Consider the following 261729-nt stretch of genomic DNA (forward strand, 5'->3'; position numbering starts at 1 on the left):
GTGTGATGATGAGGCCTGCACCATTATGACATGTCTGGGCTTTATGAGGTCAGAACCATGACCATGATGAGGCCAGTACCATGACCAGTACCTCCACCACTATGAGGTGTCTGGGCTTTATGAGGTAACTGTGATGATGACGCCTGCACAATTATGACGTGTCTGGGCTTTAGGAGGTCACTGGGATGATTGGGGCTGCACCATCATGACATGTCTGGGCTTTATGACGTCAGTGCCATGCGGAGGCCTGCACCATTATGACATGTCTGGGCTTTATAAGGTCACTGGGATGATGAGGCCTGCACCATTATGACATGTCTGGGCTTTATGAGGCCAGTGCCATGAGGAGGCTTGGGCCATTATGACATGTCTGGGCTTTATGAGGTTAGTGCCATGCGGAGGCCTGCACCATTATGACATCTCTGGGCTTTATGAGGTCAGTGCCATGCGGAGGCCTGCACCATTATGACATGTCTGGGTTTTATGAGGTCAGTGTGATGATGAGGCCTGCAAAATTATGACGTCTCTGGGCTTTATGAGATCAGTGTGATGATGAGGCCTGAACCATTATGACATGTCTGGGCTTAATGAGGTCACTGCCATGATGAGACCTGCACCATTATGACTGGGCTTTATAAGGTCACTGTGATGATGAGGCCTGCACCATTATGATATCTCTGGGCTTTATGAGGTCAGTGCCATGAGGAGGCCTGCACCATTATGACATGTCTGGGTTTTATGAGGTGACTGTGATGATGGGGCGTGCACCATTATGACATGTCTGGGCTTTATGAGGTTAGTGCCATGATGAGGCCTGAACAATTATGACATGTCTGGGCTATATGAGGTCAGTACCATGACCATGATGAGACCAGTACCATGACCAGTACCTGCACCATTATGAGGTGTCTGGGCTTTGTGAGGTCACCGGGATGATGAGGCCTGTACCATTATGACATGTCTGGGCTTTATGAGGTAACTGCGATGATGAGGTCTGCACCAGTATGACGTGTCCGGGCTTTAGGAGGTCACTGTGATGATTGGGGCTGCACCATCATGACATGTCTGGGCTTTATGACGTCAGTGCCATGATGAGGCCTGCACCATTATGACATGTCTGGGCTTTATAAGGTCACTGGGATGATGAGGCCTGCACCATTATGACATGTCTGGGCTTTATGAGGTCAGTGCCATGAGGAGGCTTGGGCCATTATGACATGTCTGGGCTTTATGAGGTCATTGTGATGATGAGGCCTGCACCATCATGACATGTCTGCGCTTTATGAGGTTAGTGCCATGATGACGCTTGCACCATTATGACATGTCTGGCCTTTATGATGCCAGTGCCATGAGGAGGCCTGCACCATTATGACATGTCTGGGCTTTATGAGGTTATTGCCATGCGGAGGTTTGCACCATTATGACATCTCTGGACTTTATGAGGTCAGTGCCATGATGAGGCCTGCACCATTATGACATGTCTGGCCTTTATGATGCCAGTGCCATGAGGAGGCCTGCACCATTATGACATGTCTGGGCTTTATGAGGTCAGTGCCTTGATGAGACCTGCACCATTATGACATGTCTGGGCTTTATGAGGTCAGTGCCTTGATGAGACATGCCCCATTATGACATGTCTGGGCTTTATGAGGTCCCTGTGATGATGAGGCCTGCACCATTATGACATCTCTGGGCTTTATGAGGTCAGTGCCATGATGAGGCCTGCACCATTATGACATGTCTGGGTTTTATGAGGTCAGTGCCATGATGAGGCCTGCACCATTATGACATGTCTGGGTTTTATGAGGTCAGTGCCATGAGGAGGCCTGCACCATTATGACATGTCTGGGCTATATGAGGTCACTGTGATGATGAGGCCTGCACAATTATGACGTGTCTGGGCTTTATGAGGTCACTGTGATGATGGGGCCTGAACCATTATGACATGTCTGGGCTTTATGAGGTCAGCGCCATGAGGAGGCTTGGGCCATTATGACATGTCTGGGCTTTATCAGGTCAGTGCCTTGATGAGACCTGCACCATTATGACATGTCTGGGCTTTATGAGGTCACTGTGATGATGAGGCCTGCACCATTATGATATCTCTGGGCTTTATGTGGTCAGTGCCATGATGAGGCCTGCACAATTCTGAGGTGTCTGGGCTTTATGAGGTCACTGTGATAATGAGGCCTGCACCATGATGACATGTCTGGGCTTTATGAGGTCAGTGTGATAATGAGGCCTGTACCATTATGACGTGTCTGGGTTTTATGAGGTCAGTGTGATGCTGACGCCTGCACAATTATGACATGTCTGGGCTTTATGAGGTCATTGTGATGATGAGGCCTGCACCATTATGACATCTCTGGGCTTTATGAGGTCACTGCCAAGAGGAGGCCTGCACCATTATGACATGTCTGGGCTTTATGAGGTAACTGTGATGATGAGGCCTGCACCATTATGACATGTCTGGGCTTTATAAGGTCATTGTTATGATGAGGCCTGCACCATTATGACGTTTCTCGGCTTTATTAGGTCAGTGCCATGAGAAGGCGTGCACCATTATGACATGTCTGGGCTTTATGAGGTCAGTGTGATGACGAGGCCTGCACCATTATGACATGTCTGGGCTTTATGAGGTCAGTGTGATGATGAGGCCTGCACCATTATGACATGTCTGGGCTTTATGAGGTCAGAACCATGACCATGATGAGGCCAGTACCATGACCAGTACCTCCACCACTATGAGGTGTCTGGGCTTTATGAGGTAACTGTGATGATGAGGTCTGAACAATTATGACGTGTCTGGGCTTTAGGAGGTCACTGGGATGATTGGGGCTGCACCATCATGACATGTCTGGGCTTTATGACGTCAGTGCCATGCGGAGGCCTGCACCATTATGACATGTCTGGGCTTTATAAGGTCACTGGGATGATGAGGCCTGCACCATTATGACATGTCTGGGCATTATGAGGCCAGTGCCATGAGGAGGCTTGGGCCATTATGACATGTCTGGGCTTTATGAGGTTAGTGCCATGCGGAGGCCTGCACCATTATGACATCTCTGGGCTTTATGAGGTCAGTGTACTGATGAGGCCTGCACCATTATGACATGTCTGGGTTTTATGAGGTCAGTGTGATGATGAGGCCTGCACAATTATGACGTGTCTGGGCTTTATGAGATCAGTGTGATGATGAGGCCTGAACCATTATGACATGTCTGGGCTTAATGAGGTCACTGCCATGATGAGACCTGCACCATTATGATATCTCTGGGCTTTATGAGGTCAGTGCCATGAGGAGACCTGCACCATTATGACATGTCTGGGTTTTATGTGGTGACTGTGATGATGGGGCGTGCACCATTATGACATGTCTGGGCTTTATGAGGTCAGTGCCATGAGGAGGCCTGCACCATTATGACATGTCTGGGCTTTATGAGGTCAGTACCATTACCATGATGAGGCCAGTACCATGACCAGTACCTGCACCATTATGAGGTGTCTGGGCTTTATGAGGTCACCGGGATGATGAGGCCTGTACCATTATGACATGTCTGGGCTTTATGAGGTAACTGCGATGATGAGGCCTGCACCATTATGACGTGTCCGGGCTTTAGGAGGTCACTGTGATGATTGGGGCTGCACCATCATGACATGTCTGGGCTTTATGACGTCAGTGCCATGATGAGGCCTGCACCATTATGACATGTCTGGGCTTTATAAGGTCACTGGGATGATGAGGCCTGCACCATTATGACATGTCTGGGCTTTATGAGGTTAGTGCCATGATGACGCCTGCACCATTATGACATGTCTGGCCTTTATGAGGTTATTGCCATGCGGAGGTCTGCACCATTATGACATGTCTCGGCTTTATGAGGTTATTGCCATGCGGAGGTCTGCACCATTATGACATCCCTGGGCTTTATGAGGTCAGTGCCATGATGAGGCCTGCACCATTATGACATGTCTGGCCTTTATGATGCCAGTGCCATGAGGAGGCCTGCACCATTATGACATGTCTGGGCTTTATGAGGTCAGTGCCTTGATGAGACCTGCACCATTATGACATGTCTGGGCTTTATGAGGTCAGTGCCTTGATGAGACATGCCCCATTATGACATGTCTGGGCTTTATGAGGTCAGTGCCATGAGGAGGCCTGCACTATTATGACGTGTCTGGACTTTATGAGATCAGTGCCATGATGAGGCCTGGGCCAATATGACATGTCTGGGTTTTATGAGGTCAGTGCCATGAGGAGGCCTGCACCATTATGACATGTCTGGGCTTTATAAGGTCATTGTTATGATGAGACCTGCGCCATTATGACTGGGCTTTATAAGGTCCCTGTGATGATGAGGCCTGCACCATTATGACATGTCTGGGCTTTATAAGGTCATTGTTATGATGAGACCTGCGCCATTATGACTGGGCTTTTTAAGGTCCCTGTGATGATGAGGCCTGCACCATTATGACATCTCTGGGCTTTATGAGGTCAGTGCCATGATGAGGCCTGCACCATTATGACATGTCTGGGTTTTATGAGGTCAGTGCCATGAGGAGGCCTGCACCATTATGACATGTCTGGGCTTTATGAGGTCACTGTGATGATGAGGCCTGCACAATTATGACGTGTCTGGGCTTTATGAGGTCACTGTGATGATGGGGCCTGAACCATTATGACATGTCTGGGCTTTATGAGGTCAGCGCCATGGGGAGGCTTGGGCCATTATGACATGTCTGGGCTTTATCAGGTCAGTGCCTTGATGAGACCTGCACCATTATGACATGTCTGGGCTTTATGAGGTCACTGTGATGATGAGGCCTGCACCATTATGATATCTCTGGGCTTTATGTGGTCAGTGCCATGATGAGGCCTGCACAATTCTGAGGTGTCTGGCCTTTATGAGGTCACTGTGATAATGAGGCCTGCACCATGATGACATGTCTGGGCTTTATGAGGTCAGTGTGATAATGAGGCCTGTACCATTATGACGTGTCTGGGTTTTATGAGGTCAGTGTGATGCTGACGCCTGCACAATTATGACATGTCTGGGCTTTATGAGGTCATTGTGATGATGAGGCCTGCACCATTATGACATCTCTGGGCTTTATGAGGTCACTGCCAAGAGGAGGCCTGCACCATTATGACATGTCTGGGCTTTATGAGGTAACTGTGATGATGAGGCCTGCACCATTATGACATGTCTGGGCTTTATAAGGTCATTGTTATGATGAGGCCTGCACCATTATGACGTTTCTCGGCTTTATTAGGTCAGTGCCATGAGAAGGCGTGCACCATTATGACATGTCTGCGCTTTATGAGGTCAGTGTGATGACGAGGCCTGCACCATTATGACATGTCTGGGCTTTATGAGGTCAGTGTGATGATGAGGCCTGCACCATTATGACATGTCTGGGCTTTATGAGGTCAGAACCATGACCATGATGAGGCCAGTACCATGACCAGTACCTCCACCACTATGAGGTGTCTGGGCTTTATGAGGTAACTGTGATGATGAGGCCTGAACAATTATGACGTGTCTGGGCTTTAGGAGGTCACTGGGATGATTGGGGCTGCACCATCATGACATGTCTGGGCTTTATAAGGTCACTGGGATGATGAGGCCTGCACCATTATGACATGTCTGGGCATTATGAGGCCAGTGCCATGAGGAGGCTTGGGCCATTATGACATGTCTGGGCTTTATGAGGTTAGTGCCATGCGGAGGCCTGCACCATTATGACATCTCTGGGCTTTATGAGGTCAGTGTACTGATGAGGCCTGCACCATTATGACATGTCTGGCCTTTATGAGGTCACTGTGATGATGAGGCCTGCACAATTATGACGTGTCTGGGCTTTATGAGATCAGTGTGATGATGAGGCCTGAACCATTATGACATGTCTGGGCTTAATGAGGTCACTGCCATGATGAGACCTGCACCATTATGACTGGGCTTTATAAGGTCACTGTGATGATGAGGCCTGCACCATTATGATATCTCTGGGCTTTATGAGGTCAGTGCCATGAGGAGGCCTGCACCATTATGACATGTCTGGGTTTTATGTGGTGACTGTGATGATGGGGCGTGCACCATTATGACATGTCTGGGCTTTATGAGGTCAGTGCCATGAGGAGGCCTGCACCATTATGACATGTCTGGGCTTTATGAGGTCAGTACCATTACCATGATGAGGCCAGTACCATGACCAGTACCTGCACCATTATGAGGTGTCTGGGCTTTATGAGGTCACCGGGATGATGAGGCCTGTACCATTATGACATGTCTGGGCTTTATGAGGTAACTGCGATGATGAGGCCTGCACCATTATGACGTGTCCGGGCTTTAGGAGGTCACTGTGATGATTGGGGCTGCACCATCATGACATGTCTGGGCTTTATGACGTCAGTGCCATGATGAGGCCTGCACCATTATGACATGTCTGGGCTTTATAAGGTCACTGGGATGATGAGGCCTGCACCATTATGACATGTCTGGGCTTTATGAGGTCAGTGCCATGAGGAGGCTTGGGCCATTATGACATGTCTGGGCTTTATGAGGTCAGTGTGATGATGAGGCCTGCACCATTATGACATCCCTGGGCTTTATGAGGTCAGTGCCATGATGAGGCCTGCACCATTATGACATGTCTGGCCTTTATGATGCCAGTGCCATGAGGAGGCCTGCACCATTATGACATGTCTGGGCTTTATGAGGTCAGTGCCTTGATGAGACCTGCACCATTATGACATGTCTGGGCTTTATGAGGTCAGTGCCTTGATGAGACATGCCCCATTATGACATGTCTGGGCTTTATGAGGTCCCTGTGATGATGAGGCCTGCACCATTATGACATCTCTGGGCTTTATGAGGTCAGTGCCACGATGAGGCCTGGGCCATTATGACATCTCTGGGTTTTATGAGGTCAGTGCCATGAGGAGGCCTGCACCATTATGACATGTCTGGGCTTTATGAGGTCACTGTGATGATGAGGCCTGCACAATTATGACGTGTCTGGGCTTTATGAGGTCACTGTGATGATGGGGCCTGAACCATTATGACATGTCTGGGCTTAATGAGGTCACTGCCATGATGAGACCTGCGCCATTATGACTGGGCTTTATAAGGTCCCTGTGATGATGAGGCCTGCACCATTATGATATCTCTGGGCTTTATGAGGTCAGTGCCATGATGAGGCCTGCACCATTATGACATGTCTGGGTTTTATGAGGTCAGTGCCATGAGGAGGCCTGCACCATTATGACATGTCTGGGCTTTATGAGGTCACTGTGATGATGAGGCCTGCACAATTATGACATGTCTGGGTTTTATGAGGTGACTGTGATGATGGGGCCTGCACCATTATGACATGTCTGGGCTTTATGAGGTCAGCGCCATGAGGAGGCTTGGGCCATTATGACATGTCTGGGCTTTATCAGGTCAGTGCCTTGATGAGACCTGCACCATTATGACATTTCTGGGCTTTATGAGGTCACTGTGATGATGAGGCCTGCACCATTATGATATCTCTGGGCTTTATGTGGTCAGTGCCATGATGAGGCCTGCACAATTCTGAGGTGTCTGGCCTTTATGAGGTCACTGTGATAATGAGGCCTGCACCATGATGACATGTCTGGGCTTTATGAGGTCAGTGTGATAATGAGGCCTGTACCATTATGACGTGTCTGGGTTTTATGAGGTCAGTGTGATGCTGACGCCTGCACAATTATGACATGTCTGGGCATTATGAGGTCACTGTGATGATGAGGCCTGCACCATTATGACATCTCTGGGCTTTATGAGGTCACTGCCAAGAGGAGGCCTGCACCATTATGACATGTCTGGGCTTTATGAGGTAACTGTGATGATGAGGCCTGCACCATTATGACATGTCTGGGCTTTATAAGGTCATTGTTATGATGAGGCCTGCACCATTATGACGTTTCTCGGCTTTATTAGGTCAGTGCCATGAGAAGGCGTGCACCATTATGACATGTCTGGGCTTTATGAGGTCAGTGTGATGACGAGGCCTGCACCATTATGACATGTCTGGGCTTTATGAGGTCAGTGTGATGATGAGGCCTGCACCATTATGACATGTCTGGGCTTTATGAGGTCAGAACCATGACCATGATGAGGCCAGTACCATGACCAGTACCTCCACCACTATGAGGTGTCTGGGCTTTATGAGGTAACTGTGATGATGAGGCCTGCACAATTATGACGTGTCTGGGCTTTAGGAGGTCACTGGGATGATTGGGGCTGCACCATCATGACATGTCTGGGCTTTATGACGTCAGTGCCATGCGGAGGCCTGCACCATTATGACATGTCTGGGCTTTATAAGGTCACTGGGATGATGAGGCCTGCACCATTATGACATGTCTGGGCATTATGAGGCCAGTGCCATGAGGAGGCTTGGGCCATTATGACATGTCTGGGCTTTATGAGGTTAGTGCCATGCAGAGGCCTGCACCATTATGACATCTCTGGGCTTTATGAGGTCAGTGTACTGATGAGGCCTGCACCATTATGACATGTCTGGGTTTTATGAGGTCAGTGTGATGATGAGACCTGCACGATTATGACATGTCTGGGCTTTATGAAGTCACTGTGATGATGAGGCCTGCACCATTATGACATCTCTGGGCTTTATGAGGTCACTGCCAAGAGGAGGCCTGAACCATTATGACATGTCTGGGCTATATGAGGTCAGTACCATGAACATGATGAGGCCAGTACCATGACCAGTACCTGCACCATTATGAGGTGTCTGGGCTTTATGAGGTCACTGTGATGATGAGGCCTGCACCATTATGACATGTCTGGGCTTTATGAGGTCAGTGTGATGATGAGGCCTGCACCATTATGACATGTCTGGGCTTTATGAGGTCAGAACCATGACCATGATGAGGCCAGTACCATGACCAGTACCTCCACCACTATGAGGTGTCTGGGCTTTATGAGGTAACTGTGATGATGAGGCCTGCACAATTATGACGTGTCTGGGCTTTAGGAGGTCACTGGGATGATGAGACCTGCACCATTATGACATGTCTGGGTTTTATGAGGTCAGTGTGATGATGAGGCCTGCACATTTATGACGTGTCTGGGCTTTATGAGATCAGTGTGATGATGAGGCCTGAACCATTATGACATGTCTGGGCTTAATGAGGTCACTGCCATGATGAGACCTGCACCATTATGACTGGGCTTTATAAGGTCACTGTGATGATGAGGCCTGCACCATTATGATATCTCTGGGCTTTATGAGGTCAGTGCCATGAGGAGGCCTGCACCATTATGACATGTCTGGGTTTTATGTGGTGACTGTGATGATGGGGCGTGCACCATTATGACATGTCTGGGCTTTATGAGGTCAGTGCCATGATGAGGCCTGAACCATTATGACATGTCTGGGCTATATGAGGTCAGTACCATGACCATGATGAGGCCAGTACCATGACCAGTACCTGCACCATTATGAGGTGTCTGGGCTTGATGAGGTCACCGGGATGATGAGGCCTGTACCATTATGACATGTCTGGGCTTTATGAGGTAACTGCGATGATGAGGCCTGCACCATTATGACGTGTCCGGGCTTTAAGAGGTCACTGTGATGATTGGGGCTGCACCATCATGACATGTCTGGGCTTTATGACGTCAGTGCCATGATGAGGCCTGCACCATTATGACATGTCTGGGCTTTATGAGGTTATTGCCATGCGGAGGTCTGCACCATTATGACATGTCTGGGCTTTATGAGGTTATTGCCATGCGGAGGTCTGCACCATTATGACATCTCTGGGCTTTATGAGGTCAGTGCCATGATGAGGCCTGCACCATTATGACATGTCTGGCCTTTATGATGCCAGTGCCATGATGAGGCCTGCACCATTATGACATGTCTGGGCTTTATGAGGTCAGTGCCTTGATGAGACCTGCACCATTATGACATGTCTGGGCTTTATGAGGTCAGTGCCTTGATGAGACATGCCCCATTATGACATGTCTGGGCTTTATGAGGTCCCTGTGATGATGAGGCCTGCACCATTATGACATCTCTGGGCTTTATGAGGTCAGTGCCATGATGAGGCCTGGGCCATTATGACATGTCTGGGTTTTATGAGGTCAGTGCCATGAGGAGGCCTGCACCATTATGACATGTCTGGGCTTTATGAGGTCACTGTGATGATGAGGCCTGCACAATTATGACGTGTCTGGGCTTTATGAGGTCACTGTGATGATGGGGCCTGAACCATTATGACATGTCTGGGCTTCATGAGGTCACTGCCATGATGAGACCTGCGCCATTATGACTGGGCTTTATAAGGTCCCTGTGATGATGAGGCCTGCACCATTATGATATCTCTGGGCTTTATGAGGTCAGTGCCATGATGAGGCCTGCACCATTATGACATGTCTGGGTTTTATGAGGTCAGTGCCATGAGGAGGCCTGCACCATTATGACATGTCTGGGCTTTATGAGGTCACTGTGATGATGAGGCCTGCACAATTATGACATGTCTGGGTTTTATGAGGTGACTGTGATGATGGGGCCTGCACCATTATGACATGTCTGGGCTTTATGAGGTCAGCGCCATGAGGAGGCTTGGGCCATTATGACATGTCTGGGCTTTATCAGGTCAGTGCCTTGATGAGACCTGCACCATTATGACATGTCTGGGCTTTATGAGGTCACTGTGATGATGAGGCCTGCACCATTATGATATCTCTGGGCTTTATGTGGTCAGTGCCATGATGAGGCCTGCACAATTCTGAGGTGTCTGGGCTGTATGAGGTCACTGTGATAATGAGGCCTGCACCATGATGACATGTCTGGGATTTATGAGGTCAGTGTGATAATGAGACCTGTACCATTATGACGTGTCTGGGTTTTATGAGGTCAGTGTGATGCTGACGCCTGCACAATTATGACATGTCTGGGCATTATGAGGTCACTGTGATGATGAGGCCTGCACCATTATGACATCTCTGGGCTTTATGAGGTCACTGCCAAGAGGAGGCCTGCACCATTATGACATGTCTGGGCTTTATGAGGTAACTGTGATGATGAGGCCTGCACCATTATGACATGTCTGGGCTTTATAAGGTCATTGTTATGATGAGGCCTGCACCATTATGACGTTTCTCGGCTTTATTAGGTCAGTGCCATGAGAAGGCGTGCACCATTATGACATGTCTGGGCTTTATGAGGTCAGTGTGATGACGAGGCCTGCACCATTATGACATGTCTGGGCTTTATGAGGTAACTGTGATGATGAGGCCTGCACAATTATGACGTGTCTGGGCTTTAGGAGGTCACTGGGATGATTGGGGCTGCACCATCATGACATGTCTGGGCTTTATGACGTCAGTGCCATGCGGAGGCCTGCACCATTATGACATGTCTGGGCTTTATAAGGTCACTGGGATGATGAGGCCTGCACCATTATGACATGTCTGGGCATTATGAGGCCAGTGCCATGAGGAGGCTTGGGCCATTATGACATGTCTGGGCTTTATGAGGTTAGTGCCATGCGGAGGCCTGCACCATTATGACATCTCTGGGCTTTATGAGGTCAGTGTACTGATGAGGCCTGCACCATTATGACATGTCTGGGTTTTATGAGGTCAGTGTGATGATGAGACCTGCACGATTATGACATGTCTGGGCTTTATGAAGTCACTGTGATGATGAGGCCTGCACCATTATGACATCTCTGGGCTTTATGAGGTCACTGCCAAGAGGAGGCCTGAACCATTATGACATGTCTGGGCTATATGAGGTCAGTACCATGAACATGATGAGGCCAGTACCATGACCAGTACCTGCACCATTATGAGGTGTCTGGGCTTTATGAGGTCACTGTGATGATGAGGCCTGCACCATTATGACATGTCTGGGCTTTATGAGGTCAGTGTGATGATGAGGCCTGCACCATTATGACATGTCTGGGCTTTATGAGGTCAGAACCATGACCATGATGAGGCCAGTACCATGACCAGTACCTCCACCACTATGAGGTGTCTGGGCTTTATGAGGTAACTGTGATGATGAGGCCTGCACAATTATGACGTGTCTGGGCTTTAGGAGGTCACTGGGATGATTGGGGCTGCACCATCATGACATGTCTGGGATTTATGACGTCAGTGCCATGCGGAGGCCTGCACCATTATGACATGTCTGGGCTTTATAAGGTCACTGGGATGATGAGGCCTGCACCATTATGACATGTCTGGGGTTTATGAGGCCAGTGCCATGAGGAGGCTTGGGCCATTATGACATGTCTGGGCTTTATGAGGTTAGTGCCATGCGGAGGCCTGCACCATTATGACATCTCTGGGCTTTATGAGGTCAGTGTACTGATGAGGCCTGCACCATTATGACATGTCTGGGTTTTATGAGGTCAGTGTGATGATGAGGCCTGCACAATTATGACGTGTCTGGGCTTTATGAGATCAGTGTGATGATGAGGCCTGAACCATTATGACATGTCTGGGCTTAATGAGGTCACTGCCATGATGGGACCTGCACCATTATGACTGGGCTTTATAAGGTCACTGTGATGATGAGGCCTGCACCATTATGATATCTCTGGTCTTTATGAGGTCAGTGCCATGAGGAGGCCTGCACCATTATGACATGTCTGGGTTTTATGTGGTGACTGTGATGATGGGGCGTGCACCATTATGACATGTCTGGGCTTTATGAGGTCAGTGCCATGATGAGGCCTGAACCATTATGACATGTCTGGGCTATATGAGGTCAGTACCACGACCATGATGAGGCCAGTACCATGACCAGTACCTGCACCATTATGAGGTGTCTGGGCTTGATGAGGTCACCGGGATGATGAGGCCTGTACCATTATGACATGTCTGGGCTTTATGAGGTAACTGCGATGATGAGGCCTGCACCATTATGACGTGTCCGGGCTTTAGGAGGTCACTGGGATGATTGGGGCTGCACCATCATGACATGTCTGGGCTTTATGACGTCAGTGCCATGATGAGGCCTGCACCATTATGACATGTCTGGGCTTTATAAGGTCACTGGGATGATGAGGCCTGCACCATTATGACATGTCTGGGCCTTATGAGGTCAGTGCCATGAGGAGGCTTGGGCCATTATGACATGTCTGGGCTTTATGAGGTCAGTGTGATGATGAGGCCTGCACCATCATGACATGTCTGGGCTTTATGAGGTTAGTGCCATGATGACGCCTGCACCATTATGACATGTCTGGGCTTTATGAGGTTATTGCCATGCGGAGGTCTGCACCATTATGACATGTCTGGGCTTTATGAGGTTATTGCCATGCGGAGGTCTGCACCATTATGACATCTCTGGGCTTTATGAGGTCAGTGCCATGATGAGGCCTGCACCATTATGACATGTCTGGCCTTTATGATGCCAGTGCCATGAGGAGGCCTGCACCATTATGACATGTCTGGGCTTTATGAGGTCAGTGCCATGATGAGGCCTGAACCATTATGACATGTCTGGGCTATATGAGGTCAGTACCATGACCATGATGAGGCCAGTACCATGACCAGTACCTGCACCATTATGAGGGGTCTGGGCTTTATGAGGTCTCCGGGATGATGAGGCCTGTACCATTATGACATGTCTGGGCTTTATGAGGTAACTGCGATGATGAGGCCTGCACCATTATGACGTGTCCGGGCTTTAGGAGGTCACTGTGATGATTGGGGCTGCACCACCATGACATGTCTGGGCTTTATAACGTCAGTGCCATGATGAGGCCTGCACCATTATGACATGTCTGGGCTTTATAAGGTCACTGGGATGATGAGGCCTGCACCATTATGACATGTCTGGGCTTTATGAGGTCAGTGCCATGAGGAGGCTTGGGCCATTATGACATGTCTGGGCTTTATGAGGTCATTGTGATGATGAGGCCTGCACCATCATGACATGTCTGGGCTTTATGAGGTTAGTGCCATGATGACGCCTGCACCATTATGACATGTCTGGGCTTTATGAGGTTATTGCCATGCGGAGGTCTGCACCATTATGACATGTCTCGGCTTTATGAGGTTATTGCCATGCGGAGGTCTGCACCATTATGACATCTCTGGGCTTTATGAGGTCAGTGCCATGATGAGGCCTGCACCATTATGACATGTCTGGCCTTTATGATGCCAGTGCCATGAGGAGGCCTGCACCATTATGACATGTCTGGGCTTTATGAGGTCAGTGCCTTGATGAGACCTGCACCATTATGACATGTCTGGGCTTTATGAGGTCAGTGCCTTGATGAGACATGCCCCATTATGACATGTCTGGGCTTTATGAGGTCCCTGTGATGATGAGGCCTGCACCATTATGACATCTCTGGGCTTTATGAGGTCAGTGCCATGATGAGGCCTGGGCCATTATGACATGTCTGGGTTTTATGAGGTCAGTGCCATTATGAGGCCTGCACCATTATGACATGTCTGGGCTTTATGAGGTCACTGTGATGATGAGGCCTGCACAATTATGACGTGTCTGGGCTTTATGAGGTCACTGTGATGATGGGGCCTGCACCATTATGACATGTCTGGGCTTCATGAGGTCACTGCCATGATGAGACCTGCGCCATTATGACTGGGCTTTATAAGGTCCCTGTGATGATGAGGCCTGCACCATTATGATATCTCTGGGCTTTATGAGGTCAGTGCCATGATGAGGCCTGCACCATTATGACATGTCTGGGTTTTATGAGGTCAGTGCCATGAGGAGGCCTGCACCATTATGACATGTCTGGGCTTTATGAGGTCACTGTGATGATGAGGCCTGCACAATTATGACATGTCTGGGTTTTATGAGGTGACTGTGATGATGGGGCCTGTACCATTATGACATGTCTGGGCTTTATGAGGTCAGCGCCATGAGGAGGCTTGGGCCATTATGAGATGTCTGGGCTTTATGAGGTCACTGTGATGATGAGGCCTGCACCATTATGATATCTCTGGGCTTTATGTGGTCAGTGCCATGATGAAGCCTGCACAATTCTGAGGTGTCTGGGCTTTATGAGGTCACTGTGATAATGAGGCCTGCACCATGATGACATGTCTGGGCTTTATGAGGTCAGTGTGATAATGAGGCCTGTACCATTATGACGTGTCTGGGTTTTATGAGGTCAGTGTGATGCTGACGCCTGCACGATTATGACATGTCTGGGCTTTATGAAGTCACTGTGATGATGAGGCCTGCACCATTATGACATCTCTGGGCTTTATGAGGTCACTGCCAAGAGGAGGCCTGAACCATTATGACATGTCTGGGCTATATGAGGTCAGTACCATGAACATGATGAGGCCAGTACCATGACCAGTACCTGCACCATTATGAGGTGTCTGGGCTTTATGAGGTCACTGTGATGATGAGGCCTGCACCATTATGACATGTCTGGGCTTTATGAGGTCAGTGTGATGATGAGGCCTGCACCATTATGACATGTCTGGGCTTTATGAGGTCACTGTGATGATGAGGCCTGCACCATTATGACATGTCTGGGCTTTATGAGGTCAGTGCCATGATGAGGCTTGCACCATTATGACATGTCTGGGCTTTATGAGGTTAGTGCCATGCGGAGGCCTGCACCATTATGACATGTCTGAATTTTATGAGGTCAGTGTGATGATGAGACCTGCACGATTATGACTTGTCTGGGCTTTATGAGGTCACTGTGATGATGAGGCCTGCACCATTATGACATGTCTGGGCTTTATGGGGTCAGTGTCATGATGAGGCCGGAACCATTATGACATGTCTGGGCTTTATGAGGTAACTGTGATGATGAGGCCTGCAACATTATGACATGTCTGGGCTTTATAAGGTCATTGTTATGATGAGGCCTGCACCATTATGACGTTTCTCGGCTTTATTAGGTCAGTGCCATGAGAAGGCGTGCACCATTATGACATGTCTGGGCTTTATGAGGTCAGTGTGATGACGAGGCCTGCACCATTATGACATGTCTGGGCTTTATGAGGTCAGTGTGATGATGAGGCCTGCACCATTATGACATGTCTGGGCTTTATGAGGTCAGAACCATGACCATGATGAGGCCAGTACCATGACCAGTACCTCCACCACTATGAGGTGTCTGGGCTTTATGAGGTAACTGTGATGATGAGGCCTGCACAATTATGACGTGTCTGGGCTTTAGGAGGTCACTGGGATGATTGGGGCTGCACCATCATGACATGTCTGGGCTTTATGACGTCAGTGCCATGCGGAGGCCTGCACCATTATGACATGTCTGGGCTTTATAAGGTCACTGGGATGATGAGGCCTGCACCATTATGACATGTCTGGGCATTATGAGGCCAGTGCCATGAGGAGGCTTGGGCCATTATGACATGTCTGGGCTTTATGAGGTTAGTGCCATGCGGAGGCCTGCACCATTATGACATCTCTGGGCTTTATGAGGTCAGTGTACTGATGAGGCCTGCACCATTATGACATGTCTGGGTTTTATGAGGTCAGTGTGATGATGAGACCTGCACGATTATGACATGCCTGGGCTTTATGAAGTCACTGTGATGATGAGGCCTGCACCATTATGACATCTCTGGGCTTTATGAGGTCACTGCCAAGAGGAGGCCTGAACCATTATGACATGTCTGGGTTATATGAGGTCAGTACCATGAACATGATGAGGCCAGTACCATGACCAGTACCTGCACCATTATGAGGTGTCTGGGCTTTATGAGGTCACTGTGATGATGAGGCCTGCACCATTATGACATGTCTGGGCTTTATGAGGTCAGTGCCTTGATGAGGCCTGCACCATTATGACATGTCTGGGCTTTATGAGGTCAGAACCATGACCATGATGAGGCCAGTACCATGACCAGTACCTGCACCATTATGAGGTGTCTGGGCTTTATGAGGTCACTGGGATGATGAGGCCTGCACCATTATGACATGTCTGGGCTTTATGAGGTCACTGCCAAGAGGAGGCCTGCACCATTATGACATGTCTGGGCTTTATGAGGTCACTGTGATGATGAGGCCTGCACCATTATGACATGTCTGGGCTTTATGAGGTCAGTGCCATGATGAGGCTTGCACCATTATGACATGTCTGGGCTTTATGAGGTTAGTGCAATGCGGAGGCCTGCACCATTATGACATGTCTGTATTTTATGAGGTCAGTGTGATGATGAGACCTGCACGATTATGACTTGTCTGGGCTTTATGAGGTCACTGTGATGATGACGCCTGCACCATTATGACATGTCTGGGCTTTATGAGGTCAGTGCCATGAGGAGGCCTGGGCCATTATGACATGTTTGGGCTTTATGAGGTCAGTGCCATGATGAGGCCTGCACCATTATGACATGTCTGGGCTTTATGAGGTGACTGTGATGATGGGGCCTGCACCATTATGACATGTCTGGGCTTTATGAGGTCAGTGCCATGAGGAGGCTTGGGCCATTATGACATGTCTGGGTTTTATGAGGTCAGTGTGATGATAAGGCCTGCACCATTATGCAATGTCTGGGGTTTATGAGGTCAGTGCCAAGATGAGGCCTGCACCATTATGACATGTCTGGGTATTTTTAGGTCAGTGCCATGGGGAGGCCTGGGCCATTATGACATCTCTGGGCTTTATGAGGTCAGCGTAATGATGAGGCCTGCACCATTATGACATGTCAGGCCTTTATTATGCCAGTGGCATGAGGAGGCCTACACCATTATGACATGACTGGGTTTTATGAGGTCACTGTGATGACGAGGCCTGCACGATTATGAGGTATCTGGGAATTATGAGGTCAGTGTGATGATGTTGCCTGCACCATTATGACATGTCTGGGTTTTATGAGGTCAGTGTGATGATGAGACCTGCACGATTATGACATGTCTGGGCTTTACGGGTCCACTGTGATTATGAGGCCTGCACCATTATGACGTGTCTGGGCTTTATGGGGTCAGTGCCATGACGAGGAGTGCACCATTATTACATGTCTGGGCTTTATGAGGTTAGTGCCATGCGGAGGTCTGCACCACTATGACATCTCTGGGCTTTATGAGGTCAGTGTACTGATGAGACCTGCACCATTATGACATGTCTGGCCTTTATCATGCCGGTGCCATGAGGAGGCCTGCACTATTATGACATGACTGGGCTTTATGAGGTCAGTGTGATGATGAGGCCAGCACCATTATGACATCTCTGGGTTTTATGAGGTCAGCGTGATGATGAGACCTGCACGATTAGGACATGTCTGGGCTTTATGAGGTCACTGTGATGATGAGACCTGCACCATTATGACATGTCTGGGCTTTATGGGGTCAGGGCCATGACGAGGCCTGGGCCATTATGACATATCTGGGCTTTATGAGGTCAGTGCCATTATGAGGCCTGCACCATTATGACATGTCTGGGCTTTATGAGGTCAGTGCCTTGATGAGACATGCCTCATTATGACATGTCTGGGCTTTATGAGGTCACTGTGATGATGAGGCCTGCACCATTATGACATCTCTGGGCATTATGAGGTCAGTACCATGATGAGGCCTGCACCATTATGACATGTCTGGGCTTTATGAGGTCAGTGCCATGAGGAGGCCTGCACCATTATGACATGTCTGGGCTTTATGCGGTCACTGTGATGATGAGGCCTGCACAATTATGACGTGTCTGGGCTTAATGAGGTCACTGCCATGATGAGACCTGCGCCATTATGACTGGGCTTTATAAGGTCCCTGTGATGATGAGGCCTGCACCATTATGATATCTCTGGGCTTTATGAGGTCAGTGCCATGATGAGGCCTGCACCATTATGACATGTCTGGGTTTTATGAGGTGACTGTGATGATGGGGCCTGCACCATTATGACATGTCTGGGCTTTATGAGGTCAGCGCCATGAGGAGGTTTGGGACATCATGACATGTCTGGGCTTTATCAGGTCAGTGCCTTGATGAGACCTGCACCATTATGACATGTCTGGGCTTTATGAGGTCACTGTGATGATGAGGCCTGCACCATTATGATATCTCTGGGCTTTATGTGGTCAGTGCCATGATGAGGCCTGCACAATTCTGAGGTGTCTGGGCTTTATGAGGTCACTGTGATAATGAGGCCTGCACCATAATGACATGTCTGGGCTTTATGAGGTCAGTGTGATAATGAGGCCTGTACCATTATGACATGTCTGGGTTTTATGAGGTCAGTGTGATGCTGACGCCTGCACAATTATGACATGTCTGGGCTTTATGAGGTCATTGTGATGATGAGGCCTGCACCATTATGACATCTCTGGGATTTATGAGGTCACTGCCAAGAGGAGGCCTGCACCATTATGACATGTCTGGGCTTTATGAGGTAACTGTGATGATGAGGCCTGCACCATTATGACATGTCTGGGCTTTATAAGGTCATTGTTATGATGAGGCCTGCACCATTATGACGTTTCTGGGCTTTATTAGGTCAGTGCCATGAGAAGGCGTGCACCATTATGACATGTCTGGGCTTTATAAGGTCTGTGTGATGATGAGGCCTGCACCATTATGACATGTCTGGGCTTTATGAGGTCCGTGTGATGATGAGGCCTGCACCATTATGACATGTCTGGGCTATATGAGGTCAGAACCATGACCATGATGAGGCCAGTACCATGACCAGTACCTCCACCACTATGAGGTGTCTGGGCTTTATGAGGTAACTGTGATGATGAGGCCTGCACAATTATGACGTGTCTGGGCTTTAGGAGGTCACTGGGATGATTGGGGCTGCACCATCATGACATGTCTGGGCTTTATGACGTCAGTGCCATGCGGAGGCCTGCACCATTATGACATGTCTGGGCTTTATAAGGTCACTGGGATGATGAGGCCTGCACCATTATGACATGTCTGGGCTTTATGAGGCCAGTGCCATGAGGAGGCTTGGGCCATTATGACATGTCTGGGCTTTATGAGGTTAGTGCCATGCGGAGGCCTGCACCATTATGACATCTCTGGGCTTTATGAGGTCAGTGTACTGATGAGGCCTGCACCATTATGACATGTCTGGCCTTTATGAGGTCACTGTGATGATGAGACCTGCACGATTATGACATGTCTGGGCTTTATGACGTCACTGTGATGATGAGGCCTGCACCATTATGACATGTCTGGGCTTTATGAGGTCAGTGCCTTGATGAGGCCTGAACCATTATGACATGTCTGGGCTATATGAGGTCAGTACCATGAACATGATGAGACCAGTACCATGACCAGTACCTGCACCATTATGAGGTGTCTGGGCTTTATGAGGTCACTGGGATGATGAGGCCTGCACCATTATGACATGTCTGGGCTTTATGAGGTCAGTGCCATGATGAGGCTTGCACCATTATGACATGTCTGGGCTTTATGAGGTTAGTGCCATGCGGAGGCCTGCACCATTATGACATCTCTGGGCTTTATGAGGTCACTGTGATGATGAGGCCTGCACCATTATGACATGTCTAAGCTTTATGACGTCAGTGCCATGATGAGGCCTGCACCATTATGACATGTCTGGCCTTTATCATGCCAGTGCCATGAGGAGGCCTGCACCATTATGACATGCCTGGGCTTTATGACGTTAGTGCAATGCGGAGGCCTACACCATTATGACATGTCTGGGCTTTATGAGGTCAGTGCCATGATGAGACCTGCAACATTATGACTTGTCTGGGCTTTATGAGGTCAGGGCCATGATGAAGCCTGAACCATTATGACATGTCTGGGCTATATGATGTCAGTACCATGAACATGATGAGGCCAGTTCAATGACCAGTACCTGCACCATTATGAGGTGTCTGGGCTTTTTGCGGTCACTAGGATGATGAGGCCTGCAGCATTATGACATGTCTGGGCTTTATGAGGTCACTTTGATGATGAGGCCTGCACCATTATGACATGTCTGGGCTTTGTGAGGTCAGTGCCATGATGAGGCCTGCACCATTATGACATGTCTGGCCTTTATGATGCCAGTGCCACGAGGAGGCCTGCACCATTATGACATGTCTGGGCTTTATGAGGTCAGTGCCTTGATGAGACCTGCACCATTATGACATGTCTGGGCTTTATGAGGTCAGTGCCTTGATGAGACATGCCCCATTATGACATGTCTGGGCTTTATGAGGTCAGTGTGATGATGAGGCCTGCACCATTATGACATGTCTGGGCTTTATGAGGTCACTGTGATGATGAGGCCTTCACCATTATGACATGTCTGGGCTTTATGAGGTCACTGTGATGATGAGGCCTGCACCATTATGACATCTCTGGGCTTTATGAGGTCATTGTTATGATGAGGCCTGCACCATTATGACATGTCTGGGCTTTATGAGGTCAGTGTGATGCTGACGCCTGAACAATTATGACGTGTCTGGGCTTTATGAGATCAGTGTGATCATGAGGCCTGCACCATTATGACATGTCTGGGCTTTATGAGGTCAGCGCCATGAGGAGGCTTTGGCCATTATGACATGTCTGGGCTTTATAAGGTCATTGTTATGATGAGGCCTGCACCATTATGACGTTTCTGGGCTTTATTAGGTCAGTGCCATGAGAAGGCGTGCACCATTATGACATGTCTGGGCTTTATGAGATCAGTGCCATGAGGAGGCCTGCACCATTATGACGTTTCTGGGCTTTATTAGGTCAGTGCCATGAGAAGGCGTGCACCATTATGACATGTCTGGGCTTTATGAGGTCAGAACCATGACCATGATGAGGCCAGTACCATGACCAGTACCTCCACCACTATGAGGTGTCTGGGCTTTATGAGGTCACTGGGATGATGAGGCATGCACCATTATGACATGTCTGGGCTTTATGAGGCAGTTGTGATGATGAGGCCTGCACCATTATGACATGTCTGGGCTTTATGAGATCAGTGCCATGAGGAGGCCTGCACCATTATGACATGTCTGGGCTTTATGAGGTCAGTGCCATGATGAGGCCTGCACCATTATGACATGTCTGGGCTTTATGAGGTGACTGTGATGATGGGGCCTGCACCATTATGACATGTCTGGGCTTTTTGAGGTCAGTGCCATGAGGAGGCTTGGGCCATTATGACATGTCTGGGTTTTATGAGGTCAGTGTGATGATGAGGCCTGCACCATTATGCAATGTCTGGGGTTTATGAGGTCAGTGCCAAGATGAGGCCTGCACCATTATGACATGTCTGGGTATTTTTAGGTCAGCGCCATGCGGAGGCCTGGGCCATTATGACATCTCTAGGCTTTATGAGGTCAGTGTAATGATGAGGCCTGCACCATTATGACATGTCAGGTCTTTATTATGCCAGTGCCATGATGAGGCCTGCACCATTATGACATGTCTGGGCTTTATGAGGTCAGTGCCTTGATGAGGCCTGAACCATTATGACATGTCTGGGCTATATGAGGTCAGTACCATGAACATGATGAGACCAGTACCATGACCAGTACCTGCACCATTATGACATGTCTGGGCTTTATGAGGTCAGTGCCATGATGAGGCTTGCACCATTATGACATGTCTGGGCTTTATGAGGTTAGTGCCATGCGGAGGCCTGCACCATTATGACATCTCTGGGCTTTATGAGGTCACTGTGATGATGAGGCCTGCACCATTATGACATGTCTAAGCTTTATGACGTCAGTGCCATGATGAGGCCTGCACCATTATGACATGTCTGGCCTTTATCATGCCAGTGCCATGAGGAGGCCTGCACCATTATGACATGCCTGGGCTTTATGACGTTAGTGCAATGCGGAGGCCTACACCATTATGACATGTCTGGGCTTTATGAGGTCAGTGCCATGATGAGACCTGCAACATTATGACTTGTCTGGGCTTTATGAGGTCAGTGCCATGATGAAGCCTGAACCATTATGACATGTCTGGGCTATATGATGTCAGTACCATGAACATGATGAGGCCAGTTCAATGACCAGTACCTGCACCATTATGAGGTGTCTGGGCTTTTTGCGGTCACTGGGATGATGAGGCCTGCACCATTATGACGTATCTGGGCTTTATGAGGTCAGTGTGATGATGAGGCCTCCAGCATTATGACATGTCTGGGCTTTATGAGGTCACTTTGATGATGAGGCCTGCACCATTATGACATGTCTGGGCTTTGTGAGGTCAGTGCCATGATGAGGCCTGCACCATTATGACATGTCTGGCCTTTATGATGCCAGTGCCACGAGGAGGCCTGCACCATTATGACATGTCTGGGCTTTATGAGGTCAGTGCCTTGATGAGACCTGCACCATTATGACATGTCTGGGCTTTATGAGGTCAGTGCCTTGATGAGACATGCCCCATTATGACATGTCTGGGCTTTATGAGGTCAGTGTGATGATGAGGCCTGCACCATTATGACATGTCTGGGCTTTATGAGGTCACTGTGATGATGAGGCCTTCACCATTATGACATGTCTGGGCTTTATGAGGTCACTGTGATGATGAGGCCTGCACCATTATGACATCTCTGGGCTTTATGAGGTCATTGTTATGATGAGGCCTGCACCATTATGACATCTCTGGGCTTTATGAGGTCACTGTGATGATGAGGCCTGCACCATTATGACATCTCTGGGCTTTATGAGGTCATTGTTATGATGAGGCCTGCACCATTATGACATGTCTGGGCTTTATGAGGTCAGTGTGATGCTGACGCCTGCACAATTATGACGTGTCTGGGCTTTATGAGATCAGTGTGATCATGAGGCCTGCACCATTATGACATGTCTGGGCTTTATGAGGTCAGTGCCATGAGGAGGCTTTGGCCATTATGACATGTCTGGGCTTTATAAGGTCATTGTTATGATGAGGCCTGCACCATTATGACGTTTCTGGGCTTTATTAGGTCAGTGCCATGAGAAGGCGTGCACCATTATGACATGTCTGGGCTTTATGAGATCAGTGCCATGAGGAGGCCTGCACCATTATGACATGTCTGGGCTTTATGAGGTCAGTGTGATGATGAGGCCTGCACCATTATGACATGTCTGGGCTTTATGAGGTCAGAACCATGACCATGATGAGGCCAGTACCATGACCAGTACCTGCACCACTATGAGGTGTCTGGGCTTTATGAGGTCACTGGGATGATGAGGCATGCACCATTATGACATGTCTGGGCTTTATGAGGCAGTTGTGATGATGAGGCCTGCACCATTATGACATGACTGGGCTTTATGAGATCAGTGCCATGAGGAGGCCTGCACCATTATGACATGTCTGGGCTTTATGAGGTCAGTGCCATGATGAGGCCTGCACCATTATGACATGTCTGGGCTTTATGAGGTGACTGTGATGATGGGGCCTGCACCATTATGACATGTCTGGGCTTTTTGAGGTCAGTGCCATGAGGAGGCTTGGGCCATTATGACATGTCTGGGTTTTATGAGGTCAGTGTGATGATGAGGCCTGCACCATTATGCAATGTCTGGGGTTTATGAGGTCAGTGCCAAGATGAGGCCTGCACCATTATGACATGTCTGGGTATTTTTAGGTCAGCGCCATGCGGAGGCCTGGGTCATTATGACATCTCTAGGCTTTATGAGGTCAGTGTAATGATGAGGCCTGCACCATTATGACATGTCAGGCCTTTATTATGCCAGTGGCATGAGGAGGCCTACACCATTATGACATGACAGGGCTTTATAGGGTCACTGTGATGACGAGGCCTGCACGATTATGAGGTGTCTGGGAATTATGAGGTCAGTGTGATGATGTGGCCTGCACCATTATGACATGTCTGGGTTTTATGAGGTCAGTGTGATGATGAGACCTGCACGATTAGGACATGTCTGGGTTTTATGAGGTCACTGTGATGATGAGACCTGCACGATTATGACATGTCTGGGCTTTATGGGTCCACTGTGATTATGAGGCCTGCACCATTATGACGTGTCTGCGCTTTATGGGGTCAGTGCCATGACGAGGCCTGCACCATTATGACATGTCTGGGCTTTATGAGGTGACTGTGAGGATGGGGCCTGCACCATTATGACATTTCTGGGCTGTATGAGGTCAGTGCCATGAGGAGGCTTGGGCCATTATGACATGTCTGGGTTTTATGAGGTCAGTGTGATGATGAGACCTGCACGATTATGACATGTCATGTCTTTATGAGATCACTGTGATGATGAGGCCTGCACCATTATGACATGTCTGGGCTTTATGGGGTCAGTGCCATGACGAGGCGTGCACCATTATGACATCTCTGGGCTTTATCAGGTCACTGCCATGATCAGACCTGCACCATTTTGACATGTCTGGGCTTTATGAGGTCAGTGCGATGATGAGGCCTGCACCATTATGACATGTCTGGACTTTATGAGGTCCCTGTGATGATGAGGCCTTCACCATTATGATATCTCTGGGCTTTATGTGGTCAGTGCCATGATGAGGCCTGCACAATTATGAGGTGTCTGGGCTTTATGAGGTAACTGTGATGATGAGGCTTGCACCATTATGTAACGTCTGGGTTTTATGAGGACAGTGCCATGAGAAGGCCTGGGCCATTATGACATGTCTGGGCTTTATGAGGTCACTGTGATGATGAGGCCTGCACCATTATGACATGTGTGGGCTTTATTAGGTCACTGTGATAATGAGGCCTGTACCATTATGACGTGTCTGGGTTTTATGAGGTCAGTGTGATGCTGACGCCTGCACAATTATGACATGTCTGGGCTTTATGAGGTCACTGTGATGATGAGGCCTGCACCATTTTGACATCTCTGGGCTTTATGAGGTCACTGCCAAGAGGAGGCCTGCACCATTATGACATGTCTGGGCTTTCTGAGGTCACTGTGATGATGAGGCCTGCACCATTATGACATGTCTGGGCTTTATGAGGTCACCGCCATGATGAGACCTGCACCATTATGACTGGGCTTTCTAAGGTCACTGTGATGATGAGGCCTGCACCATTATGATATCTCTGGGCTTTATGAGGTCAGTGCCATGATGAGGCCTGTACCATTATGACATGTCTGGGCTTTATGAGGTAACTGTGATGATGGGGCCTGCATCATTATGACATGTATGGGCTTTATGAGGTCACTGTGATGATGAGGCCTGCACCATTTTGACATCTCTGGGCTTTATGAGGTCACTGCCAAGAGGAGGCCTGCACCATTATGACATATCTGGGCTTTATGAGGTCATTGTTATGATGAGGCCTGCACTATTATGACGTGTCTGGGCTTTATTAGGTCAGTGCCATGAGAAGGCGTGCACCATTATGACATGCCTGGGCTTTATGAGGTCACTGTGATGATGAGGCCTGCACCATTATGACATGTCTAAGCTTTATGACGTCAGTGCCATGATGAGGCCTGCACCATTATGTCACGTCTGGCCTTTATGATGCCAGTGCCATGAGGAGGCCTGCACCATTATGACATGTCTGGGTTTTATGAGGTCAGTGTGATGATGAGGCCTACACCATTATGACATGTCCGGGCTTTATGAGGTCAGTGCCTTGATGAGTCATGGCCCATTATGACATGTCTGGGCTTTATGAGGTCTGTGTGATGATGAGGCCTGCAACATTATGACATCTCTGAGCTTTATGAGGTCAGTACCATGATGAGGCCTGCACCATTATGACATGTCTGGGCTTTATGAGGTCACTGTGATGATGAGGCCTGCACCATTATGACATGTCTGGGCTTTATGAGGTCAGTGCCATGAGAAGGTGTGCACCATTATGACATGTCTGGGCTTTATGAGGTCAGTATGATGATGAGGCCTGCACAATTATGACGTGTCTGGGCTTTATGAGATCAGTGTGATGATGAGGCCTGTACCATTATGACATGTGTGGGCTTTATCAGGTCACTGCCATGATGAGACCTGCCCCATTATGACATGTCTGGGCTTTATGAGGTCACTGTGATGATGAGGCCTGCACCATTATGATATCTCTGGGCTTTATGAGGTCACTGTGATGATGAGGCCTGCACCATTATGACATGACTGGGCTTTATGAGGTCAGTGCCATGAGGATGCTTGGGCCATTATGACATGTCTGGGTTTTATGAGGTCAGTGTGATGATGAGGCCTGCACCATTATGACATGTCTGGCCTTTATGATGGCAGTGCCATGAGGAGGCGTGCACCATTATGACATTGTCTGGGCTTAATGTGGTCACTGTGATGATGAGGCCTGCACGATTATGAGGTGTCTGGGAATTATGAGGTCACTGTGATGATGTTGCCTGCACCATTATGACATGTCTGGGTTTTATGAGGTCAGTGTGATGATGAGACCTGCACGATTATGACATGTCTGGGCTTTATGAGGTCACTGTGATGATGAGGCCTGCACCATTATGACATGTCTGGGCTTTATGGGGTCAGTGCCATGAGGAGGCGTGCACCATTATGACGTCTCTTGGCTTTATGAGGTCAGTGCCATGAGGAGGTTTTGGCCATTATGACATGTCTGGGTTTTATGAAGTAAGTGTGATGATGAGGCCTGCACCATTATGCAATGTCTGGGCTATACGAGGTCAGTGTAATGATGAGGCCTGCACCATTATGACATGTCTGGCCTTTATGATGGCAGTGCCATGAGGAGGCCTGCGCCATTATGACATGACTGGGTTTAATGAGGTCACTGTGATGATGAGGTCTGCACGATTATGAGGTGTCTGGGAATTATGAGGTCAGTGTGATGATGTGACCTGCACCATTATGACATGTCTGGGTTTTATGAGGTCATTGTGATGATGAGGCCTGCACGATTATGACATGTCTGGGCTTTATGAGGTCAGTACCATGAGCATGATGAGGCCAGTACCATGACCAGTACCTGCACAATTATGAGGTGTCTTGGCTTTATGAGGTTACTGTGATGATGAGGCCTGCACCATTATGACATGTCTGGGCTTTGTGAAGTCATTGTTATGATGAGGCCTGCGCCATTATCACATGCCTGGGCTTTATGAGGTCAGTGTGATGATGAGGCCTGCACCATTATGACGTGTCTGGGCTTTATGAGGTCAGTGTGATAATGAGGCCTGCACCATTATGTCATTTCTGGGCTTTCTGAGGTCAGTGCCATGATGAGGCCTGAACCATTATGACATGTCTGGGCTTTATGAGGTCACTGGGATGATGAGGCCTGCACCATTACGACGTGTCTGGGTTTTATGAGGTCGGTGCCATACTGACGCCTGCACCATTATGACAAGTCTGGGCTTTATGAGGTCACTGTGATGATGAGGCCTGCACCATTATGACATGTCTGGGCTTTATGAGGTCAGTGTTTTGATGAGGCCTGCACCATTATGACATGTCTTGGCTTTATGAGGTCAGCGTGATGATGAGGCCTGCACCATTTTGCAATGTCTGGGGTTTATGAGGTCAGTGCCAAGATGAGGCCTGCACCATTATGACATGTCTGGATATTATGAGGTCAGTGCCATGTGGAGGCCTGGGCCATTATGACATCTCTGGGCTTTATGAGGTCAGTGTAATGGTGAGCCCTGCACCATTATGACATGTCTGGGCTTTATGAGGTCACTGGGATGATGAGGCCTGCACGATTATGAGGTGTCTGGGAATTATGAGGTCAGTGTGATGATGTAGCCTGCACCATTATGACATGTCTGGGTTTTATGAGGTCACTGTGATGATGAGGCCTGGACGATTATGAGGTGTCTGGGAATTATGAGGTCAGTGTGATGATGTAGCCTGCACCATTATAACATGTCTGGGCTTTATGAGGTCAGTGTGATGATGAGACCTGCACGATTATGACATGTCTGGGCTTTATGAGGTCACTGTGATGATGAGGCCTGCACCATTATGACATGTCTGGGCTTTATAGGGTCAGTGCCATGACGAGGCGTGCACCATTATGACATCTCTGGGCTTTATGAGGTCAGTGCCATGAGGAGGCCTGGGCCATTATGACATGTCTGGACTTTATCAGGTCACTGTCATGATGACGCCTGCACTAATATGAGGTGTATGGTCTTTATGAGGTCAGTGCCATGATGAGGTCTGAACTATTATGACATGTCTGGGCTATATGAAGTCAGTACCATGACCATGGTGAGGCCAGTACCATGACCAGTACCTGCACCATTATGAGGTGTCTGTGCTTTATGAGGTCACTGTGATGATGAGGCCTGCACCATTATGACGTGTCTGGGCTTTAAGAGGTAGCTGTGATGATGAGGCCTGCACCATTATGACATGTCTGGGCTTTATGAAATAGCTGTGATGATGAGGCCTGCACCATTATGACATGTCTGGGCTTTATGAGGTCACGGTGATGATGAGGCCTGCACAATTATGATATCTCTGGGCTTTATGAGGTCAGTGCCATGATGAGGCCTGCACAATTATGACATGTCTGGGCTTTATGAGGTCACTGTGATGATGAGGCTTGCACGATTATGACATGTCTGGGCTTTATGAGGTCACTGGGATGATGGGGCCTGCACCATTATGACATGTCTGGGCTTTATGAGGTCACTATGATAATGCGGCCTACACCATTATGTCATTTTTGGGCTTTATGAGGTCAGTGCCATGAGGAGGCCTGCACCATTTTGATGTGTCTGGGTTTTATGAGGTCATTTCCATGCTAACGTCTGCACAATTATGACATGTGTGGGCTTTATGAGGTAGCTGTGATGATGAGGCCTGCACCATTATGTCATGTCTGGACTTTATGAGGTCACCTGGATGATGAGGCCTGCACGATTATGACATGTCTGGGCTTTATGAGGTCACTGTGATGATGAGGCCTGAACCATTAAGACATGTCTGGGCTTTATGGGGTCAGTGCCATGACGAGGCGTTCACCATTATGACATGTCTGGGCTTTATGAGGTCACTGTGATGATGAGGCCTGCATAATTATGACATCTCTGGGCTTTATCAGGTCACTGCCATGATGAGACCTGCACCATTATGACATGTCTGGGCTTTATGAGGTCAGTGCCATGATGAGGCCTGAACCATTATGACATGTCTGGGCTATATGAGGTCAGTACCATGACCATGATGAGGCCAGTACCATGACCAGTACCTGCACATTTATGACATATTTGGGCTTTATGAGGTCACTGTGATGATGAGGCCTGCACCATTATGACGTGTCTGGGTTATATGAGGTCAGTGCCATGATGAGGCCAGCACCATTATGACATTTCTGGGCTTTATGAGGTCAGTGTGATGATGAGGCCTGCACCATTATGACATGTCTGGGCTTTGTGAAGTCATTGTTATGATGAGGCCTGCACCATTATGACATGTCTGGGCTTTATGAGGTCACTGTGATGATGAGGCCTGCACCATTATGACATTTCTGGGCTTTATGAGGTAAGTGCCATTATGAGACCAGCACTATTATGACATGTCTGGGCTTTAAGAGGTGACTGTGATGATGAGGCCTGCAACATTTTGACATGTCTGGGCTTTATTAGGTTAGTGCCGTGATGAGACCTGCACCCTTATGACATGTCTGGGCTTTATGAGGTCACTGTGATTATGAGGCCTGTACCATTATGACATGTTTGAGCTTTATGAGGCCATTGTGGTGATGAGGCGTTCACCATTATGACATGTCTGGGCTTTATGAGGTCACTGTGATGATGAGGCCTGCACCATTATGTTATCTCTGGGCTTTATGAGGTCACTGTGATAATGAGGCCTGCACAACTATGACGTGTCTGGGCTTTATGAGGTCAGTGTGATGCTGACGCCTGCACGATTATGACGTTTCTGGGCTTTATGAGGTCACTGTGATGATGAGGCCAGCAAAATTGTGTCGTTTCTGGGCTTTATGAGATTAGTGTGATGATGAGGCCTGCACGATTATGACATGTCTGGGCTTTATCAGGTCACTGGGATGATGAGACCTGCACCATGATGACATGTCTGGGCTTTATGAGGTCACTGTGATGATGAGGCCCGCACCATTATGATATCTCTGGGCTTTATGAGGTCAGTGCCATGATGAGACCTGCACCATAATGACATGTCTGGGCTTTATGAGGTCACTGTGATGATGAGGCTTGCATCATTATTTCACGTCTGGGTTTTATGCGGTCAGTGCCAAGAGGAGGCCTGCACCATTATGACATGTCTGGGCTTTATGAGGTCATTGTTATGATGAGGCCTGCACGATTATGACATGTCTGGGCTTTATGAGGTCAGTGTGATGATGAGGCCTGCACCATTATGACATGTCTGGGCTTTATGAGGTCAGTGTGATAATGAGGCTTGTACCATTATGACGTGTCTGGGCTTTATGAGGTCACTGTGATGATTCGACCTTTACCATCATGACATATCTGGGCTTTATGAGGTCAGGGCCATGATGAGGCCTGCACCATTATGACATTTCTGGGCTTTATGAGGTGACTGTGATGATGGGGCCTGCACCATTATGACATGTCTGGGCTTTATGAGGTCACTGTGATGATGAGGCCTGCACCATTATGACATGTCTGGGCTTTATGAGGTCAGTGCCATGATGAGGCCTGCACCATTATGACATGTCTGGGCTTTATGAGGTAGCTGTGATGATGAGGCCTGCACCATTATGACATGTCTGGGCTTTATGAGGTGACAGTAATGATGGGGCCTGCAACATTATGATATGTCTGGGTTTTATGAGGTGACTGTGATGATGGGGCCTGCACCATTATGACATGTTTGGGCTTTATGAGGTCAGTGCCATGAGGAGGCCTGAGCCATTATGACATGTGTGGGTTTTATGAGGTCAGTGTGATGATGAGGCCTGCACCATTATGCAATGTCTGGGCTTTATGAGGTCAGTGCTAAGATGAGGCCTGCACCATTATGACATGTCTGGGTATTATGAGGTCAGTGCCATGCGGAGGCCTGGGCCATTATGACAACTCTGGGCTTTATGAGGTCAGTGTAATGATGAGGCCTGCACCATTATGACATGTCTGGCCTTTATGATGCCAGTGCCATGAGGAGGCCTGCACCATTGTGACATGTCTGGGCTTTATGGGGCCAGTGCCATGACGAGGACTGCACCATTATGACATGTCTGGGCTTTATGAGGTCAGTGCCATGAGGAGGCCTGGGCCATTATGACATTACTGGGCTTTATCAGGTCACTGCCATGATGAGACCTGCACCATTATGACATGTCTGGGCTTTATGAGGTCAGTGCCATGATGAGGCCTGAACCATTATGACATATCTGGGCTATATGAGGTCAGTACCATGACCATGATGAGGCCAGTACAATGACCAGTACCTGCACCATTATGACATGTCTGGGCTTTATGAGGTCATTGTGATGATGAGGCCTGCACCATTATGACATGTCTGGGCTTTAAGAGGTCAGTACCATGAGGAGGCCTGCACCATTATGACGTGTCTGGGCTTTATGAGATCAGTGTGATGATGAGGCCTGCACATTTATGACGTGTCTGGGCTTTATGAGATCAGTGTGATGATGAGGCCTGCACCATTATGACATGTTTGGGCTTTATCAGGCCACTGCCATGATGAAACATGCACCATTATGACATGTCTGGGCTTTATGAAGTCACTGTGATGATGAGGCCTGCACCATTATGATATCTCTATGCTTTATGAGGTCAGTGCCATGATGAGGCCTGCACCATTATGACATGTCTGGGCTATATGAGGTCACTGGGATGATGAGGCCTGCACCATTATGACGTGTCTGTTTTTTATGAGGTCGGTGCCATGCTGACGCCTGCACCATTATGACATGTCTGGGCTTTATGAGGTCATTGTTATGATGAGGCCTGCACCATTATGACATGTCTGGGCTTTATGAGGTCAGTGTGATGCTGACGCCTGCACAATTATGACGTGTCTGGGCTTTATGAGATCAGTGTGATCATGAGGCCTGCACCATTATGACATGTCTGGGCTTTATGAGGTCAGTGCCATGAGGAGGCTTTGGCCATTATGACATGTCTGGGCTTTATAAGGTCATTGTTATGATGAGGCCTGCACCATTATGACGTTTCTGGGCTTTATTAGGTCAGTGCCATGAGAAGGCGTGCACCATTATGACATGTCTGGGCTTTATGAGATCAGTGCCATGAGGAGGCCTGCACCATTATGACATGTCTGGGCTTTATGAGGTCAGTGTGATGATGAGGCCTGCACCATTATGACATGTCTGGGCTTTATGAGGTCAGAACCATGACCATGATGAGGCCAGTACCATGACCAGTACCTGCACCACTATGAGGTGTCTGGGCTTTATGAGGTCACTGGGATGATGAGGCATGCACCATTATGACATGTCTGGGCTTTATGAGGCAGTTGTGATGATGAGGCCTGCACCATTATGACATGACTGGGCTTTATGAGATCAGTGCCATGAGGAGGCCTGCACCATTATGACATGTCTGGGCTTTATGAGGTCAGTGCCATGATGAGGCCTGCACCATTATGACATGTCTGGGCTTTATGAGGTGACTGTGATGATGGGGCCTGCACCATTATGACATGTCTGGGCTTTTTGAGGTCAGTGCCATGAGGAGGCTTGGGCCATTATGACATGTCTGGGTTTTATGAGGTCAGTGTGATGATGAGGCCTGCACCATTATGCAATGTCTGGGGTTTATGAGGTCAGTGCCAAGATGAGGCCTGCACCATTATGACATGTCTGGGTATTTTTAGGTCAGCGCCATGCGGAGGCCTGGGTCATTATGACATCTCTAGGCTTTATGAGGTCAGTGTAATGATGAGGCCTGCACCATTATGACATGTCAGGCCTTTATTATGCCAGTGGCATGAGGAGGCCTACACCATTATGACATGACAGGGCTTTATGAGGTCACTGTGATGACGAGGCCTGCACGATTATGAGGTGTCTGGGAATTATGAGGTCAGTGTGATGATGTGGCCTGCACCATTATGACATGTCTGGGTTTTATGAGGTCAGTGTGATGATGAGACCTGCACGATTAGGACATGTCTGGGTTTTATGAGGTCACTGTGATGATGAGACCTGCACGATTATGACATGTCTGGGCTTTATGGGTCCACTGTGATTATGAGGCCTGCACCATTATGACGTGTCTGCGCTTTATGGGGTCAGTGCCATGACGAGGCCTGCACCATTATGACATGTCTGGGCTTTATGAGGTGACTGTGAGGATGGGGCCTGCACCATTATGACATTTCTGGGCTGTATGAGGTCAGTGCCATGAGGAGGCTTGGGCCATTATGACATGTCTGGGTTTTATGAGGTCAGTGTGATGATGAGACCTGCACGATTATGACATGTCATGTCTTTATGAGATCACTGTGATGATGAGGCCTGCACCATTATGACATGTCTGGGCTTTATGGGGTCAGTGCCATGACGAGGCGTGCACCATTATGACATCTCTGGGCTTTATCAGGTCACTGCCATGATCAGACCTGCACCATTTTGACATGTCTGGGCTTTATGAGGTCAGTGCGATGATGAGGCCTGCACCATTATGACATGTCTGGACTTTATGAGGTCCCTGTGATGATGAGGCCTTCACCATTATGATATCTCTGGGCTTTATGTGGTCAGTGCCATGATGAGGCCTGCACAATTATGAGGTGTCTGGGCTTTATGAGGTAACTGTGATGATGAGGCTTGCACCATTATGTAACGTCTGGGTTTTATGAGGACAGTGCCATGAGAAGGCCTGGGCCATTATGACATGTCTGGGCTTTATGAGGTCACTGTGATGATGAGGCCTGCACCATTATGACATGTGTGGGCTTTATTAGGTCACTGTGATAATGAGGCCTGTACCATTATGACGTGTCTGGGTTTTATGAGGTCAGTGTGATGCTGACGCCTGCACAATTATGACATGTCTGGGCTTTATGAGGTCACTGTGATGATGAGGCCTGCACCATTTTGACATCTCTGGGCTTTATGAGGTCACTGCCAAGAGGAGGCCTGCACCATTATGACATGTCTGGGCTTTCTGAGGTCACTGTGATGATGAGGCCTGCACCATTATGACATGTCTGGGCTTTATGAGGTCACCGCCATGATGAGACCTGCACCATTATGACTGGGCTTTCTAAGGTCACTGTGATGATGAGGCCTGCACCATTATGATATCTCTGGGCTTTATGAGGTCAGTGCCATGATGAGGCCTGTACCATTATGACATGTCTGGGCTTTATGAGGTAACTGTGATGATGGGGCCTGCATCATTATGACATGTATGGGCTTTATGAGGTCACTGTGATGATGAGGCCTGCACCATTTTGACATCTCTGGGCTTTATGAGGTCACTGCCAAGAGGAGGCCTGCACCATTATGACATATCTGGGCTTTATGAGGTCATTGTTATGATGAGGCCTGCACTATTATGACGTGTCTGGGCTTTATTAGGTCAGTGCCATGAGAAGGCGTGCACCATTATGACATGCCTGGGCTTTATGAGGTCACTGTGATGATGAGGCCTGCACCATTATGACATGTCTAAGCTTTATGACGTCAGTGCCATGATGAGGCCTGCACCATTATGTCACGTCTGGCCTTTATGATGCCAGTGCCATGAGGAGGCCTGCACCATTATGACATGTCTGGGTTTTATGAGGTCAGTGTGATGATGAGGCCTACACCATTATGACATGTCCGGGCTTTATGAGGTCAGTGCCTTGATGAGTCATGGCCCATTATGACATGTCTGGGCTTTATGAGGTCTGTGTGATGATGAGGCCTGCAACATTATGACATCTCTGAGCTTTATGAGGTCAGTACCATGATGAGGCCTGCACCATTATGACATGTCTGGGCTTTATGAGGTCACTGTGATGATGAGGCCTGCACCATTATGACATGTCTGGGCTTTATGAGGTCAGTGCCATGAGAAGGTGTGCACCATTATGACATGTCTGGGCTTTATGAGGTCAGTATGATGATGAGGCCTGCACAATTATGACGTGTCTGGGCTTTATGAGATCAGTGTGATGATGAGGCCTGTACCATTATGACATGTGTGGGCTTTATCAGGTCACTGCCATGATGAGACCTGCCCCATTATGACATGTCTGGGCTTTATGAGGTCACTGTGATGATGAGGCCTGCACCATTATGATATCTCTGGGCTTTATGAGGTCACTGTGATGATGAGGCCTGCACCATTATGACATGACTGGGCTTTATGAGGTCAGTGCCATGAGGATGCTTGGGCCATTATGACATGTCTGGGTTTTATGAGGTCAGTGTGATGATGAGGCCTGCACCATTATGACATGTCTGGCCTTTATGATGGCAGTGCCATGAGGAGGCGTGCACCATTATGACATTGTCTGGGCTTAATGTGGTCACTGTGATGATGAGGCCTGCACGATTATGAGGTGTCTGGGAATTATGAGGTCACTGTGATGATGTTGCCTGCACCATTATGACATGTCTGGGTTTTATGAGGTCAGTGTGATGATGAGACCTGCACGATTATGACATGTCTGGGCTTTATGAGGTCACTGTGATGATGAGGCCTGCACCATTATGACATGTCTGGGCTTTATGGGGTCAGTGCCATGAGGAGGCGTGCACCATTATGACGTCTCTTGGCTTTATGAGGTCAGTGCCATGAGGAGGTTTTGGCCATTATGACATGTCTGGGTTTTATGAAGTAAGTGTGATGATGAGGCCTGCACCATTATGCAATGTCTGGGCTATACGAGGTCAGTGTAATGATGAGGCCTGCACCATTATGACATGTCTGGCCTTTATGATGGCAGTGCCATGAGGAGGCCTGCGCCATTATGACATGACTGGGTTTAATGAGGTCACTGTGATGATGAGGTCTGCACGATTATGAGGTGTCTGGGAATTATGAGGTCAGTGTGATGATGTGACCTGCACCATTATGACATGTCTGGGTTTTATGAGGTCATTGTGATGATGAGGCCTGCACGATTATGACATGTCTGGGCTTTATGAGGTCAGTACCATGAGCATGATGAGGCCAGTACCATGACCAGTACCTGCACAATTATGAGGTGTCTTGGCTTTATGAGGTTACTGTGATGATGAGGCCTGCACCATTATGACATGTCTGGGCTTTGTGAAGTCATTGTTATGATGAGGCCTGCGCCATTATCACATGCCTGGGCTTTATGAGGTCAGTGTGATGATGAGGCCTGCACCATTATGACGTGTCTGGGCTTTATGAGGTCAGTGTGATAATGAGGCCTGCACCATTATGTCATTTCTGGGCTTTCTGAGGTCAGTGCCATGATGAGGCCTGAACCATTATGACATGTCTGGGCTTTATGAGGTCACTGGGATGATGAGGCCTGCACCATTACGACGTGTCTGGGTTTTATGAGGTCGGTGCCATACTGACGCCTGCACCATTATGACAAGTCTGGGCTTTATGAGGTCACTGTGATGATGAGGCCTGCACCATTATGACATGTCTGGGCTTTATGAGGTCAGTGTTTTGATGAGGCCTGCACCATTATGACATGTCTTGGCTTTATGAGGTCAGCGTGATGATGAGGCCTGCACCATTTTGCAATGTCTGGGGTTTATGAGGTCAGTGCCAAGATGAGGCCTGCACCATTATGACATGTCTGGATATTATGAGGTCAGTGCCATGTGGAGGCCTGGGCCATTATGACATCTCTGGGCTTTATGAGGTCAGTGTAATGGTGAGCCCTGCACCATTATGACATGTCTGGGCTTTATGAGGTCACTGGGATGATGAGGCCTGCACGATTATGAGGTGTCTGGGAATTATGAGGTCAGTGTGATGATGTAGCCTGCACCATTATGACATGTCTGGGTTTTATGAGGTCACTGTGATGATGAGGCCTGGACGATTATGAGGTGTCTGGGAATTATGAGGTCAGTGTGATGATGTAGCCTGCACCATTATAACATGTCTGGGCTTTATGAGGTCAGTGTGATGATGAGACCTGCACGATTATGACATGTCTGGGCTTTATGAGGTCACTGTGATGATGAGGCCTGCACCATTATGACATGTCTGGGCTTTATAGGGTCAGTGCCATGACGAGGCGTGCACCATTATGACATCTCTGGGCTTTATGAGGTCAGTGCCATGAGGAGGCCTGGGCCATTATGACATGTCTGGACTTTATCAGGTCACTGTCATGATGACGCCTGCACTAATATGAGGTGTATGGTCTTTATGAGGTCAGTGCCATGATGAGGTCTGAACTATTATGACATGTCTGGGCTATATGAAGTCAGTACCATGACCATGGTGAGGCCAGTACCATGACCAGTACCTGCACCATTATGAGGTGTCTGTGCTTTATGAGGTCACTGTGATGATGAGGCCTGCACCATTATGACGTGTCTGGGCTTTAAGAGGTAGCTGTGATGATGAGGCCTGCACCATTATGACATGTCTGGGCTTTATGAAATAGCTGTGATGATGAGGCCTGCACCATTATGACATGTCTGGGCTTTATGAGGTCACGGTGATGATGAGGCCTGCACAATTATGATATCTCTGGGCTTTATGAGGTCAGTGCCATGATGAGGCCTGCACAATTATGACATGTCTGGGCTTTATGAGGTCACTGTGATGATGAGGCTTGCACGATTATGACATGTCTGGGCTTTATGAGGTCACTGGGATGATGGGGCCTGCACCATTATGACATGTCTGGGCTTTATGAGGTCACTATGATAATGCGGCCTACACCATTATGTCATTTTTGGGCTTTATGAGGTCAGTGCCATGAGGAGGCCTGCACCATTTTGATGTGTCTGGGTTTTATGAGGTCATTTCCATGCTAACGTCTGCACAATTATGACATGTGTGGGCTTTATGAGGTAGCTGTGATGATGAGGCCTGCACCATTATGTCATGTCTGGACTTTATGAGGTCACCTGGATGATGAGGCCTGCACGATTATGACATGTCTGGGCTTTATGAGGTCACTGTGATGATGAGGCCTGAACCATTAAGACATGTCTGGGCTTTATGGGGTCAGTGCCATGACGAGGCGTTCACCATTATGACATGTCTGGGCTTTATGAGGTCACTGTGATGATGAGGCCTGCATAATTATGACATCTCTGGGCTTTATCAGGTCACTGCCATGATGAGACCTGCACCATTATGACATGTCTGGGCTTTATGAGGTCAGTGCCATGATGAGGCCTGAACCATTATGACATGTCTGGGCTATATGAGGTCAGTACCATGACCATGATGAGGCCAGTACCATGACCAGTACCTGCACATTTATGACATATTTGGGCTTTATGAGGTCACTGTGATGATGAGGCCTGCACCATTATGACGTGTCTGGGTTATATGAGGTCAGTGCCATGATGAGGCCAGCACCATTATGACATTTCTGGGCTTTATGAGGTCAGTGTGATGATGAGGCCTGCACCATTATGACATGTCTGGGCTTTGTGAAGTCATTGTTATGATGAGGCCTGCACCATTATGACATGTCTGGGCTTTATGAGGTCACTGTGATGATGAGGCCTGCACCATTATGACATTTCTGGGCTTTATGAGGTAAGTGCCATTATGAGACCAGCACTATTATGACATGTCTGGGCTTTAAGAGGTGACTGTGATGATGAGGCCTGCAACATTTTGACATGTCTGGGCTTTATTAGGTTAGTGCCGTGATGAGACCTGCACCCTTATGACATGTCTGGGCTTTATGAGGTCACTGTGATTATGAGGCCTGTACCATTATGACATGTTTGAGCTTTATGAGGCCATTGTGGTGATGAGGCGTTCACCATTATGACATGTCTGGGCTTTATGAGGTCACTGTGATGATGAGGCCTGCACCATTATGTTATCTCTGGGCTTTATGAGGTCACTGTGATAATGAGGCCTGCACAACTATGACGTGTCTGGGCTTTATGAGGTCAGTGTGATGCTGACGCCTGCACGATTATGACGTTTCTGGGCTTTATGAGGTCACTGTGATGATGAGGCCAGCAAAATTGTGTCGTTTCTGGGCTTTATGAGATTAGTGTGATGATGAGGCCTGCACGATTATGACATGTCTGGGCTTTATCAGGTCACTGGGATGATGAGACCTGCACCATGATGACATGTCTGGGCTTTATGAGGTCACTGTGATGATGAGGCCCGCACCATTATGATATCTCTGGGCTTTATGAGGTCAGTGCCATGATGAGACCTGCACCATAATGACATGTCTGGGCTTTATGAGGTCACTGTGATGATGAGGCTTGCATCATTATTTCACGTCTGGGTTTTATGCGGTCAGTGCCAAGAGGAGGCCTGCACCATTATGACATGTCTGGGCTTTATGAGGTCATTGTTATGATGAGGCCTGCACGATTATGACATGTCTGGGCTTTATGAGGTCAGTGTGATGATGAGGCCTGCACCATTATGACATGTCTGGGCTTTATGAGGTCAGTGTGATAATGAGGCTTGTACCATTATGACGTGTCTGGGCTTTATGAGGTCACTGTGATGATTCGACCTTTACCATCATGACATATCTGGGCTTTATGAGGTCAGGGCCATGATGAGGCCTGCACCATTATGACATTTCTGGGCTTTATGAGGTGACTGTGATGATGGGGCCTGCACCATTATGACATGTCTGGGCTTTATGAGGTCACTGTGATGATGAGGCCTGCACCATTATGACATGTCTGGGCTTTATGAGGTCAGTGCCATGATGAGGCCTGCACCATTATGACATGTCTGGGCTTTATGAGGTAGCTGTGATGATGAGGCCTGCACCATTATGACATGTCTGGGCTTTATGAGGTGACAGTAATGATGGGGCCTGCAACATTATGATATGTCTGGGTTTTATGAGGTGACTGTGATGATGGGGCCTGCACCATTATGACATGTTTGGGCTTTATGAGGTCAGTGCCATGAGGAGGCCTGAGCCATTATGACATGTGTGGGTTTTATGAGGTCAGTGTGATGATGAGGCCTGCACCATTATGCAATGTCTGGGCTTTATGAGGTCAGTGCTAAGATGAGGCCTGCACCATTATGACATGTCTGGGTATTATGAGGTCAGTGCCATGCGGAGGCCTGGGCCATTATGACAACTCTGGGCTTTATGAGGTCAGTGTAATGATGAGGCCTGCACCATTATGACATGTCTGGCCTTTATGATGCCAGTGCCATGAGGAGGCCTGCACCATTGTGACATGTCTGGGCTTTATGGGGCCAGTGCCATGACGAGGACTGCACCATTATGACATGTCTGGGCTTTATGAGGTCAGTGCCATGAGGAGGCCTGGGCCATTATGACATTACTGGGCTTTATCAGGTCACTGCCATGATGAGACCTGCACCATTATGACATGTCTGGGCTTTATGAGGTCAGTGCCATGATGAGGCCTGAACCATTATGACATATCTGGGCTATATGAGGTCAGTACCATGACCATGATGAGGCCAGTACAATGACCAGTACCTGCACCATTATGACATGTCTGGGCTTTATGAGGTCATTGTGATGATGAGGCCTGCACCATTATGACATGTCTGGGCTTTAAGAGGTCAGTACCATGAGGAGGCCTGCACCATTATGACGTGTCTGGGCTTTATGAGATCAGTGTGATGATGAGGCCTGCACATTTATGACGTGTCTGGGCTTTATGAGATCAGTGTGATGATGAGGCCTGCACCATTATGACATGTTTGGGCTTTATCAGGCCACTGCCATGATGAAACATGCACCATTATGACATGTCTGGGCTTTATGAAGTCACTGTGATGATGAGGCCTGCACCATTATGATATCTCTATGCTTTATGAGGTCAGTGCCATGATGAGGCCTGCACCATTATGACATGTCTGGGCTATATGAGGTCACTGGGATGATGAGGCCTGCACCATTATGACGTGTCTGTTTTTTATGAGGTCGGTGCCATGCTGACGCCTGCACCATTATGACATGTCTGGGCTTTATGAGGTCACTGTGATGATGAGGCCTGCACCATTATGACGTGTCTGGGCTTTATGAGGTCAGTGTGATGATGAGGCCTGCACCATTATGACATGTCTGGGCTTTATGAGGTCAGTGTGATGATGAGACCTGCACCATTATGACATGTCTGGGCTTTATGAGGTCACTGTGATGATGAGGTCTGCACTATTATGACATGCCTAGGCTTTATGAGGTCAGTGTGATGATGAGACCTCCACCATTATGACATGTCTGGGCTTTATGAGGTCACTGTGATGATGAGGTCTGCACTATTATGACATGCCTAGGCTTTATGAGGTCAATGTGATGATGAGACCTGCACCATTATGACATTTCTGGGATTTATGAGGTCAGTGCCATGAGGAGGCCTGCACTATTATGACGTGTCTGGACTTTATGAGATCAGTGTGATGATGAGGCCTGCACTAATATGAGGTGTATGGTCTTTATGAGGTCAGTGTGATTATGAGGCCTGCACCATTATGAGGTGTCTGGGCTTTATGAGGTCAGTGCCATGATGAGACCTGCACCATTATGACATGTCTGGGCTTTATGAGGTCACTGTGATGATGAGGCCTGCACAATTATGACATGTCTGGGCTTTATGAGGTCAGTGCCATGATGAGGCCTGCACCATTATGACATGTCTGGGTTTTATGAGGTCAGTGTGATGATGAGGCCTGCACAATTATGACATGTCTGGGCTTTATAAGGTCAGTGCCATGATGAGACCTGCACCATCATGACATGTCTGGGCTTTATGAGGTGACTGTGATGATGAGACCTGCACCATTTTGACATGACTGGGCTTTATGAGGTCAGTGTGATGATGAGGCCTGCACCATTATGACATGTCTGTGTTTTATGAGGTCAGTGTGATGATGAGACCTGCACCATTATGACATCTCTGGGCTTTATGAGGTCAGTGCCATGAGGAGGCCTGGGCCATTATGACATGTCTGGGCTTTTTGGGGTCAGTGCAATGACGATGCGTGCACCATTATGACATGTCTGGGCTTTATGAGGTCAGTGTGATGATGAGGCCTGCACCATTATGACATGTCTGGGCTATATGAGGTCAGTACCATGACCATGATGAGGTCAGTACCATGACCAGTACCTGCACCATTATGACATGTCTGGGCTTTATGAGGTCACTGTGATGATGAGGCCTGCACCATTATGACATGTCTGGGCTTTATGAGGTCAGTACCATGAGGAGGCCTGCACCATTATGACGTGTCTGGGCTTTATGAGGTGTCTGTGATGATGAGGCCTGCACCATTATGATATCTCTGGGCTTTATGGGGTCAGTACCATGATGAGGCCTGCACCATTATGACCTATCTGGGCTTTATGAGGTCACTGTGATGATGAGGCTTGCACCATTATGTCACGTCTGGGTTTTATGAGGTCAGTGCCATGAGGAGGCCTGGGCCATTATGACATGTCTGGGCTTTATGAGGTCAATGTGATGATGAGGCCTGTACCATTATGACATATCTGAGCTTTATGAGGTCATTGTGATGATGAGGCCTGCACCATTATGACATGTCTGGGCTTTATGAGGTCTGTGTGATGTAGAGGCCTGCACCATTATGACATCTCTGTGCTTTATGAGGTCACTGTTATAATGAGGCCTGCACCATTATGACGTGTCTGGGTTTTATGAGGTCAGTGTGATGCTGACGCCTGCACGATTATGACGTGACTGGGCTTTATGAGATCAGTGTGATTATGAGGCCTGCAACATTATGATATGTCTGGGCTTTATCAGGTCACTTCCATGATGAGACCTGCACCACTATGACATGTCTGGGCTTTATGAGGTCACTGTGATGATGAGGCCTGCACCATTATGATATCTGTGGGCTTTATGAGGTCAGTGCCATGAGGAGGCCTGCACCATTATGACATGTCTGGGCTTTATGAGGTCACAGTGATGATGAGGCCTGCACCATTATGACGTGTCTGGGCTTTATGAGGTCAGTGTGATGATGAGGCCTGCACCATTATGACATGTCTGGGCTTTATGAGGTCAGTGTGATGATGAGGCCTGCACCATTATGACATGTCTGGGCTTTATGAGGTCACTGTGATAATGAGGCTTGCACCATTATGTCATTTCTGGGCTTTATCAGGTCAGTGCCATGAGGAGACCTGCACCATTACGACATGTCTGGGCTTTATGAGGTCACTGTGATGATGAGGTCTGCACCATTATGACATGTCTGGGCTTTATGAGGTCAGTGCCATGCTGACGCCTACACCATTATGACATGTCTGGGCTTAATGAGGTCACTGTGATGATGAGGCCTGCACCATTATGTCATGTCTGGGCTTTATGAGGTCACTGTGATGATGACGCCTGCACCATTATGACATGTCTGGGCTTTATGAGGTCACTGTGATGATGAGGCCTGCACCATTATGACGTGTCTGGGCTTTATGAGGTCAGTGTGATGATGAGGCCTACACCATTATGACATGTCTGGGCTTTATGAGGTCACTGTGATGACGAGAACTGCGCCATCATGACATGTCTGGGCTTTATGAGGTCAGTGTGATGATGAGGCTTGCACCCTTATGTCACGTCTTGGTTTTATGAGGTCTGTGTGATGATGAGACCTGCACCATTATGAGGTGTCTGGGCTTAATGAGGTCAGTGCCAAGAGGAGGCCTGCACCATTATGACATGTCTGGGCTTTATGAGGTCAGTGTTATGATGAGGCCTGCACCATTATGATATGTCTGGGCTTTATGAGGTCAGTGCCATGATGAGGTCTGCACCATTATGACATGTCTGGGCTTTATGAGGTCAGTGTGATGATGAGACCTGCACCATTATGACATGTCTGGGCTTTATGAGGTCAGCGCCATGAGGAGGCCTGCACTATTATGAGGTGTCTGGACTTTATGAGATCAGTGTGATGATGAGGCCTGCACTAATATGAGGTGTATGGTCTTTATGAGTTCAGTGTGATTATGAGGCCTGCACCATTATGAGGTGTCTGGGCTTTATGAGGTCAGTGCCATCATGAGACCTGCACCATTATGAGGTGTCTGGGCTTTATGAGGTCACTGTGATGATGAGGCTTGCACAGATTGTCTCTACCCACCCCTTGGCAATGGCTCAGGATGGCAGCAGCTCCAGTGTCAGCTCGGTCCCTGCACGAGTCCTTGTCCCAGCCCTGCCACACGGACACACACGGGAGACACCCACGGGCACACAGGCCTTGCTTGCACAATTCCTCACCCACAGCTGAGGGAAAGTCACAGTATTAAGAAATACCCTGGGTTGAGAGCACTCATCACTCCAGTCCATCAGGATTTGGAGGCAGTTGGGTAGGCAACAGACCCAATCCTACCTCTACATTTCTAACAGGTTCTCTTAGAACGATCCTGGACAGGAACTCAGACAACAGAACCAATAGACTGCCCAAGCAATAACAGAAGTTTTGCCATGAAGAACAAGAGTTCCTTGTTTTCCTCAATGCTCTGGGACTGGAGGACCCAATCTTTGCAACCAAGGGACACAGAGATGTGATTAAAACTTAAACCTCTCCCCCGTGGTTCTGTCTCAGAGAACTGGGCCAGCCCTGAGCTACTCCCAGGTGCCTGCAGTGCTTTGGGGAGGGCCAGGACAATGTCCCACTTCTGCTTGGAAACATTCCAGATGAGGAAAAGCCACTTCCCTTCTCTCTCTCTGACCCAGAACCAAGGCGTGTTGTCCTGTAGGACAACATGGACTATGCACGGAAGGTCCGAGTCAGTGGGAGAAAAAGCCTAACCAAACCAAACCACCCCAAATTTCAAGATAAAAACATGCTGCTTCCTTAACAGGAGCACACCAATCTCATTGAAGCCAGAGAGGAAATTACAAACAAACAAATAAACAAACAAAAGACCCAAAAAGATGCTTTGCAGTGATACATTCCCTGGTTGATCATTCCAAAGGAAATTCTCCACAGATCAGAAGCAAGTACCAACACTTGCTTGTCCTCTGTTGAAAATTAATGACTTGAGGGGCTGGACATGTCCAGTGAGGGTTCAGGGGTCTGGTGGGTCCTTTATGGCTGATCCTGACCGGCCCAGGCCAAACCCAACCACCCCCATGGCTGCTCCATCCCAAGCCTGGGGACAACATTCATACAGTTTGGAAATACTCCCCTTCCCTGCTACTCCGTCCTTCCTTACACATCCAGTGCCCAGGGAGCAAATGCCAACAGGCAGGAGGAGAGAAACGTGTCCCTCTGACTTACCCCACCCCACGGGCAGCACCAGGAGCCCCCAGCCCGGCCGGCGGGGCTGCAGCCTCTGGCTGCTCCCAGCCCAGGGCACTTGGCAGAGCTGGGCTGCATTCAGGGCTTTGGCCTGGCCTGGAAGAGAGGAGAACAAGGCAATTAAGTGCACTGGGCAAGTCAAAGGCTCCTGCCCTTCACCCTTCTCTTCAATTGCTCACTAAAGAGTTTGAGCCATGAAAAATCCAGGGGGGACAACAAAGGAAACGTGGCCTTTTCCAGCATCTTTATTCCTCTCTACTTCAGGCACTAAAAGGAGGCTCATCTTTCTCACTGCATTCCTTGCCCCATTGGAACAGAACCTTCTTCATTCCAAACCCCCCTTGGGAGTTAGTCAATCCTCTGCCATTGGACTTTGGGCAAAGGAAGAGACACCTGGGATGCTGGACCCCAGGAAAGGAGGGAGAGGAAGCTGACAGGGAGAGGATTCAAGGCACTCCAGAACTCAGAAATATGTTCATGCCTTGCCAGCCCACCCCAATTCTCTGCCACCCACCTGAGCTGGGCAGGTGAGGCCAAGGCTCCCCTTCCTCCTGCCAATCACTGTCCCAGCACACAGATCCCCGTGCTGCGCAGCACTTGGAAAAACTTGGGAAAGGCAAAAGGAAAATGGCACTGCCTGTCAGAAAACAAGTGTCCGTGAACAAACCTTCTGGACAAATTTAATCCCATCCCTCTGCTCCAATAAACACAGGGCAGGCAGGTCTCCCCAGCCCAGGGGAGAAGAGGAAGGAGAACTGCAGGAACACAGGCAGGCACGGGCAGCTCTGGGCACTGATTCCCTGCAGACCTCTCTGCACTTGGGGCTCTTGGTACTTCATTTATAAAGAAGGGGGGGACAGCAGCCCAGGAATGCCCCTCAAAAACAGGGGCCTGGGCAGTTGGAGGTTAGAGGAGGGGAGTTGTGAGGGGAAACACAGAGAGAGAACAGGAACAGGGGTTGTTTGGGAACAGGCTGTGTGCCCAGCAGAGAGGGGAACTGGAAACACGGGAGGCTGGAGGAATGCAGGGGGTGAGCACGGGCCTGCCTTGGATGGATCCTTTTCCCCTTTGCTCAGGGGCCTCAACTCCACCCTCTCTGAGAGCAACAGGGAACTGCTGCAGGGGAAGAGTTCATTTAGGCACAAGGCAGCGATGCAGCCACTGGGGCAGGGGAAGAGGGGACAGGAACTGAGAGCAACTGACACAAAAATGACACAATCACCACTGAAAGGGACTTTATTGAGCTGCAACACAAACACAGTCACAGCACACCAGGGCCAGAGGTGCCCACAGCACCACCAACACAGCAGCTGGGCTTGCAGGAACACCCTCTACTCAAGTTATGGAGCCAGGGGCTAACAGTTGGCATCCATCCGAAAGATGCACTCAGGCATCAGGGCCAAGTCCTGCCCACTCACTGCACAGTTCAGCCTCAGCAGCAGTGGCAGTTTCTGCCTCTCCCTCCAATAGCATTTGGGACCCAGCAGTTCAATGCTGGGGAATTTTAGCTTCATCAATGTTTTACAAAGTTGTGCTTCCTGAGAACTGGTGCATTTTTGAGTCTTCCTGACTCTTCCAGTGCTGCACTTGCCAGGATCCTTTGGGCCTGGTGTTTTGCTGACAGACAGGGCACTCCAGGAAACAACTTCTCATCAGTCACGGAATAATAGGAACAGCTTAAACAAACCCAATCCAATACATGGGATACAGATTTCGGGGATACAAAAGGAAAGGAGCAAGGCATCCCATCCTGACTGCCCCAGAGACAGAACTGTGGCTCAGCAGAAATCCCTCCCCCACAGCCCCCTCCCGCTCCCCCCCAGCCCACACGGCAGCCCCGGGGCAGCCGATCCCGAAGGCTCCGGCCCTAGGACAATTCCTGCGAGTGCCTCCACCCCCGGGGAGGCTGTGGGGCGGCTCCAAGGGGATCCCGTTGGCCAGGCTCTGCCCAACAAAGCCGGCTTTAGGCCAGGCCTGGCACTGGGGGGCCGTGGGCACGGGCAGGTTGGCCTGAGCTCCCCGTTGGCCACCCCTGGAGTGCTGGGCAGGCGCCCCGGCGGGGCCAAGGGGAGAGGGCACGGAACAGCTGCACACACCTTTGCTGCCTTTGCCCAGCACACACTCACTGCACCTGCAGCCTTTAGCCAGGGCCTCTGAGCACACCCAGCCCTTACCCTGCTCCTCAGGGGCAGCAGCCCCGGGGCTCAATTCTCAGCCAACTTCTCATCCTTTCCTTTGGTCCTTTGAGCCCTGGGTAGGGCAGAGACACGGGGAGAAGCACCTTCCTGTCATTGATCCCAGAGACAGCAACTCTGTTGTTCATAAAATCAGTACAATAATTACTGGGATTAGTGGATGGATTAAAGTGTTCCAAAACTTTGTAGCAGGTGGTGAGAATCCTGTAAATATGTCCCACCAGTGGGGAGCAGTGAGTTGTTCTAACCTGATGCCCAAAGGTCACTAATTGACCCCTGTAGTTACTGTTTGCATTTGGTGATCAAGTCAAGTCTTATTTCAAATTTGCAGGGCAATAATTTGCACTTACATACAAAAATCCCTGGTTTACTTACATTGAAGTGTGTTATTTTTCCAGCATGATATCAGTCGGTGCACTGCAGCAATTCAGGAGACAAAAGCCAGTTAATTTTTGCAATCCAGGATGGGAATACGGTCCTCCAGATCAGTTCATTGGTACCCATTAAGTCATTCTGTGCCTTATTTCTTTGTATTACAATATACACACTATGGCATGGACTACTTTTGCCTCCCCCCGTCGTGACTCTGGCACGGGTTAGATGCTCCTGCTTTCCAAAAGTGCTTCCCACTGATAGATTTGGCTGACCCAGCAGTGAGCCATGCATGCTCCCTCTCTTCTCCCAGCACTTGCTTTGGGGCTTTTCCCCATTGCCCCAGTGATTTGTGCTCACTGTCCAGGGGATCTACACTTGTTGCTTAAACCACAGGGCCGTTGGCAACTCCCTCACGAGGCCTCACTCCTGCCCCGACCCCTGCTCTGGCTCTGGCTTGGATACACCATCTCCCTTTCATGGGGCTGCCTTCCTGAGCATGGCCTGGCCCGTGCACCCTGGAGGAGCTTTATACCCAAGGCCTGATGGGGATTTCAGGCCCTCTTATCATTTGTTGTTCCCACTAAAGCCCAATAACGTACTCAGAGCCACTTCTCCAACAGGGTCTATCTTGGGCTGGGTTCCAGTAACTTCCTATTCCCAAATCCTAAGGGCACTTCCTTCCTACCTGGAACAGGTCGTTGGGATACATGCCCGGAATAAAGACAAGTGCCACAAACATTCAAACACACAAAATATCTTTATTATTATTATTATTCTCACTACAATAAACTTAGCAAAGAGAATCAGAAGTTTAAAAAGGATACAAATGAATGACCTTATCACGTGGCATTAAACCAAATACTAAGAACAGCATTCAATACAGTATAATATTAACTAGTAAAAAGGGAGTCAAAGGGATACCAAAAAGGATCTTAACACAATATTATGGGTAACTATTGACACGATATTTGGTTAGTAAAAGGGGACATTAAAGGGAAAATATTATGAATACTAAATAAAGGGTATTAAAGGAACACTAAAGGATATTTAAAGTCTTCCTTCTCGGTGGCTTCCCATCACTAAACTCTGCCTACCCACACAGACAGGCCAGGGCTGTCAGGATCTGCAGTAGCTGGTCGGTGCCCATCCCTTAGCGGGCGTCCCCGCGGAGCAACACAGGCTCGGTGGCAGGATGAGGATCGCTCAGCTCAGCAGTCCTGACAGCCCATTTTTATCAGCTCCACATTACACCACGTAGGGCCAGGACACAGTGTAAGGGGAGGCCTGAGTGGTAGCCAAACACCGCCCGATCATTGCCTGATGGCAACAGTCTGGGCCTGCCCTACTTGTAGGGCAAGGGGCCAGCGACCCCTGCCCACATCATCTTCCTCTCACCATCATCTTTCTCACCCCTATGGATGACCTCTACCCTTGTGTTTCAAGGGCAGAGGTATCTATCTGGCAAGATGTAGCAGAACCAAGGAAGAACTCAGCTCTCAGAACAGGGGATATCAGGTTGACTTGCTGAAAAGCACAATGGACCTTACAATTAGCTTGTGCCATCAAGTTCCATTGTACCATACTCGAGCCGGTTTCACATCCTAATATGATTTCTTTCTCATGCCTCTATGCTCCATTGATCATCTAATTCAAAAGTTCCCCCCTTACATTACCCTACTTCTGCCAGAGGCTCCAAGTGGCATCATTAGCACTGGCAGGAACCTTTAGTTCCCCCTCTCTGGCTCGTATTGGCCACAGGTCCGGAGCCTGTTGAATTGCTCCATGAGCTTGAATTCTGTCTGGATTAACTCCCCCCCTTTCTTTCCACGTGCTGCACTACTCACTCTAATGGTGCTTGTACTCCCTGAACCATTCCCTCACCCATCCAACCATCCCTTGTCCCCTCTCTGACAAGGACAGTGGCTCCAGGTGTTCTGCCACACTCCCAGGGCAGAGGGTGGGACTGTGGAGCCACCCTTGAGGGGGGGAAACATGCCCAGGGAAAGGGAACTGCCCTCAGTGTTCCCCAGCACAAGGCAGCCCTTGGAAATATCCACTGCAATGGGACACCCAGGGACAGCAACAAGCACCTGCACAAGGCTGCTCTGGCACAGGACCAATTTTAAGCTCAGCTTTTCTCTGGACCACTTCACTTGGTTTCCCACCTCATCCTGCAGTCAAAACTTGCTGCCCTTGCAACCTTTTAGGGTGACCATAAATTAAAGAGGCCTCTGCTCCAGCACCCACGAGGGCCTGAACCATCTGACAGGATCCATTTTTCCAGGGAATTCAAAGCTCCACCTGAGGACCACGGTCTTTCCTCACCCATCCTTGTGCTGGAGCTTGGCCTCCATCTCACTCTGCTTTCAGTTCCCTCCATGGTTACATTGGCAGCCCTGGCCCTGGGCGGAGTTCGGCATCCTGATCTCATCCCTCCTGGCCCCCGGAACCGCTGGCTCAGCAATGGGGGGCCCTCCATTGCCAAGGGCACGGTCTCGTCGGGGCTCACGGGGGGAGCAGGAGGTCGAAGGCTCCATCCCTCCTGCTACAACCTTCCACCACTACAGCCAACAGAGGAGCCTCTCCAGCCCTGCCTCCCAAGGCATCCTGAACAAACTCAGCCCAACTCCACAGGACAAACTGCTCCCTGTCTGCCCAGTCCAGTCTAATCCCAGAGGCTCCCAGATCATGCAGAAGAACTACTCAGGAGATCAGAGACTCCAGTCCATCTCTTCCGAGCACAGGTTTGGCTGAGTTTGGCAAAGAGGGAAACTGAGGAATTACCCAGTTTGTTTTTCCCACTTTAACCCCTGTCACACCAATCACCTTAACACTGCCAGTCCTTAATTCTCCCTCGATTGGGTTAAGGACTGAGGAAGTTGGACCTGTGTCTGACCAGGACATGTGCAAACCAAATGCTGGGGACTGGAACACACACCTTGCACTCCTGCAGCACTTACCATTACATTCAAGAGAAAACAGCCAATTGTACCATCACTGCTCGTTTCTTAATCCCAATCCCACACTTCCTTTGCACTTGGAGCACCACTTTTAGAACCCAATTACAGTCCATTAGAGAGCTCCATCTCTAGCATGGACAGCTATACCTGGGATACTCTCAGCAATGCCTGAATCCATTGCAGGGAGCTTGCTTTGAACTCCCCAGGGCTGGGCACCCCGTGGATCTCCCCGAATAATCCTTTCGGTGCGCGCTGGAGTCCTCGGGGTGCCCCAACCCGGGGGGCACCAACAGCACTGTCCCTCCAGGGGGGCCCAATTTGGTCCCAAGGCTTCAATGGACAGCCCAAAAGGCATTTCAAGAGTCCTTCTTTGGAACCCACCAACAGGTACGGGTAGGAAGCCACAAGAAGGCCTCATTTATAAATGCAGGGGGATCTTGCCTGTGTCCCAGACTGGTCCGGGGATCTGAGGCCCTTCCCAAGAAAAATCTCGGTGCTGGCGTGAAGGCCCAGAGATCCCTTGGAGCCACGGGAGAGCAGGCACAGAGTCCCTCCTGCAGGGCCAATTCTGTTGCCTGAACTCAGCTCTTCAAAGAAGCCTCTAAGATTCAGCTGGTGAGGTTTAGAAGCCAGGCATTCCTTGCTTACAACACCCTGCCATGATCCCAGCCCACCGGGAGTCCTGGCAATCAGCTCCCAAAGGGCACACAGAGCTATCCACTGCAGCTGATATGGCAGCATTACAGGAGGGTTCATTTTCCTTCCCTGCATTTCTAATCCCTACTCAGGACATATTCCAACACTCGTTACCATACACACCTACCCTTAGAAGGTTTCCAAGGGGCTTCACCGAGGCCCTTCGCAGGTCTGCTCTGTCTGGAGCCCTCAAAGTCCTCAGTGCCTGCCTTAAGAACCTCAAGACAACTCACCTGCTTACACAGGCACTTGGTGCTGCTTGGCTGCTGCCTCACTTCCCTTCTTCCTTCTTTCTTCGCCTCCCTTGGTTAGTCCCTTTAAATCCCTTGGCTCAGCTCTGTGCAGTTTCCAGGCTACATCCTACTGCAAAAAGGATTAGCTCTTGTTGCATCTCAACACTCAGATATCATTCCCTCTGTATTCTTCACACTTGGCCACTAGGCCAGTGTCTCATTATTTAAAGCAGAGTTTGACTCCTCAGTGACAACAACAGCTACAGCCCTGAATCATAACACAGGCTGAGACACAAACACGGATGGGAACTCTTAAGGATCCACTTTGTTCTGCTCACCAACCAAAAGGAGCTTTCCTAACTCAGGAATAACAGACCCCAGGTCCTTTTTCTGCAACTTTGGCTACTATAAATGTGACCCACAAGACCTGGAAAGGCCCTTCCCACTTCACCTGCAGGGGCTGGCAGTGCCACCCCTTGACACAGACCCAGGGGCTGGGCAGGAACAGAGGGGCTGGAGCGTCCAATCCATCGGCCCAGGCGGTACCAGGAGTTCCTGGAGTTCCTGAGGGGAAAGCATCAAGCCAACAAAGGATTATGGAGATCATTTTAAACTTTAATAGGTATATCTCCTGGAATATGGGGACTTTGACAAGCCTACTGGTGCAACAAGGACACACTCAAGGCTATCTATTAAAAGCATCTACTAGCACTCAAAAGCTGTCACTATCCTTCTTTCAGGGGCAACTCAGGAAACTCTCTTTGCCAAGAGCCTCCAGGAGGATTTCCAGCTTTTGGGGCTCTCTTTTACCCATTTTTCCCATCACTCTAGCTGGGACTATCACCTGCCCTACAGAGGGAACAGCCCACAACGTTCACTTGCAGGGATGCCATTAACTCAAAGTCCCTTGTTGGGGGGGGTCACTGCACACCTTGTCCTTTGTTTGCCCTCCCCAGCAAAGAGATGCTTCCAACAGTTCTGAGAGATCTGGCAGACCCAGAGCTCTCCTCAGGGAATGCTTTAGCTGCTTAAAGGTTGCCCTTGCACCATCTAGCCAAGGCAGCAAATGCTTACAGGCTGTTGGAAAAGTTGGCATAACAGTCTTACCACACATCCAGAGGGAGCAATCCAGAGTCCACCCCATCCTACCATTCCCAGGAAGGCAGTTCATGGGCTGTCTGGGGCTCAGGAGGAGTCAAGTGGCTTCTCTTCTTCCTTTCCCCTTTCCAGATTTTCTTCTTCAAAGGCAAAGCTTTCTTGGCTTTCCTTGCTCAAGAAGATGCAGCAAAGGCCATCTTTTAAATGCAATACTGCAAACTCCTTGAGATTGTCATTCAAGGTGGTTCTCTCAGGTCCTGCACTAATCAATCATCTTGGTCATTGCTTTTCTCCGCAGGTTCTTGCATTCACGTCCCACAAGCAAACCAGGATGAGCCAATTTAGCTGTTACTGCAACCAATCCAAGCTGGCATTCTGATTTTAAAGGATACTGGCTTTGCCTTACCCATATAGATCCCACATTAGGGGTAATACCTACAGGTTCTGCCCTCTTCCACTCTCCTGCAAGTCCACTGGCCCACACCACAGGAACAACTGCAGCTGCCACTTCACTTGGGACCTTGCTGCTGACAGGAGTTATTCCCTGCACAACAAGAGCTGCTGCTTTGACACATTTAGTTCCAGCAATTACTGTTTCAATATCCCCAGTTTTCAATTTCATTTCTGCCTCAACTTTTCCACTCAATCTCTTCCTAGCACAGGTTTGGCTGAGTTTGGCAAAGAGACAAACTGAAGAATTCCCCAATGTTTTCCCAGTTTAACCCCTGTCACACCAATCACCTTAACACTGCCAGTCCTTAATTCTCCCTCGACTGGGTTAAGGACTGAGGAAGTTGGACCTGTGTCTGACCAGGACACATGCAAACCAAATGCTGGGGACTGGAACACACACCTTGCACTCCTGTAGCTCTTACCATTACATTCAAGAGAAAACAGCCAATTGTACCATCACTGCTCGTTTCTTAATCCCAATCCCACACTTCCTTTGCACTTGGAGCACCACTTTTAGAACCCAATTACAGTCCATTAGAGAGCTCCATCTCTAGCATGGACAGCTATACCTGGGATACTCTCAGCAATGCCTGAATCCATTGCAGGGAGCTTGCTTTGAACTCCCCAGGGCTGGGCACCCCGTGGATCTCCCCGAATAATCCTTTCGGTGCGCGCTGGAGTCCTCGGGGTGCCCCAACCCGGGGGGCACCAACAGCACTGTCCCTCCAGGGGGGCCCAATTTGGTCCCAAGGTTTCAATGGACAGCCCAAAAGGCATTTCAAGAGTCCTTCTTTGGAACCCACCAACAGGTACGGGTAGGAAGCCACAAGAAGGCCTCATTTATAAATGCAGGGGGATCTTGCCTGTGTCCCAGACTGGTCCGGGGATCTGAGGCCCTTCCCAAGAAAATCTCGGTGCCGGCGTGAAGGCCCAGAGATCCCTTGGAGCCACGGGAGAGCAGGCACAGAGTCCCTCCTGCAGGGCCAATTCTGCTGCCTGAACTCAGCTCTTCAAAGAAACTTTTAAGACTCAATTGGTGAGTTTTAGAAGCCAGGCATTGCTACACACTATGAGATATTTTAAAAGCTTACTGAGTGAAAAAACATCAAGCTTTTATCAGTGACATCTGATCTCAAACAGACAGCTCCTTTCTCCTTTCAGTACAAAATTATTTTCATGGAATCATTTAAGAGGAAGTGCCCAGGAACCCCAGACTGTGCTTTCCAGAACAGAAAATAAACAGAGGGAAGGAGCTTTGCCCGAGTGTAACATACTCCAGAACACACCTGACTTTAGTTTTACTCTTGATGTTCAAATAGAGCAGAAGACAAAAACGCCAGCAGGAGAGCTGGCACATTACCCACGGTACCCTGAAAGTCCACCTTAAGAGAGCTGGAGAAAAATCGCAGTTGTGCCAGTCCCTTTTGCCTGCAGATGGCTGGGGATCCTCTCCATCCACCTCATGCTCTCCCAACAGCAGAAAGGTTGACCTTGGGGACATGGTGGCACTCGACATCCTGCTGAGAGAGCAAGGAAACCTTTAGCAGAAAGGGGAGTTGGAATCTAAAACTTCCTTTCCTGGGAGCTTTGTGAAGCCTGCAACCAAGAGGGGTAAAATTTGCATCTCCTTTGGTGCAGGTGTCAACAGAGGCCAACACAGCTTTCACCTTTTTCAGACAACTGTGCCCTTTTGTCTCCCTGGCAGCTCCAATGGCACCAGAACCCCCTTCCAGCACACACACGGCTGTCACACACAGCCACCCACACACCTTTGCTCCAGCCCACACATGGCCAACATTTCCTCACCCTGCACATCCCAAGGGGAGTAGTTTTGCTAGAGAGCACAGCAACCCCCCTGTCCTCACAAACTGCCTCCCTGCAAAAAAAGGAATCATTTCTCCTGGACACTTCGCCCACAGTCAAGGGCTTTTCAAATGTGCTCAGGGTCCCTCCCAGCTTCTGCCTGTCCTTGCATTTCAAGGCATGGGCATGTTTCAACAGCAGAACCCAGCTCCTCACTGGCAGTATAAGCCCTGCTCTCACCTGGACAGACTCCCAGGCTCGGCACAGCTGTGGCTCATGGAGCAGCTTCCCAAGGCCCTTCTCTCTCCCAGCAGGAAGCACAACTCGCCTCCACTCCCCAGCACCAGGGGAAACCACGAGCCAGGCTGCAAATTGACACAGAACGAGCAAAAAGCATTAATGCAGCACCAAAAAAAACCAAGTTGAAGCAGTCTTGGCCTCGTAACCCTGCACAGGAAAAGGGTTTGGAATTCCAAAGCAAAACTTGATCCACCCAGAGAGCACCAGCCCTGCAGTCCTGCCACGGCTCCCCCAGGGTCACCCGGCAGGGAAGGGGTTTACCCGGCCCCCGCTGCCCAGCACAACGCGCCCCTAAACGCCCCCCAGCTCCCCCGGTCCATAAACCCAGCGGCCAAGGCGCTCTCCCCTCCGCAGCCCGGGCAGCAGCGGGGCCGCGCCCGCAGCCCTCACACACAACCGACCACACCCGCCCCGCCGGCCCTTTATACCGCGGGCCGGCAGCGCTGCCCAATCAGCGCTCGAGTGCCGTCGCCCAATCCCAGCCCGCCGGTCCCCGCGGCCCCGCCCCGCCCGCTCAGCTGAGGGAGATCGGGAACTGGTGACAAGAACCTGCTGCTGGGGGAGACAGCCTGGAGATGGAATTGCACACGGGCACCTGAAGCCCAGGCGATTTGCTTGCCTTGGCAAGGCCCTGCGTTGCTCCCAGTCACAGGAAATCTCTGTTTCCCTGCCCATCCCTGGAGACAGGTGGCCCCTAAAATCCCCGGCAATCAGGAAGCACAGGCTGGAGGAGCTGGCAGGACCCAGTGGCCGTGTGTGCTGTGTGACACCGTGTCCTGCAGCCCCACGGACCTGCACAGCAGGGACAGATCCCGCGGCACGGGAGAGCGGTGATCCCCGGTGGGCACGGCCGGGACTGCAGCCCCGGGGCGCGACCCAAAAGCGGGGGATGGACCCCAAACCACGGCTGGGATGAGAGAGTGTGTCGTGGGTGGCCATAACCACTTGTCCCTCCCACAGTCCTCGGCCCTGTCGGTCAAGTCCTGCAGTGCGGACTCGCCGTTCGCGGTAGCTGGAGAGGGCTCCCATCCCCGGGCAGCCCCAACGCCCCTAAATCCCGCAGCTCCTGCTCCCGATCCCGGTGTGCCGGGTCTCCTCATCCCGCCCCTGCCGCAGGTATCTGTACGAGTACGCCAGCAGCTACAGCCAGGCGCCCCTGCCTGTGCTCCTGGGCTCCACCAGGACCTTCCTCTCCATGGTCTCCACCTGCTGCATCTCCCCTGCACCCACCACCTGCTTCCTGAAGGAGGTGAGACCCCTGGCACCAGTGGGCTCATCTCCGTGCTGCTCCTTGGCAATCCAGGCAAACCAATGACGCCTGCTTCCGAATTTCCAGCCACTCCCCCATACCACCACAGTGATCCTCAGATCTCAATTCAATCAGACAAGACTCGACACATAAGGAGCAAAAATGGACATGAACTCTCCCATAAATGCATAAAGCTACCTTATTTTCAGGATACATTTAATTTTGAAAAATAGAAATGCTAAAATATCTCATCATCTTCATCTTTTGATTCCATAAAAGTCACAATAGAAAGCTTCCTAAAACTGTAAAATACTATAATGTTATAAGGAATTTCATGTTTTATATTACTGGGAAAAAAAATCACTTCAATAATATTTGAAATGTTTTCTGCTTTTTTCCTTTTTGTTCCACCATCCTGATCCACTTCATTTCATCCCAAGTTTTCATTCTCTCCTCCAAAGCAAATACAGACTTAGGAGAATTAAAAACAATTAAAAAAGTAGCTGAAAGTGCTGTTGATTCAAAATAAAAACACAAATACAAAGGTATATCAGCAGGCCAGAGGCTGGTGGCCACCGTGCTCCCGGAGCTGGGACAAAGCTGGCTGTGGCTGGTGGCCGTCAGGGGTCCCACCGGGAGCTGGGACCTTGGATTTGTGAGGGGAAGGTCGTTGTTGACGGCTGACTCTGATCTCAGAGGGCTTTGGGTCAGCCTCCACACCTATTCCCTGAAGTGCCCACCCAGGCTTTTCCTACGAAATACCCAGTTTGGATTGAGCTGCTCCTCTTCAGGCCTTTTCCCAGGTCTCTCCAGCCTTTTCAGAGCAGGTTTCAGCTGCGTTCCTGTGACATACAACACAGCTTTCATGGAAACGGAAGCAAAGACCCCTTGAGAGTGAGCGGGGGATGTACAGAGGTGACAGCTCCTTCGTGGGAACAGATGCTCAAATTTGGCATTTAAGGTCTCAGCACCATCAGAAAATCCTCTCGACTTCACCAACAGGAACTTTGGTATCACAAGGACCAAGCGGCAGCATATGCACTTCCTCTGCAGTGGGGTTATCTCCATCAGGGAATTCACCTGGACAGTTCGAGGATTCCTTCTTCTTATTTTAATTTTTTGACGAAGCTCTTAGTGTCTTCCCTCAAGTCCCCTGCGCCCTGGTCCAAACCCGATCCAAATGAGGATTCCTCCCAGGGAAAAGGTGCCAGCACACAAAGCCCTGCCTGCCCACGGAGTGCCCAGGCTGCGCCACACACTGCACCTGAAAGCCAAACCTCACAAGCTTTCTGTCCCGGGAAACAGGGTTGCTGTCTCCTTGTCAGCCCCGCCCCGCCATTACTGTCTGTCCAGGGAGAGCCTGTGTCTGCCTGCTAACAGCTCTCCTCTTCTTCCTAGGCATGCCACAACCACACCATCCAGTTTGCCTTCCTGGTCCTCCAGGATACCCTGGTCCTGGCACGGGTCCCTACCCTGGTGGCATTGCAGTTTGCCCTCCTGCTCCTCCAGGATACCCTGGTCCCGGCACAGTTCCTAGCCCTGGTGGCCCTGCAGTCTGCCCCTCGTTCCCCCCTCCACCTGGCCATGGGCAGCACCCCCATGGGCACCCCTCATGTGGCCATAATCCCCATGGACACCCCCCTCCGGGACCACCAGGAGTGCAGGTGTGTCCCCCTGACTGCCATCAGAAGCACCATAAGAAGCACCATAAGAAGAAGAACTCCAAGCACCATGGAGGCAAGGTAAGAGTGAGGCGACAGCAGACACTTCCTTATTCCTGCTGTGTTCCTTATGACCCCCTTCCCCTATGCCACAGCATCCAGCCTGGACAGCTAGGACTCTCCTCTCCCACGCTGTGGTGGCTGGAGCGCGCTGCCAAAATCTCAACGGCTTTTTTTAGATATGGAATTTCCCATTAAGTTAATGGGAGTCAAGGATGAGTCATAGTAAGTGAGTAATTTGAAAAGCAGTCCATGAAATTCCTTGAAGGTGTTTAAAGCAGTGATGTGGCTCAGGGTGCACCATGCAGCTCACCCAAGAGTAAGTTGTGTCTCTATAAGTGACATTCACTCAGTGTCCTGTTAGAGGAACTGTTCAGTTCCTTCTTAAAAAAACCCCCAAACACAAATCCATGACCAAAATAAAAACCAAGAAAGGAGGAGCAATTCCTTGTGCTGGGAGTAGATTCTGCAAAAAATGCTGTTACAGGGATGGGCACTGTCCAGAGCAGGTCAGAGTCAGGGACTGCTAAACGTACCCCCAGTTCCAACATCAGAAGTGGGAGCATTTCCAAAACAAATCAAACTCTCTCACTGGGTAACACCTCTGCCCATGATCTGCCCACGTTTGCCCTTGATTGCAGAGAGCACGACACTTCTGGAATTTGTTTTATTGACCTAAAGAGCCTTGAAAAAAATTAAGGAACACCCCTCAAGCCTCCCACAATATGGGGCACCCACGACAGGGTCACTAACACCTCTCAGGAATGCTGTGAAAGAGTCTTTTCGCTGGTGCCCTAAAGTTGTTTTCTCTCCTCCAGCACTCCAGCGGCTCAAGCAGCAGCTCAAGCAGCAGCTCTGACTCTGACTGAACATTTGGCATTTCCCACCTGCACAGTACTGATCAGCAAAACTTGAGGGAGTGCCGTGCCCTGCCCTGTGTGTTTTTCTGTTCCCCTTCCCTTTCCCTTACAGCACCGTTTTACCTGCTGACTCATTTTCTCGGGTTTACTTTGTGAATGATTTGTCCTGGAATCTCTGAGTCATTGGACAGCATCTCCATTGTCTGTCTTTTGGGAGAGCCTGCTGAAAGTCATCATGTGCTTGTCTGCAATCTGCTGGTGTCCGTGTGTTTTTTCCTGGGCAATGGTGCCGGCTGCTAACGTGGATCCCACTGCCCATAAAAGTCCTTACACTGCGTATGAGCTTTCCCAGCTAGAGTAGAGGGGCTGGCTGGGGACGCTGTAATTATGTGGGCTGCCATCCTTAACAGCAGGGTAATAATTGCTAGCAAAAATGCTCACCATGACAAAGGGAACCTCCCAAAGTTTGGCACAGCCCATCTCCCCCAGATTTCCTGCCAGCGCAGCCGTGTCTGTCCTTGTTGCAGTGCTGGCTGCGTGTCTGTGCGTGCTGGGGCAGGGGGATTCATTTGTGCAGCCCCTCTCTGCTTGCAGCCAGGTCTTGTCCTATGACCCTTGAGCCTTTCCTACAGCACTCCTTTCCAGAGGAGGGAGAACATGGCAGTGACACCACAGCGCTGATGGACATGGCTCTCCAGCACTGCGTGTCCCTGCCTTCTGCGCATGCCAGGAGCCCTTCCCTTCACTCATCCCTGGGGTCCCCCATGCACAACCCACACTCCTCTTCATCCTACCTCGACCACCTTAGAGGACATGTCCTCAGAGGGCTCCTTCGACTTGTGACACACCATGGATGGTGTGTTGGATGTAAGATGCGCTGAAGAAAATGCATATAAAGCCCAAGTAAGGTGCAATGGCACCTTTGTGGTGGGGAAAGGCACAGTCCCTCAAAGAGAGGCACCTGAGATCTCCTCACCCATTAACAGGTGAGGAACATTAACCAGGTGAGGAATGAAGGCATTGTCTGTGTTGTGGTGAGACACGACAGTCTGGATGTGCCCTGCCAGGGTGCAGGGCCAGGGTGCACCTGGAAGTGTTCAAGGCCAGTGCTTGGAGCAACCTGGTCTAGTGGAAAGTGTCCTTGCCCATGGCAGGAGGATTGGAATGAGATGGCCTTTCAGTTCCCTTCCTACCCAAACCATTCTGTGATTCTATGATTATCTGGACTTATCAGCTTAGAACCAGGAGAACCAGCTGCTCATTAAAAATAATTAAAAAAAATAAAATGAGACGAACTACAGAATATAGAGGCTTTTTCAGGGTAGGGTGAAAAGGGTTCGTTTATTTTTGCAGACAGCACAATTCAAGTTCAAATCTGGGCATTGCTCAACAGATACTGGTGGGATGAAGGCGCCATTGACACTTTGAGCACACCGGGGTGACAGGGAGGCAGCTCTGATGGCTGCTTGGTATTTTGTGAGATGCTAGGAGGCCCCTCTCAGACAGGATTTTGGGTGCAGTAATAAATGAGCAGGTTCTGATGAAGGGCAGAATGGCAGAAGGAATCACAGGAGATATGGCCCACAGGAAAATGAAGATCTTAGAGATGATTTGTGAAATTTAGGATAGATACACCCCCAAAAGAAGCATCTGCAGACAACTGTGGAAGGCAGCAAAACCTCTCACACCATCCTATAGCTCCCAGGAAGGAGGAGCAAGACACAGTGAGGAATATTGAGTGTTTTTGAAAACTAGAGTTATTCATTCATCCTGCTACACTGGAAAGGTTTCTTGCTTCTCTGATAAGCCCTCCTAGGATTACAGTACATACGCAAGTCATGGCTTGGTGTGTGTAAAGCTTTATATGGCTCTGTATCCTCCTTTGATCTGGGTTTTAATTAGCACCATAAATGTAACATACATGACTCTTCATCATGAAAATCAATAAAGAGCTCTGGATTTTGACTAGAAAGGAGGACCCTGAGGGCAGTTGTTCTGGGCTAGCAAATATACGAGGGAAGAAAATACAAGAGGTAATATCAGGGGTGTGTATATCAGTGACAGGAGGATGTGTGCGCGCCATTCATTTAACAAATCCACCTAATGAACCTGTCGAAGAAGCTGGGCTGGGAGAGGCTGTCATAGTCCTTCTCCCGGAAGATGGCTGCCCGGTCCCCGAGGCCAAGCTTCAGCAGGACATCCATGTCTACGTCACTCCCAAGGGCCACCACCGTGGGCATGACATCTTGCTTCTTCATGGAGTTGATGGCCTCCTCCAGGTTCTTGCTCCCCGTGATGCCGTCGGTGATGAAGACGAAGGAGAGCTCAGCATTGCGCCGGGCGAGTCGCTGCCCGTTCCCTGGGCTGAGCACGATGTTGTTGATGGCGTGAATGATGGCTGACCCGATGTTGGAGGATGAGTCCAGGTACTTGATCTGCGCCAGGGCGATGGAGATCTCCGTCAGGTTGTAGGTCAGCGGGAAGACCACGTTCTGGTCCCTCTCACTGCCGTACTGCAGCAGCGCGATCCGGGCGTTCATGTTGTCGCTGCTGCTCCTGGCCAGCGTGAGCTGCCGGGCCACCTCCTCCACAAAGTGGTGGGCACTCTGGAAATTCTGCTCACCGATCCTTTCCGAGCCATCGAGCAAGAAAACTATGTCAACGGGGCGCTGGGTGCACTGGGCCACAGCAAGCTCTGCAGGGGGAAGAAGACGACAAGAGTTGGGAGAATAAGAAGACTAAGGGATAGGTCTGGGGCTTGTTTCAGGCCATTTGGGCTGCAGTTGCCTGTGTGCACCCTTGTCCAAAGAAGGACCAGCCCCATTCTGCTGCCAAAGCCTGTCTTTGCAGCTCATAATGGAGGAGCTTTGCTTCTGATGCCCTCAGTTCCCAGACACGAGGTCTTAATGAATGTTAATTCTGGGACCTATGAACGACTTCAATGAAATTACAGGTCTGCACATCTCAGTCCCACAATTACATCCACTGTCTTACATCAGTTCCCGGCTCTCATCTGTGAGAGGAATATCCAGAGATTAATGTCAGGCAGCACCTGCAACCTCTTGGTTACTTCTGAAGAGTGGTTTACTTTCAGAGTTATTCTTACCACAGAATCAAAGAATGGTTTGTGTTGGAAGGAATATTAGGGATCGCCCAGGTCCAAGTCCCCTGCCATGGGGAGGGATACCTTCCACTAGCCCAGGTTGCTCCAAGCCCTGTCCAAGCTGGCCTTGAACATTTCCAGGGATGGGGTGTCCACAACATCTCTGAGCAACCTGTGGCAGTGCCTCACCACCCTTAAAGAATTTCTTTCTAATCTAAGCCTTCCCTCCTTCAGTCTAAGGCCATCAATGCACACACAGATTTTTAGGATGGAAGCTGTTTTCCTGCTTTCCACCCAGCTTAGTTTAATCAGCAATCACTAATTCCTGAAGAGCTTATAAAGACTGGGTGGAAAACAAGACTAATTTTCTTGGTGCACTTGTTCATAGTAAAGCAGCTTTGGTGATAGATATCAGACTGATATTTGGGGGGAACACAGTGGGACATTGTTCTTTAGTCATGCAGAACAGCACCTGTCCATAAAGTGGGCATATGAATATATGAACATGAAGTGAATGAGCTCAGGAAAAAAAAAAGAAGAAAATAGCTATCTCTGGAGTCAGCTGATAGTAAGGGACCATTGCTTCATCCCTTTTCTGTAGTTATGTGTATTGCATTCAGTGTTCCTCTGTGTTCCCCCTGAGCTGGCCATAGCAGAACAATGGCCATACCACTTTTCAGTAGTTCTGTGGCTCTTAAGACTGAATCTCAAAAGGGTGAAGTCCCAAAGATGTTGCCATATTGTGTTGCATGACTGGCAAGGAATAGGAGCTTCTGGAGCAGCCCCAGCCTCAGCATCCGTTTCAGGCAAGGAGGGGTAACTTTGGCGATAGGAGTATCACATGAGCTTGAATTTTTGCACTATGAGCAAACCCAACCCGACAAAGAGCCTCCTTGGTGCTGAATGATGCTACACCTGGATTCAGCACAGAATCATGGAATCACAGAATTGTTATGGTTGGAAAAGCCCTCTGAGATCATCAAGTCCAATCATTAACCCAGGACCACCATGTTAACCACTAAATCATATCCCTAAGCACCATATGTACATGTATTTTGAACACTTCCAGGGATGATGACTCCAGTGCTTCCCTGGGCAGCCTGTGCCAGTGTCTGACTGCCCTTTCAGCAAAGAAATTTTCCCTAATATCCAATTTAACCTCCCCTGGTGCAACTTGAGGCCATTTCCTCTTGTTCTATCACTTGGTACCTCCCCTCCTTTAAAGCAATAAAGGCACATACTCACCTTTGCCCAATCTTCCGTGAGAAATGTTGTCTAAATGGTATGCTGGTCCTGAGTTCCTGGTATGCAGGCACTGCTGCTGCAAGGATACTTTGCCTTGGCAGCACCTGCACTCCTCGTCCTCACCTGTTCCGTGCAGTTGTGGAGGGGGAAAGGCAGGAAGGCCTTGCAACCACACAGTGCAAAACCCACGTGAGGGTCTGCGAAAGCCGGTGGAAGCGAGTGGGTAAGGAGCGAGGGCTGTGTGCCATGTTGGAGCAGTGTTAACAGCCTCCCCCAGTGCTTGCCCACATGTACCCATGTTTTTGGAGATGACAAGCACCATTGACCCGCCTCCCATGTGGCCCAGAGCAAGCCTTAAGAGCTCCGAGCTAAGCTAAGGGGGTGGCTGGGAGCAGCACCACTCCACGGAGCGTCAGCAACAGTGCAGTGCACGTCTGACAGGAGTGTTTCCCGGAGACACTCCGCTTGCTGCTTGGCCCTCACAGCTGGAGAGGGCTGCCTTCCAGCTGTTTGATAAGGTGCCTTTAACATATGGGAATGTAACAGATGTGAGGCAGCAAAACCTTAGGTTTGTCCTGCTGGGTGTCATGCTCTGGCTGCAGCTTGTTCCCATTTCTGAGAGGCTGAGGACCCAACCACCCTTTCCTGTAGCAAGGGAAAAGATTCTTGTTCTTAACTGGGAGAGAAACTCTCGGGGGCACCACGAATTAGGCCAACTAAAATCTTGCATTGGTCCTTCTCATGTGGCTTATAGTAAGGCATGAATGCCTGTAGCTCACCATACTGCACAGCTGAGGATGTCTATCGAGGGTAGCACAAAAAAGCAGAAATACCCCCTAGCAACCCATCTAATTGCAAGCATGTGCAGAGTAACCCCACCCATTCACATCACTTTGCTGCTTCTTCTAAAGCCCGGGGAACTCGTATTCTCTCTATTCTTTCACTGTGTTGACAGTGGAGATGAAAGTGAGGTGGGGATTGATCTCCCTGCCCTTTTCGGAGTTTCCCCTTTTCCTAGGCCCTCCTGTGTCTCTGGGGAGGTGGGAATTATCCTTTATCCAGATCCTTATCTGTGTCTTTCCTTTGCCCAACAGCGTCACCGAAGGAACTGTTGCTGAGATGAAATCCATCAGGTGTTATCAGAGGGATTAGCCAGCATTATGCTAAAAAAACACCCCTTCACCTGCCTGCCACCAAGGGCCAGTGCAAACACCACTCAGGCAAAGAGACATTTTCTCCCTCTCCCACTGCCCCCCACCAATGAGCTGAAGGTTTTTGAGAGGTAAAAAACTTTGTTTTCAATGTTTTGCTAGAAATTATTTCCAAGGGAGGTGAAATAAATAGCCACTGTGTGATGAAATTAAATGAAATCAACACACCCTTTGCTGAAATCTTTCCCAATCCTCATTTTGTTCAGCAAAATGTCCCAGCCCTGATATGTTCTCTTCAAATCAGTGGGGTTTAGGGGCTTTTCCTCTGGCATCATGGCTGAGCAGCTTAACTACTCTGAGTTCAGTCCTGCATCCCAATAGACTAAGTCACAATAATTTTGGGGTAAAAATCGAAGCAGAATAGGGAGCCTGGATTTGCACAGACTATCTAGAATATGAAAATTATGACCAGATTCAGGCACAGCCTGATCCTTTTGCCTTCACCTAAAACATGGAGCACATCATGTAAAGTGCTCCGAATTCTTTTCCCTCTATTCTATGGCAATAGCAGAGATCTCTGAGCTCCTTGTCCCCATAGACTGGGTGCAAAAAGTGCTGAAACCCTGAGAGAACGCTGAAATAAGTTTGATGCAGGCAATTCCCATGCCTGAGCTTGGCAACTGGCTCCACTTTTTACACCTGGAAATATTACAGCCCAATCACATTTCTGAAGACGGTACCTCTCCCTTCTGCCCATTAAATATGTCGTTTGCTCAGGAGACTTTATTGCAATAATACCATGCCAGTTAGAGTAAGCACTTCTACTCCTGTGTCTGCACACGAAATTCCATTTCCTCTAAATATGGCTTGAGAGTAGTTAAAATGGAGGTGGGAATGGAACACACCTGCCTAACCTTTGAAAATCAGGGGCCCCTGATCTGATGGAAATATCACTCCTTGCCTAAACACACAGACCGGCAGTGCAAGGGGTGTGTCTGTGGACTTTGAACCAAACCAGCACTGGGTGTGGATTAAATAGGCTGTGCTATATCAAGTTTAGGTACTTGCTTTTAAACAGCTCACGTAATTGAGTGTGTGATACAACACATGACATGGAGGTGTGACTGCACAGTCAAGGATTTCTGCTTTGGACCACCCAGCCCTATGTAACAGAATATCTGTCTTTTGGATACAGACAGGTACAGTTGTTAATTAAGACAGAAGAAGAACAAATGTGCAAGCAGAGAAAGGCCAAGGGAGCTCAAACAGCTTCTGAGAGAAGCACTCCCCAGGTACAGGTACTCCCAATGGAAGGAGAGGGTGCTCCCTCTCCTGTATTGCTTGCTCCTTCCCTCCCACACCCCCAGCTGCTCACTGAGGGGTTCCACAGAGACACTGGCGAGCAGGAATTGCACCTTGCTTTGTCAGCCTTGCAGGAACCAAAGAGAGCCCCACAATAACCGAGAGAGAGGATGCAAGATGCTTCAGAGGGTGTCACCAAAGACATAGTTAGGAATGCACAGGGAAAGTGCATCGTTAGACTCTCTGCAAAAAAAGCAGCGGGCAAAGCAAGAGCATCCCTTGCCATTGCTGGGGAAAGCTGCCATGCTCATCAGCCAGCTGAGCTGGAGGGGACTGCTCCTTGTGTCCCACCCCTGGCTGAGCGCAACCAAGCTGTTCCACTGCCTCTGTTTCTCCTAAACTAAAAGCATCTACCAATGTACCTGTCCCCTCTGCCAAGCAGGCACTTGAGGAACGATGATTACCACCTCCGCTCAACCCCTGCGTCCCCGTGACCTCTAACCATGGTCTCAGCACAGCCCTAGCACAGTCTCTGGGTCCCCCACAATCTCGCTGTGCACCATTTTGAAGGTGTCAATGAACAAGTCCATCCACTCCTGCCGCTCATTTCCAGTGGCAAACTTGGCTTTTTCGGCGGTAAAGGCCAAAGTGGCCACCAGCTGGGTGTACACACTGGGGTCCCGGGATTCCCGCGTGGAGTTTAGGAACTGGGCGATCGAGTATATGGTGCTGGGGAAATTTATGTTGACTCCCTCTTCCATGGGGCGGAAAATAAGTGGGTTTACACTCCCAGGGTTCCTGTCATCTGCAAGTGAGCGTCAAAAGAATATTTTCAGGGCTCGCTAGCAATGGCTGTGTCTCTGAAAGCTACCTGGCTTTCCTACTTGCAGTGCACCAGAGAAGAACAGAGCTAACGAGGACAGAGAAGTAAAGACCAAAGCCAGGTTTTGAATCTTTATGCCATTTATGTCTGAGGAACCATGGGATCTGTACTGAAATCTTTCACACATCAACTGAGCGACTTTAGAAAATTACACAAAACCTTAACTGCCCAGTTCCTACTCATCCAGCATAGGCATGATGGAGAAAGGGCAGTGCTCAGGAAAAAGGCCATGGGGTCCAACTTCTTTCTGCAGATGGGATTCACCCATCATGTAGCTTTGGACTCTACTACGTGCAAACCATACACGTGATGCTGTAAGGCAGAAAGACATCTAAGGGACAGCATTATGTGACCTCCTTTCCTGGCACTCAGCCTCAAGGCAGTGACTCTAGCCAAAGCTGTGTAGTGTCTGGACTAGTCAGGACCCAGAGACCCTCCATCTGCACCTGGCTGCGCTGAATTTAACTTTGAATAAACCCCCAAAGCTCAAAGCAAAGCCTTCTGCATGAGTTAGCAAGAGCCTCACAGAGTGTCATGCGGTTTCTGTGAAGGAAGTGGTCAGATTTGCTCAGCATTTAAACCCTCGAGCATCCTGTTAGTACGGCAGTAATTGATAAGAGACATGGGTCTCTCTCAAAACCAGGAAAGTCTGGATTTCCTTAGGTAAAGTACTGGGGCAGCAGGAGGGGGAAACAATGTGTATGTGATACCTGCCCTTCTCTGTGCTCTGCTGATAACACCCAAGCTGAAGCTGGGGTACAACTGATTTGCCCCTTAAAAGTGTTAGGACTGCCACTCTGACAGCCATGGGGCTAAGAACAGGACTGGTGTAGCTGTGTCCCTGACCCGGGCCTGTCTGGCTGAACCACGATGGGACGTACTCCTTGGATGTGCACTAGCTCATTCACATGCCCTCTGCAGAACACGGTCTTCATGCAGAGGATTTGCATGGGAACTGGCATTAACTTAGGAGATGCTCTTGGAGAACCAGAGGAAGTCAAGCACCAAGCAGAGAGGCCTCAGGCTCTCTCATGTGCCTTATGTCACATCCCATCCAACAATTTCCCTTGCCACCAGGCAAGTGTGATCATTGCAAATCCTTCCAAATATGATGGCAGCAACGCATCACGGACCATCCGGTGTGGGGGGTGGAAGGCTCGTTGCCCAAGGGCCCCTAAATCTCTACCTATTACTTAAAATTTGATCTACCAGACCTAGCACAAGTTTTGCCCATGCTGAGATAGGTCTACTGGCACTTTGACAGGAGGCCCACACCTACCCTGCCACATCAGTCCACCTCCTGTGTTCTCTAGGGCACAGGTCTTGCCTGCACTTGGCATGGTCTGCCCACGGCATGGCTCGAGTGATTCACCCCAGAGGGAGTCCCTTCAGATGCCTCCTTGAGCCATTTCTGTTCTGGTCCCCAGGACTGTCAGATACCAGCAAACTGTTCTCACCTTGCATCAGGAACAAAAATACCCAAGTATGCTACAAGGAAAGCACTGCCAACTTCACCTTGCTTTGGAGGGCTTTGGTGGCCCAAGCCTAGGAGGAACGAGTGTGTCACTGCTTTGGTTCCTCAGAAATGGGAACACTGCTAAGACCAAAACCTTTGAAGACACCTGAGCAATCACCAATGTGGCATGGGGATGTCACCTCCTTGTGCATGGATTCGCAGGACAAAGCTCCTCAGAGGACGCGGCAGAGGAGCTCACCGTCACGGTTGGACATTGTGTCCCCTGCGTGGCCAGGTGCAAATACTCAAAATACCAGTGAGAGATTTTAGACAGGAATGATTATAGCTTTTCACAGATTTCTATGCATCCTGGGACCAGTTTTCCTTCCCTTGGTATGGAAGCAAAGGGACTTACTTCAAAATGAAATTTGATATTCTGTATAAGGCTCAATTGAAACTGTGGTTCTCCACAAAAACATTCATGGCAAGAGTAGAGATAAAAATCTCAGGAAGTGGCAAAACTTAAGTCCCCTATAAACTTGTGTGTATCAGCACAGAGTGCATCTATTGCATTTAAACAGGCACAGGGTCTCAGACAGACAGGATCTCTAGGAATTCGGGATGTATATCTGCCCCTCAACAAGCAAAACGTGACCAAGTCAAGCTACCTTCAGCACGCAGCAGCTGTCTTCTTGATACCAGAGGATTCTTATAGCCTTTCCCTTTAATCCAACACCCTGAGTTAATTGTTAATCAAATACAGCCAGCGTTAGAGAAGCCAAAGCTTTGGGTCCGCTCTGTTGTCATTTTCCAACTGATTTCTGCCAGCTGCTCTGCCCCTGTCACTCCCAAGGAGCATCCTGATACAAAGGTCACAGGAGTGGGAGAGTTTAGCAAGGGGGGGTTTGCCTTGAGTTTGGAGGTCAAAACCAGGTGGCTCCCAGGAATTTGGGCAGGGAGAAATATCAGGGATGAGCCATGCTGGCGCACTCGCACGGTGCACTTGTACCTACCTGTGCAGAGAACTAAGAGAGATGGGAAAAGAGCAGGAGATGAAACCCTTTATCCTCTCCTCGTGTAAAGTGACACTGTTTCTCAAACTCCTTCCATCCAAAAGGAATGGACAGAGTTGCACCCCCTCTCTCCTACTCCTGAGCCTCATGCACTCTCCCCCTGGACTTTTTGCAGATGGCGTGAAGATACTTGTAATGTTTACCTGTCTGACAGGGCAGCTCAGGGCAGACGACCTGTGGATCTGGAAGGAAAAGAAACAAGGAAAACTGAGTGATGTGCTACCATCTCCCTTCACTGGCTCAGTCAGCATGGCAGAACAAGGTTCCTTACATGGAACTCTAAAAGGACTGCCCCAAAAAGCTGGCCCATATCTGAGGAAGGACTCTTAGTTCAGGGCTACATGAAGGTCAGCCCCACCATGAATGACCCAGCTACTGGCCAACCTGCTGGGACACAGTGTCTCTGCAATCATATATGCCCCCCATCCCAAACTCTGGGGTCAAAACTCCAGTTCCAGTAAGAACCATGCACGGACAGGTACAGACCTGGGCAGAGCACGTCTTCCATCTTGTCAATGAATTCCTCTGCCACCAGGTCTGAGAAGAGCTTCATCTTCTGGACTCGCTGGGGTTCGTTGCAGGCGATAGAGACCAGGGTCTCGCTCTGCTCTGGCTGGTCAAACATGTCTCCTATGCCAATAGTGTTGACGACCACGTCTCTACCGCAAAGGGCCCCTAAATTCTTGTCGTCATCCCGGGGGTCATAGCGCCCATCTGTGATCACCACAGCAAACACTTGGGCTTTCTCTCTCCTACTTTCCTTGATGAGCTTGTTGTAGGCGAACTGAAGGGCAGATGGTGTCCAGGTGCCTCCAGCGATCCACTCCAGCCGCTTCACTGCTTCCTTGAAGCTCGACAGGGAATCAATGCGCTCGTCATCAAGCTTGATGGCTTCGAAAGTCCCCTCATGACTGTACTGCACCACCCCAACACGGGCACCTGCCAATGAAGCGTCACATTACTTGGCTTTGCGTCCTCAGTGAAAAGCGGAGAAACTCAAAGACCCGCCCAATTGGCATGAAAAGCCACAGAAAATAAACAAACATGGAAGCTGGAGAGATCCAAGAGCCTTTTCTTTTCCCCATGCACCACTCTGTCCCCACACAGTCCAGACCTGTCTGTGACTTGGGATCCTTGGCAATAGAGCCCAGCCTGCTGACCACGTTGATGACAAAATTCTTCTCCAGGGTGAAGTTGGTGTAGCCAATACTCTCCGAGCTGTCTATGACAAACATGATGTCCAGGGCCCCGCAGCGTTTCTCACAGTCTGGGGAGGAGGGCAGAAAGAGGAAAACACGAGGGTCAGTGATGGTGGGAACAACAGCCACCAGGACAGAAGAGACCATGCATGGGACGATGGAGACCAAGATGTGCTCCTTGCTCGATCAGTTGCTCCTTCCTGCAAGGAAGGAGGAAGAGGAGCACACCAAGCATCCACAGATGGCAGCTCAGCGCAAGGGGTGGCTCATGGGGCAGAAGGATGAGATGACCCCTCTGTTGACCCCCTTTCCCCATCCCTCAAGTGGTAGTTCCCCTTCCCTGGGGAGAGGTGATGGTCTGCTCACCACAGCATCCGCACGTCTCTCGCACGTAGGTCATCACGTCGCAATCCTGCCAAAAAAGGGGTGCAGGGTGAATGCTTCCCTCTGTCCCCTCTAAGGAAAAGGCTCCCCCTTCCCCTCCCACCCAGCCAGCCCTCTTTCCTTCTTTCCCTGGCCCCCATGGGAAGCCATAGGCCACCTCTGCCATGCAGCAGGACCTGATGCCCTGTTTTGTTCTCAGGCTGTGCATGGCAAAGACAGATTGCCCCAGCAGGAAGAGCACAAGGGACTACTCACAGTCAGACCAGGGTCTCCTGGTGGGCCGAGGGTCCCCTGTAAGAAGAGCACAGGGATTTCAGGCACAGTTTTCCCATTAGTTCCTTTTCTGGGAATTGGAGACGTCAAAAACGTGGCATTTTGCAGAGGGAAAGGAAGGGAAGGTTTGGGAAGGTTTGGGAAGGGAAGGTCTGGGAAGGTTTGGGAAAGGAAGGCCCACTGTGAGGCCGCATATGTATCTGGCTGCTGATGTCCCCTCCAGCAGCATTTACTCAGACACAATGCCATGGGACTGTACCTCAAGGCCTGCTTCACCACGTGGACCACGGGATCCAGGCTCGCCTCCTGGGCCAGGATCACCCTGGGGAAGAAGCAAAGAAGGGTCAACTATTTCCTGGGCAAGGCTGGCGATGTAGCCCCTGGTGTTCAGGGCTCCTCCTGACCCTCTCGTCAGGCACAGCCCTGCTAAGCACAGCCCCCAGCCTGCCGCAGCTGAGCCTGTGGACACGGAGCAGGCAGAGAGCGGGCAGTGTCAGCTCCTGCATGCCTGGCAGGGGTGTGGGAGGGGGATCCTGACCCTGCGGACAGTACGGGAAGTCCGCTTACCGGTTCCCCCTTCTCTCCTTTGGTCCCTGGCACTCCTTTTGGTCCAAGGTCACCTCTTGCTCCCTGCTCGACAGAAGGAAAAACAGATCCAGTATGGAGCACATCTGGATGTGCTCAGGCAGAGGCACTGCTGCATCACAAACACATGCCTGCCTGGCCTGGGAGAGCATCCTCTAAAGGAGCAGCTCAGTGCAGAGCAAATAAACAGTGTTTACACAGGCATTAACTAAGAAAAAAGAAGTTCTGCAATGAATTTTTCAGATGGTTTCAAATGGAGATGGGCTTGGGAGATATAGTCAGGCTCTGCAGCTGCAGGGAAAAGCCCAGGCAGCTGCTGGCAGGACAGGCTCCTCAGCCATTAACCCAGAGGGGTGGGAGACAACTCCTTGGCATTTCAGTCAGTACAAAAAAAACCAGGTGATGGAGACAAACACACTCACCTTGGGTCCCGGCAGCCCTTTCTCACCCTTGTCACCCTGCAAAGGAAGAGGAGGGAGAGGTCAGCGCCCGACCAGTACTGGCCCTGCAATGGGCACACCCAAAGTCTGCACTGAGGTGTAAGAAGCTGAAGAACAGGTGTAGCTTTAGGCTGGTGGTTAGGGTGGTGGGCACAGCCACCTCCTCACCTCCATGAGGGAGGCTGAGGTCCCCAGCACCTCTGCCATGAGACTGATGGAGCTGTGGCTAGGTTCAATCCTGGTGTTCAACCCCCTTTCTCCTCATCACAGGCACCACTCCCTGATCATTTTCCTTCCTTTTCCCTCTTCTTTCAGGCTGCTGAGCTCCACTGGCAACATCCACCAGGACAGACTTCCTTGTGTGCTGAATGAGGAGTACATACCTGTGGCCCTCTGGGTCCAGGGTAGCTAAAGCCAGGTCTGCCTCTGTCACCCTTTGGTAGGAAAAAAAAAAGACCCATGAGATACCAAACCCAGCCTTTCTGACCTTGTGAAGCCTGGTGTGACAGCCATTTTTGTCTTCTCTCTGGGCGAGACACCACCAGGAGCCAAGACTTCTACAGCTGGCCCTGAAGTATTGGGAATGGCTGCGTGGAGCAAGGATTTGCAGGGTCTTGGGGATGTCACATGCAGGAGGTGCCCCTGAATGTCTGCAGGGTGAGGGGGTAATCAGACCTGCCTTGGCTAGAGCAAGAGCAACATCTCTGCCCCATAGGGAGGCTCAGGTCTGTTTCCAAGGCACACGAGTTTCTGCAGTGGAAACTGCCTTCCCCCCATAAATAAATAAATAAATAAATAAATAAATAAATAAATAAATAGGAACATCACCCTTTCAAATACAGAGTTTTGTTCATGAACTTTACCTTTGGTCCTGGTGGTCCAGCATCACCTCTTGGGCCCAGGTCACCAGGGTCCCCACGTGATCCCTGAAGGATAGTTTTGGGGAGAGCAGGGGGAGTTGGTGAGAATGTTCCCTGAGGGACCGTATCTCTTCTCCCGGCCACCCAGGTGACTGTGCTGGAGAACCCAGCTCTTGAGACGGTGCTGCAGGACCATCTCCCTTCCCGATGAGTTTACTGTGATAGTGACTGTCTCAGCACTTGTGTTCCCATGTCCTGTAGAGCCACATGGATGTCACAGCACTACTGTCACAGTGGGGTGCTGGACTAATCACAGGCCCAGGACAAATGGATGCTTGTGGAGTCCTATCTTCCCTCTCCCCCCCAGTGACCCACCCTGAGGGTCCTTTCCATATTGTCATAGAAACACCTGGGACCAAGAGTGATGGAGAAGCAGTGACTCCTGGGTCTTGAGACTTCTCCTTGCACTAGAAGCTATTCAGGGGCCTCTGGGCTAATTTTTGAGCCTTCCTGAGAAAAAGTCATGCAGGTCAGTGCAGGAGGATCAGTGCAGGAGGATCAGTGCAGGCAGCTTATGCCAGTAGAGCAAGCTCTCACTGCAGAGGGAGGACAAGGTCACACAGATGCCCAAGCATGACTTACTATCCTGCCTGGCTCTCCCACAGCACCTGGAGGACCTCGAGGTCCCGGCAATCCTTGGTCTCCCTGTACAGCAAAGAAAGACACAAGAACACACAGAGGCAGATGTGCATAAGGAGGGAAGTCCGGCAAGCTGCCCCAATGGCAGCAGTGCTCCCCTTCCTCCTGGCTCTCACCAATCCCTGCTCCATGCTTACCCTTGCTCCTTTGTTTCCAACCTCACCAGGCAGACCACGAGGACCCTCTGGACCAGGATCTCCCTGTGAAGAGGGTAAAGATATTCCTGGTCAGGGATGCCTCCAATGCTGTCTATCTCCAATGCCATATGGAGTGAGAAGGCCTGATGCCCTTCTCAGATCTGGTGGTTCTTGGCTTGAAACAGTGTCAGGGCAACGGGCCCTCTGAATGCGTCTCTTAACCTTGAGCTTCAGTGCCCTTCACCCCCCTTCTGGACGAAGCCCTTGAAGAGGCTGTGCCTGATGACAGCAGGGCAGGCAGTGGGCACAGTCGGAGCACAGTGGGATCTCTGATTCCCAGCTCTGGTGATGGACACTGCATGGCTGGGCAGTAGCAGATCACACACATCAGTCCCACCCATCTCGGGTTCTTTTGCAATGGTCTGGGCACTTGCTTTACTCACCCTTTCTCCTGCGCCCCCAGGAGTGCCCTTGCTGCCCTTTGTCCCTGGATCTCCACGTCGACCCTTGGCAGACACAGGAAGTCACATAAATGGAGTAAGAAGATGGATGTTACAGATGTCCACAGTGACACCTGGCTGCCCAACCTCTTCCCCCTGGGCCTGGGGGATGTATGCTTGCCCCCTTAGTGAGTCTGTGCCTGGCAGCAGGGGAGCAGGGATGCCCATGCTTCCTTTTGGGAAGACACAGCCACACTGTTCTTTCAGGGGGGTGGTCACCACAGAGACCACAAACACTCCTGGTTCATTCCCTCAGGGTTAAAGACTTTGATTTACTTCCAGCTCATCCAAGGTTGCTTTCCCCACAAGGACACAAGCTGGCTGGGCTCTTGTCCCGTGGTGCTGGTGGAGCTGTGCCAGGGAACATCGTCTCCAGACCACTCCCCAAAATTTGCAGTGCCCCATCATATTAACTTCGGTCTGTGTGGCACCAGTGATAATGTGACACTGCCCTTTTCAGAGAGCTCTACCATAATGGCCACCAGATCTTGACTCTGTGAGCTCCTGTGAGAAGCCAGAGGTTTGGGGAACTTGCTAAAGAACAGCTTGCTGGAGAAAAAAGGCCAGGCCTTTGTGGGATGTTTCTCTAAGGTGAAATGGTTAACATGGTTAAAATGGTTAACAAATGGTTAGTATTATGGGAGTAGTGCTCTATGATGGGAGAGACAAGAGGAGATCAGCATCTGCACATCTTTTGGGATGTACATGGCAGGGCATGCAAACTGAACAGGGGAGTTTCTCAGTGTTCATCCATGGAACTGCATCAGGTTCCCGTGGTGTGCCCACTGTCCAGGGACCTATTCAGACACTTACAGGCTCTCCTTTGGGTCCAGGGGATCCTGCTTCACCTTTCGTTCCCTTGTTTCCAGCAGGCCCTTGAGCTCCAGTATTGCCTGGAAGTCCCTTGGAGAAGAAAAAGAAATAGTTTGTTGGAAGAGAAGTCAAGGTGCACACCCCTCCTTTTGTTGTGTCAAGCAGTCCACCTTGAGCAGAGGTGTGTATGAGCATCCAGCTTCTGCTTCCACACACCCTACATGCCCAAATATCACTGCCACGAGCATGGGCTCCAGCCTTGGAGTAGTGTGATGCTCTATCACCTTCCCTCCATCAGCTGAACCTAGGCTTGTCATCTGTTCCTTAGAGCATCCATCCTGCCCTGCCCAAGGCCAGAGGGGCTATCTCAGCCCCATGCCTGGAAGTATTCAAGGCCAGGTTCAGGGCAATTGGAACTGGATGACCTTTAAGGTCCCTTCCAACCCAAACCATCCCGTGATTCTACGAATGGATCGGACAGGAAGATAAATCATTCCAAATTTGTCTGCTTTTCTCTGCTCTGGATGAATGCTCAAGACCCATCCTTGTTTTGCTCTGGGCAGCTGCAGGAGCGTTGTGTGGTCCCCTCTCCCATTTCCCATTGTACCAGTGGGGACACATATCGTGGGAGAGCTCCCTCGACCACCTGGGGGCTTGTGCATTCTCCATGCTGGTGGGCTAAGCAGCAGGATCATCAGAATGCCCTGGCATGCAGCCACCTTTGAGCATGGTCATGCAGTTGATTCTGCTCCAGCTCCGTGCCACATGGAGCAGACCACAGAAAGACACACTGGAGGCATTTGAACGCTGCATGAACCTACCGGGCTTCCTTTTTCTCCTGGAGGTCCCGTGGGTCCACTGCGACCAGGCCGGCCAGGATCTCCCTGAAACAGGTAGAGAGCAATGGTCACTGCCTGCCTCAGCAGCACGCTGCACCATGAGCAGCCCAAGGAGCAGGGCCAGCAAGGCTCTTCCCTCAGCTCCTGTGCCTGGTGATGGGATCCAGACCCCAAGGTCTAGGGGCTCCATGAGCAGCGTAGGATTTAGGAGTAAATACAGGGAATGGTGTTTAGCTGTCCCCACTGGTGGCCTCTGCCCACACTCAGCTGTCTGTCCAGAGCAGTTGTACCTTTATGCCTGCATCTCCTCTTTCACCTTGGTCTCCTGCATCTCCTGGGTAGCCATCAAGGCCCTGTGGAGGGAAACGACAAAGAACCACACATTTCACAGTGGGAACACTTTCCCTGCAAAATAAATAAAATTTCTAATAAAATAAATTTTCTAAGCCAGTGCTTAGAAAGTTGCTCTAGAGACCAAAGTAATTTTTGCTTGTTGCAGTGTGGATGAAAGGGGCAGCTCCTCCTCTCTCTGTGGAGGGGAGGGACACTAGGGGCTCCCAGCTTACTTATACATGGAAAGGAGGCACAGAAAAATCAGGCTGTGCTCCCCATTCCAGGGATCCCAGCTCTGGAATCAGATCAGCTGGCAGGAAAACAGGCCAGTAACCTCTCATTGGCCATCTCTCTACATATGTAACTCACTCAGCAGCTACACAACTGATGTGCTGATGAGTTTGATGGGTTCCTACCTTGTCACCAGGGTCACCCTTGCATCCCGGTGGTCCAATTCTCCCCAGCTTGCCCTGGAGAGATTGCATTCAAAAGAAAAAGACTGAGAAGTTGTAGGTGTCTGAAGGAAAACACAGCTTTTCTGGTTAACAGTTAATAATTTTTAGCATCATCTGCTGACCTTACCTGTCATCAGCTAGATAATAAATAGCAAGTGTATTCCTTAAACAGAAGTGGGCTGTGCAGAGACAAGTGGAGAAGGAGAGAGCAGTGTAAAGCCCTGAGTGGCAGTGGGAATTCAGGCATGCTCATCCTGCACACGTGCCCTGGGTGATGGAAACATCCCTTGAGGCTGGATTTGGTGGTCACTCATGTCCACGGTTGTCCTCTCCCATGCATCTCATGTCAGAGCAGCGCAGGTGTGCAGCAACCACACTGCCTGAGGGATGCCGTGAGAGAGGGACTGCCGTGCTCCCTGCCCCAAAACAGCTTTGTCATCAGAGCTGAGACAGCTTGTCCCGGATAGAGAATGGGGGAGACTGAAGGGCTTTAGTGTTTTGGAGAGTGGAGGGGACTGAAGGTTGTTTTTGAGCTTCAGCAGGCATTTGAGGAATGGGAAGAACTGCTATTACCTCACAGGTATATTGGGCTGGGTATATGAGAATGGTGCAGAGCAAAGCCAGCATGTGACGGCCAGTGGACAAAGCCAGGGACTTTGTTGCAAGGCCCCTGAACTTGGCTTTAGGGCTTTAAGGCTAAGAACAAGCAGTAGTTAAGAGATGAAATTTCAGATTCTGTGACGAACTGCCTTGAAAAGCAAATTTCTACAAAGCTTTCTGTGTCCATGTCCTGTAGGGGTCACTAACACCAAGGTAAGGTATCTACACACAAGTTACCCAGCCGTATCACCTCCTCAGACTGAGCACAGAGCAGGTTACACATCCAGGTTCTGCAGAGAGCTTGCTGACAGAGGGACAACATTTAACGGCATGAAGCTGTGTTGGAAGGGATTAGGTTGAATATTAGGGAAAGGTTCTTCCCCCAAAAGGGAGGTTGGGCACTGGCACAGGGTCCCCAGGGCAGTAGTCACAGCCCCAAGTCTGGCAGAGCTCAAGGAGTGTTTGGACAATGCTTTCAGGCACGTGGTGGGATTGTTGGGGTGTCCTGTGCAGGGCCAGGAGTTGGACTCGATGATCCTTGTGGGTCCCTTATAACTCAGGATATTCTATGATTCACTTCTACAACCTGAATTACTTCGTGTATTTCTACAGGACATGCAGAATAGTGTGCAAATAAGGTCACAGAAACCTCAGTCAGAACGGAAAGCCAGCGTGTGGCACAGGAGAAACTAAACAGCCCGTGGGGTTGAGAGAGGGTAAAGAAATGAAACAGCAGCAGCGACATTATGGGGTTGCTGCCAGTGCTCCCGGTTACCTTCTGTCCATCAGTGCCGTTCCTGCCTGCCAAACCAGGGGCACCCTGGGATCAAGGGGGAAAAAAAGAGAGGGATTTATTAACACACACTCCAAAGGTTGGTAGCTGGAACAACATGCAAGTTAGAAAACGTCTTTTCTTACCCTCCGTCCGTCGGATCCGATTTCTCCCTGGGAGAAAAACAGGACAGGAAGTGAGGCACTGCCTACACCCCCCACCCATCTGCATCCTAGAATCATCACCACTTTACCGCACCTCACCGTGAACAATGCCTGAAGGAGGAGACAGGCTTTGGGATGCCCTTGGAAATCCCTCCCCATGGCTGCAATTACGGTGTTACAGGGTTGTTGTCCTTCCCCATTACAGCTAGTCTCTTTGCATCAGAAAGGAGCACAGCCTCTGTCAAGTGCCCAGCCAGCGATTCTGTCTCTTCTTTCTCACCTTCTCTCCTTTCAGCCCTGGGACACCCTAGACAGAGAAAAGACAAACAGAAAAAAAAGAAGAAAATTGCTGTGTTAGCGCCTGGGAAAGCACCAGGAAGAGAGGCAGCAGAGCACAGGGATCTGGGTTGGGAAATGGGCAGGTAAGAGGGAGAAGCAAAGCTCCCCCTTCTTTACCATGCAAAGAGCTCAGCCGTTGGCTATGGGATTCTTACCTTGGGACCAGGATATCCGATGGGACCTTCAATACCTGGGTCGCCCTTCAGAGAGGAAGACGCGGAGAGTTAGCTTGACGTCATCAGAGATGTAGCCCCAGCAAAGGGAGGGGAGGATTTTCCCACAACTCACCTGTCGTCCCTTCAGCCCAGGGGAGCCTGGCTCACCCATGTTCCCCTTTGCACCCTAAGGAAAGAAAAAACGAATGTAAGTCCAGCCTTGGTGATGACTGAGAAAATGGCAGTTTCTGGGAGCATCCTGCTCCCTGCAGCTGCTCGAACCGAGCAGGACCTCCTTCATTCTGGGGAAGTCAGGGAAAGACTGTGTGGGGATGGGAGCACACAGAGCTGGGGCAGGACAGTGGGACACTGTGCATGTGAGAGCTCTGCTCCGGAGAGTGGGAAGCTCAGGGATAGCTGCTGCCTCGCTCCTGTTGTCCTTGGGTGCTGGAGGTACACAGCAAATGCTCGGATGTCCCTCTGCACTGCTGGCAGCCTTGGCACAGACATGGGCACACCAGTGCTGGCTGTGTGTTACTGTGTCTCTCAGGGCCAAGACAGATGCTGGTGAGTTATTTACCACCTGAGGGCGATTTGAGAAGGCAGCTGAGCTGGGGTCTATCTAGGGCATGCTGCAGTGGTTGTGGCAGGCACGGGCATTATTGTCTTTCCCACAGCTTAGAGCAACTTACCTTCTGCCCTCGGTATCCCTTGGGACCAGGTGGACCTGCAATCTCCAGGCAGCTCATCTTGTAGCACTGAAATACAAGGAATTAAACAGGAGGTGTTTAATTAAACAGCATGCCACTGCTTCATGTGCATCCAAAACCCAGCTCATCTCTGCATCCGTAGCTTTCCACACGCCTCTTCTCATGAACTCAGGGCTAAAATCTACTGTGGCTCCAGCTGTGCCAGGGCTGAGGCAGCACCAAGCACCCTGAGAAGTGCTGCCCATCAATTAAGAGCGGAAAGTTTCCATGAGCAGGTTCATTACAGCTTGGCTCTGGGTCCAGACAGGAAGAACAGGACTGCCAAGCATCAGAGGTGGGGGGGGGCTTGCTCACTGGGGTCCTCAGGGCACAGGCATGCCCTTTGGATCATCACCTGCATACTCCTCCCTCTGTATGCCAAACCCTGTCTCTGTGGTACCAGCAGGGCAGGAGCTTCAGCTTGCACAGCACCTACAGAACAGGAACATGGTTCCAAAGTGATGAAACGAGTCTATACCGTGGACCTGAACTCATTACAGGTGAGAGGGAGGCAGGGAGGGAGTCCAGTGTGGCATTATAACCACTGGATAAGGGAATGTGCCCTCAGACTCTGCACTGATCCACAGGTGGGCAGAGACTCATCCCACAGAGGTCCATGCTGTTTTGGGGTACAAGCTGGTCTTCTCTAATTGAGGCAACTTAAACCTATGTCGTGTGGCACCGGCATAAAGATGCTGCTCACTTACCTCGCCGTAGGCTTCATGTTTCTGCAAAGGAGAGAACAGGATGAAGAGAATCAGTTAAGGTGGTCAGCCCCAAGGGAAAGACAGCATCCCACCCCTCCTCGAAGGGCTGTGTGATGGTGAGGTAAGCGAGGTGGTAAAGGCCCCATGGCTGCAAAGATGTTCTCAGCAGAGCCCCCCATAAACAGTGCCTCATATGTGGGGTCTCAGAGACTACGCTGATGGTGAGCATGTGTCTCAGTGTGGCACACTCTTCCATGTGCCCCTGGATGTGGAGCAGGATGGGGTATGGGTCTGGTCTTCAGCAAGAGCCAGGACTAGGGTGGCAGCCTGCCCAGACGTGCCAGGAAACAAGAGGCACAAACCAAGGAGTCCTGGGCAAGTACCAGAAAGAGACTCCATTTTCCCTGCTAGAGGTGCTCTCTAGAGCCCTGCCAAAAGCCCAGCACAGGGGTAAATGATCCCCATGTCCAGGTACTGCTTCTCTTGTCCCCCCCGCCTGCCCATACCATAGCTTGGATGATCCTGTCAATGGTGTTGACGTCGATGTCCAGCGTGTCCCTCTGCGTGATGGCGTAGTTGTTGCGGTACAGCTCGTGCGGCAGGTTGGCAATCTCCCGCAGACCCTGCTCGTAGACCTTCTCGCTGGGGGCCACCGCGAAGAGCCTGATCCCCATGTCCCGTGCCCTCTCGGCCTGCACCTTCATCCCCCCGCAGGGGCTGCCGGTGACGTGGCCGTCGGTGATGACCACGGCAAAGTTCACGCCGGTGGCCATCTGGGTCTGGATCTGCTGCGTCATGTTGGAGATGGCGCAGTCCGTGAAGGTGCCCCGGCCAAGGTAGTTGATAGCGGACAGCCTGGGCAGGTAAATGTCTTTGCTACTTGTTAAAGGGCTGTAAATTTCCACCACATCTGAGTAATGGAGCCCACCAAACTGCCAGGTGATGTAGACTTGGTTCTGGTAGAGCTCGCTCTCCAGTTTGTCGATGAACACAGGGATGAACCGCTTTATTTGGTCCACAAGGCTCTGGATGGGCACAGTCTGCAGAGCAACGCTCTCTGAGGTGTCAATGATGAAGTAGACATTGATGGGGCAGTTCCTCTTTTCTGCATGGAGACAATTATTCAGACCATGTCAGAGCACTTCATGCACCCCCTGCACTGTCCCCCAGAAACCTGGACCAAGTGCAGTCCTGGAAAAAGCACAAGTCCCACGTAGGTCTAGAACTGACATCTGTGTTTGGGTTAGGTGGCTCCCCAGTGCCCAGGACTTCTAAATTCTAAGACCTGCTAGAGAACCACAAAATCCTTAAGGTTGGAAAAATCCTCTAAGATCACAGACTCCAGCCATTAACACTGCACTGCTCAGTACTGAATCAATCTCAAAAATCTTGGGTTTTTTTGTAGAAGTCAGGTTGGACAAGTAAATCACCTCTGCATTGCAACTAAAAAGTGATGAAATCATCACATCTAAAGCCAACAATTTTATGGCATCAGACAGAGAGCTGAGTGCTGGAGACTGAACTGGTGTTTGTCACTGTATCTGCTGGGAGAGCCCACCACTGGCAGACCCCATCCAGCTCTTCCATCTCCACTGGCAGACCCCAGCTCTTCCATCTCTACCTCTCTGCAGTCCAATGCAAACCCAGAATTGTGATTTTGGGTGGAGGACAGTGTTCTCTACAGATGGATTGTTACCACAGGAGTGCAAAGGGGCAGGAGAGGCGGAATGCCCCACTGTCAGTTCCTTGCAAGCAGGTTCTACAACTCATCATGGCCACTGCTTTTGTTAAAATTGCTGCCCATAAAGGTGACCCAAATTACTTGGGTTAATACCTGCACAGGCAATAGGACTGACATCTCCATTGTCCACATCAAGCTGAGCGTGGAGAGGAACTAAAGCCATGCAGAGGAGAGTGGAAAACAAGGCTTGTCGGAACATCTCAGCAGTCCCTCAGGGTATTCAGATGCCTGTGGGAAAACACAAGTTACATGTTAAACATGATGCACAACCTCCTAACTCTGCTGGGATGACAGAAGCCAGTCAATGCTCCTTGAAAACCCTGTCTGTGACAAAGAAGACTTCTCTTTCACTGGGACACGTCACTGGGCCACTAATGTAGATTTTTATACTGACTTGAAAGCTAGGTGATTAAAATATTTCCTTTACTGGAGCATGAATTATTTAAAACTGCTTTAGCTTCTCTGCCAGGGAGAGATTATGTGGTGGAACTATGGACAGTGCATCAGGACCTTCCAATTCCATGCTTTCTCTCCAGGTGTGTGCCTGACCACCCCATGCCCGTGCTGGCTCCATCACCCCTGATCCACACAGTTGCACACATCCATGTTCCTCTCTCTTCACCTGCCTGGCCAGACCACCAGTGTATGTGCATGCAGCAGGTCCTTTCCACCTCCAGGTCACCGTGTGGGTGGTGATGCCTATGTATACTGAAAGGGTACAAAAGTCTTTGCTTGACAGCACTGCTTTGTAGCCCTCACAACCCATGGAGTGAAGGGCCAAATAAACAACCACTTCAAAAAATGACCATCTTTAGTGTTCAAGGTCCAGCCGCACATGGGAGTGCATTTTATGTAGGGTTATGATAACTTAAAGCAGCAGAAGAGTTAAGAGATCTAGCCTGAAAAGTTCTTGGGAATGTACGTATGCGTTCAAAGAAACCCAAGCTTTGAAAGGACATTCACAGGCAACACTCAAGTGGCACTTGTCACCAGCATATGGAGGAAGAGGTGATGCTCAGCTTTATGTCTAGAGGACACTAGAACTAAACAGCATGGCCCCTTGGTGGTCCATAGATGCTTCTCTGCATGGAGGTCAAATCAAAAAGAGGAACAAAACAAAAACAGGAATGTCTGTTATGAAAAAAAGACCTAAATCCAGTCAAGAAAGAGAGCTTCTTTCTTGAATGTTTTTTTTCGTAACTTCTGGAAGAGTCCAAGGCTTGAAGGGACACTAAGAGTGCATTTGGTGGCACTGGCAGTGCAGGGGGAGGGCAAGTAATGCAGCTGGCTTGCTGCCTCGTCTGCATGAGAAAAAAAACTACCTGAAGAATACAGGCAGCTGGGCCCTCCCTGCTTCTCTTGAGACCTCTCTTCACATGGTGACAAGCTATTGCCTGGTGGGACATGTCCCGCTCCAGTTTGCACTGCCAGCTGCTGTGCACCACAGGGTTCTGCAAACCGGTCTGGAAAGGTCAGTGGTGTCAGTGCTGCTGATACCCCCACAGCAGCAACAGCCTTCCTCCTCTTAGGCCAGATCTTAACTGGGGCAAGAAGAAATGCTGCCGCTCTTTGGAGATCTCCTGGGTGGGTGGGATGTTGGGATCTGGGGCTCGGCTATCAGCAGAGAAGGAGTTGATGGGATTATTATGGACAGCAGGAGCTGGGAGAAACTCCTTACTCTGAGGAGCCTCATTACAAGACTTGTTAACATTCAACTATGTTTGATTGTCCTGTCTCCTTCAGCAAGATATGGAAAGACTTTATGGAGATGTTCTTAGACGATGTAGAAACCCTTTTGTTCTCTCTCCCCTGTGGTTCCTCGCTTTGGGAAATATTAACCACTATGTGTAATTGTAGCAGAGAATTGTGTAATCCTACATAATTGTGTATGCTATATTAGCATAATCCATCCCCTACTTAGCATAACCCATCCTCTTCATTAACATGTCCTGCTTCCAAGACCCTTATATTGCAAGTCATGTGTTCAATAAAGATTCCAGTTTCTACCCCCAACCTGGGATCATTTAGTTTTTCAACTCCACAGTGGGACAAGAAATCTAAAGCTTTGGGAACACCGACTTAAGGTGCTTGACAGGGCTCAGCAAAGCCCTCCGACATCAAGGGCCTCTCACGTGTCTGCATCTCAGCACCCAAACGTCCACAATGAGTAGTTCATGTGTCCTTTTCCTCCCCCTCCAACTCAGAGTGGCTGCAAAGCTGTTTGTAAAGAGACATCACTGTAGCCTCATGAAGGAACATCTCTTCCATGGGGAAAGGCTGAAAGAATTGGGATTGTTCAGACTAGAAAAGAGCAAGCTCTGAGGTGACCTTATAGCACCTGCCAGTGCCTAAAGGGACTCCAAGAGAGCTGGAAAGGGACTTTGGACAATGGCCTGGAGTGACAGAATAAGGGGGAATGGCCTCACACTGCCACAGAACAGGGTTAGATGGGACACTGGGAAGAAATTCTTCCCTGTGAGGGTGGTGAGGCCCTAGCCCAGGTTGCCCAGAGAAGCTGTGGCTGCCCCATCCCTGGAAGTGTTCAAGGCTAGGCTGGACAGGGCCTGGAGCAACCTGGTCCATGGAAGGTGTCCTTGCCCACGGCAGGGGGTGGGACTGGATGGGCTTTAAGGTCCCTTCCAACCCAAATCATTCTGTGATTCTGTTAAGTCTCTGCGTATATCACAAGTTTTGTTGTGCTGCAGAGAACAGAAGGGGTATTGTAAGGATAAAATAATGCTAAAGGGGTGGTTTAGTTAAGATCAAGACTTCATCCCTCTAAACTTACTGCGGGCTTTCCTTGTCTTGTTTGCCCTCCATAAAACAGAGCTGCCCTCCCAATCTTCTGGAGGGCACAACAGTTTGGTGCCTTCAGACAGCACCATTTTAGAGCCAGCCTTTAGCTGAGGAAGATGGAGACAATAACTTTTGGAGAGGCTGGGAGTGCTGAAGGCTTTGGCCAAGTGTCTGACTCATCATCCCGACCCGGGTTTAATCACCTCCCTCTCTCCCTCCTTCCCTCCCTCTGTGTGTGTGGGCGGGAAGGCGCCCTACGGCAGAGCTGCTCTCCAGGCAGAGCCGTGGCAAGCAGTTAACCTGCACAGGCAACCAAGGCCAGCTCTGGCACAGGATGGCCCCTGCCTGCAGCCCTCGGGGCTTGGGTCTGGGTCAGTGAAACACCATGACCTGGGGCTCTGCATGGTCAGAATGGAGAGGCAGGAACATGACACCTCAAAACACAAGATACAACTCACTTCTCTGTGGTCCTCTTGCACAGTCTCCTCTATTCCACTCTGCACCTTGAGCTACATTAGTCTTCTGCCCTACCAGCATCCCTCCCGGTATTAACCTCAGTGCATACACAATGGGGCAGCTGCTGGGAACTCCTCTGCCCACTAATGGCTCTCCAAGTCTAGGGTGGGCAATGGTGCCTATTTTGTTATCCTCAGCTGCTGTGATGCTGTTGCAAATCTCATAACATTTGACATTTGACTTAAAGTCTCACCTGCTGCTGCAAAACGCTGAGATGGAAATCTCAGATTTCAACAGTATTTCAGACTAACTTTTTTTCTGGATGTTGAAGGCAATTTTTGAAAACAAAAAACTAATAGAAAGAGCAAACTGGGAGCTGACTAATTGTGTCTGAATACTTGGGTCTGCCCATCTTGTTCTTCCTTGACCCTTCTCTCTCTGCCACAGTAGGATATTGTTCCTACAAGGCCTTCTCTCAGTATTTGTATTTTTGACTGATTAATTTCTTTCCCCATGAGATGCACACTAGAGAAAAAACAACAGGGAATCTCAAGCAGTGGGTCCTCTGAACGGATTTTGAAGGCACTACTTTGCACCATCCTCCCTGTATCAGGGTGTATGCTCAGGTGCTCAGCAGAAAAATGCGTGGCCTTTGCTGTTCCCACACTCAGATCCCAGGTGACCTGGCTGTTACACACATAACTGAAAAACACATGGATTTATCTGGACAGAGACTGCAAGAAAAAGCGGCCTTGCAGGAGGACCTGAGTTCTCTGCTTACTTCTCTTCCCACCCCAAGCAACTGAACCAAATGTAATATTATGGCAGACAAATTACTTGGAATGACTGAAATGTGCCAATTATATCTGGCTTATTTGCAGTCTCACACCTGATTATCAGATAAAGCAGATTCTAACGCAGTAGAAAAGTCACCTCATGTACCTGGCAAGGCAGAGCCGTGGTCTGACTGATATTTCTGAAGTTCTTCCTAGTGCACTGTGTATTTCTCCTCCAACACCAGAACACCTGAGCAAATTGATCCCAAATTCACGAAAATTTAGATGCTCTGCTCTCTAAGCTAACTCTGCCTTCAAGAAGCTTATTTAAAGTCACACAAATTAAAAGCCACACAAACAGCTTACTCTCATGAAAGAAGAATTATGCTGGCTACGGCTAAAATATGCAGAATAAAGTTTGAAATCTTCCTGCTGCTCAAGCCCAATGTTTTCCATGGCCGTGCCCAGCAGGCACTGCCTGTGGTGCCATTCACTTGTGTATGCAGCATTTTTTCCACTCAAATGTTTGCTAAATGAAACTGGAAAAGAAAAATATGTCCCATTTGGAACAAAACTCTTACGAGTGCACCTCCTCTTCCTCCTTGTTTGTGTGTCCATGGTTTGCACACTGCACAAAGAGGGAATTTCAGTGTTAGTTGCTGGCACTACCCAAACGTGCCCTGTAATTTTAGTCCCTGGGCAGAGCACCTAGAGGGAAGGTTCCCCGACAGCTACAGGGATCCCAGATATTCTCCATGTCTCCTAATGTAACTGTCCTGGGATTAGAGCCAGGGAAAGCCTGGGCTGCAGGAAGGGTGGGGGGAGGAAAACCCTGCCACCAAGTGCAATGAGCTCGCAAGCATTCCTGAACCTCCCAAAGCTGTTACCTCCCAAAGCAGAGGAGCCTGTGCTGATGTAATTCAGCACAACTAGGAGGCATGGGCTACAGGTTAGTCTAATTCATATCTTCCAAAATCCCCAAAATCAAAGGGGAATCACACAGCAGATCAGTTGCTCTGCCCTGCTACCCCTGCTGCCATCATTTCAGTGTCGCTGCTGAACTCAGTTCAGTTACCCCAGAGAAGACTTTGGTTCAATAAACCCAGCCCTTCCCCCCTGAGGGATTTTCTACACCTGTGGCCCTGGCAGATGCTAGCTTGTGGCCCACACTGCTTGCACCTGAAAAAAACCCAAACTCTTGGAAAAACGCCCAAAGTAGCCAAGAGCTGAAAGTAAAGGAAAAATATATATTCTTTTATAGCAGGTACTGTCTAAACATCATGTGCCTGAAGTGAGCACCTTGCTGGAGAGCCAGCGAACAGCAGCAGGCACAGGATGGAATTTCAGAGGGATTTATGTTATTCCCAGTTGGGCATCTGTCAGTAAGTAGCTGCATGACTGCTGTACGAGGAGAGAAAAATTCTGCCTACCTGGAAAATGGGGTCATCAAAACTTCTCCTCCAAAACCCCTCCGAAACGTAAGGAAAAAAGACTTTGTGGAGTGGCCGGTGTCAGAAAGACTCCCGCATCCCCGGCTGTAGGGTGGCTCCGGGCTCTGGGTGCCGGGATGTGCGGGGTGAAGGAGCGGGAGGAGCAGCGGAGGCGTCTCCAGCCCAGTCCCGCTATTCCCTGGCCGTCTGGAACTGCCCTCTGAGTTCCTCCTCCTCCAAAATCAGGCAGAGTCTCATTTGCAGTAGCTTCAGACATCCACGGAGAGTCACTGTGGGTCTACCGAGACCTGGGAGGATCCCCTCCCATCCGTTCCGCCCCCCTCCCCACCCCCCCGCCCCCAGCTCGGGCTGGGCTGGGGAGAGGTTGTCCCCTCTGGAGCTGAAGGCATCTTTGTTTTACATAAACTAAGAGTCTTATTTTTCCATGATGAGAGGCCCCTTTTCGTGGTTGGCATTGCTGCCCCACATATTTATACCATCAAATAGTGTTTCTCTTTCTTCCCTCCTGCCGTCCTACTCCTCTTTCCATCCTAGTAACGTGTCCTGACTGGAACAAATAAAAAACAAGAGCATTTCAAAAAAGAGCAGCTTGCATAGAATCACAGAATCATTGCCTTTGCAAATATCCAAGTCTTGGTCAGAGTCATCCAAGTCTGAGTATTGCCTATTTCTATTGATTCTTTTCTGGGTTTGGGTTCATAGAATCATGGAATCATAGAATATCCAGAGTTGGAAGGGGCCCACAAAGATCATTGAGTCCAGCTCCTGGCCCTGCACAGTTGAACACCAAAATTCCCACCATGTGCCTGGGACTGTTAGCCAAATGCTCCTTGAAATCTAGGGGTTTGTTGTTATTTTATTTTTATAATTATTTTTAATTTCACATGCTGGTTTTTTTGCTCTGCTAAATGAAAAATGGGGCAAATATCCCAACAACAAATATGGAGAACAGCAATGACTTTCAGGAACATGACCTGTTATCCCTTGAGCTATAACTTTTTCTCCAAACTTCTGTGTAAATGGACAGTGTGAAGGTACCAGGATCAGGCCACAGCTGCCACAGACAAGGCAATTGCAATGAGGAAACACAATTTAACTCTTATTTCACTCTACTGACTGCCAAATAGTGACAAAAATGAAGGATGTGTCTCAAAAGATCTCAGAGTAAGCTGCTAACCCATCAGTCCTGATGGACAGGAACACATTGCTCAGGCTCTTGGTGTTTGCAAAAACACCTGAACTACCAGGTGAAAATAATAAACACAATTCTGTTTCATTGCCAGTGCTTACAAAGGTGCATTTCTAGAGTATCCTGTGTCAGCATCTTCACCAAGAGTTCTCTGGTGTAACTGGCAGTGTTGGGTTTATGGTTAGACTCGATGATCATACAGGTCTTCTCCTACCTCAATGATTCCATGATTCTGTGACACTCGAGCAGCACCTATGGAAACCAGTTTCCATTTTCAGCCAGTTCCTCTCTGTGTTCGTGCAGTGGGTCCAAAAGATCCTCTCTCTTACTTGGTTCATTCAGCACCTCCATCAGGAAACTGCCTTCAAACCATTCAAGAAACCTCTTGGGGTAGTCATGCGCAGCCGTGCTGCTCTCTCAGGCCTATGGCTGTGATGATTTCTCTGAGTGCCTGAAGTAAACTTCATCCACCTCCTCACCTTCATCAGGTGATCTCCATCAGACTCCTACTACAACATACCCTGTGCTGGGCCATCTTCTGAGCGCAGACTTGGTGGACCCCGAGGCATTCAAGTCAGGTCTTGCTCATCCTTGCCAGTGCCCAGGAGAAGACATCTATTAAAAAAACATATTACAAAAAAAAAAAAAAAAAAAAAAAAAAAAAAAAAAAAGTAAATAAACTTATTTTCTAGAATAACCCAGGTCATGCACATGAGCAACAGCCCCCACTGAGTTTGACATTCTCAAATTGCAGTAAAATGAAGCACAAAGGGGAATCTTTCTGAAGAAAAAAGTAAATGTTTTGATACCATATTTTAGCAGCATTTCCTGGGATTTAGGCCATTAAAGCCAAGTGCTCCAGGATGTTTAGAGAGTCCTCATGAACACATAAGTGCAATCTGAGGCTTTGCATACTTTTTTGTATTTTAATATCCCAGTGTTAACTTTTAAGTCCCCCATGCTCATGCAGTTCTTATTTACTTAGCACCCAGTTTTTATACACAGCATTCTCATGCTCATAAACTGTTGTTTGCTAACACATAAGGGAGGACTGTTTGGAGTTTCTAGAATTTTATTATAAACAGCCCCAAGGTTTCCCCAGCCTACAGCAGTTTTGAAGCCTTGCCAGGCACAGGCCCATTGTGCGTGTTTTTTCCCTGGAGCTCAAGATCCTTAGAGGATGAAACATCCCAGGGCTCTGTGTTGTTTAGATACAGTTGTGAGAAAGCCTCCTTCTCCATAATTTCTAATAATCCTCCTGAAACAGTTATTTAGATCCCACTAGTGTGGAGACCCTTCCTCGAAGATTTGTTTCCCCTCTGCTTGAGATTTCTCTTCTCAGGGTTTGGGGATACTGGCTTGAGGATGCTCCAGGGCTCCTGTGCCAAGCTGCACAATTTTTTTGGGTCTTTGAAGTAATTAAGGCCATATTTATGAACCTATTAGTATTTTACCTTCAGGTGCTCAGTCCAAGCTTATTGTCTAGAGTCAGCTTTTCTATGGTGGCTCACCTCTCCTGCAGCTGATTTCTCCTGACAGGGTGAATTCCCAGGGCTTCCAGCAGACCATTTCCTGGTCTCCTTACCACCATGCATTGGTTGGAAGAGCTGTTGTCAGGCATTTCAATACCAGGGGAAGTGAGGCTGCCCAGGGCTCTCCCAGAGGTGCCAGGTAGCACCAACACAAGACTATATGTGAACACAACAAGCAAAAAATTTAGGTTTAGGTTGAATATTAGGAGAAGGTTCTTCCCTCAGAGGGTGCTGGGCACTGAACAGGCTCCCCAGGGCAGTGGTCATGGCCTCAAGGCTGACAGAGCTCAAGGAGTGTTTGGACAGCAAAACCAGGGATGTGGTGGGATTGTTGGGGTGTCCTGCGCAGGGCCAGGAGTTGGACTTGTGGGTCCCTTGTGGGTCCCTTCCAGCTCAGGATATTCTGTGATTCTATGAAGAATGGGTGAAAGAGAGCAGAGAGAGTGAGGAAAGCATGGGCTGGAACCCTTTCTCCCAGAATAATTCCCCTTTTACCAGTTTCCCAATCCATGCTTTTTGATGCTTTCACCTCTTGCAGCACATTTTTTTCCAGGCAGCTAGTCAAGACAGTTGAGTCCCAAAACTTGTTGACTCATTGAGAAGAGCCTTTGCATAGCGAAGCAACTGCATTCCAGCTCCCTGGCAGGGCAGGACCTTAGAGTGGTGTCTGATGCCTCCGTGGTCTGGAGTATCTTTGTGGAGATTTCAAAACACCTTTAGTTTCACAGCCCTGGATAGGGAAAAGAGTTAAAACAGACAGTTTGTGTCTTTGGGGCTTTGCAGTGCAATAGAGCGAGAGCACAACGACACAGCTGCATTTGTTTTATTTTCTTGTCACCAGAGAAACAAGAAGGAAAAATTTGCAGTGGTGTTTCCATGAAATTAAGAGAAAAAAACCCACATAGTTTATAGAGGAAACCTCATTCCCCTCCCTAACTTTATACTAGTGATGGTTCAAAAAAAAAAAAAGTACATTTTTGAACTTAGTCACATCCCACCCCACCCACGGTCCTTAACGCCATGTACAGACCTAAGAAAGAAATTTCATTTTCCTTCCTATCTAAACATTTGCTGGAGCCTGGAGGTACTGCACACCCTTGCCACCCCCTCCTGAAATGACTACTCTGGCTAAGGTTACAAATAAAATAGAGACTTTCTCTATTAGGTTTCAGCTAACTGCATGAATAATATTCCCTCGAGACATACGCATTATGTTTAACTGTAAATCTACTGGGGGACACTTTTGCAATGACTAATGGGTATAAATAGAAAGGTAAGGAATTAATTAGTGCCTTATCCTGGGAAAAGAGGGGGCTGAAATGGAGCAGATAGGGAAAAAAAGGCTTTTTCTCTGAATGTGGAGGTATAGCAGTGTGGGCTGCTGGGCTGGAAGGAGGCTGGCCCCGGTTCCAGTGACTTCCCTCAGGAGTCTGGTGGCCTGGCAAGGACACCTCAGGGTTCAGTAACTGAGCTGATTTATGTGAAATGTTAATTGTATCTTTAATCCCAGCTTTGCCTCTGTAACCATGCTATTCTGCCTTTGGGTCTTACAGGAACGTTTCCAACATCAACCCTTGTATTGAGCTGAATCCTTAGGGCAGATTATGTGTAATTCCATTTCAGTGGGACCTGTGAAAAGGAATTAGAAAGGAAACATGTAAAAAACACCAACACTGAAACCAAAGAGAGGGGTTTTACTGGCTTTAGGGACCTGTGATTCAGGTCATAAATGAAAATCTGTGACTTCAAGGGTGCACCTGGTAACTAAAGATGCTCATCAAGACAAAGCATTAAATTGAGGTTTTGAAAACCCCTAATCCTCACGACCCCTCAGGAGTGGGAGGGCTCAGAGCTGAGTTTCTGCAGTGGTAGGGAGCTGTGCTTGGCTGCTGGCGAACAACATCACCCCAAACTCTCTGGAAGACCAGTGCAGTCCTGGAGCAAGGGATTCCATTGCCGCCCCTTTCATGACCTGAACACGGGGCCAAATTTTTCACAGGTCAAACTAATAATAATTTGCAAAATTTTTGCACAGTTTTGTAATCGCAGTGATTTGCAAAATAACTTGAGAAACCCAAATTTTGCAGCTGATTCAAGTCTTGATAACAGTGCCACAGGCACACAGATGTGCCTCTGAGTGACAGAGGCCTCTGAAATCTGCGTCCACCTCAATCATCAAGTCAGGAAGCAAAATCCCAATGCTCCTTCCAGCCCTCCTTGAACTGATTTTATGTGCTGAGCCCTTCCAGGACTTGCTTCCCTCCGCTGGGGTGGAGGCTGCAGGGAGCTCTCCAGGCACCCCTGTTTGGGGAGGACAGTGGGCAGCCACCCAGCTGCTGTTCCTCGGGTTGCTGAGCTCTTCCACTGCTCCATGGCTGCTGCTTCTCACGTATTTGATGTGAATCCAGGGAACCCTGTGCAGCTCTTCGGCTCAGCTCCCGGGTCACGTAGAGCAGAGTGTTGCTTGTGCTTTTGGCACGACACTTAACACCTCCCCTTCCCTTACACACATGCTGGAATTCTTGCTTCAACACAAAGCAAGGTCCTCGTCCCATTTGTGGCTGTATTGATACTGAAGAAATGTATAATTCCATAATGAATTGTCCTCCTGGCCAAGTACAACACGGCAATAAAATTCCCCTCTCCCGTCAGATGAACTGAGAAGGAAAATGGTATTTGCACCAATTGTCATAAAAGTTTGAACAGCAGTTTTGGGCATGTAAGAAATGCAATATAATTAAATATGTAATAAGTGGTTAGAAAAAGATTCTTATCTGAGTTAGATTCAAAAGTCTTACTAAAAAGTAAAACAAAAAAACCCCAACCCTATTAAAAAAAAAAAAAGTTTTATTAAACTGGTATTCCCCTGAGACAAAGCAAATACTCTGCAGGGCAAGTTAGCAGAGCTATATTCCATCCTTCCTTGGATTCCTTTTTGATGGTACCTTAAATCAAGATGAGATATCAGGGTCACGAGGAAGTTAAAATTTTTGCCAGAGATGCAACATCTTCTTTTACCAGGGTAACTGAATGTCTGTGCTCTTCATTTAAGCATTAACGTGAGCCCAACCTCCAACACCAAAGGAAAGCATTTTGATCACATACACACAATAAATAACATCTTGTGTTTATACTCATTTTCCTTAAGGCTGCCAGTGGAACTGGAATGCTTATCTCCAGTCCAAAGAGGGTTGAGATTTTCCAGCTTCAGTGTGTGATAAACAAAATGAAGAGTGGGGAGGGGAAAGTAAAGCATGTACTTACTGTCTTTTACATACAGTTCTTTTACATATGATTCTTTTACATACAGTCCTTCTGCTACCCATAGTTCTTCTTTTACCTCCAGCTCTTCTTTTTACCCACAGTTCTTTTACCTACACTTCTTCACCTTCCTTTGTGTTCCTCTTCCATTCAGGCTCTGACAGCCTCCATCTACAAAGGTGAAATACTAAGAGAGACACAGAAATGAGTAAGAAATCAGGCATTATTTATTTCTTTAGAAATTATTTTCTTAGGCACAGATACCAGGGTTTCATTTTACATTGAGATTTCCCCTGCATCACTCTGGCAGTCTAAAGGGTCTCAAAAGGTTTGGTGTTACCTACCCGAGTGCCTCTTCACACAGCAGCATAACTAGAAAAGCTGCATTAAAAACATGCCCTGCCATGAAATCATGAAATAAATAATTTGTGCCTCTCCTAAAACTGTGGTAGTGATTGTGGCAGGCTCACCTGCTCACAGGAGAAGCTTCAAGGCTTAATAGCTGAAGCGTGCATGAGCTCAAGCAAATGTGAGCATCCCTGAAAGCAGCCCGCTCACCTTTGCACGCCTCACAAGGTAGAATCCCATCCTGTCTGCTCAGCACATCTCTGTCAGACACAAAGAAATAAAAGGTGAGTCTGTGATTGAGAGATGATCTAGCAGAGCCCACCCTTGCAGAGACACAAGGACAAGCTCAGTGAGAAAGGATGAAGGAAGAGGAGGCTGAGGGGAGACATTGCAGTTGCAAATTCCTCATGAGGGGAAGAGGAGGGGCAGGCACTGAGCTCTGCTCTGTGGTTACCAGCGACAGGACCCAAGGGAATGGCCTGAAATTGTGCCAGGGAAGGTTTAAGTTGGATATTAGAAGAAGGTTCTTCACCCAGAGAGTGGTTGGGCACTGAACATGCTCCCCAGGACAGTGGGCACAGCACCAAGGCTGACAGAGTTCAAGAAGCGCTTGGATGATAATCTCAGGCGTGTGGTGTGACTCTTGGGGATGGTCCTGTGCAGGGCCAGGAGTTGGACTGGATGATCCTTGTGGGTCCATTCCAACTTGGCATATTCTCTGATTCTGTGATGCTGGAACAGGGATTTGGGAAGGAAGGACTTGCAGGAGCCACTGGAAGACTTGTGGGAAAATCAGCCTCCCACATCCCTTTTGGGGAATCCAGATAATTGAAGGCTGTAGGAGTGCTAGATAAAAAACCCCAGACCAGGGATGATTAAGTTCTCCAGGCCTCTCATCAAGAACACATGGATCCCATTGAGAGACCGCAGGGAGACACATCTTTTTGGGGAGGACTGAGGACTGGCAGCAGGAGTCAGCAGCTGGTTTTGGCAAAGCCTCTGTCCTGATTTGTCTCTGGGAGCAAACAGCAAGCTTGCCTCTGGTCTGAGGTTTTGCTCTTTAAACCTTTGGGAAGAGGTGTGGGAGCATGGGAGGTACCAGGTCTATATTTGTCTCCCAGCAGCCTTGAGTATATGTGCTGCAGCCACCAAGAAAATCCACTTGGGCTGCCTGCCTGCTGGCTGGAGCACACCAGAGAGGACCTGAACCAGAAATGCCAGTAAAGATCACAGCCTGAGTTTGCTGCCTCTGAGCTGCTGACACCCATTAGCAGCCCCAGCCCCAGTTTCAACAGCATCATGCTGACTTAAGAGTCTGTTGCCAGAGATAGGAGTTGCTTTCATGCAGCCCAAAGTCCCTATTTCAGGAGAATGTGTATTTAAAAGCTGTCATTTGGATACAGGTTTGAATACGTTCATTATAAAGTCTTTTAACATCATCACAGCCTTAACAGTTATGTTCTGTAGGTGCTACCTTTCCTCACAGACGATTTGGGTGGGACGTGATAACCTCCTCATCCTATAAAACACCAAATTTAAGAAGGTGTCACAAGTTCAAACACACATAGGTGACAATCTGCACCCCGTGCCCCTATGGAGGCCCTGTACAGGGTTTGCACTGTAACAACCTCCATCCCTTCCCTGTGCAGAACAGACATCCCAGAACACATCCACTACTTGAATGGCACTCCGTGCCCTGTCACTCCATGGGGCTGTCCCTCAAAACAGCAAGATTGACCCACTGCTCCATATATCCCTCCACTTGTCCCCAAGGTTTTCTGCCCTGCACAGGACAGCAGGTGCCCCAGCAGCCTGCTCGCCTGAGCCATCAGCTGCATCCCATCAGCTCCAGTCTTCTAGCTCCATTGTAGCCACCACAGGAGCATATCCCCATTTTCCTATACCAAGTGTTGGGGTCCCCCTCTGGTGATGAGAAGTCACTCCCCTCTCTCCATCTGCTTCTGCATCAGCTCTAGGGGCAGCTTCAGTGCTGCCTTCCAACCAGGAGGCTTCCATTAGTGCCCCATCAGCAGCTCCTTGGACACCCTAAGTTGTCAGTTGGACTTTCCATCCCTGGGTGATGAAGGTCCCAGATCCAGGCCATCAGGACAGGGTCCCAGATCCAGGCCATCAGGTCAGGGTCCCAGATCCAGGTCCCATATTCAGACCATCAGGACAGGTGACAGAAGTTTCTCCTGGAGCAGAACCTATCCCAGTCTAGCTTCTCAGCTGGGGAGAGAGAGCTGTGGGGTCTCGCACCTCTCAGAGCTTCTTCTCCTTTTCTTCTCCCTGCGTGGGTGTAAGAAAGGACTGGGTAGCACTCAAGCTCTAGGGAAGTAGATAGCTCACATCTCTGCATCCTGAGACATGGGGTGAGGGATGCTATGCTGTGCTGTAATGGTTTTAAATGGCTCCCATCTTTTTTTCTTGAGCCCTTGTCATAATAAGAGCTGTAAGTAGAACTTTCTCAGCAGGTCCTGGTAATAACACCACGTTTGTTCTTCCCACGGAGACTCCCTGTTCATAGGAGCTGAATGCTTTAATTGTGAAGGAATCAGCTCTGGCAGAGATGAGGCCCTTTTGGCTGGAAAAAACAATGCTCTGTTTTCAGAAGGTTTCTCCAGAAATCCCACGTTTCTACAGAATATCCAGAACCCAGCCAAAGGGTCGAAAGGAAACAATTCAGACACGGTGAGGTTATCTGTGACCTGATGAAAAGGAGGTTGCCAGGTCAGTACTCCCATCTTTGCACTCTTTCTCTAAAAAGAGAGGGGATGGGAGGGGAGTCCATCTGCAGCCACCTCTGGCTGGTCAGTCCAGGTTTCACTGAGCCACACACCAAACTACCACAAAAATACATGGAGCAGGAGCAAAAAGCGCAGGGTTTTCATTGCCTTACTGGAATCTGGCCTGAGATGAAAGATCAGTTATTTTATCAATCTAGTGTCCTGCGTGGTTGTTCTCAGCTGACTGTGCTGTGTTCTCCATGTGAGCAGGACATGGGAAAGGGGCACAAGACAAGCTGTGAGAGCAGGATGGGGGGGGGGGCAGCATCCTAGTGCTGTTCCCCCAGAGGCTCCAGCTCTAGCCACAGCAATAAGCTCGCAGCAGGCACATCCCTTTTCCAGCTTGGGTCATGACTCTGCTTTATCTGCCCTAAAGCTCTTCATAAGCCAGGAATGCTTTTTTCCATCAGGTTGCCGGAGCAGAGCACATCGTAAACCTGCACATCTGTAACACATGGAGGGAACCTGGATCGCACATGCTGGGTCTCTGTGACCAGATCTTCTCTTCCCAGGGGACAGAAAGGAGCATTCAGGAGCTACAGCTCTGGAGAGAGGATGGACACAGCCCTGAGGGTCTCCAGCATCTGCTCTCGTTGCCATCCCTTCTCCGGTGTCCCTGGCAGGACCAGGCACAGCACCCAGCTGCTCGCAAGGACAACCAGGTCATATGGCTGCAGCTTTCTCCTTCACAGCATATCTGGGCCCTGGGCAAGGAAAATATTGACAACTACAATGACATCTGTGCTCCTGCCACTGGACAGGCACAGCACTTGCTTCTGGCCAGAATGATCCATAATGCATCCCTGGAGCATGCTGGGTGGTGTGTTCCTATAAGATTGACTTGAAATGTAAGGTATGAATATACACAGCTGGTTTCTCCTGATGTAAACCCATGGCTTCTCCCTTTTGGAGACTTTCCAGCTGTGTGGTGATTGGAGGCAAAGGGAAATAAAAAATCCTAGCCATAAATGGAAACGTTTGTAAGGAACGGGGTAAGACCAGCTGCCAAGTCACAGTTACTGCAGGATGACTAAGCAGCAGAATCGGCACAAGATTCTGCCCTTTCTGTAACTGCTGCTCTTTCACACAGACAAAAGCCATGCAGATGCCCTCCCCCACCCCCTGCAACTGCTCCACTATCCCCAGGTAGAGCTTGGTGATCAGAAACACAAAGACAAACACAAAGGCACTGGAGATAGCAGGCAAGGGGTGCCTAGCTCCTGAAGCCTGGCTCTGGGCGCTCTGAAGCAGGGGTGGTCCCAAATCCAGCAGGATTACCTTGAAATAAGAAGTCAGGAACCATTTCTGAGTTTATAAACCTTACCCCACACTTTCCAAATCCTTTCTGAGCCAAGGCAATGTGCTCAAGAGGCAAGAAGATCTCTCTTTAATTTTCCTCTGCATTGTGTAGTGAGTGCCTTGGGATTGCAGACTGCTTTCCTCTGAAACCCTGACTAACCCAGGGCTCTGAAGAGAGGACTTTCTGTTGCCTCTGTTGACATGGGGACCAGCAGAATCACTGCTGAATGGTTGAGGCTGGCAGGCACCATCCAGTCCAAACCCCTGGCTTGAGCAGGGCCAGCCAGAACAGGCTGCACAGGACAGTGCCCTGTCTGGTTTTGAGTATCTCCACAGCTGGAGGTCACACAACATCTCTGGGCAACCAGTTCCAGGGTCTGACCACCCTCACTGGAAAAAAAAAATGCTTCCTTGTGTTCAGGTGGAATTTCGTGTGTTTCAGTTTATGCCTGTTACCTCTTATCCTATTAAAATCACTTGATTACTAAATTTCTCTTAAGGTACAGTAAAACCTATTAGGCTCCTATTCATTGAATGATTAAGATTTAAGACTACATTTCAAATGTTTTAATAGAATTCAAGGGTCTTTTTGGGCCATTTTGATGCAAATTTCCTGGGAAAAGTGTGCATAGTAATAAATTTGTTTTTACTAATGCAGCACGTGTGTCCTGTCCAGTGTTGAACAAGCAGTCATTAATTTAAGTGCAACAAAAAAGCCCAGTGTTTGTGGGTCAACTGAGCATTTCAGTCTCAGTTTTGCAACTGCACAGTGAACACGTGCTTCTAATTTGGCTATCAAAATCATGGGACTGAAAAAAAAACAGGGGCAAAGTGGTCACAGGCTTGATTCAACTATACAAGTTCATGAAAAAATTGCATAAAAATCATAGAATCGTGGCATCTCAGAATGGTTTGGGTTGGAAGGGACCTTAAAGATCATCTCATTCCACCCCCTGCCATGGGCAGGGACACCTTCCACTAGCCCAGGTTGCTCCAAGCCCCGTCCAACCTGGCCTTGGATACTTCCAGGGATGGGGCAGCCACAGCTTCTCTGGGCAACCTGTGCCAGAGCCTCCCCACCCTCACAGGAAAGAAGTTCTTCTGAATATTTCTTCCTAATACATAATGCTCTACAGGAGCTGAAGGGTGGTGTGTACTCCTTGGATCACAAGGAGCCACTGAAACAGCCACGATGACCTCCTTTATAACTGGAAAGAAACGTGACTTGTATGGACCAGTTTGTCAGCTTCTGACCTGTCTGATACAGTTGGATAACTTTACTTCAGACATGTTCACCTCTTGTCCCTGCTATAAAGAGGGTTTTCACAGAATTTCTTTCACACAGGAATGAAGGGATAGAGGTTCATTTCCCACATTTCCTCCAGTTTTGGGCTCAGACAAACTCTTAATTTCTTTGTTTTGCAATACGTCACCAACTAAATAGCTCCCAAAATATTTTTCCAGCTCTTATCTTTACCTAATAACCTACCAGACATTAAAAAAAGAAATATTACTCAAACATCTTTGTCAACCGCCATGTTTAAAGTATATGAGACAGCTCCTGGGATGTGGCAATGCCTGAATTCTGCATAAGGAATGCCATCATTGACTCACCATTCAGTCATGGAGCATCTCCCATCAGAGTGGTTTTTGGCCATGTCTTGCTACATCAATAAGGGGCTTCCCAGGCCCTGCAAAAAACGTAGACTGTGAAACCAAGGAACTCTGAATTTTCAGGAAATCCCAAATCCCCTTGTGGTGATGAGGTGTAGAGCCAATCAGTTTGGGTTTGATAGAATCACAGAGTCATAGAATCACAGAATATCGAGTTGGAAGAGACCCACAAGGATCATCGAGTCCAACTCCTGACCCCGCACAGGACACCCCAACAATCCCACCCTGTACCTGAGAGTGTTGTCCAAATGCTTCTTGAGCTCTTTCAACCTTGAGGCTGTGACCACTTCCCTGGGGAGACTGTTCAGTGCCCAGCCACCCTCTGGGGGAAGAGCCTTCTCCTAATATCCAACCTAAACCTCCCCTGACCCAGCTCCAGCTGTTCCCTCAGGTCCTGTCATGGGTCACACAGAGAAGAGATCAGTCCTGCCCCTCCATGAGTCTCCCCTCAGTCTCCTCTTCTCCAGGCTAAACGACCCAAGTGCCCTCAGCTGCTCCTCATATGGCTTCCCCTCCAGACCCTCCACCATCCTCCTGATGGTGGCCCTTCTTTGCACATTATCCAGTCATGGTGAGACCAGGGATGCTGCAGAAGGAAATTTGTGCAAGGCCAGTCTGTTCCTGCCTAGCAGTAAATGGCACTTCCAGCAGGATGCTGTGGTGCCTCGAGTCACATCCCAGGCTGCTGTTGGGACGGCCAGTTTCAGGCACAGTAATCTGCCACATGTTCTCATTTCCCCTGCAAGCCAGACCCCTTTTGACACACTTTTCAAAGGAGCTGTGGAGCTCCAGATGGGACTCATCCAGCCGCCCTCGGCTGTGTCTTGTTTGGTACGTGCCCAGTGCTTCCCCATTGGGCTCTTGGAGCCAGAAAAAACTGCAGTCTGCTGCTCATGGCCTGGGATTTATCTGGGATAGGCTTGCCCTAGAAAAGCAGCATTCTGGTTTTACAAGCTGCCTTTGAAAAATCTCAAATACTTCAAGTCCCGTAGCAAATACTGTATGTAACTGTGTTTAGCTCTCACATTAACCAAAACATAATTTTATATGAAGGGGTAATTTTATCACCAGAAACCCAGAGAAATAATCCATGCTGAATTTCCCATTTATGCATAAATAAGCACAACTCAGATGAATGAGCAAACACTTTGTGGCTCCTGAGGGTTTGGATTCTTTTAGGGCAAGAGAGGGATTTGCAGGGATTTCAGAAGCTATAGGCAAGTGCTTTGAGTTAATATCCATGTTTATGAAGGTTTGAACTGCTTTCTAGAGCTGAGCCAGGAATGAAACACCATCCAGGGTATGGCAGATATGCCTTTTCCCCGTGCCTTTGAAGCAGTGAAACACTGTGGGATCTAGGTTATTCCCGCTTGTTCCTGCCCTGCTTGCTTTCTCTTAAGCCACAAGAAATGCTAGTTGAGGGGAATGGGATTTGATTGTTGGGACAGAAGAGAAGAGAGACAGAGGAAAACTTCAGGGGCAACCTTAGAATCACGTTTAAGGGTCTTTAAGGTCTCATTACACCAGGTTTGTGCCATGTGGCAAAGCCTGCTTTCAAGATGGGGTGCTAAGACCCACACTGCCTGCAGCCTGTCCTTCCACTTCCTCTCCCCAGCAGCTGCCTCAGGCCAGGACCAGGGCAGTAGCATCAGAGGTGAAGGGATCTTTTATAGATTGCAAATATATATTGTAGGACAGGTCTTGAAACTGCTGGCTGCCCTCCAAGGACCTCGGCTGCAAGGGCTGGCCTTGACATGCCTTCAGTGCAGTATGGGGTCATGCAGCTGGGCTGGGCACCTGCTGTGTGATTTGGTTCAGTCTGACTGCAAGAGATGCATTTCTGACATGAAATGCAGAATGAAGGGCAGAATTCCCTTTCTGGTGTACACCAGCATCCGAGGTTTATTACGCCTGCAGGCGTTAATCCCCCCAGTCCTAACACAAGAAAAGCTTGTTTCTGGAAAGCTGGAAGAACATCAAAGAGCCACTACACCCCCATGCATGAGGCAAGGAGGGACTAACAATGAAGCCACCTACTTCTAGTGACTTTCAGTCTGGCAGCCAAGAGGGAGCATCCTCATCAAAAGGAAAAAATGAAGCAGGTGCAGGGCTGATCCTGAGATCATCCCGAGAAAGGACCGGCTTTTCATGGAATCGCAGAATGGTTTGAGTTGGAAGAGACCTTAAAGCTCATGCAGTTCCTGAGATCAGGAACTTCCACAGCTCAGGCTGCTCCAGTCTCTTCCAGGAAGGGCACATCACAGTGCACATCTGAGGGATGTGGGTACCATGAGGCTTGGCAGGCTGTCTCTCTGCCTCAGCTTGATTCTGCGGAAGGATGCTATTTATTTCCTCTTGTCAAGTATCCCCTGACCTCACCTCTGTGGCTGGGAGCTCTCTGAAGCTCATATTTTCCAGGATAACAGGTCAGATTTCAAATTTCAGCTTCAAAAATGATTTGCTGCTGGCTGGTATAAGCTGGAGGATAACTCCAACTGTGTCCTTACTGATCTACATGTAAAGCAGGGCTTGCCTTCGTCAAAGGTTGTTTCAAAGCTGCCTGTGTACAGACAATTTGTGCCTTAATCCTTTCCTAGTCCTGAGGACAACTGTTCAAAGCAAAAGTCTCCAGGTTCTCTTGCCAGAAGTCTAGTTTGGGTTATTAATCTGCCCCACAGAATGGCTTTGCCATGTCCCTACAATACCTTCATGGTGGGTAGAGGTCTCAAAATTAAATAATAATTGTGTAACTAAGAGAAAAGAAAGGTTGGCCCTACAGGCTGTCTGATGACATACAAAACCATCCCCAAACACACCCAGAACCAAGGAGTAAGGGGACCTCCACTACCCTCAGACCCCTTACGAGTTTGGAGTTTTTCCAGATTGCTGCTGTGGTGAGCCTGTCTGCTATGAGGACCTTCTCCGTAGGTGTCATGGCTGGGAACAGGCCTCTGGACTTTTTGCCATTACCTTGGAGTGCTCCTCCAGACTTCTGACCCTGCGAACAAGAACTGGGTGTTCAGGTCATGGGAGAAAAAAGAAAACACGAGTAAGACATCTCAGCTGATACATGACTCTGTAAGGGAAGAAGGAACGTGATCTCTCGTGTGGGGTAAAACATACCTTTAAGGTAGAAAATGGGCTTAATGACATCGTCATTCCTTATTCTTAGTGCTTCAGTGACTAAACAAACCTGAGTTTGATGAGGCAGCATCTTTTATGTGGCCAACAGATTGTGAAAAAAAAAATAGAAATTTTTAGGCAGGGTTGAAGTCTGTGGTTGTACCAGGACTGCTACGGCTTTGTGCAGTCGAATCAGATGACTTTGCAACAACAGATGGCCCCCAAAGCTTCTTGCATGTTTTTTCTCCACTAGAAAATTCTTCTCAAGAAAGAGTTTATCTCTCAAGACCTTTGGAGGCACCCAGAACAAAGAAGAAGAAGAGTTGTTGATGCTCCATTCCTGGAAGCGTTCAAGTCCAGGTTGGATGAGGCTTGGAGCAACCTGGTCTAAGTGGAAGGTGTCCCTGCCCATGGCAGGGAGTGGAACAAAATGATCTTTAAGGTCCCTTCCAACCTAAACCATTCTATGATTCTATGATTTTATAAGGTGTCATAACCAGAAGCGAAGAAAAAAAGAAAAAAAATTTTCTCCAAATGCATGAGGTAAGGGGTAGGAAACGTCTGCTTTGCCTCCAGCTTCTGCTATTTCTTTCTCTTTTCCCTTTTTAATATATTACCATCGAGAAGAGACGCCCCAGCTGCGTTTCTTTTTGGTTCAGCAGCTTGGATGTTGTACTCCAAAATTTACACAGGGATGACAAAGCTGGGAAGTGTTTCCTGCTGGTGTCTGCAGTGATGGATGGGACTGGGAGTGCTACTCTGGTGAGGCCAAGGGCAGGAGGAAGGGTTGCAGCAGTATTTCAAGGCAATAAGTCACTCTGTGCATTCCCAGTCCTCACTGGAAGGACCGTGTCATTGCCTCAGGGTGCTCCTGTGAGCACCTCTGTAGTCACCACATGTGACAGGGATGACCACATCCATAAGAAACTGAAAGAAACAGGAAAGGTAAAGAAAAAGAAATTAAACAGTACCCATTACTGTGTTCAGAAGTACATGTCACCTTCTTGTGAGGCAACTGCTGGCCCAGCTGGCTGCAGCCACCCTCCTGCCATATGTCCTCCAGATCTCTCTGCTGCTACAGGTCCCAGAGGCTGGGCTGATGCAATATATGCTTTCTGTGGAAAACCACGGAAAACAGACCCTGTGGACCAAGCCTGAACTCCCAACAGATAGAGAGGAGAAATTTTGAGGGGCGAGACCCTGGTAGAGCATTGTTTGCCCATGGGCTTAGCTATGGACAACCAAGAAGCCATGTTAAGGGTAGATAGAAAAAATTAATTGTTTGTCTAATTAAAGTCTTCTCATCCTGGTCAGACCATAACAACTTATTTAATTTCATTGTTATATAGGTTCCTAGAATCTAAATGATCAAATTATTGATGGGAATTAGCAAAAACTAAAACTCTTAAATGCAAGTCTCCCAGAGCTGCACTATGCTTTGGTGATGCTCCCTCGTCCCATGAACCATTATGGGAGGCCATCAGCTTCCTAAATCCTTTCCCTGGAGAAGGAGGATGATGATGACAGTGTGTGCTGGGGGCAGGGGGAGAATGGTCTTCCTTCATTGTCTCGAGTTTGCTCAGAATTAATTCTGTGTGTCAACCCCATATTTCTGTATTTCTTAACAGGTTACAGTCTTTCCTCTGCTGCTGGTCCATAAGCTTACGTACACCACGATTCTTTCTCCTTATACAATATTACTTCTTTTAAGGGGAAAAGCCATGCAATTAGACAAAATAATGCAAAGTGTAAACTGAAACACACTTGGGAATAAGAGCTAAAGCAAACCCCAAACCACAGGAGAGCAAGAGCCATTTGAATACTCAGTTATTTGGCTGTCACAGCTATGAGAGGCAAGGCAAAGGACCTCTGCTCTTGGGATAATCGTAGGCACAAGAAAGGCTCTTAAATACATAGTTCAAAATCATTCCAGATGATCTGGGTATGCATTTTAGGAGTCTTACCACACTGGTAAAGTGGCCTCAGTGATCTCCTTCCCCAGCCATCACCTTCCCATGAAGGGCTGTGAATCAGCGTTGCCTCAAACAAGGAGCATTTAGTCAGAGGAAAACAGAGAAATGTGGCCCAAATTGTGTTGTTGTTACATAAACCCCCCCGCTGAACATCTGGAGAACATCTGAAGTTTAACAAAGCAGGCCCGCAGGCAGAGGCATTTTTGACCTTCCCTGTAATGGAAGCACAAAAATTGAGACTGAAAAGAGGGGAGTGAATATAATCAGAAATGGAAGACAAAATTACTGGGGCCGACCTCGGCCCAAATACCGGACAAGGGCTCCTGCAGTCCTGCCTGAAGAGTGCACAGGAGTGGGGAGAGACAAGACAACAGTCCTAAACACAAGGTGCTGGGCACTGCTGAAAGATTTCTGCAGGTCCCTGTCTTCTGGGAAAGCCAGCTTGCCACCCGGCTCTGGTTAAAATTGTTTCTTCTGGGCAAACTGGAATTTGAAGTGAACATTTGGGTTTTTTTCTCATGGGGAAAACTGACAAAGACTCCAGAACTGAGGCTTGGAAAGAGACACTTTTTGCTGGTTTGGGATTTTCTTTTCCTTTCTGCAGGGGTAAAATGCTAGGGCACAGTTAGGGGGTGGAGGGGGAAAATGAACGGAAGCAGGAAAGATCCCTCCTGCCACCTACCTTTTCTAGCAAAGAGCTGTAAATCAGCCCACAGACAGAGAGATCTTTCCCCAGGTGCCTTTTACATCCCTGTGTTGGATGTGGCCCAGCTGGGAACAGGTAGAAGCCCCCTTTTCCCACCCCTTCTTGCTGGCAGCAGCACATCCTGCTGGCTGAGCAGCCCTTGCCATGAGTGTGTAGCCCAGGGGCTTGTCCCTATCACAGTCGTTGACTCATGCCAAGGACTGTGGCAAGCCATTAATAGGCATTTCCTGAGCTGTAACAATAAGTGCCTTTCTTAGGGCAGATGTGAAGGCATTTTTTCCTACCTTTCCATGTAGAGGAGAGTGGGATATCTGATACAGGCACCAGCCACATGCAGAGCCTCCCTAGGGATGCTCCTCAGACTTTCCAGCTGTGAGTGAGGTGTCCCCAACGCTGCAGGGAGCCCAACAAGCATCTCAGCTGAGACATCCAGGAGACAGCATGACTAAGAGAAGGACATGAGACAAGGCAGGAGCAAGGCAGTGCCTCCCTGTTACAGAAACAGGACACCATTTTCCTGTTGAATGTCCCCACTGTCTGGGCAACAAGTGACTTCGTGTGAATCCCCAGTGAAAGGCTCCGGCAAGCCCCTGGCACGTACAGGTGTGGTCTGGGAGCTTCCCCAAAGACCTTTCAGAGCTGTCTTAGGATGTGAAACCAACATTTGGGGAGCGCTGAGCTTGGCAAAGCTGGATGAGATGTCTGATGCTATGAAGTAAGATATGCAGGTATCCCCAGAAAGGCCAAGGAAGTGGAAAGAATTCAAAAAGCTTGTTTAGAACACGAGAAGCACATACCTGACAGTGCTATTTAAGCACCAGGCCCCAGGGAGAAAAAGGCACGTTCCTGCCCTCTCTGGGGCCTTTAGTATCCTCTCTGTTTCTCCGCTGCCTTCCCAAGGCCTCTGTTCATGTCTGTTAGGGTTATCTGTCTCCAGAGGGAGAGATAACACAGCTCTCTCTGCAACCCCCTCTGGACTGCAGAAGGGGCAGAAAAAAAATAATCCAACCCTCTTGAGAAGGCACTTTGCAGGCTTCCTAAGAGAAAATGATCTTCTAGCTTTCCCATTACAAATTCTTCCGAAAGCACAACTATTCCTAAAGATACCTCCAGCACTAGCCCTGTTTCCAGAGCAGCATCCTTACCTGCCCGGGGAAATGAGGTATTAAGGAGAGATGCTGCACATAAGAAAAAAGCAAATGCAGCTGTGTAGGGTTTGGGGTTTCTTGCAACCAGAAGGCAAACAGAAGCTGGGCAAGCATTTCCCATTCTCTGAGAGCTCAGTGCTCTTCTCATAAATTTTTATGCACTATTTAATAGGGGAAGAGGATTCAGAGTATATTTCAAACCCATGGTATTCAATAACAGCCAGACATGATGCAAAACCAATCAATCTCTTTGCTTCTACCCCTCAATTTTATGCGAGAAATTTTGCTGGAGTCCTGCCAGATCCCAGCAACCTCTATTTTACCAAGTGATTTTTTTTAACATTTGGAGCCCTTGAAATTCAAGTCAGACAAACTTCCAGTGAGACTATGGAAAACAATTTATTTGATGAATTTCCCAAGTGGACAATTTTAGTAAAACACAGGTATAAAATAAAACTAACTTGTACAATGGGGGTTTGAATACAAAGTGAAGAGTTTGGGGTGCTGATACCTGGCAATCACTGTTCATTTCTTGGAAGTGCATGAATTCATAGCAAGAGCACCAATGGAAGCACTGAAACAAAATCTCACCCAGCCAAACCACATCTTAAGTGTGGTCCTAGAAACAACTGTGTAAACATCAAGGGCCCACATCACCCACATAAGTGATAGCACCTTTGTCAGTATATCTGTAGGGTGTGAGTCAAAGACCCTGGGAGATGATGGCAGCCTTTCCCTTAACTTTGCTGGGCTGAGGATGAGGCCTTAATTCAATATATAGTACAGTTAGTGAGTTTCCCTAAGGCCCAGGTGCCTAACTCCTAGGTGGTCCTATAGAAACAGTACTCTCTGAATGCTCGCTGGGAGTCAGTCAGCTTGGATCTTTTGGGGGAAAAAAAAATTAAAAAAAATCCCACTAACTGGGCTCAGAGAGATTTTCCGAATGGAACTTGAACCATTACAGAAGTCATCAGGTTATTCATGAGGTTCCTGGTTTCACTGTAGAACCATGAGATCAGTTCTGTGCAGTTATGTAGCTTCTTTTGGGGTTTCCCCCTCCCCAATGGCTGCTGCCCATCTTTCCTTTGGTCGGTGCCCAGGCTCCCTGCCCTGAATAGGAGTGTCAGTGCCAAGGAATGCTCCACCACCCACCTCTACTCCAGCCCTGGGAAGTCAGTGTCCCGTCCCATGGCACTGGAGGCCAGAGATGCTTCCACACAGCTTGGGTAATGCAGTCCAGCCCTCCCTCCACCCCAGGCATGGGAGATACGAACCAAACTTGCCAGCTGTGACAACGATCCCCTCTCAAAGCTTGCTAAGTGTGAATAATTCACTTGAAGCACAGCATTAGGTTAGGATCATCGTGAGATGGGCAATGGCTCAACTGATGTATGAAACAGAGAAGGAAATTAAAACAATTAAAAAAAAAAGTATATGAAAAGAGCATAATAAGCCTCAAGAGACCAGGCTAGTTCTCAGTGGTACAAATTCCTCATCTTGGTTCTTTCTTGACACAGTGGGATGAGGTTGGTATTTGTTTTCTGATGGCTTATTGCTAGGTGTACTTCTGGGGAGGAAGGGCAGTCATGGGCAGTGAGGGAAGTTTGAGGCTAACAGAGAAGAGACACAGGTGATGAAGCAGGGGGAGAAGGAAGGGGACTATGTAGAGCCAGGCTGTGGCATTATGGTTATCTGCATAGATGCAAATTCTTCACATTGGTCAAAAACACTGTTAAATTTTTTTCGTATTGTTTCGGTTTGGTTTTTTTTGGTTTTCCTTTTTTAGGCAAGACAGAAGATGCTATGGCCTTGGCAGAAACCCACCCATATGCTCAGTCAACAGCTATCTTCCTGGAGACAGTTTGGTAGAAGACGCCACGCAGCAGAGAGGTATAGTCGGGCACACGGAAGAGGTGGCGCTCCCCATAGACCACGTCGTAATCTGCGCTCTTCCCCGTGACCAGGACACGGATGTTGGGCTCGTTGGCTTGGCTGCCCACTGCCAGCACATAGATCTCAATGCCAGCCCGCTGGGCTTCCTGCACAGCTCTCTCAATGGCACTCGCGGTGATCCCTTGGGAGTGTCCGTCAGAAAACACCAGCACCCTCTTCTTGGCCCCGGCACGGGCAGACCGCTGGTACATCAGTGTGATGTACTGCAGAGCAGCATTGACGTCTGTGGCGTCATTCATGAACTCCATGTTGTCAATGGCTTTGGCAATGACCGTGTAGTTGTGTTGGAACTGAGCTTCCACTCTCTGCTGGTTGCTGCTGCTGTACTGCACCACTGAGACGCGCACGGAGTCATCAGCGGGCTTGCCAGCCTCCAGGAACCGCTCCGCCAGCCGCTTCACGAACTTCTTGGTGGTCTCAAAGTTCTTGCTTCCCACGCTGGTGGAGCTGTCCACCAGCAGTGTGATGTCCGCTGGACTGGTGAAGGTGACTGCAAGGGGAAATGTCCAGGGCTTGTTACGCTGCGCTTCTCCTCCCGCCTCTTCCACGGAAAGCCGATAAGGTCACTGGCTGTCTCATAGGCTTCCTGCCTTGTCAGACTCGGGAAATCCCTACCCTTGCTAGCTTTGTTTCCCCTACCCCAGTGCTGTCCTACACTTGTCCTTTTACCCTTTCATTCCTTCTTTTATTTGGTTTAGGACAGGCTGCATTCCCCGGTGTTTGTTTGGCTTAGATAATCTAGTGACTCTTGTTTAAATGCAGTGGCTCTTCTTGCATGTCTGGGGAACCACTTCATCTCCTTCACCTCACTTCTTTCCATGGAAAGTCTGAGGACTGTAAACGCTTCTGATTTGGAGGTGTACTCCATTAAAATCCTCCCTGTAGTCACTTTTCAAGCAGCTTTCTCCAATATCCCTGCCATGATTTTTCCTCATTCTCCCAACTGACCTCATTACCTGCATCCACTAAAGCCTGGGAGGGTTACAATCCGTCGCAGCCTCCTCTCTAGGTTTGAGGTGTCAGAGAAGCGATCATCTAGGCTTTCCCCCAGGTGCTTTGGGCTGGCATGCGCGTGAGAGACCCTGAGAGTGTCTGACAGATTTTGCTCACTTCCACACCAGGAGCCTCCTCATTGCAAGAGGTGTCCAAGCCATGCATCCCCATAAACTCCTACTTCCCCCACCTCAGCACCCACAACCTTTCAGTGTGGCATGAGGAGTCAATACTCACTTGGGCAGGTGTAGTCAGGACATTTCTTCTCTGTTAAGAAAATTAGAGAGATTAGTGTCACCAACTCATCCATGAAAACCACTTGTTCGAACCATCCACAGGAGGGACAGACACTCACCTTGGTCACTTGTGCAAGACCCTGAGCAAAGGCTATAAATGTGCTTAAAAAATGCTGTGGACAGAGAAGTCCTGCAGCAGGTGAGGACGTGGACCTAACTGCAAAGTGTTCTGAGACACAAGATATCCCTGTCCCTTCTTTAACTAAATTTGATCTCTGTTTTCTTCCCTCAACACCTGCTCAAGAGCATGACGGAGGGAATGCAAGGGAGGGCATCCTGCATCCCTCACCCCTTGGCTGAGGTAAGCCTCACTGCCTTCCTCATTGCCTCCAGCCACCACCTTTCACCCACCTTGGCAGACGTATGAGGTGATGTTCTGCAGGAAGGTGTCATCCAGGAGCTCAGCATAATTGTCCCTTTGAATGGACAGTCCTGGCCTGGTTGGTCTGCTTAAACAAGCAATGTCATTCAGGTGATCTGGATTTGGAGGGTTCCGGAAAATGTCACCTATCCCAAGGGAAACCACCTGCAGGGAAGTTAGAGTCCATCACTGGATGCACTCATCATCTGATGCATTTGCAACTGCAAATGCCTGTCACTTTGTGAGAGTGCTTATAGCGACAGCTGTGCCCCCCACCCTATCCTGGAGTAGCCAAGACAGGGAGATGCCTGGAGAGCCTTTGCTATGATGCACAGCTGCTGTGTGGCAGGTCCCCTGTGCCCTTACCGGGGTGACATCGCACAGGGAGTTGAGTGGGGTGGGGTCCCGCAGTGTGTCGGAGCGTCCGTCTGTGATGACGATGGCGACGCGCTTGTCAGAGGTGAATCTCCGCAGCAGGTTGTCCTTGGTGAACTGCAGGGCTTCTCCAGTGTAGGTCCCCCCAGCTATCCAGTTCAGGTTCTTGACCGCCCTGTAAGGACAGACAAGTAAGCCTGCAAGCCGTGGGTACTGGAGGGGACAGAACGCAATATCTCTGACAAGCTTGCCACCAAGGTAACACCCTGCATGGAGATTCGGGTGGAAAACTGGCAAGCTCCTTGGCCTCAGGAGCTCCTACGATGCCATCAACCACTACCTTCCACTAAAGAAGATTTAGTACCATTGCAGTTGCAGGAGCTGCTGGCCTGCAGGTGGGGGATGGGAGGTGAGTAGGTGTCCCTGGATCAGATCCCTGTGTGATGTGCCAAGACCCCACAGACTCACTGTTTGAGCGCCCCGATGTTGTCTATGTTGGCATCCCCCATGGCCACCAGCTCCTGCGTGTTGTCATGGCTGTACTGCACAACGCCCACACGGGACTCCCCGGGTTCAAACTGTTGGATAAAACAGAAGCCAGTAAGGGTCTGATACCTCAGGGGATCCCTGAAGCTCAGAATCCTGCTAATTGTCCTAAATGCCTTCATGCCAGGCTCTGATGCTTCTCCTCTGCTTTATTCCAGGAAGACAGAACCCCAATAGGAGTGGATGCACATGGGGACCAATTTGGTGAGACAGTCAGTGAAACAAGGCCCAAATTTAGGTCTCTTGGCTCAGTGGTCTCAGAATAAGCCATTGGACTCTCAGGCACACGGCAAGATTCTTGGGGTTGTCCTATGTGCAGTTAGGAGTTGGACTTGACAATCCTTGTGGGTCTCTTCCAACTCAGGAGATTCTATGGTTGAAGGTCTGTTTTCAAAACTTCTGTTTTTCTTCCAACCTAGTGGTTTTACTGCCCAGCTCCAGCCTTTCTGCTTTTTGCCATTCAGAAATCCCATGTATGCCCACACAAGTGTTCAGCAGCAAGTCATGGTGTCTTTACAGACTGTGTGTTTTAGATGTGGCGGGTTATACCTCAGGGAAACTCTGAATCCCAAATACCCCTTCAAAATCACTGAGGTAAATGAAATTTCCATACACAGCAGGTTACCAGAGAAGAGTTAGGAGAGCGAGCAATTGTGTGTCCCTTTTCAGACTGAAAGACTCACTACAGGGGATGGCATTGCTGGTTTTGGACTGCAAAGGTAATTTTTAAGTAGTGTGCTTAACTGGTAACCTAAACCCAAGTGTGGGGGGCAAACAAGGGTTCCTAGGAGGCTAGACATCAGAGACTTCCAACACACATCTACTCCAGATACCTGGAATGCTCATTGGGACAGGGAAGAGACTGAGACACTGATTGATCAGAGACTAATCAAGCTGATTGAATGCTTGATGAGCCATCTGCTCTGGGACATAGACAAATTGTTCCCAGCCACAGCAGGCAGAGTCCCTTTGCCCAGGAAGAGGGAGATGTCTATATTTTGGGACAACAAACGGCTGTCCAATCTCCATCACTTTATGAATTTGTGAGGAATCAAGACCCACCCCCAGCTTGAAGCCAAGCCTCATGGAGGCTTTCTGGAGTGGAGGCATCTCCCCATTTTCCTGCTTGCAGCATAAAAATGTGGGTGCACACAAGCGTATTGCAGCACTTGGCGGAAATCTCACCTTGACCCGCTCGTCCTTGCTCAGGCGGTCGATGACTTTGATGATGAAGTCCTTGGCAATCTGGAAGTTCTGCAGGCCAATGCTCTCTGAGCTGTCCAACACAAAGAGGAGGTCGACGGGACCACAGGTGCACTCTGCAGCAAGGCACAGGAGTGGAGGGACATGTTTTGAAGGGAGGCACCCCCAAAGGAATCAGCCTGCCCATGCCCTACCCACCCGCAAAGCCCGGGGTAAAATAATGCAGCAAAATAGCTGCATAGCAGACTTGGGAGGCAGTTGATGAATTTTCCTATTTGCATTTGCTCCCTTATAATACATATGGCATTTCCAGGCTGTGAGTACCCTTAAACCACCCGGTAATTATTCCACAACCCATTTCCTCATAAGCCTTCTCACTTCTTCCATTCACCCGGCCCAGGAGGACAGAGGTGACACTGGTGGGCTGGAGGAGGCTGACTCAGCTTGCTCCCCTATTTCCCATAGCTGCAGGACATCATGTGCCCTTAGCTTTTCCTTCAAGCTTTTGGACTGTAAACTCAACTTATTGGGACAGCAGCAGGGAAAAAAACCCAGCGCATTCCTCTGCTGACCAACACAGGATTTGGAAGGAAGAGGGCAGAGCTGGATCCACAGTACGCTCTGAGCAGACATCCCAACTGCAAAAAGGGTGGAGAAAATCCACCCTGCTGGCACAGGGCACCTTGACAACAGTTTTCCAGTTGTACAACTCAGCCACATCAGCCTCTGAATTCATGTGGCACCCTCAGGGATTGCTTACTGCCCTCCCCTGCCTGGCTCATGCCTGGTCCTCCCTTGTGGGGTCCTCCCTCCACACCAGAGGGCAAGGAGCAGGGAAAGGAAGGGGTGCAAGCAAGGAGAAGGACTAGCAAATGTTTGCAGAGCGACTTTGCCAAGTAACACTCACCACAGCAAGCTAGAGGAGAAGGGAGAGAAAAAGAGAACGTTAAAATGCTTGACAAAAGGGGTTTTTCACACCTTAATCCAGACTGCAGGTTTGTGCTTCTGCAAACCCAGAGCCAACTGGCCCGGCCCAATCCAAGCTCCTGGAGGTTTCCCTCCCATTTGAAACACCCAGATATCCTGCCTGCTTCAGGCTGGGAGGCCCTGCCCTGGAGCACCGCACGCATCAGAGCTGTTTCTGCACATCCTCGTGTGTTATTTAAATAAAAATAAAAGCTAATCCTGAAGGGATTGAGTAAGTCACCAGAGCACAGAGCTCAAACTTGGTTCCCCAAGTGCCCTGTGTCCTTCCAGCATTTCATTACTGGCCATTGGCCAGAAACCCTCTGCAGCACATGTGTGCTGCTTCTCCCCATGGCAGGACACCCCAAAAGAGACCTCCCTTTCCCAGGGGGGAAAATTAGACCCTGATATATTAAAAACAAACAAACAAACAAGAAACCAAGGTAAAATGGGCCACTCAAGGATTTTACACAACTTTGCTCATATTTTCCTTGTACAGAGCCAGTCTACAGCATGTACAAGTGAGACACAGCTGTATGAGCTACTCCGGGGGTGGAGCTGGAGATCCCTGGGTCAAGGGGACTTAATTGTGCCTCATGGAAGGGGAGCGGTGCCCATGGAAGGCACTCCCCTGCCTGGGGATGGTCCATCTTGCTGCAGGGGCCAGTGAAATATCAGCTGCCACTGATATTTCCCACTTAGCAAGGCACCAAGCAGGGTGGGAGGAGAGGTACAGGGATACTCACAGCACATCTTCATGATGATGTCCAAGATTTCACATTCCTGAAAACAGAGGAAAAGAAATGTTTGATTAATAACAAAGGCAGTTTCCTTTCTACCCACCACCCCTGCTGCTGCTCTGTGCGCCCAAAAAAAAGTCTTGATCTGGAAATGAGTGCTGTGCAAGTGGGGCCTGGCTAGTGATGGACTGGCATGAAGAAAACCTGGCCAGTGAGACTTGCTGGGACAGTAATGGGGGACAGCCACCACTGAGCCCAGGAGCAGGAGGCTCCCACAGCAGTGTCCCCCCTCCCAGGAGCCAGGAGGAGCACAGACCAGGCCAGCAAGCAGCACTCCAGTCCTGTCCCACTCACATCTGGTCCCGGAGGCCCCACAGGTCCTGGTGGTCCCTGTCAAACAGAAGCATAGGAGAGAGGAGTTACAAGAGCAGTCATGTTCTATCAGCGGCATAGTCTGCTGATACCTTGATAAGCAATGCAGAGCTGGGAAAAGCCTTTTGGCTTCCCAGTTGCTGGCCCTTGCACTGGGCTTGGATCAGGTACATCAGCTTGTTTGCATGATGCCCTGGTGCTGCACGGAGGTGGGGGAGGAGACCCACTACCACGCGTGCCAGGCATACTAAGGTGGGAAGGCAGCAGGCACACACACAGTGTGTGTGTCATGGCTTGGTGTTGCCCCCAGAGCACCCAGGGGATGGATGGATGGATGGATGCTGTCAGTACAAATCCTGCCAGGGTCCTTACTTACCGGGAGACCTTCGGGTCCCCTGTAGCCCTTCGCTCCTTTGATGCCCCTGGGGCCAGGGTTTGGGTTCTGGAATGAAAGCAAAAACAAACCCCACAAATCTGCGTGTGTCAGGGGGCAGCACCTTCACCTCCAGTGCCTGATGAGCCCTGTTTCACCACAGAAATGTTATCTGAGGTTGTTGTACCCAACCAAACCAGGACTTGGAAGGGTCAGGATGGACACTGGGAAAATCTCCCTCCATGGGACAGTGGTGCAGCACAGGTGCAACCATCAGTGCTACCTGGAAGCTTACAAAGTCTTGCAGAGGTGATGCCGACCTCAGCCTAACAAATCTGGAGGTTTGTCACCTCTAGGATGCAAAATGAACACCTGGAGAGAGCTCCCCTTGCCATCCCCCAGACACTGCTCAGCAGCAAAGTGTGAAGATTTACAAAGTCTGATGGGCTCTGACCCATCAGTGTAAGAGATCCAGCCCAAAGCTCCTGCACTGTGCTCACAGGGAAAGAGGATTCACCATTACACAGAATACTCACATCGTTGCCAGGATCTCCAGCTTCTCCTTCATCACCTTTAAGTCCAACATAGCCTTTTGTTCCCTGAAAAACAATACAGAGAAGACTCCTGCATGGATGGCTGTGGTTAGCGTGGTGAAGTTGGTGTTGGCATGTGGTGACCTTGTGAGAGCTGGCTTGGGAGGGGGTGGAGAGCAGTGTAAGGTGTCCCTAGCACCAAATTTCAGTGCTCTTGAAGGAGAGAGAGCTTCTTAGGCAGTTTTCCCTGCTATAGAATGATGGAATCATTTAGCATGGACACTAAGATCAAGTCCAACCGTTAAACCAGCACTGCCAAGTCCATCACTAAGTCATGTCCCCATCAGAGCATCGTCCAGCTCCCCCTGGCTGGCACTCCCAACCCCAAATTCTGGCTCTAGGACTGCATCAGAGCATCCAGCTCAGGCTGCTGCCCTTGGGTGTCACTGCTAAGGCAGGACACTTCCACCAGAAGCATCCACTGTAGGGAGAGGTGGGCAGAAGGAAAAGAGGGCCTTGGAGGAGCAAGCTGCTTCAGGAAGCCCATTCTACCATGCAGCTGATGGAGAGGCTCTAAGTGCCTAACCAAGGGTAAATTCTGGGTGTATGAGGAAGGAGCACACTTACATTAATGCCAGGGTCACCTCTGTCTCCTGGCTGCCCCTGGGGATGAAAAAAAGGAAGCACGTTAGGTTGGACAAGGACAAATAATGGTTTTACAGTTTCAAGGCAACACAAAAAACTTACTGGGGCACCTATGAATCCAATTGTGCCATTCCCAGGAGGGCCATCCTCTCCCTGGAAAGGAAGAGAGACATAGGGGAGATAAAGAAAAGCAGACCCCTCAGATAGCATGGCAGCAGGATCCTGCTCTCCTCAAACAGGGTATCTCCACAGCAGTACCACTCACCCTTTCTCCCATCAGACCAGGTTCTCCAGGCAGCCCAGGTGCTCCAGGTGATCCCTTTGGGCCCTGGAGGGAGCACAAGAAGCAGTCATACATTGCACATAATTTCAGCTGGGAAGATGATGAGGTAACCAGCTGAGGTAACCAGCTACCAACATGAGCCCACATAGATTATCCAAGAACAATGTGAAGATTTAGATTAGATGTTATGAAGAAGTTCTTTACTCAGAGAGTGGTGAGGCCCTGGCACAGGTTCCCCAGAGAAGCTGTGGCTGCCCCATCACTGGAATTGTTCAAGGCCAGGTTGGACAGGGCTTGGAGCAACTTGGGCTAGTGGAAAGTGTCCCTGCCCATCTCTGGAATGAGATGAACTTTAAGGTGCCTTCCAACCCAAACTGTTCTATGATTTCTACGAAAGCCATCATCTGGGCTTGGGATTCAGTTTGCTCCCTGCCCTGGGGATCAAACCTGCTGGGAGATTGAGGTGGCTGCCCCCAGAGGGCATCTTTCCCAGCATCTGTGATGGGAAGCCACATGGCTTATGGTGTGGCCATACCCTCTCCAAGAAATGACCTATGGGAAGTGGGGGGAAAGCCAGTCATGGCCTTAAGGACCCGTGGGAAATGCCTCAATGTGTCTGCCAGGAACACTGCAGTTTGTACCTACAGTAGGTTTCCAGTATCCAAGGGATATGGGGAAAGCCCTCAGGGACAGCATCTCCTGATAGTCCCTTCATCCCCTCCCCCCCCCGGAATATGTGGTGATGAAGAAGCACTGACCTCGTTGCCACGGGGGCCATCATCTCCCCTGTAGCCTTTGGGTCCTGGGGGTCCAGGTTCACCCTAGGGAAACACGAAGAGTTCACTCAGCAGGGCTTTTCTCTTGGTGCTGCTCCTGCACTGAAGCAGCTGGTCCCTTCATTTCATAATGTGTGCCCGCCTTGTGCGTTGCACCCACCAGTGAGTCACCTCCAACTCAGCCAGCCCAAGGAAGGACCCACTGACAGGGGTTAATGCTAGGGGGTAGATGCTTCAGGAGCTGTGCCTGGCTCTCCCTGTGCCCTCCTGCCTCCCCATGCTTCCTTATGCCATTTTCTCTGCAAAACCCTGTCGAAAGCAGATCTCTGCTGAGCACGAACTGAACCAAGAAGCTTTCTGGGGCAAGGTGTGACACTGCAGGTCTGGGCTGAACATCATATGCTTTCAGTGGTGGCTGAGGCTCCCAAAGCTATCCCTCTCCTCCACAGGTTGCCCCAGTAACAGATGACCTGGCGGGAAGAAGACTGGGGAGGAAGGGCTGGTGCTTTCCAGCATCAAAGCACAGCTGGGTTGCACAGTGGCCGTGACAGAGGTGCCCCTGGGGCAGAGGTCGGTCCTTGGTGCAAGCACATCATCCTGAAGGTGACACAAGCCTCCCCATGTCTGGAGGCTCAGACACGTCTGGGGCACACCCTCAGGAGGCTGCAGAGCTCTGGCAGCTGGTGCTGGAAGGGACCAAAGCTGTCACTATACCACATCCCATCTGGGCAGTGGGCACTTGCTCCATCAGCTGCAGGGCTGGCCAGAGACAGCAAGAGACAAGAGGAGGCAGGAGGAGGGTTCTTTTCTCCAAGAGCTCCACAGTTGTCCAAGGGAGCTCCTCCATCTTCTGCTCGGTGCTGACAGCCCTCTGTGGGGTTTGCTTTCTGGGAGGTTGGTAATGATGGTGGACATTTACTGGGTAGGGATGCTCTTGCCCATTGGTCCAAATGTTCAAGTGAGGCAGCATTTCACACGGAGCTGAGTTCACAGCTGGCCCCCCAGGCAATGGAGAGCACAGAGGTAGGCAGAGAGCTGGTGCCAAACATCCACATACGCCGTACACGCCCTTCTTCCAAGGAAAGGTGCAGAAGACTTAATATTGCACAGAGCAGAGTACTGAACTGCTCTAAGGCGTGTGACCTTATTTCTGCCCAAAAGCCCAGAAGAGAGAAATCTTGGAAGGAGGAACAGGAACTTGTGATCCCTCACACCAGCCAAGGCTGGAGCCGCTGCACCCTTGGCTCGCACTGGCCATACATGTCCTCACTGTAGCAGCACACAGCACAAATCTCTCATGGCCCTGGAGGAGTTCATGATGATGCAGAATTTTGGGTGAGGAAATCTTTGTCCACTACTTTTCTGAGTGCGACAAGAACCACAGGAGGGATGGGCACCATGGCCAGGAAGAGAGAAGGGCCACCAAACCTGTCCATGAGGATCAGGGAAAGAGTATGCTGGCCTTTAGCTTCCCTTGGATAGAAACAGGATGAAAGGGAGTCACAGGTTAGCGGGAGCCCTTTCCCCTTGCCAAGAGAAATACACTCCAAGATCCAGAGCTTGCAGATAACACGGCTTGAAAAATATTCGTGTTTGCCAAAGTCCTACTCTTACCCAAGCCCAATTATGCATTTATTTTTAATTTGGAAAAAAAAAAAAAAAGCATTCTTCCTCAGCTTATGGAAAAATCATCCTCACTTTGCAACTACTTTTCAAATCTCCCTGGAGTGGTGGAGGCACTGAGGCAGCCGCTGGTCTGGGAAGGCATTTGAGCTGCTTTTGTAATGCTTCTCTCTCTCTGACAGGGGTTTGACTCAAGTTCAGTGGTGGAGAGGGAAAACTGGTGTCCCACAGGCTCAGAGACAGCAGGGAGATGGTTCTTTCTCCTCTTTCTCCCCAACAGTGAAGGCTATCTGGAAGAAGGATCTATCCCTGCCTGGCTTCCCACCATGCTTGCACCAACTTTCTGTCTTCTGCATGGTCTTTCTCCTGCCTTGAACCTGGAATGAGCCTTCTACCACATGGAGAGCAGCTCCAGCTTTAGCCTCCTTTGCCAGCGTTATCTGCAGCGCAGATCCAATACACACACATCCAAAGAGCTGCCTTTCCAGCAGGGTCAGCCCTCAAAATGACACCTCAGCAATGCCCAGCAAGCTGGATGCTGCCAGATGCTCTTTGGTTGTGGCAGGAGCTCAGCTCCGCTACAGGATCTGGACAATAGGACATTTGAACAATATCAGGACAGTAGGAGCTGGACAATCCTCCTGTGTGGATTTGGTGCTCCTCACTAGCATGACATAGGCTCAAGGGAAGCCCAACTCCAGGCAAGCACAACCCTGGCACAAGCACAGCGTCTCCTCAGGCTGTGGCATGGAGCAGGTCTGCTGTGGGGGTCACCCATGCTGGGGATAATGTGAATGCAACAGCCACCCCTTCATGCCTGTCCTGTACTCCGGATCTCCTCCAAGGGCTCTTCAACACTTGGCTGACCATAAAGGAGTTCAAAAGCTGTCTCATTTTTGTCTGCACACTGGTCTCCATGCTTCACATCCAGTAGAAGTCCTGCTCCACCAGTGTGGGAATGTTATCTCAATACATCTCTGTGTCTTTGGATCCATCAGAACTCTGATGGTATGGGTAGAAGGGGAGCTGTCGCACAGAGCCCCTCCAAGGGTGATGTCAAAGCATGCTTGCTCAGGTGCAAAGACCCTGTGAGCCATTACAACCTGTGCTATTGACATGGAGGATTGACCCAGCAATACCTCCAGACCCAAAGTTATCACCCAGGTACACCTTTGGGAAGCAAAAGCCTTTAACTGTGCAGGGGACAGAAGCCTTCCTCAGGCTGGAAGTAGCCAACTCTGCTCTCCAGAAAGCCCATGAAGTCTGAGATCTGTTCCTTGAGGACAAGCAGTCCCCAGAGCAGGAGGGCCACATCTTGCAGCAAGCAGGCTTGAGGAATGCTGGCTTTGGTTGTCTCTGCAGATGCCAAGGGTGTCAGGGACACCGCTGGGGCCACGTCAGGATATCCTCACCAACACAAGATGTGTCATTGAGTCTCCTGACTGAGGTGAGCAGCTTCTGGCCCCAGGTCTGAACATTTTGTGCGGTGCTGCAGCTTGCACTTGCCAGTTTCCAATTCTGTCATATGTGTTGACATCTGTTTCCATGGAATTGGGAAATGCTGTGGAGGTTGCTCTGCCCACAGCCCAGCAACCAAGTCTCCATTTTTTCAGCCCTGTTCATATCCTGGGTTCTTGTAGAAATTCCTGCCCCTCTTCAACAGCTTTGCTTCCTGGTCTGGAAGATGCTGAGAAGTCAACCCAAGATGCTGTGGCATTAGTTAAACACCCTACCCCACTCCCCACTGTCCAAACCACTTCCATCTGGGAGCCAGAAGGTTAGTACAAGCTCTTACCTGGTCACCAGGTGGTCCGAGGGGTCCTTCTCGCCCTTGGTCACCAGGTGGTCCAGGCTCTCCCTGAAAACACAGAGAGAGGGCATAAGAAACAAAAAGAGGGACAGATGTAGGGTACAAAGGGACCTGTGTGCAATGGGGAGCAGCACCAATAGCTGGATGGAATTACAGCCATCCAAACAGAGAGGGTTTTGAGACAGGTTCAGGAGCTGAATAGGAAACTATCAGAGATGTGTGGAGATAAAGACAGGCTAGTGCGGCCACCTTGAACCCAAGAAGATAGCCCTAAGAGGAAGACCTTCTGAAGCTTTCCTCTAGGTGACATGTTTCAGCCCATTTTGTGCCAGAAAAGTAAATGTTTGGAGAGATTCACCTTCCAAGCCTTCTGCAGGTACACAGACCTGGCCCTGGACTCAAACCAGCCACACTCTGCAACCACGGCTGCTCCTCTAGAGCAGCTCCTGCCCTAGGCAATCTGCATGGAGAGGAGCCTCCAGGATAGCAGCATCCTTCCTCCACCCCCTCTTCCTCCATCCTGCCATACCTGGGGAGCCAAGGTGATTCCTAAGGGAACGAGCCAGCAGATAAAGAGGGACACCCTCACCTCTCATTACCAATGTTCTCCCCTCTCCTTTGCTAACACTTAGCACCCTGAGCCAGGCTAGGGCTACTTGCAGAAAACTGACAGCCCAGGAGAGCCCAGAAAACCTGACTTTCAGTGGTTTTGCACCTCACCCGTTCCAACAGAAGGAAATACCACAGTACTGGGCTCAGTTTCACTTTCACTCAACAGCCTTCCACTGGCCCAGCAGAGCTGCATCCCAAAAGGTCAGTGTGTCTGTCAGACCCAGGCTGACTCTGTGGCACCTTCCTCATCCAGACCCATGACCAGGAGTGAGCAAGTTGGGGAGGCAGAGGAGAGTGAACTTTGAGGGAAGCAGTTGAAAGCTTGGTGACCTAAAGCTGTTGTTTGCAACCTAGAAGCTTCCAGATGGATAAGGCAAACAGCAAATACAAAACACAACTTCCAAAAGGCCCCAAGATGTTTCTGGCGAGGTTACACAGCCTCGTGCTTGGACTAAAACTTGGAAGGAAGCAGCCCATCATCTGCTGAACACTTTAACTCCAGGACACTGGCGTGCCTTCATGTCCCGCGCACATCTGCCCCGCACACCCCGTGTGGCAGCACTGATGCTCCCCAAGCAATAAACAGGAAGGAGGAGGCTGCCAGAAGCCCCCTGCCAGAGCTGCTCCCTCCCCAAGGCAAACTCTGCCCCCCCTCAAAGCTGGTGGTGGGTCCTCACTGCCCTCACTGCAGGGACAGGGAATGAGTGGTGCGATGGTGATTGCCCTGCAGTGGGAATACCGGATGCTGCTGCGGGGTGCCCTGGGTCCCACCACCCCGACTCTGCACAGCAGCACCCCTCGTCCCTCCCTGTGGCGTGTGGCATGTCTGTCGCTTGCCACATGTTTATCCTGGCCCGCTGATGGCTCTTGCCTGTCTCTCCCACACTCACCCTCGCTGACTCACCCCTGGCAGGCAGGAAAAATACTTTCCCAGTGACTCCCACCCAAAAGGGGAGGGAAGAGCGTTCCCCCGCTCCCGTTCCATCCGCACCCACTCACTCTGCCCTGCTGCTGATGGTACCTGTGCCCTCCTTCCCAGCCCCTGAGCACCTGGAGGAGGACACCTTGTCTCTTTTCTCTCCATCAGCTGGTTTTCCAGCTGTGAGGAAGGAACTGGCCACTGTTCACCTGCTCTTGGCTTGCTGGGCAAACTCTTCCCTGGATTTTGGCTATTTGGTGATTAGCTGTTAGTGTAAAGGAGCAATTGCTGGGGGACAAAGACAGGTCCCTCCCAAACTGGCAGAAAAGGCACTGAGCTTGCCTGCTTGCCCACAGGCTAGTGGAGTTAGCCCCTGGGCACCTATTTCCAGCGCCTGGCTTCCAAGCGTCCCCCCGTTTGCAAGCAGATTCTGAAAGCTGCCCTGTGGGTGCAGTTACCGGCTCTCCTCTCAGCCCGCGGTCACCCGGCGAGCCTGGTGCTCCTCTTTCTCCATTGCTGCCCTGCAAAGAGACGGTGGGATCACAGAATCAGGATCTGCTCCCAGCAGGAGCAAAGCCCTCCCTCATTGCCCACCTCTGAGTGGGCTCAGCCCCAGGCCCCCTCCTCCTCTTCTAGAGGGTACCAGCCCCTGCCCATGCCCTGGTGGGGTGCCTGGCAGAGGTGCCCTCGCGTACCCGTTCTCCTGGAGGACCATCTGCACCTGGAGCACCCTGTGGAGAAACAAGAGGGGTGGTCAGGCAGTGGGGATGGCCAGCAATCACGCACAGGGGCATCACAGGCAGAGGACTCACCTCATCACCAGTCTCTCCTACTGGTCCAGGCTCACCTTGGTTCCCTCTAGCGCCCTGCATGAGCAAGGCACAGAGGTGCAAATGAGAAGTTAAGTTTTGGATCAAAACCCTTCATGTTTGCAGAGCTTTGGGCAAGCTCTGCTTCAAAGCCCAGGCTGAAGCAGGGGAACTCTCCCTCCCACAGAGGGCAGGGGATGTTCACACACAGGCACTTCTTCACCCACCTTCTCTCCAGGGCTGCCGGGAATCCCCTGTCGGCCAGGTTTTCCGTCATTCCCAGGCTCCCCCTTCATAAGGACACAAGGTACCATCAAGATTGCATTCAGCACCCAGTGGTGGATCTTGGCTCCCAGAGCACAGGGATTATCAGGAGCCCCGGTGCACACCGAGCCTCTTTCAGGGCTGTGGTCTCTCCCCATCCTCAGCAGATCCCACCCTACTCCACTCCTAGTGAAAGCCAACTTTTTCACAGCAGCCCCCCAATATCTCAGGGATGCTCATTCCAGGCTTGTGGGCACCCACTAACCTTGGGCACACTGGGGGTTAAGAAGGGCATCCTCTAGAGTAGAGGCCAGGTTGGATGGGGCATGGAGCAACCTGGTCTAGTGGAAGGTGTCCCTGCCCATGGCAGGGGGGAGAACGAGGTGGGCTTTAAGGTCCCTTCCCACCCAAACAACTCTGATTCTGTGATAGGCTTGCCCCAAATAGTGCAACGAATTGCCACCTCTCTGTCTTGCAGAAGAGGGGTGTCAGCACCCTTCCTGCATGAGGCTGGGCAGTGCAACTCACCTTTCCTCCCTTGGGTCCATAAGCACCAGGATCTCCCTTCGGTCCAGGTGGGCCTTGAGCTCCCTGTTGAAGTTAAAGGCAGCATCACTGAAACCCAAGCAGGTAACACTATCTGTAGGAAACTGGGCATGGACTGAGCATCCCAGCAGCCCAGCACACAACTCCCTACTGGGATGGACAGGAGGGACGTGACACCATGGAGCCACACAAGCAACACTGAGCCCACATTGCTGAAACACTTTTGAAGCTCAGAGGAAAAGGGCAGAAAAGGTTGGCCTTCTGTGGCTGGACCATAGTGACACTGGTGCCACCATGAATGTGTCATCCTGGGAGCATGGAAAAAGCAGCAAAACTGTAGAAATACAATGTCAGAGTAATGTTTTCCAGAGCAGCATCCCAAGCAGCCCCGTGCAATGGGGGACAGTTTCCAGGCAAGGACAAGGCAGACTGCCCTGGGGACATCCCCAGGGTGTCATGTGTGGTATCCCAGCATTCCATGTGTCCAAGAAACTCCTTCCCACAGCTCCCTGTCTTGGGGGGCTCCCCATTTCCACACACCATCATGGAAGACCTGCTCATTTGCATGCAAGGGGCACTCAAAGGGTACGTACGTCGAATCCAGGTGAGCCTTTGCATCCAGGTAATCCAGGGTATCCAGCTTCACCCTGTCAGGCAGACACAGCAGGGGTCTCCAATGAGTGGCACCCATGGGAAGACCCCATTCATCATTCCAGACCCCTGGAAAGGACATCCCAGCCCTGTCTCTGGCTGGCAGCTGGATGGCTCTGCAGGAAGGGAGCTCTGCTGCCCCACCAGCTTCATTCTTAGATCCCACAATGGTTTTGAAGGGACAAAAGCCAGGGTCCTCAGGCCTAGCAAAGTGCCCCGGAGCAGAGATTTACCTTCATGCCATCGATGCCATCGATTCCACGCCTGCCTTTCTCACCCTGAAACAGAAAATAAGGATCATGAAGAGATTCCCAAAGATGCTTCTCCTTCCAGGCATCAAGCATAGAGAATAAATGGTGCAAAAGCAGAGGCTGACCTTGGCTCCTTTGGCTCCTCTTGAGCCCTGCAAAGGGAAGAAGAGAGATGTCAGACCCCCATGCCGAGCAGATTCATCCCCCCACCACGCTGCAGTCCCCACACCAGCTCAGTCCCAGGATGCAGGCATTCACCATGCCTCTGCATACCACTAGATCCCACTGGATCCCTGCTCCTGGCTCAGGCAGTGCTTGCAGGAGGCATGGAATCGTGGGCACATACCAGACCCCAACACGATCCAGCTGCAGAGGTAGCCCAGGATAACCAAGCTGGGGGACACAGTGATCTCCCCCAAACATCCCTACTGTCCTCACCTTTTCTCCTCGGCTTCCTTTGTCACCCTAGAGAGGAAAGGAGAGAGGGAAATGGGAGAATGAGAATACTTGCAGCTCAAAGACCGTGGCCCACAGAGGAACCATGGCTGTTACCCTGCAGCCCCACATACCTTCATTCCTTGGTAGCCAACAGGTCCCATGTCCCCTGGCTTGCCCTAGGGGACACAAACATAGTGTTACACCACTATGGGATAGTGTCCCCCCAGACTCTTGATGTGGGGCTCATGCCCAGCCACCATTGTCCCACAGGAGGCTCTCCCATAACTCTTGCTCCTCGTTTTCCTGGTCTGGGAGCATGGGATCATTGTGGAGGGCCAAGGGGACCTGCCTTCACCTCCACCATCTCCAGCCCTTCCTAGGGGTGAGGAGAACTGAGCACTTGGGGACACATCATTTGGGATGAAAGGGAAGGGCAAAAAACCCTTGGGAAGGAAAAATGCAAGGCATGGGGTTTCCAAGCTGGGGATGCACGAGGTGGATAACTGCACACTCACATGTGCGGGAGAAATGTGCCTCCCAAAAATAAAGTGTGCCCGGTAAAGAAAAAAAAAAAAAGGGAGGAGAAGGGAAATAGTACCCTCATGCTTTTAGGCTATTATTTACCAAAGGTTTCCCTGTAACACTGCTGTGCTTGTTGTGTCAGAGGATGCAGGAGGGAGCCCAGAGTCCAGCCCTGGGCTGGCATACATGAGTCAGAGACGTGTCCTCCAGGAGGGACGGCTATTTTGGGTGAGGAACAAGGAAGCCTTGTAGCAAGAGGAGGAGCCACCCCACTGCACACCATGACTACCCCATGGAAACAGGGTGATGCTGGTGAGGATGTGCCTGAGAGGTCTGGCCACAAGCAACCAAAAAATAGCCCCTGTGCAGAGTCACCAGGGCTGGTCCTTCACTTACTGGGCTTCCAGCTTCTCCTTTCTGGCCAGGAAGACCTGGTTTGCCTCTTTCTCCCTGCAATACAGGACAGAAATACAGTTAGCTCATCACCCCCAGGAATAAAACAACGACCTGTTGAAAGGAGAGCAGGGAGGATGGAAGCAGCAATGCTCCAAGGATATGGGGACCAGATGATGCTGGCCACATGGGAAGACAGTATAGGTCCTCATCCACTTCTCTGCGGGGCAGTGGTGGGATGCTGAGGATCCATGCCCCAAAGGTGATCTTAGAGGTCTTTTCCAATCTTAATGACTCTTTGATAATGATTCTAAGTCTCTGAGCATCCCCAGTAAGCCCATCCCACTGCCCAGGTCCCACAGCACAGCCACAACCAGTCCCTCACCTCATGGCCTGGGTCACCAGGTGGTCCAGGGGGCCCTTGAGGAGGCTGCAGGAGAGAGGTTTGGGTTAGACCAGCCACCAGAGCACAGCCTGGGATCACAGGAATGCGAGGGAAGGGAACAGAGTCTCAGAAGTCTGACTCACCTGGCACTCAAAGGAGCAGCACTGCCCAGAGGGAAGGAGAAAACAGCATTAGAGCAGTGGGAAGCAGCAGGGTCAGACTGCAGCCTGTTCAAGGGGGCTCCCCTGGCTGGCAGGAGTTGCCTCAGGGCAGGGTTGTGCCACTGAGCTCCCCTTGGCCGTGGGTGACCCACGGGGGACAGGCTCAGGCGCAGGGGGACACTCACCGATTGCTCTGTGTTAAGTTTCTGCAAGACAGGAAAGCAAAGAGAGGGTGTTTGAGAGAGACAGGTGAGCCTGGGCAGGGGATGGGTGAGGGGAGGAGGTGGGCAGTGCTCACAATCATGTTGATGATGGTGTTGATGGTTTCCTCCACATCAAGCTCCCGGGTTGGCTTCAGGCTGGTGGCGGTGAAGTTGCGGCGGTAGGCGTGGTCTGTGGCGATGATGTTGAGCCGCTGGTCCTAAGGTCGGGGTGGGGAGGGAAGAATGAGACCCGTGGGCACCTGTGCAGGGTCAGTCCCCAGAGATCATCCTGGGAACCCTCACTCTCCCTTCGGAGTGCCCCTCAGAGCCTCCTTTGCCCCACTAGGGGTCTCATGGTCCCGCTTGGGACCCCTGCAGGGAGCATCCCTGCCATGTGGTCCCTACCAGGTGATTGGGAGAGATGGCAACAGAGAACACTTTGATCCCCAAATGTTTGGCTTCATTGGCAGCATCATCCAGGCCTCCACAGGGCTCCTTGTAACCTTCCAAGGGATGTCCATCAGTCACCACAATCAGGTATTTATTCTCCTTGTGATGGGAACCACTGAAAGGGTTTAAACATGGGATTTAACATTGCAAGGATTTCGCTGGGGAGGAGTGGTTTGGGCACCTCAGGGCACTCACCCCAGGCAGCGCCCCAACCTGGGGTGAAAGCCAGAACACTGCCACCCCTCTGCCCATTCCATGCCCAGGTGACCTCTTTTCCCAACCTGAGGACAGCTCTACACAATGCACAGGCATGTCCTAACCCAGAAGCTCCCAGCTTGCACTCTCCACAGCCATGCCAGCAGCACGCCCCTCTCTGCCCCGCTGCCTCACCTGATGAGCAGCTCCTCGATGCCCCGCTTTATGGCGCAGTCGGTGTAGGTGCCCTTCCCGATGTAGTTCACAGCCGAGACACGGTTCTTCAGCTCGCTCTGGCCGCTGGGCATCGGGGTGAGGCTCTTGATGAGCACGACCTCATCGCTGTAGTGCAGAGCCCCCGCGTTCCACACCAGGTTGCGGTCGCAGCGGTAGTACCTGTGCGGACACACCAGGACACGTGTTCCAGCACCTTCGTCCAGATCCACCGACACCTCTACTTCACTTGCACCACCATGGAACATGAAAGCGCTCTGCGAAACAGGGATTTGCCAGGGCTCCCTGCTTTCCTACAAGGCAGGGACATGCTTGCCATGCAAAGCACAGCAAGGGACCAGGGGAGCTTGTCCAGCGGGTGGAAGGGCAAAGCGAGGCACCTGGTGGGCATCTGCAACGATCAAACAGCTTGGCAGAGAGGCTTCTGGAAGAGGTGCCAGGCTGCAGTGGTTGCAGCTGAGCAGGAGATGCTGAGCCAGACAGCCAGGTGTGTGAGTGCAAGGCAGGTAACCACTGAAACACCCCACACAGAGGTTTTCCACTGCTAGATGCGTTCAAACCAGAGAGGGATGCCTCCCTCTGAAGGATGATGTGATTCAGTGAAGGATGAGTGTATGTGTTGAAGCCCTGCCCTGTGCACTAGCACATCCAACACCTGTGACTCCCTGGGACAGAGGCACCACCTGTGCTTTGGTCACTGCCCCAGAAATCAATCCTAAAGGGATGTGATTTTTTTTGTCAGGATGTGGGGACCAATCCCAAAGGGGTGGTGCTGCACATCTCCCTTACTTCCTCAAGCTCATCTTCTCTCTGCCCAGCAGGACACCTTTCCCAGTGCCACCTGAACCTTGTCCATTGCTGTTCCCTCCATCCCACTGCTGCCAGTTGCCTCTGGACTGAGACCAGAGCCTTGCTTAGGGGAGAGTGATGTGCTGCATTGAGGGAGGCCTGGCAGGTTGTTCCCAAGCACAGGGCTCCTGGTCACTCAAAGTCTTGTGATGTAGCTCTCCTGCCTGGGAAATGGGCAGGTGAGCTGATGACCTGATAATCCTTTCCTACCCATCCTGAGATGGGGCACTGCCCCTCCAGCTGGTGCAGCACTGGAACATCCCCATGGTGCCCCTCTGGGCACCAGCACACATCTCCTGCTGTCCCGAGGAGCTCAGGAAGACCCATGGACTTGTGGTGCTCAGGAGCCCCCAGGACTTGTGGTGCTCCTGTGCATCCCTGGATCTCCTGCCAGCAGGTAAGCCCAGCATCATCCCCTCTGGGATCTGAGAGCTTTGTTGCTCTTGGGCATCTCTGCATGACCTCCCCTTGGGAAAGCCATGGTCAGACAAGGGTTGGTGGCTGCAGAGGTAGGTGAGGAGGTGGCAGATAAAGGGCTGGGCAATGGGGTGGATAAAGGGCACCCAAAGCTGGGTGTTGTGGGGTACACCAGTTGCAAAGGAGGATTTGCTCTGTGGGGTGCTCTTGACTGCTGGGTTTAAACACCAGAGGTGCTCTGCTGCCACCCAAGCACCCGGGTTGTTCTGGGCCTGAGCACAGGCATCAGCATTTGGCACTGCAGAATAACCACATAGCCAGCCAGAGGTGGTGGGGTTGGGATGCCATGTCTGCCACTCCAGGAATTCCTTTCTTTCCTGAGGCTGGGTGCAGGCAGCCCTGCTCAAGCCACACTGCTGCCCTCAGCACAGAGAGCAAAAAGAGGGCAGCTGAGGACTGGGAGAGGGAGGAGAGGCTCCCATCTCCCTCCCCAGCATTTCTGCTTTCCTCCTCTCCCTCTGTGGAAAGACATGCAGGGTGGTCTCAGCATCCCAGTCAGCTCCATTCCTAAAGCAGCCCAGATAAACCCCTGGGAGATGTACCTATTGGTCAGCTTATCAATGAACCGGTTGGTGAAATCTTTCACTTGGGTAACCAGGTCCCCAAAGGGCTTCACCCTCAGGGCGACGCTCTCCGAGGTGTCCAGGACAAAGAACAGGTCCACAGGGCAGTCTGGAAAGAAGTGGAGAGGCAGGAATTGGCCAGCAGTCCTGCTGCATCGCCTCCCCATCCCAGGCTTCCCGTGCTGCCCACAAAGTTTTCCTCCAAGCAGCCTCCCAGAATCAGGACTTAGGGGAAAGCTTTGACATCCTAACTCCCTTGGCATCGAGGGTAAGCAAGATTACATTTTCAGAAAACATCGGTTGGTGGCATTTAACACTTTCCTATACTGTCTTCCACATTTCCATTCAAGGGATATCTTTGCAAGTCCTACACTACTTATTATAAAAAACAACATGCAGCTGCAAGAACCACTTAAAAAAATTAAACCAAGACATTTTAGCAATTCATGCTATGAGAAACCACCAATTTTCTGACACATCCTGTCAAAAATATAATTTTAGGAAAGAGCAATAACAAACCATTCCTTAACAGCCAGGGTCAAACCCTAACTAGTTCAGAAAGCTGAACTGGTATCAGCTGTTATCCCCCTTTCCTGCATCCCAGTGCTACTGGTAAATCCTGACCAGACAGAGCCAAGGAAAGAAAGCCAAAAACCATGAAAAGTGGGTACATCCTGCAGATCCTCTCTAATCCTACGCTGCTTTCCTCAGCAAGCCAAAACGTCCCCACAGATCTGCAGTGTGTTCAGCAGTGGAGGCATCCACCCGGGAGGGGAACAGCAGTCAGGCTTCTCTGCTGGTCCCATGAAGAAAAACCACCCTGGAAAGCATCCCAGGCTTACCTTCTGCACTTGAGACTCGTGTGGAGATTGGGCTCACACGCTGCTGAGCGTATGACCCCCCCCCCAGGAAGCCGGCCGGGAGCAGCAAAGTGAGTAGAAAGTCTCGCAGCCTCATGTTGCTTCGTTCAGATTACCATCGAGCTGCATCCAAGAAAAAAGCAGGGAAGGAGAACCCAGCAGCCGAGAGAGCCCACAGCCCGGAGGCAGGAGTCGCTGAAGATATTTACCACTTTCCCCTTGGTTTCCGTGGGAGGAAGAGCAGGCAGGAGGGTAAGGTTGAGGAGGAGACTTCTCCAGCCCGAGGACGGAGGGAGGGATCAGGGGCTGTCAGCTGTGAGTCAGAACCTAATGAAGCATTTCTCCTTACCCTTTTTATGGATGTCGCTGTACCTGCGATAGCAGCCTGGCCACCAGTGCCTAGGACCTCTACAAGCCTCACACAGGGAGCCCCGGTGCAGCCAGTGCCCAGAGTCAGCATCCTGCCCGGGTTCAGCCTGCTCGCTGGGGCAGGGGGGCTTGGGGCACCTGCCAGCAGCTTCCTCTCAGCTCCTGGGCCAAGAAAGCTGGGACAGGGGGACAGGCATTCCCAATGCATCCCAAACTGCATGAGAGCTGGTCTGTGTTGTCCCAGGGAGTCCCCACCACATGGCAGAGCTGGAGCTGTCCCAAGGCCACACAGAGATTTGGGGCACTGTGGAGGTACCACATTTTTGGAGAAGCACTTTCTTCCCTGAGTTTCAGCGTTTTCTGCTCAACCCAGTCAGGAACATGAGAGGCAAGCTGAGAAGAAACCCACAGGCACACCCTGGGTTGGGAACAACCCGTCTCCCCAGGCCCATACTCAGGGTAGGGGGTGGGGACAGGCTCAAAGCTGTCAAGCCTAGGAGGTAGAAGTAGGAGCACAAGTCCTTAGGGAGACCCATAAATGAGCATTTTCCAATTCTGTAGGATGGCAGGAGAGCCTGAGGACCTGTAGTAGTGTGGACCCCCACAGCAAGGAGTCCCAAGGTGGTATTGACCATTTGCTCTTCATGGCCAGAACCGGAGACAACTCCTCATCACAGTGGGAGCATTAATTGCTAGGGGAGGGTAGAGGTGAAACACCTGAGGGTTGACCCTGCTTTCAAGCTTTTCACAGCTGCAGCTGTAACCTGCTCCCAAAAGCACAGGAGGGGGACCAAAAGCTGTCATTAAATAAAAAGTTGATGGGTGCTGCCGGATTGTTCTAAAGGGCAAAGAGTTGACAGCACAAACCCAGTCAGTACAAATGGCTTGCACCCAAGCTGGTAGCATGAAGGCAGCAGGAGACCTGCCATGCAGGGCTGGCTGCCACCTCTGTCATCCTAGCTGTCACGCACAACTACTCTGACAGCACCTTTGTGTGGATGAGCAGGAGGAAACATCGCAGGCTTGGCCATCAGATGTGTCTCAAGTTGAGACAATGCAAAAGAACCCAGTAGCCCCACGGGTTGCAAGTTACAATAGAGGAGGATCTTGTCCACACTATTGAGGCAGATGCATCAAATAATGACTCTTTGGATAAACAACATCCAAAATCGGTGGAAAATAACCTGCAGACTGTGCTGAACTGAAACCTTGTGAACCCAAAAAACAGGCGCCGTTTTTCACTCCAACACAAATTTAGGTGCATCTGTGGAAGCTGATATTAAAGCAAAGAGAAGAAAATGGTGGTCTCAGGATGACTCCTGATCACCCCTGCAAGCTGTCCCCACAGCTTCTCTAGGACTTTGGAGAGTCTCAGGGTGCCACGTGCTCTGGCTGAGGGGCAGCCAGAAAAACAGGGCAGCTCCCCGGAGCTGGCTGGGCAGCATTGCTGAGGGTGGGAAGAGACATCCTGGCCACAGAACAGCAAGGAGTTGGTTGTGCTGAGGAAACCATTCCTCCCCCAGCTAAAAAGCTTTAGTATGAGTGTGAACCTGGCTGGTGTAATGAACCACCCAGGCACTGAGGTGTGTGGGCTTTGCTGAACTGCACAGGTGGCACCAAGAGGTGAGCACACTACAAGGCAAATTTTCAAGACCTCTCAAACCTACTGAAGATACTATCCAAGAGAACAAGCATGCCCAGGGACAAGTCCAGCTACATGACGCTTAATGGGGGATCAGATGCTAATTTGGCTCTCCAGCACAGCTCCTCAGACTCCCATGAGGGAGCTCACTCGGGGTTTTGAAAACCAGCCAGCAGCTCCCACAAAGGGGGGAGCTGGGAAGGGACCTGTATTCGTGCATCAGCTTAGCAGAGTCATCCTGTGAACCTGCACACCAGAGGCATTTCCTCTTAAGCTTCCTCTCTTCCTCTTTCCCCTTCCCTCACAGGGAATTATCCCAACTAGCAGAAGACCCGATCTCCCTCTCCCTACAGGAAGAAAAAAGTACATCCCGCTAAGGAACAGCTCCGCAGAGCTGGAGCAAGCTGGAGGCCAGTTGGCTGCGTCAGCAAAGACTTAATGATAATGGTATGGCCTATGTAAGGCGCCTGCCGACCGTACATGGCTCCCCACAGCTGCAGCCTCTCAGATCCTGTGTGCCCTGGGGAGCTCCTCCCACCTCACTGGGGACCCCAGTGTCTGCCCAGAGCCCACACACCAAACCCCAGGGGCTGTTATCAGGCATAATGTCCCAGGAGCGTTCTTCATGTGCTTACAACTAGGGAAATTTCGGTGCTCTGAATGGACAGCGGGATTGGAGCCGTATCCAGCTCCAAAAGCGTTTTAAATCCTTGCCTTTTCCAGGTCTGCAGTGCTAAACCATGGCCAACAGCCAGCAGCATCCCCAGGACATTGAATAGCCATTTTCTTGGAAAAGTGTGGGCTAATTTTGCAGTAAAAAAAAATTTCCCAAATCACTGGGACTAGCAGCATGCCATCGTGTCTTGAAATCCAAGGACACATGCCTGTGAAGGATGTTCTCTCTCCCTTCCTCTTCAGAGGAGGCCAGGGAAACTGAGTCCAATGGCTCTGCCCCTCCCAGGAGCAGGGGACCTCCTCCATCTATCAGCCTCCCTCCCAAGTGCCATGCAGATGGGCAAGGGGAGCTCCCTCCATGGTGCCAATGTGCCCCAGGGAATGGCTGTTCTCCTTCCCAAGTCCCAGCCCACAGCACTGCAATAAACTTTTAGTCCAATTCCAGACAAAACTGGGTGCAGAAAAAAGAACGTACACTTGGGACAGAACTTTTGCTTTTCTCCTCCCAGAGACTGAGAAAAGAATGAGTTTGCTCTGTTTTTCTGATATTAACTCTTTCATGAAACCTTTCCTTCCCTTTAGTCAAGTCTACTTGGAAATGGAAAACTGTGCTTCCACAGAAAATATGGAAAGGAACTAAAATGAATTCCCATGGTAAAAGTCAGCATTGAACCTGGCAGCATGCTCATAACCAAAGGGTGCTTTGGAAGGCAGGATCAAATGTCAGGTTTCCAGCTCCATCTTCTGCAGCTGGGACTACTTTGCCCTCTCACACGGTGCTGGGAAATGCCACAATTAAGGAGCACCGAAATTTCCCTAATTGTAACCACATGAAGCACACTGGTCTCCTGACAACTGCCTGCATCATCTTTGTCACCTTCCCCCCACTCCTGGGGACATGAGTGCCCAGCAATGGAAACGTTTGGAACTATGGATGTTCTCTGGGAGAGGTTTCCATGTGTCTGGTTACCAAGGGCTGCTCCTCCCCAGACTGGCTTTAGGACCCCCAAGGTGTACAGCCCAGCTCCCCCATGGCTCACCCTCCAGCCCACTGTCCTCCCCACCTCCATGCTCAGACCTCCACCACAGGGGCAGCCGCGGTATGAGGCCAGCACTGTGCGAACCACAAACCCCACTGGAAAGAATGTGGCTTGTGGTGCTTCTGCATATGATAATTTAGCTTCCCACAGCAGTTCTCTGCAGGAGGAGGCAGCAGAGAAACCCCTCTGACCAGGAAAACATCACCTCTCCCAGCACAAGCGGGTGCTGCCATGCGAGCAGCTCACCATGGGCACAGGGTGTGCCTTGGCAGCACTAGGGGAGGGTCTTGCACTCAACCACTCACCTCCAAAAAACACTCAGTGGAAGAGACAGCCCATCTTCCAAACCCTCTGACATCCCTACTCTAAGTGGCCCCTTTCCTTTGACCCCACAAGAGGCAGCACAGCTTCTCCCTTGGTGCTTCTCCAAACTGCTGACCCGGCACAAACTCCCCTGCCCTGCTGTTTGCCAGCTGGGCTTTGCTCTCACCAGTCCGAGTTGGCCTGGGGGGACCCTTCCCTCCCTCCCAGCACCGTCTGGGGATACACTCTTCCCTTCCCAAGCCACCTCAGGGGGTCACCGCCACTCCAACGGGTGGTTTCCAGCTGCCATCCATCCAGCACGCATGGGGTGCAGGTGTCCCCCTGCCACCCCACCCTGCAGACCACTTCCATGCTGGCACAGCCAGGACATGGCACAGTTCCACCAGCAAATCCACATCCCCACGCCCAGGCTGGTGTGTGGTGGGTTAATTTTTTCCCCATTACCTCACCAACGTTGGCCTCTGTTCTTATGGAAAAAAACAAACCATCTGGTAATAATATTTCCCTAATAGCTGTCTGGGTCTGTGGGAAAGCTTGGCTCAGCTTCTTAGGAAAGATGAGAGGGTCGAATGAGAGGGGAGGCTGCGGATGCAGCATGGGAGCTGGAGGAGAGGAGATAATGCTTTCGGGATCCTTTTTCTGGGCCACCCCAGGGCTTGCAGGGATCCTCGACTCACAGGGGGACCATGGGATACCAGGATGTCACACAGTCAGGATACCAGGAAGGGCCTCCCCACACTGTCCTGGTGAAAGAGTCTCACCCTCATCCCCTGTTCCACAATAGAGGCTTGAAAGCAGGCAGCACTGCTTTCACTTCTAGGGCTTCCCCCCCCCCCCCCCCCCCCCCCCATTTTACACTCAGAAAATAGAAAGAGCCCAAAGAGTGGGTTTTTGGGAGTTGAGAACATCATGGTTCAGGGATAAAACTGGCAAGATCAGCAGCACCTACAGTGTCCTTCTGCTCTTAGAGAAAAGGCAGCACCCCGGGATGTGCCACCCCCAGCCCTGGGGACACTGCTGTTGGGACAGGGGACAAAGGACCTCGCTCTCATGGAGCATATCCAGGAAAAATGGGTGGAAAAACACGCGCTCAGCTCTCTGTCAGTTGAGCAGGGAAAAATTTCCATTTCTCTGCAATAAAAGTTGTTGCTTGGGCGATTCCCAGGGAGCAGAGCGTGCTTGCTAGGCTGGGCATATCTTTCTTGGAGAAGGGAGGCATCAGGCACTCGAGGAACTGCCGAGCGGCTGCCAGACAAAGCCTGCCTCCAGCTGGGGGGACTGGAAGTGCTGCTGGCTGGTCCCACGCAGCCCCACGCTCCCAGAACCCAGCCTGCATTACCAAATTGCAAAGAGATGAGCTATGCAGGTCAAAAACCTGCTTTTCCTCTGCCATGGGTTACAGCCCTTGTCTCTGCATCCATGTGGAAGTAGGCATGAAACCCCACAGCCTTAGGAAGCACAAAGAAGCATCTTCCTTGTGGGCTGCCCTCTGGATAAAGCACCTCAACTGGCTTCATGGCACAGTGCAGCACAGAGCCAGCTCAACCCCTTTCCACGCTTTTTCGTGGGCATGATCCACCCCCTCCCGGGAGCTTACATGTGTCTGGCAAACCCCCAGAGGTACCCATTAGCCCCTTCCCAGGCTGTTTCTGCTCACATTTTTTTCTGTATGCATATTTATACTCTTTATGTTTACCACTCCAGCAGCCATTGCGGCTCTAGGAGTGGCTGTGCCCTTTCAGAGCAGTCCTGGGATGTAGCAAGGCATGCAGCTGGGCTCTCCACACCAGAGCCAGATCCAGCCTGCAGCCTGTTCCTAGAAGGCTAAAATAAGCCAGCCACCCTTCCTGGCAAGGATGCCTTCCCAGCCCACTCCAAGCAGTGCCAAGCATCCTCCTCAGATCTTTCACAGACAGTGAGGACCAAATGTGAAGCATTCAGCCATGGAGAAGGGGGAATGGCTTTAAGCTGAAAGAGAGTAGGTTTAGATTGGATACTAGGAAGAAATTCCTCCCTGGGAGAGTGGTGAGGCACTAGGAAATACTGCCCAGAGAAGCTGTGACTGCAGCATCCCTTGAAGTGTTCAAGGACAGCTTCGATGGGGCTTGGAGCAACCTGCTCTAGTAGGAGGTGTCCCTGCCCATGGCAGGGGTGTGGAATGAGATTAGCTTTAATGTCCCTCCAAACCCAAACCATTCTGTGATCCTGTGCTTGCTGTCCTCAAGCCTATTTCCCCTGCTCCATGCAGCAGCTCCCAGCACAAACTGCAGCCAGGGGAATCCCAGAAGGCTGTAAAGATAAGCATCTCCCTTTTGCTACTTTATTATTTTTTAGAGGGACGGCCAAAAGCAAATAGGCTGTTTCTCATCTCCAAACACTCACCCTCTCAGCAGAAAGCCCTCCAGCAGAGGTCTGGTGGTAACAGACAGGGGTGTAAGGCATCTGCACCATTAAATGCTTTCGGTGGGGCACAGATGTTTTGTCTTGCAGCTGATGAGCAGAGGATAAATTAGTGCAGGCAGGTAATTAACATCCCTCTGCATCCCACGTCTCCAGCCTGGGCAGGGATTCCAGCCTGTGTGGTAGTAGGTGGGGAGGCAACAACATTTGGGAGTGTTTGCACCCACAACTTCACTGAGTCCTTTCCCTGGGACTGCCACTGTCTCTGGGAAAGCCTTCCAGCTCAGCAAAGGGGTGTGTGGCCAGGCAAGGTGCTTTGTGGGCAGCTTGCAGGGAAGTGGGAAAAGAGCCCTAAGCCACGTTTCCCAGAGCATCCGTCTTAGCGACAACGTGCTTTAGGAGGGTTTCCAATGGTGCCGCTGCTCTGGGAATAGGACAGGAACAGGAACATGGGCTTTTCTCCAAGCAAAAGCATGCTACCAGTTTCTGGGCAGGAGAAACCCAGAAAATCTGGTTTTTAGCCAGAAGTGGGTGGTTTTGTGGCTTATCAGGGACCTGGGCTGGGCACCCTAGCAAAGGGGGTGTCAGGGATAGCACAAACAAGGGGAGGATGACTTCCAGCTTCCATAGAAATTTGGGGATGGTGTTCCCTGGGGAGCAGGTTGCGGAAGGGTGAAAATAGGGGTAAAATCCAGGGGGCTGCCTACCTGCCCACAGCCCTTTCATAGGAGCAAGGATGATGTACATTTGGAAAAGATAGCTCCAAACGGAGAAAAATGTCAACATGGGCATTTTTGCCTTTGTTTCCCCATGGGACAGAGGTCCAGGGGGGCACCGCTGGCCTCTCCTGAGTGCCTGGATGTGTGTTAAACCCAGGTCTGGACCAGCTGGAGATGGAGGCCCTCGCTGCATCAGGGCAACATGCAGAGCTGGGGCAGTGCTCTGGCTTCTCTTCTTGAGTGAGAAATGAAGCATCCCAGAGAAAAAAACCATACCCCAATGTGTCCAAAAATAGCACTGGGTCTGCTCCAAGGGCCAGGGCTGGTGCATGGCAGCCTGGTGGGGCCGGTTTGAGAGCTGCCATTGTGTGGGGCTGGATGGGCAGCCCAGACCCATCCCAAATGGTGGCGGCCCCTGACACGGGCTGCTCCCATCCGGGGGCCCAGCAGTGACTCATGCTGGCTATAAACACGTCTCCCGATGGATAATGAATCCTGGTCGTCACCGCCTTTTGGGAAAGCTCTGGATTCTCTTTGCAGTGCTCCCTCCCGTTCTGCTCCCCCTCCCCTCCTGGCAGCTTCGCTCCCATGTGGGATCATTTCCTGATGCTGAGTGGAGCCAGGGCTCTGAGGCCCATTTTCCAAACCATGGTTTGCTTCATGGTCTGTGTGGGCTGAGTTTCTGGGGGGACCGAGGCTTTTGTGCTACTGGGGCACCGCCTAGCATCCCACCACTCTCTCCATGGATGCCCCACTGCCCAAACCACGGCTCCCCAGCCTCGCCCCACTCACCACGGAGGGCACTTCAAACAACAAAAGCTTTATTGCAATGACACAAATAAGCCACGAGATACATTGCAAAGCGGCAGGGGTGTGAAGGGTGATAACGAAGCGCAGAGAGGGGCGATGGGAAGCGCTGGCTCGCAGAAGTGGGTACTGCTGCACACTGGCTGCAAGCTGCTGTCCCCCTGAGACCTGCTGCTCGAGCCCCCCAGTCCCACCGCTGCCCCAGCAGGGTCTAGGCAGCCATGGGCAGGGGGGTTCAGGCAGCTGGCCTGAAGGGTGCCACGGAGGAGTTGGAGAAGCTCACGGGAAGCCGGCAGCGTCTTCAGAGGGGGCTCAAGCATCAGCCACTGGCACCACGTCAGCTGCGGCGCTCCGGTCAGGCGGTGAAGGTGTTCCTCCCGTGGGGATCAGGGTCTGCAGAGCTGGAGGGCAAGTAAGGGAGATGGTCAGGGCTCAGCCAAGGCTCCAACACCGGTGCCTCCCGGCCCCTTAGTCTATATGAACATGGAGCAACTCTCCAGCATGACGCTGAAATCACCCACACCCCAAATGTCAAGCTGGAGGAGCTGTGCCCACACTGAGCTCTGCTACACTACAACAAACCTCCCTTTTTTCCCATGGGCGCTTGCACCCAAACACATCCAACATGAGCTGGGCTGCCACATGAGCCCAGGTGGTTGCCTGGTGTGCTGTATGTTTGCCTTGTGGGCTGTCACTGGGTGCTGAGAGTGACTTTTTGGGAATTTCAGAGGAGCCATCTAAACATTCTGAGGCTGTTCCTCGGCTGAGGATAGTCCCTGCCTGCTTCTCTGTGCCCTACAAACCCATGACTATGGGGAGGGTGACCAAGAGAGCTGGTGCTGCTGGCCTCCATCAGCAAGATTTAGGGTGATGAGCAAGGGCATCACTGGGCATCCAAGGATGATAGGCAGCTGAGGGAGGAACACTGGGAAAGGGCACACACCCCTGCACATCTGCCTGGTGCTGCACTGCACCATCCTGTGCCTCTGGAAATCACCATGTTTCAGCCCAAAATATGCAGATGGGAGATCTACTCGTGGCAAGAAAATAAATTTTAGTTATGCAACTGAAAATTTGTTTTAAACATGGAGATTGTGGTTTCCCTGGGTGTTGGGTATGCATCCCTAACTGGATTTTTATGGACAGTTCCTCTGCAGCTCTCCTGTAAGACATTCAGGAGCATGGCTGTGTGCTTAGCAGAATGCAGCAGCATCCCTTGGGAAAACCATATCACCAGCTGCAGCAGAGGCCTCAGGCTACATCATTGCTACATCCATGTCTTCCCACCAAAAAAAACACCCCACACCACTAATTGAGTGCTTTTGGGTGAGCACATCATGTCTTGCTCCCCTTTGAACTGGGAAATCCTGTTGGATATCCGTTGTGGTTTGATCCCAAGCTATGAATGCAACCCTGAATTCCAGAGTGACGCTGCTCCATCCCTCCATCCTGCTCTCCCCATGCTGCCGGCTGGCTGTTGGTGGCCCATCACCACCATGCCCACACTTCCACAGCACATCTCACTCCTCCACTGTGCCCCTGCTTCCATGGAGCATCCTGCACCACCAAATTTCATCTGATGCATCAAAACCTGGAGAAGCTCCAGAGCCAAGTGTCACTCATCCCCTTTTAGATCCAGATGCAAATGCTCTTAGACACAGGCTTTCTCTAGGAATAAATAGTGACAGTGCCTGCAGGGAACCGGGACACAGTGCTCCAAGCGTGCTTCAAATATTCAAGTCCTCATGCACATCACAGACTTCTCTTTTGGGATCAAAGCAGTTCCTTCTAGAAATAGCACGCGTGTTTTGAATCAGCCACAGGCTGTGGTTCAGTGAGGCACTCAGACGTGAAGCCTCTTCCTGCTGCTCCATCATGTTCTCCATCTTCCGGCTGGTTTTATTCCCCACGTGTGGAGCGGGCATGAGCATCATTTCTGGGAAGAGACATCCCTGCGGTTAAACTGCCTAAACACAAGTGTGGGAATACAGAGCCAGTCTGGCTTTGCACTTGGCTGGATTTAGTGTGTGGGATGCTTTCTGAGTGATCTGGAGTCTCATCTTCCTCTTTGCAGGACAACTGCGCTGAGGCAGAGTGGGAGGGGGATTGCACATCTGGAGTGGAAGGAGTTGCACATCTGGTACATTCAGTACTTCCTAAAAGTCACTGCCACGTTACCCTTTGGACAGGGGCCTAAGGCTCGCTGCCCAGCACAGCAGATTAAGATCTGCAGCTGCATTCTTTTTGAAGGGAAAGCAAAAATATTCCCCTCAGCAGAGTCCCAGCTCCCTGTGATATCCAACATGGGAGCAGGGGAATTGCACTGAGACCTTGACCTTTCTGCAAGTCATTCCACCAGCTGCAGCCACTCCTGCTGCCAGCCAAGACACAGAGCATCCTGCCTGCGAGTGCTGGCCTCCCTGGAGACCACAAGGGGTGGAAACCCTCGGGACCTCTCCAGCAAAACCTTGTCCCTCTGCCAGACTGAATGGCCTTGGGCCACCATAAGGTGGTGGCTTGTGCCACCGACCTTGTCCCTTGGCACAGCCGGTATATCCCGAGAGTGTGGGGACACCCATGGCCAAGGAGATGCCTATCATGTGTCCTTGCCCATATGGGCTGAGGCGGCTCAAGGAAGGTCCCAGCACTGATGGTACCCTTCCCGCAGTGGCACGCAGTGCCAGCCACACGCTCGGTGGATGTCACTGCTCGTCACCAGTGTGGGGGGAGGACACACACAAAACCCCACTCCCTTTCCAGCAGCGTGGGATGTCTTCTGCACGCAGATGGATCAGCAGCTGGAAGCAGTGGACATCCCAGTGCTTCCCACATCCCGGATGGAGCAGGAGGCGTGCAAAAGCTGGTCAATGGGGACACCTAGCGACCAGCCGGGGGGGCACCAGAGCTGGGGACAGGGATACCTCCCAGGGGCTGGGGGCTGCAGCCAGGCAGGGCTAGGAGAGATGCCTTCCATCCCTGTGGCCAAGGAGAAAATGAGACTAAGCATTCATCCCTGCCACAGCACACAGTGATCCCCCAGAAACCCTACCTCTGCCGGCACCGGAGAGGGGAAATTACCCTTGCTAATGGACCATAAGCTTGGAATTAGCATAATTAAAAGTGACTAGCATGGATACATAACAAACCCCTGAAAAGCAGCTCAAAGAGAGTTTGAAATTTAAAGAGTCTCCCTGGTGAAAGTCACTTTCCCTTAGGGGAAACAGTCTATTTTTTTCAACCTTATTATGTACTACATTTGCAAATACAGTCTAGGGGAAAAAAAATAGCATGTAACAATACTCCAAACAATTTTGGGAGCACAACAAGGCAGTGGAGACCTTCAGCTGAGGGCAAAGGGCTGAGCACAGACCTCAGCTGGCCCCTCTCTGATGGAGACCCCCACACTCTGGGGGCATTGGATCAATACTTTCCAGTCAAAGTCACAATTTCCCACAAAATAACTCATTCCCAAAGAGTTTGACTGAGCTGGTTGCTTCCAGAAATGTTGAATTATTCTGGCCGGATAAAATGCATTGTTTTGGGAGAGAAAAACAATGTATTAAAGTTGATTAACTGGGATGTTCACCTTGTATGGAATATTCAGTACAATATTAGAAATTTTTCCCAGTGGCATGGCTGTGTATGCATCACTGGAGCATTTTTAAGTTCATCCAAAATGGAAACCCAAGACCTATCGCAAATCAAAGCAAAACATTGAGGCTCCTTCCAAAGAAAGCAGCAAATATCCTTTTGAGCCATCCTGAAGAAATCAAAGCCCAACTTGATACATTCCTTGTGATTTTGTTGTTATCGTCCTTATCATCAACATGATCCCAGGAGATGTTGCAGTGGTTCCAACACCTCTTTCTCCAAACCATGCTCAAGCCCAGATGATGATGGATAAGCTGATTAAAGAGAAATTGCGAAGTCAAAGGGCATGCCAGCAGGAGGGATGCTTTGGATTGTCCTGTGCAGGGCCAGGATGATCCTTGTGGATCCTTTCCAACTCAGGATATTCCATGATTCTATGACTGTGCAGTTCTCCTGAGGTGACTGCTACTGCTTGGTCCGCCCTTTGTCCCCCGTGGCCATATCTACCATTCCCTGGAGCACTTCCCTGAGCACAGGTCCTTGCTGCAGCACAAGCCTTGACACGATGTCTTGGTACTGGCCTGATGCCAGAGCAATGCTTATATCCAACCTCCTCTCCTTCACCATCGATTCCTGTGGTGGCTTTTCCACAATCTTGCTGGGTGATGGATGCATGGCAGTGGGCTGGAATGGGGATGGCACCTGGAGGTGGATGTTATCCGTGGCTTTGCTGGCGTGGGAATGGGTGTAAAGGAATTGCTGCTGACTGCTCCCCCTCTCCAGTAGCCTCTGAGCTTGGCTGCATCTGGCAGACCCAATCTGGCATTTGCTATTTTGGGCAGCGCTGTCTCAGTAGAGGTGGGGAATAGCACGGGGAGCACAGCACACACAGAGCAAAGGAATTCAGGGCAGATGTGATCTGCAGAAACTGCCAATTCCCGGGCAAAGCCATTTCCACCTTCATTGTCATCAGGATGCGGTTGTGCTCCCAGATGCACAAACCCCACAACTGTGTTGGCTTGTGATGGATTTCTCAGCCTTGGTCAACATGGTGCTGGTGCTGCTGCTGCTGCTGTTCCTCCATCACCTGGAAGGTCTCCTTATGCTCTGGCTTGTCCTGCAGCCCCATGGAGGAGCTGACAATGGCAGGTTGGGCTGGCTCTCTCCATGCACCGTCCCCCTCCGAGGAGGCATCACCCCATGCCAGTGGCTGCCATGCAGGGTAGTGGCAGTGGGGATGTGCAGCTTTTGCCATGGCTCACCCGCCAGGCCACCGGGGTGGCTCTGGCACACTGCTGGATGGTTATTTTCATGCTGGGTCTCACACATGGATATCTCATTCCTTCAATGGGAAAAATACTTGGTCTAAAGGAGAGTGACAAAAAGGAGAAGATGAGGAGTGCCAGTTGCCCACAACTGACTCACCACCTTGGTTCTGTGGTGGTTCTGTGCTTCTGCTGGCCAGTCAGCAACTTGGGGGAGGAACCATTTGGTGCCTGACTCCCTCCATCTTCAGCATCAGCACAAATACGAGGGGGAGATGATGTCAGCAGAAGCTACTGGCTCCACCTGAGCCCACAGCAGCACTGCCCAAAGCATCTGCACTTCTTCAGATGGGGAATCAGGGGATGGTCTTTAGCATGTCTGCTGCTGGACCACCCAAAAGGCACAGCTGAACCCAAAGTGTCAAGAAGAGCAGAGCAAGGGGTTGGCGATGGGCAGCAAAGCATCTTATGGAGGATCTGGGAGTACCTGTAACCACAGAGGCTTGGAATGCTCCAGAGAGCTGAGCATGCATGAGTTTTAGGATACCTGGGCTGAACAGGTGATGCTCAGCAGCAGGGGCTGGCATCCACCTTCACCTTCCAGGGCTGTGCTCTCATCCCTGCTAGCTCCCTGCTGGAGCCCATAACCCCCTGCCCATCTTTGGCTCCACTGATGAGGTGGCATCACCCGGAGTCCCTGACGTAGCCCTGTGTGAGCGCTGAGCAGTCAGCGCTGAAGACAGGAGGAGAAGTGATCCAGCATCCCAGCAGGAGAAAGGTGGGAAGCTGCCAGCGGTTCCTGCCAGCACTAAGGGTGGAAGAGAGGGAAAGGCCATGAAGTCTTGGGGCTCACCTGGAAAAACAATATATTTCCCATGTGGTACAGTGCAAAAATGTACAGTGCGGCTGCTTCAGCTGTCTGGGGACATGGTGTATCATGATCCCCTCATTTGCAGTCTGAAAAAAGGGACAGTCAGGAATTAACAGGCAGAAAACATATTTGTTTTCCTATTTGAGAGGTAGGAGAGAGAATAAAAGCCTGGAAGCAAAAGGCAGGACTGGGCATAGAGGGTCTTGGGGAAGGGTGTGGGGCACAGACATGGCAGATCCGTCCAGACAAGGAGGCAGTGAGAGATGTTGGTTATTGTACCATAACTTTTAAATTAATCTTAAGGAAAACCAAAATATTATGCAAGCCAAATACTCTTCCTTTGGAAAAAGACAGAAAGCATGGAATCACTCGGGAAGTGCATCACTCCTGGGGACCTTCTCTAAACAAAATAAAATAAAAAATTACAATGGTGATGGTAATAATAATAATAGTAATGAAGAACTATTGTATACAACCCCCACCTTCCCTCCAAGCAGCTAAAAAGGTGTGGGAGGATGCAGAGGGAAGGATGGGGCTGGAGTTGGTGGGGCGACCCAGGAGAAGAACAGTCGGAGCCCATTGGTACCAGAGCTGCACAGACATTTATTGAACACAAACAACGACAAACACAGCCAGCTCACAGAGCTTCCTGAGCTATCGTCCAAAGGTTTTGCCCATGGGGATTGCCAAAAGAGTGCTTTCAAAGGCCCCTGGGGGTGTGAATCCCACACAGCTGAGTTCTTCCCACTTCCAGTTGCTCGTTAGTTAAAAAAAAGGAGCATTTGTGTATGTGTGTGTGTGTGTGATTCCCTTAATTTAATATGAAAAAGGGCTTGTCTGGACCATGCCATGTTCAAAGAGAGAAGCCTGGGGGTGAACCTGTGGTTCCCGCGCGCGTTCCGCTTCCCAAATAACACAGGGTGAAAACTACACCCGTACCCTGAGGGCAGGGATGTGAGGTGGCAAAGGTGAGCCAGGACAAGCAAGAGGGAGCACCAAAGGAAGAAGGGTGAGAAAAGTAACTCATCTGAAGCACGCACAACTCTGGTTGGCATCACATATGTCCATAGGCTACAGAAAGTACCGCCAATGTCAACTCAAACGTGTAAGTAGCTACGCTAGACTGACACTAGAGACCCCGTCATCTCCGGAAGTCTCACCAGTGAGAAGAAAAACACCCCTCTCCCCCCTCCCTCATCCCCAAAAAGCAGATGAAGTATTAACACCATACGCTGAAAACAAGGACCATAACCAAAGAGTTTGGGAGCAGCCTTGGGAGCACAGCAAGGAGCTTGTAAAGAACCGTTCCAGTGCGTGCATATGCGCATGTGTGTTTATATATATATATATATTCATTAGTTAAGAAAAGAGTATCTGTGGAGGCAAAGGGAAGACAGTAAATGTACAGGCAGTACAGGCTGGGTGGAGTGCCGGTGGCTGGAGAGGGTCAGGTGGTGCGGAGTGGAGGATGGTGGGTGGAAATTAGAGTGCGCCCATTCCAGTGACCTCAGACGTCAGCCTAGAATAGACAGGGGCAGAGAGAGGGGTGGGGGGGAGACAAAAAACAAGCGCTTAATCACCGGAGCAGAAAAGAAAACGAAGACCCTGTGGGGCAGTGCTCCTCCTCTTGCCTACGCCCTGCTTAGATGGGGTGGGCAGAGCATCTCTGGGTGGCTTGGGGTCCTCCGTGGAGGGCACGGGGGGCTGGAGCATAGAGTCAGCATAATGGCTGGCTGCCTCTCCTCACAGCTGCCAGGTAGTGCCCGTTACCATCACCGTGTTGTAGCAGAGATGTCACCCACCAGAGGCAGGAGACAACTCAGTGCACAGCTTCTCTTCTAGAAGCGTCTCTCCCACGGGGGACAGGCAGCTGTGCCATCTCCCCCTGCTGCTTCATTTTGCTCTGGTTTTGGAAACTGTGGGAGAGGCTGAGCCCCATCCTGCCCCCCGTCAGGTCATCTCTGCAGAGGTGGCAGCTCAGCCAGCCCTTCCCAGCAACGAAGAGCCGCTTGGTTTTCTTTTCTTTCTCTCACTTGTCTCAGGAGGTGGAGGGGGGATTGGCAAGGAGCTGGGATTGGAAAGCCGCTCAGCCATGCCCGTGGGGGGCTGGCCCCATCCCTCACCTAAGGAGGTGGAGAGGTGCCATGGGCATGGGCAGTGGGACAGCAGGGCGGGATGGGATGATGGGGGTCTATTGCGGGTCGGGGCTGAGGTGGGTTGGGTGCAAGGAGGAGAAAGCACATACAGACCTCACCGGTACTCCCAGCCCACACCCCAACAAATGTCAGAGTCGCCGCCAACAGCCCCCCGTCCTCGGGACCCTGCCAGCAGCCTCCTGCAGCTGCACACATCCGATGTGTTGGCACAGCATCAATCCTGCCCGTAGCGGAGGACACACAGAGGTGGACAGGCTTGCTTGTGTGGCTGTGCCAGGTGGGTGCAAAGCCAGTAAAAGGTCCTGTATCCCTTTAAACTCTCTATCCATGAGTCCATACACACAGGCAAACAGGTCTGAGTGAACACCCTGGAGACAGTTCACTGCCAGCACGGAGCTAGTCCCCAACTTGTCTCTCCAGCTACACCTCCTCTGCATGCTCCCCTCTCAGTCCCTTGCTGGACCCCTGGTCCCCCTCAGCATGGGCTGCATCTCCCCCTAGCCTGTGGCAGTTTTGGGAACCCTTGGCCACTGTGAAGTCCTGCTGCGCCAAGCTTTTCATGATGAAAAGGAAGCAATCAGGCCGTTCCCATGTCTTGCGCTTATTGGACTGATTACTTTCACTGGATGGAGGAAAGCCTTTGGGAGGTCTGGAAGCACGTGGAAGAGGCAGTAAGCGACGCTGGGATCCCAGCCAGCAGGTCCCAAGTGATGCCTCCCTGCCACCATCTCAGCTCCATCCCTGTCCCCGTCTCCTGCCTCATCCACAGAGAAAGACGGTGGTGATTTTGCCCTACCCGTGAGCAAAATCCAGGAGCGAGGGTGGCAGGCGGGCAGGTGACCGGCACAACCTGCCAGCGGTGAAGCAGCTCCCAGTCCCCAGCCAAAGCGCCGGCTGGAGGGAGATGTCCCGCTGGTGACGTCTGGTCTCCACTCAGAGCTCTCAGCAAGACACCAACTGTCCCAGCCGGCCTTGGGAAGCCCCTCCTGGCCCATGGTGCCGGGAGCGAGGGCTGCTCCCACCAGGCCAGCAGGATGGGATTGGCCGTGGCAGGAGGTGGCGGAGGTCTGCGGGGGGTCTCACCTGGCGTTGATGAGGTACTGCGCAAGGCTGATGTTTGCAGGGGTTCCTGTGATGGTAATTTGGCGCTCCGATGACCCTTCCGTGGCGTTGGCGATTTTAATCTGCGCTCCCGACATCTGCCGAATTTCATTGATTTTGGTCCCTTGGCGTCCGATTATGCAGCCTATTAGCTAGGAAAAAAAGCACGGAGGGAACGTCTGAGAAGCGGCAGCTCTGACCGTCGCCAGCGGGATGCGTGCACAACTGCACGGCCCTGGGACGCGTGTGACCTTAGTGCTCATGAAAACAGGAGAGGGACAGCCCGGGGGTGAATCCCACCTGCACACGAGCATAGTCCTCCCAGGACTCATCCAGCAGCCTGCCCTGCTCTGCTCCTTGTGGGGGCAAAACCTCCAGTATCCACACATCATGCCCAGCATCTCAGAGGGCTTCAAGGAGGGCTCATTTCAGTAATAATAATTTTTGTGGTCTAATAAATGGTCAGTGTTTTGCAAGTTACTTATCCTTTTGCCAGTTACAGCAAACCCAAATGTGGTTTGGACATGTTACTAGAAGGAAACAAGCCCTCTGTCTTCGCTGGGGACAGCCCAACCTCAGGAGGACAGCCCAACCCCCATTCCTTCTACCCCACTGGGATGCCCTGTTACCCCCTCTAGCTCTTTCAGTGCAATCCAATGGCTCACTGGCATGCTCAGGAGAGCACCATGTGGCTGTGGCACCCGCAGAAGAGGTGACTCCTACTTAAAAACACATCTTTCACGCTCTTGTGAAAAAATCAGAGCCAGATGGAGGTTTGAATATCCGCAAATGTCCATCCCTTGAATTTCCTCAATGGACCTCGATGGCTTGAATTTCCTCAATGGTCTTTGTTTTCACTCATTTGTGCACCACATGGTGGTTCCCTTGACACATAGCAAGATATCCATATTGGCCAACACAGGCATGAGGTGTTTCTGCATCCCCTTTTGGACATCTGAACTCTTTTCTAAGGTTGCGCCTGGGCATTTTATAAGTGGGATGTTCATCTTGGCAGCTGCTGGATTTCTGCCATGGCAGAAGTGGAGACGACTACTCCTCCAAATGTTCGCTGCAGCACAACTCCAAGCTATACCACTAAAACACACCAGGAGACCCTTAAAGAAAATCACACCTGTCCTCTGCTTCCTGAGAAGGTGGCAGTGTTTAAAAGCCTTCAAAACAACAAGAGGAAGAGGTAGGGAGGAATTTTTCAAGATGCAGGTGATGACATTTAATGCTGCTCAGGTCTGCTGAGAGCTGAATCTCTGGCGAGTGAATGCTCTGAGTGCTCCTGGGTTCTGGGAGGTCCCCTGGCACCCCTTCCTCCCCTTTTGCAAGGGGTCTCTTGATATTTGTGAAGATTGCTGCGGTCCTCCAGGCTCCACAGCCACGGCTGTTGGAACCTCTGGAGCGCTTGCAGAGCTCCCTGCAGTCTCCTGGAGAGGGGTCCTTGCTGGACGGACAGATGCAGACTGGTGATTAATCTCCCACAGACTCCTCTGGAGATTTGCTCCATGGTGGTTGGCCCTGGGGTGAAGCATCTCTGAGGGTTTCAGCTGGCAGATGCTCAGAAGCTGTTGCACTGCCACGTCTCTTGGGCGGAAGGAGGTCCTGGCAGAGGTGCCAGGCAGCTGCAGCCGGGCTTGCTGCCTTTCCCTCGTGCTGCTGGGTGTTGGTGAACAGCAGGAAGAGGTAGCAACAGCTGCCAGACCCCATCCAGAGACTCCTGATGAGGACGGGGTGAAGGTGCTTGCTGGTGATGGAGATGGGGACAGAGGCTGGCTGTCATCCCCCTGCTTGCCCTTCTCCTGATTTGAGCGCAGATTGGTTCTTAATCCATAGAAACCAGTGGGCCAGTCCAGAAGCAAGTGAGACACATGAATCCAGGGGCTGGCTGTGTTGTGCTCTCCATCCCACCTTCCACTGGAGCATCCCCAAGCACCCTGCCCAGCATGACTCCAGCCTTGTCCCACCAAATATCCCAGTCCAACACCCACAACACCTCCATCTGTTAAGACTCCAAAGCTGCTTGTAACCAGCACTGAGACACACCGTCCTTCACACACTTGTGTGGCACTTTGTGGCATGAGAAATGTTATTTACTTACCTCCTCTTCACCACCACCCCCACCCCACTCACTACCCTTGAGCTGAAACATCATCTCAGACGTGCCAGTGCCTGATTAAGCAATTAAGAGTTTAATCAGGGCTGGCATGGGAGCTCTCTCCCTTTCCCAGTGCTGTCAACTGGGCATGTTTCATGAGCACTGAGTTCACTTGGAAAGGGAAATAGAGCATTAAGGATTGTACCTAGGGAAGCTACCGATGGGGTAAAGTCAAGTGGGCACTTTATGCTGCAGGTTGATCCCCAACAGACTGCACACGGATAAGGGAACATGGTGAAGGGGCACCTCTAAATATATTTAACAAAGCCATATGGCTGCAGCTTATACTTATATATATACACACACATATACATATATGTGTCTACACACACGCACACACAGACATGCCAAGGAAGCACTTGGATCTACTTACATCATTGGGAATGGTGAGTTCATGAGTACTGGCCGGGGGACTGGCATCCAAACCTGGGCATATGCAAGGAGACATGGTTATTATAGCTTGCAGAGGCAGCACGATGGAGCTCCACTGCTTTCCCACAACAGTCAACACTGCAAAGGCTGCGTCCTGCTCCGGGGTGGGAGGGGAAGGGGATCACACACTCTGGGACAAGGAGGGGGAAGATGGTTGCTACCTGACTCTGCTGGAGCTGGGTGTCACCTTCCCTGCATCCCTTGAGCTGCCCCATGAGTGCCTCGCTTCCCACCCTTCATCCTCCCACTGGGAATGGCTTCAGAGGAGGGTGCAAGGTTCCAGCATCACCAAAGAGAGGTGGGAAAAACACCTTTCCACACAGCAGCAGAGAGCATGCTGGCTAGGACACTCACCAGCCCAGCAGGAATGCTGTCCATGCACCCTCCAGCCCTCTCTGGATGCAGCAGCATTGAGCTGCTTTGGTAAGACAGCAGCTTGGTGTCCCAAAACCGGTTTCCCCAGGGAATCCGGCAGCACTGGCATAAGTCCTTTGCAAGTTAAAGCCCCACAGACTCACCCTAAATTTAAGCCAGACTGCTAAGACATGCAACCTAGCTGGACCCAGGACCAGCTGTCCCTCTTATTCCCAAGGGAAAGCAAGATAAACAGTATGGAGATTCAGATCCTGCTTCCCTACAAAATTACGCGCCGAAGAGCAAAGGCAGAGGCGTGCTTCCTCCCAGCCTCTCCTGGATCAGGGAGAGCTCTCTCCTCCATGGTGGGAATGGCTGGAGCCAGCAGGATACCCTGTGTGTGCAGCTCCAGAGGTAAGAGGACACCATGCCGTAGCGCTCCTAGGCCAGGTCAAAGCCTGCCTCTCCCATGATTTTCCATATTAAATCACCTCAGTGCCGAAGTAGGGATGTCCTATGCCAAATCTGCAAGAAACCAGCTGTCTGGTGGCTGATGGGAATTTGTGGTAACTGGAAAAAAAAACCCTTATCCTTATGATATAGACCACTGATAAAGGATTTTTAGAGCACAGGAGACTGCCAGGTCTGTATCTGTGGAAAGGGGAGTAAGTAGGTGCAGAATAAAGAGAATAAGGAGACTGGAAATGCAGGGCTGCTGCAAAAGAAGAGAGCAGCAGCTCCAAATTCCTCACATATTTCCATCGTGGGCCGCAGCACTGAGGAAGAGGAGCTCCAGGTAACTTGGATGTGCTCATGCATGAGGTTAGGCTGTTAGGAAGTGAGGGTTGGGAGGCCCTGGCACAGGTTGTCTACAGAAGCTGTGGCTGCCCCATCCCTGGAAGTGTTCAAGGCCAGGCTGGACTGGGCTTGGAGCAACCTGGGCTAGTGGGGGTTGGCAGGAGGTTGGAATGAGATGGGCTTTAAGGTTCCTTCCAACCCAAACAATTCCATGATTCTACGAGTCTGAGTCCTGCGCTCTCCTGAATGCAGCTTCCCAGACGCACCTCCCTTGCAGGAGGTCTCCTCACCACATTTTTCACTTGGGAGCACGGAGAGGAGAGGAGATGTTAGAACTGGGGATGCAAATCCTCAGCTAGGCAGCCCTCTGCTGTCCTTCACCCCTGCCAGGGGTACTAATGCCAAACCCTGCACAAAACAGATCCTGCCCAGCTCTTACACCACAGGCAATGCTCAATGCTGACTTTACAGCACACATTTCACCAGCCCTGGACTGTCTTGCACACTGAGCTTCCTCACAGTTCAGGCAAGGTGGACTGCACCTAACACAGACATGCCCCTCAGAGGAGGGTGTCCCAGCCTCTCAGTCATGCATTACAAGGCTCAGCTCAGTAGCAGCCTGGGTGTGGCAGAAGATGTCTTCTGAAGGGAGCAGAGCACTGGGGATGGGCTCAGAGCAGCACTGAGGCATCCAGGGTTCTTTGGGAATACGAGCTAAGCTCCTCAGACTCACAGGTGGCATCTCCTGTCCCGTGCTCAGATGCCATGGGTGCTGCTGAAAGCCCTTGGGACACAAGGTGCCATGGTACTGCACCATCCCTGCATCACAGAGCCATCAAGGAATGGCTTCCCCATTACCTGGAGACTGGTTTATTTTAGCACTCCAGATTCTCCCTCTCTGATATGCACAAGCAGTCCCTGAGGCTGTAATGAAGGTGTCAGGGCAGGATTAGTGCCTTGGGTGACTGCAAAGGGCAAAGAGGACATGCAGAAAACATGGCTGCGCAGGTCAGCATCATGAAATCTCTACTTCTACAGTCTTGTGGGGTCTATCTACTTGGGCTACATTTGCTTTCATAGTTAGGTGACATCCCCAAACTTCTGAGGCATGCATGGGATGGCTGTGTGCCCCAGGCATGCCGAGGGGAGGTCTGGCTCATACTGCCTGTGAACATCCAGGTCTCAGGATAACTCCTCTAAGCAATGGCAGGTAAGAAAAGACAAATCCATTCCGCACATACGGATGAATGTGGGACATCTGCCGTCAAAATTTCTCCAAGGCTGCAGCCATGCTCTGGCTCGTCAGGGTCCTGTCCCACTAAAATTGCAACTCACCCTGAATGGCTTGGAGATGGCTAAAGCTGCATGTCATTGCTGTTCCCACCGGCATTTTTCTGCTGTTTCTGAGCAAAGTTTAGACAAAATTAAATGAAGGAATAAGGGTGATGACTCTGATATCCTCCTGTTACGCAGATGGCATTGAGGGAGAACTCATTGCGGATGAGGGGTAGTGGAGGGGCAGCACCGACCTCTGCTCTCTGATGACCAGTGACAGGACCTGAGGGAACGGCTGGAGCTGTGTCAGAGGAGGTTTAGGCTGGATATTGGGAAAAGGTTCTCCCCCCAGAGAGTGGTCAGGCACTGGAACAGGCTCCCCAGGGCAGTGGTCATGGCTCCAAACCTGACAGAGCTCAAGAAGTGTTTAGACAACACTTTCAGGCACATAGTGGGATTCTTGGGGCTGTCCTGCACAGGGCCAGGAGTTGGACCTTGTGGGTCCCTCCAACTCAGGATGTTCTGTGATTCTATGGCAGTTATACACAAATATCACAAAACCAGGCAATAAAGTCCAGGCACTTTTCTTTTGACATGCTGTACAAAGAAGAACAGTGCTGCCTGGCCTCTTCCTGCCCACCAAGAAAACCTGCTGTCTTCTCCACAAATACCATGATTCCTCTCAGAGCACAACAATGGCATGGTCCTATAATGGAATATATATATTTCAACCAAAGCCTGCTTATTTCCCTCTAGCTTTGTGTTTTACCTGATGACTGGCCCATCAGATTTTGAGCTTCTTCGGAGGAATGTAAGGGCAGCTTTTCTCCTGAAGAGCAAAGAAGAAACAGGTTTAATGCTTTTGCCTTCAAGGAGATAAGCAATGTCACTTCATCTAGGAAGCTCAAAATATGATGAACATATTGTCAGAAAAGGCATTTCCAACCGGTACTTTAAGTATCTCCATCCCCTGTGCTCTATCTGCTTCCCAGGTCACTGTGAACACGCCAGCCTTGAGGACAAGGCTCAGGGCTGGCTGTGCTCCTGTCAATGCGGCCTCCTACAGCCACAACTCCTTCCCGTTGCGGGAGTGCCATCCTGCCTGGCTCGGCACCGCTCCCCACACACACCAAGGCAGCATCCCCGGCCGGCACCGAGCCACTCCCCCCGGGAAAGCGGGGATGTCCCACCGGGGTCTGGATCAGCGTGTGGCAGGGGATGCTGCCTCCTCCTCCATGAAGGGAAGGACCCTAATGGTGGTCATCACTTCTGCTGGGAAAGCCAGCAAAGCTGGGAGTGAGTCCAGGCATGCATGGCAAAGGGCTGAGAGCTCGCCCTTGAGGACCCCCAAAATATCCATCTCTAGTTAGCCTTTCCCCGTGGACATTGTAACTTTTTACTTGCCCTGCTCATTTCCATTAAATAGCATGAGTTTAGAAAGAGAGAGAAACTCTACAGGTAAGAGAAGGATATCTTGAAAGGGCGTGTGGGTACGTACCAGGGAAAGCGGGGGTGGTCTGTCCAAGGGGAGTAAAGGGGGTTTGCTGCATAGCCAACTGGTGGAGCTTGGTCAACTGCTGAGGGGTAGGAGGGACATTAGAGCTAAGAAGGTTATTGTCATAGAGTACAAGAAGTCACACCGAAAAGCAAGAACAAAATTATAACGGAAGGGGGGAAAAAAAAAGGAAAACAAACAAAAATTAATGAAAAAAACCCAACCAAAAACCAAAGCAGGAAGCCATGGTGAGACATGGCAAAAACATTAGCAGAAGGACTTGGCCTGGGTATAGTGCAATAAAGTCCAAATCTTTGGCAGAAGTGCTTGGTCAGGGTCTGAAGTACGATACCAGAAAGAAGCCCATTCTTAGTTTCAGCTCCTCCGCCTTGGCACAGGGCCAGCTGGTGGGCATCACAACCAGCACCCAGAGACCCTCTTTGTGTCACCAGAGCCGCACTGTCACCGCTTGTCCCCACAGCACATGTTCTTGTGCTGTGCCTCCGATGGTTAAGTGCCTCTGGGAGATGGATAAACTGCGTTTCTAAACGTCAGCTCATTAGGAACACGGGGAATTATGGGCTTCAGCCACAACCAGTAGGTATTTCAGATCCTTGTATCCCTTGTTGTGCTGGATAGGTTTTGGTGCCCAGTCGGGAAGTGGTTGCATAGAGAGGTGTTTGTTTGGAATACATTTTGTGCTCGGTTTCACTGCTCCAAATCAAAAAAAAAAAAAAAAACAACAAAAAAACCAAAAAACCAACCAAAAAAAGAATAAAAGAAAAAAAAAAACCAAACCAAACTGGGCTGAAGTCTGGCAGGGAGCAGGAGGGAGGCTCTTTATCACCTTCCACTTTTCACAGGTGCTGGGGGGTTGCCAGCATCACATCATCCCCCCAACTCAAACCACTTGTTGTGCCCATTATCACTGGCAATGGAGAGGCAGGAGTTATAATTTCAAGGGTTTGGGGGTCAACAAGGCTCAAACTCCTCCTTGCTCCTGCAGCATGGCTAGGGACAGAGGGTGGGGGGAGGTCTGGCTGGCAGCAGTGAGGGGGAAATGCTGGGAAGAGCTGACTCGAGAGACTGCACACACTGGGGGGAGGCTGGAGGGAGGCAGTGGGAAGGGGTGAAACACCTGCAAATGCTCAGAGAGGTACCCAGGGGATCTCTGTTCTCTCTGCAGAGGCATGAAGACTTCCAGCCTCCACTGGCTCAAGTGAGAGGTCTCACCACTCCACGAAAAGAGGTGCCTGCACATCCCTCCCTGTGCTTCTTTTGGCTTTACTTGGCTTATTTTAGCCAAAAGTGTGATATGGTGGGTTCCTGCCAAAACACAGCTGTCTCCAGATAGGACTGAGCGCACCACTGTTCCTGCAGTGGGCGGGGACATCAGCATCCACTGCTTTTTAACTTCAGAACTATCCTGTTTCCTAGAGGTGCACCCTGATTCTGGAATTCCTCATGACACCTGGTCCCTGGACACTGGCAGGACTCTGAATGAAACCTCTTTGCCCTTTGGGCTTCAACCATGCTCTGGTGCAGGGGTCCTGCTTTGCCCAATGGGGGAAATCAAAAATCAAAATCCTTTCTAGTACTGATCTAGTAGACTTTTCAGACATAGTTTGGATAGTGGTATTTAGCCAGCTTCCATAATCAGAACAATAAATAAGCCTGTGAGAGGAGAACATGGCTGCGCCCAGGTGTCACAGTGAAAGCTGCTATGTCCATCTCTTCCAGCTCATCTTCCATGGTCAAGGGAGGGGATTCTTCTCCTCTGTTCTGGTGAGACTGTACCTGGGGTGCTGGATCCAGCTCTGGGGTCCCCAGCACAGCAAGGACATGGATCTGTTGGAGTGAGTCCACAGGAGGCCACGGATTTGCTCTGAGGGCTGGAGCCTCTCTGCTCTGGAGACAGGCTGGGAGAGCTGGGGGTGTTCAGCCTGGAGAAGAAAAGGCTTCAGGGAGAACTTAGAGCCTCTTCCAGTGCCTAAAGGGGCTCCAAGAGAGCTGGAGAGGGACTTGGGACAAGGGCCTGGAGTGACAGGACAAGGCAGAATGGCTTCCCACTGACAGAGGGCAGGGTTAGACAGGATATTATTTCAGAAGGAATTCTTCCCTGTGAGGGTGGTGAGGCCCTGGCACAGGTTGCCCAGGGAAGCTGTGGCTGCCTCATCCCTGGAAGTCTTCAAGGCCACATTGGACAGGATCTGCAGCAATCTGGTCTAGTGAAAGGTGTCCCTGCCCATGGCAGGGGGTTGAATGAGATGAGTTTTAAGGGCCCTTCCAACCCAAACCCTTCTGTGACTCTAGGATCCCACAACTTTTGGGAAGGCAGGCAGCTACACTTCACATCCCAAACTGCCTACAAGTACTCAGGCAATGTTGAAGCTCTTCATGAGCCAAAGCTGCCTCTGTCCTGAGGTTTTTTTTCCAGGGGAGAAAATCAAGGCAGGAACATGCATCTGGCATTCAAAATTCTTCCTGCTTTGCCAGGGGCACCCACTAAACACAGACACCTAGAATGTGTTTAAAATGCCCTAAAATCCCATTCAAGACTGGATTCTGCACTGAGCATTGTTTAAAATGAGCAATCACTGTGAGAGCACTATAAGAGTAAGGAGGGAGTGCATGGCCCCTGTACCAACAATTCTTCCCAGGTCTCAGTAAATCTGCCGGGAGTGGGGCAGAGCTCAGCCAGCAAATATATTAAATGTATTTTAATCCTGACAATCAGAGGAATATAGTAAGAAGGAAAAGACTAAGTTGTCAGCACTACTTGCAAAGAAAAACTGGGATAAACACTATATTGACCTACCCTAAATACGCAGGTTATTTCTTGCTTCTGGAGCAAAAGCAAACAGTACATAACTAAGAATATTTCTTATCAACCATCACAGCAGGCTATTCAGAGTACACACATACTGGTGTCACATGGAAAGCCAAAGCCTGGATTCCACTAATTCCAGTGAAATCACTTCTCCTAAGACGAAAACCCAGCCTACAGCTCCTAAAGGTTCCCATGTGGAGAGGGCATTCGTGATATCAACCAGCCTTGCCACCTTCTCAGGTATGGAAAAAGCAATTCTGTGATTTAATACCCAAAGCACCCATTGGAAAGAGGAACACCGAGCTACATCATACCCTTCCCATGGCTGGGATGGCTGGAGAAGGCTTTCCACCCATCACCACATCCTCAGCCCCACTGCAGACCCCTGACTTACAGCAAGAAGAGCCCCTGCAATGGAACTCGACAGGTATTTTATCCCTTCGAAAGCACATTTAGAAAGTTCCCAGCATTTTCCAAGAGCTGTGACCACCCCAGAAGCCAAGCAGCTGCCTGATGCTGGCAAGGAGCTGCTGGCATCACAGTGCTTCACTGCTTTCCATATAGAAATACTTTAAACAGACTCATTTTCTAATTCTGTTGGTGATTTCAGGCGCAGACAGTCCAGCTGTCCCCCCACAAATGTGTTGCGTCCCCCTGACCTGCCACAGGACTGGGAGCCCAAGGGATCTGAGTATCAGCAAACCCCAAGTCGGAGTGGTGCCTGCCCCTGCACCAAGGAGCCTGAGATGGAGGGGGGACTGTCCCCACAATGTCCCTGCCCTGGGTGACAGCTGCCGAAACCCACTGAGACAGCCATCAAACCCAGGTTGACCACATCAGTCTGGGGTCCTGCTCCTGTGGGGAGGCACAGAGCCCTCAGCAAGGTGAGATGCAGCACCCTCTCCATCTCTCTGGGAGATGCAGAGGCTCCCAATTTCTGGGAGCCCCCCCGCCCCTTCCCCTCCCTGAAAGGCATGTCCCCCTGCCCTGGCCTCAAGCATGAACCTCCTGGAGCTCTGGCTTCTCCCCACTCCACCAAGGCACTCAGCAACTAAATACACCCTTGGCTTACCAACATTTTAACGACAAGGGGGAAATAGAGGGGAAATTATTATTTTTTCCTCTTTTTTTTTTTGCTTGTTTTGATCATTTTGAGGCACAAAATGCATAGAGTATGGTTTTTCTCAAAATGAAGGGATAGCACTGAACAACGGAAACAATTTAGCATCAGGCCAAGTCCTCGGAAGTAATAAAGTTTAGTGCTAAGAGGTTAAAAGGCTACTTGAGGTATTACAGATACTACAAACGGCCAGTTACTTTGAAAATACGTTATTAATATTATTGGCTAATATTAATATTATGTGAATTAACAGTAGCATGCAGGTGACAGAAAAGGGTATAAGAAAAATTAGGGTAAAACTCACATCCGGGTGTGGAATAGCGTATTGTCCCTGAATTGTATAGGCCTGCAAAGGAAAAAAAAGATGTTACTAGGGCTGGTAGGACATGTTGAGAGAACTCCATCCCTCTGCCAGGACCCCCTCTGCCACATTAGATTCCCCAGGGCAGCAAATCCTTGGGTCAGGAGGGAGATGTACACCCCTGATGCCACCCGGCACAATTCTGAGCTACCTGACTTCAAGGGCTTGGACTCACTCTGGCTTTTTCAAAAGGAAATAAGCAGCTCTTTAAAGGTGCCAGTATTGCATGGAGCAGGAATCTCAGGTTGTGACTGGTCTTTACCATACAAAAAATAAGGATTAGTGGCAGTGGGGTTGGAACTGGACGATCTTTAATGTCCCTTCCAACCCAAACCATTCTGTGATTCAATGATAACCAGAATTAACTGCGTGGCAGGTGCACAGTGACATCACCGCTGCCCTTCACACCTTAGTGTGATCCTAGAAAGCAAGCCAGTGACGTGAGCCTCTCCATATTTTCAGGTGCACAACTCCCAGTGGATGCCTGATATCCACCCAGTATGTTCCAGTGCTCTGCTGGGGGACTGGAAAGGCATTGAGGTGAGGGCTCAAGGCTAGGCTGCCTGCACTGCAATGCCTTTCACCAGCCATAATTGATAAATCCATGCAGATATCTGCCAGGCAAGTAGCTTTGTGTGTTTTTCCCATCCTTTGTAGCAATCCTTTCTCCACTTTTTTTTGGAAATAACCCAAAAATAAGCACAGATCTGGGTGAAGACCCAGATACTAGAGAGCCCAATATTTAGGACTTAACCAGCTAGCAAAACATATCTCACTGGTTGACACATTATTCAGATGGTTCTGAAAGAAATGACAAAAGAAATGGACAACACTGAAAAGGGAGAGTAAAGACTGCCAAGAAAAAAAGAAAAAAAAAAACCCTTGGAACCTCCTGCAAATTTGCCACATTCTTTGCAAATAGCAAAGTGCCTTGTGTGAGGAAAACCCCCAAAATCATGAAGGAGGAAAATAGAAGTGGCTGTCCCAGTGCCCACTGACATCTTGGCATGATGGGGATATGGCAGAGGCTTCACCGAAGAGTTGCCTGTCCTGGTGGTGCAATTTGGTCATTGGTTTTTGAATAGAAAAATTGAGTGAAAAAAGGTAATTAAGGGCAGGAAGATGTCTTGGACAGATGCAACTCAACTCTGATGTTGCCCATGGATGATGGGGCTGGTCCCTTTGGCAGCTGCCATCAGCTGCTGCATCCCTCAGCCTGCTGAGCTCCTGAAGGCTTATCCCACCCCAAGCACCTGTCACCACTGTCACTGGCTGTCCTCTGCCCACCCACCCCGTGCCACCCCTTGGGCAGAGCTCTCATTTCAGAGATGGTTGCTTCTTCCTGTGACATCACTTCTGTCCAAGACACCAACCATTCACCAGCAGGAGAAATGCTACCTCCATCTTACTCTCCCTTTTGAGAAGATAGTTCACCAAGCAGCTGGACTCAAAGCTCTTTTCCAGGATGGCTGCTCAGACTGAGTGAAACACTCCTGATCCTGGCAATGACTAATTCAGCCTAAAATAGCCTGTGCTTTGGGCTTTGCTCCTATCCTTAGTTTGTCCTTCTATTTATTATGGTTGGGGAGAAATGAAGTAACTCATTTGGAGCTGCTCTGGGTGGCATCAGCTGTGGTTTCATGGTGCTGGCTCTACCTGGCTGCTGGAGCTCTTGGGAAGGTACATCTCCTGCTAGATCTGAGGCACCACAGCATGGTGGCATCTACAGGCAGGTCCTCAGTCACCAGGTGAGATGACAAGATGAGGTGGAAAAAGCAATGGTGCAAGTTCCCTGTTTAGAAACAGCTGTCTGCTCAAAACTGCTCTTGTTTCTGCTGATTTTTGTTTGCAGAATAACCTCCAGCTCCCATGGCACATCCGTGCCACAGTTATCCTGCAAAGGCAAAATGTCCCCAAGGGTGGCTACAAATAGCACGTCGCGTCTGCAAGGCTGCAATGTCACCGAGGGCAATGCAATGCAAGCTCTCCTGTAGGGGGGAAGCAGGACCCCAAACTGGCTGAACATCCTGAGGAATGGGGACATGACTCTTCCACAGAGGCTGCCTGGAGCAGAGGTTCAGCACAGCCCTGCAGGAGCTGGGATAAACCCTTCCTATCTTGGATCCATTACAGCTACACAAAGATATTTTTAATTGGGCTGGAGATGCCAGAAAACAGTCACGGCCTCTTGTTCAATGATGCTTTTCTAATTTTCTCCTTCTTAACCACTGACAAATACGGAATTTGGGTCTAGTGAAGCAAATTCCAGGCTTTTCATTGTGTGTGAGCACCCAGCAGAGCTAACACCCTGTCTCTCTGGGCTGGCCCCTTCCTTCTTCTCAGCCTCCAGCATCCATTAGAGGAGGTAAGCCATCGGCTCTACCAAGAGCTTTCAGTCCAGCTGCTGTGGCACACAACGGATGGGATGACACCATGCAAGTCAGAAGGCAAGAAACCTGAGTGCACTAACGGGCAGCGGCTGGTGCTGCAGTAAAAGGCTGAGGTTGGCAGTGGAGGCTGCAAGCGGGTCGGCTCTTACCTGACCACCTGCAAAAATGACAGGGGTGGAGGCGGGCTTTGGGCGGTAGGGAATGGTGGCACCTTTTGGTGGGGACTAGGAAAAGGGATAAGGAGAGGGAGAGAGAACATTAGAACAGCTTTCCTGAAACGGCGGCAAAAAGAGCGTTAGAAAGCACCTAATGGAGCGCGGCCCCCGGGGCCACCGGCAGCAACACCCGCACCAGTAACACCGCGTTTCTGGACAGGAGGACACAAGGAAAAGCAGCATTTCATGGACAATGAGGACAACCTGGGGTACGGGAGATCCCCTGCCACGGCATGGGCTCCTAAATCGCTTCCTGGACCTCTGCTGCCTCCCTCACCTTTGCTCTGCTCTGCACAAACCCCGTCACCTGGTCCAGACTCCTGGAACCCTCCTCAAAACCCTGAGGAGGCCCTCAAGCAGCAGAATGGAGAGGTACAGCCCATCTGAGCGACCCAGCACACTGCTCAAGCTCTTTGACCACCCTCATCTTCCTCACCAGCAGGTCAGGGTCACCTTCAGGAGTTGGTTTGGTCCACGGCCATCCCAGCTGGGACGTGGATGGCTGTGCAGTGGATGCTGCGAGGCACTGTCATTGTGGTCACGTGAGAAGTGTCACTGCCATGGCAAGGGGTTGGAACTAGGAGGTCTTTAAGGTCCCTTCCAACCCAAACCATTCCATGATTCCATGACTCTCTGATCTTGCTCCTGGCTGCTGTGGCCTGTCCGGTCCCTGCATAGGTCGGAGCAGAGCTGTAGTTAGTCATCCCATGGTGCGGTGCACAGGAGCTGCTCACCCAAGTTCTCTGTGTTGGTTTTCACTTGAACATAACTAACAGGCCGCAGAAAACAGGGAGGTTTTTAGGAATCAGGAGAGATTTCAGCTCCCCTTCTTCTACCCAAAATTAAATGACCCACTGACTGCTATATAAGGAAAAGCAATATAAATTACATGATCTCATGGAAAATTTTGCTTTTTTTCTGTACATTCTTCTAGACATCTACTTGAAGGCAAACAGCATATCTAAATCCTCCTGCTAAGCACCTGCCTGTGGGAAAGCTGCATGATCAAAGCACATCTCTATCATCCCAAGCCTCTTTGTTCTTCTATTGCGTTACAAATCTTGGAGAGGATGAGTCAGGATTATCTATGTAAGACTGAAAAGTGATAAGGAGCATCTCTGAACTGTTAAAGTCAGGGAATTCCCAGATTTCAGACTGCAAGAAAACTCCGTGGGTTTTTCCCCTTCTAATTGCTGAGCCATACAGAGGAGCAGCACCTCTTGCTTTGTGAGAAGAGCATCCAGGAAACACTTTATAACACACCTGCAAGCATCACCTCAGGCTCATCTCTGCTGCAGTCCATGACCCAGAGTCATCATGTGCTTAAACTTCCTCTAGCAGCAGTGTAGCTGCCTGAGCATCACAGCCAGCCATGATGGGAAATGTGGCTCCTGGCTATTCCTCCTGAACTGTGCTGCTGCCAAGCTGAAGGTGCTTTAATTTGGATTTGCTTTGCCTCCACCAAGCCTTGCCATCCCCATCTGAAGCTTTTCCATTGGGAAATGTGCTCCTCTCTACCACAAAAGGGCTGTGCAGCCAGGCAGAGGGGCCTGACATTGGTCCCTGCTTTGTCTGTCTCTGAGAGGAACCAGGAGCAGAGGGTGTCAACATCCTGTGTCCCGAGGGCTTTCCTCCTGGAGCTTCTCCAATCTGAGATGGCAGGTGTGGATGTGGGACCTGTGGCTGTGGTAATCTCCAGCAATAAGCCAATGGTATAGCAGCATCCTTCCATGGCAGAGATCTCTAAGCTCTGCTTGTCAGCATTTATCCCTGAAAATGGCACCTTGGACATACATCCATGTGCACTACAGTCCCTGCTCTCCACCAGCCTTCCTCACTACGTTCCCACTGTGCCTCACTGGAGCTCAGCTTTGTGTTCCCAGCTCCCCCAGCACAAGGGATGCACTGGCCTACTCTTCCTCCTCCTCCTCATGACTATTGTCCTTGTGGGGCACTGTGACCCCTGTGCAGAGGAGAGACCAGGTGCTTGGAGGAGGGGCTGCTGCCCCCATCTCCTTCCCATGGCACCCTGGATGCTGCTGGGACACCAGGCTAGGCTGTCCCAGCCCACCTGGCACCCCTCTCTCCTCAAGCCACCCTCTGCTCCAGCACAAACCATCTCCTTTGGGGCACCCGACCAGGCAGGCTTCCAGTGTGAGACTCTAGAAACAACAGACAATGGTGGGAAAAAACCGCTGGGTGGGTTTCCAACAGAGGTACCAGGAAATGAGAGTGGTCCAACAACGCGTGGTGAAGGGGACGAGAGACACGCTCCACAGCTCCCAGTGCTGTTGTGGTGCCAGCTGGGATTTTTTTCCTTATGTACTTTACCCCCTTTGTTACAGACTGTACCTCCAGCATCACCACACAGATCTGTTTGACACACTGGATAATTGCGTCAGGTGTCCCCGAGATTGTCACTGCCCGCTCCGTGGAGTTGGGCAGCATGTCCCCCGCCACTTGAACCTGAGCACCTGTTGACTGGAGACAGAAAGAGAGAAAGGACAAATCCCACAGCTGAACACCTTCCCTTGCAGCCAGCTCCAGCTCTGATGCCACGCGCCTCCCGAGAGCCGCACTACCCCGCACTTGGCATCCCATGGGATCCTGCTCCTACATCAGCAAGACTACCCTGGGAAGCAACGTGATGCAAGATGCAGCATAAGGATCCCCTTTTCCAAGGCAGCTCCCCCTTGGTCACGGATCAGCTCCGAGGAGCTGCGGTGACGTGCAATAATGAAGTGGCTTCGTTCAAGTCTGACTTACCTCTCTGATCTCCTTGATCTTGGAGCCTCCCTTGCCAATCAGCGAGCCACACTGACTCGCTGGCACGACCAGTCTCAGTGTCACTGGAGGTTTGCTGGTAGCGGTGCTGTTGCTCATGGAGTTGGTTATGTCCTTGGGAAGGAAGAGTGCAGCACATGAGCCCTTGGTACCTGACCAGGCGCCAACCCAAGTGCCCTGGGCTAGAGAGGAGGGGTCATGTCCCCCAGACGTGGCTGGTCTCTGTCTGCAGCTGCATCACTGCACCTCCGTGCAGTTAATTAACTGTGGGACCTCCAGGACAGTTCACTGAATCACAGAATCATGGAATCATTAAGGTTGGAAAAACCCTCTAAGATCATCAAGTCCAACCATTAACCCAGCACTGCCAAGTCCACCAGTCATCCGTGCCCCCAGGTGCCACATCCACACACCTTTTGAACACTTTCAGGGATGGTGACTCCACCACTGCCCTGGGCAGCCTGTTCCAATGCCTGACCACCCTTCCAGTGAAGAATTTCCCAAATATTCAATCTAAACCTTGCCTGGTGCAACTTGAGGCCATTTCCTCTGGTCCCATCACTTGTTACATGGGAAAAGAGACCAACCCCTCCCTGGTTACACCCTCCTGTCAGGAAGTTGTAGAGAGCAAGAAGGTCCCCCTGAGCCTCCTTTTCTGCAGGATGAGCCCTCCCCAGCTCCCTCAGCTGCTCCTCATCAGACTTGTGCTCAGTTCTTGCCTAGTCAGAGATGTCTGGAAGGTTCTGTGCTGAGGCCAGGTCCCAGTTAAGCAAGTCCAACCGGGCACATATGGGCTGGAGGTCCCCAGGCCCATCTGCACTGCTGTCCCCAGCTGTGGGATGGCTCACATTTCTCACCTCCTCGAATTTGTAGGCGATCATGGCAAAAGCCTTGAATATGGCATCAGTGGGGCCAGTGATGGTCACAATCCGCTCAGGACAGTTTCCCTCCGAGATGTTGATCCTTGCCCCACTCTGGAGAGAGAAGAGCAGTCCTGGAATAGCCACAGCCAAGCACTCGGGTTGGGTCCTCTCTCAGCCTGATTGTCCTGGTTGTCACCTGTCCCAGCCTATCCCATCTAACCTTCCAAACTCCCACCCCTCATCTGCAATGATTCCAGCACTGTCTTATTCCAACCCTCAGAAAGAGTTTCCAGTTTTTTACTGTAATGGAAACCCATGGGACTGAAGCAAGACCACCTCATGGAGTCATTGCTTGTGAAAAGAAGAGTGCTGCTCACTGCCCTGATAACTTCCTAGGAGCTGCAGACACAAAGACTTTGGACAAACTCAAAGCATCTTACGAGTGACTTAATTTCAATGTTTCATTAAGAGCAAATTCTTGGCTCTGGAAAATTCCCTTTTAATTGTGATAGAAGTTAATTTGAGTGTGGAGGGAGGAAGCTGGTCCAAAGAGCTCTAGGGACAGCTGGCTTGCTTGTTCTGACCCTGGGAATTACTGCACGAATTGCACAGGGCAATGTACAGCTCTGGCCACTGTGCTCTCCCTTCCTCCTACACATCAGTCACAGAGCAGGTCACTCACCTCCTCACGCATCTTCTTCACGGTCTCTCCTTTCTGGAATAAGAGTGAAAAACAGGCGATTACTGAAAATCCAAGACTTTCCACCTTCAAAACAACCCTTCCAAACATGCATCTCCCTAAACCACGGCAACACGTAGCCAAAAGCATGGGCAGCTCAGTGATGCCTGGCCCTGCATCCCCACATGATGGACAGCTGAAGAGATTAGTGTGTAAGTCATCAAAGATATATATAATATATATATATATATACAGATTCACAACTGTGAATATTCCCAGAGTTGGACAGGCTGATGGAAAAATAAGGCACAAGCATATAGGGAAAATATGTTTATGCTGCAAATCTTTGCCACCATAAACCTGCCTTTTAAAACCATCCCAAAAAAAACCCCTAATCCTATATAGCCAGGACTTTCCAAACCACCATGACAAGCACTAGAGAGCAGAGCACCTCGTGAAGCTTTTCTGCACAAGGTAAATGGAGTCCTGTGGCCTCCATTTAAATTATATTTTAAATGGGTCTATGTGACATTTGTATTATCTGTTAATAAAGCTGTTTGATTAAAACATCTGAGCAACATGACTGCAAACTCCCAGTCATCACCCCTGGGAAACAGCTGGGAACAGGACTGGGGAAGTCTGGTGGTTGGTGGGGTTTTTAGGGGAATGGTCTTTGATCCCTGTGTGGGTGTCTCCTAAATTCTGGCTCAGAAATGCAGCAACCAGCTCATGCACTCCAGACTTTTCAGGACATCACAGGGAAGAGGTGACTGGCATCTACCACATCACAGGTACAGGCAACAGCATTAATGCTGCATTAAAAGACATCCTTACCTTCCCAATGATGCTTCCGACTTCCTACACAAAAAAAGCATCAGAAACAAAGGAATTGACATTAGAAAATGCGATGACAGTCTGGCCCACCCTCATAATGAAGTAAAGACCTGGTGGACACCATCCCCAGTAGAAGAACGGGGTGGGGGGCAGGTATGAGAGGGACCAGGAGCACCATGCCACCCTCTCCATCAGCAGGAGGACAGCTATTCCCAGGGCTGGGATGCTCTGCGGGGCTGGACTTGGGCACAGGCGGAGGTGGGAGAAGGATCTGTGAGGAAACCCTGTCTCTGGGAGCCCCTTACCTTGCCGTGCATCAGCAGTCGGATGGTGAGGGTGACGTTCAGGCCACCTTCGGAGACCTTGGACTCCATTTCCTACCAGGGGATGGGAGACGTGCAATAGCTGGGAGGGCAGCCCTGGCACAGAGACAGCACCACGGCCGTATCACCTGGGCACAGAGAGGGGAAAGGTTTGCTCTTAAAACAGGCAGGTTCCTCAGCTTGGGATGGACACTGCAGAAGCAGCAGAGCATGGGAGCAAAGACTCCGGTGTCCCAGGTGGCACGGCCAAAAAGCAACTGCGGATGAAGGACCAGGGCATTGGATGAGCAGCCTGGCCAAACACCAGTGGCTGAACTGGGACTTTAAAAGACACACAGCACCTACCTAGCAAACCAAAATTCACCATTTACAGCATGAATGGGTGCTCAGAAAACCAAAAGCCAGTTTTTAAGTAGCCAGGAACTATCCATCTCACTCCAGGAGCACAGACAGGGAGGAATGGAACTGGCATCCCGATTGCCACACATCCTGACCTGTGAGCTCCCCAGCTGAGCATTGTGTGGACCACGCCACTTCCAGCCATTCATATTACATGTATCTAATGAAACCATGTTCCTTTCTTTTTCTATTGTCTCCCTCTTTCCTCCTCTGCCCTCTAGGGGGGCCACCTATGTTTTGAAGGCAAAGGGGAAAAAAAAATCACTGAATGGTAACAAATCCTTCCTCTTTCATTCCTGATGGCTCTTTAGGAGTATCTCTGCACAAGGACGTGGCATATGAAATGTCCCTGCAGCCCAGTGCATGGGGAGAGCAGTCCCATCCCAGAGGGAGGTGCCAGCATCCTTCTACGTGCAACACTGAGAGATACAGAGCAATTCTCCCTTGTGGTATTTAATCTCTCAGTCTGTATCAGATGGGAGATTTTTCATCCTTCTTACAAGCATCTGGCATTCCCCTTTGCTCAGACAAGGACTTACATGATCAAAAAAATGGGAGATAAACCAGTTCTCAAGTATTGCTTTAATGCAAGTCGGGATGAATAAACAACAGCAATGCACAAACCATGGCTGGGAGACTGGTTTGATGTAAAACCTCTTTCTAGAGGTTATTATGAAACCTAAAATGGATAAAACCATGTGGTTTGCAGGGAGATGGCATTCCCTAAAGCTAAAGGACACCAGCTCACTGGGAATTAGGTTGCTTGTGACCTATGTGTAAACACAGGTCTTGAGGCTGCTGGATGTTACAAATGAAAAAAGAGATGAAATCCTCACAAGAAGGATAAGAAATGAAATGAGCTGAACACTGGAACAGGATCACTGAACAGATTGCCCAGGGAAGTTGTGCATTCCTCATCCCTGGAAGTGTTCAAGGCCAGGTTGGACAAAGCTTGGAGCAACCTGCGCTAGTGGAAGGTGCCCCTGCCCATGTGTTACAGTTTCTCAGCCCATTCCCATCACTCTGGTCTCCAATGGCATCACCTTCTGCCTCAGAAATATTCTCCTTCCCACCCTTATCAGTACCTTTTGGCTTGACATAGAATCATAGAATGATGGAATGGTTTAGGTTGGAAGGAACCTTAAAGATCACCTCATTCCAGCCCCCTGCCATGGGCAGGGACACCTTCCATTATCCCAGGTTGCTCCAAGCCCCGTCCAAGCTGGCCTTGGACACTTCCAGGGATGGGGCAGCCACAGCTTCTCTGGGCAACCTGTGCCAGGGCCTCCCCACGCTCACAGGGAAGAATCCCTTCCTAAAATCTCATCTAATCCTCCCCTCTTTCAGTTAAAAGCCTTTCCCCCTTGTCCTTCCATAAGGAGTGTGTCTGCCATCCCTGGCTCCACATCCCTCGCAGGAGGAACCCTGCATCAGGCCGTTATGTAAATGCTTCCAATTGATTGAAAAAGTGGGTCATGCGTTACCCAAATGCTCCTGGCTTTAAGATTTATCAGCATTATTAAATTAAACACGCTTCATGCTCCAGTGAGCAGGAAAGCTACATTGGCCTTTTCTTAATCATACTAGTGAAAGGTAAGTGTTTCATAGGGGGATTCACGAGCTCAAAGGAAATGATGGGAACAACAGAGCTGAAGCATTTACTCTGGGATAATACTCTGCCTCCCTCCACAGACCTCATTCTTCATAGACAAAGGGCTGGGAAAAATTACCCCCCAAAACCCCATTTTGAGCATTTCAGAGCGTTCCCTGCCTGGAGAGAGACCCATCTCGGACTTCCTCTTCACCATCGTATTCCGCCTTGTTCACAGCAGCTTCGAAATGGCTCCTTTGTCCACCCACTTGAAAGCCCTAAGGACACCATTACATCCAGCCCAATGGATAGAGTAGATCCAGGGCCCAACTCCAACCCAGTAAGAAGCAGGTGCAGCCCCACAGAGGTCATAGATGTGGAATTAGGAGACAGAAACGTCAAGTTTGGCCCCAAAAGGGAAGCTGCACACTGAACTAAGCCAGGCTCTGCCAAGCATCACACCTGGGCAACCGCAGGCGGAGGACTGGAGCACCCTCCTTCCCTGCACGGAGAGCAGCCAACAGTCTTTGCACTTCAGCAAGGGGAGATCTGCCCCAAAACAGCTGGACAATGCCCATCCAAAGGGTGATCCCATCCCACAATAAATAAGCCTTTTAATTGCACCTGCCTTTGTGAGAGTGCTTGGAGAGGATATCATCAGTTCTCAGAGCCAGTCTGGGCTCTTCCTTGGTTTTGAGGTTAAATATATTAAATTCTCGGAAATTTTCTTTATCTATCAAGAATTCCCTATGTCTGAAAAAGCAGCTCAGGCACCAGTGACCAAGGAAGAGGAAGGAAAATGGAAACCCAGAACAGAAGGTAGACTCCTTTTCCCCACATGCAAACATACACACTCCAATTTTTCTCCTTTCCCATTTTTTAGAGGCTGGAGCAATTGCCTAAGCTGGCACTCTTGTATTTATGCTTGCTGATACCTCACAAATACTGACACTTTCCTAAAATTTGAGCAAAAGCTTCTGACTAATTAAATTAATTTAATAATACGATCATCTCTTAGACAGGAGATGGCACATGAAGCAGAATAGGAGGAGGGAAATGGAACTCTGGGCTGGACTTTGTTCTCCAGCCTGGTTTCCACACAGGAGCTGGAAAAATGGATGCTGGAATCATACCCCTGATATCATATCAGGAATGCTATCCCCCTCAGCATGGGGCTCAGCTGAGCTCCAGTAGGGGCTGGGAGACATTGCTGGCTCCACGCCTGCTGAAGCCAGTCCTCAACCTCCTCCTCTTCCTCCTCCCATGCACTGCTAGGGCTCCCTGGGTGCATGAGCCATGTGTGAGAGAATCTTTGCTTCATACAGGTATTCATTTGGGGGGAGTGCAATGTTTTGTTCAAGATGAGGAGAGGATGTTCAAGAGGACAACTCGGTCCAAAGATGTCCCACCAGCATAACCCACCCCCTCCCTGAAAGGTTTGGATGGAAAGTTCACAGGCTCTGCCAAGCAAACTCAGAGGAGAAAGTCTCCATCACCCCCCCTCACCATCACACAGCCTCCAGAAAAATCACACTTTCTTCACAGGTGCATCATAGAACCACAGAATGGTTTGGTCTGGAAGGAACCTTAAAGGTCACCTCATTCCACCCCCTGCCATGGGCAGGGACAACTTCCATTATCCCAGGCTGCTCCAAGCCCCATCCAACCTGGCCTTGAACACTTCCAGGGATGGAGCAGCCACAACTTCTCTTGGTCAATGTAGGCTGATAAACTCCAACACCTCGGAGCCCTGTTGACCGAGAGCCCTGGATGACCTAAAGAGCAGGGTGGCCACAGGACTGGTCAGTACAGGGATGCTGTGCCACCTGCCACCTGAGACCCTCCTCTGGAGCATCCCACTGCTCAATGGCAAAGCCACCCTGGAAAATATCCAACACACTTCCCAGGCTCTTTGTGTTCCGGGAGCATCACCAGCACAGGTGGAACAGACAACCACAGACCCCCAGCATGCTCCAGCACTCCGCGATATGGCACAGCCCAGATTTCTGGTAGGGGTCACAGAATTTAGTGTTGGGAATTAACATCTTGGACAGAACGTCCACCACTCAAGACATTTTCCTCTGAAAGGGAGGAAATGTTTAGACACCTCTGACCCCTCAATATTGTCTTCACAAAACTCAGACCAGAGTTTTGTGACCCTTGGAAAATGAAAGCTGTATTAAATGGAGAGAAAAGCAAGAGACGCCAGGAAAGAAGATGTTTTTCTGACATTTTAGGCTTTCCAGCTTGTTTTCTCTAGGAGTGCCGCCTGTCCACCTGCGTAAGCAAGAGCTTTCTCCCCACTCATCTCCTGCTGACTTGATCCTGCCGTTAAGACCTAATCCGGTGGTTTTCAGCGCTGTGTTTTAGTGGCTGGGAAGCACAGAGAGGCAGCCAGCTCGGGATTATGACGATGACGCAGTCTGGCCAGGTCAGGATGGGGGTGGAAGGAGAAAAAAACAGGCAGAAGACCCAGTTCAAGCATTCCCTTAAACCTAATGGAAACACATCAGCTGTCGGAAGAAAAAGCTGTGAGAGGGCAGTAGAATCATCTACATGAGTGACACCAAATGCCATTTTGGAATAAAGCCACAATTCCAGCTGCTGCCATTTTCTACAACTGTGGTCGCTTTGGTTGACCTTTTCTTCTCTTTACTCTCCAGCTTCAGTGGAAATATTTTAGATATCTCTAACCAAAAAAGATAAAAAGACGCCCCATGTTCTCTTAGAACATCATCCAGCAGGATATTCCTGCCTCTCACCTGCCCATGATCTTTTCAAGAATCAAGGGAGACAAATGACCCTGCTCTGACCCTCAGAGCAGGCATCTCTGGAGGTTTCTTTCTCAGTCCTGCTCCCATTTCCCTGCTCTCCTCCAGCTGAGATCACAGAATCACAGAATCCTTTAGGATGGAAAAGACCTCTAAGGTCATCAAGTCCAACCGTTCCCCCAGTGTCAACTCCACTGCAAAACCATGTCCCCAAGTGCCACATCTACACATTTTCTGAATACTTCCATGGATGGTGATTCCACCACTGCCCTGGGCAGCCTGTGCCAACACTTGGCCACCCTTTCCATGGGGAAATTTTTCCTAATATCAAATCTAAACCTCATCTGGTACAACTTGAGGCCATTTCCTCTTGTTCTGAATGTCTCCACTAGTGATGCAGAGATCCAGCACTGTCACATTGAAGTGGGCTCAGCCACACCCCAGCCAAATGCCCTCAAAGCTGTGCTCCCTGCCCTCCCTCTAGGATATTCCCAGCTGCTTTCCTGGTTTTCTGCTTTATCTGGTGCACCCCACAAGCTGGCCTCAGGCTTTAGTCTCCACCAAGGCAAGGCCAGTCAGAGGAGAATGACTTGTTTTGTCATGCTGGCAGTGCCATTATCACCATATTTGTGAGAAGGTCAGTGGATGAAACTGCAGCTTTTCCCTACCCACCTCCCCAGGATGATGGAGAGAGGACAGTAGGATTGCAGCACCTACCTCTGTGCCCTGATACATCTGCGGGAGATAAAACTTTGAGGTTTATGTTAATTACCAGGTTTAGAGGAAATTTAAGTACATGGGAGATGTATCTGCAGAGATCAATAGGATGCAGAATTCCCATTCCCTCACATGAGCTGCTGCGGTGTTGCAAGCAGAGGTTGGACACAGACCAGTGAGGAAAATGTGATGTAGTGGCAGCAGGCAATTAGATGCCCTTGTGAAAGCCAGAAAACCGTGTTTGGGCTAGTTTCAGGGCTTATTGATTGTGGGACCCTGAGCAAAACCAGCGCCTTGAACCTGTTAAACCATCACCTCAACAAGGTTATTCCAACCCTGCTTGGAAGAATAACAGGTTGTCATTTAATTTGTTTAATTTAAGCTGATTTTGGAAGGCTGGGGTGAGCGGGGAGGGGGTGGGAACAACATACTTTAATTCAGCCACTTCCAAATCATCCTGTTAGTTACTTTTGGAACAATTTGCCAATGAAAATAGTATTTTCAGGGAACGTCAAACTGCGTAAGTGCATCAGAAATTTCCCCCTACGAGGTGATGAGAGCCAACGCTCTTTGCAGCTGGGTCCATCACGACTCAGCGACCAAGAGCATCCTCAGATGCCTGTGAGCCTTTAGCAAGACCATGAGTGCCAAGAAAATAACATTTCCAGGGATAAGGAGCATCACTCTTTCTCCTCTGGTCTGCCAGCAGATTAATAGATGGATAAAAACAATCCATTACAGTTTTTTTCCGAAGTACTGGCTGTTCCTCCTTGCCCAAGTCATTATTTTGGAGAGGTTGGGAGCTAGGGCATCCATCGGAGCTGATGATGGTCAAGCAAGGACCAAGCACTGGGTTGGTCTTCGCCCACCCCAGGTGCCCTAGTCAACTCAGGAAGGCAGAGCCATCAGCACTGCATTGCATCTCAGCCTGGATCTGCCACGGGGCTCAGCTCTGCAGAGTGGGGCGTATTCTGCTGCAGCATCTGAGCAATAGGAAAAACTCCCAAACCTGAAACGTCATCGCCTTGTACTGCAGAGACTAGGATGATGACTGCTTCAGTGCCACACTCCATGACTGCATCCCTGAACTGCATCCCGTGACAATGGGAAGCCGCAGAGGGTGGCTGGACCAAGCCAGTGGAGAATGGAGAACCTGTGTGATGTGAAGGGAACTGTGGTGCATGAAACCATTTGAAAATGGCTGGGAAATGCTCTAAACCCTCCCAAAACATTGACCAGGGACACTCCTGTTAAACTGCCAGATGACAACCCATCTCTTGGAGAGCAGAGCAAGAAGCCAAAATGAGCTTAGCAAGGTGAAAAAAAATCAGATGGAGCTCTGGAAGGCAAAGTATTGAACACAGCTCTGTGCAGTTAAGTGCACAGACACAGGAAATGCTCCCCACCCACCTGAAAGTGGATGGGAGTGACAGGTTGACTTGTAGGATCTGCAGAAGGAAACCAGGAATGGCAAAGTGGGTCTTCATAGGAGATCCAGCCAGCAGAGAGCAACCCCAGATCCTTGGGGCCAGCAAACATGGGCCCACAGGAAAGAGCTGGAGGAATCAAGGCTCTGCAGGATGGGGGAATGGCGGGAGACAGGGTCTTGAGTGAGGGGCTTAAGTTGCACTGAAGATTCAGGAAAGGAGCTTGCCCACAACCGTGCCATCCTGCCAGTTATCCTTGTTTTAATCTTCTAAACATCCATGTATTTGCAAATAGAGCTCACTTCTGTTGGACAACTGCACTTAGAACCTTGACACTGAGCCAAGCCTATGGTCAGTCATGCTTCAGGGATGCACCAAATTTAGGGTTTTTCCCCCTGAGCCAAAGGCCAAGGAATGGGAGCCAGGAGATGCCACCTCACAGCAGGAGATGCCACCTCACAGCAGGAGATGCCTCGATAGATTCCGCAGGGATACTCTGCCAGGGTTGTGCATGAGCTCCAAAGGACCCATATCATGCCCAAAAGATGCCAGCACAGTTGGAAACGTGCCCCAAGGGGTGAGACAATCAAATATCCATCCCCTAAGTGTCAGTTTTTAGATGCCCTTTTTTTAGGAGAACCCAAAGGACTCTCCAAAAAGGATGCTCACAGCCACAGATCCATGCTGGATGCTCATAAAGAAGGAGAGACCACAGGGAGATGTGTGGACCTCCAAGGACAAGTGACTTGTCCTCCAGCAGTCTGAAAATGAGAGACGCAGCACTGCAAAAAGCTCCAGGCACATTCCCAGTATCCTTGTCACTTGGGGGGTAGCTGAGAGGAGAGCCCCTCCAGGGTCCCAGGAAAGCAGAAAGCACCCACTTTCCAGCACATCCTCTGAAACAGATGAGGATGCAACCAGGAGCATCTCCCCACAGTGCACAGCAGCAGGCATCCTGTGGCCCCCCTTGATCCACGACCCGCCTCATTCCCCTCCTCCTCCAGACCCTGCTGGCTGCCCTGGTTTTAATCCCACAGGCAGCATCATCCCAATAATTTCCCTCCATTTTCAATCTACTTCCCTCCATTTTCAATCTACTGAGCTGAGGGCAGTCCACAAATCCCTTCATCCTGAGAGCGAAGCAATCTACTGCTTCATCTCATCCCATCTCCATCTCTCTAATCCCTGGAAACAGGGATGAGACTTGGAGCACATGGCTGCCCCAGAGGGGTCTGTCCAGGAGCTGGTGGACAGAAAGACAGGGGTCTGGGGTTGCTCTCATGAGTGCCACCCAACTTCTCAAAGCACCTGGGGCACCCAGGCTGATCCAGGAATGGGGGAACAGGTCTTCCCATTCCCCACAACTGCCATGCCAGGGACATAAGGGACAGATTGGGTACAGCATCACTCTGCTGGTCCCCTCCATGTAAAATCCATGGCAACCAAGCAAGGGTGACAGGGGAGCCACAACCAACCCGGTCCCACAAATCCCAGTTGGATCCAGTGCTCTGCTTGTGCCATTCCTCCACAAGCCCAAACCCACAACTTTCATCCCAGCCATAGATGTCCTTTTGGAATGGGCGACTGATGGGAGATGTGGGAAGGGAGACTCTTGTCTCTCCCTGCCCTGGAGAAGCAACCTGGCATCCCAAGTGGATCAGTGAGGGTGCAGACTAACACCATCCTTCCTTTTTCAAGCATCCATTGGCATGGGGCTGGAGGAGGTGGGGGGTGATGCCACGCCGATGGCCACGTCCTGCCTGACATTGTCCCCAGCCAAAAGCACCGCCAGGAAGGAGGATGCAGGGGTGGTGTGTGACAAGGCTGTCTGGTGGCTGTGCCAGCGGAGGAGCCGCACTGCACGGTCCCCATCCCACACTCTGCAGTGGTGCCTCTCCCCAGGTTTGGCTTGTGAGGAGGAGGACGGGGGCCCTTGGCATCTGGGGGTGGATCGCTACCGTGCTGCGCTCAGACTCTGACAGCAGGCTCCAAAACTGTCACTCCAGATCTGTTTTCACTTCAGCTAAACCTCAACCCCGATTAAAATCAAGGAAAGCCGCCTTCTCCTCTCTCCTTCTTCCTATGGTAGGTCCTCTGTAACCTCGGGTCTCAATGCGGAGCCAAACCCCGGCGAGGGAATGGGTGAACTGGCTCCGCTGGGAATTGGGGCTACTCCAGAAAGGGTCACAGCTGTCCCTGTCCCCAGACCTGGCCCTGGCAGTGAGGGCACAGCCACTGCAATGTGAGGCCATGGGTCTCTGCCAAAATCCACAGGGGATATGCCACCGATGCCACGACCTGCCTCTGCCATGGGTGGTATCCAGGCAGCTCTGACACTGCATCTGTTGGGTAGAGGGGGTCTGGTGCCAGCAGGGTGCACCCACTGCCGACTGCCAGCTCATTCAGCAAACCCCAAATTAAATAAAGAAATAAACCAGATACATGTGTGTGTGCGTGATCGCAGCACCAGGATGGACGCATTCAGCAGGAAGCTGGAAAAAAGCTCAGTGCAGCCCTCACCAATTGTGGAAGTCTTTAAATTTGCTTTCCAACTCAGCTGGCCAAAAAGCAGCTGTAGAGAACTGGCAGACTCATGTCATATGGGCTGTCACCCACCCTCATGCTGCAGGATCGGGGTGGGGGCTCAATGGCAGATGTGTCACCCTGCGGGTTTAGAAACCACCCTCTGCTTCTCCAAAGGCAGACACAGACTGGAGCCACGGCTACAAGTGCTCTGCTGCCAGTTGGATCAAGCTTGTCCCAGTGTGCTGGGCATGTGTCCCCCATGCCACAGGGAGCCACACCACCGGCAAGGTGCCCTCTCTGCTTGCTCCATGGCAAACACCCATTTTCCAAGAGGGTGCCTGGGGAAAAAAAATCATCCTCTGAGAAAAGCAATTCTGGGACCACCAAGGCAGGGAGGGAACCAGCACCGCTGGCTGGTACCCAGCGGAGAATCCCACAAGGTGGAGGGTGGGCATCTCCCCATGCCTGCCCCCCCAGTCCCCTTCGCTGCCACCCCAAACAGGTGCTGGCTTGGTCCTCCACCGATCCCGACAACATTCCTCTTTCCTCATCCTACGTGCTAAATTCCTGCAGCTTCCTTATGACATTTTGAAGTAATCAAAATAATGTTGAAAGCATTTAAAGAGGGATTTTTCCTCCTGGCCTTTTTTCCCCCACTCCAAATGACCATTTTTTCTTCAGAAATAAATGTCCTCTTAATTCAGTAAGATTAAAAGAACATTTTTTATGGTTATTTCCCAAGAAGAAAAATTTGCTGTTGTATCTGAGAACACCAAAAATATTTATATAAATGAATCTACAAAAGAAGGAGGGAAGTCTGAGATTAAGAGCTTCGAAAATATTACTGAATTATTTTGGAATTTTGTATTAAGAGCAAAACCCCAGCTATTAGGAAAAAATGCCTTTTCTTTTTAATTCAGAGTTGGGTTTCTGTATCAAAATGTAGCCCAGCATCTGTCCTTGCATCTGTCAAAACAAAGGTCAATCATTTTACGGAAACTTAAACACAACGTCCTTGATCCACTGTTTCTCGTTTATTTTTAAGCAGGACATGACTTCCAACTAAAAAAAATCAGCTTTTCTAAGACAGTTCACATTCAAAATACATTATTCCAGAAAACTCAGGTTATGAGAAAAATATATCCAAGACTATTTTCCCTTTATAAGAATGAGATGATACTTCGGGATTGATTTCAACAGCTTTTAAGTCCTCTATGACGTTTGCAACTAATATTTAATTTTTCTACTTATGAAGTAAAGATGTAACCAAAGAAAATGCAACAGAAATGTGATGATATCAGGAATTCAGGTTTCCTGAGGAAAATGGGTATCTGAGGGGTATCAGAAAACAAAGCGAGCATCACACTGAAGGATATTCCTCTCTACAAATCAAATTTCCCCGGCAAAAGGAAAAAAAAAGAATGGAAATAGGATAGGATTAAGAAATAAAACTATTTTTAAAATTAAAAATTAATGGAAGTGGAATGGAATTAAAAATCAAAATATTTTTAAAAATACTGAAAATGGAATTAAAAAATAAAGATACTTTAAAAATAATGGAAATGAAAGCAGAAGGTAAAAATCAAATGAATCAGAATTGGGGGTTTTATTACGTTGCCAGACTAAGACATGATTAACATCTCTGTTATGTCAGTATCTGTTTCTTGAAGGCAATTCCATTTGTGCCATTCCCACCCAAGCGCATACACAAATGACACTGTCCAAAGTCTGAGCTGTAAATCACAGAATTTAGGAATAGCTGGATATTCTGGTTAGGGCAGAGATGGACTCTTCCCTATACTGGGAGACAGTCTTTGACGTTAGCTGCCAGACACAGGTAAAAGGGAATTTAATTAAAAATAAAGCACATACTATGAGAACGAAATTTTTGCAAAACAAATTTCACAACAATATTTGTCAAAATTTGCAAACAATATTCAGCAAAGTAATTTTCCAATGATATTTTGCAAATATCTCCTAAGACAGACTTGGGGAGCAGTCGCTAACTTAAGGGAACCCCGTTGCTCGTGCTCCGATGTCTCCCATAATCCCACCTCCCTCTGCCGCAGACTTAAATTTCCTCTACGTGAGATTCACTTAAAACTGCTCTTAAGCATTCAAAGCTCTTCCGACCCACACCAGAGCCCTAGACCCAACTCGTTCCATGGTTCTTCCCTGATTTCCACTGGTAGGAAAAGTTGCCCGCAGCGGGTGGTCTTCCACCAAGACAATCTTTTAAATCTCCTTACCTTCCCCAAAGAGCCGCTTTCGTGCCGATTTGGTGGGAGGGGGGTCCAGACAGATGGCCAGTCTTTTCACGTTTGGAAAGGATGAAAAATGCTACAGGGGAAAAAAATCCCAGTGATTTTTTTTTTTTTACTCCGCCGTTCAGCGCAGAAGGGCTCCCAACCTCATTGGTCCTGGGAGATCCACCACGTGGCTCGGAATGAAGGGCACATGACCTATTTTCTCCCAAATCCCTGGGTTTGCAGGAAAGGGGGATGCACCCACTGCTGATGTTCTTGTCATTTCATGGGCTTTGATTTATTTATTTATTTTTATTATTTTTTTAAAGGCCACTGAGCAAATCTGGATGCCTCGAGGCGATGAGGGTGAACTAGCCAACGCTTCCAACATGAAGGAGGAAGGAGCTCAGCACAAGATGAGCACCAGTGCACTGCCTGTGTGCAGGGGGAAATTTGGGCATGCTTTATAGGGTGCCTGCCCACTCACTCCAGAGACGGAGCCTCTGGGAGGGAGAGGAGGGCTCTGCTAAACCCTCCATCTCAGAGGCAGCAGCACAGTGGGAAGGACCAGGCTGAAGCCCTGCCTGCACATCCCAGAGTTCAGCTGGCTCCCTAGAGGAAGGACCAAAAGCAGTGGAGGGAGTGTGACACACGCCAGGTGGGCATCTCCTGCTCCCACTGCCCCATGGCCATGCCAGCCTCAAAGAGCGTTTCAATATGTGCCCCCATAAACACTCTCCAAGCCCAAAACACAGCACAGTTCTGGGGATGTTCTGCCCCATAAAGGTCCCTGAGACCTTGCAGAGCAAGGAAGACCAAGCCACAGCTCCCAGCCCCTGATTCTGACTGGTGCTTCAGGTTTCTCCTTGTCCCAGTTCTGAGCCACCACATCACAGTTTTGGTCCACAGGCCAAGCATGTCTTGTCCTTTACTCAGTGACCAGGGCAGGTACCAGCCCATCGGTGCCCAGACATTCAGTTTGGGGAAGGGAAAAGGAACTTTTGAGCCCCAGACATTCTTGTGGTTTTTTCCATCAAATTTCAAGCCCATAGGTTCACAGCATTTAGGAGCTGCATTTTTCTGGCAAGCCGAGTCTCCACCTGGCTGTGCCCACCCCTGGCTGTGCCACCGTGCCATGACAGTGATACACCTGTTCATCTCCTCTGCCAATGGAAAGCTCCAAGGGAATCTACCTCTGGCATCAGCCCTTGGATGTCAGTGATGTCACTTCTGCAGAGCAGCCATCCCATCACCCAAGGGCTCAAGCCCTTCTTATCCAGGCATAACACCTAAGGCTTGGGCTTTGGTGAAACAGCCATGGCCACCTCCATCCCTTCTTAGCGCTACCACCACCCCAGATGTTGGTTCTTCCTTGCAGATGTTCCCCCTTCACAGCTCTGCACAGGGATGGGAAGGCATCAGGAGCACAGCCCCTAATTCCAGGTTCTTCCCAAGGATGGACTGCCTCACCATGCTGTTCCCAAAACTGCAAGTAAAGCCAAAAAATGCCCCAAAAATTGTGAAGAAGTGCAGAGTTTCACCCAAATCCTCTCTGTCTCGGAAGGTCGTGCTTCTCCAGCTACCAGCCAGACCATGGGGCATTTAATTCCAACAAATATAGATTGAGGGAGAAACTTTCCATACTCAGATGCAAACTACAGACCCAGTGCAAAGCATTCAGCTTGCTGCTTCCCTCTCCCATGTTTTCCAATCGCCAAGGTGCAAAGGGAGAGAAGAAACTTCAGCAACCCGGCCTAGTGAAGGGTGTCCCTGCCCACGGCAGGGGATTGGAACCAGATGATCTTTAAGGCTCCTTGCAACCCAAAACATTACATGATTCTGTGATTCCATGAACCTCCCCACACACCTTCCAGCCCCGTCCTCCTTCCCCAGCGATGGATGCCCAGCTAAAGCTGACTCCCCAGTAATCTTCCCAATAATTATATAATAGAGAGGCAGGTGGATAAATCATTTCAGGCCGCTGTGCTGATAGAAAGCAAGCTGGATTAAAAGATCAGAACAAGCAATACTTAGATTAAAATGGTTTGTTATTTTCAGCTGCGGGAAAAAAAATCTGTGGCTAAAGCATGGAAGATGTGAAGGGAAGGTGCATCATCTTCCTTTCCCCAAAACCCAAGCTTTTTACGTATTAAGCAAGACGAATTCTAAGTTTCCAACCTAAAATGAGGTTTTGCTTCCTAACGGGTCAAAAAAATACAATTTGGCAGTTTATGTGGCATTTTAGCTAAAGATTAAGAGCAGCGCAGAGATGATTCAAGTTATATTTTGCCCACATTAAGACATCAGACCCCTTAAACCAGGAGAGTCAGTGCACAGCTTGGCAGATAACGTCACTACCTGCTAAAAACATGACTCCTGGCATTATGGGCAGCAACACATTTGCCTTGTTCTGTGCCTCCCCGCACCCCCGAGCTGATGGCAGGCAGATGCCAGGCTTACCGGCAGCAGAGAGGTGGCGGTGGCAGCTGGGAGAAGCCCTTCAGACAGCGGGGCAGCTCTCTGCAGGGACCTATATGTTGTCCCCCTGGCCTCCAGCAAGGTCGGTGGCCTGGGGTGCCACACTCTGACTGATGGCTTTGGAAAGGCGTGAAGGGGAGGCAGGAAAAACAGGGTGAGAGTGGGAGCTGGCGCTGGGGCTGAGCTCTCCGCAGGGCATGGCACTCATCAGCCGCGTCCCGGATCGATGAGTGAGCTCTGCTCGTTCACCTTCAAGTTCAGATTAAGCAGAAGGGTCAAACTGGGAAATGGTTTGCCACTGGAGAGCACAGCCCCATCACCACGCTGCAGCCTCGTGTCACAGCCTTTTCCCTTGCCAGAACAGGCAATTCCCACCCCAGCACCCCACAGCATCTCCAGCTTCCAGCATCAGCAGTGACTGCTCACTCCATCACATGGAGGGGAGGTGGAGCAGCAGCAGTTTTCCCAGTGTAAAGTGGTCTCCAAAAACAGACTCATAGAATATACTTGAGTTGGAAGAGATCCACAAAGATCGAGTCCAGCTCCTGGCCTGGCACAGGACAACTCCAAGAATCCCATCATGTGTTTTTCCAGGTGTCCCTCCCACCTGGAGTTTTTCTATAAAATAGTCATGGTACCACACACACACAGTCTCAGTCTTGAGTTCCGAGGATGAAATCCCAAGGGGCAAGAAGTCCAAGACACAGCATTGAGGGGGGCTTGGACAAAGCCAGGCACCAGGCTTCTCTCCCACCTGTGGATATGGGAGAGGGGCCCGGACACAGGTCTGGGAGAAGAGATGGGATGTTGGACAGGGATCATGAGAAGGTAGAAAAATTATGTCAGAGAACTTCCTGGAGGGAGGTGAGAGCTGCAGGATGTTGTGATGTTCACCCAAATGAACAATAACTTTAGCAACTACTTATTGCAAAAAAGTGTCTTCGCTAAAGCCAGAGAATAAAATGCATTTGCTGGACAGTTTGGAGACTTGGTCCCAGACTGGACGCTGAGCTGCCCCGGAAAAGACATGTCCCGGTTTTCCTGGGGTTGGTAGTGGGGGATCCCTTCCCCAAGACTTGCTATGCCAGCAAGCAGGGAAGAGACAGGGACCTCCAGGGATGCACTCCCAAGTGCATCCTTCCTTCAGCTCATGGCTTTCAGGCCACTGTCCAGCCCAAAAATCCCTCTACGGATGGATGCCTTTGTAAGAGGATGCTCATAGCAAGCCGGAACTGCAGACAGAGACCTCATGACAGGACATAACCAGTATCCCCCACATCACCAGACCATGGATAAACCTCCTCACAGTTTTTTTGGCAAGTTCTACTCTTGCTGCACCTTACTGGGTCACCTGCAGCTCCTCTGAGAAACCTCCATCCCCTTTTCTAAAACACACCATCCTGTCGCAGGTGTAGGGTGTTGCTCTGGTCAGTCTCTCCCAGGGTTTTACGTGCAGAAAACAGGAATAAGTGACACTTTTAAAAGGAAAAAGGGAGAAAAGAGAGGTGGATTTCTCTGCTGCTACAACATTTCTGCTTTATGGAGCTGTCTTCTCCCCCGGAGACACATGTCCTCCTCTTCGCTAATGGAAAATGTTGCCCCGCCATCCATTCGTGCCAGTCAATGCCTGGGACAACATGATGGCCCCGGGCCAACACGGATCTATTTTAGTCACAAAAGCAGAGTGGCTGATGAAAATCACTCTGCCTATGCACTTCCCAGCTTAGCTCTTTAGCTGGTTTTAATGGAATGACCAACATGGTGGAAAGCAGGCAGCAAGGGCAGAGACAGCAGGATGGGAGACCTGCAGAGACGGACGAGAGAGGCCCAGCATCCTCCCTGTTTTATAGCCTAAGGGAGCTGCAAAGACCCTTTCCAGGATTTTCCCAGAGAAGTTGCGGCTCTCCCATCCCTGGAAGTGTTCAAGGCTGGGTTGGACAGGGCTTGTGGAAGGTGTCCCTGCCCATGGCAGGGGAGTAGAACAAGACGGTCTTTAAGGTCCCTTCCAATCCGAACCATTTTGGGATGCTCTGATTTTGAAAGAGACTGAACTGACCTTACCTTACCCTGCAGGATGGCCTTGAGCTCCAGAGTGATTCCTGGGAGGGTCTGGCTGCACCAGAAAAGGGCATGCTGAGTGCTCGGGTGGGGAACCCAGCAGTCCACGGCCTGGGCCTGCAGACCAGGACATGGCAGAGGTTAGCACAGCACAGAGGAAGGACACCCAACAGCTGCTTAATGTGAATTTCAGAGAGAAGTAAAACATAGATTGGGTTTAGGAGTGGGGGTAAAATGATCAGGAGCATCACCTCCAGGTTGTGTTTGAGGTAGGTAAGCCCCACCTAATATTTTTCTCTACATTCCAAACAGGTTTGGGCAGATCCTCAGAGTCCATCAAGTGAAATCATCCAAAGCGCTGCTCTGTGGAGGAGGGGATGCCTGGGATCCCCCAGGTGAACACAGCCCAGTGGTCCACCTAGAAATCCAACCGTGATGGAAATCATCCAGCATGTTTCAGTGACATGGGGTGCCGGATTATTTTTATTGCTGTATCTGTGCTGCTGCTTCCAATAAGTTAACTGGGGCATGCACTACCCGTCAATACAATCAATGGAGCAGCCTGAGCTGCTAATAAATCGAGTGCCAGAGGGCAGGAAAGTCTCTCCATTGCCTAAAATATTCCCTGGGCAGTAGGGTGGGTGAGCAGCAGACCCCACTCGTTGCTTGGACTTGGTGCTGCTCTTAATGTGCCGAGGCAGCTTGTGTGTTAACAGGGAAAATCTTCCTCTTCCTGGTGACTCAGCAACCTCTGTGCTCATCCCCAGTGACCTGGGCACTTCCCTGCTATGGGAAGGAGCCTGGCAGTGGGAGGGGAGCCCATGGGACCTCCTGAGGTCAGTGTTCAGTCCTGCTGATGCTCGTAGCAGTGTCAGCACTAAGATCAGAGCAGGTTGCCCAGGGCTTTATCCCTTTGGGGGTTGAAAACCTCCAAGGATGGAGACTACGCAGCCTCTTTCAGCAACTAGCTGTCCTCAGAATTCCATGTTTTTTCCCTAAAACATCCTATAGGTCTCTCCATGTCCTCCAAGGTAGCGGCTGCATCCCCAGCTGGTGTCACCTGCAATCAGGACACATCCCAAGATGGACCTTGAGATTCCTCAGGGTTCACTCCTCTCCACTGAACCTACACAAGCCAAATAAATTTTGAATCCCCCTAACTGTCACAATTGTAACATCCTTCCCCATGGACTCTGGCCAAAAAAAAAAAAAATTGGAAGGGATGAAAAACCCAAAGTGTGACTCACCGTTGGAGGAGCCGCAGGGACAGGCCAGGGATCCCGTGGGGCTGTGGGTCAGCAGTAGAGGTGGCAGGGAAGGATCTGGAAAACAGCACATCTCAACAGCCTGAGGTGCCCAGCCAGTCCCACCCTCCAGAATGAACAAGAGCATCCTGCCAGCACTGCTGCCGTGGCCAAGGGCAACATGAGGAACAGGGAAGCACAAAGGCAAATCAGCCCGGAACAGAGGAAACGTCGGTAATTGCTTTATTCCAATCAGTACAAATTGCTGGTCACTGATTTCAGGATTGAGAAAAAGAAGGAAGAATCCTGACCATTGTACTAGCTTCATCAATATTACCCATGCACAAGGGGGCTCAGACAAGGATCCAGGATGCTGGAAGGACAAGGCGTTGCAAGGAAACCCCAAGCCTTCTCCCCACTGCCAGTGTGGGCATAGAGCAACAACCCACAGCCCACAAATTCACGAGGGAAGAGATTGTATTTGTCTTCCAGGTCATAGGTTTGAGTTTATCCCAAGCCAAGGCTTAAGCAACCAGGGAATGCAGCATTAAGGAATTTGTCAGCAGTTTTCTTAATCAAATCTTGGTCCATCTCCCAGCAGCTCTGCTCCTTCTTATGTTACACTCCTTCCTCTCTGCCACCACAGGCTGCAGGGTGAGATCCCAGCCATGAGCCCATGGTCCTGAACCCACAGTCCTGAACCCACGTGGTGTTCCCCGTGATTAAGGTGCAGGTCACCTGCAAGTACACCTGTACCTGTGTCTCCCAGAGGACTGGTGCCATGCTGGGACAACCTCACTTCCAGCACGGGTAAGAGTGATCCTCAGGTAACCCACAAGCAGCCTCCAAGCAGAAACCTCAGCACTGCAAAGCACATCTTGGCCATGGCTGCTTCAAGCATCCTCTGACATCTCCAGTGGGGTTGTTTCCAGAAGCTTCTGCTGGGCACAGCCACCCAGCAGACGTGGATATGGATCTGTGTCAACTGCCTGTGTCCCCACATCACACAACAGTGGCTCCTTGCTCATCAGTGACCAGTGCAAAACACTCAGGAATTGTCTTAAAAGGCATCATGACATGGACAAGAAACATCTGGGCTGCTGGCGGACCAACATCCTCACCACCAACTCCCAAATCCTCTCTCCAGCATGGCCAAAGCCCCTGCAGTTCGTATCTGCCCTGAGAGTACAAGCAAAGGGGTAAATTATATTTTTTTTCCTGGTTGTTCACTTCAGTGAAGCACGCATTGGTGCTGGGAGAGGCACCAGCAAGCTTATCCCACCAAAAGCTTTTCATCTCCTGATCCATGGTGGTGGAGAGCATGGCTCCATCCCTGCACGGCCAGTTTGCCTGCTAGCTTTCATGGACTATGTCCCATCAGGAAATTTGGTCAGCAATGTTCACAAGAGTCACTCAGGATGCTGAAAGAGTAATTTCTGAACAGCAGAACATCCAGATCCCAGCAAATCCCACCTATTGCTCCCAGGTAAAAGCACCTGAGGATATAAGGAATTTAGTCTTGGATGGGAAAGGAGGAAACACAGAGACACGGACAAACCTTCTACAAAAGAGGGTTTGACCACATGGCATCAACAGGATGCCAAGTTGAAGGAAGTGTGTGTGCTTCCTGCTCATGCCCAGCCTCCAAGGTGAGCTGACAGGTACTTCCATGTGGGAGCAGGTCCCACACCTGATCCTACAGGACTGTGAAAAATCCCTGCTTTTGCTCAGGCACAGTAGGATGCACTATTCTACCATCCCAAATACCAGCAGGTTTTCCCATATCCCCTTCTCCATACCACTCCCACTTCCCAAAAATACCAAACCCTGTTCCAACACCCACCCTTTCTCTCCTTCAAACTCAAGACTTCAGTTTACCCTCACCGGTGAGTTCTTGGCTGTCTATGCCCATTGGGAACCTTCCTTGGGATATCTGGGACCATTGGGCACCTGTGTGAGGTCCAAGCTCCACAGAAAGCACAGAGAGCTAGGAGCTGTCCTCTGGCTTTGCTGTGACCCTCCAGGGAAAATTCCAGGTCTTTGGGAAGAAATGCTGTGCAGTGGTGAGGGATGGCTGGAATGGGATGGGGATGGGAATGGCTGGGATGAGATGGGATGGGATAGGGATGGGATGAGGTGAGATGGGAATGAGAATGGGATGGCAACGCTGGGATGTGATGGAATAGGGATGGGATGGGGACAGGGCTGGGACAGGATAGGATGGGATGGGATGAGATGGCGTGGGGATAGGACGGAATAGGATGGAATGAGACAGAATGGGATGGAATGGGGACAGGATGGGGATGGGGCTGGGACAAAATAGGATGGGATAGGGATGTTCTCCCACCATATCACCAAAGCCTGAGCTATAGCACACCCTATAGATGGGAACATTAGTGAGATGGTTCCATCTGCATTGTCCCCCTCAGGCTGCCAGCCCCCTTCATGTTGGAGAGGACCCTGCTTCATCCATTTGGGATGCAGCACCCCTTGCATCACCAGGATCTGCTTTGTTCTGCCATTTGGGGTTTTCAGCACCGCTGCTCGTGGTGCAGGGGAGAGAACGATCCTCCCCTGACCTGTGTTCCCATCATCCACCTTCCCGGGTGTTTTACGCAGACAGGGGCAATGATTTTAATGTCCCAGTGAACAAGCTGTCGGGATGCATCAGCCTCAAAGGGCAGACCTGATTCAGAGCTGGCTTCTCCTCCCAGGCACTGCCTGGGCAAGGAAAACCAATTCCAGCTCTGCGCACACGCACACGCACACACACACACACATACGTGCACTGGTGCCTGTGATTTTCTGGCCTTTTAACTAAAAATCCTTGAAAACCCCACTGCTGAAGAGGGGGAGGCAACGAGGCCGGGGTGGGGGGTCGGCGATGAGGTGCCGCCGGGCAGGCAGAGTGGGCGGCCCCGCAGGCAGAGCCGGAGTGACGTGATGGGACCTGAGCGCTCCGAAGCCGTCAAGAGCCTGGGCAGAGATGAGCTGAGAAAAGCCATGAGTGGAGCTGACATCTGCCCCCTGGGCGGGTACCTAATGAGCGGAGACATTGTCCATTTGGGGAGACGAGGTAAAGTTAAAAGATTTCCGAGCTGACACCTGGCAGCCTCCATCGGTATTCCGGGCGAAACAGCAAGAGAAGGAAAACGGAGATGGAGGGCTGAAACCGGTCACCCCCGGGCTCCACAGGGGTGGGTGAGCTGGATAGGGACGGTGTTGGCATCTCAGCATTTCATCTACGCTGCCCAAATCTCCCCATTTGTGATTTTCTGCCAGGTTAGAAGAGAAACTGGTGCTTTGTGAGGTGGGAGGGGTCTGACAGGGTCCCATGTGGCCCCATGCCTGATGAAAAGGCAGCAGCATGGCAGGGAGCACATTCCTGGGTCCAGCAGCATATCAGAGTTGCTCTCGGCTGGGATCTGGGCATGGGCTGCTGTGTCCCCAGGGTCCCTACATCCTGGGAGTCGGATGGCACTGAGCAATGCCCCAGCCCCCAACATCACCCAGCAGCTCCCTCCCGCCACTTCCACAAACCTAGTTCAGTCAGTCCCTATAAATCCAGCCTCCCTAAGCCCACTTGTCACCAGCTCTTTCCTAACTCACCCCCAGCCTCTTTGCTACCTCTTTGTCACCTTCAACTGGTGCCTGGTGACAAGACAGGAGCGACGGAGCAGGAGAAGGGAGAGCCCTGTATTGCCCCTATTGCCTCCCAGTTTTCCCTCCTGGGAAAGCCTGGCTCTGAAAGTACCTGTGAGCCAGCAAACACCTCCATTTCCCCCAGATCCCCAGCAGTGTGGGAAAATCCACACTGAGACGCTCTCCTCCCCACCCGCCTGCCTGCTTTCCCAAAGGCCAAATGGATTTAGAGGGAAATCATCTCTTTGGGACTCTCCTGGATGAAAGGGGAGATCCTGAAGCATCCTCAAGGCTTTCCACCAGCCTAAAAAGCAGCTTAAAAAACCTGCCATTGCTCCGCATGGTTTTCATCAGCTGCATCAACACTCTTGGGTTTAAACCCCATTCCAAGCAGGACTTTCACCTGCTCCAGGGATTTTTGCTCCTTTCCAACAGATATAGCCAGAAATGCCCAAAACAGGGTGCAACCCTTTCCCTGGGATGCCTGGGAGAGGAAACAGCAGCTGGGCTCTGGCTGCTCCTCTCTGGCACGCGCTGATCCACCGGGTTCGAGCAGATGGAGCAGCTGCAAATCCCCCCATAAGCCAGGGAAGGGACTAATCTCCTAGAGGACAAATCGGTTGGTGAGTGGGGGAAGCTTGACATTCCACCTTTTCCTCCCTCCTCAGGCAAAGGCAAACCCAGCAGGGGTCCCAGAGGGCTCCCAGCATCCCTGAGGGCAGAGGAGGCAGCGCTGGGGCTTCGGGTACTTGCTGGAGGCCTGGTTTGGGGACACAGGTCCCAGCAAGCTAAGCCTTAGGTGCCCTATGCAGGGAGACACAGCAACTGGTGTATCCTTGAGGAAAACCACATCTGGTGAGCTCTTAAAACTTCCAAAGTGCTCCCAAGACACAAAAGGCTGAAACTTCTTCAAGACTGAGAGGTCCTTGGTGGGCACAGGAAGCTGGAGGAGCAGCCAGGGGCAGGAGACAGACCACGCACAGAGGAATCCCTGGTCCTTCCTCACTGCTGGAGAAGGATTAGGTCCATTGGAGTGGGCTAGTTCAGATCCTCAGGATGGGACCTGGAGAACCAAACATGCTCCCTCTAAAAGGATTAGGAGTGATGTAACGTGCTGATATCACAGCACTTGTGTCAGCACCGAGCCCCACAGCAGATCCCACCAGGGACATCACCCACAGCCACGCTGACCCTGCATCCTTCAGAAGAGTGTTTCTGCCCAGAAGACGCCAAAACAGAGGTCAGCCCAAGGACACACAGCCTGGGCCTGCTCCTACTCCTGGGGCCATCCATAAGCAGCCAACTCTCTCCACCTCATTTTCCTTCTGCACCAGAGGCCACGGAGAGCGAGGAGATCAGCAAATTTGGTGCCACCCCCTGTTCTTCTGGGTTGTGTTGTTTTATCCTTTCATCCTTTTTTTCTTCCCTTGCTTAAGGGCTGGAAAACTCCTCCTGCATGCTCTCAAGGGATAAATGTCTCACCAGATATCATCAGCTCTACTCAGAAAACTCTGAGGTGGGAGAGCGGATGAGGACGGGCACGATAGCTCTCAGAAATGCTTGGAAGGAGAATGCTGCAACCCAGGGAAAGGATGGAGAACGTACAGGCTGGGATGTGTGGCATCTGGGTATGGACTGCACCCTGATTCTTGGATGGAGGAGCACAGATGGCCAGCAGAGCCTGGTGAAACCCTGGATGAGGTGTAACACCCATCAGCATGGCACAGCATCACTCTGCCCCTTCCCTGGGGAACCACACCTCCCTGGCACATGCAAGGGAATGTCCTGGGAGAGAGAGGGTGAGCCCTCGGTGTGTCCCTGGGGACCACGGCCACTCAAGCTGTGCGGTCAAATACAGGTAACTTCAAGTCCCTCACTCATCCATCCCCATGTCCTCGAGGGGGAACATTGGGAAAATCCCAAAATTTTCTTTGGGGATCCCCAGAAAAACACATTTTCCAGGTGGGGAAACTGAGTCAAAGAGGAAAACCCCATGGAGAGGCTTGCCTGCCCCATGGAGACACACCATCACAGGGAAGGGCTTTGTTTCCCAGATATTCTGGGGTCCCAAAACCATTGCCTTCATGTTATCAATCCAGTAAAAGCCTTTAAATAGGGAATAATTTCCTTATTTTAAGGAAATACGGAGGCACAGTGAGTGAGTATCTCTGAAGGTCTCTGGTCCAGCTCCTGCCCCGAGCAGGGTCACTCCAGAGATGGATTAGGCTGCCTAGCATGAAATAATTCCACCCTGAAACCTCAAAACTTCTTCCAAGCCCTCAGTTTTCTGCCCGCACAAAAGGGAGGAGACATTCCCTGGATGCCCTCACCCACTGTCATCACCAAAAGTCCTCATTTTCATCCTTTTAGGAGCACAACAGGTAGCAGGGACCTCATCATAGATCATCCAGCTTCCCAACATCACCTGGATAAAAGGAGACTACCCCATGGTGGTGCCCACAGTGATTATGTCCCCATGCCCATGGTGGTGTCCCCATGTCCGCTGTGCCCACGGCGTCGATGTCCCCATGCCCATGATTGTGCCCCTGTGCCCATAGCAGTGTTCCCATGCCCCCTGTGGCCATGGTGGTGGTTTCCCCATGCCCACATTGATGGTATCCTCATGCCCTGTGCCCCCTGTACCCATGGTGGTGATGTACCCCTGCCCAGGGTGGTAATAGCTCCACGCCATGGCTGTATCTTCATGCCCACAGCAGTATCCCTGTGGCCCACAGGCCATGGTAGTGACGTAGCCACACCCACAGCAGTGTCCCCATGCCCACAGTGATGGTGTCTTCATGTCCCCATGTCCATGGAAATGCCCACAGTGACAATGTCCCCATGTTCCCATGCCCACAGAGATATCCCCGTGCCCACAGTGATGATGTCCCCACGGTCATGGTGGTATCCCCATGCCCACAGCAGTGTCCTCATGCCCCCCCGTACACGGTGGTGATGTCCCCATGCCCACAGTGATGGTGTCCCGTGGCCATGGTGATGCCCCCATGCCCCCCCTTACACAGTGGTGATGTCCCCATGCCTACATTGATGTTCCTGCACCATGGTGGTGGTGTCCCCGTGCCTGCTGAGGTCACACACCACCCCTTGGCAGCACGGAGCCAGTCTGGAATGGCCTTGCCACCAGCCTGTGTGACCTGTGCCGGGGAGGAACATGCCACCATCACACAGGAGTCCCCTGGACAGCCGTGGACCCGTGGTGGGGCCATTCCTGCCTTCTTACCCCCGGAGTTGGTTCCTTGCGCAGCACAATGTGGAGGCACATCTGGCGGTGTTGGGAAGGTGGAGGTGCAGCTGGGCAGGTGGCTCTTTCCCTGGGGAATAAAGGGATGAGAGTCAGGCTGTTATGGGGCAAAAGCAGCCTCCAAACAACATGTCCTGATGTCCCAACAGCAGGTCCTTATCCCGGGGACACCCACACATCTCCATGCTGGAGATGTCATCACCCCAGTTCCCTAAGGATTCCCTAAGGATGAGCAGGTCCTAGATGAAGCTTTTCCCCACCCAGCTGACCAGAACCCGCTGAGGCACTTGGATTTTCAGGAAATCATCACCTTGTGCTGGGAAAGTGGGGACAAGAGAGTTTGCTCCTTGGTGGCAGGGATTCATGAGTCATCCTCCAGCCGCTGCCCTTGAAACAGAGCCAGAAAAGCTTTTACCCAAAGCAGCCAGCAATAGGATACCAGAGTTGGAGCTCCAGGATTAACCCTTTCCTGGGAGAAGCTGGCTGGCTGCCCTCCCTTGCAGATCCTTTCTCCTCCTCTGGTCAGTGATGAGTTTCCCCACTGTGTGCACCCATCAGGTTGGTGGAAGTGATGCCAACGAGTCCCCTGGCAAGGTCGGGGAGAGGGGCATGCCATGAGACCCCAGTGCTACTGCTGGACTAAATGGGGTTGGAAACACATGCCCCCCACCTGGGGACCGGCATTTCTCTTCCACATGTCCCATCACAAAGCCTGCCCAGCAAACGGGACAATGTTTGGGGTTCACCAAAGGGAAAAAGCAACTAAAAAAAAAAAATAAGGTGAAAAATTTAAAGCACTTTGTTTCACTGCTTTGGGGGGAAAGCTCTTGATTCCTGCACTCCTGAGGCCTTGCTTCATTTAGGAACCTGCCAACTATCCATAGTTCTGATGGGATCCCCATTGATCAGTGTGCCAATTCTTGATAGGCTTTTCCCAAAATAGGGGGAACCAGCCTGCTGGAAAATCTCATATTCCCCCCTTGACAGAAAACAGGTGCCTGTGGAGGACAGGTGGGAATTTCTGTGTTACAAGGAGCATTTCTCCCTTGCAGTCAGACAGGGAGGTGACAGCACCCACCTTTCCTGCCAGCCTGATGAAAATGGACCTATTTCTACAATGTGGAAAGGTGGGAGCCTCAACCCATGGCTGTGCCCATGGGCATGAGCATCACTGAGCTGGGACAGGGTAGGAGGATGAAGGATGCTCCTTGCCCTGAGCTGGGAGTGAAGGTCCATCCAGGGACACCATGCGTGCAGGGCTGGCTGCAGCAGCCCAACCTCCCTGTGCAGGGCCCCAAACAAGCCCAGGCTCTCCTGGGGCCATTGTAAGGAAAAGGGAAAGGTGCTGGGAGTTACACTGGTACCCACTAACCTGGGCTGGAGCCTCCTGCCACAGCCCCATGGATCCAGGGCTCTCCACGGGGAGCCAAGCATCATTTGACCCACCCCAGCAGCCTGGCAGCAGTTTCAGCACCTGCATGGACCTGCCCTGAACGTTTAAATCAAGCTCAGACAGGGATTTCCCTCTCGCATCTTCCCACGGGCCACTGCGGAAATGCTCCTAGAAAGCACGGATTAGGTCACAGAGATTTTAGGTGCTTTCTTCACCTCCCACGGGGTTCTCCATCCCCACTCTGCTTCCTTACAGTCTGCACTGGGGGCTGCTATCCATTCCCTCCATCCGCAGGGATCCCTGTCCACCTCCCAGCCCACCCAAGACCCTGGGTGCAGTGCCTGGTGTATCTCCTACCAGGACAACTCACTCCCTTGCTACTGCATCCCTCAGGATGCACAGATGCATCTTCAGATCCTTCACAAGGATGAAGAGCATGAACCGTCTGCAGCTGGAGGCCTGGAAATCCTGGGACACCTGCCCCGTGCCACCTTCACCCCACACCCTGAGCACCATGGGAGCCCCTGGGGCATCACAGTCCCAAGCTGCCCCACCTGTCCTGGGTTCTCTGGGCACAAGGCTGGGGGGATGCCCTGCAGCACAAGGCTCTGCAGCATTCCCAGGGGGCCATGCAGCATCCGCACAGGGTGGGGACACTCTGCAGCGCAGCCGATGCTGGAGGATGCTGCACAGGGCTGGGCTGCCGCAAGGATGGGGCAGCAAGGTCTCACCCAGACCCTGGGAGGGCTCGCTGGGAGGAGATGGGCAATAAATGCTGCCCCAGGATCAAGATCTGAATAAACTGACCCCTTGAGCCTGCTCCGTGCGGAATAGGGGTGATGAGAGATGATGGGTCCAGTAGGGAGGGGCAGCAACCCCAGTGCAGGGCATCATGTGCTCCCTTGAGGCACATACTGATGAACCAGCCCAGTGATCTAGTGGGTGGCATCCATGCCCATAGCAGGGGGGTTAGAATCAGATAGTCTCTAAGGTCCCTTCCAACCCAAACCATTTCGTGATTCCATGATTCTATGATGATTCTAATTTTGGAGGAAGGACACAAAGTCCTGGCTGGGGAACTGGGCTCCCAGGAGATGATTTGCCCAGCCACAGGGGAAGCTGGGAGGCCTGGGACCCCTTCCTCCCCCCGGCAATGGTGGTGCTCGGTGACCAGCACGCCTGGAGCCTGGGCTCATAAATGACCACAGCCTGACACTAGTGGGACCCTGTGGATGCTCACACCCGAAAACCAGTAGCCAGGGGTCAGAAACACCCACTAGACTGACACTGATGGGACCCCACGAGATGTTCCCTCCCAAAAGCCATGCAGCATCCCCGTCGTCACCCATCCCCATGCACACTTCTCCCTGCAGTGGCGAGTGGGGGTGTTTGGAAAGATGCTCCCCTTGGAGACCCCCACTTGTCCCCGGGTGGAGACAGCACTTTGGGTTTGTTTCGGCAGAGCCAGGGAACATCCTAAAGCTGGGAGCCAGGGACAGAAAACTCCAAGCAGCCTCGAAGAGCCGCCCAGCCGGGGCGGTGGCAGCGCACGGGGGGCACACCTGGGGACGGGGGGACACGGGGGACTGGGTCGGTGGGTGCACGCCCTCCCGCTTCCCGGAGTGATGCCGCACCGGGAGCCGCCTCGTCCCGCTGCTCCCACTACCACACTCATCCGCTTCTCCGCGTGGGGGACCCTCCACCCCCGCTCCAGGTACCGGGGTGCCGGGGCAGCCCCTCTGGCACCGGCAGCTCCGTCCCGGGGAAGGAGAAGCCCTACCTGTGTCCGGACGGACCCACGGACGGGCGGACAGACGGAGGGAGGGCTGGGGCAGGGGTGGGGGAGCAGCAGGGGCGGCGGCAGCCGGAGCCCGGCGGGTGCGCCCAGCCCGGCCCCCAGCCGTGCCCAACCCCTCCGGCTCTGCCCGGCCCCCCGACTTCCTGCCCCTGCCCCGTCCCTTCCCTTCCCAGTCCTAGTCCCTGCCCCAGTCCTTCCCTTCGCCTGCTCCTGGTCCAACCCGTGCCCTATCCCATGACTTTCCTTTCCATCCCTCGCCCCAGACATTCCCTTCCCTGCATCAACCCTTCCCTTCGCCAGCCCCTGCCCCAGTCTCTACTTCCTTCCCTTCCCGCCCCAGCTCCGGCCGCAGCCCTTCTCTGACTCTGCCCTAGCCCAGCCTTTTCCTTCCCTGGCTCTACCCCAGCTACTCTCCTACCCCAGCTGTTGCCCCTGCCAGGTCCCAGCTCCTGCTCGTGCCGCATCCCACACCCCTGTCCCTATCCAAACCCCTGCTCCCGTCCCTTACCCAGTCCCCGACCTCCCCCTGTCCCTGCCCTTCTCTGGCCCGGCTCTGCCCCTGCTCCAGCCCTTGCCCATGTCACAGACCCTGCTCAAGCCCCAGCCCCTTCCCCAGCACCAACACCAGCGCCCTGTCCCAGCCCCTGCCCCAGCCGTTTGTGCCCCTAAACCTGCTCCTCCCCAGCCCCTGCTCCTGCCCTAGCCCCTTCACTGCCCTCCCCCTGCTACAGCCCCTGCTCTTGCCCCTAAACCTGCTCTGCTCTGTCCCTACCCAGCCCCTGCCCTGGAATGGCTGTGTGGGGGTCCCAGGTGACACTGCTTAGGGTGACTGCCCCAGGGCGGTGACAGTGGCATTGCCCGGATGCACAGCATCACTCTGGACCCCCACCCTGAGGTGTTCTTGCGCCCAGATCCTTCTGCATATAAGTAAGGGACCTTACCCTGCCACCATCCTGGCGATCAGGGATGGAGACACAGATCCCACTTGCCCCGGAGAGGTACAGGGTGGGGACAGAGAGCTGTCGGACACGTGGTCTGGCCACCCTCCCTGGGACCAGCTGGGGGGCTCAATGGGACTGGAAGCCTCTGGGTGGGAATATCGCAGGCTGGGGTGCGGCTGCATGGACCCCTCACAGCCTGGGCGGGGGCGGGGAGGAGGGTGTGGGTGTGGGTGGGTGGGTGGGTGTGCGCGCGTTACGGTCTCCGGACATCTGGGATCCTGCTGCCGCACTTCCAGGCAGGAACATATAAATATTTCAGCGGTATAGCCGAGCCCTGTCAGGTTGCATTTGCTTTTGGCAGGGTGAGTGCTGGGAGAGGGGGAGGAAAGGCGGGGAGAGAAGATGCCCTTGGACGATGCTCTCTGAAGATGCGTCATCTCCCGGGAGATGGGGCACCAGCTCCGGGACCCGATTCTCGAGGGGCGCCACCTCCACTTGGCTCCCCCTCTACGGATGCTCTTCCCTTCGGGAGAATCGCAGGGCCGTAGTTCCTGATGGCCGGACTCACCCCATAAGCAAATCTTGGGGGCTGCTGCCAGGCTGGGCGGGGGGGGGATGATGAGAAGATTGGAGAATTTTGCTTGGAGCACAGCAGGCAGCGGCGCGTTCAGGACTCTCTGGGATGTGGCACACCCCAGACTGCCCCCCGCCCCAAAAAAGAAAAAAAACGGAGAGACAGAGATAAATCCAAGCAGCTCAGGGGAGTTAAATCAGTGGAGGGAGCCAAGGCGGGGTGGAGGGGGGGGAAGGGGCGGCAGCGTCCTCCCGGGCCCCGCAGCCCAGAGGCCACAATGGATGGGCGGGGAGCTGACCCCGGCTGAGCGGAGCTGGAGAAGGGGGTGTCCTCCCCCGCCCCGATACCTTCGGAAGCTGATTTGCCCCTATATCGGGCACGGAACTGCCGGCGTGGCTCGGACGCGGGGGTGGGCAAACTCCTCCTTCTCTGCCAACTCCTCCCCTTCCTTCCGCACGCTGCCCTCTGGAACTTGTAGTCCCTGCGCTGCCCTGCTCATGGGGCACGACTACATTTCCCGAGGGCCCCCCACATCCTCCTCCTCCTTTCCTGGGCTCGCTGTGAGTCCGGCGAGGGCAGGAGCGGGGAGCCCCGGGATCCCAGCGCCGCGGCCGGGCGGGTTCGGCCCGCAGCCCCCATACTCGCCGCCCACCAGGTACGGGGGGTGCCGGGGGTGGGGGGTGCCCCCGGGGTACCCGCGGCTTCGGGAACGTGAATGCCCCCGGAATGCTGGGCATGCGGGGTGCCCCCAGGGTAGCGCTCTGTTTCAGGGAGAGCCGGTGCCGCGCACCCCCCGCCCCCCCAACACCCTCCTCTACCACGTGCCCCCCAAACCACCCCGCAGCGCCCATCCCTGGGGTGCTGGGGCCGGGGGGGGGGAGGCATATAGGTGCCCACACGGTTGGAGAGGGTGCGTTTTGGGGAGCTTCCCACCCCTTGCTTTAGGGAAGGGGACTCGCGCTCCCCAGTTCTGCTTGGCAGCTCCCCACAAAACACATCGTGCTTTGGCAGCTTCACTTCTGTGTCACCGACGCGCGGCTGGGGGGAGAGCATCCCTTGGCCCACCCGGGGCTGTCCCCTCTGGACTGTGGTGGCCGTGGCTCCACGGGAAGCTGAGCCAGAGCTCGGCGACCGACGTCGCCCGTGGCCCGCGTTGACAACGGCATAGCGTGACAGTGATCCGTGACAGTGATCCGTGCCAAGGTCACACCAGGATAACCCGGCAATAAGCAGGTTCACACAGTGATAGCGGCCCCTGCTCTGCTCGTCTCCCTCCCCTTCCTTCCCCTTCTCCCCCCTGCTCCCTCTCCCACTCCCTCTTCTCTCCTCTCCCTGGCTTGCACCAGGGATGAAGGATGGAGCATTCCCTGGGACTCAAACCCACTCACTTTGAGCGGGGCAGTTCCATGGATATTCTCTAGAGGTGGAACTGAGTCCAGCCAGATGGATTCTGGACTGGAGTCCCTCCATGTGTGGGGACACACCTGCTGGGAGTTAGGAGCCAGTCCCCCTGGCACTGGAGCAGCTTCACGGGGCTGCATCCTGGGTTTAGTGCAGTTGGTTTCCTTTGGGGCAGCAATGAATGTATGTATCCATCCTGGATGGACATGACAGGAAATGCGGTGCAGAGGGTGGCAAACATCCCATTGGGGTCCAGGCACATGTGGCAGGGGCTGACCCACAGCAAGTGGCTGCTGCAGGTAACGTCCACAGCCCATCCTGGATGGACATGACAGGAAATGCGGTGCAGAGGGTGGCAAACATCCCATTGGGGTCCAAGCACATGTGGCAGGGGCTGACCCACAGCAAGTGGCTGCTGCAGGTAACATCCACAGCCCAGCCTGGGGACAAGCAGGTGATGGGGCAGAGTCCAGGCAGTGACCTTGCATGGCATGGTGCTGGGGTGGGTGCTTGAGTGGGGTTGAGCCCCTGATCATTGCCCCTTGCCCTTCCTGCCGCAGCAGGGGAGCCAGTGCTCCAGCCAGTCTCCGAGCCAGTGCTGGCTCACTGGCTGGCAGTGAGTGAGCGCTAAATCCCTGCCCTGGTCCCCAGGGATCTGTTTAAGAGGTGGGGGCTGTTTGCCCACCTGCGAGGTCTGGGACATGTGTGTTTTGGTGATGCTCAGCCTCCAGCACTGATATCCCATGGGAATGCCTCTGGAGCGGTGAGTCCTCACTGGGGCAAATGGGCACTTTGCCTCCTGCTGCTGCTTTTGGTGTCAGTCACAACCAGCTTTCCCTGGCTCATGTTCCCATTAGTCATGTTTGTTATGCAGCGGCATGGGGAGGCTCCAGAGGTGAGCCCCCCAGTCTCACCATGCAGGATCCACGGGGAACACAGACTGGGACCATGGACTTGTTTTTTAATGACCATTAGTTGTTCTGCAATTTGCAGGGTAATCAGGTTTTTAGACCTTGCTCCCGTGGCATGGATTGGCACACGTGGAATTTTATGACATGAAAAGTACTGTCAGTGATCTGTTGTGGGAGCGGGGAGCACCCAGTCCAGGCCTTCTCCAGTCACTTCCCTCATCCCGTGACTGCTAATCAGGTCTCCTGGATTTGAGCTTTTAATCCTTCTCTGGACCGTGAATCTCATGGCATTTTGCATTCTCCCCAGGCTGGGCATCGTGTCCCGCCGGGAAGAGCCAAGGGGCAGCCGCTTGCCTGTGGCTCAGCTAAAGTCCTGCCAACTACCCAGCTACTGTATAACACAGCGGCCCCGTGCCCAGTGTGCACATTAACTCGCTTCCACAACCAGCACAGTCCCGGTGGTTGCTGCCATTCCCCTCCGGAGCATTCCCGACACAGAGCATCTGCATCCCCCTGGGTCTGCAGCTCAGAGGGAAGCATTGCTTAAGGAAGCTCTAAAACCCCCCTGACTCTTAAAAGGGAGGAAAAGGAGGTGCTAGGGTCTGAGGATGCCCCACTGTGGATCCAGGTGCTTCGTGCATCCAGGCTCCGGATGCACATGATTTACAAATGTCGCTGAAATGACCCCCCCTGCTTTTGCACAGCGAGACGCATGGCTGCTTTCTTCTTCCCAGAACACCTCCTGCGGAGAAGGTAGTGGTATTTATTTGCCTTGCGATTCTGGAGGAATTTGAGCCCCCGCCAAATGCTGCTTTTTCCCCAGAAACTGCAGTGCCGTGGTTTTCCATGCATTCAAGAGCGCCTGCAGACAGAGAGGGGCCGCCTGGTCCGGCAAAGCCCGTGTAGCTGATGGCTCCCAGGATAACGCTGCTGTCCTGCTGCAGAGCCATGCCCAAGAAGGATGATGGTGCCAAAAAGCCGGCATCAGAGACGGTGCCGGACCAGCGCTGGAAGCTACAAGTCTTCTACCTCTGCTTCTATGGCTTCATGACGCAGATCCGGCCTGGGGAGAGCTTCATCACCCCTTATCTCCTGGGGCCTGACCAGAACTTCACCAGGGCAGAGGTGAGACATGGGCACCCTGTCCCCCACCCTGGGGTCCCCCTTTCCAGCTACTGTCACCACCCTGGGGCTGCCCAGAGCATCCGTCTGTGGTTCTGGGGTGCGTGGGGGGTGTCATGTGCCAGGCACAGTGGTGTGGTGACTCATGGTGGTGCTTTCTGGGGGGAGAAGGTGGTGAGGAGTGGGTCCCTGTCTCACTTGGCTGTGAGGTCACCCTGTCTCCTAAGTCCCAGGTTCAACCTGCCGTGGCATAAGACCTCGTGCCCAGGCTAGCAACTGGTCAGGGTGAGGCTTGATCCCTGCCCACCTGAGCAGCCTGTAAGATGGTAGGGGGTTGCCAGGCTGGGAGAAGCCTCACCCCATCCCACCGGGGAGACCTTTCCATGCTGGCACTGTGCACTGCTGGGCTGCTGGCAATGATGGAGTTAGACAAGGAGGGGCCACATGTCATTGTCCCTCGACCAAGGGATGCTGGCCCCAATCCCAGCCAGCTGCTGTGTCTGTGGGAACGCTGCGTCCTGGCGTGGGAGGGGGCTGAGTCTCAGCCAGACCCCCAGCCGAGCACGCTGCTGGTCACATTCCTCCCTGAGGAGGTGCTGCGATGGAGGTCAGCAGCTGGTGCCCACACAAACCACATTCCTCCAGGCTGGGGGGCAACCCCAAGGATGTATCCAGTGCTGAGCCCCTCCTTGCCCACATGGCAGGTGACCAATGTGATCACGCCGGTGCTGTCCTACTCATACATGGCTGTGCTGGTGCCCATCTTCCTGCTGACGGACTACCTGCGCTACAAGCCAGTGCTGGTGCTGCAGAGCCTGAGCCACATCTCCATCTGGCTGCTGCTGGTGTTGGGCACCTCCGTCCTGGCCATGCAGCTGATGGAGTTCTTCTACGGCATCACCATGGCTGCCCGCATCGCTTACTCCTCCTACATCTTCTCCCTTGTTGCCCCGTCCCGCTACCAGCGGATGGCCAGTTATTCCCGCTCCTCTGTCCTCATGGGTGTCTTCACCAGCTCGGTGTTGGGCCAGCTCTGTGTCACCTTGGGCACCGTCTCCTTCCTCACACTCAACTACGTCTCCTTGGGCTTTGTCAGCTTCGGCCTCATCCTCACCCTCTTCCTTGAACGGCCACGGCGCAGCCTCTTCTTCAACCGGCCTGGGGGGGCTGGTGACGGGGCTGCATCCACGGAGCTAGACAGGATGGCTGACGGGGATGGCAGGGGGGGAGCACGGGGCTGGAGGGACACGGTGCTGTGCCGAATGCTGTGGGAGGTGGGAGCATTGGCCAGGCAGCCCCAGCTCCGGCTCTGGTCCTTGTGGTGGATCTTCAACTCAGCTGGGTACTACCTGATGCTGTACTACGCACACATCCTCTGGAATGAGATCTCTCCCACCACGGACAACCGCCGGGTGTACAACGGAGGGGTGGATGCTGCCTCCACGCTGCTGGGTAAGCTCATGTGGGATGGGGACACTGGAGATGGGGGCGGGACACCCTCATCCTGCTGCATCCCCTGGGAATAGCTGGGGACAGTGGGGATGTGAAGGGACACTGCATCCCACTGCGTCCCTTAGGAATGGTGGTCCTTATGGAATGTTTGGGAATGTAGGGGGTGGTCTGGCTTTAGAGATCACGTGATCATCACTGGGCTGGGTCCCAGCCTAGGCCACGTGGCCCCTGAGGTGCTCATAGCATCCTTCATCCCTCCTCAGGGGCCGTTGCCTCCTTTGCCGCTGGCTACGTGAAGATCCGCTGGACACTGTGGTCAGAGCTGGTGATCGGAGTGGTGACGGCATTCCAGGCGGGGTTGCTCCTGCTCATGAACTCCACCACCAACATTTGGTTGTGCTATGTTGCCTACGTCCTCTTCCGTGGCTCCTACCAGTTCCTGGTTCCAATTGCCATGTGCGTGGAGCCCCTGGGGATCTGCTCCCACCCCGGCGGCTGGATTGATTTCAGGGATTCACCAGTGCTCCCATTTTTCCCAGTTTCCAGATTGCTACCTCCCTCTCCAAAGAGCTCTGTGCTCTGGTCTTCGGGGTCAACACCTTCTTTGGCACCGTGCTGAAGACCATTATCACTGTCATCGTGGCCGACGAGAGGGGCTTGGGCTTATCTGTGCATCCCCAGGTAGGGATGGGGGGGCATCTAGGATGGAGGTGGTCCCTGAATGGTGTGGGATGAGGGCAGGGCTTCAAGTCTTGTTCTTTCCCCCCTCCTCTCTTCCAGTTCTACATGTATTTTGGTTACTTCACGCTGCTGGCCGTGGTCTACCTGCTGGCGGCCGTCGGTGTGGGCATCCGGCACAGCCGCCGCAGGCAGCTGGCAGAGCTGGCCTTGGCCAAGGAGCCGTGCCAGCGCCCCGTGGAGATTCCAGCACAGGAGAAAAGCCCAGAGGCAGGCACCGTGTGAGCCTGAGCGCTGGCACCATGACACCATGGCTGGCTCCTGGCTCCCTAAGTGAGCATCGTCATCATCACCGTGTGGTTGGTCTCCTGTCCCGCTGCTGGTCCTCAGTGCTGGTCTGTTGAGGGTATAACCCTCGGGACATGTTTTCTGCTCCATGGAGACAGGGCTGTGCCCCTTCCAACCCCCAAACACAGAGCACCATGGGATACCACACAGGGATATGGATGGGGACCCCATCCCGCTACATCCCCATCATGGCACGGAGCCAGGCTACAAGAGGATGTTTCTTTATTCAGTGCCTTTAGAAAATGGTTTATAGGACACAACCAACAACAAAAAAATAATATAAAGATCCACAGGCTTTAAATTGCATTAATTACACAAAATACAGTAGACTGTAAGAAATAAAGACCGTGTGACTCGCACAGCTTTTATGGTAATAATTTCCATACAATAACAAAAAAAAGCTAGTTACAGATTTCTCTTTTTTCTTTCTTTTTTTTTTTTTTTGGTTTTTTTTTAGCACCTTGGATTTGCCCACACCAATTCTAACCAGTTTTGCTGCGCCTTCACCATTCAAGCCCAGCAAAGGTGGCATGGGGAAGGGAGATGGCAGTGCCTGCCCTTGATACCACACGTACTCAACACACACATGCACATAAACACACACCAAGGGCACATCTGGCCAAACATCAGGGCCACCCCTTCAGCCCAGTACCTGTTCTGGGCTGACTGTGGCTGTACCTGGGCTGCAGGGGCACGGACAGAGGTCCCGAGGGTGTGTGGAGGGGATGGAGGAGACCAGACCCCCACCAGAGCTCTGCTGGCTGGGAGGTGGAGGTGAGGATGATGATGGGATAGTCTACCTGGGGAGGAGGGAGACCATCTGAGGGAGCCCAAGCACTGCCACGGGACAGTCCCTTGGGTGGGATGCCAGGATTTTGGCTGGAGAAGACCCCATGGCCCCAGCAGCAGAGATTTGGGTCCAACGCCAAGCTCTTGGTTGAGGACAGTGTGGGGCTGGGGTGCTGGTCAGGGAGCCCCCACAGGCTCTTGGGGAGGGCACCTGACATGGCAGCTCTGAAATCTCCCTGTCAAGCAGCCTCCCAGCCAGCCATGCCAAAAAGAGCATCCAAGCAAGTGGGGGAACAAGCTGAAGTGGTTAAATATTAGGAGTTAGAAGAAGAGTGAGGGGAGGAGGAGGAGGAAGGCAGCCAGCTCATGGCTGCTCTGCCCTGGGTGGCACCCAAGCCCCTGCCGATCCAGGGCAGGGGCCATGGCAATACTCTTTGGCTTCAGGTCTGCGGGAGAAGAAAACCCTGCGGGGCGAGAGCAGGCACGTGGAGGGAGCTGAGGACCCCAGGGGTGCCGGGGTGCAGGGTCCCCGCCCCTCCCTGGGGAGATGGGGGTACCCAGAGGATGGGAGGGTGGGTGTCACTTTTTGGCGGCGGTCATGAAGCTGTTCTCAATGCAGAGGACGATGAAGGCGTGCTGGCAGCTGCTGGCCACCTGCTCCAGCAGTTTTCTGGAGGTCAGTGAGGAAGCCTGGCCGGTGATGGCGCGCTCCTCCGTTCGCCACGTCTCGCAGTAGCTGTCGGGCAAGCGCCGGCCCTTGGCATCCGAGCCGTGCCACACACTCTTCTGTGGCCTGGAAGGATGAAAGGTGGGAGGCTGCTGCTGCACCCCCCATGCTCCAAACCCCATTTCCCCATTGCTCAATCCTGAACTCACCATCCCGCATCCCGCAGGACATCCCGGCCGTCGAAGGAGAGGATACGGGTGCCGGCTCGCAGCGGAGCCCCGCTGCCTGTGAAAAGGGCTTCCCAGTTATTGAAGAGCACTTCATCCTGGTGGGAAGAGTTGGAAAATGGGGGAGGGTTAGCCCTACCTTCCCCCCAGGAGCATCCCAGGAGCTACAAGCCCCAGCAGCCTTCGGGAAGAGGAGATGCTTCATGGATGAATGGGGGCTTCCTTGGCAGTGGTGGGTTAATGGTTGGACTCAATAATCTTAGAGGTCTTTTCCAACCATAATGATTCTATGATGCTGTTCTGTGATCCCTTGGAGCTGATGGAGTGTCAGGAAGGGAATGGGGACACACCTACCCGGAGGTTGACGATGGGGACAGCGGCACGGTCGGCCCTGCGCACGATGCTGTAGAGATCCTGCAAGCGTGAGGAGAGGAAGGCGCGGAAGGTGCCGGCCAGCCCGACCTGCCGGGCTTGCTGGAAGCACTGGAAATCAGCGCCCCGGATGCCACGCATGCCGCCACTGAGGGGGGTGTTCAGGGCCACCAGGTGAAGCTGTCAAGAGGGGACAACAGGGCTTGAGGGACATGGCTTTGGCCACCATCATCATCTGCCCTCGGCCAGCAAATGGCACTCACAGCGGGCTGGAAGTCCTGGTGCACGTGGGCAGCCACGGGAGCCGGATCCGGCTGGCGGTGGATGTAGTAGCTGTTGAGGAGCTCGTCCTGGTGGTGGAGCAGGGGTTGCTCAGGCAGGCGGTGCTGGTTGGCCACCACCTCATCCCCACGCCAGGGTCGGGCAGTGGGGGGGGGGACATGGTTACGGAGGGGGTGCAGGGGCCCGTGGGGCTGCGTGCCAGCGTAGTGGAGGGTGGGCGGCTTGTCGTACACCTCGTTGTCCTGAGGAGGGGGAGACAGGCTGAGGGGTGGTGGTGGTGCCCCAAGTGGGGATGGAGATGGTTGGGGATAGAGATAGATGTGGTTGGGGATGAATGGAGACAGGGGTGGAGATGGAGGTGGTTGGGGTGGATGGAGATGGTTAGGGATGCAGGTGGAGAATGCTGGGGATGCATGGAGACGGGGACAGAGATGGAGAATGCTGGGGATGGATGGGGATGAAAGTGGACATGGTTGGGGATGGGGACTGAGATGGTTGGGGACAGATGGAGAACAGGATGAAGATGATTTCAGATGGAGATGGTTGGGGATGGGATGAGCATGTATGAGGATAGAGAATGGGGATGGGATGAGGATGTATGAGGATGAAGGATAGGGATGGAAATGGGGGATAAGGGTGGGCATGGGGAACACAGGACTCACCAGAGCTGAACTGGGGATCAGGTTGTGCTCCTCCAGCTGTAAGGGCATGACACATCAGATCCCAGGGGCCCCCTTCTTCTCTTCCTCGCACACAGGTGGGGGGACCCCCGAGCATCACTGAGAGTCACCACCAAACCCCCAGGGTGGTGCTGTCTGCACTCCCCAAGAGCCGGGTGCTGCAACCCAGGATGGGGCTCCTCTCTGGCCCCCCCTACTCACCAGCACCCGTCGGAAGCCCCCGCGCAGGCGGACGTAGAGCTCTTGCCGGTCAGTCAGGAAGATGAGGCTGCCCTCGGGCAGCTCATGTGCGGCGCTCAGCATCACCTGGTATGTTGGCATGGCACGGAGCTGCGGGCACAGCACGGCGGGGGGCTCAGGGACCAGCCGTCTGGCACACAGGCAACACCCTGCCCAGAGCCCTAACTCACCCCCAAGCATAACCCGCTAGTGCCTGGTGGTCCAGGGGGTCCTGGTGGTCCTGGGGGTCCAGGGATGCTGATAGCTATGAGGGGAGAAGGGTGAGATGTAGAGGGATGCAGCATGGGGCAGGATGCAGAGGTGCAGGAAAGGGTGCATCAGATGCAGCAGGGAAGGATGCAGTGGGGGGCAGGGAGGGATGCTAGGGTACAGGGAGGGATGCTGGGGGATGCAGGGAGAGATATAGGGATCCAGAGACAGATGCCAAGGTGCAGGAGGGATGCAGGGGGGTGAATGGAGGGATGTGGAGGTGGCACATGGAGGGATGCAACAGGGCAGGTACTCACCTTGTCTGTGGGGACCTGGGAAGGAGGGTGGACCAGGGGGGCCGGGAGGGCCAGGGGGGCCCTGCCGCCCCTCATATCCAATACCAGGGGGACCCTGAGGTCCAGGAGGCCCTGGTGGCCCGACAATACTGTCCCCCTTGGGACCCTAGGTGGAATGAGAGAACATCCCTTGTAGCAAAGCCCCCAGGGATGCCGCCCCCCGTCATGCCCCCCTTGCTCCCTGCCCCGTGAGGTACTCACTGGCAGCCCAGGGTATCCCTGGGGCCCTGGAGGCCCTGGCAGCCCGGAAACACTGGGATTGTAGAGTGGGGTGCTGCCCGGCTCACCCTTCTCACCCTTGGGACCTGCATCTCCCTTGTCACCCTGTGGGATGGCACAACCTTAGGGTGAGTGGCCAGGGCACACTCCAATACCCCAAATCATGCTGGGTTCCAGCCACCAGTGTGCAAAGGCCTTACCCGCAGGTTGGTGCCAAAGTGAGTCGGGTCATAGGTGAAGTGCCCTGTGAAAAGAGGGAAAGGAGAGGAGAGCAGGGATGGGCACGAGCCACCCCTTGCCCGCCTCTGTGTGTGGGGACCGATCACCTACCTGGGGGCCCTGGGGGTCCGGCATCACCTTTCTCTCCCTTCTGTCCTGGGAACTGGTGGAGACCTATGGGCAGCAGCAGGGATGCCATCTCAGAGCTGTAGCATCCCAGCTCGAAGGGACCGGGTTTGCCCCCAGTCCTGTCTTGCTGAGGTTCCCCAAACTGCCCAGATGGGGCTGGGAGAAGATACTCCCTTACCAGGAAACGCTGGCAGTGCAGGATGGCTGGAGTCACTGAAGGTCTGTGGAGATGCAAAAGAAGTGGCTGCAGAGACAGCAGCATCCCTGGGGACCCCACCTCAAAGCTGGTGACAGTCCAATGTGCTAGCCCCAGACAGGAGGCACTGGGGGACCCAGTCACCAGCACCTCCATCATGCTGACTGTGTTGTTACTCACATTGCCACTGTTGTAGGCTATGCTGCCAGGTGGCCCAGGGGGCCCAGGAGGTCCTGGGGGTCCTGGGGGACCCTGTAGAGGGCAAGAAGATGTGTCAGGGTCCTGCAAAGTGGACAGTCCCCACCATGGGGGGGGACACCAGGGCCATGCCCTGCTCCAGAGGGCCAACCAGCCCCTGAGAGAGGGAGACACGTGCCCTTCGCCTGAGAGATTGGGGTCCTCAGGGAGACCCTTGTTGTGTTTCCCCCACTCTGCAGGGCCAGCAGCCGGGGGGCTGCAGCAGTGCTCACCCGCAAGCCCAGCACATCTGCGGGGTCACCCTTCTCACCCTTCAGCCCATTCATGCCAGGACGTCCCTGTGGATGAGCAGCACAGATGAGTCTCGTCCCCGTCCCCCTGCCAACCCCTGGTGTCACATCTGATGCTCCAGAGTCACCTATGACACCCTGGTATTGCCTCTGATGCCCCGGCATCACCCCATCCCTCAGGGACACAGCAGGGTTTGGGGTTCAGTGGATGAAAGACATGCAAACAGGGAGCAGGGATGGGGTGGAGGCGATGGCTGAGGAGACAAACAAACCGGGAGCAGGTCTTACGGGTCTGCCTGGAAAGCCGATCTCTCCCTTCATCCCTGCTTGTCCCTGAGGACCCTGGAAGGGAGGGAAGATGAGGATGCTTAATATGGGAGCACCCACTGTCCCCCTTTGCCCAGGATCATCCTTGTCCCTCCCCATAGGATACAAGGAAGATGGTGACGGTGACTTACTGATGGTCCCATTGGTCCCTGCAGCCCCGGCTCCCCCTGCAGATAATGGAGAGGGAAAGGGCATCACCACCAGGACTACTCAGCAGCTGTCACATGGGGATGTGACCCCCGTTCCCACCATGCCCCCACCTTTTCTCCTTTAATCTTTGCGGTGACCACGGTCCCATCAGGGCTGATGATGACACCGGGTTCCCCCTTCTCCCCCTGCAAGAGAGGAGGAGGTGCAAGGGGACATGGAGGGGCCAGGCTCCCTCCTGTGCTAGGGCTGGTGTCACCAGCAGGACCCGGCAGCCAGCTGGGATTGGGGCCAGAAGTGTGACCACCCCATGGGGCAGAGGTGGCCTGGAGCAGTTACCTTCAACCCTGGGGAGCCCTGGGGACCAGTTGACCCCTGGTCTCCTTTTGGTCCCACTGGACCCTGCAGGGAGGACACAGAGCCCATGTCATTTCCACTCCACCAAAGGCAGACCCCAACCCCCTCCTCCATCACCATCACCCTGCAGCAAAGCGCGGCAGGACCAGCAACCAGAGCTGTCACCGAGGCCACCCCTGTGGTCCCCAGACGTGTCACTGACTCACCGGGAAGCCGGCGTGGCCTGGTCTGCCCTGCAGAGAGAAGCAGAGATGCTTCTAAGAGCAAACCCCCTCTTTCCAAAAAACAGGGTGCCCTCCTGGTATCGCTGAGGGGTGGGCATGGGTGTCAGGAGGGCACCTACCTCTGGACCAGGAAAAGCCACCAAAGACTTCTGCAGAAAGAGACAAAATGAGGTTTTTCACTCCGATCTTTGCTCTGCAAGTCAGAGCTCCTGGAGAGGTCTCCCTCAGTCCCCCCACATGATGGCTGCTGGGAACACCCCTTCCTCCCCCCGAGGTTTAATTTCCCCCAACTGTGCTGAAGCCAGGTGCCACCACTTACATCTTCACTTGAGAGAGTGATGACCTGTCCAGGGGGACCGGGTGGCCCTGGGGGGCCGGGCAGCCCCACACCATCTTGTCCTCGCTCTCCCTGGAAGACACAAGCCATCAGCCCTAGGGCCACCACCAGCCGATCCCCATCCCCAGCATGGTGGCACCTACCTTCTCACCAGGGCTGCCTTGGTCACCTTTGGGTCCCTGGAAGGAGAAGCAGGCAGGGGTGAGCTTCCTGCTTGGCACCACACGGAACCAGACTCTGGCTCACAAGAGGAGACGCCCTCCCACCTCCAGCTCAGCACCACCACTGGCCACCCCACTCTGCCTCTAAGGTCCAGGCAGCGAGCCAGGCTGAGACAGTTTTGCGTGGTGAGTGGGGTGGCAAGGTGATGAGGACAGGTCCTAAGGTGTAAGGGCACCCCTGGCACGCAGTGAGCCAGGTCCCAAAGCAGGGAGGAGGAATTTCGGCTGCTGGAGATGGAGCTGCTGCAATCAAGGGTGTCCTGCCAGCAGTGAGGGGGCTTTTGGAACTGGGAGGCTGATGCTCATACCTGTGGTCCAGGGAAGCCCTCCAGGCCTGGACGTCCATCCACACCAGGCATGCCAGCATCTCCCTGCAATGAGGAGTGGGAAAGAGAAGGATGCAGTAGGGAGCAGCCAGCCCCAGGTTGGGGAGCAAACCCAGGTGCTGGCACACAGCCCATCCCAATCTCCCCATGCTCCTACCTTTGGGCCTGGCAAGCCGGGCTGTCCAGGGCTGCCGACCTCTCCCTGCAAGGAAAGAGGTGTCAAAGCAGCAATCCTAAAGGCTGCCTGTAGGTATGCTGCAAGGATGGAGCCAGGGTGAGAAAATGTTGCAAGGCTTCCTCACCTTCGCCCCTGGCAGTCCTGGCAGCCCCTGCAAGCAACAAGGAGACCATGAGCATCGCATGATGACAGGGGGCACGATGGCAGGGAATGCCCCAGGATGCCCAGGATGGAGAGGGCAAGAAGACGCTACCTGTGGCCCTTCAGGTCCAGGTGGTCCAGGGGTGAATGACAGCCCCGAGCCCTCCATGTCACCCTAAATTGGGGGAGAAAGGGCTGAGCCGCGTCTGTCCCCAGCTCCAGCTCATCCCCCCCGCCATCATTGCAGTGACCACTTACAAATCCAGCCTCGTAGCCTGGCCCTGGCGGTCCCGGGGGCCCGGGAGGCCCTGGCTGCCCTCGGGGTCCGATGGGCCCAGGAAGGCCAGCTAAACCCATTTCTCCCGGCGGTCCTGCTGGTCCCATTTCTCCTTTGTTGCCCTGCAAAGGGGACAACAAGGGGACAGATGGAAGGGGACAATGGTCCCTGCCTGGAGCCTGCAAGCAAGAGGCAGTACATCCCTTCCCAAATCTTCTTTGGGACAGGACACAGATGCTCTCCACGATGCTCTCCTGTCTGGGGGCTTTGTGGGAAGGGGCACTGCCCAGCTCAGGTATCTTTCATCCCACCAGCTCCCCATGTAATGTCCACAGTGGCCACCAGAGGCTTGTCTAAAGTCATAAATGTGAATAATTTTGCACATGTGGCTGGAGCCAATGCTGCAGCAGAGCTCAGTGCTGGGCAGGGATGCTTGCAGGCATCCCTGGGCTTCCTGATGGTTCTCGGAGCACCAGGATCAGTCCTTATACTCACTGCCACCCCATCTGCCCCCTGGGTGCTGGCAGAAGGTTAGAATTAAGGGTAAGAAACCTTAATTTTTGAGATTCTTGCTCCCAGCTCAGGCTGCAGTGGATGGGCCATCCCAAGGGGCAGCCTGGCTCCCAGCAAGCCTTTACTTTCACCTTTGGGGAAGCGTGGTGGAGAGAAGCTGAAGCAGGCAGACAGGAGAGAGTGATGCACAGATGGGGTGTGGGCACCCAAAACCCTCCCGGCAAACTCTCTTCTGTGCCTTGAAACACGCTGCTCAGCTTCCCTGCCTGCCTCTAGCTGCAGCAGTGCCTGGAGCAAAGTCAAGGCAGGGTGGCAAGAGCCTGGTAAGCATCCTTTGGGGGGTCACCAGCTCTGTGCACCCTTGAGCTGTGGCACTGACCTGGGAGAAACGCAAATACCAGCATCCCCCTCCCCATTCCTGTGCAAGATGCCCCCCAAGCAGCATCCCTGCCTCCAGTATGCAATGGGACTCCCCCAGAAAACCCAGCCCAGGCACAGTACCTTGGGTCCCGGTACACCGGGGAGGCCGAGGTCACCCACGTCACCCTGGGGAGGAGGAGAAGGAGGGAGAAGAGGGTGTGAAGAAGCTGTCCAGCTCCAGGTAGGAGCACAATGGTGCTCCCTAGCTCAGGAACTGGGACCTGCCAGGGATGTGCCAGGAGCGTTGCCCTGTGGGAAAGCCATCACATGCTCCCAGGGCACGTGGGACAGGGGACACTCACCCGCTCTCCTTTGGGCCCTGGCTGCCCAGCCTCCCCATCTCTTCCTGGAGGACCCTGAGGACCCTGAAAGATCCCAGGAGCTTGTTCCAGCACAGGGAAACCCCTTGGGGCTGGCGGGCACTGAGCCCCCTACCGCTCAGGGTGGCCACAAGGTGGCCCTGAGATGGGTCCCCGTGCCCATTCCATACACCTACCGCTGGCCCCGGGGGTCCAGGGATCCCATCCCTGCCTGGCAGCCCCGGTGGTCCTGGCAGGTCTGTGCGGTTCATCCCGAATCGTCCTGGCTCCCCTGGCAAACCAGGCACGCCAGGTGGCCCTGGGGGACCGGGTGGCCCGCGCGGACCCTGGAAGAGAAAGGGGGGCCATGGCTGAGGGTGTCCCCCCACTCCTGGCCGGCAGGGCAGGCACTCACTCCCACTCACCCGCAGGCTCTCCAGGTCACCGCCAAAGCCAGAGCCCTCCATGTCAATGAAGGTCTGAAGGAGAAGCAGGAGGGTGATGTCAGGCACAGGGGGCTGCCCAGGGGCTGTCAGCAGTATCCCTCACCTCTGGGGCTTGATGGATCCCCCTCAGACCCCTGTGTCCCAAGGGGCACTCACCAGCTTGTCATTCTTGGAGAAGGGTCCTGGTGGTCCTGGGGGGCCAGGTGGTCCAGGGGGTCCCCTTGGCCCCATGCCTGGGTCACCCTGGTACAGACAAGAGAGCACAGTTTGTGGGTGCAGCCAAGCTGACAGTGAGAGGAACAGGAGGCAGCGGCATGTGTCGTGTGCTGCCTCCCAACGCCGGCACTGGCACTCACCTTCTCCCCCTTCAGACCCGGCTCTCCCGGCATCCCGGGGAACCCCTGGGGCCCTATATCACCCTGTGAAGGGGAGCAGGGTGGGGTCAGCAGGTGGCAAGGCAAGGGGGTGGCTGTCCCCCATCACCCTACCATCCCCCCCGCCACTTACAGGTTTGCCGTCCTCGCCAGGATCTCCCTAGGAATGACAGAGAGGAGACAGGTCAGTGTGCAGGTGGGTAGGGTGGGGGGACAGGGGACACCCCAGGGATGGGGGACTCAACTCACGGGCTCGCCATCCCTGCCAGGGGCTCCATCTTTCCCTGGTGGCCCTGGGGGACCAGTGACCTGCTCCACCACTGAACCATCGGTGTGCTGAGAGAGGGTCCCGGGTGGGCCGGGGTCACCTGGTTCCCCTTTTTGGCCCTTAGAGCCAGGGTAGCCAAATCCAGCACTGCCCTGGGGAGGAGAGGCAGATGGGGATGGGTGGCACATCCCTGAGGTGGCAGCCTCAGGCTTTGTCCCAGCTCACCCAGCAATGCTCACCTTGATGCCCAGGTCTCCCTTCTCCCCCTGAGGATCAGAAACAGAGCGGAGCAGGTGTCAAACATGGACATGTCACTGACACCCTCGAGTCCCCAGGGACCGTGCTCTCACTCACCTTTTGGCCCTTGACACTGCTTGTCCCCATGATACCACCAGTCCCTGAGTCCCCTTTCAAGCCACGTTCGCCCTTTTCCCCCTTTTCACCTTTGGGGCCGGTGCCTGTCGGAAAGGAAAAGGGAGCCGGTTGTGCTTGGGGATGGCCACGCCACCACCTCCCCACTTGCGTGCCCCTGGGAAGGGGAAAGCTGCTGGAATTACCTCCCATGGAGACCCGCAGGGTCTCCTCTGCTCTGGTCCTCTCAGCTTGCTGCGGGGACCCCCCACTGCTCCTTGGCCCGCTGCCCCCCGCCACGGGGGGAGAGGTGACAGGGACAGCATCCACCAGCCCTGGGACACCCTGTGCCAACAACGAGGGGACACTGTGGTGCCGTTCACCTCCCAGTGCCTTCCCATAAGGAACAGGTGCCGGGACACCATGAAGCATCCCATCACCTTGACCACAGAGGGCCCTCATCCCACTGAAATTCTGAGGTGCCGCCCTGAGTGCAACACCTGTGGGCAACAACTCACCCCGACCTTCCCTGAGGGTTGGTGTCCACCTTCTGCCCCACTGCCGAAATCACCGGAGAGCTGTGTGGAGCAGGGATGAGAGGTGAGCTGGGGGCATGGTGGGGGGCACTCCCTGAGCCTGCCCCACTCGGGCTGCCAGCGCTCACCTCCGTGTCATCCTCCTCTTCCTCGCACTGGCGCTCTGCCGCCCGCGGGTCCCCTCGCAGCTTCAAATCGGCAATGACCCCCTGGAAGGAAACCATGGATGGATGGGTGACACAGAGAGACACGTCACGAAGCCACTCTGCCATGATGTGACCTGTTGTGCCACTTGGCCACCGTGTCCTCAAGTGGGAGGAGAGGGAGGGATGAGATCCGCTGTCAACAGTGCGAGCAGCTGGATGAGGTCACCACCCAACTGGGGGCATTTGCTTACAAGAGGAATTTATATAATTTTTATTATGTATAAAAATATATTTGTAATACATTATATTTATTATATATCTTTAACTTAATCTACTTATAATGTATTCACATTATAATGTCACAGCTAGCCTGGCTGAACTGCAACTGCCCCGATCCTTGTTTTCTCAAGCCCATTATGTTTCCTTGCCCGGACACGGCACGCTGTGCTTTCAAGCCAGCCCAAATATTATTTTAGGTGAATTGCCCAGAGAAGAGACACCAAGGAGGAATTATCTCCCCTTTCCAAGCTTGCTTCCCACCATGGTCCCTTGGTCCTCCCCACCAGGATCAGAGGGATGGGTGGCATCCCATCCTGGCAACATCCCCAGCAGCACCCCTGTGTCCCACCTCAGCAGCAAGGACCTAAGCTGGGTTCTGGGATGTGCTGGCTGACCCCACTTGCATTGGGAGCTGTGAGGTTTAGGCTGGTACACACACACCCTCCCCAGCTGAGACCAGGATGCTATGGGGGTTTGTATCCTTAGGAAGGGATTTGTTGTGATTTCTTGTATAAACAAGTGGCCTGGATGCACATAGTGCTTGCAAAATCCAAATAAACAGTAAGGAAGTGCAGATTATCCTAGGAAATACAAAATGTGTGCTGCAGGGACGAGGGCCTGCCAGCGGTCCTTGCATGGGGAAGGGAACCCTTGGAAGAAGAGAAACAAGGAGCACAGCTAAAAAGGTCCCTGTAAAAGCACTGCTGGGTGGCTAGCCGGGTCCTGGCCCCTCCCTCTTCCCAGCCCACCTGGTGCCAGGTCTGGCACATGGCTTGTCAAGCCATGCTGGTGGTGTTGGGCAGGGGCTGTGAGGTTGAAACCTGGGGCTTGCCAGAGGCATTGGAAGTAATCCAGTTCCAAGCCCTGAACTGAGGCATTCCCATGAGGGATGGTTATAGGGGCCCTTTTTCTGATTGTTTGCTCCAATAAAGGGGGCAGCAGCACTGTAGATCTTACAGTAAATCCACAGAATCACAGAATCATTCAGGCTGGAAAAGCCCTGCAGGAGCAAGTCCAACCATTCCCCCAGCACCGCCAGGTCCCCCACTAAACCATGTCCCCAAGTGCCACATCCAGCTGCAAACAAACGCTCCTGCCAGACCCCATCTAGGATCCCATTACCCTCTGGGTAAGTGCTGTCCCACAGGCTTCTGCATCACCCGCAGGCTTTGCCCCCCAGGTTCCATGCCACTGACACAAAGGTGACTCTGGAAGGAGCAGAGATGCCAGGACACCCCTCCAGCTGCCTGCCAGCAGCTCATCCTGAGGCTTGACCCAGGGCCAGCTTTTAATCTGCTCGATGCCCTGTTAGTTCCAGATAACGCGAGTCAGGGCTGGACAGCGATGGAAACACCACGAGGCAGTCAGATGCTGCTCCCTTCTCATCCAGCCAAAGCGGTCAGCCTCCTTCCCTCGATGGCCAGCTATTCCCCATGGGAAAACTGGGGGCGGGCGGTGGGATAAGGGGTTTGGCAAGCTTGGGAGCATCACCTGCTAAAAGGTCTGCTCTGCTCCAAGCTGTTGCTTTGCCTTCCATATGGTGCCAAACCGCCTCCAGCTGGGGAGAGGAGCTCCTCCAGGGCCATGACCTGGCCCTCCCAGCATGTTCAAGAGCACAAAAATTGCTCTTCAAGGGCAAAAAGTGGCTCTTCAAGGGATCTGCCTGAATCCCAGTGCACACCAGTCTGTAGCCCTTCAATGATTAACCCCTTCCTGGGGGAGCTTTCCCAGACCAAAGCCATTCAACTGGAAATGTGGCAGCACAGTCAAGATGATGTTTAAGCTCAGAAACATACTTTGCAAAACTTCAAGAGTATTGCTCCCCTCAGCAGAGCCTCTGTTGCTGCGCAAATCCTGCTCAACCCAGGAGAAACCTGAACATTCCTCTCTTCAAGCACTGCAGGGGATTTCCATGTCAGTTGAGTATTTTCCTCACACTTTCCATAAACCTTATCTAGAACATGAGTCCTGCTCAAAGCACGGGCTGAGCTATCACATCCCTCCTCACTCTCCAAAGCCTTCCTGGAGATACCGCTCAGCATCAGCCAACAAAGATATACTCCAGCCCAAGCATTTTTTCCAGCTAAGAGAGATATTTTCCCAGCCAAGGCAGCTCCTCTACCAAAGGAGTTGGGTATTTTCAGCAATAGTGAGATCTGAAGAGGCTCTGTGAGTTTGCTGGGAAAAGCGACGGGCAACGGTGGCTGCTGTAGGGCAACCCCATGTCCTCCTGCCAGCCCACCTTGAGAGCTTTGCCTTGGTGAGCCCCAAGACGATAAAATTAGAGGCATCTCAAGACACCTTTTCCCCCATTTCAGGTGTCCCCTTCCCCAGGGACACACACCGAGTGTGGCCTCTGGTTGTCTTCCAGGCAAAAAGGACAGTTCAACAGGCACAGCTGGTGTTATGTCTCTCGAGGCTTCTTGGAGATGCACCTTGGGGTGACCCAAGGCCTTACCTGGTATTTATCCGGGTCAGCCCCTCCAGCCTGAGCAACAAAGAGCCCGGAGCCATCTTCCAGCTCCATCTCGTCTGGGGAGCGCTCAAACCGGACCCGCTCATGCTCCTCGCAGTCCAAGTAGAGGATGACTTCATCCTCCTCCACGCTGATGGCAAAGCGCGTCCACTGGTTGAGCAAGGTGGGCACAGTGAAGGTGGCTGCCGGATACGAGCTGGGCGAGCCCGGTTCCGTGTAATAGAAGATGATCTGCTGCTTGCCTGCCCGCAGCTCCGAGAGCTTGACGCCCACGTAGATGATGCTCTGCGAGGAGTCCGTGATGGCAAAGAGCACACCGGCCCGGGGGGTAGTGGGCTGGATGTGGAACAGGAGGGAGAAGTCCCGATAGAAAGGGCTTGGCAGGTGGTACCGGGCCACCTGGCCCGTGTTGGCATTGGGACCGAAGACATAGCCAGGGTTGTTGTCAGGGCCATAAATTTTGAGGATCTCCTCCGGTGGCGGGTCTCCGATGAGCTCCAGGAGGCTGACCTCGGCACTCAGGTTCTCTGCAGTAAGAAAGGAAGGGGATGGTCACAACCAGCCATGCAAGGATGGTAACTCAACAAGGTGCCTTGGGAGGACACCCCTGGCCACACCTCCCCCAAATGCAGTTCTTCAGTGGCTCCCTCCGCTCTCCCTCCCCAGGGACCGAGATTTTCCTTCAGGCTGTGGGTTGGCCAATGCAGCAACCTTGAGCTGCTCCCATCAGACCATTCAGATGTGACTCCCAAAATGCCACCCAATCTCTGCAGCTGGCCCTCCAACTGCAGTTGGGACACCATAGCATGGTTTGGGTCGGAAGGGACCTTAAAAATCATCTAATTCCAATTCCCCTGCCATAGGCAGGGACACCTTTCACTAGACCAGGTTGCTCAGAGTTCCCTGGATGGGATAAAACCAAAGGGATCTTGTCCACGTTAGGGGGATGTTCCTGGAGCACCAGGATGCTGAACAACCATGGAGCCCTGAGGAAGTGTGCTGCATCCATACCCGCTCTGGGGTCACAGTGACCCCTCACATCATCCCGGAACAGCATCCTGGGGTCACCCCCGCTAGGAATAAATCAGAACCATCCCCTTGCAACACCCTGGGAACGCGGCTCAAGCCAGCGTGCCCCGTCAGCTTCCCAGATGCTCTCAATTGGCGGTCGCCTCCTTTCCCAACTCCTACTGAGAATTAGAGAATTAGGGAGGTTCTGCTGGAGACAGTCTCTCCTCCCCGATGCAGCTGAACATCTGGTCAGGGTGAGCTGGCCGTCTGTCCGCCAGTTCCCGTTGTTTTGGCAGCAAGCACATCCTCATCGCCCACACACTGGGTGCTGGATTCCTCCTCTCCTATGTCAACTGCTCGGGGTCAGTGCCAGCTCCATGGGAGTGAACATGCCGGGTGCTTTTTAACCTCTCATTTCCTAGGAGTGAGGAAACCCAACCACCCTGGCTCTGAAACAGCTGAGGGATCTGCACTGGAAATGAAACAAATGCTCAGTGCTGATTTTTGGCCCAATCCTGAGCCAGGAGCAGGAGCTGAGGCAACTCAATGTCCCCAACTCCTTTCCTAGTTTTCATGTGAGCGATGGGGGAATTAGACATGTATCCTGGAGTATCCTGGGCTGAACCTAGGAGGATCAGCCAGGAACCTCCACCCAGCTCTAGAACCAGGCATTGTCCTCCAGAGCTCTTAAAAAAAAAAAACATTAAAAAATAAACTAAAAAAAAATAGAAAGAAGGAATCGGTCCAGCCTTGCCCAGCCTGGAAGGAAAACACATCTCTTGGGATGGTGATGAAAACCTGGGTGCCCCTTCCAAAGCCTGAGGGACATGGAGCATTCCCAGTCTGCCCCTGCTGCCGAGCCCCAATGCCAGTGCCACCTCCATGACAGGGACCTAGCAGTGGGGACATTAGAAATGCCCAATTAAAGGTGGGGGCAAATTTTTACTCTGCCAGACCCCAGACCCACTGATCCTCTTCTGAACTCTGAAACTATTTAGCATCCACCCTGCTCCCCCAAGACCCCAGTTCCTCCCAAGCCTGGCATCCCAAAACTGACCTGACTGGGAGAAAACCTCACTCCCGGTCTTCCACCAGTTCTAGCCCCCTCATCTGCCCTCCACTGGGATCAGGCTTCCACACAGGGCATCCCCAGTCTGCTTGGAGGTGAACCTCTGGATCCTGAAGCTCGGCATCCTTTCACTCTCAGATGCGTACAGCCCTACACCAAAAATGATGGGGCGAGCAAGTGGGGCTCCCTCAGACTCAGACTGGCACCCACCCACAAGTCACCCCCTGCTCAGGCCCCCCACAAGCTTGCTCTAATTGCAAATGCCAGGATGCAGGGATAGAGCTTATCTGGTGTTGGAGGAAGCCAAATTCTCAGCAGCTTTAGGGGAAAAGGAAACCAGAGCTTCCTCCCGGGGATCCACATGGGTGTAAGAGCCAGCACTGCAATTCCTGCAGCCAGACAAGTCATTGTGTCCCCTCACCAGGGCTCGGGATGACGGGGGACACGCTGAAAGAGGCTTTTGTTAGCAGTGTAATTTTCAACCACGCTCCCCTTGGAGCTCTGGGAGCCTCCCTCCTCTCCAAACACGCCACTTGCCCCCGAGTCTGGAGTGGGAGCTGGGTGCCAGCACTTCCCAAAGCAAAAGGAGACACACCCTTTCCCTGAGTGACAGCAGGCAGAGGCCGGATGGGGACTGGGGAGCAGAGGAGTAAGTGGAGACCCCTTCAAATGTCTGCTCCCCTCCAAAAGGCAAGTGTCCCTTCTCATCCACCAAACCTTTCAGGCCATGCCTCCCTTTTCCAAAAGAGATCCAGAGCCCAAATATTGCAGTCCATGATCCTTGTGGCAAACGGGCAGCATCTATCATGGAGCGTGGAGAGATGGCAGAAGCTGCAGGTTTGTTTCTGGCAAAGGATGGCTGTGGGGATGTCCCTTGCTGCAGTGATTCTGCCATTGGAAAAGTCCCCAGGATGCTCCAAGCCACCATCCCGCTCCGCCATGACTTTCCTGGCTAGCTTGAGCCAAGGCTGCCAGCGTGGCCCTGCATATCCCATCCCAGCTGAGATGCAGGGGACCTCCAGCATGCAGGAGGATCTCAAGTTATTCCATGGGGTGCACCACAGCCCCCACTCATTGCTGACGCTGCCCATCTGAGACACCATGGCGCAGTCTTGGATGGGCATGCACCTCCCCTCTGAGCATCCCCATGGTCCCACTGCATCCCCCCAGCAAACAGAGACTCTTTGACACTGAGAGGACCATGTGTGGGACCCTTGTCTGCCACTACCGCCTCCTCTCTCCCCCCTACCCCCCCAACGCCCCTCTGGCTCCTCGTTGGCATCTCCCGGCTATCACCCGAGGGCACGGGGCCGGCATGGGAACACAGCCTCTTTCAGAGAATTTGCGGGGGGGGGGGAGCTCCTGCTTTCATCCCAATGTGCATTTCTCCAGGCACCAGCCACCTCCCTCGCACCCCACCTCCCTCTTGTCCCTTCACCCCCTTGCCCCAGAGGCATGTCTGGGTCCCCCCGTTTGACACACAGAAAGGTCACAACCACCAAATGACTAAGCCGGAGGTGAAGTGACCTCTCCTGCTTTTCTGAGCAGGCAGGGATCAAACATTAGCCGTTGGGCGAATCATTAACCCAAAAGTAAAGGGCTGCTCCAGGAGGGGGGAGCGTGCCCGCACGGCCACGGGTCACCTTGAAACCTCCTCACCACCATGGTGCTGCGGTTGGGTGGCCACAGGACAGAGGCCTTTCCCCTGCTCCCGCGGGGAGATGCCAGGTCTCCAAGTGTCCCAATCCCAGGATGGACACCCCAAAGCACTGTGGCACTGGGAAACCAGCCCTGAATGCCAGCATGATGTTCTTGGGGAGCATCTCCTGTCCTGACCACTAGGACACTGTGTTTCACCAGGGGTAATGCTCAGCCTTGTGGAGGGAGTCAAAACCTGCTGGTTCTCTGAAAAAGCCAAGGCTGCATGGAAAGCAGTTTTGGACTCAGTAGCATCCCATGGGGACAAGGCAGCAGCATCCCTCAGCGCCTGGGGGCAGTTTTGGGAGGGGAGACACAACACAAGGATGTCACCCAGCCACGTTACCTGCAGAAGCATTAACAAAGACACAAGAATACCCTTCATCCTCCTCAGGGAGAGCATCGCAAGGCAGAGGCAGGCGCCCGCCAGCCAAGTGAATCCAACACAGGTCTCTGACGGCCTCGCAGAAGCCCTGGCACGGTGGGGGGGTTACGGGGACCGAGGCACTACACCCGGGGAGCAGCAGCAAGCAGAGGAACCACTCCAGGTAGCGATGGCACCGCGATTCAAGCAGCCCCTCCCACTCATGCAAAGCCGCCCGAATTTCCTCCTCGCTGCTGTGGCGGAGGTAATTTGGCAATCGGACATGGCTGGTGCCCAGTACGCTGCAGAAAGGCAGGTGGGTTGGGATGGGCAGGCAGTGGCTGGCAGCTGGCATCAGTCCAGGAAAGAAGGATGGGAGCCCCACGCCATTACTACCGTAGAGCCGCGTAGTGGCAGTTAGTAAATTGAACTCAAGAGGACTGGAGTTATCAGCAAGAGGAGGATTCACACCATTATCCACCCTCTGGTTAGGCAAGGGGGAGCTCTGGCTCCTGTTCGTGCTGGTCAGGGCCAGCCCCCGGTGGCCAGTGCCGTGCCATAGGTTCGGTGATGCTTCACGGTGGTGATGGGGAGGTTGTGCCACGGGGTCCTGGAATGGCACTGCCTGCTTATGGGTGCTGTCACCTGGTGAGAAAGGAAAAGGGGCACTACCTGGCTGGGGACCTCCTGGTCTCTGCAAGGACATCCATGTCTCCATTGCTGTGGGGGTCCCTGTCCCCAGGAGCTCCGAGTTCTCAATGGTCCCTGTTCTCAGGAGCTGTGGGTCCTCAGTGGTCACTGTCCTCAGGAGCTGTGGGTCCTCAGTGTTCCCCAGGAGCTGTGGGTCCTCAGTGGTCACTGCCCTCAGGAGCTGTGGGTCCTCAGTGTTCCCCAGGAGCTGTGGGTCCTCAGTGGTCACTGTCCTCAGGAGCTGTGGGTCCTCAGTGTTCCCCAGGAGCTGTGGGTCCTCAGTGGTCACTGTCCTCAGGAGCTGTGGGTCCTCGGTGTTCCTCATCCCCAGGAGCTCTAGGTCCTCAGTGGTCCCTATCCCCAGGAGCTGCAGATTCTCGGCGGTCCCTGTCCCCAGGAGCTCTAGGTCCTCAGTGGTCCCTGCCCTCAAGAGCTGCAGATCCTTGTTGCTCCCTGCCCCGAGGACCTGCAGGTCCTCAGTGGCCCCTGTTCCCAGGAGCTGTGGGTCCTTTGTATTTCCCATCTCCAAGAGCTGTGGGGACTCAGTGGTACCTAACTCCAAAAGCTGCTGGTCCTTGGTGGTCCCCATCCTCAGGAGTTGCAGGTCCTCAGTCGTCCCTGACCCCAGGAGTTGTGGGGACTTGGTGGTACCCAACCCCAGGAGCTGTGGGTCTTCAGTGGTCCCTGACCCCAGGAGCTGCATGTCCTTGGTGGTCCCCATTCCAGGCAGCTGTGGGTCTTCAGTGGAGCTGCCGAGCACATCCTGCCCAGGGGCAGGTGAGGTGCTGTGAGGAGGAGCGATGCTGGGCTGTGCCATGCTCTCCATCAGCCCTGTGACATTCCTGTCCCACTGCTCTGTGGTTTTGGCTGCGGTCCCCTCACCCGTAGGCGCTGCTGTACCAGGATCTGGCTCCTGCTGCTGTGGGGTGGTGACATTCCTCACCATCTCATCACCCCATGTCCCTGGGGACAGGCTGGGAGCAGGAGCTGCCGCTGAGGGTAGTGGCTCTGAGGCTGGGATTCCCTTGCTGGGTGCTGCTGGGCTTCCAGTGGTCTTCGTGCTGTCCCAAATCCAGTCCAGGAATTGCGTTTCGGAGGAGGAGAAGCAGCTAGCCAGGAGGAGCAGAAACCCCAAGGAAGGTTGGGCCATTGGAAAGGGAAAAGGAGCTCTGTTGCCTCCAAGAGCAAAATGGAGGAAGGAAAGGAGGGAAGAGGCAGGAGTTTTGCCCCAGCCAGACTCCCGGAGCACTCACATCGCTTTCTCCTCCCAAGCTCCAGCACTCGACCTTTCAAACCGGAGCGGAGCAGTGGGAGGAGTGGCCGCGCCGGGCTCGCTAAACCCTCCTCTCCCCAGCGCCAACCTCCCACTCCCGGCACAGCCCCTCCGTGACTCCACCGCCTGGCTGGGGACCCACCTGAGTCCCCCAAAACCTCTGGGAGCCAAGCCAGCCTTCAGACGCACCCTACTAGCTGTTTCAGCAGCTGCTGCCAGCTGTTTAACTCCTTCCTGCCCAGAAAATCCTAAATCCTCTCTCTCTGCTCGGGTGGCTCTGGTTAAATCGACAGCTGTGCCTGGTGGGGTCATGCATGGACGTGGCCCCCACGGATGCCACCAGTTTTGGTGGGACACCCTGCTCCAGGGCTTGGGAAAAGGTTATAACTTCAGAGCAAAACAGAACAAGGAAGGAAAAAAAAAGCCAGAAAACATTTCCAATATTTCCACTGGCTGGAAACACAACAAGTCCCAAAAGTCAAGTGTTTAAAGCCTCTTTCCCATCTCAGTTACAGGGCCAGGACCCCCCAGGTGCCGTCGCAGGACGGCAAAGGGGGGCACTTGCAACCCCCCCACAACAGGCATCACACGCCAGACACGTCTCGAAGCCAGGTCTGAGCAATCATAAGTTTTCCAATCACAAGTTTTCTTGGAGCCCGGGACACAAATCCCTCCAGGCAGCACTGGGACTCTCCCACACCCCAAAAAATTTAATTGTTCTTCACCTCAGCTGAAAAAAATTCCCCCCAAATACACTCATCCAGCCTGTTTTCCCATATCAGCATTGTCCTGCTCTGGTGACAATGCCCCTTGTTCCTGGGGATCACTGAGCCCCTGGTCCCCTGCAGGGACGGAGCACACCCACAGCCCACACTGCCATGGTGACACCGGGCAAGTCACCTTCAAGGCTCAAAAAGTGTCCCTGAGGAGGGATGTTGATGGGGAGGTGACAAATTTGGCTCTCCTTGGCCCCATGACCGGGAAAGTCACAGTCTGCCGCAACACGGTCCTACAGTGTAGAGCTCTCCTGTTGCTCTGGTTTAAAAACATCCAGGAAAATCACCAAAACCAATGTTCAGATGTCCATTTTGCTTTACACAACATTTCCCACACTGCCTTTTAAGCAAAACGGGTGAGATTTCCCCTTAAAATGGGAGCTGGATGCTGTTGCCAACAGCCTGCCCCATGACTGATGCTGTTAGGGGCGCCTGTTGCGGAACAGCCCACCGCTAATCCACACGGAACGCAGTTTTGTCTGTATGTCAGAGTTCCACATGCCCCCCCCCCGAAGCTCCTGTGCTCCCATCAACCTGAAGAGAGAAGCCAGGCATCTGCCAACCCTCCCTGGCGTGTTCGGACAGGACCCTGCTGCGCCCGGCTCTGCCACCCTGGGGCCAGGGCGTGGTGGCACAGCATGGTGTGGGACCCCCCCCTCACCCTTGTGTCCTTGGCACACCCGAGAGGGGTATGAATGGCTACTGCTCCTCTCCCACTTGGTGGGATGGAAAAGCTTGGTGTTCCCACAGGCTCTTCCCAAAACTGTGGGGGGGGGGGGGGATAAGTAGGGTGACAGCCAGCAGCAGGGATGTGATCCAAGCCCCCCAGAGCTGCCTCCTGGAGCCAGTGGGGAGCATCATGCGCCCTGATGAGCTGCCTCATCTCAGCCGGGAGGATTTCGGCAGCAGCACCATGCTGGGGTACCTCAAGCGTGTGCAGACATGATGGCCAGCCAGAAAAATTCCCATTTCTCCCTTTTATTGGGATTAGGCAGCTCATGATAGTGGAGTGGAACAGCAATCCCGTGAGGTGCCCTCGTTAAGTAAATGATCTTCGTTTCACTGCACACCTCCATGCCAGCAGGTCCCAGGGGAGGAGCCAGGGCTGGGGTATCCCAAAATAAGGGACTTGGGATTTCCAAAATGGGCACTTAAGAGGGTGGGTTGGTGCCACAGGTGGCACTAGAGCGTCTGGACCCAGCGCATCCAGCTCCACCACTGACCAAGCAGCCAGGCACTCGGAATGTGCCAGTTGGTGAAATATTTTGGAGAACTATTTCCCCAAGGAGAAGTCATGGCAGCTGGTTTGCAGGGAAAAGAGCAGGGAAAAGCCCTTGTTTTAGCCTCCTCCAGGCTGAAGGCTCCTAAAAAGCACTTTACACACTCCACAGGATGCTGCTGCCAGCACATCATAACCTTGAACTTCTTTAAAAGCAAACTTGGGCCTCATTCTGGTCCCAGTTCCCTCCCAAATAGGCTGGCTGCATCTTCCCAAGGCTGTGCAGCATCTGGTGGTGCAGCACAGTCCATCTGGAAAAGGAGGATTAGGTTGCCCTGAGGCACTGAGGGCTTGGTCCTGTCCCAGGAGAATAGAGAGGGAGAAAAAGAGGGGGGGAAATGGGAAAAGAAAGGAAAATGGTGGGGGGAAAGTGTGGAGAGGGGAGGAAAAAAGAGATTAGGGGAAGTGTGGAAAAAGAGAGTTGGAAGAAGAGAAGGGAAAAATGAGGTGGAGGAGAGAGTTGGGAGAAAGGAGAAAAGAGGAAAAAAAGAGATTGGAGAAGGAAAAAATGAGAGGGGGAAAGGAGAGAGAAAGAAGGGGAGAAAGGAGAAAATAGGAAAAACAAGAGGAGGGGGAAGGGAGGGGAAGAGAGGGGAAAAGAGAGGGAGACAAGGAGAGAGAGGAGAAAAGGGGAAGGGGAAGAGAAATGAAAAAAGAGAGGGAAACAAAAACATAAAGAGAGGAAAAAAGTAGGGAAAGAGAAAAAAGAGACGAGAAAAAAAAGAGGAAAAAAGAACCTGCCATGCAGATTTCAGACCTGCAGCATCCCATCCATGGTTAAAGAACACCGATGATATTCTCTAGGGGCCAAAGTGGGGCCAAGCGAGCAGGTTTCAAGCGACCCCGGCAGCTTGGGGTGGCTCCCTGCAGGATTTTGGGAGTGGACAGGGACCCTGCCCCAGCCCAGCTCAAAAAGTCCCCCCTCCACAGCCCGAGGACTCCCCAGCAAGAGCTGGGTGGGCAGAGATGGACAGATTATAGACAGGCAGATGAACTAGTGGATGGACAGACAGACGGACAGCAGAGGGAGCCTCAGGCCGAGCAGTGCGCAGGAGCGTCCTCGGGACATCCCACTTTGCTGGACCCATCCCGGTGATGCCCCATCCCGGTGGCCATCTTGGCCACCAGCCCAGAGCTCACTGAGGTCTGGGCAGAGAGCGCAGGTGAGGGGTTGTCATCTGCAGCCTCCTTCCTCCCGCTGCTCAAACCTCTGGGGAGGGCCTCACAAACCACGTGGGGACCCCAGGTTCAGATCCTGAGCCCCAAAAGATGAAGTGCAGCTGCAGAAAGAGTTTTAATGCCAAGAGATTGAGCCACAGAGGGTAAGACACCCCCCAGGGAAGGAAACCTTGACACCAGCACAACCTTGACAGCGGTACAGCTAGAAGGAAGGAAGGAAAAACAGAAGGGGAAGGAAAAAGGAAAGAAAGGGAAAGGAAGGGAAAGGAAGGGAAGAAAACTGAGAGTAGCACAGCCAGGATGCTGGAGGTGGGAGCGCTCATGCACTGAGCAGAAAAACTCAGGGACTGTCAGCAGCAGATGGCATCTATAAATCCTAATGACATTTGGGATTTTAATCCATTCTCCATCTAAAAATCCAGACAGCAGTTAAAAGGCCCTCATCGAGACGCATGCCGAGGATGTTGCCACATCCCAAGCCACTGACCTCCCAGCCCTCGGAGAGAGGCAGCAGGACCCAGCCCATGGATGGGCGCTCAGCCAGGGAAACGCGAAGGCAGGGGATAAGGATGCACGGGGCCAAGCAGGCAGGAGTGACAGCACCATCATAGCCCCAGAATTGACACAGGTGCCGGTTTGCCAGGACTTGCCCTCGGGCCAGCATTTCCCCCCACAGCCTCTAGCTGTGCAACACCAGGGAGCCCCCGGGACAGCAGCATTCCTAAACATTTACTCATGGAGAGCCAGAAACATCCTCCCGGCAAATTCCTCGATAAGATAAACCATGAAAATGTCACGACTGCCTGGGGGAGCCATCAAATAACCCCAGGGGGAAAGCACGGTGGCCGTGCCCAGACCTTACCAGGTCCTCCTCCTGCTCCCAAACTGAGCAGAGCTAGATGAGGCACAGCCAGGAGATGCTGCTGTCCCCCTCTGCCCCATCAGCATGAACAGGACAAGGCAGCAGAGAACTGGGGGGATGCCCAGAGATGCCCTGGGGGGAATGGATGGTGGAGAGGGGCCATCAATGTCCAGGCACAGCAGAATCCAAGGGAGGTCTTTAAAGGTGCAAGGAGGTCTTTAAAACACAAGGAGAGCTTGGGGTGACCTGTATCCCCCAGTCCCACCAGTGTCCCTCCCATCCTCCCTCCACAGGGGCCAAGGTCTCTGCTTCCCATCACTTGCCTCCCTCCGGGGGCCAACGACAGCCCCCAGATGGAGATAAGGTTCTAAGGTTTGGGAGGTGAGGGAAGGAATGCGGACCCCCCCCCATCATCATCCTCCTCCACATTAATAAATCACCTTGCAGACTAATTGCTCCTCGGAGGGGGGAAGACTCACCTCCTCACCCCCCACCAAGGTCCTGGCTCAGCCTGGGAGATACTCCGGAGAAGCCCCAAATTTCAATTGCATTCCTGGCATTTTTGCCTCAGCATGAAGCCAAAGGGGCTCCAGTAGCGCCTGGTGACCACCCTCGGGGCAGGCATGGGAGTCTACACTAGTTAATGGAGGGGGGATCAGCTGCTGTCTCCATGAGGGACAGGCAGGACATCTCCATCTCCAGGCCTCCTGGGAATACAGGGAGACCAGTGCACTCAGCATCCTGGCTCGCAGACAGATGCTGTGTGGCAGGACGAGGGGAGATGAGGGATAGGGCAGAGGGTTTATGATCCACGTCAATGCCATCCCTACCTGAAAATCAGAGAAGGACAAGGCACCCAGGTAGCATACATGTCCCTAGAGCTCAAACAAAGCCTTCCAAGCCAATGAGGCCCCTCAGCCTTGCTGATTCTCTCAATTGGATATTAAACCTCCAATGTCACAGAGCAACAGACACTGTCAACAAGTAATCCCGCGCCAACTTTGAAGCCTGCACGACAAAAACTGGGAGTTGCCCATTCCCAGCTGTTTTCCAGGACTTCAGAACTGAAGAAAATACCAACACAGCTTAAAAAACGGAATTCACCAAAGTACAGAAGAGTTACCAAATGACAGCGTACCTCAAGCTACAACAGAGCGGTACAGCATCCATCCTGTGGAACAGCATCCATCCTGCATCTGCCACCAGCCAGGGATGCTGGGTGCCAGCTGGTCCATGCTGCTGCAGGAGGCAACTGCCACAGCTTGTGGATGCTTCACAGAGCCTCAACTTGGATTTACAGCAAGGGAAACCACTCAGCAGGTCATTAACCTCACCCTCAGCACAGCGTGCAGCAAACAAAATCCAAGCTAACATGGTTGCTGAGGGGCCAGGTGGTGAGAAAGGCTATTTTGTTAGGGAATGGACAGGAAAAGGGGGATCCGGGAGGGGGTTTTGGTTTTGGATTTCAGCTCGTCCAACCAGCCTGGGTCTTGTCAGTGCTGCCCTCCTGCAGCGCAGGCGACTTTGTTTAGCTTGGAGCCTCTGGAAGCCCCCGGCTGTGCTCGTAATAAGACTCCGTGTCTGCTCCATGGTCCTTCCACATCTTTGCACTCCTCAGACAATAGTTTGCCTGTGCTGCTGACTTTGTCAGCATTTCTAAAGTGTTGGCTCCTTCCAAAGTTTCCTCTGCGCCAGGCAAACGAGTTTGGCCATCCTGCTTTGTCGTCACATCCCATTGCATCCCATCCCAGGGCTGTCTGTGGGGCACTGCATTTCACACCAGACCTTTTGATCCCCCAAACTGGGGTTCAAGGGGGTGAGATGCCCAGCAGGCCCTTTAGGGGTGGATGCTGGGGTCATTAGCAGCCTGGATGAGGGGCCACTTAAACAGAGAAAGCCTCACCCAGCCCTTGAACTCCCCAGCATGTCCCAACATTAACGGGAAAAATAAATCAGTTGAACACCTGGGAATTAAGATGAGCGATGACAACCTAATGTCAGCCAAGGCTGTAATCCCCCTCTCCCTATCATGTCTCCATGGACAGAGCAAGTATTTAAGCAGGAAAATTTAGATCTTTTGAGGAATTCCATGCACCACTGGAGATGGATACTAAACGGGTCAAACAGGTTGGTGATACTTTGCTGCTCCATGCAAGTGCTGGGGAAAGCCAACAGGACCTGGATGATGCCAGAAAACACATCATCCCTTTCCAACCACCAACCAGAGCCATCATTTGACCAAATTTTTCCCTTTTTTTACAAGTCACTCGGTCTTAAAGCAAAATACAACATCAGTAAATAGCTCTAATGCACTGGAGTTCACCATCTATAAGATGACAGATGTCAAGAACAAGGAGGGGTGTAAATTGGGCTCCTGCTTGCATAAAGAAGGAGATTCCAGAACAGGTTTGCCCCCTCCTGAGCGAAGGGATGATGCCACAGTCAGGCACCATCCCAGGCATCAGCATCCCAAAGCAAAGCTGGCCAGCCCACAGGCACAATGCCACGGGCCAAGGACATGCATGCGGAACAGCGCCACAGAGATGGATCCCCATAAGCTGTTTTCTGGGATGATAAGGGTTAAAAAAAAAAACCCAAACCACACAGAAAAGCCCAGCAGGAATGCCTGAAGGGGAGGATTAGAGAGAATAGGGCCATTTCTCAGCAAAGACTATGGCAACATAAATAGAAAAGTAACATTACGCTCAAGACAGGGGCCCTTTCCCTTTGCTCCTGCCCTACAATGCCACTATTGTTTTGCTGACAACTGGTAATTATCCCAAGCTGCACACACTGGTATTCCCACCCTTTAACCGGGAGGGATTTTGCTGCCACCCGACCCTCTGACACCAGCAAAAATTCACATACCAGAGGGTTCAAAGGGGGGGCAGGCTGGAAAGGCTGGGTGAGCCTCACTCGGCATCATTCACAGGATCCCAGAGTGGTTGGGCTTGGAAGAGACCTCTGGGGATCATCAAATACAACATTCCCCCCCACTAAAGCAGGTTCACCTAGAGCAAGTTGCACAGGACCATGTCCAAATGGGTTTTGAGTCTCTTCAGAGAGGGAGACCTTAGAGCCCCTTCCAGTGCCCAAAGTGGCTCCAAGAGAGCTGGAGAGGGACTTTGGACAAGGGCCTGCAGTGCCTGGACAAGGTGGAATGGCTTCCCACTGCCAGAGGGCAGGGTTAGACAGGATATTGGCAAGACGTTCTTCCCTGTGAGGGTAGTGAGGCCCTGGTACAGGGTGCTCAGAGAAGCTGTGGCTGCCCCATCCCTGGAAGTGTCCAAGGCCAGGTTGGACAGGGCTTGGAGCAACCTGGGCTACTGGAAAGTGTCCCTGCCTACGGCAGAGGGTGGAACGAGACAGGCTTTAAGGTGCCTCCCAACCCAAACCATTCTGTGATTCAACGATCTGGTGTGATTTGGGATGGTTTTGTTCCTGATGACCACAACTGGAGTTCAAGGTGCCCCAAAAAGCAGGGGGGTCTTTCCCCCCATCCCCAGTGAGGTGACACCCATCACCATCCCAGATGAAAAAATATTCACCTCTTAAATATCCAAGTCCAAGCAGTGAATCCTTTCTGGAAAAAGAAAATAAAAAATCCTAGAGGCAGGGTTTTCTTTCCTTCCTTAAAAGCTCTGGGGACCCTGAACCCCCAGGATGAAACCCTGCAGGCAGCTGCTGTCCTACTGCAAGAAGATGGGGAAGAGTCAAATCCATCATTTCTTATTTATGGGATAGAGGAGTCACAATCCCAACATTCCCTGCCTAACAGGAGGCCAGCCTGGTGCCGGCCCCAGCTCAGATAACGTGATAAAAAACCCTGGAAATGCCTCAAGATTGATTAAAACATTCCCATGGTCAAAATGTAAATGCTTTTTTGCCTTTGCAGGCTGGTGCATGACCCAGAAAGCCCAGAGGAATGGCAAAAAGTGCCTTTTTTTTTTTCCTGCCACAGGCTGCAGCAGCACAGCCAAGGTTAGAGCAAGGCAGAGGACACACACAGCTGACAAAGGACCCAGCTATGAGCACCACAAGTAGCTGCCCTGGGTTTTTTTTTTTTGTATTTTATTTTCTCCTGCATTTTAATTACATGATAGCAGAAGCTTCTTCCTAACAGAAAAGCTGGAAACCAGTTTTTCCTGCAGCAAAGCCAATTCCACAAATGCTAGCAGTGACCTGTGAAGATGAAAAAAAAAAAAGCCCCATAAATCAGCAGAGCAACATCTTCCCTTCCTTGCAGCGTCACCCGCCTATTTCACTGGGCTGGGATGTTATTTATTGTTGTTTTAAGCACCCAAGAGAAAAGAAAACGCTCCTAAAACCCCACTTAACCCATCCCAGCTGCAGGGAAAAAAAATCCCACATAGGCAGGAGCTATGCTACGGGACTCCGGGCAAGCTTCAGCCTGTCTCCACAGCTCCCAACTGGGATTTGAGGGAATGAAACCCCCCATTCTCCCAACCCCGGAGCCTAATTAAAGCATGTGGCCGCTTGCAGGGTGGAAAGCCAGAGCACCAAGGCTCCAGTGCCTCCAGAGTGAACCCTACCACTGGACCAGCACCATGCCTTGAAGGATGCTGGAGCCTGGATGAGCTTCTGGGGTTGTATTGGGAACCAGCCAGTTCCAGCTCCTCTCCATCAGAGGGGCAAAGTTTAAACCCAGATTTTGCTCTTCAAACCACTTTTGGTTTCTTTGCACCTCACATTCGGGGATATCAGAGCTCAGCAGGATGGGGGGAATAACAAGGATGGGACGAAAGTTTGCATGAATCGTGGGAGAAACGCTGGCTGGCCACTACGCAAGGAAAAGAGGGCAGGAGAAAGCCCGGAAAGGGGCCACTGGGAAAGCAGAGGAAAGGCTTAAAAAGATTAAAACAGGACAATGTTATCAGGCAGCTACCCCATGGCCCTGTGCCATGGATGCAGGGGGCTCTGACTGCCGGCTCCGGATGCACGGCACCCACTGAAGAAACACCCATCAGATGTCTGAGTGCTGAACTCTGGCACCAGCTGCACCTCTGAACCCAGACACGGGCGGTGAAGCACCACCAGTAACACCTGGGAGCAAACTGGGGTCAATCAAGAGATCGAGCAGCAACTGTCAGACACAAAGATTAAATAGTAAAACAAAGGAAATGGGAAATATTTTTGCTCCCAACCAAAGCAGACAGGTTTTCACTGGTGTTCCTGCCACTGCAGTTCACCCTGAGGCCAGAGGGATGCCAGGGGTTAACAGCTATCCCTGCACAGTGATTGTGCCAGCCGGAGTGGTGGGATGTCTTGGGAGACCTGAGCATTGGGATGCAGGGGATGTTCTGGGAGACCCATTTCCACCACGAGAGTCAGATTTACAGTGATACAGGCTGTCCCAAGGTCCTGGTGTGGTCGCGGTGAAGCTGGTGCATCCAGGTGGGCTGGGCCTGGCCGTGGAGCACCCCACCCCAGTGTGATCCCCACCCCAGGCCTGGAGTCCATCTTGGGGCAGAGATGCTTCACCACCAGCCCACCCATCCCTGGGATGGATGCAGACAAGGTAAAACATCCATCAGCCTGTTTTATCACCCGTATCCTAAATTTCCCTGCCGCTTGACTGACGTTAACCACCAGGAGCTGCTGGCCCAGCCTGGGGCAGGCGCAGGGAGCGGGACCAGGAGCCCGGCCCACCTCTCCCTGATGCCTGGCCATGCGGAGCGACACACATCCGGACCACCGGCCTGGGATGGAGCGGGATCCAGCCAATGTCCGCTTTACACCACAGCGTTAATCCTGTTGCTAGGACACCCACGGGCGAAGAAATACAACACTTGTCGGATTAGCGTCTAGACGAGCTGACCTTTCCCTCCGCTGGTGAGGTGGGACCGCACAAAAATCAGGCCCCCGTTGGCTAAAAGGAGGGGTTCTGTTTTCTGTTGTTGTTTTGGTGTTTGTTTTTTTTTTCCCAAGATGGGAGCCAAGGAGGGAGGGACATCACTGTCACTGAAAGAGTCATTTCACTACCTGCTGCCAGAGAGGGATGTGCAGGAGACCAACCTGGGGCTTGCAACCTGCTGCCAAGCCTGGGCTTTGCCCAGCAACTCCGCTGACAAAAGAGCCTTTCATGAGAAGGGGCGATGTCAACTCTGCAATTAGCAGGGGAAAAGAAAAAAGAGCCGAAAGAAGATTATTACCTCCAGCAGTTGCCTCTGGGGGCCCCTCTCCAATGGTTTCCTTAACTCTTTCAGCTGAGCCCAAGGAGAAGGTGGGAAAGGAGCCACCAACATCAGCAGTGGCTGGCTGGATCCAGGGTGGCACCTCAGCCTCGCAGGATGCCATGAGGAGGCCCATTCCCTTGGGTGTCCTGGGACCCAGAGGGAACCAGGACCACCACCCTGTTGCATCCCAGCTGGGAGGGAACCATGATATCTCCATCCAGCCCAGCGCCATGAGAGTCCCGGCAGGATCATACGCTGACCTCAGCAACCACATCCTCGCTCAAGCCATCGTGACAGAGAGCCCAGCCCAGCTCAGCCCAGCCCCCTGGGTCTCACACAGGATGGGGGATGCCAGGACTCCCCCACACCCTCCACCTTCATGGCCTGACATCTCCACCTCCCCACCAAAAAGATGCAATCACCTGTTAAAATAAAAACCCACATGCTTTTATCAGATGGTGTCCTGGTTACCCCTCCAGGCATCTTGTCCCCCAAGGAAATCCAGGAAAAGGTCACCTGAGTGAGAGCGGCTCGCCCTGACGGTGCCACTATCCCCTATCCCAAGTCATCCCAGCAAAAAGCAATCTGGAGAGCAAATCCCTGACCTGGCCTCCAGCCTCCAGAGCCTTTGATATGCAAGAGACCAGCCTGAGCACAGGGTAGAAACAGGTAGGGACAGCTCACCTGTCTGCCAGGAGATGCTCTGTGAGCACTGCTTTCCAGGCTTCCCGGTGAAGTGGCACTGAGGTACCTGTTCCTGAGGAGCCAGACAAGGTTTCCCCACATCCCAAAGATGCCCCTGAGGGCTGGAGCACTGTGCTTCTCTCCATGCAGAGATTTAACAGCAAGCTCCAGGTACAGAGGTCCCCCGAGCAGCTGCAGAAGTAACAACTGGTTAATCGAATCCTGCATGAAGTCTGAGCTATCTGGTCCAGTGGAAGGTGTCCTTCCCATGATAGGGGGTTGGAATGAGATGAGCTTTGAGGTCCCTTCCAACTCAAACAATTTTATGAATCCAACAGTAAAAGCCAAAAATCACATGCGTGTTGCTGCCACACGCCTCTCTCCATCCACAATGCCAGTGGCTTGGACTTTCTCCCACTCCTCGATATTCACGGGGATTTCACTGAAATCATTGCAGGTTTCTTCTCCACCACCTCCCACGCATCAGAGCGCCCCTGAGTCCCAGCTCTCAGCAGGACAGGGCACATCAAACCCTTCTGCTGTCTGGGGAGATGCCAGCACCAGCAGGAGGGTACCACAAGGAGTTCTAGAACTCTGTGTCCCCCACAGGTCCTGGGTCTGGGCAAGCCCATTCCCTTGAAGGGACAGTAACTATTGCCACCCTATCCTGGGAAGGGTTTTAGGAGTGGGGCAGAGGTCCTAGGGTGTTTCCCCAGGAGGGAGCAGGGAGATGACCCCATGCTGGGGTTTGGCGAGGACCCTCGGGAGTGATGGCCCCCCCCAGACCAGGCTAACCGAGAGTGTTCATCACCAAGTGAGTCCAGGATCTCTATCCACACCCAGCAGGAGCTGAGAGTTCCCCAGGATAGGGGTCCTGGCCCCTCTGGAAAGCATTTTGGGACCACAGGGGAAGGACTAAGCTGCAAAGGTGCCTTCCTACCATGCCACAAGGGAGCACCGCCAGCTTATCTGGGGTTATCAAAAAGGTGCTGTTTATCCAAAAGTCAACAATCTCCAACTCAATTAAGTTACAGACTAACAAAGTGGGTGGGAAAGAATAAATTTGTTTGATTATAGTGTTTCCCAGAGGGAAGGCAGGTGGCTAACTTAGGAATTATAAACTCAGAGATAGCTTCAAGAGCCATTGGGCTGTCGGAGATTTATGCCAGTGGGAAGAGCATGGATGATGATGCTGGATTCCAGTGCCCTGGCTTCTATTCCCACCCCAGGCTGTTCGAGTAGCCTCCCACAACCTGGGGACAGGGTCAGAGGAACAGCCAGATCTTCCAGTCCCTGGGGAGGAGGAAACCAGCAGATTGAGTTTGGGAATAAAATAAAAGTACAATAAAATCCATTAATGACCAATTTCCATCTTAGAAAAGGCGATGCCAAAAAAAAGCAATAAAAATTCCAAAAAGCAACCTTTTTAAGTGGAAACTAGCAGAAACGGGATGTTCCGGACCAGATGTTGCTTGCTGAGAAAGCCCCCAGCGCAGGGAATGCTCCTGCCAAACAGCACTGCCGGCCAAAGCCAGGAGCACAGCAAGTCTCTGGAGCCTTGTCCTTGGAGCAGGCCCATCCAACAGCCCTGTGGGGTGCTGGTATCCTGCTCCTCTCCCAGCACTTTTTTAGGATGTTCCCACCTTTGAGTTGATGGGAACCACTCCTTCACCCCCGACGGGTTTATTAACCACACTCATAGTTCAAGGACTCCAAATCCATATTAAGGCAATGCCGGAGCCCTCATTAGCTGTACACATTTCCAAACCATTTTCTAACCCCGTTCAGCGCCTTGTGTTTCAATTATATATTTGGCAACAAGCTCTCCAGATTAATCAAGTTTGATACTAAAAGCCAAAAAGCCACACACGTGCTGCTACCACATTCCTTTCTCCATCCACGAAGTTGGGGACTTGCTCCCACTCCCCAGTATTTAAGTAGATTTTGTACCAGCTGAAATAACTGCAAGTTTCTTCTGCACCACCTTCCTCCCGTGAGTGTCTCCCCTGAGCCCCAGCTCTCAGCAGGTCAGGGCAGATCCTCCCGAGGGCGGCAGCAGCAGCACTTCTCCACACACATCAGTACCCAAGGGATGAGGAATGTGGCTGGAGGACAGGAAAGTCAGTGAGGGCATCCCACAGCTAGCAGAGAAGAGTCCAACCAATGGATGGGGTGAGGTGGAGCCCATCTGTTGCAGAAGATCACAGACTGGTTTGGGCTGAAAAGGGACCTTAAAACCCATCTCATTCCACCCCCTGCCATGAGGAGGGACACCTTCCACTAGCCCAGGTTGCTCCAAGTCCCATCCAACCTGGCTTTGGACACTTCCAGGGACGAGGCAGTCACAGATTCTCTGGGCAACCTGTGCCAGTGTCACATCCCCCCCCCAGAGAAGAATTTTTTCCTCATATATGCTGCCTCCAGGCTGCACACGCAGTCAGAGAAATGCACAGGACACTCTTGGAAAGGATTCCTCTCCAATGCTTTCCCAAATGTCATCAGATACACCAGAAGATCATTAAAATGTTTTATTAATCCCATACCTCTGGGCTGCTGATATACATCGATACTTAATCCCAGATGTCTCCTTCAGTGCTTTGAACTCTCCACTGAAATGCCAGAATTAATTCTTTTCCTGGTAAACTATCACACTTTGGAAGAGACACAGCGCACTTGCTGGGATTGTTATTCCAGGGCTTAGAGCATCATCTCTAACACTCACCATGGCCCAGAGCAGTGCAGGAGAGAAGCTGGTGTCTCTGTCACAGAATGGTTCAAGTTGGAAGGGACCTTAAACCTCATTGTGTTCCACTCCCCTGCCACGGTCAGGGACACCTTCCACTATCCCAGGTTGCTCCAAACCCCATCCAACCTGGCCTTGCACACTTCTAGGGATGGGGCAGCTTCTAGGGATGGGTCACAGCTTCTCTGGGCAACCTATGCCAGGGCCTCACCACACTCACAGGGAAGAATTCCTTCCTAATATCCCATTTAACCCTCCTCCCTTCAGTGTGAAGTTATTCTCCCTTGTCCTGTCACTCCAGGCCCATGTAAAATGTCCCTCTCCCTCCTTTTTATAAGATGCAGCCTTGGCTCAGTCCTCACCCCCTGCTCCACATGCTCCTGCCTCCTTAAAAAGAAGCAGTGACATCCCCCCACTAGACCAGAGCCTGTTTCCCAGCAGCACATTTATCTGGTCAGGGATTTTTTAAGCCACGCGATGACGTCCGAAGCAGGATTGCAAAATGTTTTCTCCAAGGGCTTGGATTTGCTATTTAACAGCACCCAAATTGTGTCGCCATAAACACTGGAAGAAGAGGTTAGTCCAGCTGCAGGCCAAAATAAATAGGGAGCAATGTCATCAAGAGTCTGCTATTCAGAGCTAAAAAACCCCACTTCTCCAGAACCTGGGAGTGTATGGGCAGGATTTTCCACGGGCCACAGGGAAAAGCAGCTCAGCTCTCCATCCCTTTACGGACATGCACCTGTGAGGAGGGAGGTCCCAGGCACTCACAGACACACAGGGCCAGAAGACACGACATGGAAATCTAAAATCAAGTCAGAGCTCTGGGAGAATGGAGGTTGTGGATGGACCAATACTGGGAAATGGAAAAATACTGGGAAAATTAGGATTAGGACATGAAAAGTTGCGTGCACCAAGGCAAGCAAACTCCTGTCTGGGAGGGCAGCCACTCTGCAGGAATACTTAGTCTCTTTTTAAACCCAGTTTCCAGCCCAAAAGTGCCATCCAAGCAGGGCCACTTCATTTCTGTTGCTACCTCCTCAGGACAGGCAGGAGGGATGGGAGCCACCTGCCAGAAAATGATGGACTGGGAGCCCAGAGGTGCTGCAGGACCATGTCCACAGCCTTGGCTCCTTCCAGCTGCTGGAAGCTCAGGGCAGCTCCCCCTCCCCAGCAGCTCCCACAGCACAGAGCTTTGGCAGAGATAAGGCTTTGCAAACATAAGTCCTGCCAGCTGATAAGGAGATGAAGAGCCTGCGGAGCTTCTGGAGCACAGCATCCTCCTCGGAGCATAGCATCCTCCACAGTTCCTCCAGCCCATCCTGGGAGCCTCGGCAATCAAACGATGCTGTCAGACCTGAGAGGTGCCAACCATTCCCAAACCAAACCTGTGATGCCAAGTGCTGCCTGTAGCCATTTTCCACAGCCCTTCCCCTAGTCTTTCAAAGGGATTCCTAAAATAACCAGTTAGGAAAGCTCTGATCCACCTGTCAAAACACCCCAGGGACCAATGGCAGAGCCCTTGTGTCCCAGGCTGTAAATCGCTGAAGGCACATGTTTGTGAGGAATCCCAGCCATCAGGACCCAGGACCCACGACCAATTGGAGATGAAAATAAAATCAGGAATGAGTCTCTCCGCTGGCAGCAAGTGGCTTCAGCACCTGCTGTCTATAACAGAGGGAGGAGGCACTTTGAATTCCCAGGTGCTGCCTTGCTCCTTCAGCAGCAGCAGCAGAGCTGGATGTACTTGCTCATCCCAGCCCCAAACTGGTGCACAGAAAGTCGGTGCAAGAGAAGATCATAGAATCATTACTCTTGGAAAAGACCCACAAGATCACTGAATCCAACCATTAACCCAGCACAGCCAGTTGCACCACTAAACCATATCAATGAGAGCCACATCTACACATTTTCTGAACGCTTCCAGGAATTGTTATTCCATCGCTTCCCTGGGCAGCCCGTTCCAATGCTTGGCCGCCTCCATCACCAGACTGGGGAGGCCTGGCCAGCTTTGTAAACCCCCACTGTTGGGGATCCCCCATCTCCAGGGCCCTGGCATCGGATTGCCCCGCTTCGGAATGGGGTTTCCCCCAGTGTCTGACCCAGCCTATGCACGAGGGACACCCACAGCAGACAGACTCTGTGATTTCTCCCACCTTCTCCAGACTGGACCTATGGCAGCATCCCTGCATCATCCTCATGGCTACATGCTCTTCCTGAGGAATCCCAGAGATCCACTGATCCAGCCTGGAGCAGCTAAGCCCCCAAATTTGAAAGGCAGGGAGATAAACAGAAAGCTTATCTCCATGCCAGGAAGGCCTTAGGAGCAAACATTCCCCAGGAGCCATCACAAAGGCAGGCTGGAAGAACAGGCCCTGCAGTCCTTGGACATTGAACCAAGGGAAGGGGAAAAAAAAAAAAAGAAAAGAAAGGAAAAAAGCCACACCAACCCGCTGAATTCCTCTAAAACTCGATCCACAGCCTGCCTTTGGAAGACAGCCAAGTCAGCTGGGTGAAACAGGCACCTCCCTGCCAGCGGTGAGTGACCGGCGCCGGCCACACTCCCCCTCACTCCCCCCCCCCCCCCCACGTGCTCAAATGCCATGTGAAACCTCCTGAGGTCCCCCAGTGTGGCTGCTCAAAGGTGGGGGGATGCACCTTCAGCTCAGCAAAGGGTCCTGACCAGCCCTGAGCACCCAAGGGAGCAAGGATGCTGATGGAGAAGGGGTAGGAAGGGCAAGGATAACTCTGGGTAACCAATATTAAAAACCAGCTCCTGGCCCTCCAGCTCAGCTCAGCCGCACTGGACAGTCTCCAGGGACCTAAAATAGCCAATTCAGGATTTCACATGGGAACAATGTTCCCATCTCTGCAGATCTCCAAGGGGAGCTTTGTTCCCGTGGTTCCCGGGGAGGCAATCCATGCCACCAAAAGCAGCATCATAAATCTAGCCTGGGGCACTTGGAGAGCTTCCCCCAGTATTCCCGGACATGCTCTGGCAGTGCTGGGCATCCTCATTGCCCCAGACAGCCTCTTTCCCTCCACAACATGACCCAGCTGCCCACGGAGCAGTGCCAGATCTGTTCTTAGAAGACACAAACCCTCGGTCCAGTAAATAATCCACTGACTTCACGGCCGACTTCCAGCTCGCCTCCACCTGGGGACACCACTAACCAACACACTGTGCCAGCCTGTGGTGACACAAAGTGATGCCTCTTAACACAATGGCACAAGCCAAAGACAACCAGACCATTACCCTGGAGAAAACCCACTCTCTCCCGCTTTTTGGATTGCTTGCAGCTCAGCTGCTTTGGCAAGCGGGGTTCCTGGGATACAAGTGGGGCAGCTCCTTGTTTCAGCCATGGCTGCTCCCATCTCCGGGCACTGGGCACTCATCCAGACACCGGCTGCGAGGAGAGGAGGGCTTTCATCCCGCCTGGCAGCCGGAGGAAGCTTCCCTGGCAGGGAGGTAAAGTTCACCAGAAAAACAGGCAGTGGGAGAACCAGCTCGTGTGCCTTGTGGGGAAAGAAGGGCTGGAAAGCTGAGTCAGCACTGAATTCCCCTCTCCCGGGGCACCAGTAGCTTGGAGGTGGGATGTTTCATGGTTTCAGGGAGCCCCGAAGAGAGGGAAAGCCCGGAATGGTATGAGAGGTGTTGCATCCCCAGGGCACACACTCGCGGCTTCCGGCCACTCACAGCACTTTCAAGGACAGGCAGCCACAAGGAGGACTTGTGGAGAAACCGCTAACACATGGAGCACGGCCCCTTTGGGGCAACGCCATCTCCTCTATCTCACAGCCAGCATGGACCAGATAAATCACTCTCATTCCAGGGAACTGCAGCCAGGGATTTCCCCCAGCATCCTACGCCGCTGATGGGATGGGGCACACGGAATCCCCACGTTCAGCAACCACGAGGCCGTTGAAGGGGTGCGTGCGGGGATCATTCCCAGCGTTGGGAACCAGGACTGAGCGCAGCATTTGGCCCGAGGGGAGACTCCACTCCCCATTCCTGCTGAGGAGCGCATCCCAGGGGATAGGGGCTTCAGGACAGCGAGGGGCCGTGGGACCCCGGGCATAGCGACAGGGACCCCCCTCCCCAGCATCCCGCAGCATCCCGCGCACGTTACCCGGCTCCTGGGAAGTGGCGGGGACCAGCAGGACAAAGAGCCCGAGCAGCAGCCGCGGCGGGGGGCACCTGCGGGGAGGGAAGGGGAGAGAGAGGTTACCCACGCTCCCGCCGAATCCGGGGCGCCCCCCGACTTGCAGCACCACCCTGGGGTCCCCCCACGGTTACACCGGGGACCCCAAGGCCCAGAGGCCGCAGGGTCCTGCCTCCCTCCTCTCCCGGGGCACCGGGGTTCCCGCGCTGCCGGCGCCCCCCACCCCGGCGGCTCCAGGGTCCTGGTGCCCACCTTCCCCGGTGTCCCGACGGTACCGACCCCTCTGGCGTCTCCTCACGGTTACACCGAGGACCCCCCGCCCCGGCGGCTCCAGGGTCTTGGTACCCCCCCTCCACGGCGGCTCCGGGGTTCCCGCACTACCTGTGCCCCGCCCCGCGGCTCCAGGATCCCAGTGTCTCCCAGACCCGGCGCCTCCAGGGTCCCAGTGTCCCCCTGCCCCCGTGCCTCCAGGGTCCTGGTGCCCCCCTGCCTATCCCCGACGGCTGCAGGGTCCCGGTGCCCCCCGCGCAGTCCCCGGCCCCGCGGCTCACCCTGGGCGCATGGTGCCCGCTCGGTGCCGGCAGCGCGGCTCGGCTCCGCTCCGCTCGACGCGCCGGGACTCGGCACGGCCCGGGGGGCGGGGAGGGAGGGGAGGGGCGGGAGGGGCGGCCCGCCCCGGGCGAGTGAGCCGGGGCCGGGGCTCAACCCGCCCCCAGCCCCCGATCGCGAGGTTTGAACGGTCTCTGGTCTCCTGCAGCAGGGAGGGGGTCGGGGACACCCCCCGGGGATGGGTGTGCTGGAGGGGCACAGCTCGGCTCCCCGAGGAGCATCCCTCCCCAGGAGCATCCCTCCCTGAGGAGCATCCCGCCCCTCCCCAGGGCGCCGGGGAGCACCCTCACCCCCAAAGGGCACCCGCCGCCCGCAGGACCTGCCCTGGCACCTCCTGCTTCAGCAAGCCCGTGGGTTTCGGCTCGCAGGCCAGGTCTGGTCTTGAAAGAGGGAGTGAATCAGCGAGCTGAGCTCACTCCCTCGCCAAGCACCTATGCGAGCCCTTGGGGTACAGAGCAGGGCTGGGTGATCCCAGCATGGCACCCCGTGTCCTCCCTTCCCTGCTCTTCACTCCCCCCCACTGTGAATGAGGGGCTTGGGAGCTACACGATCCTCCATCCTTCATCATGCAGTGAACCAAGCCCAGCCTGGCAGGTTGAGGAGTCTAGGGAGCCCTGGGCACTCTCCCGGGTCAGCCCTCGCTGGGGGCTGCAATGCCAGACCCAGGGTGGCAATGCACCTCACCTTGCCTTTCTTGTGCTGGGAAAGGAGTTAAAACTCTGGCTGCTGCCCACTTTAATCTCCTCCCCTTACCGCAGCTTTCATCTCCTTCCAGCCCCAGCCCTAGGATTATCCCAGCAGGATAATCCCCACAAAACCTGCTGCCACACCTTCCTTTGTCTTCCGCAGCATTTTAGTGCCCCGCGGCAGCAAAAACTTTCTGAAATCCAAGCCCTGGAAACTTCCAGGGGATCTAGAAGTGATTCACTAATGATGGCAGAGGCGTGTTTAGTCTAAGCCAGGGTTTGGATCTAGCAGGATAAACCATGACATCCAGCTGCTCAGCTCTGCGCTCACAAGAGGTGCACGCTATCCGAATTTTGGCTATAAATCTTTTAACAGCGCTTTGCACCACAGAGCCAAAGGCACTCTCTCGGCACGACCCCAGGCTGGGGACAATGAATAGACACCGAAGCTGCCTCTTGTTTGGCTGCAGAATGATTTCACGTGGTCGAGACTGTTAAATTTATGCTTTCCTAGCTGGACGCTGAGTGATTTACCATCCCCTTTCTTCTCCCGCAGCTGGATTCCTTCCCTCCAGGTAGGTATTGGAGTACCTGAGCTGCACAAAAGGCAACACGTGGCAGCCCTGAGTCACTGGGCTGCCGTTCTGTGCAGGGTTTTTGGAGGGGTGAATGTGCTGCAGGGCCTGGAGAGCATGGAGCAAGGGGGAGGAGGATCCTGGGGAAGGATGGTACTTGGAAAAAAAATCTCCTTGAAAATGGAAAATGATCCTGCCTGATAGCAGAGGTCTTGTCTTTTAATGGGCTGGATAAATGCTCCATTGGGGTGGGAGAGCCTGTGGGCAGCTCTGGGAAGGCTGCTGTAGCCATTGCTTTAACTCCCTGCTTTAACGGGGAGATTCCGGCCCTTCCTAAAGTTATCAGCACTGCCAGGGCCAGGAGGTGCGAACCTGCTCAGGGCTACACTGACTGCCTGCCCAGACCTTCCCACACACCGAGCACAGCGATGTTGTTGCTGGGTGCAGGTGAATGTGGAGCTGTATTACATCCCAAACTTCCTCCTTGCTGCACCTCTGGACTCTCCCCAGCCTGGCCGAGCTCTCCTGGCTCCTTCTGTGCTCGTTCACTGGGACAGGTTCAAGCATATCACCTTTTGCCACCTTCCTATCTCCCCTGTGCCTGTGCAGAGGTCTCAGCCCTGGTGCTGTCCCCACTGCTGTGGACTGTGGACTCCCCAGCAGACCTCCATGCAAAGCCTGGATGACACCAGGGCAGTTTCCCATCATGAAATTTCCTCCTGCTGCGCATTAAAGTCCAAGAGCCACGAACGACAGATAATGAGGCTCATCTTTTCCCAAGCAAACAAACACTGCCCACTGTGAGGGGGGGACACATGCTGCCAGGGAGGCAGCTCTTTCGAAAGCCAACCAAATGGAAACCAGCAGTGCTCTGATGGTGGCTCAGCAGCTCACAGCCCAGAATTCCCAAGCCCCAGCCAAAAAGGCCCTCCTACTCCGCAGGCTTCCAGTAAACCTTTGGCATTTTTCATCTCTGCAGGGCTCCTCCAATGTCCTGCTGTCTCCCCACCCCTGTGCCTGGCTCCCACCTGCATCCCGTGGCCGGTGGTCCCAATGCTGCTGGGTGGCCCTGGGCAGGGGACAGAGGGGCTGCCCCAGCTCCCAGCACAGCCCCTGCCAGTTCAGCAGCTGGGACAGCACAGCCGCCCAAAATGTCACCCTGGCAACCCTGTGGGACACTGGCCTGTTTTTCCCTCTTTTGGGAAGAGGGGAGGGGTTGGAAACTGTCTGCTGTAGTCCAAGTGCATCCCTGGCAGTGGCAATGGGGCTGGTACTCATGGCCAGTGTCCATGTCCCTCTCCTGAAATGGCTTCGGCATGGTGACTGACTCTACACCGGGAAGGGCAGCGTGTCCCCAGACTGCTGGGTGGCCCAAGAGCTGTGACCCGTGTGCCATGCGAGCCGTGGGAGTGCCAGCGAGTACCATGAGCTGTCACCATCGCCAAAAAAACATGGCTTATGCACAGTTGCCTTGAGATGCTCTGGCGACCTACTCAGTCCCGCTGCCAGCATGCAGAGTGAGGAGGCTGAGGAGCAGTGGGAGACATAGGAATTGGGTCAGGGGGGCAGTGAAGACAAGAAGGCAAAGGACAATATTTGGCAAGTGTCCCTGCAGAGCAACAAAGGCTGAAGCATGCAGACAGAGCAGAAAAACACTGACAGGCAGGGCTGTCCCATCTGTGCCAGTCCCCAGGCGGAGGCCCATGGCTGGTCCTGCCACTTCAATGTGCCATTTGTCCCTGTGAAAGCCACTAACTCCCAGCTGCAGCCCCCGGGTGTGAGCACTCAGGAACATTGGGACCAGCTGCTTTTGCATCTCCCTGCCACATCTGTTGCTCTGGCTCAGAAGTCTGCTGATGGCCCAGTATTGCAGTGGAGGAGCTGGTCCTGGAGAGATGTCTGCTGGAAAGGGCAGCATTGTGCCCTTCCTTCAGCTGCAAGGATCTGGCAAGGGATGACATGAAAACCATCCCTCCTGTCCAGAGGTGAAGCATGCACAGCCACTAAGGTGGGCGTTTGGGAAGGACCCAAGGAGCATAGGCAGGGAGTGGGAATAATTGGAAATACAGATATTTCCCTAGTGAGGAAAGCTGGCAAGCACAAGAGCTTGGCCGAGTGAGGAGCATGTTACCTGCCCGTGTAGGCGGGGATGAGCTAAGCCAGGCTGGGGGGTTGGAGGCCGGGAACAGGACAGCACTGTGCCTGGCCCCGGCAGCCAGACCTGGTGGACACATTAGCGAGGGGCTGCAGAGAGCAGGAGGTGTTATGGGGGCAGCTGGAGGCCTGGCCAGCAGCAGAAATGCTCTGGGATCTGGAGTCTCCCGTGGATGTGAGGAGGATGAGACAGCACTGAGGCTCAGCAGGGAAGTGAGCTGGGGCCAGGGAACCACCACACCATCACCACACCACCACCTCCTGTCTCAACAGGGGCAGGACAGGCTGCCGGTGGCACAGTCCACAGCCCAGAACCCTGCACAGAGAGCTGGGTGGGCAGGGGACCCCAGCTCTGGCCACGTCCCAGAGTTGCTGCCCCTCTCCTTAGGTCACAAGCTCTCATGTGGAGGAGTCGTGACATGACAGAGATGGCCTGGCCTGTTCCCAAGGTGGACATTGGCAATAAAACAGCCGACAGAGAAGGTCAAGAGGGAGCTTTGGCTGTGGAGCCAGCAGACACATAACCACGAATTCAGCAGAGGCAGAGCCAGGAGCTCACCCCTATGCACCGTAACCTCCTCCCTGGGGAAGGATGAGGGGGAGCAACGGAGAGAGCCCCCTTCTTTTCCCAGGGCTGAGGAGCTCCGTGCAGAGTCAACAGGGAGAGAGCCAACTCCAGCTCCCTGCTCCACACGCATCTTTCCTGCCCTCTGCCCGCACCCCCTGGGCAGTGCCTGCTCTCTCCCACACAGTCTTCCCATCAGACCCGGGCACCAGGGATATCCCAGCAGCCCCCACTCCCTCCCGGCTTTCTCCGTGACTCATCCACTCCAGGGGAAAATCAATACTTCAGCGCACATCAGAGGAAGAACCGAGAGAAGCATTCCATGGGAAAGGGGACGCGGCGGATGCTTCTCGCATGCCTCATTCCCGCGGCTCGCCCTTGGGTCTCTGCCTCTTGGCTGGCTGTGGGAAATGGCACTTGTTTCCCTTCCTGCTTTGGAGTCACGCTCGGGCACCGTGAGTGAAAGAGAAGGAGGGCAGAGCTCTGCAGCCACCTGAAACCTCGGTGCATCCACATCCCAGCTGCGAGGTGCAGGTCAGGTCCCCCAAAGCTTCATAGGTATCCCTTGGAGCGGGGGTGGGGAACATCTGCAGCAATGGAGAGGATGGAGAGACCGTCTGGGAGGGGAGGGATCCCCCTCTGCCTCATGCCACTGCACACCCTACCCAAAACCCCCATCTCTCTGCAGGGCTGGGGCTTGCTGGGAACATCAGCTGTCCCCATCTCTGCCAAACCCAGGAAGGTTGGGAGAGCTCCCAAAACCTTCTGTGATGCCTGAGTTGCTCATGCAAGGGAGGAATCCTCCTCCTCCCACACTAGAACACTCTGGCTTCCAGCTTCAGCCCCTCCTCATCCCTCCTACAGCTAGTGGGGGCTATCCAGAGCGTCCAGGTCCTGGCTGGGATGGGTTTTCCAGAATCTCCCTCCCCTCCATGAACTGTGCCCCTGCCACCTCCCTGTTTTCCTCAAAAAGTGCAGCTCAATTCAATTCCAGTCATCACTGATGGCCTGCCCTGCTGGGTGTGACCCAGGGCCAGCAGCCACAGAGCAAGGAAACTCATCTAGATTCCTGCTTCTCTTTGCCAGCCCTTGCAGAAGGACTACTTGAAAAGCAGTTCATTTTTAGCAAGAGAAAAAGAGCACGTTCCTCCTCCTTCCTGAATCGACAGACAGGTGTTTGCTCAAGGGAGAGCCTTGAGATCCAGCCAGGCAAGACAAGGGCTCCAGAAGGGAGTAATGGGGCCGAGCCCAGGCTATCATCTGGGAGACAACCCTGTCAGCATCTCTGTCACCTTGATGGGCTGTAAGTCAAGGAATGGGATGTGGGTGGGAGGACACAGGTTGCAGCACAGGGTGGTGTCTGGATGAGGGACCAGCAGTGCCCTGGTAATGCTGTGGCAGGTGTGGAGCATACCTGTGTGTTCCCTGTGTGGAGCTAACACAGAGAAAATAGCCTCAAAACTGGAGGTTCCTGCTGCTTCCTTGAAGATTGTCCCAGCAGCCTTAAGGTTGCCATCTCTTCTCTCCTGGGCTGAACTCAACATCTCCCCTGGAAAAGAATGGTTAACTTTGACTCATCTGGAAAAAGAGAAAAGCAAAAAAGGAAATCAATGTCCTTTGCTCCAGTAAAACTCAAAAAAAGAGTTTCCTCCCTGGGAAGAGGAAATTCCCAACTCCCCACCGAGCACTGGTCTGCTCCAGCCTGCTCAGCAGCTGGATACCCCAAGGTTCTGCCCCAGTTCCCTGTGGCAGGATGTACAGGCTCCCTTCCAGGGAAGAGGAATGGTAATCAGGAAGGATTGCTTCTGTGAGTATCCCCACACTTGAGGATTCTCGTACCCACCTATGGTAGGACCTGCTGACAGTCAGTGTCCCTATCTCAGTGCTGGACACTTCCAAGCTGTCCAAAGGATTTAGCTTGTCTCTCCAGGATAACCCCACCAGGATTTCTATTCTAATTTAAGAGCCTTTCCCACCTTTCTTCCCAGTCTCTGCAGTAGACTGGCTGAGCTGGTCACCACTGGTTTGAGCACATTTGGCAGGACAAGCCTCCAGCTTCCTCCTAGTCATCTCACTTCCCTATTTATATCCAACGTGATGCGTTTTTTTTCAGCTTTCCTGTTCATTTGGGAGACCTTCTGCTCTTCAGCATCTACCTTATCCCTGTGCTCTCCCTTCTTTCCCACCAGCTCTATTGGCTCTTTGCTCCATGTTTTACCAGACCTTTAATAAAGCTTTTTTTTTTCTTTCTTTTTCTGGAATTGGGTCTTTTTTTTCCTTTTTTGACCACTTCCTCATTTTTAGAGCAGATTCAGAAAAAGCATCTGGTGGTTCTCAGTCTGTTTCTGGGGGAATGGCACCATGTACTGCATTGAAAAGTTTTATCCTTATATCTTATCCTTTGACACTTCAGTCTGCAAGTGGATAGTTGAAATGTCCCCTTATTACAGCGTCCCCTAATATTCCTAATAGCTGGCGTTGCTGTGGGAGCACATGTAGGTTTGCCCTTGCTCTGTTGCCCTGGCAGAGAATCATAGAATTCCAGAATGGTTTGGGTTGGAAGGGACCTTTAAACACCATCTTGTTCCAACCCCCTACCATGGGGAGGGACACCTTCCACCTCCCCTAGCTACTCACAGCCCCGTCTATCCCAACCTTAAACGTTTCCAGGGATGGAGCATCCACCACCTCTCTGGGCAATTTATGGCAGTGTTCTACCACCTCATCATGAAAAAATGCTTCCTTACATCTAATCTGAATCAACGCTGTTTTAGTCACGCACTGGCTGCTCTCCTGTCACTGCAGGAGGTTGAATTTGCCTTCCATATTTATGGTAGTTGCGCTGTTTGTTTTCCTGCTGGCATTTTCAGAAGTGAACATGACCTGTTTCCTACCTCAGTCCCAGAGCAGGTGCTCTCTCCCCCTGCTGCCTGCTTTTGTCCAAGCAGTCTGGACATAGCTTGCAGGTCACCCTCTGATGCTCACCTATCACATGGGGTGGAACCATCAGCTTCTCTGCTGTAGCTGGATCATTTCTCTGGAGATGTGTGAGCCAGTGAACATCAGGACATCCTCGTGGACTTGCTTATGGCACACAAAGTCACTGTCACCAGACACTGCTTCCCCCAAAGAGCCTGACCTGCTACCTAACTCCGGTGATGAGGAAACCGGCCATTTTCTCCCAGCATTTACAAGCTGCCTTTGGCTCGTCTTCACTTGCTCAGCAAACACCCCCGAACGGGGAACAGGTCAGCACTTTCTTCACAGCAAAGCTATGCGAGGAATTTCTCCTGAGGCAGTTGGACCCTTTCCAAAGAGGGAGAGCTGCCAAATTCCCACCCCTCCCTCAGCCCCCAGCAGCGAAACAAGGTGCAAACTTGGTCTCTGAAGGCTTTCTGTCCCCTTCCACTTCTGACCCTGCTGTCTGCTGGAGGTGGGGACGAAGGGGCCCTCTCTGCTCCCCTTCCACACGTGGGTTGACTGTGCCTCAGGGAAAGGGCCAGTTCTGTCCCAGACAGAACCTTAGGTGTCAGAGCTCTCCCCAGATGCAGCAGGTAGAAGACACAGGTGTGGGTTTGTAGTTCTGTGTGCTCCCCTTGTGGTGCCTGGTGGGGAGAGGGCTCCTCTCTGCTCCCGGCATGCAGAGGCTCCACAGGGCTGGGGGCTCCCCGGGCACTCGCTGGGATGACTGCCTCCTAGGATTTATTTATTTTTTAATCTCAGATTTCTTCTCCAAACTTCCTGCTATTTACTACCACGGCCGCTGGCTGCAGAAAGAAGGCTGCTGATCTGGATTGTGCTGTGGGCTCACGACTTCTCTGCCTTCCACCCCCTCCCTGCTCCCCTGGAGAAGGTGCAGCCCCTCACCCCTGCCTGGCCCCCAGCCCCTGAAATTGGCTTTTTGGCACATCACCCTGGCAGCACAGCTGGACACTCATCTGCTGCATTTCTCTGTATTTCGTGGTAGGAAAGTTGGGGTTTTGTTCTCCTGCCCATCTGCTGGGAAGGGGAAAGAGCATCTCCAGGGGATGAGACCCGTCTGTGCAATCACATTCCAAGTGCCAAGAACTCCTGAAAGCCAAGCACCCAGGAGAGCAAATGAGCAAGTCAGCCTTGGTCACCCAGTGACCCTTTCCAAAGCTTAGTGACCCAGGTGCTCCTTAGATTTCACAAAGATACCAAGTTTTGGAGCTGCTCTGGTCTCTGATGGAACCTCTCTACAAAAGTACGGTACTTGGCTCTTTCTCCTTCCCTGAACCAGCAGATCACCCCCCAAAACCACCCACAAACTCCTCCCTACACAGAAACAGGTTACAGGGAGTTGGCCACAACTACACGTGGGGATGGGCACACCATTACTGCAGCTCTCTGAGCCCCATTTGGAGGAGCAGCCCCAAAAAGAGCTGTACCCTTGAGGCCCCGGTTGCTCCACTCATGCTCAAACCTTGGGATGTCCCAAGTGTCAAACCTTAGGCTGCCCCAAGTGTCAGGGCCCTGAGGGCACTCAGGGGCCTTACTGGCTTCACCTGGGACCTCCACCCACCCTTCCTTCAGTCCTGGGCTTTGTGCTCCCTCCATTTCAGTCCTGAGCACCTGGCCTGGGTTCTGAGAGGGTGTGTTTATTGATGCCTCTGTCTCCAGGTAGACCTTGCACCTGCTTCCTGTATGGACCTCATACTGATCTGGCAGAGAGCTTGCTCCCTGTCTCCCAGCAGATGCTGAGAGTAAAAACTCTCGCATCTCCAAGAGCAATTCCACTGGCACCCTGTCTATTTCTGGCCGAGCCCCTGCCTGGCTGGCTGCACCCTCCCTTGGGAGGAGGTTGGCTGGGCACCCTGGCCTCCTCTTCATCAATATCTGCCATCTATGGCACTGCGGTGGGATACCTAGCTCCTGGGAATTCCCTCAGTCATCCTTTGGTGGGATTGCCCTGCCCTCTGCTGATCTTCCAACGCATGAGCAGGACACAGGTGGCTGGGAGAGTGTTTGTGGCCATCTCCAAGGACGAGTTTCTCAGGGATCCTCACAGAGGCAACCACATTTGCACAAACTGGAGCCAGTACTGGATATAGAGGATGGCCCGCTTCTTTGAAAGCACACCTAGGCTGTAAAATAGGTGTTTTCCCCAGCGTAATACAGTGTGAGATTAATAGCATGTTGCCCGTGTACTGAGAACAGGCTGCACCTGCAGTGTCGTCGGTGCTCGCCTGAGGCCAGCACTGAGGCAAATTGAGAAGTGCCCATTCGTAATTTAAAGGGAGGGAAAAAAATAATATTCATAGCAAAGGTTACTGTGAATTTCAGTAAGACATAAAAGCCGGGGTCTGTTCCTGGAGAGGTGGTGGCCATGAACATGTGTCTATTGATGGAGAGATAATGTTCATCCAGAAGAATCTGAAATATGGGCATGCATTGTTTTGAGGATGGCTCCAACCAAGCTCTTCACCCGGATTCTCTGTGTGTTCATTTCTCAAGGCCCCATTTCTTCATAAAATCATAGAATATCCTGAGATGGAAGAGACCCACAGTGATTATCAAGTCCAACTCCTAGGCCTGCACAGGACACCCCAACAATCCCACCATGTCTCTGAGAGTGTTGTCCAAATGCTGCTTGAGCTCTGGCAGCCTTGGGGCTGTGACCACTCCCCAGTGGAACCGGTTCAAGTGTCCAACATCCCCCTGGAGAAAGAACCTTTTCCTATTATTGAACCTAAACCTCCCCTGACTCAGCTCCAGCCATTCCCTCGGGGCCTGTCACTGATCACAAAGAACAGAGATCGATGCTGCCCCTCCACTGCCCCTCATGAGGGAGCTGCAGACCATGGTGAAGTCTGTTCTCAGTCTTGTCTTCTCCAGGTTGAACAAGCCAAGTGCCCTCAACCACTCCTCCTATGGCTTCCCCTCTAGACACTTCACCATCTTAGTAGCTTCTATTGGACAATCTCTAATAGCTTTAGATCTCTGAGAGGTGATGGAATTGGGAGTGGAAAGGGGAAAAAAGAGAGATGTGCGCCAGAGCCTGCTCCCACTCTTCATCCACTGGCATGAGGAGAACCAGGATGTGGAAGAGGTGAGGACTTTCTAGGCTCTGGTGTCCCCGTGGGAGGGGGCTGGGCTGCCTCCTGCCCTGGAACCTTGAAGGCTCCAGCCTCCTCCTGGCCTTGGTCCAGGGACACGGGTCCTGTGCCCTGGGCTGTGGTGCCATCTCCTGGACTCTGTTGCTCTGCAGGCCTCTGGGGAAGTGCTGATTCATGCACTCAGCTTCCTGAAGAGAAGGGATCTCAAGAACCTGCTGGAGGCGGATAAGCTGTAGTGGTTCTGCAACTGCTTGGTAAGGATGGCCATGAAGCCCCAGCCTCAGGCTGGACCAGCCCCTGATGCCCAGAGTGTGGGGCTGGCACTGTGCCCCTGCCCACTGCTGCAGCCACCTGTGGGACAGCAGCCTGCACCCCACACGCTGCTGCCTTGCCTGGGGTGTGTGGGCTCCTCTGCAGGCTGCTCTGCCCCCGAGCCAGGGTCCCGCTGGAGCCCCGGCCCAGCTGGGCTGCGGGGCAGGGCGGCCCCACGGCTGCCAGGGAGCAGCCAGCCCTCTGCTCCCTCCAAAGCCGGCCCCAGCGGCTGCTGCCCGGGCCTCAGGGCTGTGCGGGCAGGGGAAGCCAGTGCTGGGCGCAGGCAGCGCCCAGCCAAGGGGCAGAGCCCCAGTCAACCCTCTGCTCTGTGCCCTGCTGCTCTCTCCAGCTGGAAAAGGACAAGAGAAGAGCGGCCAAGTATGTGCACCAGGCCCTTCCATACCTGGAGAGCCTACAGGAGCCCCTTCCAGCTGATCCCATTGGGCCCTGCTCCCTGCTGGCCATGGCAAGAGCTGGGTGGGAGGGCCTTGGCAGGAGGGGCTCTTTGGGTTCCCTCAGGCCCTGGCTCTGACCTTGGTTCCTTTCTGTTCCAGCCCTTGAAGGCATCACTCCTGACAGTGCTGCTATCTCAAGCCTAGCAGTTCTAACTGTTAAATTCCTAAGAGCTGCAAAGAGACCTCAGTCTTCTGCATGTTCCAGCAAGCCCAAGCCTAGCTCCAGAATGTGGGGAGTAGGATGCCTCCTCTGTGGGGCAGCTGCCAGAAGTCTGCTCAGGCTCTCCCCCAGCCCCGACAACCTGCCCAGCAGCGGCGCAGCCCTGAAGGAGCTCCGCGGGAGCTGGCTCAGGAGGCACCTCCCAGCCCTCAGCAAGCCAGACAGCAACACACGGGTGGGCCACAGATGCTGCTTCCTGGCTGGCACAGGGCCTGTGGCCACCTCCAAGGACCTTCTTCTCAGTGATCACCACAGCTCCAGGCTCTGCCCATCCTCTCTGCTGAAAGTGTTGAGGCTCCAGCAGAAGCCCCCAAGGCTAAGGGCCTTTTGGGCACTTTCCCTTCCCCACTGCACACTTGGCCAAGTATTGCTGAACACAAAGGCCCTTTTTCCCCTCTTCCCAGATGCCCTGTGGACACTGGGCACTAAAAAACCTCTGGAGCCTCTGTGTATGCTAAGAGGAATTTCATATTCTCAAGCTGGGGTAACAGGATGAGAAGGGTCTTTCCTGCAGGCTCAGGTGGTCCCATCAGACAGGGTTCCCAGGATCAGTTCTCCGCTGACCTCCGGCAGCTGCCCCACAGAGGATCCTTTCTATTCCGCACATTCTGGAGCTGATTTTCAAGCTGCTGGAATGTAGAGAAGAAGGAGGTCTCTCTGCAGTGCGTAGCATTTTCAGGGTTTTGATTGCCAAGCTTTTGACAGCAGCGCTGTCATGAGTCATGCGTTGAAGGGCTGGAACAGAAAAGAACAGAGCCAAGGTCAGAGCCAGCATCTGTGGGGGCCCGAGGAGCCCCTCTTGCCAGGGCCATCCCACCCAACTCTTGCCATGGACAGGAGGAAGCAGGGCCCAACGGGATCAGCCTGAAGGCACTGGCCAGCAAAACACCTCATGCCCCTGAAATCTCTCTCTGCTCTGCCCAAGCCGGTCCTCATCCATGCAGGGAGCAGAGCCCTCCACAGCCGGGGCAGGATTGCAGCTCCCTGCCCAGGGTCTGTGCTCCTCCACCAGCCCCTGCTGACACCGCGCTGCCCTCACTCACCATTCATGACGAGCTGCAACTCTTCCTTCTGTCCCCTCAGGTACCTCCCGGCCATCCCTGGGAACACAGATGCTGTCAGGGCCCCAACAGCACAGCTCCCCCCCAGTGGCGATGCTGGCCTGGCCACACGCCCTCCTGCCCAGGCACGGCTGAGCTCAGGGCCTTCCCACCTCGGGACACCCCAGGGCTGGGCTGGCACAGGGCAGCAGCCACCAGGGCACTCGGGGCTCCCCAGCACATCCCTGGGCTGCATCCTGCTGCCGCTGCAGCAGCCGGGGCTGGGGCCAAGCTGCAGTGGGACAGGGAGGGACCTTGTGGCTCACCAATGAATTTGATGGCCGCCTCTCGCAGGGGCTCCTGTGGGCTCTCCAGGTATGGCAGGGCCTGGCGCAGATGGTCGGCCACTCGGCTCCCGTCCTTTTCCAGCTGGAGAGAGCACCAGGACACAGAGGGAAGGGTTGGCTGTGGCTCTGCCCCTTGGCCAGGCGCTGCCTGCACCCAGCACTGGCCTCCCCTGCCCACACAGCCCTGAGGCGCGGGCAGCAGCCGCTGGGGCCGGCTCTGGAGGGAGCAGAGGGCTGGCTGCTCCCCAGCAGCCGTGGGGCCGCCCTGCCCCACAGCCCAGCTGGGCCGGGGCTCCATGGCAGCCTGGCTTGGGGGCAGAGCAGCCTGCAGAGGAGCCCGCACACCCCAGGCAAGGCAGCAGCGTGTGGGGTGCAGGCCGCTGTCCCACAGGTGGCTGCAGCAGTGGGCAGGGGCACAGTGCCAGCCCCACACTCTGGACATTGGGGACTGGGGGCTGCTCAAGCCTGGGGCAGGGATGTTGAGGCCATCCTTACCAGGCACTCACTGAACCTCCACGGTTGCTTCTTCTTGACCAGCTGCTCTAGATCCCTTCTCTTCAGGAACCTGAGTGCACGAATCAGCACTTCCCCAGAGGCCTGCAGAGCAACAGAGAGCAGGATGTGGCACTGCAGCCCAGGGCACAGGACCCATGTCCCTGGACCAAGGCCAGGGGGAAGCTGGAGCCTTCAAGGTGCCAGGGCAGGAGGCAGCCCAGCCCCCTCCCACTGGGACATCAGAACCTAGAAAGTCCTCACCTCTGCCACATGCTGGTTCTCATCATGCCAGTAGAAGAAGAGTGGGAGCAGGCTCTGGATCACATGTGTCTTCAGAGGTTGTTTTCCCTCATCCACTCCCAACTCCATCACCTTTCGGAAGAGGTGAATGGAGAGCAGCTGCACGTGGATTTTGTCCTGATGGAAATTAAGAGGAAAAGACCTCAGCTCCAGGCCTACCGGGGCACAAGCCTGCAAGTTCACAGTTTCCTGGCAGCACCCAGCACCTGTGGTGGGGGGCACAGAGCCTTACATTGCCAAAGAGTGGCTGGAGCACCTCAGCCAGCTGCAGGGCAGTGGGGGTGGAGATTCGGATGTCTCTGCCCTGGATTTCATTGATGAATACAGAGAGGGCCATCCCGACCAGCTCTCCGTCTGCATCTCCCAGTACGTCCAAGAGGTTTTGTGTCAGGCTCTGCATGCCGTCAGCCTGTGTGGAACACAATGCTGTGTGAAGCCATGAACGGCTGCACCACCAACCCCGCTCCGGTGGGGCAGCCCCACGTGCTGCTGCGGGCCCAGAGGCCAAAGGCCTGTCCCAAGGGACTCGGGCAGCTGAGCCGGGAGGCAGCAGAGCTGGCAGCAGCTGCCACAGCTCTCGAAGCCCAGCCAAGCCCAAGCGACTGCACTCCCCAGCCCCAGGATTCCAGCATGGCTTCAGCCAACTGCCCCCTCTTCACCATCACAGGATCCTTGCTCAGCACCACGAGGCCTCTGAGTGCCAGGCGACGTCTCTCTTTGCATTTGCTCCGTAGGTGCTTTGAAAAGAGCTGCAGGATGCTTTCACCACAGTCAGTCACGTCCAGGTAGACCAGGACCTGAAAGGCACTGAGCAGTGACAAGGTGCCCAGCCAGCAGGAGCTTAGACCCGCTCAGGGCTGGGCCCAGGCAGCAGCACAAGGCGCGGCACCGTCCTGGGCAGCTGCGGCTGCGAGAGGGCAGAGATGGAGGCAGGTCAGCAAGGCCAAGCTTGCCATCAGGCTCACCTCCACAAGGAATGCCATGGCAGGAAGCTCCCAGCGTGGCTTCTCCTTGGTGAGCAGCCCCAGCAGGCAGAGGGCAACTGGGGAACACAAGGGGCTCGAGGCACGACGCATCTCCCTGGCAGGGGGAAATAGGCACCATCAACCCTGAGCTGGCTGGGCAAACCTCTCCTGGGACTCACTGACACAGTCCTGGTCTTTCCCCAGCACCCTGGTAGGGGACGAGGGCACTCTGGGAGGCGGCTCCTCCTGTGCACCCGCCTCTCCCAGCCTTTGCCACTCTGCTCGGCCATCCCTCGGTGACAAGGCCCTCCGGCCCTCGACCACGGGCACTGTGTGGGGTGCCCCGTTCACAGGCAGAAATGACAGGGGCAGCGGGGACAAGGGGGTCTCTCACCTGGCCAGCAAACCCATTGCATAGTGGTGGGTGTCAGAGTTGAGAAGCGTGTCCCAGCCACGCTTCCGTTCCATTGCCATCACAATATTTTCAAACTGCAGACGGCAGAGCAGGGTCTTCATAGTCAGCACTGCAAACCTGTGTGCAGAGCAAAGCCCAGGTCATGCTGGGAGCCCTGACGCAGCCCTGAGAGCATGGTAGGGAGGGGAGGACTGGGATGGAGCACCTGTTGGGGTTCCTGGCAAGGCGGTGTCCCTCCCAGCATCTCCTCCAGAAGGTGTCAACCTCTTCTGGCATCTGCTCTGTGCTGATGAAGACTTGGAAGAGCAGATCCACAAGGAGACGGGGAGAATATTCCATCAATGCCTCTGGGCACTGGATCATCTGGAGAATTTCCCAAACCACTCTGGTTGCCTACAAAAGACAAATCATCTGGCCACAGCGCTCAGTGCCCAGACATCCATGTGGCAGGGCCTGAGCATGGGAAGCAGAGGCCAGGGGAGACTCAGGGGGAGCTCCTGGCCTGGTGCCCCTGAACCTACCCCTAGTCCAGCCTGGTGCATGAGGCAAGGAGATGCCGTAGTGGGGGAGGATAGAGGGCTATCAGAGAGGCAACCTGGGGTTGAGCAAAGGCAGAAACTCACAGCCAGGGCAAAGATGTCCTTGTTGTTCTCATCGGAGGCAGACACGCTGTGCTGTGGCCAGTCCTCCATCACACAGAGCAGCGTTGGCAGCACCCTTACCACTGTTGTTTCAGACAAGGCTATGGTCCTCCACATGATTGCAGCAGCTCTGTGGGGCCAGATCTCTGTGTCAGGGGAGTCTGAGCCACTGTGCTGTGACCTGGGCAGCTGCAGGAGCCCAGGTGACAGAGCCATGGTGCCTTGAGGAGCAGGGAGGGAGCATGGCAGCAGGACTGGAGGCTGAGGTGCCAGGGCTGGGAAACACAAGGGCCAGAGCATCCTGGAACTCTCTGTCTGTCTGGCAGAGCATGTGGGACAGGTCTAAAGGCTGGTGAGCCCTGAGCCCTGAAGGCACATGGGCCCCATACCTGTCACACGATGGGGCACAGCGCAGGAGGGTCAATGCGACATCAGTGGGGTATGTATCAGTCAGCCTCAGTATGTCCATGAACAGTCTGTTCTCTGGGAACATGTTGGCTGTGAGTCTCTGATGCATGTTCTTCATGAAGGCCTGCACCTGGAGGGGTCACGGGGGGAGAGCTGGAGAGCTGCCAGAGTGAGCAACTTGCCCAGCATCTCCCGAGAAGTGCTTCCCTTCCCACCACACTGTGCTGGCCTCAAAGGCTGAGGGGGCCCAGCAGACCCAGTTTTAGTGTCCACACGATCCTTTGCCTCAGGCTGCTTACTTTTGCAGAGACAACTCTCTCCCCAGAAGAGTCCAGATCAGGAGCATCAGCCAGGCTCTGAGTGGGTGTGGTGTCAGTGTTTGCCTTGCGCTCATTTGGCCTGATGCTGACATCAGCCTTCGCCGTGCCTCTGAAGTCCCTAAACATCTGTGGGAGAAAGCAAGGCAGGGAAGAGAGGGATGTTCGATCGAGTGCTCCAATAGTGGTGTCCGCTGAGCAGGTGGGGATGGCTGATGGTACCTGGCCTATAAAGCGCCAGCAGCCACGAGCAGGGTCCTGCTCTTCTGTCCTATCTCGGCCTGGATCTGGCAAAGAGCGAGCGTGGTCAGAACTGAGGGGCTGCGGGACAGGCCGAAGAACACGGGACAGGCCGAAGAACACAGCCCAGCCCTGCGCTCCACAGGCAGGGCCAACCCCGGGATGCCCAGTGTATGGAGCATGGCCACTGGCGGATCAGCCCTGGCCCCTCTTCCCCCCTCCCTTTCTCTGGCCATGTCCACAGGGGATGGGAAGAGGCCCATCTGGCTGCAGCCACCAACCCTGCGGCCCAGCTTCGCCACTCACTCTCCTGCAGGGGCTGGGACTGCTCCACCTCTTTAGGCTGCTGTGCTGGAGCAGCCCCAGGGCCCTCCTTCTTCCTCCTGAACAGCCTGCACAGGCTTAGGCTTCCCTCTGCCATCCCACAGTCGGGCCTTGAGGGCACCTGCAAGAGAGACACCTCAGGAAAGCTGTGGGTCACCAAGTGCCATGGACTGGCCACATGGGCACCTGAAAAGCTCTTGGTCACCAAGTCCCATAGTCTGGACTGAAGGGGAAATGGGGGAGAGTGGGAGAACTGCCAGAGCAAGCAAACTGCCAGGCTTCCCCCAGAAATGCTCCACTTCCCACCACACTGTGCTGGCCTCAAAGGCTGAGAGGGCCCAGGGGAGGTGGCTTGAGCCCTGGACACAGGCTGCTTACTTGCTTTGAACTGGAGTCACCATTCTCCTCAAAAAAATCCCAATTGGGAGAATCAATCACTCTGTCACTGGGCGTGGGGTCAGTGTCTGTGATGCCTTCAGTTGTTGCAGTGTTGGCCTCCGCAGTGAGATCAGGCAATGCAATGTCAGAGTTTGTCGGATCATCGGTCAACACGATGTCAGAGACTGCCATGCGATCAATCGATGGGCTGTAAGCGTCTGTCATATCGTCAGTCAAAGAAGTGTCAGACTTCATTCTTTGATCAATCGGTGTGGTGTCAGAGTTTCTTGTGTGATCATTCAATGCGGGGTCAGACTTCGTTGTGCAATCAGTTGGTGCAGTGCCGACATAAGGCTTTGACGTCAGCTTGGTCAGCCTGGTGTCAGGCTGTGCCATGACCTCAGTTGGTGAGGTCCCGGTCTTTCTACGCTGAATGCCCATGAATTTCAGAAAGGCCTGCAAGAGAACGAATGGCAGGGAAGAAAAGGACGTGCCATAGAGAGCTCTGATAGCGGTTCCAGGCTGAGCAGTGACAGCAGGCCCAGCCCAGGTGGCGATGGCTGCAGGTACCTGATCAGCTCTGCGGAAGCGGCCACGGGCGCGGTCCTGCTCCTGTGTCTGGTCCTGGCCTGAATCTGGCAAAGAGTGAGCACGGTCAGAACTGAGGGGCTGCGGGACAGGCCGAAGAACACAGGCAAGCCCTGCACTCCACAGGCAGGGCCAGCCCCGGGATGCCCAGTGCATGGAGCATGGCCACTGGCGGATCAGCCTTGGGCCCTCTTCTCCCCTCCCTTTCCCTGGCCATGTCCACGGGGGATGGGAAGAGGCCCATCTGGCTGCAGCCACCAGCCCTGTGGCCCAGCTCTGCCACTCACCCTCCTGCAGGGGATACAACTGCTCCATCTCCTCAGGCTGCTCTGCAGGGGAAGTCTCAGGGCCTTCCTTCTTCTTCTTCTTCTTCTTCTTCTTCTTCTTCTCCATCTGAAAGGGCCTGAGCAGGCTCAGGCATCTTCCTGCCATCCCACAGTCTGGCCTGGAGGGCACCTGCAAGAGAGAGAAACCTCGGAAGATCTCCGGGTCACCAAGTCTGGCAGGCTGCCCTCGAGGCCACCTACCGCAGGGATTGGAGACTCCAGAAAATTTCCAGGTCACCAATCCCTGTGGTCTGGCCTCGAGGGCACCTGAAAGAGAGAAAAACCTAAGAAACGCTATGGGTTATCAAGTCCTGCAGTCTGGCCTCGAAGACACCTGAAAGACAGAAAAGCCTAGCAAATGCTAGGGGTTAGCAAGTCCTGCAGCTCGGCCTCGAGGGCACCTGCCGCAGGGATTGGGGACACCTCGCAAAAGCTCCGTGTCACCAAGTCCCACGGTCTGGCCTCAAGGACACTTGCAGCACAGAAAAGCCTCCAAAACGCTCTGGATCAGCAGGGAAAGAGTTGGCTGCACGGGGGCTCCGCACAGCACCACTCTGTCCCGTCTGTCCTGTCGCATGCTCCAAGGAGCACTGAGGCGTGGCCACCTCACCACCAGTACTATGTCCTCATGTGTCACAAAGGGTCCTGTGACACACTGCCATGTGCCCTGGGGCCTCCCCTAGCCCGGCCAACCTGCCCAAGGTCAGAAGGGGTCCGTTCTCCAAACTATCTAAGACAGCTGGACATGAACTTTAGGCACAGCTCAAAAACTAAGCAAACCCTCCCCTGCTGTGCCTGCCCACGGCAGCAGAAGGAGCCCCCTCGGCTGCCGACGCAGCCGCAGCGGGAAGGCCACGGGGCCTCCGCACAAGCTGGCGCGGGCTCCTTGGGAGAAGTGCCAGCTGGTGGCCCTCCCAAACACAGGGTTGTGACACACAGAAGGAAAGTGGGGGCAAGGGCACCAATGCTGCTCCCACCCCATTGCCCGGGGCTGCACCAAAATCAGCAGCTCTGGCAAGTCCTCGCCCAAGGAGACCTGCCACTGCCCTGAGTCCTGGCAGGGCTGGTGCCCATCTCCTGCCCCACAGAGCTGTGTCCCCGGGGGACTTCTCTGCCAGAGGGCAGCCAAAGCCAATGGGCACTGATGTCTGCGCTCTTGCAGGGGGCTGTTGGGAGCGGCAGCTGGAGCAATTGGTGGCCGTGCTTGGCAGTTGTCAGAAGGCAGAAGCAGTTTCTCCTGCGGGAATGACTTTTGCATGGAAGTGATGACCTGCAGCACCAAACCACCCTCAGTTGCTGAGTTTCGCAGGAAGATTAGATTGGTCAGAGACCCTGTCAAGTTTCCTTGTGTTCTTTGGACTTTTTTTCTTGCATTTTGCAAAATAAAAGCTGCCCAGTCTGATGTTCAAAGCTCCAGTTGTTGTGTGTCCAGCTGTGACTCCCAGCTGATATCCAGGGCACTGGGGAGAAGTGAAGGGGATAGGGAGAACTCTGGGATCCAAACCTGTTCTGTGTCTCTGATTAAGGTGCCACCTCACTGAAGGAGCAGCCAAGACAAGTGCTGGCAGCAGACGTCTTCTGCCAGTTGCTGCTCTGGCATGGACACAGGGCACACGTGTTCCCACAGGTCCAGAACACTTGATACAAGAGCAATGGGGGGCCATGTACTGGTAGGGAATGGGCTCCAGCAAGCCCAGAGCCTGATCCTCTAGCAGCAAAAGCTGAGCTCGTGAACTGGACCATTTTTGCAGCAGACACCATACTGCTGACTTCCCTCCATCCTGGAACTTGAGCCATATGAGGCCTTGCTTCAGCTTCTGCTGCTTTTTCCTTTGTTCCCAGTTCACAAGCTCAGGTTTTGCTGCTAGAGGATCGGGTTTTGGTCTTTCCATTCCATTTCCATTCCATTTCCATTCCATTCCATTTCCATTCCATTCCATTTGGTCTTTCCCATGCATTGGTAGGGAATGGGCTCCAGCAAGCCCAAAACCTGAGCTTGTGAACTGGGCCATCTTTGCAGCAGACACCAAGTACTGACATCCCTCCATCCTGGAACCTGAGCCATATGAGTCTCTGCTTTGCCTCAGCTTCTGCTGCTTTTTCCTTTGTTCCCAGTTCACAAGCTCAGGTCTTGCTGCTAGAGGATCAGACTTTGGAGCCTGGTAAGGACGACCCCACAACCCCAGTCCCTGATGCCCAGAGTGTGGGGCTGGCACTGTGCCCCTGCCCACTCTGCAGCCACCTGTGGGACAGCAGCCTGCACCCCACACGCTGCTGCCTTGCCTGGGGTGTGTGGGCTCCTCTGCAGGTTCCTCTGCCCCCGAGCCAGGCTGCCGTGGAGCCCCGGCCCAGCTGGGCTGTGGGGCAGGGCGGCCCCACGGCTGCTGGGGAGCAGCCAGCCCTCTGCTCCCTCCAAAGCCGGCCCCAGCGGCTGCTGCCCGCGCCTCAGGGCTGTGCGGGCAGGGGAGGCCAGTGCTGGGCGCAGGCAGCGCCCGGCCAAGGGGCAGAGCCCCAGCCAACCCTTCCCTCTGTGCCCTGCCACTCTCTGCAGCTGGAAAAGGACCGAAGCCGAGTGGCCGAGTACCTGCGCCAGGCCCTGCCGTACCTGGAGAGCCCACAGGAGCCCCTGCGAGAGGCGGCCCTCAGGTTCATTGGTGAGCCACAAGGTCCCTCCCCGCCCCGCTGCAGCTCGGCCCCAGCCCCGGCTGCTGCAGCGGCAGCAGGATGCGGCCCAGGGATGTGCTGGGGAGCCCCGAGTGCCCTGGTGGCTGCCGCCCTGTGCCAGCCCAGCCCTGGGGAGTCCCGAGGCGGGAAGGCCCTGGGCTCAGCCCTGCCAGGGCAGGAGGGTGCGTGGCCGGGCCGGCAGCGCCGCCGGGGGGGAGCTGTGCTGTTGGGGCCCTGACAGGGTCTGTGTTCCCAGGGATGGCCGGGAGGTACCTGAGGGGACAGCGGGTAGAGCTGCAGATCGTCATTGACGGTGAGTGAGGGCAGTGGGGGCTGGTGAGAGGAGCCCAGACCCTGGGCAGGGAGCTGCAATCCTGCCCCGGCTGTGGAGGGCTCTGCTCCCTGAACGGATGAGGAACGGCTTGGGCAGAGCAGAGAGAGATTTCAGGGGCACGGGGGGTATTGGGGGCCAGCACCTCCCGACTGATCCTGTTGGGCCCTGCTCCCTCCTGGCCATGGCAAGAGTTGGGTGGGATGGCCCTGGCAGGAAGGGCTTCTTGGATCACCAGAGGTTTAGTCTCTTACCTTGGCTCCATTCTTTTCTGTTCCAGTTATTGAAAGCATGACTCATGACAGCGCTGCTGATTCAAAGAAACCTTTGAACAATCTGAAAAGCACTTTTATTACGGCCGGGGAATGCAAAGGGGCAGGTGTTTTCCCCAGTGCACTCCACTGAGCAAAGGAATACCTTAGGTTTTTGTACAGTTTGAACATAGCAAGTTTTAAAATTATCTATACACACAT

The 261729-nt window shown here is 52.3% G+C and overlaps 6 protein-coding genes and 4 long non-coding RNA genes across 34 annotated transcripts; 3 read left to right on the forward strand and 7 right to left on the reverse strand.

The window, feature by feature from the left end:
- Positions 1-46338: 46338 nt before the first annotated feature.
- LOC135416940 (uncharacterized) lies at positions 46339-49445 on the reverse strand. Its single transcript, XR_010431821.1, has 3 exons — positions 48807-49445; positions 48411-48486; positions 46339-46873 (listed from the first exon to the last, which is right to left on the reverse strand). It is a non-coding gene; the product is annotated as an uncharacterized LOC135416940 (long non-coding RNA).
- Positions 49442-56783, reverse strand: LOC135416939 (uncharacterized). Its single transcript, XR_010431820.1, has 6 exons — positions 56674-56783; positions 56290-56414; positions 53803-55766; positions 53147-53259; positions 50480-52825; positions 49442-49491 (listed from the first exon to the last, which is right to left on the reverse strand). It is a non-coding gene; the product is annotated as an uncharacterized LOC135416939 (long non-coding RNA).
- Positions 56784-58984: 2201 nt separating this feature from the next.
- Positions 58985-60430, forward strand: LOC135416943 (uncharacterized). The gene is made up of 2 exons (XR_010431822.1): positions 58985-59340; positions 60138-60430. It is a non-coding gene; the product is annotated as an uncharacterized LOC135416943 (long non-coding RNA).
- Positions 60431-61501: 1071 nt separating this feature from the next.
- Positions 61502-88899, reverse strand: COL6A2 (collagen type VI alpha 2 chain). Of its 2 annotated transcripts, none has more exons than XM_064660304.1 (28): positions 88595-88895; positions 83230-83364; positions 81902-82500; positions 81396-81416; positions 80632-80697; positions 80073-80126; positions 79940-79984; positions 79726-79752; positions 79428-79454; positions 79285-79329; positions 77871-77924; positions 77412-77474; positions 77104-77166; positions 76283-76372; positions 75413-75475; positions 74970-75032; positions 74776-74838; positions 74137-74199; positions 73657-73707; positions 73256-73291; positions 72816-72878; positions 72508-72570; positions 72231-72266; positions 71958-72003; positions 71507-71659; positions 70879-71331; positions 70536-70574; positions 61502-62874 (listed from the first exon to the last, which is right to left on the reverse strand). In XM_064660304.1, exons 2-28 carry the CDS (start codon positions 83333-83335, stop codon positions 62267-62269), a joined length of 3060 nt encoding a protein of 1019 aa, XP_064516374.1. In that variant the 5' UTR covers positions 83336-83364; positions 88595-88895; the 3' UTR covers positions 61502-62266. The 2 variants fall into 2 exon arrangements, with proteins under 2 accessions (XP_064516374.1, XP_064516375.1); XM_064660305.1 differs by lacking the exon at positions 61502-62874 and adding an exon at positions 66447-67785 and having other exon boundaries at positions 88595-88899.
- Positions 88900-108034: 19135 nt separating this feature from the next.
- On the reverse strand, positions 108035-131586 carry COL6A1 (collagen type VI alpha 1 chain). Its single transcript, XM_064660314.1, has 34 exons — positions 131267-131586; positions 130404-130533; positions 128497-128697; positions 128062-128221; positions 127752-127874; positions 127639-127659; positions 127436-127456; positions 127293-127337; positions 126911-126964; positions 126124-126168; positions 125993-126019; positions 125680-125706; positions 125537-125581; positions 125246-125299; positions 124635-124697; positions 124070-124132; positions 123846-123899; positions 123729-123764; positions 123492-123554; positions 121488-121550; positions 118052-118114; positions 117276-117338; positions 117113-117163; positions 116993-117028; positions 116369-116431; positions 115836-115901; positions 115442-115477; positions 115078-115130; positions 113364-113490; positions 112101-112210; positions 111624-111807; positions 111248-111422; positions 110838-110867; positions 108035-110097 (listed from the first exon to the last, which is right to left on the reverse strand). The coding sequence occupies exons 1-34, from the start codon at positions 131379-131381 to the stop codon at positions 109487-109489; spliced, it is 3078 nt and encodes a 1025-aa protein (XP_064516384.1). The 5' UTR covers positions 131382-131586; the 3' UTR covers positions 108035-109486.
- Positions 131587-139257: 7671 nt separating this feature from the next.
- Positions 139258-191585, reverse strand: PCBP3 (poly(rC) binding protein 3). Of its 18 annotated transcripts, XM_064660321.1 has the most exons (15): positions 191502-191585; positions 178842-178932; positions 167144-167289; positions 166839-166862; positions 166008-166040; positions 165320-165436; positions 164445-164576; positions 164031-164159; positions 161544-161687; positions 159017-159058; positions 154766-154844; positions 154037-154096; positions 150782-150834; positions 148227-148396; positions 139258-139661 (listed from the first exon to the last, which is right to left on the reverse strand). In XM_064660321.1, exons 3-15 carry the CDS (start codon positions 167210-167212, stop codon positions 139616-139618), a joined length of 1098 nt encoding a protein of 365 aa, XP_064516391.1. In that variant the 5' UTR covers positions 167213-167289; positions 178842-178932; positions 191502-191585; the 3' UTR covers positions 139258-139615. The 18 variants fall into 18 exon arrangements, with proteins under 18 accessions (XP_064516391.1, XP_064516397.1, XP_064516396.1 ...); XM_064660327.1 differs by lacking the exons at positions 178842-178932; positions 191502-191585 and adding an exon at positions 183378-183491 and having other exon boundaries at positions 154766-154841; positions 161613-161687; XM_064660326.1 differs by lacking the exons at positions 178842-178932; positions 191502-191585 and adding an exon at positions 183378-183491 and having other exon boundaries at positions 161613-161687.
- A 5128-nt stretch (positions 191586-196713) lies between these two features.
- On the forward strand, positions 196714-202499 carry SLC19A1 (solute carrier family 19 member 1). 5 transcript variants are annotated; one of them, XM_064660317.1, is made up of 6 exons: positions 196714-196883; positions 199275-199665; positions 200367-201114; positions 201378-201570; positions 201654-201795; positions 201895-202499. In XM_064660317.1, the coding sequence occupies exons 2-6, from the start codon at positions 199450-199452 to the stop codon at positions 202075-202077; spliced, it is 1482 nt and encodes a 493-aa protein (XP_064516387.1). In that variant the 5' UTR covers positions 196714-196883; positions 199275-199449; the 3' UTR covers positions 202078-202499. The 5 variants fall into 5 exon arrangements, with proteins under 5 accessions (XP_064516387.1, XP_064516385.1, XP_064516388.1 ...); XM_064660315.1 differs by having other exon boundaries at positions 199364-199665; XM_064660318.1 differs by lacking the exon at positions 196714-196883 and adding an exon at positions 197240-197461.
- COL18A1 (collagen type XVIII alpha 1 chain) lies at positions 202346-240473 on the reverse strand. Of its 3 annotated transcripts, XM_064660309.1 has the most exons (43): positions 240376-240473; positions 239792-239859; positions 215819-216363; positions 213064-213144; positions 212918-212977; positions 212606-212744; positions 212403-212506; positions 212288-212314; positions 212030-212200; positions 211914-211940; positions 211763-211825; positions 211563-211649; positions 211386-211439; positions 211158-211307; positions 210964-211026; positions 210743-210787; positions 209710-209850; positions 209564-209626; positions 209435-209461; positions 209290-209334; positions 209115-209177; positions 208729-208764; positions 208568-208657; positions 208368-208397; positions 208231-208257; positions 208007-208069; positions 207781-207855; positions 207652-207687; positions 207482-207535; positions 207176-207241; positions 206886-206957; positions 206688-206730; positions 206492-206554; positions 206362-206405; positions 206144-206266; positions 205904-206048; positions 205568-205641; positions 205359-205487; positions 205140-205175; positions 204459-204719; positions 204178-204375; positions 203806-203921; positions 202346-203722 (listed from the first exon to the last, which is right to left on the reverse strand). In XM_064660309.1, the coding sequence occupies exons 1-43, from the start codon at positions 240384-240386 to the stop codon at positions 203509-203511; spliced, it is 4029 nt and encodes a 1342-aa protein (XP_064516379.1). In that variant the 5' UTR covers positions 240387-240473; the 3' UTR covers positions 202346-203508. The 3 variants fall into 3 exon arrangements, with proteins under 3 accessions (XP_064516379.1, XP_064516377.1, XP_064516378.1); XM_064660307.1 differs by lacking the exons at positions 239792-239859; positions 240376-240473 and adding an exon at positions 219961-221963; XM_064660308.1 differs by lacking the exons at positions 239792-239859; positions 240376-240473 and adding an exon at positions 220651-221959.
- A 9952-nt stretch (positions 240474-250425) lies between these two features.
- Positions 250426-251527, forward strand: LOC135417595 (uncharacterized). Its single transcript, XR_010432123.1, has 3 exons — positions 250426-250483; positions 250643-250744; positions 251357-251527. It is a non-coding gene; the product is annotated as an uncharacterized LOC135417595 (long non-coding RNA).
- Positions 251528-251925: 398 nt separating this feature from the next.
- LOC135416944 (maestro heat-like repeat-containing protein family member 6) lies at positions 251926-259141 on the reverse strand. Its single transcript, XM_064660306.1, has 18 exons — positions 258223-259141; positions 257918-257982; positions 257348-257803; positions 256952-257090; positions 256628-256692; positions 256388-256534; positions 256070-256218; positions 255663-255810; positions 255245-255432; positions 255019-255156; positions 254625-254739; positions 254319-254456; positions 253892-254068; positions 253621-253776; positions 253360-253461; positions 252844-252946; positions 252521-252577; positions 251926-252212 (listed from the first exon to the last, which is right to left on the reverse strand). Exons 1-18 carry the CDS (start codon positions 258365-258367, stop codon positions 252007-252009), a joined length of 2694 nt encoding a protein of 897 aa, XP_064516376.1. The 5' UTR covers positions 258368-259141; the 3' UTR covers positions 251926-252006.
- Between the last annotated feature and the right edge of the window lie 2588 nt (positions 259142-261729).

Source organism: Pseudopipra pipra, chromosome 7 (genome assembly GCF_036250125.1).
Source record: "Pseudopipra pipra isolate bDixPip1 chromosome 7, bDixPip1.hap1, whole genome shotgun sequence".
NCBI classification, from domain to species: Eukaryota; Metazoa; Chordata; class Aves; order Passeriformes; family Pipridae; genus Pseudopipra; species Pseudopipra pipra.

What these genes read in the sequence shown, in the direction of transcription:
- COL6A2 (XM_064660304.1), bottom strand. Translation starts at nt 83,335, where the DNA reads ATGTTCCGACAAGCCTTGTTTTCCACTCTCCTCTGCATGGCTTTAGTT. An exon ending in ACAGGATCATCCAAGCTATG is followed by an intron (nt 81,417 to 81,901) that starts GTATGGGCAGGC and finishes TCTCCTTTGCAG; the next exon opens with AAACATGAAGCCTACGGCGA. An exon ending in GAGGAGATGCAGGCATAAAG is followed by an intron (nt 77,167 to 77,411) that starts GTACAACTGCTC and finishes TACCTGTTTCAG; the next exon opens with GGAGATCCTGGCCGGCCTGG.
- COL6A1 (XM_064660314.1), bottom strand. Translation starts at nt 131,381, where the DNA reads ATGAGGCTGCGAGACTTTCTACTCACTTTGCTGCTCCCGGCCGGCTTC. An exon ending in CTGGAGATCCTGGCAACGAT is followed by an intron (nt 115,902 to 116,368) that starts GTGAGTATTCTG and finishes CTTTCATTCCAG; the next exon opens with AACCCAAACCCTGGCCCCAG. An exon ending in CACCTCATACGTCTGCCAAG is followed by an intron (nt 110,868 to 111,247) that starts GTGGGTGAAAGG and finishes TTTTCTTAACAG; the next exon opens with AGAAGAAATGTCCTGACTAC.
- PCBP3 (XM_064660321.1), bottom strand. Translation starts at nt 167,212, where the DNA reads ATGGAGTCCAAGGTCTCCGAAGGTGGCCTGAACGTCACCCTCACCATC. An exon ending in TCTGTGTGGTGATGCTGGAG is followed by an intron (nt 161,688 to 164,030) that starts GTACAGTCTGTA and finishes CCCTTTTCCTAG; the next exon opens with TCCCCACCAAAAGGTGCCAC. An exon ending in CAGTACCTCATCAACGCCAG is followed by an intron (nt 139,662 to 148,226) that starts GTGAGACCCCCC and finishes CTTGCCCTCCAG; the next exon opens with CTCTGCAGACCCTGATCCCC.
- SLC19A1 (XM_064660317.1), top strand. Translation starts at nt 199,450, where the DNA reads ATGGCTCCCAGGATAACGCTGCTGTCCTGCTGCAGAGCCATGCCCAAG. An exon ending in AGAACTTCACCAGGGCAGAG is followed by an intron (nt 199,666 to 200,366) that starts GTGAGACATGGG and finishes CCCACATGGCAG; the next exon opens with GTGACCAATGTGATCACGCC. An exon ending in GCTTATCTGTGCATCCCCAG is followed by an intron (nt 201,796 to 201,894) that starts GTAGGGATGGGG and finishes CCTCTCTTCCAG; the next exon opens with TTCTACATGTATTTTGGTTA.
- COL18A1 (XM_064660307.1), bottom strand. Translation starts at nt 221,818, where the DNA reads ATGGCCCAACCTTCCTTGGGGTTTCTGCTCCTCCTGGCTAGCTGCTTC. An exon ending in TGCACTGCCAGCGTTTCCTG is followed by an intron (nt 206,555 to 206,687) that starts GTAAGGGAGTAT and finishes TGCTGCCCATAG; the next exon opens with GTCTCCACCAGTTCCCAGGA. An exon ending in GGGGCTTCCGACGGGTGCTG is followed by an intron (nt 205,176 to 205,358) that starts GTGAGTAGGGGG and finishes ATGCCCTTACAG; the next exon opens with CTGGAGGAGCACAACCTGAT.
- LOC135416944 (XM_064660306.1), bottom strand. Translation starts at nt 258,367, where the DNA reads ATGGCAGGAAGATGCCTGAGCCTGCTCAGGCCCTTTCAGATGGAGAAG. An exon ending in AGGACATCTTTGCCCTGGCT is followed by an intron (nt 255,433 to 255,662) that starts GTGAGTTTCTGC and finishes TGTCTTTTGTAG; the next exon opens with GCAACCAGAGTGGTTTGGGA. An exon ending in AGAACCAGCATGTGGCAGAG is followed by an intron (nt 253,462 to 253,620) that starts GTGAGGACTTTC and finishes GTTGCTCTGCAG; the next exon opens with GCCTCTGGGGAAGTGCTGAT.